The sequence below is a fragment of the Strigops habroptila genome, chromosome 15 (assembly GCF_004027225.2).
Source record: "Strigops habroptila isolate Jane chromosome 15, bStrHab1.2.pri, whole genome shotgun sequence".
Lineage (NCBI taxonomy): Eukaryota > Metazoa > Chordata > Aves > Psittaciformes > Psittacidae > Strigops > Strigops habroptila.
This window is the reverse complement of record NC_044291.2, coordinates 11,558,429-11,827,093: the sequence shown is the minus strand read 5'-3', so window position 1 is coordinate 11,827,093 and position 268,665 is coordinate 11,558,429. Positions and strand designations below refer to the sequence as shown.

Here is a 268,665-nt window from a genome sequence, read left to right as displayed (position 1 = left end):
ACACCATGGAGCACCTTGTGTAGCACACCATGGAGCATGCCATGGAGCACGCCGTGGTGGTGGCTGGCTGGATGCTGGGCACTCCCTGCTGCTGGTAGTGCCCACTACACTCAGCACTTTGTGGTGCCATGTGCCATTGCCTCAGCTGGGCCCGGGCGTGCTGTTAGGGCCAGGTTAATGGCAGTCAGGGGTCTCAAGGACCATCCCGTGCTGAGGCCTGGGGCTGCTGAGCCATATCTGGCAGCAATGGGGTCTGCCTGTGCAGAGGGTCCAAGAGCACCCCGACCCCCACCCTGACCCACAGGCACTGCTGTGAAGGGCACTGGGATGTGCCTGCATGGGGCAGCTGGTGCTGACGCCAGCCCGGCGCTGTCACTGCCACCCCAACACAACCAGGGAGGGCAGTTACAGCCCCATGTGCTCGGCTGCAGGCGCTGAGCAGGCAGCATGGCTGACCCAGGCACGCCCACCCGCATGTGTGTCTGCACAGCGCACACCACCTATGTGCATGTACACACAGGCAGAGGCGCACTCGTGCATGCAGACATGTCAGCATACCTGCATGCATGTACAGCTCACCCATGCACCCCTGCACACACACCTCCACACCGAAATTTGCACGCGTGTATATCATACAATCACAGAATCCCAGATTGTGCTGATGGGACCTTAAAGCTCACCCAGTTCCAACCCCCTGCCACGGGCAGGGACACCTTCCACTAGAGCAGGTTGCTCCAAGCCCCTGTGTCCAACCTGGCCTTGAACACTGCCAGGGATGGGGCAGCCACAGCTTCTCTGGGCACCCTGTGCCAGCGCCTAGTGCTGAGCCATGCACACACCACGAGTGCATGAGATGAGACATGCACAGGCCGTATGTCCATGCACACACACACCTCCACGCGAGCACCTACAGGCATGCAAACCCCATGCACATACACATACATAAATGCACACCCATGCACATATATGTCCCCAGTGCTGCTCCTCCTGGGCTGTGTGGCAACACATGTCCTGGGCACTGCAGGTCATCCTCACTGCCTCGTGCTCCAGCATTTCCTAACCCCTGCCACCCCATATGTATCCCTGCCTCCAGTTTTGAGTTTTGTTCCCCTCCAACTGCTGCAGCCCCTCCCCCCCCCCCATCATCTTGGGAATAGAAACTGCTCCCGGGGTCCTGGCTGTGCTCAGCCTCAGCTTTGAGGGTGACCTGTCAACGCTTTCCCTTTGGGGACAGTGTTTTTGTCCTGCTGATGCTCATGTCACTCCAGGTGATGTCTGGGGTGGTGCCGTGCCCATGAGGACACCGGAAACATCTGCATGGTGGCTGCAGGGTTTGTGGGCACATGTGCAGCAGAGGTGGACCGGGGGGGTCTGCTGGGGTTGGAGTCTTCCCGGGGATGCCAGGACCCACTTGCGAGCGCTGGGACACTGAAGGGGACATGCCAAGAGGATCATGGGGTGGGAGCTAGTGGTGACATGCCAGTGGGTGTCCCTGGGACAGGCAGCTTCACTGGAGCAGCCTCAGTGTCCTCTAGTGCTTGTGCTTGTGTCTGGTGGGTGATGCTCATCTGGGGGTGCAGGGAAGGCATGGGCTGGGTGAGGCAGAGGGTGCTGTGGTGAGGAGGGACTGGGGGCACACTCAGAGGGTGCCTGGCCCGTGTCCCATGTCCTGCTGGGCAGAGGAGGGGTCTGAGACCCCCCCAAGGCTGCTCAGAGCAACTGACCCCAGCACGTGGCCCGGAAATGGCCCAATGGCCCAATCTGGGGGTCCTGCTCCCCAGTGTTGCGCTTCAGAGGAGCAGGGGGCGGGGGGAGAGGCTGGAGAGCCCCCCTCCTCCTCTCTGCAGGGTTCAGTCACCAGGAGCTGCTCCCCCCACACACCAGTGAGTGGATTCTCTGCTGGCTAGTAGCTTTTGTCCCAGGGCATGTGGGAAGCCTCTGGTGGTTAGTAGGAGCTGGAGGAGGCTGCAGGGGTTTCACCCATTGGAAATGGTTCTCTGGGGAAGCTGGGGGTGCTGCTGGTGTGGGGCCATGGCTTCACGTGGGAATGGGGGTTACCTATAAGCAGGGACCACAGGCCTGTGCCCTGACAATTTATTTCTGCTGGCCAAAACCCAAACCTGCAGCCACCCAGGCTCTGTGGGACAGGGATGGGAACATGGATGGGGACAGGGATGGGACCAGAAGCACCCACCAGGCAGGGCCGAGGTGGATCCCAGAGTCTGGGCAGGGCAGGAAGCAGGCAAGAGCCTTTGTACAAGCCAGGTCTAAGCCTGAAGTGGTTTCACCCCAGATGTGCCCAGCTGGATCCCACCTCACCACCCCCTCCCAGTGCAGCAACCCTGAGTGCAGGGAGTGCAGGCAGCACAGGGCAGCCCCTCCCTGGGAGCGGGAACTGTGGCTTGGCAGGAGGGAGACAGTTATTTATAGCCAGAGAATGGCCGAGCCATACAAGGGCAGGAGCAATGAGGTGCTGGGCTGACCTTCTTGGGAGAGCTGCATCCTGAGGGGACACTCTCAGGTGTCCCCCCGGCCCAGGGACCTGCCCGCATGGCTCAGCGTGACTGCCCATGACTGCCTGTGGATGGCCATGGGTGCTAGTGGATGCCTGTGGATGCCCATGGATGTCCATGGATGCTCACGGATCCCTGTGGGCAGCCTGTGGATGCTCATGGATCATGTGGGCTGCCCATGGATGCCTGTGTTACCCATGGGTGTCTGTGGGTGCCCATGAATGTCCGTGGGTGCCTGTGAATGCCTGTGGCTGTCAATGGATGCCTGTAGCTGCCCGGAGCAATGGAGTGGAGTGTTGGGAGCAGGCAGCAGGTGCTCAAGAAGGCGAGAGGGTCCCCATGCCCAAAAAGTCAAAGTCCCGGTGCTGTGCCAAGCAGCATCCTGGGATGTCCAGTATCCCTGGCTGGGGAGAGCGGCCGTTCCTGGCCCCATCCTGGCAGGGCCCATGCCCAGTGAGGGCAAGGCCATGCCTGCGCTGGGCTGAGCAGTGCTCGCCTCTGCCAGACAATGCTCCTGAAGGTGCTGGGCAGGTCACAGGCCGTGGTGGGTCATTGAGCCCCGGTGCCTTCCCTCGGGATGGTCTGGAGCACCGGGGGGGTCCTGCCTCCAGGTCTGACCCACTGCCTCCCCTCTGCAGTACGGCATCGTGCTGGACGCTGGATCCTCCCACACAGCCATGTTCGTCTACAAGTGGCCTGCAGACAAGGAGAACGACACCGGGGTGGTCAGTGAACACAGCATGTGTGACGTGGAGGGTAAGGGCTGTCCCGGCCCCCAGGGCCAGTGGCTGGTGGCGGGGTCTGTCCCATCGCCTGCAGGCAGGACTCCACGATGGTGTCACTGCTCTGCCACGCCCAGCTGCCTCCACCACCACCACCAGTGCATCCACCAGCACAGGGAAGTGTCATAGGAGTCCAGCTCTGTTCCCCAAACCTCCCCCATCTACCCCAAGGCTTGCAGCAGTGCACGCCTGTGGTTTATCTTTTCCTGGCATACACTGAACTGCCGGGAAACACTTCAGCTCCCTGCCTAGCCCAGTGAGGAGTGAGGGATGGTTTTCCACTCTCCATTTAAGCAACCTTTCCCAGGCAGTCTGCCGGGGGGATGCAGCATGGGCAGGGAGATGTGGCTGGGCTCTGGATGGCTCCATACCCACAGAAACCTGCAGCTCCTGCCTCTGGAGCAGGCTGTTGCCTGGGGGGGCCTCCCAGCCTGGGAGGGGCAAAGCTGCCCACAGAGCATCTTCCCACCGCCCGCAGGGAGCAATGCTGTTTCTTCTCCACAGGTCCTGGCATTTCCAGCTACAGCTCCAACCCTCCCGCTGCCGGGACAAGCTTGGTGCACTGCCTGAACCAGGCTCTGAGAGACGTGCCCAAGGAGAAGCACGTGGGCACCCCACTCTACCTGGGTGCCACGGCCGGCATGCGCCTGCTCCAGTGAGTGCTCTGTGCACGCCAGCCTTAAACGCTGCCCAGGGGCTCTGCCATGACACCCTGCACCTTCTCACCCATGACAGGGGTGGAGATGGTGAAGAACAGCTCTGAGGGGACCCCTTCGCTAGGCAAAGCTCCTCACCCTCCCAGCTGCCCGGCTGTGTGTCCCTCACAGAGGTGCTCCTGCCTCTCAGAGCAGGAGATGCTCTGCAAGGCTCAGCCAGCACATCCTTGACTGAAAAGGGGCTGTAGTGGGGACCAGCACTGGGATAACCCATCCAGTCTTTGCAGCTAGCTGGGAGGGAAGGCCCCCTGCACCCTTTGCAGCCTGATGGGATGCAGTGAGAATAATTACCCCCAAAAAAACACAGAGAGGAGGGAGTTGTGCCCCCCTTGCCCAGCCACAGGATCTGGCTCAGGAGGAGGGAGCACACCCCATCCATGCCCCCGCCTCCTCCAGCAGATACAAAGCAAATTAGCTGGGGCTTTTGGAGACATCCCTATGGGTACCTGCGTGACGACCTACCTCCCTCCTGCCCTGGCGCCGTGGCGAGGCTGGGACCTGAGGGCTGCGTGGGCAGTGGGGGCTGTGCTCGCAGCACCCAGCCAAGCCCTCCACTCTGCCTGCTCTGCAGCATCTCGAGCCAGCAGGCCTCGGACGCCGTCCTCGGTGCTGTGGCAGCCACACTGAAGTCATACCCCTTTGATTTCCGGGGCTCGAAGATCCTGTCAGGAGAAGAGGAAGGGGTCTTCGGATGGGTCACCGCAAACTACCTCCTGGAGAACTTCATCAAGGTGGGCAGGGGATCATGGCAGCGGGGGTGGCTGCGCCAGCCAGGCGGTCCTGTAGCTCATCACATACTTATGGCCGCTCTTGTCTTTCTTGGTCAGCGTGGATGGCTTGGGGAATGGATCCAGCCCCAGACAAAGACCCTGGGGGCAATGGACTTTGGGGGCGCTTCCACACAGATCACCTTTGAAACCAGGGACACCATCGAAGACCCCAGAAACAAGGTGATGCTGAGGCTGTACGGCCAGACATACAAAGTGTACACCCACAGCTTCCTCTGCTACGGAAGGGACCAGGTCCTCAAGAGGCTGCTCTCAACGCTCCTACAGGTACCAGCATGTGCTCAATAAGGATGCCGTCTGTCATCCACATTGCCCCCTCACCCTGGTGTTTATACAGGGGTGCCCCCAGCCTTGGGTCTAGGACAGCCTCACAGGGCCGGCTGCACCTCCTTCCCGGTCAGCTCTAGGTTTTCGCCCACAACCCTCTCCCATGGTCCCAAGGCTTCCTCCCACCTTCTCCATAAGGTGTTGCAGCCCTCGGCCAGAGCCAAGACGTCCCAAGTCATCTCGAGATGCTTGTGGCAACTGCCAGTTCTGCGTCCTGCTGCCCGGTCCCCTCTACATCTCCCAGCAGGGAAGGAAGGCAGCAGTGCTCGGGCTGCCAGGGCTACAGCACATCTCACATGTCTCATGCCGCTTCTCCGGCAGGCTGAGAGATATCAAGCCACTGTCTCACATCCCTGCTGGCCCATGGGCTACCGCAAGACCCTATCGCTGAGCAGTGTCTACGACAGCCCCTGCACGGAGAAGGAGATGCCAAGCCTTGCCCTTGACACCACCGTTACCGTGGTCGGCACTGGGAACGGAAGCCTCTGTGCTCTGCATGTCAACAAGCTCTTCAACTTCACCTCCTGCTCCTTCTCCCGCTGCTCCTTTGATGGCATTTTCCAGCCAGAGGTTTCAGGAAACTTCATCGTAAGTCCTGGCATGGAATGGGATGGTGGCCCAGGTCTCCCCAGCCTCCCAGCATCATGCAGCAGCAAAGCCAGACCCCCAGCTCTGCAAGGGCAGTTGCTGGTGCCTACCACACCAGCCGGAATGGCTGTTGGTGGCAAGAAGGTTTGCTCCCAGCCTATCCCACAGTTGCATCCTTTCCTCCATCAGGCCTTCTCTGCTTTCTTCTACACGGTGGACTTCATCCAGACAGTGATGGGGAGACCTGTGCGCTTGCCCAGTGACCTGAAGGATGCTGCTGAGACGATCTGTGCCACCAACTGGAGTGAGGTGGGCTTCCTTGGCACGGTGGGGTGGAGAGGCCTGCTTCATGTGGGGCATCACGTGGGGTTCAAGAGCAGCCCTCAGAGGGAGCTGGGTGTCCTGGCACCCATGAAATAGGGGGAAGGTAGGCAATAGGACCAGGAGTGCCTCAGGTGGTTATGTGCAGTTCCTCGACCAGACAGGTGCAATCACCTAGAACTTCAGGCAACAGAAACAAAGCCTGAACCCTTCTGGCTTGACCCTTTTTCTTTCTCCCTCCACACATCCCATCCAGCTGCTCCAGAAAGCCCCTAAGCTGGAGAAGAGGCTGCCAGATTACTGTGCCGTCACCGTGTTTGTTTATTTGCTCACCACCAAAGGCTACAACTTCAACAACCATTCCTTCCCCAACATCGCCTTCCAGAAGAAGGTGGGTAATGCCAGAGCACATCCCCATCCCATGGTATCTGTTTGGAGTCAGGCCAAAAACTTCTGCAGGAGAGAGTCCCACAAGAAAGAGCTAAGCAGTGAGAGGGAAGATCTTGGAGAGCAGGGGCAGGATGGGACTCTCAGGGTCTGGGTGGATCTTTTGGGAGGTGAAAAAAAATGAGCTGAGTGGTTGTGCAGTGAGGTCCTCCAGTCCCTCCTTGGTCCTCAAGACAAAAGCCACCGCAAACAACTCTTCGCTCAGGCTTGCTGGGAAGTTACCTCAGGGCAGGATCCCACCTCTGACAAGTGCCCTCACCTGCCTGAGCCAGAGGATGCGCAGAGAGATCAGGACTGGCCTGAGCAGACAAGATCCTGCTCCCATCAGATGAGCCCAGCTCAGCACAAGATGGTCATTGCTTCAACCTTGGGCTGGCTGGACCCATAGGCAAGCAAGGGCTCAGGGTGCTGAACTCCCCCACACCCATCTCCTCCACTGGGCTGACGCTGAGGTGGTCCCTGGAAGGTGTCTTGAGGCTTGTGGAGATGGGTTGAGCGGGGTGGTGACCACGCCATGCTCTTTCCACAGGCAGGAGATACTTCCATTGGCTGGGCCCTGGGCTATATGCTGAACCTCACCAACATGATCCCAGCGGAGAAGCCCTCTTCCCACAAAAGCATGCTGTACAACTACTGGGTCATCCTCATCATGCTCTTTGTGGTCACCACCCTGACATCTCTGGTGACTGCTGTTTGCCTGCTCCGGCGCAGCAAATCTGGCACAATCTAATGGCAGGGTCAGGGTGCGCCTTGTCTGCAGGACCCAGCACCGTCCTTCCTGCTGGAGTCTCCATGGCCTGAACACTTGCGATGCAGCAAGTGCTCAGAGATGTCCTCCTCCCATGCCTGATGCTGCCTGTCCCAGAAGGAAAGCTGCCCCTTCCTGCTCTCCCCTTGCTTTCAAGCTGCAGAAAGGGAGGGACAGAAAAGGACTGCTGGCCTGGCAGAACAATGGCTTAAGGGCTTCCCAGTGCTACTAAGGGATGGACCCCAGAGCAGGCTCGGGATTTGGACGTTCAGACCTGGGGCATCTTTCTGCCACCAGACCTGGGCTGGACTGGGTCAGCAAATCAAGACAGGAGTAGGATTTATTCTCATGTGCATGGGGTGGGTGGGGAACATTACTTACACTAGTCCTCATAGCTGACCTCTCTAGCCTGTCCCTGGAGCACCAGCCCTGCCTCCTGAGAGCTCTGGGCACCACCCAGATCCCATGCTGTCTTTCTGGCCAATGCACAAACCCCACTGACCTTCCCGAGGGCCAAATCTTGGCCTAGACTTTCACTGGTCTGAGCACAGGGGCTTTGGATAGCAGCTTAAAAACAACCAGACATGGGGAGCAAGCAGCTTCCCAGGTCCCACTTCAGCAACTTCATGGTGCCTTCCCCATTCCTGTGGTTCCTAACCCAGATTTGTCTCTGGCCATAGCCAAAGCCTCCTTCATCCCCAGGCAATGGCACAAAAAGCCCCTGTGGCTCCCTGGTTATGGCCACACCAGTGCGGAGGTAATGGGCTTACTGTCGGAGCGGGGCTTCGCTCCGCTTTAGGACTTGATCCCAGCATCACCCCTCCCCAGGCAGCTGTGAGGACGCACCTTCATTTCAAACTGAGCAAGAACAGGGGCATGCAAACATCCAGGTTTGGGTTTGTTTGGTTGGGGTTTTTTATAATCAGAAATAAATCTTTGTAACCACTCCTATGGCTCTGTGGCTCATGATCAGCAACAGGCTGGTCAAGCCTGGCTGTCCCACAGGGGTACAGCCACTTATGGGGGTCTACACAGACACAGCCATAAGTCAGGCTCTGCCTGAAGGTCTCATTCCTTTGCAGCCTGCCCAGTGCTGAGACACCACCACGGCTTCATAAGCTTTACCAGCCTGAAGACAGACTGAGGCGGGCTTGAAACCTCACTCCAGACTTGGGACCAAGAGGAGGTGGAAGAGTTTCAATCAGCCTAGAAGGCCCAAAGACATAAGCAGGCAGCACTCAAGCTGACTGTCTTGTGCACTCACTGCTGTGCTCACTCCACACAAGGAGAACACATAGGGAACCTCTGCTCCCAGAGACTGGTTCTGGTACCCAGGCATAGCAGGAGAGCAGCCTGCAGCACTGGCAATCTGTTCATGCAGTTGCTGGCAGCTCAGAGCCACCAGGCATCCAGCTGCCAGCACAGGGCCAGTCCCGACTTGTCAACCCCATCTGGAGCAATCCTCCAGCCCGCTGTGTCCCTCCACACACCCCGGGAGAGGAGTGGCTTCAAGAGAGCTGCAGTTTCCTGGCACGACCTCTGCTCCACGGCTCTGCTCCACCAACACCCTTCCCTGCTCCTGCTACACCGTGCTTGGCCCAGCACACCCGTTCCCTGCAGCCACTTTGCTTTTAGCTGTTCTGCTGGCTGCTCCCCATCGCTCTGCACAGAGCAAATGGGATTCCAGTTCAGATGATGTTCTGAGCCCCCAAACCCAGTTTCCTCCTCGGGCCCCTCATATCCCCAGCACAGGGACTCCCCCTGCTGGCGAGGCTCAGGGATTGCACCCCAGCTCTTCCCGTCCCACCGCCAGCCTCCGCCCACAAGAGCTTTCAGCTCTCGACTTTTATTGAACCCCGGACAAGTGATGTTCAGAGGCCACCTGGGAGGCAGCAATCCCTGTGGTGCTTCCACCACTCTCTCATTGCAGGATCAACCCATCTGAGGTGCAGGGCAGTGCCACAGACCCACCAGTCTTGCAAGCAGCACAGGCGCAGCAGGCAGGGAGGGCAGGAAGGGCTGAAGCAGGACACAGGCGTGGTACTCTGAGCTCTACCGGCTACTCCACAATGTCCCCATACTTGTTCCTCCTCACTGGGAGTGCTGCTTTCCCTCTGTCCTCTGGACTAGGCAGATCTTCTGCAACAGAAAGAACAAGCTCACATCCTTCAGTTCCAGGGTGCCACTGTGGGACTTACATGGGGATTTTGGCAACGGCAGTCACCAGTTTAATTATGAGGCAGGAACAGCAGGGAAGAACCAGGCATGACAAGCCCAGGGAAAGCAGCAGGGAGGGATGTGAACATACCTGCAGGCTGAGACACCCCACCAGCCATGGCAAGCTCTTGTGGGGACTTGCCTGTCTCCAGGTAAATCCAGAAGTCGGAGCATTTCTGCGTCTCAGCTCTGGTTACCACATAGCTGGTGAGGGACCCTGCAGCTGGAGAGACCAAGATGTTCCCGAGAAAGCCAACAGCAAGGGCATCTGCTAAGGGCAATGGTGAGAAATGAGCTTGTTCAGCCTGGAGAAGAGAAGGCTCCTTAAGGGAGACCTTAGAGCAGCTCCCAGTGCCTAAAGGGGCTACAAGCAACCTGGAGAGGGACACTGGACAAGGGCCTGTAGGGACAGGACAAGGGAAATGGCTTTAACCTGCCAGTGGGAAGATCGAGATGAGCTCTTAGGCAGCCTGTGAGGGTGCTGAGGCACTGGCACAGGTTGCCCAGAGAAGTTGTGGCTGCCTCATCCCTGGCAGTGTTCAAGGCCAGGTTGGACACAGGGGCCTGGAGCAACCTGGTCTAGTAGCATGGGGTTGGAAACGGATGAGCTTTAAGGTCCCTTCCAACTCAACCCATTCCATGATTCTGTGAAAGCACCTACTGGCATACAAGGTGCAGCTGCCTGTGAGCCATCCCTGACCCCCCGGGGCTACATGGAGCAGGGATGTGCCAGGAGCCAGTGGCGAGAATCCCCCATGCTATGGACAAGCAGCTCGCCTGCCTGCAACACGGCGCCGTCCCCGCTGCCACCCGCCCCGGGGCAGGGGCAGGGGCAGCGCGGGGCAGGACACTCACCGCCGGCCAGCAGCAGGCTCCACTGGAGGCTGTACGGCACCTTCCGGTTCACCAGCTTCTGCACGGCGAAGGCGGCCCCACTGCCTGCCAAAACCCGAGCGTCGGGCGCTGTTACCGGCCAAAGCCCCGCCCGTGCTGCGCCCCCCCCCAGCTGCCCGCAGCTCCTGGGTGAGCCAGGCCGGGCCGTTACCTGCCAGGAAGGTGCCGATGCCCTTCAGGAAGGCGTGGGACTGGCAGGCCGCGTACTGCTGCAGCGCCTGCGGGGACACGCTCAGTGCGGGGCGCGGACACCCCGTTCCCCCCTTCCCCTGGCTCCCTTAGCCACGGAGCCCACTCCCCTTCCCCCCAGCCCCGCAGCGCACCGGGTGCTTGGCGGCCACCTCGTCCTCCACCCGCCGCAGCCCCAGCGTCACCATGGCCGGGCTGGCGGCTGCGCTGCCGGGTAGGGCCCACACGATCTCGCCCGCCTCTTCCGGCGCGGCCGCCATGGCGGAGGCGGCCGGGCCCTTCCACCGACTGCAGGCCGGGTCGTGCCGGTACTTGTGTTACTGCCGGCCCGGCGGCAGCGTCTAGTGAGTGAGGGGCCGGGAGCGGGACTGGGGCCGGGGCCGCGCGGAGGCTGAGGGGCCCCGGCGCAGCCTGAGCCGCTCTCTCTGCAGCGTGACCGATGCGCTGGAGGTGTGGACGGGGGAGCTCAGCGCCCGCCCGTCGCTGGGCTGCGTACGTACCGGGGCCGGGACCTGGGGCCGAGTACCGGGACTGGGACCGGGGCCGGGAGCCGCGACTGGGGCCGGATACCGGGGCTGGGGTCGGGGCTGGGGCCGGGGACTGGGGCCGGGTACCGGGGCTGGGGCCGAAACCTGGGGCCGGGTACCGGGGCCGGGTACCGGGGCTGGGGCTGGGACCTGGGGCCGGGTACCGGGGCTGGGATTGGGACTGGGGCCGGGTACCGGGGCCGGGTACCAGGGCTGGGGGCCGGGGCTGGGCCAGGCGGTTTCGGGACGTGCCCTCCTTCTCCCGTGCAGCGGTGCCAGCCGGAGGAGCACGGCGCGAAGCTCAGGTGTGTGCGGTAGCGCGGGGGGACCGGCCCCGGCCTCGGCCCCGGGCCCCGCTGACCCCGGCTCGCCCGCGCAGGGAGGCGTTGGGGCGCGGCGCGGCCTCGCTGAGCCCGGGGGAGAGACCGGGCACGCTGCGGCTGCGGGGGGGCGCGGCGTGCTCAGCCCTGGAGCTCTGCCCGCTGCCCGCCGCTGAGGCGAGGAGCCAGCTGCGGGCGCTGCTGTTCGGCATGGCGGGGCATATCGAGAGCCTGGAGAGACGCCTCAGCGGTACGTGGGGGCTGATTTGAATCAGGGTAAAGGCGCGAGGGGAGTGGGCAGCTCCCTGACACCTTCATGGCATCATCCCCCCACCCAGAGGTGCCCCAAGGGATCCACATCAGCGCTGGGCCTCCCTGGCCTCACCCCAGGTAGTTTCTCCTCCCTGGTCCCGCGTGGACTGACCAGGAGGGATGGGCAGTAGAGGTGATGCTGCTGCCTTCTTTCTCTTTGGCTGCCTAGTTCCCAAAGCTGGCCATGGTTTGCACTTCATCACCTCAGGTGGAATGTCTCCTGTCCGAGACCAGTGGTGTGTCCCTGAGCAGAAACACAACCTTGTCCCCGTGGCCCCATCATCTCAGGGAGGGGGGATTCACCTTACAGAGGTCTCTGTTTTAGGGTGTAGGAAGATCTTGGGGCATTGGCAGGCTGGGTGGGAGTTCTGGGAGGAGAACATGGCTCAGTTTGGCTGTAGAGGGGAGGGAACTTGCAGGGAAGGCCTGGGGTGCTGCTTGCTGCATTGGGGGTGTGCGTGATCACAAACTCTGGCTCTGGTTCTTGTCTCAGCAGTGGTGGAGACACTGGCATCTTCCTGCAGCCCTGAAAAGAGCACAACTCAGAGCCAGCAGCAGTTCCTGCCAGGTGCGCAGTTGCCAGGGGTCACCTCCCCTCGTCCCGCTGTTTGTTTGTCTTCTCTTCCCTAGGAGGCTGCTGTTCCCGTGTCCATGTGCTCTCCAGGACACTTTGAGCCCCCTTGGCTGTGGCTTGTTCTGGCACAAGAGGGGCCAGGCCTCAGCACGATGTCTTGTGGGTGTCTGGGATGTGCTGTACTCGGGTCAGGTGCCAGGCATCGCCGGGCAGGTTGCCTGGTAGCCTTCAGGAGGAGGTCAAGCTTCGCTGCTCTTCCAGGCTGGGGGCCATGGCAGGTCCATGGCTCCCTGCTCCTTCGGGAGAGGAGGCCAGACTTGGCCTTTTCTCGCCCACCGTGAATGCTGGGCCTGCCAGGCTGGGCTTGCTGGGCACTCACCTTGGGCATGGAGGGATTTGCAGGGCTGCCAGAGCAACTGGCTGACCCTTTGTAATCCCTGTCCTGCCTGTCCCTCACTGAGGCAGACCCCAAGCCTGGGAAGAACAGGGGTGCTGGCTCCACTTTGCCAGCCAGGAGGAAGATCCCAGGGGAGTCTCTCATTAATCCTGGCTTCAAAAGGTCAGTGCTGGGGCCTAGTGCTGGCGCCGGGCCGTGTAGAGGTCCTATGGACTCTGCTGTTTAGCTGCATGGGAGCAGGGTGTGTGATGTTCCATCTCCTTCTAGCAAGAAGGCACCATCTGGAGTAGACTTTGAGGACTCTTGACCTGTGCTGACCCACCAGAGCCTGGCCAACTGCGGCTCTAGCAGGTGGAGATTTCACTTGCACCTGGGGCCTGCTGAGCCCCTTGAGCCTGGGGAGGCGGATGGGACAAGCAGGACCCAGAGGGCTGGCTTTTTTCCCTGCAAGTCTTCCCTGCTGGCAGGGGCCACCTCCCCACGTCACTTGCCATGAATTGGTGGGGTTTTTAAAGAATTTTTGTATTGCCATGTAACTAAAAGGTTGCCTGTGCTTAACTTATTGCCAGTAAAGATGGGTTTAGCCAGCGAGTCTTTGGGGACCGGGACGACATGGATGGTCCATTCTGCCTTTCCTTTGCTTGGGAATCCTGTGGCAAATTTCAGCTGACCCTGGAGGGTCAGGGGCTTGGAGTTCACCTTCCTGACAGCTTTGTGCCAGTGGGCTGGTGGTTGAGTGGTTGGAGCTTCCCCAGGAGAGCTGGGAGAATGGGCCCAGCCCCCGCTATGCACTGGGAATTGGGTGTGAAGTCCTGTGAGGGATGAGAGCTGCTGAGGCTGGTCACTCCAGACACACTTGTCTCACTTGCAAAGCCTTTATTGATTTCCGGGAGCTCTGATATATGGCTTGGACTTGCCCTGCCTCACCCCCATCCCTCTCCCAAATCTGCTCCTGAGAGCTTCCTAATGAAAGGTTCTGGGGGCACGGTGCCCTCTGCTCCCCTTGCCCAGGGGATGGGGCCCTGCTGTGTCCCCCTCCCATGCCATGTCCCCCCCCATTCCCAGGGATATGCTGTGGCTGTGCTGGTTCCCCTCACCGGTGCAGCTCCTTGGGAACATCTTGCCCTGGGTCACTCACTGGCAGGTGGCATCGTGTACCTCCAGGGCAGGCTGCAGGGATGCCCACTGCCCTCTCTGCTCCACAGCCCTCTGCTCTGGGCAGCTTTTCCTCCCCAGCTCCAGCCCTTGCCCTCAGCATCGCCCAGCTTTGGTACAGATGGTAGCTGTGGCTGTGGCCCCCTTGTTCCCATTACAATGCTTGAGGAACCACAGGGCAGGTTGAGGGGGTGCTGGCTGGGCTGGGAGGGTGGCACAAGAGGTGAGAACTCATTTGCAGTGCAATGCAGATAGCTGCCAGCACCTCGGGTAGGGGTGCCAGCTGAGGGAATGTGGGTGCCGGGGCACAGCTCATGCTCACTGCCCTCCCCAGTGCGTGCAGGCAGGACTGTGATGGTCACAGCAGGACCAAGGCAGGTGCTCACTGCAGCGACCGCACCACAGAGCGATAGGCTTGTACAATCTCCTCGCTGCTGGGGCAGGTGTATCTGAACTCCTTGGTTTCCCCGGCACTGTTGAGGTACCTCCACACGCCCTGCAGGTCCTTGGGGATGCCAAAGCGGCGGTAGTGCTGGCACACGACCTGCGGGCAGGAACGGGGTGAGCCCCTGCCCAGCACTGCATGCTCAGGGTGTGCCAAGGAGGGCCCCATGGCCAAGGGCTGGTACTGACAAGCAGGAGGGTGGCAGGGGGCCAGGGGACATCCCTGGGACTACACAAGACAAGGGGTAGCACCTGGCAGGGAATGCAGAGGGGAATGAGATCTGTGGGGAAAGATTATGCTGGACAGGGGGTGCCAGGGAGTGTGGAGGTGGTACAGGGGTTGGCGAGGGAGCAGGGGATTGCTGCAGGCACCAAGGGGCAGCACTGGGGAGCCAGGGAGAGGGGCAGGGCACAGTGCTGAGGTGCCAGCACTAACCTGCACGATATTGAGCTTGGGCAGCAGGTTGCAGTCTGCCAAGGTGAGCTGGTCCCCGTCGAGGAAGCGGCGTCGAGAGGCCCGGAGGTGGGGGTCATTCACCAGTTCATGCTCCAGGGGGACACTCAGGAACTCATCCAGGCTCAGCAGGGCCCGCAGCAGGTTCCGCTGCAGCACTGCAGGGGGGCGGCAGCACCGCAGAGTCAGGGGCCCCCGCGCTGTGCTGCAGCTCCTGCCCCACACCCAGCCCCATGCCCGGGCCCAGCCACACTGAACTGCGTGTGGAGGGACAGCGCCTGGAGACCCAGCTGGGGCAGAGAAGGGCTGCAATGGCGCAGGGTGACCTGAAGGGGCTCTGGGGTGGTGGCACCCGAGAAGTTGCATGGGGTGTCTGTCCCCCACCCAGCTCCTCACCCTCGTCCTGGGCAGGCACTGGGTTCTTGATGTAGGTGGAGAACTTGTGGAAGATGTCATTCCCGGCCAAGCTGGACTCCCTGTACTGCGGGACCAGGCTGGGGAACCTGCAGGGACATGGGCACAACTGAGGGTGGCAGCAGGGGCCAGCAGGCTCATGTGCCATCTGCCACCCTCCCTCAGCCTGTCCTGCCCCTCTCTGGCCCCTGGACCCCTGTCAGGGCAGCAGCAGCCACTGACATGGGGGGGCCCAATTTGTCCTCCAGGAAGTCCTCGATGGTGACAGTGTCGGTCTTTGGCTCGCCGTTGTAGAGTAAAACAGGCAGCTGGGCCCCCGGCGCAAAGTCCTTCAGCACATCCAGTGCCCTGCGGGAGATGGGGACAGATCATAGAATCACTGAATCAACCAGGTTGGAAAAGACCAACCTGCTCATCAAGTCCAACCGATCCCAGCACTGCCAAAGCCACCACTAACCCATGGCACTGAGGGCCCCATCTATACAGTGTGTGAACACTTCCAGAGATGGCGACTCCACCACTGCCCTGGGCAGCCTGTTCCAATTTTTGGGGCAGGAACCTGAGCACCTTTTGGGAAAGGAATTGTTCCTCATCTGCATCTAAACCTCCCCTGGCGCAGCTTGAGGCCGTTTCCTTTTGTCCCATCCCTTGTTCCTTGGGAGCAGAGACCAGCCCCCTCCTGGCTCCATCCTCCTGTCAGGCAGCTGTAGGGAGTGATAAGGTTCCCCCTGAGCCTTCTCTTCTTCAGACTGACCCAGGTCCCTTAGCTGTTCCTCATCAGTTCCTAGGGCTCTGCAGGGTACCACATGTGTGTCCTGGGCAAAGGGACAAGGTGTTGCTCCCAGGCTGCTCCTCCCCAGCATGTGTCCATGGCAGCTCAGCCCTTGAAGAAGCCCACACACCTCCCTCAGACAGCGGCGTGGGGGTACAACAGTCTCCATGGGTCCCACAGTGCCCACTCTTCGCACCCTTCCCAATGTGCTGGGAACCTACCACTCCCCATCACTGTGCCAGGGCAAGCCTGTCCCACCCTGCCTGTGGCCCCAGGGCTGGCAGCCCCCTGGGAGGAGGCATCACTTACCTCTTCACATCCACGGTGGTGAGGGTGAAGGGCACCCCTTTGAGCAGCAGCACCATGAAGAGCCGCTGGCAGAAGGGGCAGTGGCCCATGCTCTCCCCATCCTCACTTGCCTGTGGGCAGAGGGAGAGCTCAGTGGCCCCTTCACCCAGCATAGCCGCAGGCTGGTGAGAAGCGCTGGCACCGGCTGTGCCAGGCAGGGCACCAGCACCTGCCAGCTCCTGGGGCCTTGCTGCCTCACCCCATCAGCTACTGTGGCCAGCAGGTGCTGGCCCTGGCCCTGCCGGGGGACATCAGGACCCCAGCCCCGTGGTGCTGAGGGAGACGGGGCTTGGGGCAGCTGTGGCAGGGGAGAGCCCAGTGCAGTGGGGACTGTGCCAGAGAAAGGTGATGGTAATGCTGGTGGCCCCGTCACTCCCAGGCAGGCCTGTCCTGCCTGGTGCAGCCGGACAAACTGCCCCGGCCGGGCAGAGGCGGGAAGGGCCAGGCAGGCGCAGGGAGATGCTGCAGTGGCTGGGCTGTGGGGGGGCTGGTTTGGGGGGGTATCCCAGGCCAGCACCCCAGGCTTAGCACCACAGCCCTCCCTGCCCGCAGGCAACATCATGCTGCATCCTGAGGAAGAGTCCTGAGCTGCCCGCTGCTGCCCATGGCCCCACATGAGCGCTGCAGTGGGCAGAGGCAGCGCAGCCAACCCAGCCCAGCAATGCCTGAGGCCCTGCCAGAGTTGCCCACTGGCCTGGGGCACCCCAGGTCCCCTTGACCCTCCTCACCTTGACGAAGAGCTGGATTTGGGGTTTCTCAGCCATGCTGGGTGGTGGCTCCCAGCTGAGTGGTGGCGGTGCCTTGAGTGCCCAGCACCCGTAGCCGGTCCCAGCCCACATTCCTCCTCAGGGTGCACCCGCTCCCACCCATGCCTGGCCCCACGGCACCCAGGGCCGCCCTGCCATGGGGCCCAGCCCCAGTCCCGCATGGGCGGCTCCTGCCTGTGCCCACAGCAAGCTCCACCACCCACCCTAGAGATGCCAAGTGCTGGGTGCAGCCCTGTGTGGGGCCCAGCTCCCTTTGCCCATTGGAGGCTCCTGCCCATGCATGGGCACTGCGACCCCCCCTCCTCAGCCCTTACCCTCTCCAGCACTCAGCCCTGGCACTCCTGTCCACCAGCACCCACACACTCTTGCTGGGTCCAGTTATTTTTTTATTTAAAACGATCATTATTTTTCACATTTAATCTCTTCTTGTTGTTTCTTTTGCTAGCAATGTACAGGCTCCTCCAAGGCGTCCCCACCCCATGCCCCACATGGCACCAACACTGTGCCTGCGGCTGGTGGCCAAGGATGCGCCAAGGGAGGCAACACGGAGGCGAGGCCAAACTCAACCAAGCAAATAGTGTTAAGGCAGCGGCTGCCCCTACCCCTGCTCCCACCCCACTGCCACCCTCAGGGTGCCCCCAGCGGGGTTTGTGCCACCATGCCTACCCAGGTTGCTTGGGCACAGCAGCATCTCCATTGACCACTGAAAGCCATGGGGACGGTGGCATGCACAGGGTGGGGGCAGCTCTGCGATGGGAGGGTTTAGGGGATGTTCCACACCCGCAGTGCCAGTGCCCACCCAGAACCTGGCAGTGGGGCAGGCACAAAGCCCTGGCCAGAGCATGGTGCTACCTCAGGGTGCCACCACTGAGGTCAGCTGGGGACCCAAAGGTGACACCATCCCCTATCTCCCTGGTGGCAAAGGGCTGACCCCAAGCTGGCTCATCCCCAGGGTGCCCCAAGGAAGGCAGCGCGTGCGCAGCCCCTCCCCAGCCAGCCCCTGTCCTGTATGCCGTAAAAAAAATATGGTCTGAAAAATCTGAAAATAGAGCTCATCTCCCCCCAGGTTCCCCTATTGAAAATACTGTATTTTGTATCACAATCTAGAGCAGGTGGCATACAGGACTAGAGTGACCAGGGGCATAGGGACAACGGAGGGGCTGCCCCCGCTCCTGTGACCGAGAGGGACCAGTGCTAGCACCAGGTGCTGCCCATGGCAGGAGCCAGCGCTGGGCCTCCTGCTGAGCCCATACCAGGGAGGCAGAAGGGGCAGCCAGGTCCGGGTGCTCCCGGGACAGAGGGGAACTGCTCACAGCCCCACCGGCTGCTGCAGAACATGGGGCACGCAGGGATGGGTGGTTGGGGTCCATGTCATGGGTCCGGCCATCAGCCCTCCTCTGGGCAGAGCTGTGGGTCGCTGCAGGCTGAGGGTGCTGCCAGGCTCGGGGGGCCGGGCATGGTCCCTGTGCGTGACAAGGCAGCAGGACCCTCTGCAGAAAGGAGGTGCACTGCTGGCCTGGGAGGGCACCGCCAGCCAACACTGCCGCAGTCCATCGTCTCCCCCCACCCCCCAGACACTGCGCCCACACCCAGCTGCACACTCTTGTTGTTCTACCCCAAGGCCACCTAACTCCCAGCTTCAAAAGCTGTCCTTGGGTGCAGCAACCCCTCTCCCAGCCCCACCAGTGCCCCAACAATAAGAAACCAATGCAGGTGGCTCCTCCATTGGGCCAGACACTAAGCTGTGAGTGGCAAAGGGGAGAAAGAGGGGAACACAATGTGCCACCACCGTAGCAGTGCCCTGTGGTGGGGTGGCAGGAGGCAGGGTGAGTGGCTCTGGGAGGAGGGACGTGGTTGGGGGCAGAGGGGGGAAACAGCTGGTGCCAGCACGTGAAATACCCTGTGAAATACCCCCCTGCCCTACCACATGCCCCCTGCCCGGCCCCGGGATGTGGGCAAGTGTCCAGTGCACACGTGGCAAGGCTGGGCAGGATGCTCCAGGGGGGAAACCCTGTCTCGGGCAGGCGGGAGGTCACTGGTGACACCCCATTGGTGACAAAAATCAACCCAGGGTGAAGCACCAGAGCCCCAGTGCTGGATCTCAAGCCACCCAAGGGCAAGTGCCAAGCCAGGAGCGATGGAAACAAGGCAAAAGCAGTATCCTTCCTCTGGCCTTGCTGGGGCTAGGCCTGGGGTGGTGACAGTGCTGTGGGTGTCCCTGCAGCCGGGGTCCCCAGGGTGGGTACAAAGACAAGGCACCGCCCACAGGCCTTGTCTTTGCCGCGCGGCACGCAGGGCTGGCAGCACGGGCACCGAGACATGTCCTTCTCTTCACAGTCTCCGTCCATGGCACATGCTGGCTGGGTGAGCCGGTGGCCCTGGCACCACGTGGTGATACTGCCCCACAGCTGAAGGGAACCATTTGGCTGCGGTGGCTCGTGGGATCCATGCACCATGTCCTCCCTGGCACATGCCTCCAGCCGTGGCAGCTCCGCTCAGCAGGGCAGAGAGAGGAAAGGCCGAAAGGGTTCAGTGGCTTCACAGCTGGGGGACGTGGCTGCGCCAGGGTCTCAGCACAGAGTGTCCGTGTTGAAGGAGAGCTGAGCCTGCAGGCATAGGGCAGGCTCAGGGGCTGGGTGGGGAGTGCCTGCTCTGCCCAGCACACTCAGTGCTGCTGGGGAGCACCCACCCCCCCGAGACCTCTCTTGGGTCCATCCCTGGCCCCACCGTGCCCCCATCCCCAGATGAGACCTGGTGCTGCAGCACCCATTCCTGGTACACAGCACCAGAGACACAGCTGGGATCAGGGACACCCAGATCTGGGGACAACCTCTCCTCACCCTCTCCTCCTCGAAGCTGATGAGGCCTTCGTCGTCGGTCTCCAGGTCCTCCTGCTCTTCCACCACGAGGGCCCGCAGCTCGGTGGGGGCAGCCCGGGGGCGCAGCAAGCTCAGCACACGCTCCAGGGGCGACTGCAAGGTGCAGCTTGGGCTCGTCTCCTGCTGCTCCAGGTTGTCACTTTGCTTCTTGGCAAAATTCACAAATACCTGGGGGCGGGGGCAGGGGCAGAGGAGTTAGGGCCACCCCTCGCCTACCATCTGTGCCCCTCGAGACAGGCCCCAGAGCATCCCACAGGCTGTGGCCACCACCATGCTCCCACCTAGCTCCACCTCCCATCCCAAAGGCAGTTTCTGCCAGGCACTTTGGCACAGGCACCCGTGGGCACGGCTGCCCGCCCTGGGGACACATCCAGCAGCCCGTGCCATCCCCGGTCTCACATTGTCCAGTGTGGTCTGGCTGACGGAATAGTCTTCAATGCCCAGCACGTCCACCACCTGCTCCATCTTGCTGAAGACCTGCGCCAGCGAGATCTGGTCCGACTTCAGCTGGTACTGGGCCTTGGTGTGGTGCCGCTCCTGAGGGACATGAGGTGACACCTGAGCCCTCACTCCCTGACCCCTCCTCCACAGGGGTCCCACAGAGGTGTCCCTTGGAGGATGACAGCTGCTTGTGCCCTGAAGCAGGGGCTGGCAGAGGACAGCACCACCACCACAGGGAGCTCACCTTGAGGACAGCCTCAGGGAAGTTGCGGTTGAAGAACCTCACCACCTCCTTGACGTTGAGGCTGGACTTGGTGCGCACGGTGATCATGTAGCCATCGCCAAACCTGCACAGGGACAAGCGACCCCATGAGGACCCCCCACCACCTGCACCTCTGTGGGAAAGGACCCCCATGGAAGAGGACAATGCTCCCTGGCAGCTGCTGCACCCACCAGGGCAGTGCCAGGATGCTCCAGTGAGCTCATCCCCTGCCCACCCTCAAAGCAGCAGTGCTCACACACAGACTGACATCTTGCCGTGGGTGCCACACCATTACCCACTGCCCACAGCTCACATGGGGTGCTGGACCCCCGCCAGACGCTTACCGGTTCTTCAGGTGCTGGATGCTGCCAAGACACTTGAGCCGCCCGTTCACCATGATGGCCAGGCGGGTGCAGAGCGCCTCGCACTCCTCCATGCTGGGAGACAGAGCAGGCTTCAGCAGGGTGACAGGGGGACACACCATGGGGGGCTCCCCCCACCTTCACCCGGGTGCTGTAGCTCCACCACCAGGGATAAGCAGAAGGCAAGAGGGTGCCCCAGGTTCCCTCTGCTGCCTGCCCCAGGCTCCAGAGACCTCCCCACCCCGCAGCACCCAGGTGCCCGGAGGCACCACAGGCCCAGTCCAAAGCCCCCTGGACCTGTGAGATGTGAGCACCACGGAGCGCCCTGTTTTGATGACATCCAGGATGAGGTTCCAGAGGAAGCGCCGTGCCTTGGGGTCCATCCCCGTGGTGGGTTCGTCCTGGGGGACAGACAGCATCCTCAAACACGCCAGCTCCCAGGACCCTGTCCTTCCCCTCCTGTCACACCATCCCACACTCCAGGACACATGTGGGGGAGCTGGGGGCAGGCAGCTCGCACCCAGGGGCATTTCTCCACCCCAGTGCAGTGCCAACCCCGGGGACAGGTGGTGGGTGGGAGGAGGATCCCACAGGCCGGGTGCTCAAGGCCAGGGCGCACCAGGAAGATGAAGGCCGGGTATCCGATCAGCGCGATAGCTGTGGATAGCTTCCTCTTGTTGCCCCCGCTGTAGGTGCTGGCAGGTTTGTCCGCGTACTTGGTCAGCTCCAGCTTCTTCAGGGCCCACTTGACCACCTGCAAGCATGGGGGGGCTGCCATCACCTTGCCAAGGCCATGGGGCTGGCAGGGCTGGCAGAGCTGGCAGCGGTTACACAGCTGAACTCGACGGCACAGGCCAGCAGCCAAGGGGACCACAAGCCATGTGCCAGCCAGGGGAGCCTCGCGGAGCCCTCGGCACAGCCATGAGTGTTGCTGGGGACCTGCAAGCGTGTGTGCCCAGCCCTGGTACCCCATGTGGGTGCACCACCAGGGCAGCTCCGCCATGAGGGCACCAGCACTGCTGGAGGCTGGTGAGATACCATCCCCATGGCACAGCACCAGCCCATGTCGCCCACCCAGGCTCCTACCCGCTCCTCATCCTTCCAGGGAATGCCACGCAGGCGGGTGTAGAGCTCGAGGTGCTCCTGGGCTGTCAGCTCATCGAAGAGTGCATCGAACTGGGGGCAGTAGCCCAAGCTCTGCTGGACCTGCAGGAGCTCCTTCAGGATGCTGCAGGAGAGGAGGAAGGGGACGTGGAGAGAAGGAATTGTTTTTCAGGAGCACCCTATTACTCACCCCCACTTTCACATGCCTTTATATTTGAGCACCTGCTACCAGGTAACTGACAAGAGGCAGCCTGGGCCGAGAGCTGGTGTCACTTGCCACCTCCCAGATGATGGTCAGCCCAGCAGGACATGGCTGCAGCGTCCCGCAGAGCCACATGGGCAGACTCACACTTCTTCATCCTGGGAGACCCTGACCCATCCCCAGGACAGCAGGCAGTGCCCACCTCCCACCCAGCTCATGCTGCCCAACCTGTGCCCATTAATGAAGGCCTCTCCACCCGTGGTGCTCTCGTCCCCTGTCAACATCTTGAAGGTGGTGGTCTTGCCCGCTCCGTTGACACCCAGCAGCCCGAAGCACTCCCCGGGCCGCACACCAACACAGAGCCGGTCCACGGCCAGGATGCGCCCGATCTTGCGGGACTTGTACACCTGTGGGGCAGGGGATGGGGACTCAGCCCACCCGGAGACACCTGGACTCCAGCCCCAACCCACGGCTCTGAGGTGTCTCCTTGCAGCCCTGGCACATCCCCCACCGCTGCTGCACCTTGGTGAGGTTCTCGATCTTCAGCATGTCGTTGTCGGCATCGCCGCGCAGGACACGGTGCCGCTCGTTGGCCACGTCTATGTCATCCTCTATTGGTTTGGTGGAGACGGGCAACCGCCTGCAGGAGGGCGTGTGTGGGGATGTGGGTATGGGAGCTGCTGGCCTACATCCCTGCTCCCAGCTTGCACCCACTGGAGGGGCAGCCTGGAGCTAAGGGGTCCTGACAGCAAAGCTCTTCCCATGGGTGTCCCCCCAGCCTGCCCCCAGTGCCCAGCCACACTCACTGGGGCTTCCGGAAGAAGTTGTACTGGCACATGATGGTGATGAAGAAGCCGACAAAGCCTTCGATTGTCATGGCAACGAGCCCCCGTGTCACGATGTCCCATTCAAAGGGCGATTTCATTTTATCGAACTGCCCTGAGTGGGAGGAAGAGGAGAGAGCGGCTGGGGACACCCTCCTGTGGGAACAACCTGGCTACACGTCTTGAGCTGGCCTGTGACAACGACACTGTCCTGCTCTGCCCCCTTCCCTGCCGCAGCTGCCTGGTCACAAGGATTTCCATTCACAGCACATGGGCTGTTGAAATTATCTTCCAACCTTTCAACCTCAGAAGGATGAATCAACCCACTGATAGTAGGTATGGGATGGACTTGTCAGATCCTACCCTAAAATTGTCTCTCGTGCTGCCAGCAACACCTGGGTTATGTATGGAAGCTGCTTGAGAAGCAGAGAGCAGCAAGAGCTTTTTGAGGCCAAGCTGAAGGTGCGAGTAGCAAAAGGCTCATTCTGGCTGGGCAGCGCAGCCCTGCAAGCAAGAGACCACACCTGGAAGGAAAGAGTGCTTGCACTCTCTATCCCTCATACTGCACAGCCCCACCATGAGGCCAAACCACAGCCCGCCCCCACCAGTGTGCAGCAGCAGCAGAAGCATACAGCTCTGCCAAGGCTCCTCTCCCCATGGGACTGTTATTCAGGGTAGCCCAAGGAACCATTTTCAGCATCTCCAGCACTAGGCCATGGCTGACCCTCAACTGTATCTCTTCCAGTCTAGTCCACATCCCCTGGATTTTGTTCCACAGTGCTCTGGGGCTTGGGACACCTCACACGGCAGGCAGAGGGGATGTGTGGGACGCCCCCAGCACCACATGCCCTGTAGCAAAGGAGGGAAAGAACAAGAGGCCCTACCAATCTTGGCATAGTATTCGTTGATGTACTCATTATAGGCCATCTCCATCAAGCCATGACCCAGGTTGTAGTTAGGGAATACAAGGAAGCAACTCTTCAGGTAGCTGTTCACCACCTTCAGATCCTGTGAGGATGGGCAGAGAGGACACCACCGTCAGAAACACCCCTGAGGGCTGTGAGAGCATGGCAGGGTCAGGATCCCCACCAAGATATGGTTCTACTTCCCTGGCAGTGTTAAGGCCAGGTTGGACGGGGCTTGGAGCAATGTGGTCTACTGGAAGTTGTCCCTGCCTGTGGCAGGGGGTTGGAATTGGGAGAGCTTTAAGGTCCCTTCCAGCCCAAACCAGTCTGGGATTCTAGGATTCTGTGACACAGCCCAGTCAGGTCCCACAGAGTACCCTGCTGGGAGCAGGAGTGTGGAGCAGAGACCTCCCGAGATGCCTCCCAGCCTGAGCTGTCCCACTACCTGATGACAGCTTCTCCCTTCCTGGTGGCCCCAGGCAGAGCTCTGAATCCCATACCTTGTCGTGCTCAAAGAGCTGCAGCAGGAACGTGGCAACAGTGGCAGTGATGCCGATGAAGAGGTTGATGACAATGAGGAAGACGTAGGCAGAGCTGGGCACCTCAAACCAGAAGGAGGCAGGGTACATGATGGGTGTGATGGACCAGCTGGGAAGGTGAGCAGCAGGAGCGCACGTCAGTGTGTCAGGAGAGGGATAGGGCAGTGCCAACCTTGGGCTCACCCATCCCCCAGCCCTGCCCTCCCTGGGCTCTCCCACCCCTTGCAGCCCACCAGCTACGGGAGCTGCAGAACATCAGCCAGATGAGCAGCTCCAAGGCCAGATCCTGCCAATGCAGCCACAGAGCAGATGGGGCACGGCTGGGACCCACCAGCGCATCCCAACCACCCCTCTAAGCAACATACCCGTAGAGCAGGAAGAGGGAGAGGACAGCAGGGAAGTTGGTAGGAGAGGTATATGCCGGGAGGTCGAACACAAACAGGATGATGATGCAGCATGTGGCCGGCACCAGGTAGTTCAGCTGGAGAACACAGGAACATCTGTGACTGCCCAGCCACCCACATGGCCCTGGGGGCTTGGCCATGGCGTGGGACCATGCACCCTGCTCACCATGTCCCACACGTAGTTGGCCAACCAGTAGATGACAGGGTCACAGCCGCTCACAAACTGCAGATGTTTGGCCTTGGTGGCCTTTTCAGCCACCAGGAACACCACAAAGCTGGCTGGAACAAAGGACATGGCCACGATGATGAAGATGGCGATCACCACATCGGTACCTTGCAGGCTGCATGGGGAGCAAGGAGGAGAGCAGAGATCCCATCACCCTCAGCTGCCCAGAGAAGGACCACCTGTCCTGGTGTGGGACAGGGCACGGCACAGGGACTGCCACGGCACAGCCACCCGGTCCTCTGCCACGCAGCTTGCAGGGCAGAAGCCTCAGCATTGCCCTGCAACCCATGGTGAGGAGCATCCTCACTCCCACGGGACAGCCACCCTCCCTCAAACCCACTCCCTGGACCTACAGGTAATCCAGGGACAGGCTGGCACTCGTCTTGTTCATGGGGTGGTTGGTGACCGTGATGCCTGCAGGATGACCCAAGAAGAAACACAGGAGTGTGAAGACTAGCTCAGCACGAAAAGTCTTGTCCCCAGCCTGTCTGGTCCTGGCTCTGAGTGGGAGCACAGGTTTCCTCCCTGCAGCTTGGCAGGAGCTGAGCTGTCTGAAGCCTCCAACCACCTTGAGGCCAAGCTCTCCCTCACCAGCTGGCAGAGGGCATTCAGAGACACACTGCAAGTCCAGGTGCCTCCAGGCAGCACTTTGGGACATTCTTTCCAGCCCAGACCTGAGAGATTTGCATAGCCCAGATATAGCCAAGGTGTGTGACCTCCCCACCCCAAGTGGGCACTAGGCTGCTTGGTCCAAGGCGGCGACATTGCACTTTAGAGTCTGGTTGGACCATGCCCTAAAGCTGTTCCCATCCTTAACTGCCTCCAGGTCCTCACCATAGGCGGCAGGGTTGCCTTTGCTCTTAGGCAAGTTGGCTCGCAGGATGGCGTTGTTGAGAGCGTTGAGGTAGGTGGGCATGCTGTGATAGCCCTTGTTGTTGTAGAAAACCTGAAGCAGAGAAGAGTGGTGGAAGATGACAAGAGAGCTGGGCCCATGGCATCTGTGCTGGAAGGGAGGGATGGGACAGCCACAGGGCAGGCTTCCTGTGCTCCTGGCTGTGGGGAGAGCAGGTCAGTGCTGACCATGCTGGGCCAGACCTGCTGGGGTGGGAGCTGCAGAGCCCCACCGGCTTCCTCAGTGAAGAGCACTGCTGTGGAGCAGGGCGAGGAGTTCCTGCTGCACCCACAGCACTGCTGCCCCCTTTTCCTCCCCATCCACCCTTGGCTGCCACTACCCTCCCATCCCCAGTCCCATGGCACAGCGTGGTCCTACCTGGGCTGTCCTCCGCACAGCAATCTTGCGCACCGTGGCAGGAGCCCTGGCCCCAAAGGAGGCTGGGATGGATTTCTGGACGTTGCCGAAGGTGAGTGCCCCGTACCTGTGGGACGAGGCACCATCGAAGAGCTGTGACCACTGTCCCCCACCTCCCAGAGCGGGGCCTGTCAGCACCCCAAGAAGGTGTTCCCAAGCCCCTCGGTCCCCTAGCCCTGCTCCATGGCTCAGGGCAGGCCCTCCCAGCCTCCCTCTTGCCTGTGCAGCCGGAAGCGGTCCGAGGTGTAGAGCAGATACTCAGAGACGTTGCGCCCTGTGATGTCTGCCAGGATGTCCCCTGTCACCACCTTCATCTGTGGCGGGTGGCCCCCCACACCACTGGGACAGGAGAAGCCAGTCCCCTGCATGGAGCACGTGCACTTGATGGGCTCGTGGACAATGTGGGGCAAGGCAGGAGCTGAGGTCACCGTCTCTGAGGAGCAGAGAGGGCAGCTCACAGCCAGGCTCCTGTCTGCCCCGCTGCCCAGGACAATGTGGGGCGAGAGGCTGAGCTGAGGGGTCCCAGCCAGGCAGGGAGGGAGGGAGTGATCTGAGCCCGCGAGAGGGCTTTTGTGTCCTGGTGAGTAAGAAGGACCGAGAGATGGACGTGGGGGAAAACTTCAGGGGGCAGAAACACTCCAGAGAGGGGGCATGAAGTGTGGCTGGAGAAGGCAATGGCCCAGCACGGGTGACACAAGGCTGGCCACAGGGTTCTCAAAGGTGTCACCATCCCACAGAGCTCTACCAGCACTGCCAGGGCTGAACAGAGAGCAGTGCTCCATGGCCAGCACCAGCCCCGAGCCAGAAGTTCAGCCCAGTGATGCGATGCTCTGCTGTGGCCAGGCCAAATTGACAAGGATCCCCAGAGCTGCTTCTGTAGGGGAGATGTATCACCTCCTTGCTGGAGATGAATCCTAGGCCTGGACACACTCGAGCACCTAGTGCAGGTGATACCTTTGACGGCGGAAGAGAAAGTCGTGGAGTTCCAGGCACGGAGCAGGTCCTCATCCACTGAGATGGGGTAGTCAGAGGGAGCCGGGGATGGAGGCGGCGGCACGAAGTTGGAGAGCGGCAGGCCCTGGGTGAAGGAGTCAATGCACATGGCATCGAAGTACTTGGCCGCCAGCATCTTGGACTCATTGCTGTTGAGGTTCTGCATGGGCTGGTCCAGCGTGTTGTTGAAGGGTGTCTTAAGCACGCAGGTGGCCCCCACACCAGAGGGCAGGTGGAAGGTGTTCACCAGCTGCTGGGGGCTGGCGTCAGGAGACAGTCTGATGCTGCGGGAGAGGAGCAGGAGACATGGGTCTCACCACCTTGGTCATCTTCTCCTGGGATCTCTAGGCCTTGGCACTTATCATGGGCTGAACAGGCATGGCTGAACATGCCCATATCCAACATGAGCCGAGCTGCTGGTCACAGCCAGCACCTCTCCCAGAGACACCCTGGGGACAATGGAGGCTGCTTTCTGCATGGGGACATGGCACACAGGCTCTGCTCCAAGCCTGAGCCAGTCCTGCTGCAGGCTGCCCTCCCTGCTGCCCCCAACTGCAGTCCCAGGGATGGAGACAGGGGCATGGGACACTGGTCACCTGCAGGCAGCAGCTCTCACCGGTACTCACGCCGCTCTTCGTTGGCATAAGGAATGAAGTTGCCCTTGGGCTGGGTGTAGTTGTGGTACTGCGATGGCGAGAGTATGAGGGGTGGCAAGTCACCTGCGGGGACAAGGACAGCAACCTGCTCACACCACTGCCCACAGACAGAGCGGCAGAGCGCAGGCAAGCCTTGTCCTGCCCCAGCTGCTGTCTCCACCAGCCACACTGGGGCAGGCAGAAAGGGCCACCAGTAGCCACCATTGTGTGGGGGGTGGCTCACACGCACCTATTTCAGGCACAGAGAGTGCCACCGTCATGGCCACGCAGACGAAGAAGGCGGGCAGGAGGATCTGCGAGAAGAGGGCCTTGGTGTTGCGCTTGGCGCAGTGGAAGCGTTTGACAATCAGCCCATGGAACTGGCGCAGCTTCAGCCAGGAGCCCTCCAGCTTGAAGCTCCCCTGCCCAGCCAGGTCATGGTCCTCCACCTCCACCTCTTGCTCTGCGAGGGGAGAAGGACATCAGCCCCCAGCACAGCCGTTCCCACACCGGCTGTGTCCTCCAGGGAGCTGAGCTGGGTGCAGCCACCTCAAGGGACAGGGCAGCACCCAACCCTGACAGCCCCTAAGCCACAGCAGCACTGGGATGTGAAGTGAGGCAGCTGGCTGGCAGGTTCCTCTTGGCCCAAAACGGGAAATTTAGACAATAGGTTTAAAAAAACCAGCCAAAATTGGTGCTTTTTCCCATTTTCCCATCAGCTCTCCCAACTAGCGAGGGGTCAGCACAGCTGGGACATGGGTGGGGGGACCCAGCGAGGCAGTGGGCAGGGGGCTGGAGCTCTGCTGTGGCACTGCCTTGGCCCTGCCTTCTGCAACCCAAGTCACGGCACTCAGAGCAGCCCTGGCCAGGGAAGCAGCACGGCATGTCCCTGAATTAACCACGACAAGACCCACCGGGATAACTCAGAGAAGGATTTGCAGACAAAACAGCAGCCTCCTGTTGCCTGCCTGCATCCTCCATCCTCCAGCAACCTCAGCATCTGGGCAGGGAGAGCCCTAAGCCTGGGTCAGGGTACAGAGAGTGAAGCCAGTGGCTAGAAGATGACTCCATGCTCAAAGGCCAAGAGGAGACAAACCACCCGGGAGCCAGTGTGAGGAGCGAGCACGTTAGTGGGGTGTGTCTGCAAGGTGGCACTCGTGGGATTGAGGGAGGTGAGGGGCAGAGCTAACACTGGCTGTGCCTGTGCCCACCAGCTCTATGTCTCAGCACAGGTCCTCCATGCACACCCCACCAGTCTGGGAGTGGGAACTGGTGGCAGGACCCATTCCCAGCCCTCCCACCCAGGCTGCAGCTCTCAGGGCGCAGTGTTGGCAGATGCACCATCAGATCCCATGCAGAGTTTCGCCACAGCCCCCCCAGACCAGGCACACCTGTGCCCCCTGCCCAGCGGCATGGACAGGTGCTGGCGCTGCCCCAGCCACCCTCCACGTCCCCGCCTCGCACCTCGCGGGCCACTGCCGCTAGCCAGGCGCCGGCGGCACCAACCTTGCAGACTGATGTTATCGGGGTCCTGCCGGTTATCGAACAGGGGTGCGTAATCCCCAAAGAACTCAGAATAAGCCCCACCTTCGTCACCCCGCACAGAGCCCACCGAGGAGGCTGAGCGCAGGGACGCCTGTGACTGCGCCAGCTTGGAGCATGTCACCAGGTTACTGAGCTCCACCTCGGGCTTCTCCAGCACAGCTGCTTCGGCCAGGACATCTCCGTTGGCCTCGGGCTTTGGGCCCAGCTCAGTGGTGGGTGGCTGCAGGGTGTCCTTCTTGGACTCCTTCATGTCTGGAAAGAGAAGGCAGGTTGCCACTGGCCATGCCACCCTTCAACTGTGGCACAGAGTGGGGATGGACCTGCTTGTAAACACAGGGAACAAAGGCTGGCTGCCCTGGGCTGGGATGGGCTCCACTGGAGACCTCTCCTCCCCTTGGGACAGGAGACTCCTAAGGCAGCTACACACAAGGGGACAGAAGCCACCAAGCCCCTGCAAAGGCTCATGGCCCCTCACCAGCCCCAGCAGCACCATGTGCATTCCCACTGCCCGCACCCGCATCACTGTTCTCCAGAGACTGGTCCTCCTCAGACACCTTCAGGAAGACCTCCTCCAGTGTGGTGTCCATCAGCCCAAAACTGGTGAGGTCCAGCTCCTCCAGGCTCTGTTCCAAGTGCTGTGGAGGCAAAGTGCTGCATGAGGAGGGCAGGAGGCGCCCACAGTACCACAGCCCCCAACAACCGCCTGTCCGCCCACCCTGCCAGCCCCAGTGGGTACCTGGAAGAGCCTCTCAAAGCACCCCTTCTTGACAGCCTCGCTGGGCAGGACATAGGAGAGCTCAGTATTGGTGTCTGAGATGAGGAGGCAGGAGGCCACATACTTCTTGATGAACTGGGAGACACGAGGCTCGGAGCAGGGGCTGACAGAGCAGTGGGCCGGTGGGCTGTGCAGCTGGGCTGGCTCTGGGGCAGAGGGGCGGCACTGGTTGGTCACTACACAACTGGCCTCCCATCAGGACCCAACACGCCCGCCCTACACCCCAGTGCTGTGGGGGCTCCTCCAGCCTTTATCATTGGGTGCTGTGGTTTCCTGGCCACCCAGCCTGCTCTGGCGATGGTGCTCTGCACTGCAGCCACATTGGACATCTCCAAGGGCAGCCCATGGGCCAGACAGAACTAGTGCCTGGAAGCAAATATCACCAAGCAAGTTCTAACATGGGACCCAGACAGAAGAAATCAAGGCAGAGCAATGCTACCTTCTACAGCCCTGCCTTATCCCCCTCCACCCTCCATCTGGCCTGAGACTCTGGGTGGAAGCACGTGGGTGTTGACCTTTCGTTCCTTTCCTGGGCTGAAGAAGGGCTGGTCCCATCTACGCTTTAAACAGAAGGTCCCACTGCCCCCAGACCTGTGCCGTTTCTGGTGTCCGACTGCTTCTTCACCACTGTCAGCTTGTAGCCATCACCATACGTGCTCTTAAGGAAGAGCGGAGAGCCACAGCACTTGAGCTTGCCATGGGAGATGATGGCGATGCGGTCACCCAGCAGGTCAGCCTCGTCCATGTGGTGTGTGGAGAGCAGGATGGTCCTCCCTGATGGTGGCACAGAGCTTCAGTGGACGGGCCAGGACCACCACAGCCAGAGGAGCAATGCTGGGCCTCTGCCACCTCCACTCACCTGGCTTGTACTTGAGGATGAGGTCCCAGATGGCCCTGCGTGCATATGGGTCCACACCAGCCGTGGGCTCGTCCAAGATCACGGCCCGTGACCCACCCACGAAGGCTATGGCCACCGAGAGCTTCCTCTTCATGCCCCCTGAGAGGGTCTGCACCAGGGAATGGCGTTTGTTGGACAGCTCCAGGTCCTCAATCATCCTGGGGACAGGGGAGAAGCACCAGGGATGCTGGGGGGCCGTACTGATGCCCAGTGCCTGCAGGGAGCAGGTGATGCCTCTTCCCTGTGTGGCACCTATGGCCCTCAGCTGCTGGGACAGCCCAGCTGCAGCCAGGCTACAGCAGCACCTTCTGCTGGCTTCCACAGCCTGGTACCCCAAGTTTTGGAAAGCACTTGGTGGAGCTGCTCCAGGGGACAGCTCTGCTACCAGATCACCCACCATGGCTTTAGGCAGCAGGAAGGGGACCCACTCATGCAAAAGGAGCTGGAGGGTGCCTACTTGTCCATTTCTTTGCGGATCTCCTCCTCTGCCATGCTCTTGAGCTGCGAGTAGAACCAGAGGTGCTCTTCCACTGTCAGCCTGTCAAACAGCACATTGTGCTGGGGACACATGCCCAGGTTCTTCCGGATCTCATCCATCTCCGTTCGGATATCATGGCCGTAGATGGTAGCGGAGCCCGAGGTCGGAGGGAACAAGCCAGTGAGGATGGACCTGGATGGATGGAAAACGGCAACAATATGAGGAACCTCAGATTCCTCTGTCTGATCTCAATCCCAGCCACCTCCAGGAGCATCTGCTGGGCTCAGGCAGAGCAAGTCAGTGCAGGGCCTGCTGCCTGTCCCCCCTCCATGCTACCCCTACATCCACACCACTGCCTGCACAATACTACCTACCCCAGGGCCCTGCCAGGACATCACACAGCACCTTCCCACCTACTGTAGCTGGCCAGAAGGACACAGCCCATGTCCGCCCTGACGGGCACTCACATGGTGGTGGTTTTCCCTGCGCCGTTGTGCCCCAGGAAGGACACCACCTGGTTCTCATAGAGGTTGAGGCTCAGCTTGTTCAGCGCCAGCTTCTTGTCTGTCTTGTAGACCTTGGTGAGCTTGTCAATGCAGACAACCAAGGGGAGGTGGGTGGGCTCCTCCTCGATGCCACGTGTCTCCTCTGCTGTGAGAGTGGGATGGTGAGGAGCTGGAGGGTGTCAGGAAGGCTGAGCTTGGAGTGGGGATCCCCAGGGGATGAACCTTCATCCCACAGTGGCTGTGCCAGCTCATGGCCCCCTCCCCTCTGCTTCTCGCCAGCTTCCCCTCATCCTACGCCACAAACAGCAGCTCCCAGACAGGCAGCAGTGCCTGGGCAAGGATCCTGCCCTGAGAAGGGCACAGGGGACACACAGGGCTCTGCAGCCACAGCAGGACCCTCTGCCACCCACCGTGGTCCCTGTCTGTCCTCACCCATCCTCCGGCTCTCCATGGCACAGGCCTGATCCTCCTCCATGATGCTGAGGCGGGTGGTGCGGGACCAGGGCCATGTCCACTCCCAGGTCTCCACTCGCCCGTTGCCCAGCCAGTAGGACTTCTGGAAGGGGAAGTACCAGGGCCGCGGCAAGCCAAACATACCTGCAATCACCCAGTGTGGTCAGGGCAGCCCTGCACCCATGTCTGAGGGCCAGGACAGAGCTTGGCACAGGTACGGGCACAGGCACGGGCCTGCAGGTTTCCCAGCTCAGGGACATCACTGTGGGGTGGAGGCTGCAAGCACCCTGGCCAGCTGGGCTCAGGGCAGTGCTGCTGGGCTGCGCAAGGAAGAAAGGTCCTTTGGGCTTTGAGGTGGGCTTGGCTCACGCTTTGGTTTCACGAGAAAGACAAGGAAGCACGTCAGATCCCTGCCCAAGTGGACAGTAAGGGAGACCTGTGCTCCAATGTGGACACCTTGCTTTGCTACAGCTGGCCAATGAACTGGGACACGTGACTGAAGATCTCCAAGGAACCTGCTGGTGTCACCAGTGGGTCAGGGCATATGGGCAGGTGTCCCCAGCAGGACACACTCAGGGGACCCTAAAGGCACATGGTGCTGAATCCCATCATGTCAGGGCTGAGAAATGCCAGCAACCAGCAGTGTCCCCAGCGAGGAGGCTCCCGTAACATCAGAGGTGCCCTCATGCCCCACTGCCCACGCCTACCTGGGTGCACAGCCTCAATGTACCATGTGAGTACGCCATACACCACAGCATCCACGATGAGCATCATCATGGACAGGAGGAGGTTGAAGTCATCTCCTTCCACAGGTGACTGGCTGAAGGTGTGCCACTGGATGCCCACACCGGCCACCTCATACAGTGCAAAGTACTTGGAGCCCAGTCCGAAGGCTGTAGTGGACATGAGGGACTGCAGAGAGGTGAAGAGAATGAAATGTCAGCAGGAACGACAGGGCACCTCCAGAGGGACAGGCTGGGGCAAATTCCTACCCAGTGTTGCCTCACCCAGCCCCGTGGAGATGTTCCCTGCCCTGGGAGGCACCAAACTTTCTGGAGATGCCTCCAATGCCCCCTGGGGAGTTGGTTTATACAGGCAGAGGTTTGTCCAGGGCTTGGTGGCCTGTGTACTGGACATGTAGTGCCCAGGGCCAAGCATCCCCCCAGCATCCGCAGCCAACTCACCGCAATGCACTTCTCAAAGGCTGTGATCTTGTCATGTGCCACCTCCTCCCGGATGGCCACATACATGTAGGGCACATAGCTGAGGAAATAGATGATGCCGCCACAGGCAGAGGCCAGCTTGGCCTTGGAGTAGAGCACGGATACCAGGAAGCTGCAGGGAGGACAGTATCACCTTGGGTCCTACCCTATCAGGGCTTTCCCCACACCGTCTGATTTTGGCAGTGTTGAGCTGATAAATCAGCCCCATGGCACAAGGACCCCAGCACTGCCCATGCCCCCTCACCCCGCAGAGCGGACCAGGCACGCACCAGAACATGATGGTGGCCACTGCATAGATGGCAAGAAAGAGCCAGATGATGAGGACATCACTGTGCATCAGGACCTTGCCATACTTCAGGATGGCCGTGAGTGCCGTGACTGAGATGGAGAGCTGGACGAAGCCGGTAATGAACCAAGCCACCCAATGCACTGCATTGTTCAAACCCATCATCTTCATCACCTGCAGGGCCAAAATTGCTCAGCGGTGCTGTCCCCTACCCTGCACGCCCCAGCTGCCTCACTCACTGGGGCTGGGAGGAACAGGCAGCACTGAGGGGTCCCTGGGGGCTGGGGAGCGGGCAGGACACAGCACCCTGTGCCAGTGGGCTCAGCTCCCTCCAGCACTGGGCAGGGCTCAGCCAGGGCTGGGAACACTTGGAAGGACCAGCTCAGCCCAGGGATGTGGGATCTGCGCCCGCCCCAGCTCACACACCCCTGAGAACGGGGAAGGTGCCCCCGGACACAGCACAGAATGTAGAGCTCAGAGATGCCAGCTCCTCCCCAGGGATCTCTCTCACCATCCCTACCTCTTTCAGGCGATGTTCCTTCTCTGTCACAATGTGCTGGATCATCATGGCCACTGAGTAGACCCAGGAGATCACCATGCACAAGGGCATCATATGCTCAATGACGAAGAGGAAGCTGGTGGGGTAGAGAGAGGAGAGCTGGATGGTGGCACCACAGAGATCTGGGGAGACCCTAGCGCACAGGGCAGAAGAGGGGCTCTCCCACCGCTTGGGAACAACCAGCCCTCCAGTCCAGCAGCTCCTCAGTAACCTGAAAGAGCTTCTCCAATCAGCCCGTAGGACAACCTAGTGTCTGGCTCTCAGGTCCTGGCAGGCAGCAGCCCAGTGCCCTGCATACCCTGGTGTAGACAAGGCACTATCCACCCTCCTGCCCTGGAAGGTTGGTGTCTCTGGGACTTCTCCAGGTGCTTTCTCCAGATCACTGTGCTCAATCACCAGCAACAGATCCATGTGCCATCCATATACCACACTCCTCTTGTTCTCCCAAGTCGTTCAGCCTCCAAGACACCCTGCAGCCATGAGTTCCTCACTTCACCCTCTAACTGGGCACAAAATCCTGTCCCTGCTTGCCTAGCCTGGTGGTCCAAGGAACAGTGTTTAACTGATTACTCATCATTCCCAATGTCACCAACCTCCCTCAGGCCCCCAGACTTGTCCCTTTCTCCCAGCTGAGGTGTCCTGGCCTGCAAATGGGAAGAGGGAAGGTCCTGCCCCTGCCCGCATGGGTGCTACTCACTCGTCCCGGGTGTAACATGGATACGGGAACATCTGCACATAGTTGCCAGGCTCCACCACATCGTGGCCAACAAACGTGTTGATGAGGGCACGCTCCATCATGTCTGGGAGGAGGAGCAGAGGTTGAGCTGAGCGGGCAGCATCGGCAGGGGCTGCAGGTAGCCGTGGCAGGGGAGCTGGCACTCACCCTGGATCCAGACGAAGCCGTAGAGGAAGTAGAAGCGGCCGCCGGTGTTGGGGCCAGGACGCCAGTATGCCCGCCGGATCTCGTTGGTCTTCTCTGTGAAGCTGGAGTTCTGCCGGATCTTGTACATGACGTGGGGAGGCAGCGACCCATCCCTGTTGGTCTGGAAGATGACACCTGTAGAGGGAGAGGCAGGGAGCCCGCTGGCATCACGGGACACAGCCACGGCAGCCACAGGCAGGGACATGCAGGGGTTCAGCATGTCCCAGGCAAAGGCACCACAAGGGCTGCCATGGGTGAGGGGTGGTGGGCATGGTCCTGGCATGGGTTACAAGGGCACGTGGGCAGCGGGCAGTGGGAGACCAAGGACAGCAGCAGGGTGCCACGCCCAGCAGGGCTCAGCCAGGGCAGAGGATGGGTACTGCGAGATGCTGGGTCAAGGGAGCATGTCCCAAAGCCAGTGGCCACAGCCCACAGCACAGCTGGAGAAGGACATAGTTTCAGGGACCCCTGTGAAGGGGCTGGCTCCTGGGGACATACTGGCAAAGACTGTGACGTTGTCCTGGTAGGCCTGGTTCAGCGTGTAGTTGACGATGCTCTCCTCATCTGGGAAGCCTTTGAAGATGTCCACGCTGACCTAGCGGAAGGAAAGGCCGGTGAGACCCCACTGCCCCGATGGGTCTAGCACATGGATCCTTGCAGACAGTGCAGCACATGCACCTGCAGCCACCCCATGAGCTCCTGAACCAAATGGCGGATGGGCACCTCCTCCACTTACATCTATCCCAAAGCACATGACACTACTGAAGCCACTGTCTCCTCCAGGGCTCCTGTCCCATGGCTTTAAGATAGTCTGAGCAGACCTAACCCCTCTTCAACCCACAGACCGTGGCTGTGGGCAGTGGGGGCTGCTCGGGCACCCATGTTCCCACAGGGCACAACCTCACCTTGGCCATGAAGTGGACCCAGCCACAGGCAGCGTTATCAATAGTGTCCAGCTGCTGGAGCAGGACACTGGCGTTGGGCAGGGAGAAGTTGCCGTTGAGGAAGTTGTGGAGAACATCACTATCAGAGACATTCAGGATCTCTGGGTGCTTGTGTAGGTCAGCAGTGAACTGAGATAGAGACATGGGAGGGAGACATTGGGACACACCCTGCCTCTCAGTGCTCTGTCCTTCCTACAGACACAGGCAGGACCCAGCACTCCTCCTGGTAGTGGGGGAATCCACCCCAGCATCCACCAGGGAATCAGCCTGGTCCTCACAAGAGCAGGGTGGCCACCCAGGACCACCCAAGAGAAGAAGCTGTGATGCCTTGGGGCAGGACACCCCATTCCCACCCACTTCCCAAGCCCTGGCTGGCTCGGTCCCCACTGCACCATCCTACCTGCTGGAGCCAGCGGATGCGCCTCTGCAGCCTGCCCTCCTCCAGGTAGGCACGGATCTCGGGGGAGATGTTCAGCCATGCTTTAGCATAGTGGGTGACGTTGCCCACAAAGGCAAAAGTCTCGTTAGCCTGGAGGGGAGAAAGGTCACACACTGGGAGCAGGCAGGAGGTCCCCTGCTCTCCGGGATGACCAGCAGCCATGGAGGTAGCTGCCCCAAGGGTCAGGGCAGCTGCCTGCTTCTGGCCACACTGAGCCTGCCTGGGCACGTGAGGGGCTGTTGGGAGAGGAAGGACAGAAGCCCTGGCCTCTGCACCCTCACCTTCAGGATGACCTTATCCACTTCAGTGCCCACAGGCGCATACAGGATTTTGGGGTTGCTGGTCATCAAGTGCACGAGGAGGCCCAAGTTCCGCTGCTCCTTGCTGGTGAAGCCCAGCGAGCTCATGTTGCCCTGCTTCAGCGCCTCAGGCTCAATCGTCCTGCAAAAGGGGCTTAGGCTGCCAACACCACTCCCCAGCACCTCTCACCGCAGGCAGCTCCCACCCCTACCCGTGAAGGGACTCCCCACTCAATCTCATGCCAGCACGTGCAGCCCAGCACAGGGAGCTTCCCCTGGGCATGGCACAAGGATACAGTGCAGCATCCATCTCCCACGTGCTCATTAAGGCGTGACTGGGGCCCTCAACCACACTCCCACACCCCTGTCCCCATTCGAGAGTGCCTGGATCCAGCTGCTCCATGCCCCAGGGTGCGTACCGGTTGTTGCCGCAGAGGATGGGCTGCAGCCCGGCCCAGAGCTGCACAAATGCTGAGAACTGCCCCTGAGGGTTGTCACCCCCAGCCGGGCTCCCCCCGGCACCCTCCTCCTCCATTGTGGTGTTGCTGGCCGTGGTGTTGGCGTTGGCCCAGCCGGTGCTGTTGGCAGTGGGTAGCGGGGCCTTGCTGGCACAGGCTCCTCTGGGCAGCAGCTTGGCCAGCGCTGAGAGGATGTTCACATCACGGAGAACCTTCTCCATCTCCACCAGGTCCTCCAGGAGGGCACGGAGGCGGTGCTGGGCGGCTGTGCTGTTCACCTCATCCAGCTTCAGCTGCAGGAAAGTGGTTACCCATGGCTGGCTGACAGCAGGAGGGGACCACGGGGAATCCCAAGCAGTGGCATGTCCCATTTCTTGATTAAAAGGTTGGAGCTGTGCCCAGCTGGGGCTCCAGACTCAGTGCCATGCATCCATGGTTATCAGGCAGCAGGAGTGCAAGCAAATGCTGGCAAGGTCTTGTTGGGGACATGAGATGTCTCTCAGGCAGGAGGGGTGGCCACAAGGGACATGTCAGACTCAGGTGAGACAAGGAGGGGGACCTCAGAGCCAGCCTTGGGGAGCTGTGCCACCAGGGACACTGCCACTCTAAAGGAGAGGACCCTGCAGGGACACGCTTGGAGGATGCTGGGGACACCCAGCCCCATCCATTAGGCAGCATATGAGTGGGCGCCAGGAGGGGAATCATCTGGGGTCCCGCTGTGGGACTAGGCAGAGGGTGCCCATGTGGAGTAAAGGGGTGATCAGGAGGGACCGAGCTATATAACAGAGCCCCCCCCCATCGCCACACATCCTGGTGAGGAGGGAAACCCGGCCCAGGACATGTCCCCGTCACAACCCACCCCGCAGCCGTTGGGAAGCTCACCCTGCTGACAATCCTGGGGGTGTCCAGCTGTTCCCGCAGCTCAGCCGCGAGCTGGGTGAAGCGGTCATGGCGGGCGGCACGGCTGCCATTGCAGGCCAGGGTGCGGTACGCCTGCAGCACTGGCTGCTGCGCCGGGCCCACACGCAGGAGGCGCCGCAGCCCCACAGGGCTCCGCTCGCACGTCAGCTGCTCCAGCATTGGCCCCGTGAAGAGGACACCCTGCGGGGCATGGAGCCGTGCGGGTGCTGCGTGGGCTGCAGGGCCCTGGCGCAGTGCCCGCCCTGTGAGCTGCTCACCTCCATCTCGGTGATGAGGGCCTGGGGACTGTCGGAGGAGGTGGGTGCTGGCGTGGCGAGGCCCAGGGCCCGGGAGAGCAGGCGCAGGAGCGCTGGGCGGCGTGGGGCTGCGGCGGGGTCCCGCAGCGCCCTGTGCACCAGCCCCTCCCGCAGGCTCCTCCAGCCACCTGGCAGGCTCTGCTGCAAGAGAAGCAGCTGGGTGGTTGGTGGTGTGGGGGGTTCCTGGGGTCCCCCTCTGTGTGTCCCCCAACAGCCACAAGGGAACAGCCCCACAACACCCATGTCCACGGTCTCCATGGGGACCAGAAGAAAGGGGGATGTGCAGATGGGAGGAGCATGGGTCCTCTGCACCCCAGCCACAGGAGGGAACAATCTCCTGCACTCCGTCCACATTCACCATCCCATTCTCACTGCAATGGGAAACTTTGGCACAGGCACTGATGTGCCTCAAAGCACTGGGAGAACCAGTGGCAGCACCAGGCCACGACCCAGCCATCCCTGCTGCTGCTCTGGCCACCTGACAGAGTCCCATCACATTCCCCTTGCTGGGATGGACACCCCCAGATTGTCCTGTGGTGGGACATGGAGAGGACATGGAGGACAAGCTCTATCCCACCACGTCTCCCATGCATGGCACTGCTCCTCACCTCTAGCCGCGTCATCTTCTCACTGGCGCCAAACCCATCCCACAGGTCTCGTTCCCAGGTGTCATCGGGTACCAAAGGAAAGGAACCAAAAAACAGGCGATAGACCTGCACCAAGGATGGGAGCAGGGCTGCCGAGCATGCGGGAGCACAGGCACCCACCTGCCTAGCCATGCCCTGGCATGGTGAGGTGGCAGTGCAGGACAAGTCCTGCTGGGTGCCCGTGGACTCCCACCCTGCAGATCTGGTGGTCAGAGCTCAGTCTGAGCCAGCACATGCCCCTTGGCTGGGGCAGTGCAGACCCCTGCTGTGCAGTCACCACCTCCCACAGGCTGTCACCCACCTCCCGCAGGTCAACGCTGGAGCCCAGGAGCAGCTCGGCTGTGCTGTTGGGCAGGGACAGGTTCTGTGTCAGGAAGCGGTGCAACTCGCCCCGGTCCTTGGCTGCCCATGCCAGCGTGAAGCCGGATCCTGTCAAGGAGCAAGGAGCAGGACAGGGAGGTCAGAGCAGCCCCCCAGCATCAGGGACATAGCACGGCCCCATGTGGGGACACATCACAGCTGGCCCTGCCCGACACAGTGATACGGGACAGGGCACTGCCCATGTGCCATCACATCACTGGTTGCCCAGTGGATGGGCATCTCCGTCCCTGCCTGCGCAGGCAGTGAGGGGCAGGCAGGACACAGCCTACCTGCTGTGTTGCTGAAGTGGGTCTCCATGGAGCTGGGCTCACTGCTGCTGAGAGCCTCCAAGTGCCTGCGCAGTGACTCCAGCTCCTCCTCCAGCCCCGGGTGCTCTGGGTCGAAGAGGCTGCTCTGCTCCACTGCTTCAGTGAGGTGCTCCAGGAGCTGCGTCACCCTGCAGGAGCCCAGCACCACTGCAGCTTCAGGGACAGGGACAGAGGGATGGGGACACCTTCCACAGAGCCCCTTGGGTGCACGGGGCAGCAGTGCTGCCTGCCATGGGCACCGCTGCCCTGAAGCTGCCCTCACCAAATCCACCATGCCAGAGGCACAAAGCAGAGCCCAGAGGTGTCCCCAGGGGCCACCATCCTCCTCCCAGCACCAGGCACCGGGGAGCCCAGGGGGGAACAGGCTGAGGTGTCCCCTGCGGTCCAGGGACAGGGTGCTCTGCACCCAAACACTGTGGGGGACACAAACTTGTGCCTCGCCTGCAGCTGGGCAGCGCCAGCATAGGAGGGGGCAGGTTGTGTGCAGGAGCATGCCAGGGGGAGGAGGAGGCACGGCGAGGGCATGACTCACGTGGAGTTGGAATACTGCAGGAAGCCAAACTCGTCGCGCTGGCCATCAGGGCACAGGGACTGCATGACGGGCAGGATCCCGGCCGAGGTGAGCGGCGCCGCCGTGTAGAAAGCTGGAGCCAGCGAGAGTACGGAAGAGGCCAGGGAAGGTGCAGCCGGGGTAGGAGGAGAGGTGGGGGAGGCAGGGGGGAGGCAGAGGGGAAGCAAGGGGCCACCGGAGAGACAGACACTCAGTTCAGAGAGGAGCTGGGCCTTGCGAGCCCCGCGGGAGGTTGACGGCCAAGGCCACAAGTCTGCAGCATTCCCACAAGGCTGGCCCTGGCTGGTGGCCCTGGGGCTGTGGGCAGCTCTTGCACCCTGGCTCCTGCCTCTGCCCACTCGCCCCTAGTGACAGGTCCCTCCCACCCCAGGACGATGCTGGTTCTGCTGCTTTCCCCACGATGGCTGCCAACCTCCCCCGGCCTCTTGGCCCCTCTTGTTAGTAACCTTCGAGGCACCAGCAGGTCTCCAGAGGAAGAGGAGGAAGAACATGACAAGGAACAGAAGAGTTGTCACCCGCAGCCCCACAAGCCCCCGGCCTCCCCCCGTCCGGCTGCTGGAAGTGTGTGGACATGGAGACACAGTGGGAGGAGATGGAAGAAATGAGGAGCAGCAAGGGGACAGCAAACCTTCCCCCCTCCACCAGTGCCAAGCCATCGTCCCTCCTAGGGTCGTTCCACGGAGGGTAAGCCCAGGAGGGCCCTGCCCAAAGGGAACCAGAGGTTGTCACTGGGCAGTATGGGGCAGGGACCCTGCTCTCACCACCCCGGCTGGTGGCCCCTTTGTTAAGAGGCAGGTCAGTGCTGTTAGCACAGCTGTGGCAGGCAGGGGCTGGTGAAGATGGACTTCTGGCAGGAACAGGGCCAGCAGCCTGCTGGGGTGGCAGGACAGACAGTTGGTGGCCATGCCACACTTTAGTGACAAAGCCAGCACATGGGTGGAATGTTGCTGGCCTCCAGGCTTCTGGTAGTGCCATGTCCCAGCTGCAAGGCACCACGACAGGGACGGTGGTGGTACAGGAGTGGAAGCCAACTCTAGCCTCCTGGGGACCAGCCTGGGCAAGATGGGGTTACCACAGGCTATGACATGGGTGTCAGCACCCAGCAGGGTCTGCCCCAGAAGGGAGGCAAGAAAACGGGGTAGGACAAGCCTCCACCTGGCCTGGAGAGCTCTCTGCAGACCAGGAGACCAGCAACATCGCCACCAGCAGCCTCAGCACTGGAGAACCTGGCACCACCAGCCTAGGGGGGACATCACCATGGGCCAGTCCTGGCTGGGCAGCCCCAATGCCCAAGCTCATCTTCACCAGCCACAGAGGAAGGCAATGAGGTTACAGAGGTGTGGATTAGGCCAGAGTGAGTTGATCCAAACTGTGCTCTTTATCCCCAGAATATGTGGCTGGCACAGGCAGGGAAGGGGGAGAGGCACCCACCCGACCCACCAACTTACAGACTGGCGCATGCAGTAGAGACATGGAGGGCAGGCAGGCAGGGGAGATGGTGGGAAAGAAAAAGAAAACATGAGCAAAAAGAAAGAAAAACCAACCCAAAACCAGCACACAACAGAGCGCACGTCAGTGCCGGACAGGAGCAGGACAGCGCCTGCCACCACCCGCAGCCAGACCCGTGCTCGGCCTGGGCTCTCCCTCGCCAGCTGCGCTGAAACACAGGCTCAGACCAGTGTTACGTTGGGTCACCACCACAGCAGCTCCCACTGGCCCCACCATGCCATTAGTGTAAGGGCACCTGCCAGGGTGGGCATCCCACAGCGCGTCTCGATGTCCCGTGGAGCCCTGGCAAGCCAACAGCCCACAGCCACCAGAACCCACAGCCCTGCCAGAGCTCCGGGTGCACACCACCAGGAGGACCCAGCTCTGGTCCCAACAATTTGTAACCTTGTGAGTGCCCCAGAGTGCCCCAGTTAGGCACAGGGTCCATGCAGTGCATTCCCTGCCCTGCACCGTGAGGAGCTGGGAACCTTTCCCAGCACTACCCCACTGCTCGTCGAGCACTTGGGGGGACTGTGGCTGTCCCAGCACCATCCAGCTCCAACTTCCCCTTGCCCCCCGAACACCCCACAGGCTGGTAGCCACAGGCTGGTTGGTGCTGGCACCCCCAGGGAAGCACCCACGGATGGGATGCTTCTGGCTCTCCAACCCCGCTGTGTCTGTCCCACCAGCCCTTGGCTGCAGCCCCTGCCCAGCGACGTGTCCTCCAGAAGACCCATCTGGGTCCTCACCAGCTGTTGCAGCCCCCCCATCCCCAGGCTGTCCCTGGGGGCTGCGGCAGCTCCCCAGAGCCTCAGGGTGGCCCCAAGTATGCATGCCCTGAGCACCACCCTGCTGGCACCCACCTTCCTTCACAGGGATGGTTGGCTTCTTCTGCCGCAGCCCCAGGAGGATGAAGAAGAGCACCAGGGGGATGAAGATCTCAAAGGTCAGCACCCACTGGGGATCACAGAATCACAGAATGGTTTGGGTTGGAAGGGACATTGAAGATCATCCAGTTCCAACCCCCCTGGATGACACAAAGCAGCAGGATCGTGATGCTTGCAGACAAGAGCCAGCTACCAAGAAGGAGCACGGGCAGGATGGGGGGCCCTGGGATGCCCACACAGGGCAGCACCATGCCCACATCCTGCAGGTGGCTGTTGTCACTGTCACAGCTCAGACAGAGGCAAAGGGGTCCCTAGGCACTCCAGGATCTCCTGCTTGGCCCCGCCTGCACCCTGCCTGTTCCATTCTGCCTAGGGGTACCTCAGGACAGGAGAGGGTATCACAGAGCGATACCTACCTTCATCAACACAAACAAGGTGCTGGGGCTCGAGCCCAGCCCCAGCAGGCCACCACAGCCAGGGCTGCCATGGGGAGATGACCCCAAGTCCTTATGGCTGGCAAAGAGCTGTAGGCCTCCATCCTGGCAGTGCCCTCACAGTCAGTACCTGCCCAGCACGATGTCCCCCTGCCACCCATGCCACCGTCGAGTCCCACCCGTGGGCCGTGCAGGGGACAGATCCCAACCGCATCATGACAAGGTTCAGTTTGGCGAGACCCTGGCACTGGCTCCAGATGCAGCAGGGGAGCAGTGCTGGGGGTCCAGGCACCCCCTCTGGGCCCTCCCAGAAAGCTACAGCTGCATGGGATTTCCTCCGGCAGCATATGGATAATCACAGCAAATCCCCAGGAATCCCTGATCCCGATCGCGCAGGCGGCCCAGGCTGGGCTCCGTGCCCAGAGGCCCTGGGGATGGGCATCAACTGCCAGATTGCACTGGGAGTGCCCAGGCCACGTCATGGCCACATCACCCTTGCTGCTGAGAAGAGAAACTGAGGCACGGGGTGAGGTGAGCCAACCTCAGCTTGCTCCAGGGCCAGATCTGAGCCCAGGCTGGTGCTGAGACCCTGCAACCTGCTGCCACCAGAGAGGCAGGACAGACCCCAGCTCCACTGGACACCAACCACCAGCTCCTGCACCAGCCCAGTCACCTGCAGTGCCCAGGTACCAGAACGATGCAGTGGGGTGGGAAGAGACAGCTTTAACCCCACAGCAGCTGCCTGGAAGGATGTAGCTAGTGGCAGGGTCAGGGCCTCCGGTCCCCAGCAGTGTCACCTCCACGCTGCCCTCACCCAGGGGCTGCAAACACTCTGGTAGAAATTCCCAGCATCCCAGAGGGACCCCCACACCCAGGCCCCCACTGGCATGTGACAGTGGCACTCCTGTGGGCACCAGCGTTGGCAGGGCTATGGGACGGACATGGCTGCACCCACGGGTGCCCCTGCTGCTGCCCTCCCCACTCCCAGAGCTGCCAAGTTTGGGGGAGGCAAAGACCAGAGGAAGAAAGGCTGGAGGGGATGGGGAGGGTAAATGCCCAAGCAGCCATGCCAGAGGATCCCCATCTTTCTGGCACCACTAGCCCAAGGCATAGTCCCCAGTGTCATTGTCCCTGCACAAGGGGCTAATAAGGGACACCCTGAGCTGCTCTGCCAGCCCCTGACCCTGCCCCTCACTGCCTGCACCCACCTCCTGACTGTTTACCAGGGACACAATCAGGCCTCTGTGCCCAGGCGCCTGTGGGACTGTCCCCACACCCCCGCTGGGCCGTACCAGGCTCCTCTGGGGACCGCTGGGTCCTTGGTGGTGACGGGAGGGACCTGCCTCTTGTTATTTATCTTTTAACGTGGGTCATTGACCTTTTGCTCCTGCATCCCCTGTCCCCGACCCCCCCTGCACCACTGAACACCCCAGAGCCAGGGCACAGTGTCCCCACCACCAGCCCGGGGTCACATGGTGTTGGGCAGACATAGGGGCAGACTGGGGCTCCCCAGCCCCTCTGGGGCTGATCCTGCCCCTTTTGGTCCCCTGCAGGGGCTTCCCAGGCATGGGCAGGCCAGGGCTGCCCCACACCCACAATGGGGCAGAGCCTCGGGCATGCAGTAGCAGGGAGGGATGCTGTCCCAAGGGAGAATCCCACACTGGCACAGCCTGGGGGTTGGGAGGGTCTCTGCCTGCAGGTGCAGGGCACTAGGGGACATTTTGGAATTGTATGAGGAAGCAAGCAGAGGGGAAAAGCCAGGATCCAGGCGGCTGGGAGAGGAAAAGGGCCAGTGCCTGCTAGGAGCTGGCCATGCCCTGCACTGACCAGAGTGCTCTGTCCTCTTCTCTCACATGTTCCCTTCCTCATTCCTGTGCCCTCGCTGGGGGCTTGTGGCAGTGGGACAGGAGGTGGATGGGCACAACTTGCACTGAGCAAAAGTGTGACCAGAGGCAGAGGTGGCTGCAGCCAGGCCTTGGCTGTCCCCATGGGTGAGGGCACAGGCAGGTGACTTTGGGGAGCCTGGGAGGTGCCCAGGCTGGTGGTGACCATCAGTGGGTGTCTGTGGTTGGGTCCCCACCTGGGGTGGGGGCTCAGCTGGGCGGTGTGGGTCTGCCCAGCCAGGTTGGACAGGGCCTGGAGCAACCTGCTCTAGTGGAAGGTGTCCCTGCCTGTGGCAGGGGGTTGGGACTGGATGAACTTTAAGATCCCTTCCAACACAAACCATTCCATGATTCTATGATTCTATGAGGCTGGAGGAGGAGTAAAATCCCACTGGGGTTTGCCAACACCTCTCCTGAGCGGGGAGCCCAGGGAGAGTGGAGCACGGTTCTCCACTGTGCCAGCCCTGTGGTGCTGTGTCACTTGGGTACCAGCATGCTGGGCCAAGGGGGACACAGCAGCACTCCGGCACAAGCACATGGCACAGGGGCACCCTCCCTGGCACAGGCCTGTCCTGAGCAGTGGCAGGATTGTGCTGGCAGTGGCAGTGTAGAGGCCGGCACCAGTCACCCCCAGCCTCTCCCTGCGGGCCAGGAGCAAGGCAGATCCCTGCAGCCCTGACAGCTCACTTCCACCCTGCTCCCGGCCACCGAGGCCCCCAACCACTCTGCAACCAGTGTCCCCACAGCTGCCTGTGAGCAGGGGGTCCTGGCGACACTACCCAGTGCTGCCAGACCAGCAGCACCGTGCCAACCCTGCGTGTCCCCCCCCTGCCAGCTGCAAACAGCGAGGGGGCAAAGAGCATCCTGAGCAGGCAGCACCGGCCCCATTGGTTCCTGCTACAGATGTGGCTCCGACCCCAGCCAACGCCGGCAGCAGGGCCTTGCCACTGGGTGAAGCCCCAGTACCCCAAAGTTCAGCCTTTCTTATTTTGGAGTTATCAAGCTCACACAGCTCCACTCCCACGTGCCAGAGAGGAAGGGACAGACCTGCCAGGACAACTCCTTTGTGTGGTGGGAGCTTTCCTGGCTCTTGGCCAAGGAGCAGAAGGCACAAACGCTGCCTGTCAGTTTTACATCCAACACGGGTTTAAACCAGCTACCAGAAGTCATCGAAGAGCCCATCCCTTAGGACAGAGGCAGCTGAGCTCAGCCCCTGTCCCAGCAGAGCCATGGCGATGCAAAGGATGGCACAGCCTGCAATAGCCAGGGCTGCCTTGGGCACTCACAGCCCTGGCTTCCCTCCACTGTGCTGCTCAAAGCCGCACCACCTCGGGGCTCCTGCCTGAAGTTCTGCCCTGGGGAGAATTATATCACTGCTAAATCCCAGAGCAGTTGCCAGAACCGCTCAGCCGCACCAGACCAAGTCCAACCATCCCTCAGGCTGGGCATGAACCCCCACCGAGGTGCCCAGCCACCACCCTCGCCAGGCTGCAGGCAAGCTTCTCTAGTGACAGGGGGTTATTGAACCGGGTGACATGGTACTGCAGGTCAGAGCACACCCCTCACACCTCTCTTGAGGGCCACCCAGTCCCTGTACCCACCACTGCTGAACATCAGCTGCACCAGCCAAACCGTCAAGTGCCTCCAGACAACACCTGACCCAAAACCACCCAAAAACCCACCACTGTGCCTTGCCGCAGTGCTGCTCCCCACAGAGCCCCTGGTGCCAGGGACAATGGGGATCCCCCCAGAGCCACCAGCACTCGGGGCAGTGCAAAGCACTGGCCCCAGATCTCCTGAGGCCTACCATCCTCAGCCAAACATGCAGTGCCTGCTCCTCATCCTATCCCACAGCACGGGGCTGTGCCAACAGGCAGCTACTGGCAGGACAAGGCACGCACCACATTCCCTCTCTCAGACTGGGAACCCAGCAACCACAGCTCTGCCCCACAGGGTGAACCCCTAGCAGAGAAGGGGGCTTGAGCTGACCCCTTCCCTGCTCCAACCCCCCAGCCTCTGTCCTCGCAGCAGGACATGGAGCTGGTTTCACTGGGTGAAACATCCAGCTCTGGATGGGGCCAGAGCAGACCTGTGCTGGGGGAGGCAGCCACGGAGAGCAGGGCACAGGCTGGGCTCTGCCCTGGCCAGCACCAGCAGCTCCGCTCTCGGGCTGCTGGGAGAGGGCAGTGCTCCCCAGGAGTGGGCAGGATGATGACAGGGAGCGCGAGGTGACGGCAAGACTTGCAGGCAGCAGGAGCACGAGGAAATAGGTGACACACAGGGCATGACTGCCCCAGGGGCTGCACCAAATCCATCCCTGAGCACTATCAGCACAGGGGCACCTCTTGCTCTGGCACACACACATCCCATCCACAGCATCACTGGGTGGGTGAGCAGGGGCTGATCCTTCCCCTGCCACCCTGCCTGCAGCAATCAGGGCACTCCAGTGATGGTCCCCACATGTGGGAGTGACAGGGCCTGGGCTCCTCATCCTACAATTGCAACCTCCTGTGCTGCTCCCCACACTGCCCATGGGGCTGGGGAGGGTCAGGGAGAAAGTGATCCCCAAAAGATGTGCCCAACCACCAGACACATCAGCCAGGCCCAGGTCAGTTGCCAAGGGCCAGTGCGTGCCAGAGCACAGTGGTGCCGCCGCACAGCCTCACAGGCAGGGTCCGTAGCACAGCAGCCCTGGGCAGCCCCTCACCATGGCCACGCAGGGTACAAAGCGCGGATGACTCAGCCAAAGTGTGACCCACCTCACCCATCTTGGGGGCACCAGGGCAGCCCATGAGCAGGCACCCACCTTAGCCCAGCCCAGCACTTGCCCTGCCTGCCCCTGGCCCAGGGTGTTCCCTGGTGCTTCAGCCACCAGGACAGAGCAGGGACTGATGCCCATGGGCTGCTGGTGAAGGAAAGCAGGATCAGGCCTGCAGGATATTTGGGAGGGGGAAGAGGAGACGTCGGAGCTCGGAGCAGCAGCTCACTACCCTCCCTCAGTGCCCAGCACCCCCATCCCTGCCCCAAGCACTCCCATCCCTGCCCAGTGCACCGCTGTCCCTGCCCCCAGCACCCTCGTCCCTGCCCCCCAGAACCCCCGTCCCTCTCCCCAGCACCCCCGTCCCTGTTCCAAGCACTCCCGTCCCTGCCCCCCAGCACCCCCATCCCTACCCCCCAGCACCCCCATCCCTGTCCCCCAAGCACCCCCATCCCTGCCCCCCAAGCACCTCCATCCCTGCCCAATGCTGCCCGGGTCCCCGGGGCCAGGGTCCCCTCTGCTCGCCCGCTGGCTCTGGCAGGGAATCCCCGCACAGGCACAGCCAGGAGAGGGTTACAGCGATTCACCTATGGAACACCCTACACCGATTCCTACGTGGAAGGTGTCATCCTGCTCCTCTGCACCCCCGGGAAGGGACCAGTCCCCGGGACCCCCGCGGTCCTCAGGAGCAGGAGCCGCTCCTGCAGCTCTGACCCACATAGGGGTGTGGATCTATTTATAGCTCGCAGAGAGCGAGGGCTCGGGGAGAGCTCCTCTCGCACCCGCAGGGACGGCCCTGGGGACAGGGAGGGCTGCGTGTTGCCGGGCTTTGTGGGACACTGGACGGCACCAGCCGCGGCCCCGGCGGGCGCGGAGGAGGGGGGCAGGAGAGGCCCAACTGTTGCTGCCCGCGGCTGGGCCCACGCGGGGCTGCAGGGCCGGGGCAGTTCCGGGGCCGCTCCCGGGGTTCCGCACAGCCAGTGCCAGGGTGCCAGAGTGGCTCCCGGCAGCCGCCGGCTAGCAGAGAGCGCTCGGCCCGCTCCGCCCGCACCCCGCCCGGCCCGTGGGGGCCGCGGGGACACCCCGCCCCAGGCCCTGCCTCCCGCCCGGCCGCAGCAGCCGCCCAGGCCCGCAGCGGAGTCCCGGGCACCCCCCCGCGCTCACCGGGCTGCGCCTCTTCAGCGTCACGTTCTTCCAGAGCAGGAGATGGAGCTGGTGCAGGAACCCCATGGCCCGGCCCGGCCCGGCCCGACCCGGCCCGGCCCCGCGGCAGGGGCGGCCCCGCTCGGCTCCGCGATCACCCGCCGCACACTGCCATCCCCCGCCGGGCCGCCGCCGCCTTTGTCCGCAGCGCGCTGGAAGGGAGGGAGGGGGACAGACCCCGGTGACGGCTCCAGCTCCAGCCCCGGCCCGGCCCGGCCCGGCCTTGCGCAGCACCGCCCCTGGCCCGGGCCGCCCGCCCGCCACCGCCCCTTAAAGGCACCGCGGGGCCGCGGCCGCTCCGCCCTGGGCAGGGTTTCGAGGAGCCGCCGGAGCGCAGCGAAGCGCAGGACACCGTGTCCCTGGAGGGCCGCGGGGACTCGCCGCTGGGCGGGCTCTTGATGGCAGCTCCTGCCCCTCCTGGGGACCGCAGCACGGAGCCCCGGGGCTGTGCCCGGTGTGGTCTGTGTCCTCCTGCCGCGGGAGGGCAAACTCTCTCCGCGCAGGAGCTGCCCGTGGAGCTGCTGCTCCGCAAACCAGGGGTGCAGAGAGCAATATCTGTGCGTCCCTGAGCCTCGGCTGTGCCCCTCCAGCACATGCTTGCTGCAGGGCGGCCCACTGCATGGAGCTTAGGTGGTGCGGCTGCCCCCACACCCTGCCTGCCCTGCTTGGCCCAGCTCCCCCAGCTCCTACTTCCTTTCATTCCAGGGGGAGGGTGTCTACATGTGTCCTTGGAGGGGACCAACCTGCCTGCAGCAAGCGTACCCCCAGGTGAACCAGGCCAGCTTTTCTTTCTGACTTCCTGCCTTCCTTCCAGCCATCTACCATTGCTCTCTTCCTTCCAGCCACCTACCCTTGCTCTCTTCCTTCCAGCCACCTACCCTTGCTCTCTTCCTTCCAGCCATCTATCCTTGCTCTCTTCCTTCCAGCCATCTACCCTTGCTCTCTTCCTTCCAGCCATCTATCCTTGCTCTCTTCCTTCCAGCCATCTACCCTTGCTCTCTTCCTTCCAGCCATCTATCCTTGCTCTCTTCCTTCCAGCCATCTACCCTTGCTCTCTTCCTTCTAGCCATCTATCCTTGCTCTCTTCCTTCCAGCCATCTACCCTTGCTCTCTTCCTTCTAGCCATCTATCCTTGCTCTCTTCCTTCTAGCCATCTATCCTTGCTTGCTTCCTTCCAGCTATCCTTGATTCCTTGCTTCCTTCCAGCAATCTATCCTTGCTTCCTTCCTTGCTTCCATCCTTTCATCATTCCATCCTTCTCTCCCTCCTTTCTCCATTCCTCTGGTTCTCTCCATTTCTCACCTCTCTCCTCCAACCCCTTTTCTCCCCCCAGCTCTCCTTACCCCTCTCCATCTCCATGCTGCTCTCGGCACCAAGAGCAGCTGGAGCTGTGGTGACTCCTTTGGCTGCCCCAGCCTGTGGTGCTGCTGGGGGTGACTGGGGGTGGGCTCAGGTGGTTTGGGGTGAGCTGAGCCCACCCCAAACTCAGCCCACCTGGTTTGGGGTGGGCTCAGCAGCAGCCGCCTGGGTGCTGACAGAAGCTCCCCTTGTCCTGCCACAAAGTGTCGTTATTCAGAGAACTTCCGGGTGAAGCTTTGCCCTGGGGTGAGGGAGGCTGAGGGGTGCCTGGGGTGAGGGTGATCCGGGGTGCGGGTGGTCAGAGGCACACCACTGCCCGGCCCCGTGCCCTGCTGTGGGAGTGCTACGGGTGTGTGGGCAGGGTGCAGGCACCAGAGCTGCCCAGTCCGAGAGGAGCTGGGCTGGGGGTGGCCAGGGCTGGCTCAGCGCATTCCCACCTGCCCTGCAACCCAGGGCTGCTGCTCTGCCATGACCCCAAGTTTTCCTGGTGTTTCTCCAGCTTTGAAATGCTGGGGAGATCCGGTGTCGAGGTGAGCTGGGCCAGGGGGGGCCAGCCAGCAGGCTGCCCAGCCATGCACCCCGCTCCAGCAGTGGCTGTTACTTGGTCCCTGGGGAAGGAGGGATGTGTCCACCCTTGGCTGCTCCCAAGGGATTGCATGTAGGTTGTCCCCAGCCCACACTAGGAACACCTCAAAAAGCCCTGACCTGCAGCAGAGTGTGTCCCCCGCTCAGAGAGGAACAGAGGAGAAGGTCATGCATGGGGCTATGGGCGATGTGGACTCAAAGCACTGACCTGGGTCTCCTGCCCAGCTCCCTCCTTCTGCCCCTGGCTGGTCTTGATGAGCTTCACAGCTCCTCTTCTGCTTGACATGACCACGAAACCCTACAAGGGGCCAGCAAGAGACAGACCCAACTGTGTGTCATGGGGCAGCACAGCCCCAAGGACCCAGTCACTCATCTCCTCTATGGACCTGGGACCATGAAGTCCTGGGGAACTGGTGGCCCATTTCCTCTACGGACCTAGGACTCTGAGCATCTCTCAGGGGACCTCCTTGCGGCCAAGCTCCTCTATCTGTGTGAGGTCATCTGCAGATGGCAGCACCTACCTGCACAATGCTCACATTACCTAATGGTCCTATGGCCTGGCCTTCAGTGCTGGGGGCTTCTGGCAGAGCTGGCCCTGGCTCCCAGCCTGGCTCAGAGCACTTGGGCAGCCCCAGCCTCTGGTACCACACTGCCACGTCCCTGTGCCGCAGGGGTCCAGGTGTCTGCACCCACTGCCTGCAAGGACCCCCCAGGACATCGTCTCTTGTGCCAAGGTGTCCTGGGGCAGCATCCAGCAGTGATGGCTACATGCGCCAGGTCAAAGCTCCCTCCTGCTCTGCCACCCATTCTGTGTCCCCCGGGGCATGTCCCCAGTGCTGTCCTCTGTGAAGGGGAATGGTCCCGTGCGACCCTGGTCCCTGGGGCTGTGCAGGGGTGGAGGGGACAGCAGCAGGGATGGTTCTGGCAGGGAATGCTGCCTGCAGCCAGTGGGGTTGGGGCAGGCCAGGCTGGGAATGGTGTCCCACAGGCTGTGCAGCACCCAGTATCTGGGCTCTCAATCACGCTGGGGAAGAAATGCAGAAAGAGGGTGAGAAAAGACAACAGGAAACAGGGGGCATGGCTGGGGAGGAAAAAACACCCAGCCTCAGAGCTGCAGTTGGCCTTTGAGGGCTCCCAGGGTGGCACTGAAACCACAGAGCCAGGCTACACCCTGGCACAGTGGCACTGCGCTGTGCCCAGCCACTGCCTGGCCCCTCGCCTGTGGCCTTCCCAGGATCTGGGACAGTGACAGGAGCAAGGGGTCAGGAGGATGCAGACCCCAGGGGTGCTCGAGCAGCTCAAGGACCCCCAGGGTGTGGTTTGGGCACCGCTGCCAGCTCTGGCTTGCCAGCTCCAGGGACAGAGTTGCATGCCAGGGCCCCCTCTCCTGCCTCAGTTTCCCCATCTCTTTTGCCCTGCCAGGGCTTTCCAGAAGATTTGGTGCCCAGACAGCAATGCCAGCACAGAAGACAACCAAGTGCATGGCCAGAGTGGGACAGGGACAGGGGCAGGGAGATAGCTGGGGCACGGGTGGCATCTTTCTGTGAGGCTCACACATGCCCACTTCCCGTTTTGGCAGCAAACACCCAGGCCGGGGCAGGTGGCCGGGGCTTGGCAGCACCGAGGAGCTGCTGTACCTGCCCGTTTCAAGATGAGTCAGTAGGAGCCAGCACCAGGCTAGTATCCTGGTTTCGATCAGGTGGCACCTTGGCGAGGCTCAGGGCAGGGTCCTGCACCCACCCCAGAACAGGCAGGGCTTCCAACCCCACACGTGCACCAGGGCATGGTGCGGGCTCCTGCCATGGCCCTGCCGTGGGCACAGGTGGTGCCAGTGGCAGTGCCAGGCTGCGGCTCCATCCCACCAGCTCTGCAACGGGTGGCAGCAAACACTGAAGAAGCGCCTGGTGCCAGTGCAAGACGAATAAGTATCTCGCTGTTCAGCTACTGCTGGCTGACTGCAGAGGGAGCTGCATGCACCAGGGGCACGCAGCCAGAGGGCACCCATCAGCTGTGGGGCACCCATCAGCTGTGGGACACCCATCAGCTGTGGGACACCCACCCAGTCACAGGGTACTCACTCAGGCATGGGGTATGCACCCGGCTATGGGGCACCCATCCACCTCTGGGGCAGCACCCAGCCATGGGTCAGCCGGTGCCCGTGCAGCGCAGGGGAAGCACAGAGAGGGGGCTGTGCCAGCTGCAGCATGTCAGGAAGGACCCACTGTGGGGCCAGGACGAGGCAAAACCACAGAAAAGAGGAAGCCCTCGAGTGCCCCAGCCCAGCAGCAGCAGTGCTGGGGCACACGCGCACAGGCACCTCGCATAGCACCGCGGCCTGGACCGGTAAGTCTGAGCTCAGCACCAATGCCCATGGAGGGAAGAGGGGCTGAGGAACAGGGCAACCCCAGCACTGCTGGGCAGGGTGTCCCCTCCGGAGCATCTGCAAATGAGGCCAGGGACTGATAGGCAGAGGGACCACTGATCGGCAGTGCAGGGAGCAGGCAAAGCTTTCTCAGCCCTCATTGCTTGGGATGCCAGGTTTTTCTGGAGCCTAAACTTAGCTTGTGTGTTTTAGCAGAGGGGGCAAAGGCAGGGAAGAGGTTTTTCACAAAGCTGCAGTAGCTGGGGTGGGAGAGCTGGGCACCGCTTCCCAGGAGGCTCCAAAATCCTGGAGGCACAGGCACAGCCCTGGCCAGCAGCAAGGCTTGGAAGCCCATGTGTTTCCAGAGGTTACCTGGGAAAGGAAACCGCCCTTGGTGCCAAACGCTGGAGACTGCATGTGTGTGCTGAGCCCCATGTGCGGGACTGGCATTCCTGGGCGCACTTGGGCCAGCGGCTGGTCCCAAGCCCAGCCAAACATCCCACTTGTTGCCCCCCCACTGCTCTCTGCTCCCACCAGCATTGCTGGTTAAAGCTCAGCAGCACCAGGCCCAAGGCAGGCAGAGGGGCACCGTGGCGGGGCAGCATCGCGTGGCCAGAGTCCCCATGTGCCTGCGGGCGGAGCCCCTGCAGTGGCAGCCCCGAATGGCTCCTGGCCCTCCCTGCCCTCCCTGTGCTGCCTGCAGGGCTGAGGCCACAAGCTCCCAGGCTGTTGGGGCTCCCTGTGCCCTTGGTGGCTCGGGAGAACATCCCAAACCTGAGGAGAGCACCCCAACCTGGGGGCAGCCCTGCCATCACTGCAGGACGGTGCTGGAGTGAGGTGGCACTTCTCAGGACACCCCAGTTGGGGGTTCAGACTTCTGAGTGATTCCAAGTAAACCCCATTCCCAGCTTGGGCCTTGCCGTGGGGTCATTCAGGCAGAATCTGGGCTGTCCCCCCCCGTTGCCCTTTGGCATGTGCAAACTCCCAGGCACTGGTAGCATTCCAGACATGACCTGGGCAAGCGGGAAGGGTGGAGTTGGGACCGTGGCTCTTTGTCAGTGGGAAAACTGGGGCACAGAGCAAGTACCAAGGGCTGAATCCATGGTGTGTGTGATGGGGAGTGGTGCCAGGTGGGGGGGACACAGCTGGCTGCTGCCCATCAGCCCTGTACCTCCCCTTCACAGAATCACAGCCTGCTTTAGGATAGAAGGGACCTTAAAGCTCCCCCAGTTCCAACCCCCTGCCACGGGCAGGGACACCTTCCGCTAGAGCAGGTTGCTCCAAGCCCCTGTGTCCAACCTGGCCTTGAACACTGCCAGGGATGGGGCAGCCACAGCTTCTCTGGGCACCCTGTGCCAGCGCCTCAGCACCCTCACAGGGAAGAACTTCTGCCTCAGAGCTCATGTCAATCTCCCCTCTGGCAGGTTAAAGCCATTCCCCTTGTCCTTGGCCCTACAGGCCCTCATCCAAAGCCCCTCTCCAGGTTTCCTGGAGCCCCTTTAGGCACTGGAGCTGCTCTAAGGTCTCCTCTTAAGGAGCCTTCTCTTCTCCAGGCTGCCCCAGCCCAGCTCTCTCAGCCTGGCTCCAGAGCAGAGCTGCTCCAGCCCTCGCAGCAGCTCCGTGGCCTCCTCTGGCCTCGCTCCAACAGCTCCACGTCCCTCTTGTGGTGTTGTCCCAAAGCTGAATGCAGAACTCCCCTTGGCAGCACATCCCTGCTTGCCCTGGAAATGGAGATACTGGGGACTGTGGGAGGGTGACATAAAAGCCACCGCGGGACGACACCAGGTGCATGGGAGGTAGCGGAAGGGTCAGGGGTGATGCTGGAGCCCAGGTTAATGGACAAGCCCTTTCTCCGGCCCCAGCACCTCCCCACCACCCCTCACAAGCCGAGCTGACAGGCCTTGGTGTCTTTTCCTCTCTCCCAGGTGTCAGCTTATCACTGGAGGTGACAGCCAGCCTGGCAGCATGCCCCGGGCATCGCTACTGCCCCAGCTGCCATGGGGCCGGCCTGGTGTGAAGGTGGTGGCCATCACCGGGGTGCTCGCAACCACCCTCTGGAACCTGAGGTGCTTCCTCAACTCTCCCCAGGTCTCCAGAGAGGCCTCTCAGCACACTGAGCCGCTGCTGGTCCTGGTTTGGGAATGGCCCTCGAAGCAGGTCCCCAATGTCAGTGGGGACATCTGCCGTGAGCTGTATGGCATTACAGGCTGCTGGGTCACCATGGAGCGCCAGCTCCTGCACCGGGCAGATGTCGTGGTATTCCCCCACACCAGGCTCCAGCCCGGCAGGGACAGCCTGCCCAAGGACAGGCCACTCTGGCAGAGCTGGGTATGGGTGTCCCTGGAGTCCCCCTCCAACACTAAATCTCTAGCGGGATGGAACCAGACCTTCAACTGGGTGATGACCTACAGACGGGACTCGGACATCTTCGTCCCCTACGGCAAACTTGTGCCCAACCAGTCGGCCACTGTGAACATCCCTGCAAAGACCAATTTGGTGTCTTGGGTTATCAGCAACTACCACAAGACTCAGAAAAGAGCTGAAGTCTACAAGAACCTCTCCAGGTACCTCCACGTGAACATATACGGCAAAGCAAACAAAAAGCCACTTTGCAAGGACTGCCTCTTGCCAACAATATCCAAGTCCAAGTTCTACCTTGCCTTTGAGAACTCCATCCACCAAGACTACATCACTGAGAAGCTCTGGAGGAACGCTCTGATGGCTGGCACCGTGCCCGTGGTGCTGGGGCCTCCCCGGGCCAACTACGAGCAGTTCATCCCTGCAGACTCCTTCATCCACGTGGATGACTTCGGCTCCCTGGCAGAGCTGGCCACCTTCCTGAAGACCATGAACTCCAGCCGCTACCGGCAGTTCTTCACCTGGCAGAGGCGGTACAGTGTGAAGCTCTACACCGACTGGAGGGAGCGGATCTGCACCATCTGCAGCACCTACCCCAGCCTGCCCCGCGGCCGCACCTATCCCAACCTCGAGAGCTGGTTCAACACCTAGAGCTGGTGTGCTGGAATCATCGGGGCAGAGGATGCAGGGGTGGGGTACACAGGATACACGGGGCACAGTCCTAGACCAGGACATGGGGCAGAGGTGGACATGGGAGTCTCCACCTCTCCTCCCAGCCCGGCTGTTGCCACACTGGGACCTTGAGCAACTACTTGTGACTTGATTTCCTGCAAAATGGAACTACCACCCCACCTGACCCGACACTGACCCACCTTGCCAGGGTGCAAGCAGGATGAAATGGTGCTTTGGAAATAAATGACAGTGCTGCAAAGGCTCTGTCTGTGCTGTGGGGCAGGGAAAGGGGCTAGGGGGGTGTGGAAATCCCCAGCCTTCCCCTGCCATTGCTCCGTGCCCTCCCCAGTGAAGCTGCAGTGGCAGAGGCCCTGTGGTGACATTCCTGGTTGGGCTGGAGGAGCTGAGTTCAGGGCAGCCAGGGGGAACCCAGCACCCTGTGGCTGAGGATAGAGAGCACAGCCTCTGCTCCCCCACTTCCTGGCCCACCCCAGCATCCATTTCCCCCCACAACCCCCGCTGCCAAGCTGTGGGTGTCACTGTGCTGGTGAGGACCAGGAGGACACCGGATGCTCTTGGGTGCAATCTCAGCCCGCTCAGTACAGTCAGAGGGATGCTGCGGTTTCTCACTCGCCCGCCCTGCTGCGACAGGAAGCCAGGGGCACGGTGGAGGCTGGAGCCTCGCAGCAAGCCCAGAGCAAAGCCAGGCCCCTGGACGCCCTGTGGCACCAGCAGCCTGATCCATGTGCCCTGGAAGGTCCTGCTCACCCTGCACTGCACACACCAGGCACCATGCTACCAGCATGGTGCATTGCTGGACCCTGTGCATACATTGTGGGCACCCTGCCCCATGCACACACCTTACACCCTGAGCACAGGCAATGCCCAGGCATCCCGAGGGGACACCTCCATCTGGGATGAGTGGCAGTGCTGGGGCTGGGCGACAGGACCAGCCAGTGGGACACGACAGCTCCATCCATACCTTGCTCTGTGCCCCTTGGCTTGGTGCCATCAACCCCCTTGATACAAACGTTTAACTCCTTTTTCACAGGTTCCCCCCCCTTTCCCTCACTGCAGCCCTATGTCACCCAACCATAGGGCTGCCACTGTCACTGCTGCCACCCCTCAAGGTGCTGGGTGCCACCAGGATCTGCTCCCCATGCCCAGGGTGCAGCAGCATCCCCTCAGCAGATGCTGTACCTGCCCATGGCTGGCACATCCCTGTGTCCCCAGCCTGGCCTCACTGGGTTGCAGTTCAGTGGCCATGCTGTGCTCTTCCAGTTTCTGTGGCTTCAAATTTCAGCTTGATTTTGTCTTCTGGGCAAGTCGAAAATGCAGCAGGAAGGGTTCAGAGTGCCCAGGGGCAGGACGCTGGGCAGTGGGATTTGGGGGTCCCATGGTGGGGAGCAGGGCTTCTGTCTGGCCAGCCTTATGCTAGAGGAGAAAATCAGATGGTGATGTGGAGAAGCAAACCTCAGGGAGGTGACATCCTTCCCAGGCATCCTGCTACTGACCCTGCTGCAGCGCCAGCCTCCAGCACCCCACAGAGCACCAGCACCAAAGGGCAGCAGTGGCCTGTGCCCCTGCCCTGTGTAACCCTGGGCACCCTGGCACTGGGGAGCCAGTGGGGACACAGGGCGAGCCAAGGGGCTCCCACCACAGGGCTGGCACACAGCCTGGTGTGTGCACCTCAGCCCTTCGCAGGGTCCCCATGGTGCTGCCTGCAGCAACCCCACTCCTGCCTGGCCCATGGCAGCGAGGTTTGGGGCAAACCCAGAGCAAATGCGCCATTTACTGGTAGCTGAACCCAGGAATGGGATTTTCAGAAGTTCCATAGAATCATAGAATCAACCAGGTTGGAAAAGACCTTTGGTACCATAAAGTCCAACTGTTCCCCAGCACTGCCAAGGCCACCACTAACCCATGACACCAAGGGCCTTGCCTACATGGTTTGTGAACACTTCCAGGGATGGAGATTCCCTGGGCAGCCTGCTCTAAAGCCAGTTTCCTTACAGGAGCACAGTCTGGTGCCAAACCAGACTGCAGAGGCCACAGCAATGCAAAGCAAGGTGTCATCTCCCAGATATTTGATTCTCCTGGCTGGTCTGATACCCCCAATCTCAAACAGCTCAGCCCCTGATGCCCACAGGGACCTGCCTGGGCTGGCACCACTTGGCACAGCCACCAGGGCCGGATCACGCACAGGAGCATCCCTTGTCCACCAGTGTCACACTGGCAGCCCCATGGCAAGGGCAGCCCAGTCTTCCTGTACCTGTCTGCCCACCCCGGGGCACGGAGTGCTGCAGCTCGCACCACATTCCTGTGGGGTCCAGTGTCTGCAGGAGGAGTCTACAATCGGGATACTGCTGCATTCCCACCCTTCCCAAAACCAGCTATGGAAAAACAGCAGCTCAAAACGGGTGGAGGGTGACTGGGGCAGGGGCACAGACCCCAACAAGCTGCCCCTGTCCTAGTAGTGGGCTGGCCTGCAGGCAGGCAAGAGCTGCGTGTTGCTGGTGTGACAGGGACTCCTCCACCTTATTTGGGTGCTCTGGTCCAGCCCCACTGTGCTACCCCAGAGCCAAACCAGGCTGGGCTGCCGGCAGTGTGCAGGAGCAGGGATAAAGTGAGGCAAGGAAACGGTTAACTTGCTCTCAGGCCACAAAGAACCAATATTTATTTCATTGTCAGAGGGAATACGATTAAGAAAAAATAAAGATCGTCATCAACTACAGCAGGCTCAAAGGCACAGGGGTGCTCGCAGCACGGACAGGACAGTGTCAGCCCCCTGGGAAAGATGATCCTTGGGGCAGCCGGGCTGGGGCAGAGGGACCACACTGGAGAGGGCACAGGGGACCCGGCGTGACGTTGGGCACCCCTAAAACAAACCCCAGGAGCCCACCCATGGATGGGTGAAGCTCTGTGGTGCCACCGGGTGAGAGTGTCAAAGCCCCTGGGCACAGCGCCCCAGCCCCACTCTATGTGACAGGGAGGAGTCAAGCTGGGAAACTAGGAATCACTACAGAGAGTTTTGCTTTTTAAGAACTACAATCGAAAAAAAAATTAAAAAAAAAAAAAAAAAAAAAACACACAACACCCTCTCCCCCCTCCCCCCCCCCAATCCCCAAAATCATCTAAATCCCACTTTTTTCTGGGTCTCACAGGAGCAGTTTGGCTGGGCTGGGCACAAATGGCTCCACTCAGCACCCCGGGCACACATGGCTTCAGTAGGGTGCAGTGGGGCAGCTGCCCTCCAGGAGAGGTCAGATGCTGCTTGAACCAGTAAACTCTCCTAACTGGGAAGGGCTGGGAGCAATCACAGGGAGCACGCAACATCCCCATGCTCCCAGCCCTTCCCCTGCCCCACACACCCCAGTGAGCACCCCGGAGCGGGAGCAGGGCCGTGCCTGAGCCTGCTTGGGGCAAAGCTGCCCCATGGAGCCTGCGCAGCCCTGGCTCAGTGGCTGCTGTTGCTCATGGAGAGCCCGGGCTGCAGCGCTGGGGGGAACATCTCGGATTTGTGGAAGGGCGGCATGTAGACAGGAGGGGAGGGCGCCAGGCTGTAGCCCTGGGACGTCACCGGGATGGGCAGGCCGGGGGGCACCAGGGGCTGGTTCATGTCATACATCACCCCCTCTGCCTCGTTGCCGAAGGGCAGCAGCAGCCGTTTGCCTTTCTGACGCCGGTTGCAGAACCAGACCCGGACCACCTGTGAGAGGGGAGATGGGGCAGAGGGAAGGGGGAGAAGGTGACAAGGACACCCTTTTGCGGGTGGCATCTCCACAGCAGAGCCCCAACCCTGCCACAGCTCCTCCTGGGGCAGGCTGAGGCTGGCCACTCTCCCACAGCTTCCAGTATTGAACCGGCTGGATGCAAGTGCTCAGGAACCATGGCCATTTGGACACCCGCACTCCAAACCCCCCCACCTACATCTTTATCCAGGTTGAGGTCCTCAGCGATCTGGGAGATCTCCTGGGGACTGGGCTTCACACACTTGCGGAAGAAGCTCTCCAGCGTTCCCTTCACGTTGGTCTCAATGCTGGTCCTGCGCTTCCTCTTCCGGGCTTGGGCCAACACTTGCTCCGCATTGCACATCTGAAAATGAGAGAGGGGCCACACACTTGGGTCACAGGGCTGGTGATGTCCCCACCAGGCTCTGGACACGTGTGGTCTGGGCAGGATGGGGACAGGCCTTGCCCCTGTAACTGTCCACTGAGAATCACCCCACTGTGACTGGGGCCATTCCCAGTGTCCCAGGCACTGCAGCTGGTGTAGAGGGGGTGCACATGGACACATCTTTCTTCATCGCCCCAGGGAGCAGCAAGCTGCGTCTGCAGCCTATATTTGATTCCAGCAGGACTTGCCTGCTCCAAGATGTGACCACAGGGCTTCTGGGGGGTGATTTGGGGTCTCCCCAGGCTGGCAGCAGTGGCGATACCCAGTGGTTCCTCCCACAGCTGAGCTGAAGCCATGGCAGTGAGATGCTGCCATGGCACAAAGTACCTGACGCTCCTTTCCTCTCCCCTCCCCAAAAGCTCATGTTAAAGAAAGGGAGAAGCTGCAGCTTGAGGGCTCATGGGTGTGCAGTGCCCCGGCTCCAGCCTGCCCCAGCCCCAAACCTCTTGCATGTTGTCCGTGTTCTCTGCCTCGTTGAGCCAACGCTGCAGGAGCGGCTTCAGCTTGCACATGTTCTTGAAGCTGAGCTGGAGCGCTTCGAAGCGGCAGATGGTGGTCTGGCTGAACATCTTCCCTACGCGGGCAGGCAGGACATCACACACTGCTCCAGCCCCCCACCAGCACCCCCCAGAGTCCCCCTCCGGCATCCCCTGTCACTCGGGATTGAGGACAAGGCAAGGCATTCTCCCTGATGCTTCAGCACAGAGTCAAACCACTGAAACACTTACAGAAGCAGCTGCAGCCATTTAAAACCAGCTCCTTGTTCTCAAACCCTTCCGGCTTAAGCAAGTACTTAACAGGAGCCTCAGGGCTGGTGCTTGCCACCTCCTTCGCAGGTTGTTAAGGTGCTCAGGTGTTTCCCCTGCTCCAAGGCCTCCCCCTTCCCCCCAGTGAGCCCTCACCGTAGAGGGTGCCCAGAGCCAGCCCCACATCAGCCTGGGTGAAGCCCAGCATGATGCGCTTGTGCTTGAGGTCCTTGGCGAACTGCTCCAGCTCCTCCGAGGTTGGCGCATCCTGGCAGGGGCAGAGAGAAGCTGAGAGAGGACAACCCGAGGGGACAACCCATACCCAGGAGCTGCCAGGAGCAGGGGCTGCCTGTGGGGGGAGGGTCAGCTTGGGACAGGAGGGCTCAGCTGATCCTCTGGCACCCACCAGCCACTGCCAGCTCTGGAATATGGGGTGCTGGGGATGATGGGGTGGGTGGCAGGAGGGTATTCCCCAACTCCTGAACAAGGGGGTCTGCTTAGGGATCCCAAAATGTCTCCCCCCTCTGCCGCACATGGGACCCCCTCCATATCTGCCAACCCCCCACAAGCCCAGGGTGGCCCAAGGACAGACAGCGGGTCCAGGAGCACCCAGAGCTCTGCCCCACCGTGCCTGGGCATGTTCCCTCCGCCCCCAGGCTCACCCCTCCCGTGGCCTGACTAGAGGCACTACCGATGGGCACATTTGCTGATCGCCCTAGCATTGCCCCACGACCCGTCCCCACGGGCTCTGCGTTGCCGGGGGCGCGCACCCACCGCCCCCCCAAAGGGGCAGCCCCGCTCCCGCCTGTGCCCAGGACAAGTGAAACGCCTCAGGTGAAGCGAGCGACGAAAGGGCCCACGACTCCAGCGGGATCCCAACACCTCCTTGCCACAACTCGGCTCTTCCCTTCGGGAAGGCTGCTTTTCCCGGTGCTTCCCTTCCTCTCTCAGCGCGTCATTCAACTGCTGCGGGTGCATGTTGGAAGCTTTTACCCGATTTCCATATTGGCAGTGCAATTTCGGATCTCCCTCCTGCCACTTAAGCCTCGGGTGTGAATTCCTGCCGTACTTCGCAGCAGGAACCCCGAAGCATCCCCGCCACGGGGCGACCCTCAGCAGGGAAAAGCCGGTCCTCGTAGCCTCCACCAAAGCGGGGGGCTGCTCTCCGGGACGCGACCCCCGCACCGGCAGAGCTCCGACTCCCCGCAGCAGCTCCGCGGCCGCCCCGAGGGGAGCCCGCCCGGGAGGACGGGCTAATATTTTGCTACGGCTTAAAAACATTAAAACCAAACCGAAACCTCAACTCTAGTTCGAGAACTACTGCTGCCCCCGACCCCAAACCCGGGCTGGCTCTGCCCGCCCCGGTGCCCGCGGAGCCGCGGGAGAAGCGGCCAGGGGACGCTGCCCTGTGCGGCACGGCGTGTAGCGGGTGGTCAGCACATGAAAAGCTGCCCCGAGTCCCCAGAACCGCCCTTCTCCGCCCAAAACAGCCTCCCCGAAGTGCTCCACCCGCGGAGGGGGGAATCGTCGGGCCGCCTTGAAGGGGGGAGCCCGCCGGAAGGGACGGACGAGCAGTACGGCACCGACGGGGTCCCCACTAACAGCGATGCCCGAAAGCGGCCAAGCGGGTCCCTGCCCCGACGGGGCGTCACGGCAGCGAGCCCGGGCTCTGTCTCTCGCCTCCGCAGCGGCATCGGGGACACGGAAAGGGGAGCGCGGTACCTGCGAGGGGTGCCGGGGTTGGCCGGGCGGAGGGCAGCCCGTGCCCGTTCCCGTCCCGTCGGGTCTCACCTCGTCGCCGCTGTCGCTGGAGTGTCCGCCCTCGCTGGCGGCACCGCTGGAGCTGCCGCTGCTGCCCAGCCCCGACAAGCCGCCGGAGCTCTGCTGCAGGGCGCCGGGGCAGAGGGGCGGACCGGGGAAGGCGGCGGGGCCGGAGAAGGGCGGACCGGGCAGGGCGGCGGCGGCCCCGGGGGGCGCGGGCCCGGCCCAGGGCGGGGCGGTCCAGGCCGGTCCGCAGCAGGCCGCGGTGCGGGGCTCGGGCGACGGCTGGCTGCAGGGCCGGGCCGGGCGCGCCTCCGCCTTGGCGGGCGGCCCCGCGGGGGGGGGCAGCCAGGCGCGGGCCGGCGGCGGATCGCGGGCGGCTTCGGGTTCGGCGGCGAAAGGGAAGAATAGCGGCTGAGCGGCCGCCCCGTCGAAGCCGCCGCGGGAGAATGGCGGGCCGGCGTCGGGCAGGAGGCCGAAGGGGGCGGCCGGCAGCCCCCCGTCCGGGCTGAACATGCTGCCCGCGGGCCTAGGGCTCCATGTGGGGGCTGCCGGCCGCTGCCTCCCTGCTGCGGCGCCACCGGGGCCTCTGAGGGCGGCGGGGCCGGGCCGGGCCGTATGGAAATGGGCCCCGGCCCCATTGGCCCCGCACCGGTGGGTCGGGCGTGAACTTGATCCCCCCGGGAGGGGTTGAGGGTGGGGGGCAGGTGCGATGGAAGGTGGGTTGGGGGCTGGGACCCGTGGGATGGGGCTGGGACCCGTCCGTCCCCTTCGCCTCTGGCCGCGGGGCGGCGAGTGCCCCGCTGCGGGGTCTCGTCCCCCTCCGGCCCAGCTCGCCCCGTGTGCGGCGAAGGGCAGAGGTCGTGTCCCCCCTCCCCAGCTCGAGGGTGCTGGGTGGGACTCACATCCCCTAGTGTTGGCGCGGCATTAGCCCCAGCGTCTCCCCACTCGGGAGCCTCCCCAGTGTCGCCGGGTCCGGGCAAGGGCAGGGAATGAGACTGCTCTGGGTAGCAGCCACGGCCGGGGATGCGGGGGACGCAGCCTTACAAGGGCCGCAGCAGCCCCTTTTCCACAGGACAAGCCCTGGGGACTCTGGTGCCGTCGTGCTGGACGAGGGCTTGGCCATCCCCTCCTGCCCCTCTGCGACACCCGGTCCCAGCCGTGGCCTCGCACACCGTCGGGTGTCCTGCAGAGTGTTTCATGGGCAAAGCGGGGGCTTCCCGGCTCCCTCGCACTCCCACTGTCGTCCTCTTTCTCATCCCACAGAGGAAGGCAGCAACTCCGAGGGACCATGTCCTTCCTGCAGACCTCTGCAGGCAGAGTCCCCGAAGCTCTGGGTGTGCCGCTGGGGAGCTAATTGCAGCCCTGGCTATCAGCCCCATCGCTCCACAATGGAGCATGCTTGATATTTTCTCTATCTTAAGGGCTTTCCTCTCACGCTGCCCTTCACAATGGCGCTATCGGGGCCAGCTCCAGCCATTTCCCCATTCCCTCCCTCCCTCCCTCCTCCAACGGCACTGGGAGCTTCCCCGATCCCGACGCTGCTGCCACATTAGCCTCTGCTGGGATCTGCCAGCCCAATCCCTGCCCGATGCTCCCACGTACAGGCACCCCTGACCCCAGCTGGAGCAGGGTGAGCGGCCACCCCGCTGCCAGCACCGCTCCCTGTTTATTAACCCGGATTACGGGCAGCCTGCTGCCGTCTGGCACTGGAGATATGCCAGAGAGATAGGCTGGAGGAGCCTCCCCTGCGGCGCTGGGATGGGACAGCTAGGGGAAGGCACTTGGTGCTGGTTATGAAGCACTTGCTTTGGCTCCTGGGAGGGCTGGGACCCACAGTGCCGGCAGCAGCCCCCGGCACTGCTGCTCGTGGTGGGAGCAGAACAGCCCCCCTGGTCATGGAATCACAGAATGGTTTGCTTTGAAGGGACCTTAAAGCTCATCCAGTTCCAACCGTCGGCCACGGGCAGGGACACCTTCCACTAGAGCAGGTTGCTCCAAGCCCCTGTGTCCAACCTGGCCTTGAACACTGCCAGGGATGGGGCAGCCACAGTTCCTCGGGGCAGGATGAACCTATAGGGGAAAAAAAGAATAAAAACCTGACCAAGTGGCTGAGCTGGAATGAATTAAAGCCCCTTCCTGAGTCCTCGCAGGGTATGTGCCAGGCTGCTCTGCAGAGGGAGGGTCATGCTGAGCAGCCCCAGGGAAAGGCAAGAGGATGTAAAAAGCCAGTCAGTGGGGATGTGGGCAGCCCTGAAACGATGTGGGCAACCATGAGGGGACATGGACAACCCTGAGAGGGCATGGGTCACCCTGAGCAAGCCCCGTGGCTGCAGGACCCACTGGGGGGCACACCCCTGCCCTGCCCCGGTGAGGCTCCGTCCGTGTGGGTGCTGGCCTCGGCCGTGCCCAGGGCAGAGCAGGGCCCTGGGCCATGCTGTATTGCGCTTCCTGGGATGCCGCGGGCAGAGGAAGTGTCTCTGCGGGGCTCCAATGGCAGCCATCAGCTCTGCTCCTCCCGGGCTCCTGCTGCGGCCCTGGGTTTCAGAAGATCCTTGGCTGGGCAGTAACTCCCCTTCCCTTTGATTTATTGTTCCCAGGCTGGACCCCCTCCTCCTGCCAACCTGCTCTTTTTCTCCATCCCCCCAGGAAGCCCCCCAGCCCTCCCAGCCTGCCAGGCCTCAAACGCATTCCTGCTCCCTTTCATATACAGGTGGAGGGGAAGGGAGACGTTGACTTTGAACCGTCCCCTTTGTAGGAGCAGGGCCCATTGTGGCAGTGATGGTTTTAGCTGGGGGATGTGGAGGGAGTCAGTGGGGGTTCTCAGTGTGTGCCCCCGCCCTACATTTCAATGGGGCAGTTTTGAGGGGGCTGTGCGAGGTGCCCCGTACTGTGCGGAGTCACTGTGCACCGATGGCTGAGTTTGGCCACACATTTGGAGCAGAGTCTCCAGCCTGCTCCAGAAGGAGGATGGATCTCAGGCCCAGCTCTGTGGTCTAATTCAGCCAGGGATGACTGACATTCTGCTAGGAAGACGGGAGGAGAAAGAAATGTGTCCGGCTTCCCCAGCTTGCTGGGGTGGCAGCAGGCTGGGGAGGACAGAGCTGCACATCTGCATGTCCTCATCCTCATGTTGCTGATTGCACTGTTTTGAAGCTGGTTTGGCTTGGAGATAAGATTTTAAGAGAGTCTATGACCACAGATGGTGCTTTATTCACTGTCAGCCCACCCTCTTTCTGTGGCAGGTGATGGAGAAACAGTTAGGGCTGTGCTGGGTATCCCTGAGCTTCATGCCTGAGGCAATCTCACCTTGGGCCTCTGGTCAGAGCCAGCCCCAGCCTTCACCCTGGGTCCGTCCGAGGTCTGGGCAGTGTGTTCAGCTTCAGAAGCCCCATCTCTTGGAGGAACCCTGAAGCTCTTCCATGGCACCACAGTTTGCTTGACTGCAACTGGTCTGGGTGGACAGGATGGAGAGCTGGTGCTTCCAAACCGACTGAGATGAAAGTCCAGGAGGATACTTTGGTCCAGTGCTGTTCCCTCATAGAATCACAGAATGGTTTTGGTTGGAAGGGACCTTAAAGCTCATCCAGTTCCAGGGGCAGGGACACCTTCCACTAGAGCAGGTCGCTCCAAGCCCGTGTCCAACCTGGCCTTGAACACTGCCAGGGATGGGGCAGCCACAGCTTCTCTGGGCACCCTGTGCCAGTGCCTCACCAGGGAAGAATTAAAAAGGCCTCTGCATTACAGAGCATCGCCTGCATCACCACAGTGCCTGAACACCCTGGCTGCTCCTCCCTGCTGATGGACAGCTGGGGAAACTGAGGCATGGACAGGCTGGGGCTGAGTACAGACGCTGCACCCAGCCATGGGCTGTCACGGGCTGTCTGCGCCACAGACCTGGTATCCCAGGTCCAATGTCTCTTCCATGCCAGGTTGTGGTGAGGACGTGACTCCCCAAGGGATAAAGGGCTCCTGCTACTGCAGTGCCCTGAGCCAGAGGGTCTTCCTGGGAGAAACCACCATGTTTGACTCAAGGCTTCCCAAAAAGCCTGGGCATGCTCTGAGAGGCTGCTGGGCCCTGAGAGCAAAGGAAGGATGAATCTGGGGACCTCAGAGAGGTGGGTGCAAGGCTGAGTCTCCCCATGGGTATAAGGTGCAAGGCTGTGTGTCCCCATGACTGAGCCTTGGGGCAGTCCCGGGTGATTTGGGTTGTGATGCTGCCGTGGCCCTGATGATGATGGTGATGATGATGGGCGGCTTTGAGCTGAGCATCCCCAAGGGTGCCCGGGTGCTTTGCCGGTGAGTCAGCACCCATCAGCCACCCTGGGGCTGCCGAAACCAGGAGGAGACGAGATTGTATCAGGCTGATGGGGGGCTGGTGTGATCAAAGGGCCAGGAGAGCACAATGCAGGGACAGGATAGTCCTTATCAGCCAGCCCCACCGAGGTGCGAAGGGCCCCGGGGGTGAGGATTGAGGGGGTGGGTGGGTGCTGGGTGCTGCAGGGCTGGATGCAGGCTGTGCAGGCACAGCTGGGGGCTGCCACCAAGCCCTTTTCTAGGGAAACCTCTCCTGGTGAACACTGGAGCAAGAAAATCAACTCTGGTTCTTGCCTGGTCTGGGAAAAATCCCTTGGGAAGGGTTTGGGGACAGAGGCAGGATGGCTGTGCTCACTATTCCCCAGGGAGGTTTTGGGATGGGGGACCCCAGCATCCTCTCTCTCTGTCTCCCCCATCCCACCCCACTCCCGAGAGGAGCACCCTGAGCAGGGAGCTGCCCCCACACCACACACTCGCATGGGTCTCAAACATGGTCGTTTAATAAAATCTCCTGTGAAAAGAACTACAGTCATACAACAACAAGGGCATGGGGAGCAGCAGCCCATGGACCAGGAGCAGCGTGCAGGGGAAGGGGCTGTGCGGTGACTGGCTCTGCTGGCAGCCTTAGTCCCGCAGCACCACTGGTCAACAGCACAGCCCAACCACCACGGCCCCCGCTACCCACGCTGCCCACGTGTGCAATGGCTCCTGAGCGTGAGAGAGGACACCCCCTGCAAGACACCACCTGCATGCAACAGGCTACCTGCGGCTGCGACAGTCCACACCAGGGGCTGGATATGAAGCCACGTCTGTGAAAAGCAACTCGAAGCCCATCCTTACGCTGGTCATGGCCAATGTACCAGCAAGGCTTTGGGCAACAGCACTGGGCTCTGAGCAAGGACTTGCCAGTGGGGGCTGGTGAGCCCAGACACACACACAGGCAGTGGAGGAGTGCAGGGGTCTCTGGAGCCTGGAAGATGCCTAGGACAGAGCAGCAGAGACTGTCCCCTGCCATGGAGGGATGCCCAGAGAGCACAGAGCCAGGCTCCGCAGGGCAGAGACCAGCACAGCAAACCCATGTGCCTCAGCTACCCCTCGCAGCTACCCGAGCCCCCGCCAACCTCGCTCCTTCCTCCCCCATGGCTACACAGGCTTAAAACCAAACCCCTCAACCCTTTCTCTGAGCTTTCGCATCACAGAGGCCCAGAGAGCCTGGCTGGCAGCCAGGGCTGCTGCGAGGGAATCCTCTGCCAGCACAGCCCGGCATTGTTCCCAGGCTACAGGCACCGGGATTGCCTGCGCCGCAGATCCCCAAGCACCAGCACCCCTGGAAGGGGATGGAGCCAGCGCAGGGGCCGGGGCAGAGCCTCTGCTCCTGGGTGAACATGGCACAGGGCAGCATCTGATGGTGCATCTTGGGGAGCAAAGCCAGCGCCTGCCCCGGCTCCTGGAGCAGGACTCTGCTGCCACGGGCTGCCCGGGCTGGGGAGTAGGGGACAGACCTGGCACAGGAACGTTTAGCGATGCCACCCACCCCACGGAAAGTCTCCATCCCTGTGAGAGGGGCTCTGGGAAGCTGGCAGCAGTGACACCTTCCCTGCAGACCTCCACTGCCCCCTCTCCCGCCCCCCGACCCTCTCTCCATCCCTTTCCCAGCTGCTCTCGCATCAGCCCAGCAGCAGCCAGGGCAGCAGCCGCAGTCTCGAAGCCAAACGCAAAGAGACAGCGCTGCAGCTCCACCCCCGCCCCCCAGTTTCTGTGCCAAGGCAGAGGCCCCCCCACCATGGGGCTGGTGCATCCCCGAGAGCAGCGAGCCAAGGACAAGGCAGGGACGCGGTCACAGCAGGGTCACAGCAGCAAAGAGGACAAGGACGCTGGAAACGGGGGCGATCCCCCCCTCCCATAGCTGTTAGTGGGTGTTTATTGGGCAGGCGTCGAACAGTCTGGCAGAGCCCCTTCACCCGGCTGCAGGTGCCCATCGGTGTGACGTCGGGCACACAGTCTGTAGTGAGCTCGGGTCAGAGGGGTGTTACTGGTGCGACTTAGGGTTGGAGGGGTGTAAGGAGGAGTCGTCAAACAGCGGGTTCCTCACTTCCATTTCTCCGGTCTGCAGCGGCGGAGGGAGCAGGGTGGGAAGGAAAAGGCAGGAGGTCAGACACCAGCCAGGGCTGAGCTGCCCCATCCCCAGGAGCTTGAGTTTGAACCCCAGCCCAGTAGGGACGATGGAGGTACCTCATCTGGGGCTGGGCTAGGCTGGGGTGACTCACACCAGGACGCCACTGTCAACCCTTGAAAGGTGCTGTCTCCCCGCCAGGAGCGGCCGGGGTTGCTGGGATGGGGTGATGGTGTGTAAAACCCATCGGGTCTGGGTGGGGCGGGACCCCACAGCCTGGCTGGGGACCCCAGGACAGGACCCCAGGAATGGGGTTCCTTGCCCAGACTGCCTGCCTGCCATCAAGTGCCCTTTAATGGGCCTGTAAAGACCTAATGATGACCCTCAATCTGGGTCCTGATGGCCGGGCTCTGCAACCATTACCATGTGAAAGGCTCCTTTCGGGTCTCTTTGTGCTCTTTGTACCCAGGGCTGTTAGGAGCTGCCCTTCCCCGGGGTCCCCTGCCAGCGTCCCCCCTCCGTATCCCCCCCCCCCGGCTTTGAGGGGTCTTAGGTCCCCGGTCCAGGTGCTGGGAAGGCACCAGGATGAGCCCCATGGTCCCAGTGCCTAGGAGTCCGAGGTGACCATGTCCCTGGTCATGGGTCTGCCAAGGGCTGTCCCAACTCCCTGCTCCTGGGACTATGCGGCAGCATTCCCCAGGGAAAAGCCCCATGCCAGGGCACTTGGAGAGCTCCAGTGGGGGTTGGAACTTGATGACCTTAAGATCCTTTCCAACCCTAACTATTCTATGATTCTATGACCTGGCCAGGGGACATGGGAGAAGCGTGGGTTGGACCATACCAGGGTTTGATGAAGGACATGTTGAAACAGTTCCTCATGAGGAACTGAACATCCCAGGCATGGATCCCAACCCATGGGTCCCCAGGTTGGATCTCACCCTGCATGCACAGGGTCCATCCCCACCACCCTGCACACACCGTACCGGGGCCAGCCCAGGGCACTCATACACAGTGAAGTCTCCATCCTCATTCTCCTCGTCGGATGATGCTGAGTCTGGCAGCTTGGGCTCCTCTTTATGCCTGGGGGGAAAGGATCAGAGAGGGGGTGAAGCCCAGGGGGATGATTATTGGCACCTCAGTTAATGGCCAGGCATGGACCAGTGGCTGCTGTCTGCTTCTGGGCTGCTTACTTCTCCATGGAGAGCATCTGCTGCTTTTGGTGCTGGTAGTGGTACATCTGGGCGCTCTGAGCCAGCGTCTTGTCCCCGGGCTGCAGAGAGAGCAAAGACAGCGCCATGGAGGCTGGGCTGCAGGAGCCCCAGCTCCCCGACATGTTGGAAGCCCCTCAAGCAGAGCACACACTTGGCCTGAGCACCAAACAGAATCAACCAGGTTGGAAAAGACCCTTGAGATCATCAAGTCCAACCATTCCCCAGCACTGCCAAGGCCACCACTAACCCATGGCACTGAGGGCCTCGGCTACACGGTGTGTGAACGCTTCCAGGGACGGTGACTCCAGCACTGCCCTGGGCAGCCTGTTCCAGTGCCTGAGCACCCTCTGGGGAAGGAATTGTTCCTCATCTCCATCCAAACCTCCCCTGGTGCAGCTTGAGGCCTTTTCCTCTTGTCCCATCCCTTGTTCCTTGGGAGCAGAGACCAGCCCCCTCCTGGCTCCATCCTCCTGTCAGGCAGTTGTAGAGAGCGATAAGGTCCCCCCTGAGCCTTCTCTTCTCCACACTAAACCCCTCTACGTTCCTCAGCTGTTCCTCATCACACTTGTGCTCCAGGCCCTGCACCAGCTCCAGTGCCCTTCTCTGGCCCCGCTGCAGCACCTCAATGTCTCTCTTGTAGTGAGAGGCCCAGAACTGAACACAGGATTCGAGGTGTGGCCTCACCAGTGCCCAGTACAGGGGGACAATCACTGCCCCAGTCTTGCTGGGCATAAGCCTTACCGAGATCTTGTCATAGGGCAGGGGGCTGGCCGCTCGCTGTGCCGAGTAGTCCACTTTCTGTGCCAGCTTGACCTCCTTCTGTAGCCTGCCAGGGCAGAGGAGAGCACTCAGGAGCTACCGCAGCCGATGACTCTATATGGGAGCCAGGGACCTCTAGGGGCTCAGTCCCCCCACCCACACCCCTGTTCCCGGCAATGGCACCCATGACTGGTGGCACCCCCAGGCATAGCCACGTCCATCCCTCTGGGCATGGACTGTCAGCACCCAGCACCACAGTGATGCCCAGTCTAGGTGCTGTCAGCTCCCAGGAGCCTGTGCCTGGCACAGGGAGGTCCCACTGGTGTCCTCCAGCCCTGACTGTACCTGCAGGGCAGCTATTGTCTCTCCTCCAGCCCACCCCCCCTGCCTGGGAAGCTCAGGAACAAGCTCCCCTGGGCACAAGGACACAGAGGGCCTGGGCAGCCCCCAGCTCACCTGCACCAGCACACCCCAGCCACAACCAGCGCCGAGAACCCGGCCAGTGTGCACACCACGATCAGCCCTGCAGGGTGGAGAGGACACAAAGGGACGGGTGAGCATGGCAGCATGGAGCCACCAACCCACCCTTCCCCATGGGGACGGGAAACCCCTTCCCATGAGCTGCATGTCCCCGAGGTCTCACCGAGTACCACGTCGTCACTGGAAGGGATGGGGGACGCCTCCACAGGGTACTTCTGGATGGTGGCGGTGGTGGAGGTGGGGAGGGTGGTGGCTGCCTCGCTGCCAGTGGGACCCCGCTGCAGCAGCCCCAGTCTCAGCCCACTGGCCACACGCTGTCTGCTGCTGGCAGGGACCGGGGTGGCTGCAGGAGAAAGCAAAGGGTTGAGCAGAGCAGCGCCCAGGCAGCTCTGGAGGGCAAAGCAGCCTGGAGTGTAGGGCCTGGCTGCCATGGGGTCCTTAGCACCACTGCAGAGAGTGGTGGGAGCAGATACTTACACCTGAGCTTGCCATCCCTCAGCAAGTGGGAGCGAGGAGCCTCCTGCCTGGCCAGCACGTCTGCCAGGAAATCGATTTCCTTCTCCAAGCTGGAAAGGGACGTCCGCCCTGCGCCGGGAGAGAGTAGCGTGAGCTGGGCACCCCGGGATGTGCTGTGCTCCCAGCCCCAGGACACCCAGCACCCTTTGGGAAGGGGTTCGCATCCAGCAAAGGCAGGTGGTTTGGAGTCCAAGCACACTTGGATGGAGCCCTCCAGCACAACCAAAGCTGAGACCTGGGATCTGCACGTGTCCTCAATGCTTTTGGGATGCTTTTCATTCCACCACTGCACAGGGCCTGCCCCGTGCCCCTGCACCTGGGGGACATACAGTGGTCCTGAGCAAGGAGGGACATGGGCTGGACCAGGGGAGACACCAGGAGAGCTGCCCCGCTCTGGCGTGAGGGGTGGGTCTGGCAGGGTGAATCGCAGCGGGGCTGTTCCAAGAGCAGGGAGGGGACTGTTTTTTCTAGAACCCCAGAATCCCAGCCTGGTTTGTGTTGAAGGGACCTTAAATCTCCTTCAGTTCCAACCCCCTGCCACGGGCAGGGACACCTTCCGCTAGAGCAGGTTGCTCCAAGCCCCTGTGTCCAACCTGGCCTTGAACACTGCCGGGGATGGGGCAGCCACAGCTTCTCTGGGCACCCTGCGCCAGCGCCTCAGCACCCTCACAGGGAAGAGCTTCTGCCTCAGAGCTCATCTCAATCTCCCCTCTGTCAGGTTAAAGCCATTCCCCCTTGCCCTGTCCCTACAGGCCCTTGTCCAAAGCCCCTCTCCAGGTTTCCTGGAGCCCCTTCAGGCACTGGAGCTGCTCTAAGGCCTCCCCTTAAGGAGCCTTCTCTTCTCCAGGCTGCCCCAGCCCAGCTCTCTCAGCCTGGCTCCAGAGCAGAGCTGCTCCAGCCCTCGCAGCAGCTCCGTGGCCTCCTCTGGACTCGCTCCAACAGCTCCATGTCCCTCTTGTGCTGTTGCCCCAGAGCTGGATCAGGAGTGCAGTGGGGGTCTCCCCAGAGCTGAGACCCCACATTCTCCTGTATGTTTGGAGGGCTGGAGCCACCCCAGCGCACAGCTCATCCAAGGTTGCCCAGGAGCTGGTGGGATCCCTCAATCCAGCTGAGGGGCTGGTTTCTGCTCAGCGCCTGGTAGGATGTGGCCCCTCTAGGGAAGGGGTCGAGGTGCCCCATGCAGTGAGGACCACCGTGGAGCTGGCTGGGCATTCCATGGCTGGCTGCCCCAGCCCATGCCCCAGCACGGTGCACACCAGAGTTCCACCAAGCTCTGTGTGCTCCTGTGGCACGGGACATGGGCGGGACCCATATCCCAGCCTGGATGGTGCCCATCCAGAGTGGGACAGTGCAGAGTAGGAGTGGAGCTGCTGTCCCCAGGGCTGCTGAGCAGAGCCAAACTCTGATCTTTCCACTCTGCTTTTAAAAGGATTAAACTCAGCTTCAAAGGCAGGAGACGTCCCTGTCCCCATACCTGCTCCCTATGCCACTGCACATTCAGGCAGTCCCCAGCGGGAAGCCCTGAGGGGAGATCAAGCCATACAAAGGCGAGGTGATACCGGCAGCTCAGTTCCAGGATGATTCAAGTTTATAACAATTACAGCTCCTCGGGAATCCCGCCTCACTCCCAATGTTTGGAAATAAACCCCACTTCCCTTGGGAGCCGGGCACAAAGGCCACTCAGCCACCTTATGACTCAGAGCCACTCAAGCCAAGAACAGTTTAGAAGGGGACACTTTGCTTTAAACAAGTGCACGAAGAGCCACTGTCCCCTGTTCCCTGAACTGCCCCCAGCCCCCACCCTTGTCAGGAGCTGAAGCACCCCCAGCTCTTTGCACCCTGTTAATTCCACCCCAAAGCAGTTTGCAAAGCAGCACCATGGGCACACAGTGCCAGGTTTGGGCTGTGCCACCAGTGCTGTGCCCAGCAGCTGAGTGTCCTGGTGCCAAGGTGCCAGCACAAGGACAGGCTCTACCGATGGGCAGGGATCTGGCATGGGATGGGGGTTATAGCCCTGTGCTCCGTGGGGACAGCCTGGCTGTAGCTCCCCACTGCGCTAAGGGAAAGGCCAGTCCCCATTCCCACAGGAGCTAGGGGACAGCCCTGCCCATGTACATATGTGTCAACATCAGGCCTGAGGACTGGGCACAAGGCTCAGCCCTGCTCCGGCACCACTTGGCCTTCAACGGCAGATCCTTCAGAAGGATGAATGTGACATGGCTGGAAAAGGAAAACTAAAGCTGGAAAACGAGCAAGAGCAGCTCCCAGGTCATTCTGAGCCTCCTGCTGTACCAAGCAGCACAAGGAAAGCCAGGGCAGCTGTGCTGTTGGCTGTTTCCAGTGTCGGCAGTGCCTGGGCCATGCTGCTCACCCACATCAACAGCTTCATCACCAAGTTCCCTCTCAAGGACTAAACCCTCACACCCTTGTTGTGGTCGGCCAAGAAGACTTCCCCTGCTGATGCCACATCTGCCACCCCCTGCATCTGTGAGGCAGAAGCTGCCCTGGCACCAACAGCCGGTTCCTGCTGGGCACCGCAGGGGTGAAACACAGTGTTGAGATGCTGGCCCAGGGCTGCTCCCCAAGGAACAGATCCCAGATTCCTCAAGAGGAGTCCCTCATCCCCACTGCAGTGCATTGGGCATGCTGGCAGGCACAGGGTGCATGCAAGGAATGCACAGGGCATGGAGGGTGCAGGCTGGAAGGAATGCACAGGGCATGGAAGGTGCAGGCTGGGCATGCACAAGGCATGCACAGGGCATGGAGGGTACAGGGGGGGCATGCAGGGTGCACACATGGCTTACACAGGGCACTGGTGCCCTCTCATGGTAGGTCTCATCGCCTGCCTGCACACAGTATCCAGCCCAGGGTCTTCCCCGGGCCTTCCCCCATACCCAGCGTCTCCAGAGCTCAAGGCTGGGACACACACGGGGGTCTGGAGAGTTACCGAGATCGGTTTGGGGACAGCAGGGTGCAAGAAGGGACATGTGTGGCTTCTGCCCTGGGCAGAGGAGACCTGATGCCGACAGTCTCCACAGGAGGGCACAAAATTCCTACAAATCCACTGATTTCTATAATCCTGCCTGAGGACAGCTTATGTCCTCCTGGCTGCTGGCAGCACAGCAGGCGGGAAGGGGGAAATCCCCAGGGCCATAAGCCAGGACCCCCTTTTCCTCCTCTTCCCAAAGCGCTTCCCACAGCCTGGAGCGCTCAGCCGTCTCCCAGTGCTGGCTGGGTCAAGCAGGAGCAGGGACGGGACCCACCACCCAAACCACACCATGCAAACCCATCACAGCACATTCAAATCTAGTCCCGTCAGGGTCTGAGGGGCTCAGACTCCTGCACAGGCAGCACCAGCGAGGTGCAGGCAACAAGATGCTCCGCACCGTGAGGTCCCGTGCATCCCATCTCACCTCTGTGCCAGTGCTGCGCTGGGTACGCCGAGACACCCATGCACGCTGTCACCAATGGCAGGAACATGCCGCTCACATGCATCGCCCTTCTGAGACCCCAAAACCGCTGCTTGTCACCCCAAAAAGCTGCTCTTGGTGCCTGTCTGTAAGGGTATGATGAGGGAGAGGAGCCCTGGCTCCTGCCCACGCTCCTGCCAGGAGCCACAACCAATCACAAGGATGACGGTGGCGGCTGCTGGGATCCCGGGATCGGCGTCACTGCCAGTTGCAAACAGCTCAAGGACGCAGAACCCTTTAAAGGGGCTGCCCACGCTGCGTGGTAGCATGGGCAGTGTAGGCAGCCCCTTTAAAGGGTTCTGCATCCTTGAGCCATGGCAGCCCCCCCGTGTTTGCATTGCACCCCCCCAAACACAGCTATTGCTGCTGCCAGACTGAGGTACCTGTAGGACGCAAAAGCACCCGTGGGATAAATTGGTGCCTCCCTGCCAAAAGGAGCTGGGCATCCCCTGCCTGCTAAAATAGAGGATTTGCGAGGGGTCCCCCTTTCTTACCCCCTGACTTTTGTTGCCAAAAGCTGGTGGAGTTGCTTGAGACAACAGGATGGGGCTGGGAGAGACCCTGGGATGGGCTCCATCCATCCTCCCAGCAGCCTCTCAGAGGATGCTACCGCACATCTCCCTGATAAAGCTGGGGGAGGACACTGCCGTGGTCCCATAGCAGATGGCAGAGGATGCCACCGTGGTCCCACATCTCTGCCAAAGCTGGGCGAGAATGCTACTGTGGCTGCATCTCCCTGCCTAAGCCAGCACAGAGCAGGGTTGCTATGGAGATGCCGGCGCATGAGCAGCTCTTCCAAGAAGAGAATTTGCTCTCAAAGACTTCACACTAAAAAACAAAGCACAAACAACTACTAAAGCCATTCGGTACCTGTTGATGTGGAGCCTGTGGCAAGGTGCATCAGCCCTGCTCGCTGCCAAATGCCAAGCCCGGACCCCATCCCTCTGCCATTCCCTCTCTCATCTTTGTGTCAACCCCTCTCACTCCCTGTGTCAACCCCTCTCTCATTCCCTGTGCTATTCCCTGCCTCATCTCTGTGCCACCCCCTCTTTCATTCCCTGTGCCATCCCCTCTCATTCCCTGGGCCACCCCTCTCTCATCCCTGTGCCAGCTGTGTGGCTGAGCCAGGTGCAGGTGCCATGGCTGCACCGGGAGCTCCTCAAGGCACGGCAGCAGCGGGTGGAAGACCCTTGTGCAGGTGCCACCGGCAACCACAGGCTGCTGCTGCCCAGGGATGCTCTGCCCATCTCTGCCCACTGCTACAGCCCCTCAGCTCCCATGGGAACAGAGCAGGGGAATCACACCCGGAGCAGCCCCCGGTGCCTCCTGCACAGTCAGGCAGGGCTCCCACCCAGTGCTGCTGGCTCCAACCCTCCCACCATGGATGCTGGGCATCATCAGAGGAGGAGATTGCATCCCTAAACCACAGCCCAACATCTCAAACCAATGGGAACCAGGAACTGAAATCCCAAACACCCGGCTCAGCCCCAGGATAGGTGAGGCCAGAGGGTGTCTGCACAAGCCACAGCTCCGTGTACTGAAGCTGGTTCCCTGCTCCTGCAGAGCAGCCAGGCAGACCCCAGAGGCCCTGGGCTCTGGGCACTCCTCAGTGCTGGCAGGGCCCAGCAGCATGTGTGGTCACTGGTGTGGATGCAGGACAGACAAGGAGCAGAGTCGGGTCCGTGTGCTCCCCAACAGCCGCAAAACCACCCACAGTTGGTGCTTGGGGTGAGAGGGAGCAGACCTGCCCTCCCCACAGGGACACGGCTGCCGTGGAGAGAAGCCAGAGGATGGGGAGTGGGACCCTGGGGCATGGGAATCTCCTGGAGCTGCACAGCTGCGGGCCAGGCGTGGGGCAGGTTTGGGGGCAGGTCTGCAGGCAGGGCAGGGGGGGTTCACCTACCACTGGTGGGGAGCTGCTTCTGGACACATCGCCCGTGCTCATCCTCCTGGAAGGAGGCCAGGCAGGGGCCACAGGCTCCCGAGCCCGGCGGGCAGAACTCCCGGCGCTGCAGAGCACAGTCCAGGCTCCGGGGACACGCTGCTGCTGTGGGAACAGGAGACAACAGGTGAGGAGGAGGGTCTGTCCATGGCCCTTTGGTGTGGGACCCAGCGCCCCAGACAGCTCCCACTGCATCACACATAGGGGGTGTGGATGTGCTTCACCAGAAGTGTCCCTCGGCTGCCTTTACCTTCACAAAGCCATAACGGAGTGAAATTAAGCACAGGCGCTAATGAGCTGGGAGCTGGACCTGGTGATCTTTATGGGCCCCTTCCAACTTGAGATATTCTATGATTTTATGACCTGTGCAAGGCAAGGACGAGCACACAGTGCCTATCCTCCCACATGGGACCCCAGGCTCCAGGGTGCCACTATTCCATGGGATGCCCCAAGCCCCAGGGTGCTGCAGGACAGCCCAAGTGTGCAGAACTGGCAGTGGCAAGTCTCCAGCCCCTGCCTGCACCACACAGAGCAGGATGGCAGCTGAAATACAGCCAACACAAACTGATGTGTGTGTGGTAGCCTTCAAACAACCCCCCCCACCCCAAAGCCTCAGCATGGCTGTGACAGGTCACCACTGGGAGCAGCAGCTTCAGTTTCCACCCCTTTAGCATCATGACAGAAGAACTAATGGGACTCAAACCTCGCCTGGTGACACACTGCAGCCCAAACCTCTCCTGAAGCATCATTAGGGATCTTCTTTCTGTGTCACACTCTGGGAATCGTCCACTACCTGGGGACAGGCAGGAACCCCCATGCTGTGACCCCATCCGGACCCAGCACATGGTGGCAGTGCTGCCATGGCCAGGAGCAGCCCTGGTTCTTTACCCCTCTTGGGGTAGGTAAAGCAGGACCTTCTGGGGGACACAAAGTCCCCAGGTCCTATGCAAAGCTGAGTCCTGAGACTGGGTGATGGTGGCAAACCCTGTGCAGAGATGGAGAGAGAAACCACAGCTGGCCAGGACAGCGATCACAGGACCAGCGCAGAGCTACCACCCGGGGCTATAGGGACATTCTGGGTCCTGGCTTTTGATGGCAGCGGGAGCTGCTGGGGACAGTCACACTGCCACGGCAAGAGTGCAGATGTCCCTCACTGCCAGGCTGGTGTCAGTGCGAGCTGGGTACCGCCCTGTGCTGAGCACGGCTCGATGGAGGCACAGCTCCCCGCCCTGCTGCTCTCCTCCAGGGGTGGCTATGCCCACAGCTTTCCCACAGGCAGGAGTGCACCAGGGCCCCCACCGGGAGCGGGGCCAGACCTGGAGATGAGTCACGGCTCCAGCCCCATCCCACGCTCCTGGCACCTGCACCGTCAGCCCTCACCTGCCCACACAGACACCGTCTGCCTGTCCCTGTGCCCAGGGGGAAGCCCCGGGGCAGCTCTGGTGCAGCACCATACCGAGCAGCTCGTGAGAAGGGGCATGTCAACACTGGGGACTCCCCAAGCAAATGTGTCCCCACAGCACACAAGCAGCACACCAGGCATGGCACGGTGGAGTGTGCCAGCATGGGATGGAGCCACCAGGACTACACATTAGGGAGAAGTTCTTCCCTGTGAGGGTGCTGAGGTGCTGGCACAGGTTGTCCAGAGAAGCTGTGGCTGCCCCATCCCTGGCAGTGTTCAAGGCCAGGTTGGACACAGGGGCTTGGAGCAACCTAGTTCTAGCAGAAGGTGTCCCTTCGTGTGACAGGGTGTTGGAACTGGATGAGCTTTAAGGCCCCTTCCAACACAAACCAGTCTGGGATTCTATGATTCTATGACCACTGAAACAGCTCTACTTCCCCAGCAAGGGTGTAGGTACCGAGCAGGATGCCACCCCAAAGCAACACATGAGATGCCACCCACAAGAAATCCTCCTTTGCACAGCGCTATTTCACCATTAAACTGCTCACTGTAGGGTGCAACCACTACCAATGACCCCAGGCTGCACCCAGACCCCTCCCCACTCCACCCCATGGGACACTTCATTCAGTGCCAGTGTGAATGGCAGTGGCAAGGAGCAGGGCTGCCTTTGCTGCAGTGGTTCTTCTGCGGGCAGGGTTTTCCCATCAGCTGCACTCGGGGCTGGCTGAGCCCACAACAGGTTCAGCAGCCTGGAGAGGATTCCCTGGGGCTGGGTTTGTCTCCCAGGGATGGAGCTGGGCTCAGCCTGGCAGCTGGGGGAGAACTAGAGCAGAATGGGAAAAGAATCAGGTGTTCAGACACAGCAATTGGACTCGACCAGAGCACCTGCCCCAGGCTTGCGCTCAAGGCCGCTTTGTTCAACCATCACAAAACACGCTCGGGGCAGGAGGAGGTTCTGCCCTGTGCAGGCCCAGTGTGGGGACATGCCACATTCCTGTGGGGCACTGGGTGGGACAGTGGAGCCCCCCTACCTGTGACATGGGCTTGTGGAAACATGTCCCCCCAAAGCAGGTGCTGCCAAAAGCTGTTCCCTGCTGTGGTGAAGCCACCCCGGTATGGGACCCCTGGCACTGGAGTACCCTGCAGGACCCAGGCAGGGCAGCCCCGACCAGAGCCCAGCAACGCTTAAATAAAGCCAGCCTGGCACACAGCAAGGTTGTTATCTCTGAGGAACGAGCTGTGCTTGCCCAGCTGTCACAGCCTGGCATTAGCAGTGAGACAGGCAGCACGGAGCTGATAGAGCTCCCCGTGTGTAATCAGCTGGTGGTTGGTGAGCAGCTACTGCAGTGTGGGCACCCTGCGGGGGGGTGGTCTCACAGTGGTTTTGCCACTCTCTGAGCCCACGCCAAAACTCTCTGGCCATGCTGTGTGCTCACGACAAGCACTGTCACAGGGGCATCGCCAACCCCAACCACTGCCACCCCCCAACTTCACTGGCCCTCCTGCCCCACACATGCCCAGGAGGCTGGTGCCACCCTGCCAGCGCTCCAGCAGGCACATGGTGGGGTCCTGCTCCTGTTCCAGCATGTACCTGACCCTCCCCGCCACCCCTTGGCTTCCCTAGCCCTGGCACAGCATCCTGGCCATGGGTCCCTGTTCGCACACACCCATCCCAAGGTGGTGGCACAGCACATGGGTCCCATTTCCACCCTGTGCCATGGCCACGCTGCCCACCTGTAGAATCATGGAATGGTTTGTGTTGGAAGGGACCTTAAAACTCATCCAGTTCCAATCCCCTGCCACAGGCAGGGACACCTTCCACTAGAGCAGGTTGCTCCAAGCCCCTGTGTCCAACCTGGCCTTGAACACTGCCAGGGACGGGGCAGCCACAGCTTCTCTGGGCACCCTGTGCCAGCGCCTCAGCACCCTCACAGGGAAGAGCTTCTGCCTCAGAGCTCATCTCAATCTCCCCTGTGGCATTCCCCATGTCCTGTCGCTACATGCCCAAACACCAGCACATACTGTGCCAGGGCCACTTTGCAGGCGGCAGCCTCCCCATCTTGCCTCTGCTCCTGTAGGGCTACTGTTGAGTCTGAGAGAATTTGGGATACCCCCATTTCCCCATGTCCCCTGCTTGGCACCAGTGCAGCCCAGCATTGCTGCTGTGGGGCAGGAGGGAGAACTTGGCCATGGGTGGACAGGGGACAGGGACACAGACACAGTAGGGCAACACAGACCCACCTGCAGGACAGTGCAACCCAGCTGTAAGGCGAAACGAGAGGAACATGCAGTAACTGGAGTCTGAAGGCAGCACTGGCCATGGCTCAGCCAGGACACTGCTGCCCAGATGTGCTGGGGGGTCTGGAGGAGGGGGATGATCCGTCCCACTGCTGTGGATGCAAACCTCCAGCAAACTAAGGCCAGCGCCACTAGAGGCGACCTATTAACCTGGGCTCTGTGCTGGGACAAGCCCCCAGCACAGCAGGCAGGGTGGGTGCCTGCAGGCAGGACGGAGGCAGGAGCTGAGCCCAAGGTCAGTGGGTGGGTGAGACACGGAACACAAACAGCAAGTGAGCAGGAGCTGGCGAGCAGGAACAGCCCTGGCACAGGAGGAAATGCGTGTGTGCGGGCTCCAACGTGGCACACACACCCCAGTCAGGTTATCGGGGGGGGGGAGCTCAGCACAACCTCCTGGCACCAAGGACCCCCTCTGGGAGAGGGGCTGGCCACGGCCAGGCAGGGCATGGAGCTGCTGTGGGCACAGCCCGGGCAAAGCAGTTCAACACCCCTGTCAGAGCTCACCAGTGAGGAGAAAAGACAAACCAGCTGGGGAATATACCCTGGAAGGCCGGGCCTGCCCCTCCTGTGTCACTGCCGCCGATGGGGAGATAAAGTTATTCATGGGTTCAAACTTAAACAGGGGAAGTTTGGGTTAGCTATAAGGAAGTTCTTTCCTGTGAGGGTGGTGAGGCACTGGAGTGGGTTGCCCAAAGAAGTTGTGAATGCTCCATCCCTGGCAGTTTTCAAGGCCAGGCTGGATGGAGTCTTGGGTGACCCGGTTTAGTGTGAGGTGTCCCTGCCCATGGCAGGGGGGTTGGAACTAGATGATCTTAAGGTCCTTTCCAACCCTAATTATTCTATGATTCTATGATTCTATCAGTGCTGCCGCTTACGCGGTGCAGCGCCAACGCCCGGAGGATGTACCCGGTGCCAGCAGCATGAGCTGGCAGAGCCCGATGGGCACCAGGACATAGCCCCTGGGGTGGTTTGGCCACTGAGCTGGGGCACGGGGCCACCACAGGCAGTGGGGGGTGTTAAGGTGCCCAGGGAGCAGGGGTGCAGGTCTCTGTTCCCATCTGAGCCTCCATGTGCTGGCACAGGGCTGCAGTCGAGGGCTGACTATGGCCGAGGGCACAGCCAGTCCCTGGCAGGGGCAGCAGCCTGGGCCCTGCAGTGGTGCAGCGAGCGCCAGCTCCACACCAAGATCATTGCTCCTCCAGCCAGGTAATGTGAAACCTGCTGTGGGACCTGCCTGCACCCTGCCAGACCCCTGCCTGCCCCCGGCCTGCCCTCCCACCGCCTCTGCTGTGAGCTGGCACTGGCTGGGGCGCTCACAGCTCTGCAAATCGCTCCTGGCTCTGAATGGCTGGAGACAGCCTCAGGCAGGGCAGGAGGGCAGGCAGGCACAGGGGCAGGCAGGGCAGGCAGGCAGAGGGGCAGTCAGAGGGGCAGGCAGGGCAGGCAGGCAGAGGGGCAGTCAGAGGGGCAGGCAGGGCAGGCAGGCAGAGGGGCAGTCAGAGGGGCAGGCAGGGCAGGCAGATGGGCAGATGGATGTGCTGCCCCACACCACACCCCAGCCCCCGAGGTCTTGCTTCCCTCTGCCCGCAGCCTCCCTGGGGCAGGGGCTCCTGCCCAGCATCAGGCAGGAACAAGGGGCAGAGACACCCACATGCCCCAGCTCCGCACATGCCCAAGGACACAGCCTGGAGGAGCCACAGCAAAAGTGGGTCTGGATGCTGCCGGTCACCCAGGGGCGCCCCAACCCTGGCACTGCTCCTGCTGCCCACATGCACCATGGGCACAGCCATGGCACTACGGTCCCAGCACGGCTCTGCCAACGCCAGCAGCCCCATGGGAGCCCCGCACTGCTGCCACCACTCACGTCACATCACTGCCGTGCTCCTGCCCCGTCAGTGCAGCAGAGGATGGAGACCCCTCCTGCACGGAGGCAGCTCCCACACACTCCAACCCCGGCACATGGGGAGCAGGGGACGCAGCCACGTCACAGCGCTCCTGGGGACAGAGGGACAAGGCATGCCCCCCCCCCGTAGCAGCGGCGCACGCCGGCCCTCAGGAGAGCATTTGGCAGTGCAAAGCACTTGTTTGCTTTGTGCTTGGGCAGGTTTGTCCAAGCAAAGGCCACGTGCCATTGCGCTTCCCGTCCCTGAGGCCACTGGGACTCACGTACCAGCTTCCAGCTTTTCCGGTTCAGCTGGGCTTTATCCAGCTGATAAAGAGCGACAGCAGAGACGTCCCCAGTGTGGCTTGTGTCACAGCCAAGGGACAGCGCCAGCAGCCCTGCACCACAGGCAGGGGTACATGGGTATCTCCACACAGACCCCACGGCAGCATCCCCCCTGTCTGGCTGTACCCTGCTCCCACCAAGGGGATGGTCCTGTCAGCAGTGTCCCTACCCAGGAGTGATAGAAGTGCCACCATGGGCAGTCACCCAGGTCAGTGCCACTGCTGCAGGCAGGGCTGCTGGCTATGGTGTGCCCCCAGTGCCGGGAGGAGATGGGGCAAGTGTAGAGTGGATGAGGTCCTGTGGGAGCATCGGGGCTGCATGGCAGAGGAGACGGGAGCCATGCCAAGGGCAGCTACTTGCTGCAGCCTGAGGCCATCGCAGTGGGCTCCCAGAGCCTGGTCCCCCTCCACGTTCAATGCCAAGGGGGAAATGGAGGGACAGGAGAGGCTGAGCCAGGCTACCCCAGAGGTGGGAGAACACCCGACCCTTGGCAACCCCAAACACTTCACCTCCCTGACCTCTGGCATTATTACAGAGCCCCTCTACAAGCAGCCCCAGAACCTCAATTTGCTGCTGCACTCCCGAGAAGCACGAGGCAGCCTCCCCCTGCCAGGCTGAGGTAGCCGTATTTTGTGTCATTGATCCTCAAACCCCTCAAACCCCTCAGCTGGTCCTGCCTGGGACCCACCTGGCACACCAGGCGAGGATGGGGGCTGCAGGATGGGGAGATGCCACCCGGATGGATGGAAACAGCTCTGGCAAACCACAGCCCCAGCCGCCATCAGGGACCAGGCAGGGCCAGGATGCAGCTCCCTTGCCTGTGGCAGGTGAGGAGGGCACCAAGCCGGTGAGACACTCTGGTCCCCATCCCAGCCATTCCCAGGCACTGCCGGCTCTGGCCCTGGCTCACTGCCCCCTTGAGCTGCTCAGGGCAGCTCCAGGCTGCCTGGGGTGACATGCTGCCTCCCCATCCTGCAGTGCCAGGGCTGCTCCAGCCACAAGTTCTTTGCTTCAGATATTCAGGAAGAGAAGAAGAAATAATAATAAAAAATAAATAAAAAGAGATTCCAGATGCTCTTTGTCATTTCCCTGGTGCTGCCCCCCAAACCTGCCACTGACTCCGCACTGCCAGCCCCAGCTCTGCTGGATGTGCATCCACCGGTACCAGGGATCCCAGACTGTCCCCAAAGCCACCCCATGCCAAAAGCACCTCACTGTTCTTTGCAGGTCAAATCACCCAGTTTTGTTACTCAGGTCTTGCTAATCAGGTTTTGCTCAAGCAAATACCAAAGGGCCGTGCCTGTGCCCAGAACTCATGGGGCAGGGGCTGGGGTTTTTAGTTCTCCTGTCACTGGCTCTGAAGTTTGGCACTGTGTGATGGGCAAAACACCGTGCTCAGGCCACGGTTCAAAGCAGCGCCGCAGGCAGGAGAGCAGCGTGCGATGCTGGGTGCACAGCACCATGGCTCCGCTGGCAATGGGGACCCCTCCAGCACCCCTGCAGTGCTCTGAGACACCGCAATGGGCAGCGCAGTGTGGTGCCAGCAGGCAGGGGATGGGCAGCGCTGGCACCACCGTCACGCCACACATGCCCTGTGGTGCAGGGAGTTTTGCAGCTCTGCTCTGAGCATGGACCCATCTGAAGCCACGAGCAGCCTCAAGGGTCCATGTCTCCCTACCAGCACTGACCAACAGGCAGGGCAGCACCCACAGAGCCCCATCTGCTGCCTGGTGAGCCACAACCACCAGCGAGCTGTCCCTGCAGACCCACAGCTGCCCACCTCCAGCCAAGCCCCCAAGGCGCTGCCAGGCCAAGGGCCAGTGCGGCTGCACTGGCACAGCTCGGCCATGGTGTCCAACCACGCTCCCACTGCCTGGCTGGAAACGCACCTCCAGAGCAGCAGCTCCCACGAGGCACCGCTGCGCCCGCGGGGCCAGATGCTCTTTGGCAAAGCCAGAGCCCTCCCACTCCTTGCTGCGTCCCACGCTGCCACAGACATTCTGCAGCCCTTGGTGAAGATGCACCGATAGGGTTTTGCTGATCGAACACTCTCAGGCAGCTCAGAGGTGGCAGCAGCGGCACAGGGAGCTCCATATGGGGTTGAGGGTCCCCATCCTGCCCCCATCATCCACCCCACAGCCTTGGTGCTCCCATCGGCCCATCAGCCTGAAATGGGGGTTTGGGGACACAGACACCATCAGGAGGTGCCAGGGGCTATACGGACTGATCTTCATGGCTTTCCAGCAGCTTGGGGACCCCCTGGCAGGCAGCCCATGTCCTGGCACATATGCAGGGCAGAGGCAGGCTGAAGAGCCGGGGCTGCATCAGTGCACCCGGGGCTGCCTGCGCTGACTCAGACACCAGCAACAGACCTGAGGGACATGGGCAGAGAGCCCAGGAAACAGAGGCCTGAGGGAGGTACAGCCGCTTCCCGGGGCGGTGGGAAAGGGCTGCAGATGGTGCCAAACAGCCAGACCCAGATTTCTGTTGGGCTTTATCCCTGCTGCAGGAGGCAGCCAGCTCAGGGAAACGCTCTCCTTACCAGCCAGGAAGCCAAGAATTATACTGCAGGATGGGTCACATCACTGTGGCTCACTGGGGCCACCCGGCTTAGTGGGTGGCTGGGAAATAATCCCCAACAGATGCGAGATGATGAGCTCCCAAAGGCAGAGCTGTTCCTCCTGCATGTGAGAGCCACAGGATCCCCAGAGTACTCCTCTGCAGACCCCAGCCAAGCCCAGCCAGCACCCATGGGCGCTCTGGGTGCACAGCAGGAGTGGCGCCGTCCCCACCTCTATCGCTGTCTCCTTTCTGTAGGAAAGGAACAGGGGCCCAGAACCCAGGGGACCCCAGTGCTGCAACGAGCAGGGTCCCTGCCAGCACACAAGCTGACATGTCACCTCTTGTCACCCACCAGAAGTGATGGGTCATAGAATCACAGAATGGTTTGTGTTGGAAGGGACCTTAAAGCTCACCCAGTTCCAACCCCCTGCCACGGGCAGGGACACCTTCCACTAGAGCAGGTTGCTCCAAGCCCCTGTGTCCAACCTGGCCTTGAACACTGCCAGGGATGGGGCAGCCACAGCTTCTCTGGGCAGCCTGTGCCAGCACCTCAGCACCCTCACATGGAAGAACTTCTGCCTAAGAGCTCATCTCAATCTCCCCTCTGGCAGGTTAAAGCCATTCCCCTTGGCCTGTCCCTACAGGCCCTTGTCCAAAGCCCCTCTCCAGGTTTCCTGTAGCCTCTTTAGGCATTGGAACTGCTCTATGGTCTCCCCTTAAGAAGCCTTCTGTTCTCCAGGCTGAACCAGCCCAGCTCTCTCAGCCTGTCTCCAGAGAAGAGCTGCTCCAACCCTCACAGCATCCTCATGGCCTCCTCTGGACACACTTGAGCAGGTCCCTCTACGAAAGAGGAAACCTCCTGCAAAGCTTTGCCACCCTCCATCCATGCAGAACAGACCCCAGCAACACCCCCTGGGTGCACTGGTTTGGGCAGGCAGCCCACGGGGCTCCAATGCTCCAGGATGGGAAGAGGCTGGGACCGGGCCCTGCCCGGGCTGCGTTTCCTTCCTCCAATTCAAAGCGCACTCCAGGCACTTCACGGCCAGTTTCTTCCCATTGCAATTCTCGTTAGCTCATGGAGCACTAATTATAGGCCTGAGGCTGCCACTTGCTGCTCTGCTCACCCACAGCAGCAGCAGTCAGCAAAGCCCAGACACAGGAGGGAGATGTGGCAGCAGCAGCACTGGGGCCGTGCCCTGAGGCTTGGGGGAGTATTGGGGGGCAGCCAGCCTGGGGGACCTGCTGCACACATTGGGAATCAGACCTGGAGCCCCCCATGGGGATGAAGCACTGGGGCGTTGTGTTTATGGGATTAACACAGGCATGGGACTGATGGCAGCTCCTGTCCCCAGTGCCTTGCGCCTGAAGAGAAGCCACCCTGTCACCGCTCCTGTCCCTGGCACCCCCATCACCCCTCTTGCCCCCAGCACCCCGCATCAAACTTCCTGTTCCCAGTGCCCCCACTATGCTATTACCCCTCCTGTCCCCAGTGTCCCCATCTCTCTCCTGTCCCAGCACACCATCCATCACACATCCCCATCACCGCTGCCGCACTGTCACCCCTCTTATCCCTAGTACCCATCACCTCTCCTATTCCCAACACTCTCATCACCCCTCTAGTCCCCAGCACTATCCACCTCCCTGTCCCCATCACGCTGTCACCCCTCCTGTCCCCAGTGTCCCCCCCGGCAAAGCTAAGCCGATTTAATCCTTAATACCCCCATGGCCCAGAAGAGCCGTTTCAGGCAAACGTCCCAGACTCATCTTCCCCTTTGCACTGCGGGAAGGACTCAGGTGCCCCTGGGAACAGAGGGGTCCCTGGGGAAAGGGGGCAGCCCCAGGGACCCCCCGCCAGGCAGTGCAGCCCAGCTGTGGGGTTAGGCAAGGATCCTGCTCCCTCGGGATCAACTGCACACCCCAAATCCACACCTGAAACTGCAAGGGAGATGGCCGATGCGAAAGGCCTGACCCTGCACCAGTAACTCCAGCACCTCCCAGGTTCTGGGACCACCGTGTCCCCACCCTGAGTTCCAGTTCTCCCCACACCAGCACCCACAGGGCACAACTGGGGTGCACACGGGTTTGTGGGTCCCCAGCAAGCTGCAGTGAAAGCAGAAGAGGAATTTTCAGTGTCTTTTCCATAGACTCTTCTTCCTTGATGCTGTCCGTATTGGGAATTGGAATCATGGAGATCGGGAGCCTCTTTCCATCCATTTCTATCTGGGCACCATCATGATGCTCCAAGAAGGGCTTGGAGCTGCCCCAGCTCCAGTGTTCACAGTGATGGTCCCTGGGGACAGCCCACTGCACCCTGACCCTGCCATAGCTCCCAGTGACTGCAAAGCACATTAGACAGCAAGAGATCGACAATCCACCACAGGCAGAGCTGTGAGGATCCCATAGTGGATGGCTCTCACCTTGCTATGCCCAGCTCTGGACCCTGCACCACCACAGGGCTGGGGCAGCCAGTATCAGCACCAGCATCTGTGCTCCCACCTGCATCCCTGAGGAGCAGCACCAGGAGGAAAGGCAGCGAGGAGCTGGAGGTTCACATGTGGCCAAATGGGTCACTTGGACTGGAAAGGACCACTCGTTTTCTGCTGAGCAGCTTCTCTGGTGTTTCTGATGTCAAGTGCTGGCTGTGGCAGCTGGGCCAAGGTTTTCAGGGCAATTAACAAAAGAGGTTCTTGCCCATCAGCCCATTTGGATTTTTTTTTTTATAATAATACTACTAGATGAGATTTGGCAATGAAATTCCTTGGGAAGGGGTGAGAACTGCCACTAATGCTCCAGGATATGCAGCCAGAAAAGGAGGCGAGGCAGTGCCCAAAGCCGGGTGTGCTGGATGGAGACACATGGGGAAAAACCACAACTAAGGAGCGCCAGCCAAAACTGCCCCATCACTGCACTGCCTCCAAAGCAGCTGCTGCCCTTCCTGCAGCTTGGACCAGGCACGACGAGGATGTCCCTGTGCCATGTGCTGCTGTGTCCCAGGAGATGGCATCTATTGCAGGGGCGTGTGGGCTGCAGAAAGTGGGGAGGAAGAGATGCCAGCCCCCGTTCGAAGAAGCTTTGCTGAAGCCACAGAGGCAGGAGGATGTGGGTATGGCGGTCCAGGACCTTCTTCCCCAGCTCTCTCCACACCAGCTCCACCAGCACACCAGTGTGGGAGCTGTCCCTCCACCCCCACCTTGCAGAGAAAGCCCAACTCTGTCCCATCCACCCAGGAAAGAGAATGATAAAATGGGAAGAAACAGCCAACATTTCCTCTGCCCTGCCATGCACAGGGGGAAGGCTGTGGGGACAGGACAGAGACTTGTTTCCCTGCCCAGCATCCCAGAGATGCTCCTCCAGGTGCACCAGCCATCCCAGGAGAAACCAGCTCAGAGCTCCCCACTGCCACATGCTGCACAATCCCAACCTCCCAGCAACGGGATGCTGCTGTCGGCATTTCCAGGCAGTACAACAATATGACTGGAAACAGCGCAAAGAAACCATCCCCACCTTCACTTGAGCTGAAAATCCCAACCCCGCTCGTGCCGACAGACCCAGCTGATGGGGTAGGAATGGTGGGGAAGGGGAAACTCTGCTCCCCCTGTGCCATGCCAGCTCTGAGCAGCCCCTCGAGGGGTCCCTCTGTGGCAGCACTCCCAAGCCGGCTTATCCCACCTCAACCCCTTAATTCAGAGGCAGCGGAGATTATGCGGCTGCATCAGAGCCACCCGGATCTCCTTCCTCCCACCGCAGCCTGCGTCACTGGTACCCCCAGCCAGGCCACCCTGGCCTGGACACATGGGAAGAGAGAGAGCGCAGGAGCATCCCCACCTCAGCTTCCAGCCCCCAGCACGGAAAGACCCGGATGATTTGAAACACTGGAAGATTTAAAACAAATATAGAATCGTATTGCACCTCCTCACCCTCCCTTGGAGCACAGTGAGATCGCAGCGTCCCCAGCTGACGGCGAGCTGGAGCAGGGAGAACAATATGGGATCCACAAACAATGCTGGGAGCGAGGAGGAGCTCCCCAGCTCTGAGGGCCAGCGAGGCGGAAAGAACCTGCCCGGAGACACAGCGTCCCGCAGGCTGGGACACAGCACCCGCTGCCAGTGCCACCGAGAGCCACACACCCCCCGGGGCTCCCCAGGGCTTGTTGGGGTTGTTGGGGGGTGTTTATGCCCATCCTGGCTCTGCACATCTCAGCAGCAGGCACAGAGCAAGGGGATGTGGCAGAGGTCAAGTGCCAGACCCAGCGAGAGGGGCAATGCTCTGACATAGACTCCAAAACTAAAAGAAAACCCCAAACCAAACCAGAACCAAACCAAAATAACCCTTAAGGAAACAGAAGGAAAAGGCGGTGCTGCTGGGGGGGAACCAAAGCCACACATGTGTTCTGCCCCAGGAGAGACAAGAAATGCTGTGGTCACCATTACAGCCCTGCAGGGTGATGCTGCTGCTGCTGCTACTGCTGCTCCCCAACCCTGGCAGGTGGGTGAACAGGGTGCCCCCGGCCCGGTGCGGTCCCCCTGAAACACCACAGCACCCACCGCAGTTTGTGTTTGTTTTCCTGGTTTTATGGTTTTTCCCCATACAGGTGCTTCACGAGGGCCGCGGTGCAGGGCCTTTCCCCCAGCCCACGCTCTCTCCCCGCTCTATGATGGGCCCCATATCTGTGGGTTCCTCCTGACACCTCAAACCGCAGCCGGGGTCACCCCTGCGCAGCTGCCCCCAGGGGGGGCCCTGCCTACAGCAGCGGGGGGATGGCGTTGGCGCTGCCCGGCCCCGGTAACGGGGGGAGCGGGGGAGGTGGGGGGGGCAGACACCGGGTGGGCAGCGCAGGGGGGACCCAAGAGCAGTTCGCACCCCGCTGCCAGCCGTGGGGATGCCGAACGGCCCCGAGCCCACGGCAGCGTCTCCCCCATGCCCGGGCGGTGCGGGGAAGGACCCGGGGGATGGAAGCCCGAGCACCCGGGCATGCGGAGCGCTCGCGGGGATGGGGATGGGGGGAATAACCGCACCGGGATGGCGGCGGGAGGGGCCACGCGGGTCCCTCGGGAAGGGGATAGGAGCACCCGCGGTCCCGCGGGGGGGGGCGGGGAAGGACACGGGGGTCACGGGGCGGCCCCGCGCACGCACTCACCGGCACGGGCGAGGCGCGGGCCGCAGGCCCCGAGCGCGGCCAGCAGCAGCAGCAGCAGCGCTCCGCGGCGGGCAGCGCCCCGGGCAGACACCATCGTGCACCGGCCGGTGCGGGCCGCGGGCGGCGGGAGCGGCGGGAGCGGCGGGGCGGGGCCGGGGCGGGGCCATCCGGCTGGTCACGCCCCCCTGGGGGGTGGAGCCGCAGCCCCGCCCCTCCTGCAGCACCGCGGGAACCTTCATCGCATCCCGCATCCCGCATCGGTCCAGCCCATCCTGCACAACCCTGCGGGCCCGAGGGGTTCGATCCCGCCGACGGGGGATGGACACGTCCGCGGTGATGGCGGGATCGCGGGGCGGGTGGTGGTGATGGAGCACTGAATCTAGCGCCACAGACGAGGCCGCAGAGATGCTGCGAGGGCTGGAGCAGCTCTGATCTGGAGCCAGGCTGAGAGAGCTGGGCTGGGGCAGCCTGGAGAAGAGAAGACTCCTGAAGGGGAGACCTTAGAGCAGCTCCAGTGCCTAAAGGGGCTCCAGGAAACCTGGAGAGGGGCTTTGGACAAGGGCCTGTAGGGACAGGACAAGGGGAATGGCTTTAACCTGCCAGAGAGGAGATTGAGATGAGCTCTTAGGCAGAAGCTCTTCCCTGTGAGGGTGCTGAGGCGCTGGCCCAGGGTGCCCAGAGAAGCTGTGGCTGCCCCATCCCTGGCAGTGTTCAAGGCCAGGTTGGACACAGGGGCTTGGAGCAACCTGCTCTAGTGGAAGGTGTCCCTGCCCATGGCAGGGGGTTGGAACTGGGTGAGCCGTAAGGTCCAACACAAACCATTTTCTTATTCTATGATCCCTTTGTTAGCATTAAGGCCATCAGTGAGGCATAAACTGAGGCTTATCCTGCCCCCAAACCACCCTCCTTTAAACATGAGTGTTTTCCAGCATGCCAGGATGGGACAGCCGCTCTGAGCGCTTGTTGGCTTGGCAGCATCACAGTGTTGTGTGGGGTTGTCTCTATGTGCCAGCTGGGACAGATGACATAAATTTTGAAACCAGCAATGCAGACTGCACGCAGAGAGGTGAGGAGCATAGGGCAGCAGCGATGCCAAGCTCCAGCAGCAGAGCTCAGGGGATGTTTGGACCCTGTTACTGCTCCAGTCCCAACAGGAATGGCACAAACTGGGGATGAAAGTTTGGGAATGAATGGCCAGGAAATTCCATGTGTGGGTCACGTTGCTGCTGAGGCCATGCCCGGGCTATGGCAGGAGTGTTATGTCCCTGTCTGCCCAGTGGCTGTGGTTCCTGGTTGTGAGTGCTGAGTTTGCCAGACCTCAGCTGCAGCCACCAGCCTTGGGCAGAGCCGTGCGCAGTCAAAACATCCCTCCCTCCTTGTCACATCCACATACCTAGGTCCCTCTGGGGTGAGCCCACTTCTGAACCCCCTCCATACCCTCATCCAGACATACCCTGGACTGGTCTCACATCTCTAGGGTTTGTTTTCTAACCCTTGGGTCCTCCTTGGAGCACAAACATCCCATCTGGCTGAAGGACAGTGGGTCTCATTGGTGTTGTGCCTCCAATGCCACCAGCTCTAGGGATGCCCCACAGACACCCTGGCGATGCTGACCACTGTGTCCAGCCAGGATCCCAAGTTGTCATCCCAGCATCACTGCAAGGGGTTCCCCGCACCCTGAGCCAAGGCAGACAGCTTTGCAAAACCCAGGCAGCTGATCTCCAGCCCCGTGCTCCGGGCACAGACCTGAGACCTTGGCACGACGCCGGATGGGACCTGCTGCCCAGGCTCCCGCTGGCCGACATGTGCTGGCTCTTCCTTGCTTATTCTTGGAGGAGGGATTCCCGTGGCCGGTGCCCTGACATGTGCCTGGGCTTGGTCCCAGCCAATGGCGTGCACAGAGGGGGCCGCGTTAGAGTGTCCTTGGGGCCCTGGCTGGCTGTCAGTGGCTCCTGGGCTTCCAAGGTTTGCTGGAGCGGTGGCTGGAGCCACAGAGTGCTGGGAGCGCTGGGCAGGGGCTGCTCCCTGCCTGCGGTGCCTGCTGCCACCACAGCTGCACAGGACAGCGCAGGCAGAGGTGGGTGACAGCATAGCCATGGGGACAGTGCTCTGCAGCCTTGTCATCTGCCTCCAGCAGAATAGACAGCTTAACATTCCCTTTTTTCCTTGATTTTCTTGGCTTCTCACTCCCACCAGCTGTCTGGAATTTTACTTCTAAAGGAAAGACCCTGCATTTTCTTTGCTCTCTGATTTGCTCCAGCTCTGTAGTCATTAATGCTTCTCAATTTTAACTCAATTTGGGACCAGCAAGTGCTGGTGCTGGGAGAACTGGGGCAAGTGTCCATGGTAGGGCCAGTAACCATATCTTTAACCTGCTGCTTTTTGACCTGCAGGAGGATGGAGGGTTGCCGGGATGAGACCACTTTAGCGCCCCACAGAAAAGGGAGCTTTCTGACCCAGGAAGCACCACCTGCAAATCCTGACTCCAGCACACTCTGCAGAGAGAGCTGGGAGGGTACGTGGGGCTGGAGCGGGCTCTGGGACAGGGCTCCCTGCGCCTGGGTGGAGGTGTTCACAGGGCAGCACCATTATCTGAAGGGCCTGATATTGGGACCCTAGGGAGTGGGGCATGGAAATCCCTAGCTCCTCCTGATACACCTTCTGGTAGTACATGAAATTGCCACCTACATGGTGGGGAATAGGTTTCACTGATGTTCATGCCATGGTTGTGGAGGTTTAATCAATGTTCATACATGGTCCTGCTGCTGGGTCAGGTCCCATCTCCTACCTTGTGCTCCCCTGGTACTTACAGGAGTTTGTATATTGACCAAGTTGATCAGGTTTCTTTTAGGACCATCACATTCTGCTCACATCCTGCAGGTCTGGAGAGCAAATAAAGACCATTGGATTCCAGTTGATGGCATGCAAAGCTCTCAGCTTTCCCAGGGGGCCTCCTCAAAAAGCAGCTCCAAAGGCCATTTGGTTGCTCCAGCCCAAACAGCTTCTGGGGAAGGTGCAAAGCTGCACATGAGACTTGAGCTCAGGCAATTCCAATTAAAGACACTGTAATTAGCAATGTTAGGGGTGTCTGGGAGGAAGCTGTCAAGGGAATGCTAAGATTTCCATCTCTCTTCATCTTCTAGCCAAGATCTTTCTAGGAGGAACAGAGTCATCACCCAATTAATTGGGCTGAATGCAGAGCTAATGGGGGGAACCTCTATCCAGTGCTAGGCAAAAGAAGAAACTTCTGCCTGGGTGCAGAGCTCTGGCACAGCAGCCCCTTTGGTCTCACCTCCTGAAGCCTCCAGGATGTGGATGCCATCCATGTGCCATGTCCACTGACGGAGCTGGCTGATCACCATTCCAGGTTGGAGGTGAGAGACCAGCTCCTGACAGCTCTGCGCTGCACTGCACACACCAGCAGCCATGTGTGTAGTTTTCTCTGTGCTCTATGAAGAACTCAAGAGCAAACCCAGGTGAAGAGCAAGAAGGAGCAGAGCCCTGAGTGAAAGCCACAGCAAATGGGAAGATTTGCATTGACACCCACCCATGAATTAAAGTTTTGATGCCTATTTCATAGTGACATATGGTACTCACAGACATCTCATTTTTCTTGAGGTCTTTAACCTAGCTAGAATGTGACACTATGGTGATGGTGCACCAGTGCCCAGCGAGCTGGAGAGCATGGTGCTGCATCCATTAATATGTAGAGCAATGAGAAATTCAGGGATAGAGCAGGAACCCTCCATTCCCTCCTCTGCCCAAGCTGCTGACTGCTCAACCAGCATATCTTCTGCCAGGCAGAGCGGTCTGCCATAAAGAGTTAACTCAATGCAAGATCTCACTACCCAGTGACTCCCCCACTAAAGTGTCCAAGCACCTAAATGTTGTGCTGCCAAAAGCCAGGGAGCCTGAGGGATCCCTGCGGATCCCAGATGCTGTAGGCGGAAAACCACACCCAGCCCAGACATGGACAGGATTGACAGATTGACTATATCACATCCCCTACCATGCACCAGCCTCTGGGAAAATCAGACAGTACAATGGGCTGTTAAAAACTACACTGAGAGCAATGGGTGGTGGGACTTTCAAACACTGGGATACACATTTACCAAAAGGTACCTGGTTGATCCTGCCAGTAGCATATGCTTGTCTCAAAGCTTAAGCCAGTGCATTTTTCCCAATCCCTTTGGCAGCAGAGTGCAGGCCACAGTTTGCTTTCACTTAGAGGGGCATCCAGTACACTTGGAACTGACTGCCCCAGGGGTGGAAACACAGCCCTACCATCTGCCATGGATTGATCCAGACTGCATGGGAACAGGGGCAAGCTCCAGAACACCTGCAATACATTGATGACACTATCGTGTGAGGGTTCAGCCTGAGGGATGAACTGGGGTCCTTGCAAAACCAGGCAGGTGGGTTTTGTCTGACCTCTGCTCCCTTGTGGAGACTGTGTCCAAGCAAAGCATCTTCCCCATCCTCCACCATGGGAAAACCCCCTCCAGCAGCGTGACCTTCTCTCCATCAAAACATTCCTTCAGAGGGATTTTTGCCCAGGCCTGAAGCACCAATGGAAGCATCAACTCCAAGAGCAAGAAAACGACCTTCATCTTCAGCACACCTCCAGAAAGATGAGCTCTGCAGGCACCTCCCAGCTCTTAACCCTGCAGACGGATCCTCAGGGCAGCAGATCAAACCCTCCCTCACCCCCGGCCGTGTGACAGCCGGTGCCAGTGCACAGGTAACATCATGAGCTGGGCTTCTCCCCACCTACAGCCTAACTGTGTGTTCCAACCGAGCAACCCCCCGCAGGGCCTTGGCAAGAGGTCACGAGAAGTGGGGTGAGAAATTCCCTGTCAGCTTCAACCCACTGAGGCTTTCTGGGGGGTCAAAACAAGAGGCTCCAGAGTGATGGAGAGCCCCAGAAGAGCTCCTTGGCACCCTGGGCTGCATCCTGCCTTGTCCCAGAGGCTGGATATGTCCCGTTTGCATAAGTGGTCCCCATTTCATCCTTAAATCTTCCTTTGCTATGGGTAAAGCTTCACTCCCACAGACTCTTTTGCTCTGCTGTGGTGGTATAGAGCAGTGTAGAGCAGTGCTCTCCAAACAGTTTTGGTTGCATGCCCTTATCAGTGAATAGCTTCTGAGCATGCACCCCAATATATATATTTATTCATAAATTCTATAAATGTACACTATAAAACATACACAGTAATAGACATTTTAAGAAGACAAGATAAAGATTAAATAAACACCAGTTCTGATATAATTTTATTTGACTCTATTTATTAATGGTACCAAAAAATACTTTTTTCCTGAACCCTAGCATTCTCTTGCTAGGGCATACGCACCCTGCTTTGGAGACCACAGCTGAAGGCTGAGCACAGAGCACATTCAGGATTCTGGTGCCTGACCCTTTCCTGCCACAGGAATTCTCCATCTTCTTCCCCTGCCTGTCACCTCCGGAGATGCATAACAGATACGAAAGTAGCTACAACTGGCAGGAGCAGTCATGAAATCAGAGGTTTCCCTGTCAGCTGAGAGAGCAGAGGAGTGGCAGACAGCCCTGCCTCACCCTGTCCTGGGGCCCTTCCCCCTGCGAAGGGATGTGAAATTCCTGTTGCATTTCCAAAGGAGCTGCTGATTTTGTAGACGTCCTAAAAACTGGGTTCCCCAACTGGCTCTGCCTTGTCCGTGTGCCCTGGGAGGACAAGATGTAGCCTCACCTGAGTGGGATAAGGCACCTTGGGTTCCTACTGGGAAATCCTTGGTTCCATCAGGGACAGGGCTATTTCCAGTCACAGAAAACCACCAGGTGAGAGTATTATGGAGTCTTACTTGTAAAGAAATCCCAACCCAGCATTTGGCCAGGTCCGTTTTGCTGTGCCTCGAGGTGTACCTTCTTGCACACACTGAGCCGTGGTCACAGCATCTTTTCACCCCCCTTTTTTTTACAGCCACGAAGTAACACCTTCCTGGCCCCATGTGCTGCTGGGAGCCCCTGAACCCTCCTGAAGGCACATCGTGAACCAGATTAATCTCCTTTTCCACTCAAGCTCCTGCCTTATCACCACCGTTTTGCACATGGAAGTAGCTCTCCGTTCCCAAACTTAACTTTGACTCCTGAAACAACAAAGATCAATCCCCTGATCGTGGTTTTCCTACTTATACATAATTTATTGCGTTAAGGGAAAGACATCCGGCTCTGCAGTGTCTGCAGGTCCAGCCCAGACAAGATTATTCACCACTTATCAGGAGATACAAGCAGCCCAGCATTACTGCTGTGCTCTGCACAGCGATCCACCTTGGAAAAGGCTCGACTGAGGCATAAAAGCTCATTACAGAAAGCCTGGCACAGCTCTGGTGTAGATATTCTATTCTATTCTATATGATTAAAAAACAAGGCTTACCAAAGGCACCATCCCATACAGGGCAGTGTATGGATAGCCAGCACAGCTCCTCTATGGGGCAATGCCTATTCCTTAGGAAACAAGTTCCCAGAATCACTTACTGGGAGAACTCAGTGTCCAAGCAATCAGTAATTTTACAATACCCCTCCTGGTCTATCCAGTTCTCCAGAGGATGTTGTGCCCCCTCCTTCTGCTACCGGCCCAAGGCGGTGAAGACTTCTGCAGTGCTCCACACTGGAAGGACAGTATCTGGGTCCTGGGATGGGGTGAGGCACAGCTCATTGCCCAGTGAGCTGGGCTTTCTGAAGCTGGCACTGCGAGCTCAACCTGGCTCTGCAGACACACACACAAGGGGAGGCAATGCTGTGAATCAGGTACCCAGCCCATGAGTCCCCATCGGGCAATAACGGCTCTGAGTACTGGATATGTTGGTGAGGGAGGGCGAGGAGCTGCCAGCTGTGCCCTCACCAGCACCACCAGACCCCTTCATGTTTGTTGGGTCACTGAGAGCCGCATCTCTGCCTCAGGGAGCGTGGAGGTCACTCAGTGGCAATGCCTGAACCCTCGGTGGACATCTGTAACCTCCCCCTGCAAAGGGCTTTTCTGATGGCGCCCTTGACCTCGCTGTTTCTCAAGCTGTAGATGATGGGGTTGAGCATGGGGGTCACAGCGGCATACAGCAGGGCGAGGACCTTGTCCATTTCCTTGGAGCCACTGGAGTGAGGCACCAGGTATGCCACGGCCCCGGCGCCGAAGAACAGGGACACCACAGTCAGGTGGGAGGTGCAGGTAGCAAAGGCCTTCTGCATCCCCACTCCCTTCTGGAGGACAGCCCCAATGATATGAACGTACGACACAAGAGTGAGGAGGAAGGAGCCCATCGCAATAGTCCCAGCCAGAGCATACAAGGCAGCCTTGTTGAGGGGGGCATTGGGGCTGCAGGACGCCTGCAGCAAGAAAGGCATCTCGCAGAACAAGTGGTCGATGATGTTGGAGCTGCAGAAGGGCAGGCGGGCTGTGAGGAAGGCCTGGATCAGAGATGAGAGGGAGCCACTCATCCACGAAATGGCCACTAAGCAGTGGCACATCCTCCTGCTCATGAGCACGGGGTAGCGGAGGGGGTGGCAGATGGACAGGTACCGATCGTAGGCCATGGCAGCCAGGAGCACACACTCAGAGCCTCCGAAGCAAAGGAAGAAGTAGATCTGTGTGATGCAGCCCACAAAGGAGATGGTCTTCTGTGGTGAGAAGGAGTCTCCAAGGATTTTAGGGAGGGTAACAGAGGAGTAGCAGATGTCCAGGAAGGAGAGGTGGCCCAGGAAGAAATACATGGGGGATTGCAAGTGGGCATCCAGCCAGACGAGGGTCACGATGAGCAGGTTCCCCAGGACTGTCACCAGGTAAATGAGCGAGAAGAACAGGCAGAGGGTCACCTGTGCTCTGTAGGCATTGGAGAATCCCAACAGAAGGAACGTGGTGGGGCTGCTGAGATTTCCCTGCTGCAGGGACTTGGGGCTCATCTACAGGGAGAGCAGGAGGTAAGGACAGGTAGAAGGATGGTGAGTGCTCTCCCCTATCATGGGGCAGCCCTGGGCTCTGCTCTGTGGTGGGCTGAAGCTGTGCCTCTGCCCCGCACTCCTCACACCTTGCCCAGAGCTCGGGGAGATACGCCGGTGGGGGCTGGTGTCAGCCCATGGGGGTTCAATCCTTGAGGCAACCCCAACCATGTGTCACCTGAAGAACACCAGAATGAGCTGTGACATCACCACTGTGCTTGAGAAGGATCCCAGGGTCTGTCAAATGAGAGCAGCTCCTCTCACCCCTCCAGATTCCCTGGGCTGCAACAGGAGACTGGTCTAAAGATCCCACAAAATGTGACAGGTTGGGCCTGCCTGAACAGTTGCTGTCCTTCATGGGAGCACACTGTGTCTACACCATTACAGAAGGTACAGCAAGATCTCCTGCTTTCCCTTATCCATGACAGGCTGTGAGAGCAGAGCTCAAAAAACAGACATCTTTAAATGTTACAGACAAAGTCTGTTTGCAAATAGTGCACTGGAGATGTGTGACCCCACTGGAACACTGGATCCAGCTCTGGGGCAGCAACACAAGAGGGATGTGGAGCTGTTAGAGCGAGCTCATAGGAGGCCACAGAGATGCTGCGAGGGCTGGAGCAGCTCTGCTCTGGAGCCAGGCTGAGAGAGCTGGGCTGGGGCAGCCTGGAGAAGAGAAGGCTCCTTAAGGGGAGACCTTAGAGCAGCTCCAGTGCCTAAAGGGGCTCCAGGAAACCTGGAGAGGGGCTTTGGACAAGGGCCTGTAGGGATGGGACAAGGGGGAATGGCTTTAAGCTGCTAGAGAGGAGATTGAGATGAGCTCTTAGGCAGAAGCTCTTCCCTGTGAGGGTGCTGAGGCGCTGGCACAGGGTGCCCAGAGAAGCTGTGGCTGCCCCATCCCTGGCAGTGTCCCCTGGCTAGGTTGGACACAGGGGCTTGGAGCAACCTGCTCTAGTGGAAGGTGTCCTTGCCCATGGCAGGGGTTGGAACTGGGTGAGCTGTAAGGTCCCTTCAACCCAAACCGTTCCACGATTAATATGATTCTAATGCTCATGTTCACACCTAAAAAACGATGCAAGGGAGGGACCTCTGAGAATCTGAGAGATCATAGGAGGACCAGAAAGGCATCTGAAGGTGACTGTGTGCTTCAAACAGACTTGAGGGCAGCAAGGAAAAGCAGAGACATTGGCCTGCAGGAAGAAGGAAAGACTCTGAATCTAATGAGAAACTGGAGCCTGGGGATAAATGAAGATGAAATACAGAATATCCTGAGTGTGAGCCTAAAGCTACTGAATCCACAGAAAGAGCACTGAGGAGATGATCAGATTTGCACAAGCTCCAAGAAGCTATTGGAGCTGTCGGCAGGTCCTTCCAGGGGGAAGTGTGGGAGCATCTTCGGTGGGAGCGAAGAGGAGGTGGGTGCCAGGCTGAGGAGACTTGAGCACCCTCAAGTGACATTGCCAGCTCCCTCCAAGAAGAACAACCCCACCGTGCTGGGGATGTGCTCCACAGTGCAGAGATGCTGGGGTGGGCTGTGGCTTTGTCCTGGTGCCCAGCAGCTGGGATGGGGTGTGAGCAGAGAGAGAGGGAGCAGCAGCCAGCCAAGGCTGGGTGCCACAGCAAGGGCTAGGGTGCTTGAGATGCTGGCAGCCTCCATGGACACTCCTCTTAATGCAAGGAGGCAGCCAGCAGGATGGCAGAAGCCTTCAGGGATCTGATGCCAGGCTTTGAACCACAAAGAGATTGAATGTCAAGGAGAGGCATGTCCTGTCCCTGCTGGTTTGGGTTGCGCTGGAAGAGCAGGAGCTGGTAAACAAGGGCATAACTACAGAGGGAAGGGAAACACTGGTAGGGATAAGAGCAGCTGGAGAGCGGGTAACAGAAGGCTGGTGTCTCCTCTGGCTCAGGAGGAGCAGTTGGTCCATAGGAAACAAACAATTATGGCGTCATGCAAAGCTATAGAGAAACTCCATAGGTACCAGAGCTACGGAGGAACCCCAGATGTACTAAAGCTATGGAGGAACTCAAATTAATATGTGGACCCCCCTACGGCAGCAGATGTTCCCAGAGGTCAGAGAAATAGCTCCGAGCAGGGTAATGGAGGGGACAGGAGGAGGGAGTAAGTGCAGGAAGTGAGGAGGAAGGGTAGGACAGCACAAGACACTGAAAGGCACCATCAAAATGTCTTCGTGGATCTAAATTGCCTTGGGAAGGAGCGAAGGGAAGGTCTGGGAGCTTGTCACACATTCCCAGCCAGACTGGAGTGAGGACAAAGCTCCAGGGGAGAAATTAATCCAGGAAAAGTAAGTCTTTGGAGGGGTGGTAAATAAATCACAGCTTCATCTATAATGGTCATTCCAGATCTCCCTGGATACGATACCTCACGTGACTCCTCACCAGGTCGCTGCAGAAAGTAATGAGGTCTTTTTGTACCTGTTCCTGAAAAAGAGGCTGTTTTTAGAAGAGCTGTCTGAGAAAATAACTTCAGCTTGAGTAGGGATGAGTCAATGCCATTCTGCAGAAATGGCAAGATCAATAGGAACAGATTGGTGGCTGTGGCTGTGAACAAGCACAAATCAGGACAAGGGAGGAGGGCTGGTTACTGCAGCTGGGCAGATTGGGGATGTTGAGCCTGCAGACGCAAGGAAGAGCTGGGACTTCATGAAAGAAAAGGTGCAAAACCCAGCTAAGAACTCCGTTTTGAGCACAAGGCAGAGAGGCTGGTGGAGAGGGGCTGCTCCCCCAGCACACGGGGAATGTAGAGACACCAAGGAGAATGTTTGGCAAGAGTGGAAAGTCTGCAAGGAAAGAAAAGAGCCTGAGAAGTGGTAAGGGAAACCTGCACTGAAGACAGAGAGGTGCAGGGGGTCTGTGGCAATCGTTTGCAGTGTTACACATACACCTTCAGCCAGGAAGCTGAAGGTCAGGCAGCCCCGCCGTGCTCAACACCCTGGGAACCAGGTGTCTCCACTCCCAGTTGTCCAGGAGGACAATGACAGTTTATGGCAAAGGGAGGGTGTCTGGTGGCAACAGGAGGGCATGGGGACAGCAGCGTTAAGGAGGGAGGAGAGTCTCCAGAGCTCTGCTGCATGTCGCCAGGGCTGCAGGAGGGGAGCGCTCCTGCACCTGAATCTATGATGGATCAACAGTGCTTCTCCTGCAGCAAGAGCGCAGAGTCTTTGTGATGGGGCTCTACTCGCTGGGAGAAGAGGGACCCAGCACCAGACATTTGCAAGGCTTTATGGGAAAGAAAGAGCAAGAAAACTGGGTGTGCGCAAGAGCTCTGGGACTATGGAGCAATCTGCCTGCCCACACGGTCCTTAGCTGGAGACCCCGAGGTCTGGTCAGCCCAGGGCGGTCCTGAGCTGTGAGTGTGGCACAGGACACCGACCCGCCCATGGGCCAGCAGGAAAGTTTCCACCCATGTGGGAAAATCCTGATGCTGTGGAGCGTTAGCGAGACCCTGCCTGGTGGTGCACAGGGAGCAGGGAGCCCACCTGAGGAGGAGGAGGCTGAGCCAGGCTGGCTGGACAAGGGAGCATCGCAGAGAACATGGTCAGCCTGGAGAAGCAAAGCCAAGCAGGGAGATGGCTGTGGCATCAAGGAGCAGAGCCCTTCACGCAAGCATGGTGCTTTGGGTAACCATGGCAGAGGTGAGCCTGCAAAAGCCAGCAGCTTAAACCCAACTCCAAACATTACTTTGACCTAGGAATCTTCTCATTAGATCTAATGCACCAGGGTTTAGACAAGGAGCTGAGGTCTCACACAGTACCTTATCAAGGAGGTTTGGGGTCCAAAGTGCTCACATCAAGGGGCAAAGGCAGGAGGGGTTTTGGTTCCTAAATCTCTTTGTCTTTTCTCTTTACCTAAAATAAACCTGTTTCAAGTATAAGTAGGTGTCCACAGAGTCTTTGCCTTGGTTTAATGGCACAGAGGTGGAAAACTACATGCCTGGTTCACCTGGAAGACGTCACAAAGTCCCCTGGGGCGAGCGCCCACTCCCAGCTCCCCCCGTGCCCCATGGGCTCCCCAGAACCCGGGGCAAAGCAAGACTCTGGTGTCCCCAGGGTGCTGTCACAGTCTGGGCTACCAGAGAACCACCTTCATTTCTGTGGCACCAGTGGCCTCACTGGGAGGTTAAGGGTGGAGGAGGGATGAGGCACAGAGACTGTGTGCCCCCCAGCAATGGCCTCTCTAGCCCCCGAGCCAGGGAAGGAGGTGTGTGACAGGGGTGGAAGTGGCTTCAATTCATTTCTGATCACTGCAGGGGTTTGCAATTCCATCTGTTGATGTGATAGTCATTAGCTGGGTGATCAGCCAGTCATTGGAAGTGTCTGTTTGCCTTTGTGCTAATTAAATTGCATTTGATTTGCAATCAAATCTAATCTGAGACAAGTGAGCTGGAGGTAGGTGGGTGCAGCTTGTGTGAAGCTCAGACCAACACCACGGTCGCTGTGTTTGTGGAGCTGCATCCTGGTGGACTGGGAGCACCAGCAGGACACCGGCTGTGGCATGGGTGGACAGGGACCTGCCTGCAGCCGGGCAGCCCCCTGCCTGCAGCAGGGGCAGGGTTCCTGCCGTGCTGCCAGGGGTGACCCGCAGCGCTGTGAGACATGAGCCGGGCACCCAGGGACTCCCCCGGCTGCTGGGCCAGGGAAGGACAATGAGGACACCCATGTCTGCGGGTGATGGGAGTGGGGCACAGAGCAGAGCAGGGCAGAGACAGCCTCGCAGGACCCTGGCATGGGGCTAGCTCCTTACCTCCTCAATCTCAGAGCTGTCCTGCCCTCAGCACTGACCCGGCACTGATGTCGGGGACACCGGTGACACAGCCTACCTTGGGCAGATGCTTCCTCTCTTCACACGAGGTGTGTCTGGCAGCACCGGTGGTCTGGGACACCAGGGTGATTTCAATGTGCTCCTCGCAGTCACTTGGGAACAGCTCCCCTGTTACAGCACAGTCTGTAATTGCGCTGCACAGCCCCTCGGGCACAGTGCTTTGGGATTCTGCGGGAGCAGGGAAGCACACTGCAAGGGAATACAGTGTGCTGGGTCCTGTGCCCAACCATGGACACTCCCCCGACGGGTGCTCCAGCAGCATCCCCGTAAAGAGGGCCCCAAACCCCAGGGGCCAGGACTGAGGGGCAGGTCTGAAGTTGACTTTGAACTTCTTATCAGCTAGAGACACCAGAGGGGTGGTGCTGTGGTGGAGCTGGAGGAGCATGGTGGGCTCTACAGCCAGAGTGGCTCAGAGACACCCTTAAGCAAGAGTCTGAATTCAGGAATATGTTAGAGTTTGGCTCTTCAGCCTCTGCCTTCCTTTTCTAGCTTGTTTTCCCCTCTGCTGTGCTCTGGGGAGACCCCCCCCTGCAGTCCTGATCCAGCTGTGGGGCAACAGCACAAGAGGGATGTGGAGCTGTTGGAGCGAGTCCAGAGGAGGCCACATCCAGAAACGTGGCTGAGAACCTCCCCATCCCTGGAGGTGTCCTTGGGCAGAGCAACCAGATCTCACTTTAAAGCTGGCCCTGCTCTGAGCAGGGCCAGGACCAGAGACCCTTGAGATGCCTTCCAGCCGAAACCCTCCCATGGCTCCCTGGGCCATGGGCTATGCAGATGGGACTGATCACAAGGAACCAGCTGAATGCGGCCAGGGCAGCACCAAACAGTCATTGAAAATATTCATTACTGACCACCTGAAACTCAGTAACTGTGGCCAGCACCTGGAAGGTGCCCAGTCCTGACGTGTGCTCTCGGTGTGCTCCCAGCCCTCCCTCCACTGCCCCTGCAGCCATTTCCTGCGGGCAGAGCAGGGGCAGGCCAGGGCTGTGATGTTGACATAGAAGGAGGGAGACTTTAGCCTCCAAATGCGCTTCTGTGCACTGAAAGTGAGAAGACGGGTTGAGCTGGAGGGGCAGGGAGAGGTGCTGCATCAGGGAGAGGTGCTGCATCAGGGAGAGGTGCTTCTGTTTCTGGCCAGCATCTCCATCACTCTCCCGTCCCCAAAGAGGTGGATGTTCCCAGGCCCCACCATCAGCTTTGCAGATTGATATATCCGGGGGGAAAATTCCCTTCCAGACTCCCAAATTTCTCAGAGGAGGAACATGTCTGAGCAGCGGCTCAGAGAAGCAACACACCTTACACTTGCTAGGGCCCCTTAAGTCACTTTTAAATCTAGATGAGGTTGTGTGGAAGAAGCCAAGGTTATCCAGCAAAGCCAGAAGGTACATTCTTGGTAGCAAAAGTAATAGAATCTCAGAATCCCAGCCTGGTTTGGGTTGAAGGGACCTTAAAGCTCACCCAGTTCCAACCCCCTGCCAGGGGCAGGGACACCTTCCACTAGAGCAGGTTGCTCCAAGCCCCTGTGTCCAACCTGGCCTTGAACACTGCCAGGGATGGGGCAGCCACAGCTTCTCTGGGCACCCTGTGCCAGCGCCTCAGCACCCTCACAGGGAAGAGCTTCTGCCTAAGAGCTCATCTCAATCTCCCCTCTGGCAGGTTAAAGCCATTCCCCCTTATCCTGTCCCTACAGGCCCTTGTCCAAAGCCCCTCTCCAGGTTTCCTATAGCCCCTTTAGGCACTGGAGCTGTTCTAAGGTCTCCCCTTAAGGAGCCTTCTCTTCTCCAGGCTGACCCAGCCCAGCTCTCTCAGCCTAGCTCCAGATCAGAGCTGCTCCAGCCCTCACGGCATCTCTGTGGCCTCCTCTGGACTCACTCCAACAGCTCCATGTCCCTTTGGTGGTGTCGTCCCAGAGCTGGATCAGGACTGCACGGGAGGTGTCTCAGAGTGCCCTCCCTCATCCTGCTGGTCACGCTCCTTTTGCTGCAGCTCAACCAGACAATCCCTGTCAGCCACTCTTGGAGCCGGGGTATAAAACCACGTCCTGAGATGATCCAAGTTGAAAATACACATTTTCAACAGGTTTCAACACCTGGAGGAAGCGGGAACACCCGAAGCCAGTTGTGTTTCAGGTGCCTCGTAACGCTGTGGCCCGAGGGGCACCTTCTGCCCCAGCAGCACTGAGGTTTTTTCCTCACTTTTAATGGGTCTCAGTTGTGTCATTAAAAGTTTCTGAACTTCTGCAGTCTTAACTCCTGAAGAGGCTCCAGGGGTTTGTTGTGCCACGCCTGGGACAGGAGCTATATTTGCCCCTTCCCAAAGCAGGGAGCAAACCCAGTGTTTATTCCTCTGTGGAGCACAGAGCAGCACAGAAGTGTCTAGGAGTTGCAATTGGCACTTGCGAGGTGACTCACTGCTGAGCCAGGGGAGTTCAGGTAGTTTATGCCTGTGCCTTCGAGAGCCGATGCTCATCACCCTGATCCCAGCGAAGGGCTGCCCTGATGTGGAGGTGAGGGAAGGCTCAGCTGGGCTGACACCCACCAGGTCCCATGGTCTCCCTCTACACCATCCAAGGCAGAAGGACAAGACCTGATGACTTGGAGTGATTCCCACTGTGGTGACAGCAGTGCTGGCACCTGTCACATGCAAAGGGACATCCGGGAGCCTCTAACATATGGTCGCTGCAGGCACGTTGGATGGGCACCAGGTTTTGGGATGGCCAAGACTCCACAGGTCAGGAGCAGCAGTGGGACCTGGCTCACGGGCTGAAATCCAAACACCATTTTCCTGACAGCCAGTGCTAGGCTAAAAACCAGAAATGACCCAATAGAGTTGCATTTAATTTTTAAAAGGGGAAAAAAAATGTAAAGTCAAGAGGATTAAGTATCACATATGGCACAGAGATTGTCTGGGAAGATCAGCTTAGCTTCGCTCTGAGCACTTAAGCTGGTATTAGCAAATACAAACCCTAAACAACATTCCAAAGGGAAAGTCTAAATGGAAGCCAGCACGATTCAATCATTTGAAAGAAGCTGATCAGAAATAAGATAAAAGTTCTAAACTTGCTGAACCTGTCTCCACATAAAATGACCTCTGGTAACTGCAAGACAAACAATGAAGACACCAGAATTTGGTCCCTTGCTCCTCTCCTTTGAGGAATATCAGCTGCACTTACATATATTCCTTTCTTCAAAGGCACTGGGAGCAGGAATTTAACAGTACAAAATGTTTGACCAGTTTCCAGTCAAATTCAGAGTGAGTCTTCAAAGGAAACAAGCTGATAAAAAAGTGAAGAAACTGCATCAACCTCGGCTGAGGAGGAGCTTTGGTGGATCCCTTTGGCCAACAGTGAAAAAGGTCCTACCAATACAGAGGGTAAGAAAGAGGAGATGACATTTCCAGTCAATGTGAATTGGGTATGAAACTCCAACTCTTCACTGCAGCAACTGCAGCATGTCACCTGCTGCTTACACTCACCTTTGCTACCCCTAGTTTCACCAAAAGACTAGAAGCAAACGTGCTGACTTTGCAAGAGGTTGTCAGAGGTAGAGAGGCTGCAGACAAGCAAATGTGCTGGGCAGTCCAGGCAGATGCTCACAAAAGCTGTAATAAAGGGCAGACCTGGTTGGTGCGTGGACAAATTACGTCACAGAGGAGACTGTATCCAACTTCTGCACAGGAACATCACACCTCAGAAATACACTTTCTGGAGGAGTCAAGATATGGGTGTTGGACATCCCCTGGTCAGCTGGGAAGGGTCTTTATCAAAGCTTGCAGGGGACAAGTTGCCATAGGCTAGAAAGGAAGATCTTCACTTGGATAAATGGGTGGCAAAGAGAGAGAAAAAGGGAGGAAGATCATGCAGGGAGCTCACTGTGATGACAAATGTCTTGTAAAACACCTCATCGACATGCAGCAAGAGCAGACGTTAGGAGAAGATGGGGGAACAGGACAAGGCACCATGTGAATCTAACCCACAGCTTCTCAGCTGGGTGGAGGTCCAGGTCTGGTCACGCAGCCCCAGCAGGGACAGGGCCTAAGCTGGGGAGGGAGAAAGAAGTCTGAGAGGTACCGCTGGGATAGCAAGGAGACTTCTTAAATATTGAAGATCTGGAACATGAGCATGGTTAGAGAAGATAGTCTGGCATCATGAATAAGCACCACAGCCATCGGCTGGGAGTCTCCAAATAGCTCCTTAAAGTCAAAGTCTTGTTCAGCACCTCCCTTGCCACAGCACTCCTCTGCTCTCTCCAGCAGCCGGTTGGGACCCAGGTGCCTGGGCTGATCTCCACTGCACCAACCCTGTCCCTGCCAGCCCATCCCACCAGTGAGCACCCACAGCGCCCGGCAGCGAAGCTCTCACTGCAGGATGCCACCAGTGCCGAGAAGGTGCCTCACCCCAGAAAGCCCTTAGAAACACTTGGAGAAGAAAAGTCCCATGTCAGTAAATACAGAGTGACGACTGGCCAGGTTCTCCGGGGGATAAAGGAGGGCAGGTCACCCTGTCACCCTCTTGTCACCTGTCCCTTTGTGCTTCTCCTTGCCTGCTGTTGAAGGCAGAGGGGCTGCATGGTCTGACGAGCATTGGATGAGCAGCAGGTACAGGGACAGGCTTGATAGGTGGGGGCTGCAGTGGGGGTCCCACCCCTGCACTTCACGGAGGGGACTCACACCCAGGGAAGGGTCCGGAATGGCAGCCTGTGCGCATCCTGCTCTGGGGCACAGGGAGAAAACAGATGGACAGAAGGAGGAGTGGAAATTGCTGGGGGCAGAGGAATGATCTCAGCACTGTCTGAGGTGATGCCTGCCCACAGCAGGGAGGAAATGTTTGGCTGGACCATGATGTGGACACTCTGCGACTCCCCGTCACACAGAGGCTCTGGCAAAGGGTGCTGATGGCAGTGGTATGTTCTCATCTGCATCAATACATGTACCAAAACCAAGGCTCCGGACAAAGCCTGGTGTGAGCTTGGTGTTCCTGGGAGGGCAGCAAACACTGAACTGTTCAGTACAAACTGCCGAGGAGAATTCTTGCTGGAAACGCTGAGCTTTTTCCAAAGAGAGTGGAGATGACACTGGGATGGGAAGTCCCAGTGAGGCCCTTGCCCTGGGATGTGTCCAGCTCTCATGATCTGCAGATCAGGAGAGGCAGTGTCCCACATGGTTTTTCCCAGTCCATGGGAGAAGGAAGGAGCACCAGAGAATGTTCTGAGGTGCTCAGCTGATGGGACAACACCTTCCAGGGGTACCTGCTACCATCACACAGCAGCAAGGCAAACCCTGGGCTGAACAGAGTGCCTGGCTGGCTGAGCAGGGACGGGCAGGGTCCCTGTGGAAATGACACCAGGAAGGAGTTTGGAGGAATTTCCTTTTCCAGGAGAGGCAGAAGCTGCTTCATACCCTGCCAGACCTCACTGCCTGTGAGCGCTGCCCAAGCCCTGGAGATGAGCATGTGTGAGTGTGCAGGGCATCGCTGGGGACATGGGTTACCTGGACGGGTTGTGGTTTCCCCTGTGTGGATTTGAGCGGCTGAACGGATCAGGAGGGGAAGGATGGAGTGGGATTTCAGAAATAGAAATTCAAAGGAAGACAGTGTCTGGAGGCAGATGTCCACCACCCTAGACAATGTGACTCCAGTGAGGCTTTCTCTGCTCAGTGTCCAGGGACAGAGACCATGTGCAGTCCCACACCAGTCTGAAGGTTTGGGTCCAGAGGACTCAGACACCCACCTTTCACCAGCCCTGCAGCACTGAGGGGCTGAGAGGTCCCTAAGCTGAGTCTTGCCCTCCAGGGAGCAGAGGCTGCCATCGCAGCAGGGTGAGCAAAGGGAAGGTCGGTTGGATGGTGGTGATGGTTGCAGCCCTTCAACTCCAACTTTAGTTATGTGGACAAGTCCCCCAGCCTTTCTCCATGCAGCCCCTCATGTCCATGGGATTTGCAGCCTCACCACATCCCATATTTGACCTCTGCCTGGCCATGGTCCTGTCCCATGGGAGGGACGCAGGAAGGAAAATCCTGGTGGGCTCTGAAACTGCTCTCACTTGGGTGAGCTCAGCCCAGGATGCTCCCTAGTGCAAATGTGGAGGACAGCAGAAGGAACGACACACCTGAGCATCCCGGGTTCTCCCCAGACAGTTACACCAAACTCTGGGGTGAGCTATTGTTTATTTGGCAAGAAGGAGAGACTGAATGCTGGAGGAGCAGGGGATGTGTCAGGGCCTTGACCACTGAGCTTGGAAGAGGGATGAGGAAGCAGCAGCCTGGAGCTTCAGGGTGTGGGTCTTGCATTACTTGGCAGGAGCAGCCACCAGCCAGCCTGCACCTCCTGGAAAACAGTGGGAAAGGTGAGATGAGCATTTCAGTGAGGAGGCCAATGGAGAAGGCCAAGCAGGGCTCCCCATCAGCATCAGTGTGTTCTACAGTAGTCATCCCCCGCTCCGTAGGGTGAGCCATCTCCAGCAATGGAGCCAGCCCTACAGCTTAGTCTGTATCAGTGCCGTGGGACACCACATGCCAGGGTGGGCCAACAACAAACCCAGCCTCTGGTCAGTTTTGCTGGTGCACAGCCCCAAGGGCCCTTTGGCCAGATGCAGTGTCCTGGCCCTGGCTGCTGCAGGAGCTCTGCAGCTCTTTCTCCACTGAACTGGTGGTTTTGGTTCAGGTGCCCTTGCTCACCACTGGGCAGCTGCACCCTGGGGGTCTCCATTGCAGAGCAGCTCCAAAGGGAACAGTCCTATCTAGGAGTCAGGTTCAAACAATGTGGCTCCCAGAGTAATTCAAAGAGTTCACGGTGGCCCTTGCTGGAGCACCAAGGGGGCAGTTTCCAGCTGAGGACATTGCAAACACCACATTGCACCACAGCAACTCACCTACACCTCATCGAGGCTGCATTCGTCTGTGAAAATAAAGAGAAAGGCTGTGTCATGCCATGACATGCCAGGCCAGCGTGCCTCTGGCTACCAGGGGCAACGCTTCCTCCTGCCAGCTCAGACTGCAGAGCAGTGACAGTGGTGTACTGAGCCAGCATGTCCTGGCTCAGCTGTGCCAGCCCGACACGTGCGGGCAGCGCTCACCCTGGGTGGGCAGCATGACGATCATGTCATTGGTGAAGCTCCTCTGCCTTGCGAGCTTCCGGAAGAGCACTGCCATCCTGGGGCTTACTTCCCGGGTCTTGCCTAAGGGTGAAGACACGAGTTAGCTCCAGGCTGTGACCTGTCCTCGCATCTCCTGGGCACCTGGCAAGTGCACCCAGTCAAGGATGGGATGGATGATGGTCCACTGGAGGCAGTGGAGAAGGTGCTGGAGGGCGGTGGTGGCCCTGCACATGAGACACCCCTCCCAGGAGACAAGAGGAAGTGGAGGTCCTGGCACCAGCACAGTGTCTCCTCTCTTGGTTTCCATCCCACCCCTTGCAGCAGGACCCCCTCTCTTTGCCCCATTTCCGCAAGTGACTGACCCGAGGCCACAGACTCCCCACAGGGTGCAGAAGCCCACCCTCCGCATCCAGCCCCAGGCCACTGCCCCTTCCCCTGCCACACCGGTCCCACTCCTGCAGCCCACCCAGTGCAGGAGGGCAGTGCTGAGGAGGGGTCCCCGCGGGCCCCCTGGCTCCTGGCCTCCTCCATGAATCTTCCCGACACTCCCAGGCTGCCCACCCTGCTCAGACCACCACTGGTTACGCACTGTAGAGCCTCAGAGCGTGTAGGGTCTTCCCGTCCTTCACTCTGGTGGCAAAGACCACTGCGTATGTCTTGCCATCCGTGTCCACCACCTGAGCTGTCTTATAGCCTCTGTCTGCAAAAGGACATGCAAGAAAGCAAACAATTTATCACCTCCCTGAATTCCCACCCTGCAAACGGGCTGTAAGTGTGAGCCGGGATGCTAGGGGCCGGGCCCACCCAGACTTCTGTGTCTCCCCCTCCTGGCTTTTCCTCTTGTGGAGGCTCCTCTGAAAGCCTGGGGGAGCCCACAGACCGCAGCAGAGCAGAGGGACTGGGAAGTGACTGGGAAGTGACAGGAGGCTTTGGGGATGGTCACTGCAGACAGCGGAGTAGCACAGACGGACTAACACTGAGAACCCACTCCCACTCCATCCCTTGGGAACAGCCACCCAAAGCCCTTTGCAGAATTAACCTGCTTCTCCCCAGGGTTTAAGCTTGGTCTGGACGTGTCTTATCCCAGAGAGAGGGAGCTGGGGGATCCACCCGCTAGTGGGACACCAGCCCTGGCACAGACCAGCCCTGGAGGGCAGCAGCTGCAGAGGGATGTCCCACCCAGGGCCTCAGGAGGGCCATGTCCCCAGGGACAACTGGCTGCTTCACATGGGGATGATGGGAAGCGCCTCTGCCCTGTCTCCACTCACCAGAGCTGTAGTATTGACCCAGGACTCCTGTTGGCTTGTAGATCGACACCAGTCTCATACATTGCCCCGGGCTGCAAAGCAGTGGAGGACGCTTCAGCTGGTGTGAAGCGACCCCCCTTCCCTCCCCTCCCCTGCAGATGCGGGCTCCGGAGTCCCCCGAGACGTGGGACTTGCTGGTGTGGCCAGGGCAGGGATGGGGACAGAGCAATGGGTGCCTGGGCTGGTCTCAGGGGTGTCCTGTGGGGTCACGCAGCCCTTCCCTTGCTCATCCTCTGAGCTTCTGGGATGAGGCTGGTGCTGCTGAAAAGCTTTAATCATGGGGTCCCCCATCACCTTACTGCATCCCTGCCAGAAGCAGCAGAGTCTCAGCCATTGTAGTGGGACCACTCCTGGCTGGTGCTGACCCCTGAAAAAGGGGTCCCCACGATGCAGCTCTGCCGAGCCCCTATTTTACACCACGGGGCTGGTGGTCCTGCCTCACTCCTGCCCAGGTCTTTAGTGGGCGTTGGGTGGAGGCACCCGGATGGAGACCCACAAGTGGAGGTCAGGGGAGATCAGAAAAGCCCATGGGGAAAGTGCTCAGCACTTACGTGGGAATGGCAAAGGAGACGTTGAGGTCACCATCCCCCAGGACCTCGATGGAGGTCATTGCCATCTTCAGCTGATCCTTCTTTTGGAGGTAGCTCTCGCTGTCCGTGGCCATAGCAGTGATGTACCATTTCCCTGCAATCTGGCAGTGGGGGCAGGCTGTGAGCCTGGAGGAGCAGGCAGGGGCTGTTCCCTCCCCGGGGACCAAGCCAGGACACCCTCAGGCCATGGGCCACCCACAACCCCTCCGTGCTCGAGGGGCTGGGTGACCCCCCTCACCTGGGTGCAACAGCAGAGGCGGGGGGGCTGTGGTGTCCCCAGCACAAAGCCACCTCTGCAGTCCCCACCCTGTGACCAGTGGACACGCTCCCACCTGCCCTTCCCGGGATGCTGCGGGTCACCTTGCTCATGTCCAGCTCCACAGCGCCGAGGTCCTCAGCCCCCGTGCACAGCAGGCAGAGCAGCACCAGCCCCAGGCTCAGCCCCATGGTCCTCATCTTGCTGCAGCCTCCTCTGGATTCACCAGCGGGATAGGGAGCGGTGCCGAGGCTGCTGCATTTATAGCGCCGGGCTCTCCTCCCCTCCCCACACCCCGGTGCTGGGGTTCACTGGGGCAAGGCGATGGTTTCCAAGGGCTGAAGTTGCTCCAGATAAACAGCCTTGCAGCAGAGGGAAGTGCCCAAAGGGCACCCAGGGGGGCTGAGGAGCGGGTTGCGGGAACTCTTGCACCACACCAGTGCTGAAATTCAGGATTTCCCCGATGTGCTTAGCTGGTTGTGAAAGAACAAAGAGAGCTTTTTTTTACCAGCAGGATAGTGGAAGGCTGCTGGGAAGAGCGGGGATGTCCTTCCTGGCATGGGCTCCACAGCAGTGTCGTCACCCAGTCACCAAGGAACTCAGTGACCCACCCCTCTAGCCAGGCTGGCATCTGCCCCAAGGCTGCTGCTGGGATCATGCCCAAGCCCAGGCGGCTGCACACCGCTGATGTCCTGACCCCACGGTGCTGCACAGCTCATCCACTTCTGTGGGTGCACCTCTGCGCACGCAGGGTCCACAAAGCAGGATGCACCTGGAGCAGGGATGGCAGAAGAAGGGGTTCATGTCACTGTGGGAGTGTGTTCCCTCCTTTGTAGGGTGTGATGTTCCCCGTGCCCTGGCTCTGGCAGCATGGTCCTACCCTGGTCAATGGGCAGATAGGGGGAGCCAGGGGGCGGGAAACAGGCATGGGAGGTCCCGGTCCTGCCATGCATATACCCTAGGCATCCGCAGGGCAGTCCCAGTCCTGCCTGGGGAGCTTCAGCTGGGGGTGAGCTGCCTGCCTGGAGCCAGAGCCCTGCAGGCAGGGATGGGCAGCCCAAGTGCTTAACACTGCCTGCCCAGACCTGCTGCGTGAACCCCTGTTCATCCCAGCTCAGTCCTCCCCTGCCCACACCCCAGCACTGCCCCTGCACCTTCCCCATCCTCTGCTCCCCCTCCTCAACACACCAGGCACAGCAAACAGCACAGCAAATGAAGCCCCCAACTCCCCTTGGGTGCTGAGAGGAAGGGTTGGACCCAGGCCCACAGGGCTCGGAGTGCGTGGCCACCCCGGCAGCACCCCTGCTCCTGTAAACAAAAGCACTGAATTCTGGGGCAGCTTCTGCACCTATTTATTTAGGAGAGTGAGGTGTGATCCTGGTGTGGGGCAGCGGAGGACAGGAAGGACAGGAAGGGGTATCATGGAGCAGGGAGCAGAGCCTGGTCTCCACCAGGTCTGGAGGACTCATGGCCCTGGCATTGGCTCCTTCAGCTGCAGGGAGGAACGATGATGGGTGAATTAGAGCAGGGAGAGGTGATGTGATGCAGAGCCCTGAGGCAGGCAGGGGGTCCCTGGGGAGGCTGTGAGTCCCCACTCAGCCCTGGCCATGCCAGGAGGGACACCCCGCGTCCCCTGGCCACGCTCACCTGGTGGCTGCGGTGCACTGATCTGTTGAAAAGCAAAGAGAAGGGTGAGCACACCATGGGCATTGCCTTGAGCATCCCCATGCAGGGGGGCTGTGAGTGCACCCCTGCCCTGCCAGCACTCACCCGACTTGGGCAGCACGGCCAGCATGGCCTTGGTCAGCCCCACAGTGGGGATGAGCTCTTCAAACTTCTGCAGGAGCTGGGGGCTCACATCCTGCTCCCTCACTGCAGCCAGACACCGACAGTGGGGGATGATGAGTGCGGGGGGACCCAGCAGTGAGCCCTGCCTGGGGGGTCCGGCTCCCATGGGGCAGCGATGGGGCCCCAGGGAAGGGGAAGGGCAAAGCCATGGAGATGCAGGGTGGACACCAGGCACCCCACCGCTGCCCAGGGCTGGCAGGAAAGAGGCACAAGCCCCTTGGGATGAGCAACCCACCCGCCAGGGGTAGTGTGGGGCAGCTGGTGGGGCTGGGAGAGCTTCAGGTCAAACCACAACCCACGGGGGGTACTTCTGGTGCAAGGTTTAATCCACCCCAAATGAAATCCCTGGGTGGCAGCACGCGGGGTGCTGAGGCAGGGGGCCCTGGAATGCAGTGGGGAGCCCAGTTCCTGCCCCCCCATGCCCATGTCCCTCCCTGAGGAGCTGTAGGTGCCTGTCCCCGCTCCCGACACCCACTGAGGAGCTGCAGCGCGGTGCTGGGCTGCCGCTCACTGTGCTGGGTCTCATGTACGATGGCATAGTGGCTGTAGTCTGTCTCCATCACACGCAGGTCTCTCTTCTCTTGTGCTGCTAAAGGACCAGAGATGGTGCCCAGTCAACGTGGCACAGCCTGAGCACCTCCCTCTCCTGGGGCTCACAGCTCAGGGCCTGAGCCCAAATGTGGCTGAGGGGGTATGAAGGGAACTAGGGGACCCGCATGTGATCCATCAGACCCAAACCCCCACCGCAGTGCAGCTCCTGGCCGAGCCATGGGGTTGAACCCTCCCTCCGTGCCAGGGTGTGGGTGGCTCCTGCCCACACGTACCCGTGTAGTGTCCTGCCTGACCGCTCTGCTGGAAGAGCAGCTCCAACCTCTGGCATCTGTCTGGCCTGGAGAGGGAAAATGGGAACGGCAAAGGGGGCTGGACGCCAGCAATGTGGGGGACTGCGGTGACCCCAGCACTGGGGGGGAGCCCAATGCTGTGGGGCAGCGGCAGGATGCTCCTCGCCCAGCTGCATCAGTGGGGACGGAGCCCACGCAGGACCCATCGAGCAGGATGGGCACTCACAGGGGCCAGGCAAGCTTCATAGCCAGGTCCCCCTCCGGCGTGAAGCTGATGGTGGCGGTGGGTGACTTCATCCCATCCTTCATCTTCAGGAACACGGAGCAGTTGGAAACAGTGGCTGCAAAATGCCACTTCCCTGCAAACTGCAGCAGGACATCACCAGCGGGGATGGGAAAGCCATGGGGACCCGCCACCGACCGGGGGAATCTGCCACCCAGTGGAGGATGTGACAGCCCAGTGCAGGAACCTGCCACCCTCTGTGGGGACCTGCCACGCGCCTGCATGCAGGACACACAGGCCTGTGCTGGCAGGGTGGGCGCAGCGCCTGGCCCATGTTCCCTGCGGAAATGCCACACGTTTGGGGGCAGCACAGCCCCGGGTGTCCCCGCAACGGGGCCACTGCTGGGTCTGGCCACAGCGGGCAGGCACCGGGCAGGGCTAACCCAGATTGCACAGACACCCCCACTCCTGGGAGCTGCCCCAGTGCAGGCTCAGGGCTGGGCACTCCCGGGGTGCCCCGCCGTGCCTGGGGACACAGCAGGGGCTGGGGGGCACCCCCTGCCCTTCGTTACCTTCTCGGCGTTGAAGCCCGGCTGCACGGGCACCTCGCCCGCGGCCTGCAGCACGCAGAGCAGGGCCAGCGCCAGACAGGGCAGTACCGCCGTCATCCTCACCGGGGGCTGGATGCAGGCAGGGGAGGCTGCTGGAACCTGCCTCCTCCTGCACCCACCTTTATACCCCCGCCGCTGGCAGCACCCCCTGCCCGCCCCCTTTATGCAACAGGTTACACAAGAGCAGGGATCACTTGTACCCGTGTTAGGTGACAGCGCTTGCCCCTTCCCCCCGTTGTCCAGTCCTGGATGAATGCAGCCTTGTGTGAGCCCAGCGCAGCAGGAGAGCGGGCGATGCCCCAGAGCTGTGTCTGGGGAGGGGGCTGTGGCTGCTGCCCTCTGGCCCGAGGGTCCGGCAGTGCCAGGACAGATCCCTCCTCAAGGAGGAGGATGGTTGACGCAGGGTCTGAGACCAGTGCCGAGCCACAGCCCAGTGCCCCCCAGAAGGGCTTGTGGCTTACCAGGCTGCCGGCAGCAAGCACAGGCCCTGCTCCTGGCGCGGGTCCAGGCTCATGGCATGGCCACCAGGCATGTGGCCGGGGCTGAGCCACATCCAGAGCTCACAGCCCACACCCCGCTGCAATCTCCCCACTGGGGCTCCCCTCACGCTGACCCAGCAAATGGGGGGGGGGGCTGGTTTTATACAGGCTTTAATGGGGGGGGTACAGGTGTGGGTGTGAAGCCAGGGTGTGAGGGCTGCTGCGGTGCTGGGGGGCCCTGGGCACGGAGGGGATGGGGCAGCCACCAGCTCGTGGCACTTTTGAGGCTCCGGCCAGCGGCAGCTCGTGGGTCTGTCTGAAAGAGATAGGGGTGAGCTGGGGGAGACAGGGACACACAGGGGGACACCGGCCCTGCCAGCCCCAGGTGAGTATATGGGCACCCACCACCCAGGGACACCAAAGAACCAGCTATGGGGACAGGGTGGGGCATAATCAGGGACTGGAGCACCTCCCACACAAAGACAGGCTGAGAACATTGGGGCAGTTCAGCCTGGAGAAGAGAAGCTGTGTGGAGACCTCAGAGCAGCTTCCAGTGTCTGAAGGGGGCTACAAGGATGCAGGAGAGGGATCTTCATCAGGGACTGTGGTGATCGGACAAGGGGTGACAGGTTCAAACTGAAACAGGAGAGATTGAGATGAGCTCTGAGGCAGAAGCTCTTCCCTGTGAGGGTGCTGAGGCGCTGGCACAGGGTGCCCAGAGAAGCTGTGGCTGCCCCATCCCTGGCAGTGTTCAAGGCCAGGTTGGACACAGGGGCTTGGAGCAACCTGCTCTAGTGGAAGGTGTCCCTGCCCGTGGCAGGGGGTTGGAACTGGATGAGCTTTAAGGTCCCTTCCAACCCAAACCACTCTGTGACTCTATGATTTTATGATCTGTGGTAGCAGCCTGGAGAGGGGAGGGTGATGGGGTGGAACGTCTCCAAGTATCCCCCTGCAGGGCTGGTCTGACTCCAGCAAAGGCAGGACTCACCTAGGCAGCATCTGCCATGCATTTGTCTGCAGGAGGGAGAAAAACTGAGATCAGCTCCTCCATGGGCTGGGGGACCCCTGAGAGACCACCGTGGAGACACCCCACGGCTGGCCCTGTGCTGGCCCCTCAGGGAGGCAGGGACAAGCCAGGAAGGTGCCCCCCCCCTCAGCCCCCCAGGGTACCTCTCCCCTGCTCCCCACCACTCCCCTGCACCCCCAGCCTTGCCCCCTGGCTGTGCTCACCTGTCCGGGGCAGGATGAGGATCTCGTCGTCTGCCAGGCCCTGCTCCCTGGAGAACTGGGTGAACCTCTCCAGGTGCTCAGGACTGAGCTCCTTCGTGCGGCCTGCAGCCAAGAGCAGGGTGAGCGGCAGCCCCCAGCACCCCAGCGTGCTGCCACGCTGCCCCAGCGCAGCCCAGCAGGGACAAGCAGGGAGGGAGTCCCGACCCAGACACCCCATGGGTCACCCCAGCTTGGGAGATGCTGCTGCCCTTCTCCCACAGGAGAAATCCCCCACTGAAGACATCCCGGGGTGCAGGGGGGCATATGGCAGGGGCGTCCTGGGGCACACGTACTGTAGAGCAGCACCATGGTGGAGGGACCGGTGCTCTTGGAGATCTGGGTGGCCACCAAGGCGTACTCCTCATAGTTGGTCTCCACCACACGGATGTCGTGCTTGCTGCCCCAGCCTGGGGGGACAGGGAGGGCCCAGTTCAGTGCTGGGGTGCTCCTGCGAGGGCAGGAGCAGGAGCAGGTCCCAGCGGTGCTGGGCTGGGCGTTGAGCACTCACGTGGGCTGGTGTAGCTGAACCGCCCTGGCTGCTCCGTCCTGGTGTAAAGGCTGTTCCTCTTCTCGCACTGGTCACCCCTGGGGAGCACAACATGAGGGGCCAGGGGGATGCTGCAGCCCACATGTAGCCCCAGGCTTGGCAGCAGTGCCCACCCCACTCCTGCCAATGCCCATACTTGGGGTAGGTGGAGGTGACTTCCAGGTTCCCATCTGCAGTCTCGGAGATGACCGTGGTGCACATCTTCATCAGGTGCTTCTTCTCCTTGAACCAGTTGGAGTTGGAGGCCAGGCCGATGCTGAACCACCTCCCCGTGAGCTGCACACAACCTCTGCTCAGTCATCAGCCAGACATAGACCCCATCTCGCCCCTCGGCCACCAGCCAGCCACAGCCCAGGCCACCTCCCCCTCCCCTGGCAGCCCCACTGCAGGACGGGGTCCCTGGGTCCTTGTCCCCACAGAGCTGCTACAGCTCCTGGTACCCACGAAACCCACCAGCCAGGAAACCCCTGGTGTAGGATGTGCCCTTCACTGCCCGGCACTTGGGGTGTTTCCTTCCTCTCTGCCCCAAGCCCAGGGAGGGGGTGACAGCATTGCCTGGCTCCCAAATGCCATTTCAATACATCCGGGAGCTCGAGGAGGGGTCAGGACCCCGGGGCCAGCACAGCTCATCCCAGCCTGGTCCCTGGAGCTACCAGCTTGGTGCACTCAGAGGGGCACTGTCAGCCTTGGAAATGGGCTGTGCTGGGACCACCCTTGCAGGACATCCCAGACCCCCATCCCTGCAGATGTGTCTCCACCTCCAGCACCTCCCTGGATGGCTCCAGGGGCTCCCTGGAGGAGGAGGCAGCATGTTCCCTGCCCCAGCTCTGTGGGACCCCAGGGCTGTGGGGCTGGGCTGCTCCAATGTGCAGCCAGTGTCCTGCTGTGGGTGCTGCCTATCTGCGGGGTTACTGCAAGCACCCTGAGCATGCCAGCAGCCAGGGGTGGGAGGGCAGAAAGGTGTGTGGGACACCCCAGCACAGCAGCTCTTGGTTTTCTGGGACCCTGGGCTGGGGAAATGGGGTCTTTGTTGGGGGGGGGGTGTCCATGGCCCATCCCCATGGGCTGCCTCAAAATGAGATTGCTTTTCTCAGCCGCCCAATAGAACCCCTGTGTACCCGCACCCACTCCACACTGCAGATGTCCCAACCCCATACATACTCAGCCGTGGCTCCTGCATCCCCTCTGGAGCCACCAAGCCCCAGCCATGGGCACTCCGCAGGGATGGGGGCTCTGCAGGAATGGGGGCTGCGTGTGCACGGGCCACCCTGCCCTTCCCAGTGCTGGGGCCAGCCTGGCCCCACATCCACCTGCAACACCCCCTGCACACGTTTCCAGGGCAGGGATCCCCCCCAAACACCCCAAACCCCCATCACTCAGGGTGATGTGGGGTCACCTTGTCCTGCTGGAAGTCAGTTTGCACAGGGATGGTGTCCTGAGCGTGCAGAGTCCCGAGCAGCGCCAGCCCCAGGAGGCTGAGCAGCGAGGTGTGCATGGCTGCTGCCGAGCCAAGCCGAGCCGTGCTGAGCTGAGCCGAGCCGAGCCGAGCCGAGCAGAGCCGAGTGAGAGGAGCGGCAGAGCTGCCCAGAGCCCGGAGAGCCCCTATTTATGGGCTGGCTGCACAGGGGCCCCAGGGGGACCAGCCCTGCCTCCCCCTGTGCGTTATGCAAGCGGGAGCAGGGCCGAGTGCTGAAGCCAAAGGGCAGGCAGGGACCCTGCGAATGTTTCTCTCCTGGAGGTATGCCGTGTTTGCCTGGGGGTGCCGAACTGCCCCGCAGCAGCACCACAGCCTGCAGCCAGCATGATGCAGAGCTGCAGCCGGTGCAGGCAGGGGCAGAGGGCCAGGGCTTGTTGGCTGCCCCCCACCCCTGCAGGATGGTTTCACTCAGAGAGGGTCCACCTCGAGCGAGGTGGTGGGAATGTCAAACGCCCAATTCCAACCATCGGAACTTGTCGACACCTCTGGGTGCTTCTCCGGGATCCCCCTGCTTGCCCTGACCCAGGTCCCTGCATCATCCATGGAAGCATCTCAGCCCTATCAGGGTTCAACCCACCAAGGTGCAGCCCCAGTGCACCCAGATGGGGAGCTGGGGGTGCTGGGGGAAGCCAGACCCAAGCCTTAGGCAGCACCGGTGCCCAGCTCCCTGAGGACCAGCACACAGCAACGGACCAGCAGCGCTTCAGGCCTGCCACGCCACCCAAGATGGGCTGGTAGATGTCCCCCCTCTTGGGTTGCGGCCACCAGCAGACACTGAACTGTTCTCCCCCTTAATTAGGGCACACCCTGAGCACCTGCAGGGTGAGGGCTGGGGATGAGCACGTGTGTCAGCAGCTGCACCCATGGCTCTGGCACAGCCTGGGCAGGGCTGGCCATGCTGGAAAGAGTATCAGCCCTTGGCTCGGCCCTGCCAAGGCAAAGTTTTACATAAGGAGCATGTTGTGTTTTCACAGCGGCTGTTCCTCTGCAGGCAGGCCCCCCTGTCCCAGCACATTCCCTTCCCCGCACCCAGCTGCGCCCAGCTCAGCCCCGGCTCCATGGATTTATTAAAACAAAACAAAAGCTGAGCCAGGCAGGACCGAGCATCACAAGAGCCTGGCTGGAGCTTCCCCACACACTGGGCTGGGGGCTCAGCCCCTGCCCGAGCTCCCCCTCAGGGTGTAGCGTGCCAGGAGGGGCTCTCTCCATTGTGTATCAGAGGCACAGAGCACCCATGGGTGCACTGTAGCCCTGTGCTGGGGCAGGGACACAAAGCCCCCCAGTGCCTGGGGGTCCCCAGCTCCCTTCCCAGGCATCTCCCAGGGCTGGTAAAGCTGGGGCTGGCCAAGGAGCTGGGTAGCAAAGCTGGGCGCAAGCTCGGGACCGTGGATACACAGGAGGGCACCGGTGTGGGGCAGGGTTGAGGCATCACTGCGGTGCCTGGACGCAGACCCTCAAGCAAAACTGGGGGGCTGGTACCCCAGAAATGGGTTCATCCAGATCAGTGCGGACTGATCAGGGCGGGGGGGAAGTCCTGGGGCCCAGGCCAGCTCCCCAGGGTGGAGGACAGCGCTCCCCCCATCTCCCATTGCCGCCGCTCGGAGACTGCAGGGCAGAGTGACCCAACCCGGCAGCTCCCGCTGGGCCGGGGGGAGGGGGGGGGAGGAGGGGGTTATGGGCACGGCCGCCCCGCACGTGGGCCGGGGGCTGGCGTGGGGCGAGTCACGTGCCGCAGCCTTACATAAACCCTTGATAAACAACATGTGTTACCGGTACCGCCGTGATTGCGAAACCCCGGCCCCGGGGCTGCGGCGTGACCGGGCACTGCCTGATCCCATCCCATCCCATCCCATCCCATCCCCTGCCAGAGCCCAGCCCGTGCGGGGGGGCTGCTGTCCATCCCCTGCCTGCACTGGGGAATTAGCACCAAAACACCCCAGCCCAAGCGTGTGGCAGGACAGCCTTGGCCGGACTCGACACGCAGGGCAGAGAGGTCCTGTAAAGGGTCCTCTGCCCTGGTTGCACGCCTGGTCCAAGCCCCCATAGCCCCTGCAGCTCTGAGCGTGCAAAGGACACCCCTGCCCGGCTCCACGATGGGGTGCGGGCTGGCGCTGGGAAGCGCTCGCAGGCAGGGTCTGGCGCCGGCAGCAGCTCCGTAGCGAACACGGTCCGCAGGGCTGGGGCAGGGAATGCAGCGTTTCACTGCTCAGAGGGCTTGGGGATGAGAGGCAGGATCACTGCGAGGCCGAGAGGCCCTCCTCTGGGGCCCCTGAGGGATCTCCTGGCCTGTCCCGGGGGAAGGCTGATTCTGACCCCCGGCCCCACGACACCAGCACGGGGCTTTCCCTCACTCCAGACATACTCAGGGTAAACCAGGAACTGCCACGATTCCTCCTCGTTGTCCCATGGTTGGGATGGGGCTGCATGGAGAGGGCTGTATGGACTCCCCCCCAGCTCGGGAGCACCGGCAGTCCCGCGATGGGGGCAGCAACGGCCTTGCTGGGGCACACCAAGGGCTGGCTTGCCTGGACACAGACTCTGAGGCATTTACTGGGGTGTCACTGGCTGCTGCAGGCACCAGGGTGCAGAGCACAGCGTGACACAAAGCTGGGGGGGGCAGGACAAGGACCCACACGGCTGCCAATGCTGCTGGAGAAGCCGAGGAGCCCCAGGGGTGGCTCCAGGGCTGTGGAGCAGCAGCAGGGTCTGACCAAGCCCCAGCTCAGTCTTGTGTGGCCATGGGCAGCTGGATGAGGTGAAGACTGAGCTCTGGGAACCTCCTGGCAACACCATCTGCACTTACAGCTTTGTCTCTGGAAGGGAAAGGGAAGTGCTCAGGGGCTGGGGAGATGTCCAAGCCCAGCACTGGGGCTGGAGACCCGCTTCTACCTCCTCAAGCACCAACGACAAGTGATGGAGCTGTCCTTGGGGACCCCAGCCCTCACCTCAGGGTGTCCCTGTCCCAGACCAGCCCTAGCCCCTGGAAACCCCACTAAAACCCCACTAAACCCAGCCTGACCCATGTGGGGGGTGAACAGGACTTTGCCAGGGTGCATCTGATGCCCATCCTGGGTGATGGTCTGCCACCTCCTTGCCCCACACAAGGTCTCAAAGGGACCCTGTCCTGGAGTCCCCGGACAGGACCACACAGCCGTGGTGCGGTGAGGGTCTGGCCCACTGTGCCCAGCTCCCAGCCAGGGCAGGAGAACCCATGTGGTGCCCAACATGGGGCCAAGCCGGGCCCATGGGGGGACCCAGCGCACCGCCTGGACCCCACAACTCACCATCGAGGATGTGAAATTCATCTGCGGTGTCACAGAACCCTGCAAGAGACACAGCCCAGGGGGTCACCTCACCCGGCCCTAGCCCTGCACCCAGAGACACTGTGGGGCACAGCCCAGTCCTTGCCTCTGCGACTGGGACAGATCCCAGTTGTGGCCCTGCTGAGGGTGACATGGGACCACAAGCTGTTCAAACCCATGTGGATGTGCCTCCCCCTCCGCACGCTGCACCGCAACCCTGGATGCTGGTCCCTGGATGTTGGTGCTCCCAGGTTCCAGGGCGCTATGTGCCACCCACCGTATGCAGGGAAGTAGTAGGTCACGTCTTCACTCAGGCCCACAGCCCTCAAATGCTGCTCAAACTTGTCTATGACAGCATCGCTGACCCGGCTGCTCCGTCCTGCGCAGGGAGGGAGATGCCATGAGTGGCCTCGAGCCCTGCCTGTCCCTGCTCCAAAGCTCACCCTGCACCTGTGGCAAGGCTGGGGACCAGAGAAGGGTTATTGGTTCCCCACTGTCTCCCCTCCAGCATTATCTGGGGACAATTCCCCATCTGGGACCAGGACCCTTGGGGACACCCCATTCCTGTGTCCAGGTGCCCCGGGGTTCCCACAGGCAGCTCCTGGTCCCAGCCCGGGTTTCCCACCCCTCTGCCAACCCTGTCCTTCATGTGTCACAAGCCCCAGAGCACCGACCCACCATAGAGTTTGACCGAGATGCTCCGGCCCTTCTGGAAATAGAGGATGGCGTAGCTGCTGTGGTCTGTCTCCCCCACCACCACATCCACTTTGCTGCCATGGCCACGGCCTGGGAAAGACAGGGAACAGCCCTGCTTAGTCCTGGTTAATCCTGGTTAGCCCCAGCACCGTCCAGGGGCCTTGTTTCACAAAGGGTGAAAACTGGAGCCAGCCCCATGGGGTGCTGTTCCCTATGAGCAGCCACAAGCCCATGGTGCTGCCTGTGATGGACCCACCACTGGCGCACTCTGAGATCCTAGAAGTGAAACACTGGGAGGAAGGACGCCGGCCCCAAATCCCTGCCGAGAGCAGGAGTGGGGGCTCCAGCTCCATGGTCCCTGCACCCCCCAGCCCGGCTTCCCTCACCCTTCAGGAGGAAGCGTCCATGCGCCTGGGCAGGAAGGTAGCGCTGCCTGATCTCCCAGCACATCCCGTCCCTGTTCGGAGAGAAGGGGAGGGTGTTGGCAGAGGCTGGGGAGGATCCAGCCTAAGCCCCTGCTCACCCTCCTTGCCCAAGCACACACGGTTCCTGGTTTCCTGGGACTTCTGTTTTCTCCTCAGGGAGATGCTGAAAAGAGATGTCCCAGAGCCTCAGTTTCCCCAGGCTGGCCAGCCCAAGCCCACCCCATGCTGGTGGCCGGGTGCCACCCCACCATGGTCACGGCTTCTAGCACAAAGAGGAGATCCCACCCACTTCGCTCTGGGGCAGCTCTCTCCTCCTTGGAGCCTGTGGCTGGGGCACTGTTCCCGCTCTGACCTGCCTGCAGTGTCCCGGTCCCATCCCCATCCTGGGGCACTCCTCCGTGCTCTGACTTGTCTGCAGTGTCCCTGTCCCATCCAGCATCCTCCATCCCTGGCCCTGCCTGCGGCCCCGGTGCCCCGTGTCACTCACAGCTTCCTGAAGGTGCTGACGTCCAGGCTCTGCCTGTCCCCGACGGTCACTGTCACTGCCGTGGCCTCCAGCCGGTGGCTGTGCTCAGCCAAGAAACCGCAGCGGGAGGCCATGCCGACCAGGAACCACCTCCCTGCGAGCTGCAGGGCACCAGGTGGCACCGAATGACACACCACTGCCCTGGGTGCCACCACCCCGCTGCCCTCAGCACCCACCACCCCAAGCAGCCTCCCTTGTGCTGTATCCCCTCACTCGGCACCCCCACCCCTTGGTGTGCCCACGGGGACAGGAGATGAAGGGCAGGACAGAGCAGGACGTGGAGCAGAGCCTGGCGTGGGGACAGGCTGGAGCGGGGGGGGTGCAGGGGCGGGGTGCTCGAGGGGCTGCCAGACCCAGCACTGACAACGGCAGCACCGGCCCCGGGGCTGAGAAGCCGGGGTCTGGCTGGGCAGCAGCTGCCGGGCCGGGGCCTGGCTCCAGGGCAGCGCTGGGGGCCGAGTTGGGCTCCAGCCCCTGCCTCGGGGCAGGGAGCGCACGGGGGGGGGGGGTCAGGCCCGGCTCAGGCTGCAAGGGCAGGTCTGGAGGGGTGAAGCTGCAGGGCTGGACCTCGAAGGGGACCCACAGGGGCACGGGCTGAGCCCCCAGCCCCAGAGCTGCCGGGCCCCGCAGAGCCGCCCGGGCCCGGCCCCTCACCTCCGGCAGCCGGAGCTCCGCCGGGGCCGCCACCTTCTCCAGCGGACTCTGGGGAGGGGGCGGCCGCCGCCGCCGCCCCGGGCCCTGCCCCAGCCCCGGCGGGGCGGCGAGGAGCAGGCCGAGGAGCAGGAGCGCGCCCCGGGACACCATGGTGCGGGGCCGGGAAGTGGCGGGGGCAGGAGGGCAGCGGGGGCAGGAGGGCACCGCGGGAAGCCGGGAGCTGGAGCCGGGCCCGGCGGGGCTGCGGGCCGGGGCCCGGCGGTGGCCGGGGCGGGGCGGGGCCGGGCCGGGCTGTGCCGCAGGGGCGCGGCGGGGCCGGGGCCCCGCTGGAGCGGGGGGTTCCCCCTTGCAGCAGGGGGTCCCCGGAGCGGTCCCGCAGACACCGGGACCCCGACCCCGCGGGAGGGGGGCGGGACCTGGACGAGGGGGGCGGAGCCTGATGCGATGGGCGGGGCCCGATGGGATGGGCGGGGTCTAGTGGGATGGGCGGAGACCGCGCAGGGGGCGGGGCCTGACCGGGAGGGCGGGGTTTGAGCGCTGTAGGGGCGGGCGATCGTGAGCGAGCGTGCCACGTTCGGCTAGCGGCGCCTAGCACGCGGTGGGGAACTCTGTGCTCGATCTCTCCGGCCTTGCGGTAGAAAGCGGCGCGGTGATTGGAGGGGCGGGGCGGAAGGGCGGGGCGGGGCGGCGGAAGCGCTGCGCGGAGTGGGCGGGGCCAGCGGAGCCGCCGGAGCCGCCGAGGTGCGGGAGGGAGCCCGGGGGGGCCGGTGCGGGGGGCTCAGTGCGGTTTGCCCGGTGCGGTGTGCCCGGTGCGGGGGGCCCGGTGCGGGGGCCCGGTGCGGGGCCCGGTGTGGGGGGGTCAGTGCGGGGGCCCGGTGTGGCGCTGCGGCCGGGCCAGGCCTTGCCTCACCCCCCTCCGTTTGCAGGCGCGGCGGCAGAATGACACGATGGACGCGAGCGGCGGCCCTCTTCTCCCCGACAGCGTCCTCTACGAGATCTTCCTCTACCTGGACCACGTAGACGTGCTCTCGGTGGGGCTCGTGTGCCAGCAGTGGCACGCCGTGGCCCGCGACGAGTTCCTGTGGAAGGAGCTTTTCTACCGCTACTACCGCATCTCCCGGGAGGTGCCCCGGCACCCAGGTGCGCGGCCGCGGCGGGACGGGGCTGGTGGGGCTGCCCTCCCGGAGCTGCGCACGGCAGCTGCTCGGTGCCAGGCCCCCCGATGGCTCTGGAAGGTACCCGGGTGACGGGAGCCAGAACTGCCGCCGTAAGCTGGGAGGGGAAAGTTCTCTCCCCCTCTGCTGCTCAACCCTCTGTCCTTTGGTGCTGGGGGTGATGAGCCCCCGAACTGTGTCACATTAGCAGTCTATAGGCTGGGGTGATGATGTGCACGTGAAGGACTCTGCAAGTGCCCGAACCCTTCAGAAAGGGGTGTCAGATGGTTGAGAATGCTTCAGCTTTCCTTTTCTTTCCCAGAAAGGTGGTTTCTGAGCGCTCTCAAGGCAGGAGCTCTGTGGTAGCTGCTGCACAGCTTGGCTGGGTGCTGCTGAGGGAGATGGCAGGAGCCGCAGTGAGTCATGGCATGCAGCTCCAGCACAGCCCAGCTGCACTTGGTGATAATCGCTGCTGGCTTTTCCTGATCAGGACCTCGCAGCAAGCCCCCGCTCCAGGCTCTGCCCCTCTCATCCCAACCAGGAAGAGCCGCAAGTGTGCATTAGCAGATCAGATTATTACCATCAGGGGCAGGCTGCAGCCTGGCTCTGGAGGCAGAACTGTGCCTGCTCCGTGAGGAGGGAGCTGGGTGCGCGGCCCTTTAATTGTACAGCAAGTGGTAAGGCAGCAGCTGACCCACTTTGCGAGGGCAGGTTGGACTTGATCTTGATCTTAGCCTCAGCTCCCAGTAGGAAAATGACCCATTAACAGTCTGCATCATCTGAGCCTGGCAGGGCCTTCCCTGGATAGAGCTGTTGGCGGTCGGTGGTGACCACAGTCATGGGTCTGTTCCCAGCCGAGTGTCAGGAGCTGGGAGCAGTTTGTGCAGTCTGGAAGGGTAGCCCAGCACTGTCACACCAGCAGGGACAGGCCCTGGGGACCTGCTGACAGGAGCTCGTGCTGCCACAACGAGTCTCTCCTGGAGTCCAGAAAGCACATTCCCAGCGTGCTGCAGAGGTCCAGGAGGGATGTGTTTCATCCTCAGCCCCAGGGATGCTCTTGGGGCCCACAGTGGTGGCCAAGGCAGAGGGAGTCGGATTCTTGATCTTGAGTTGCAGTTGCTAGAGGAGGATGGGAAGAAACACCAAGGATCAAGCAGCCTGAGCCAGTCTCCCTGCGGCAGGGAACACCAGGACAGAAGGGCTCTGAGAAGGGATGAGATGTGGCTGTGTGACTTCACTTGTGCAGACCCTGGGAGCTCTGCGGAGTTGAGGACATTCCTTTAGGTTTTATCTGAGGCTCTTTGGCCAGGCTCATTCACTTCCAGTCTCCTGGAGTGAGTAAGCTGCCAGCATTGTTCTTCAGCACTCATTGGGATTGAGCAGCTGGTGGATCTCAGCAACGTATTCAGGCACATCCCAGGCTGCGCTTCTGGAGCTGTGAGAGCCCCCCATGGGGCAGGGGGTGGCTGGCAGGCCCAGCAATGGGCTGAAGCAGGAGCCTGGGGAAAAGCCCTGCCAGTCTGCCCGCCCTGGGCAGCTCTGTGGTAATGATATCCAGTGGGTCTTCGTAAGAGCAAATGTTGGGGTTGCTTGGCCAGATGGGATCTGTCCAGGCTGCTTCCCAGCCGGACGGGCTGGGACCAGGAGCTTCAGAGGTTGGTGAGCAGTGGTGGGTGTCCTGGCAGCGAGCAGCTCCATTCCTGCAGCAGCAGGTGCCTCCTGGGCTGCAGTGAGCTCCAAAAACCCTCAGTCCTGTTCAGTGTAACCAGGAAAGTTGGCCCTTATCCATGTACATAAATAATCCTCTTTGCTTCCTTGGGATTTGCTGCTGCAAGAAGTCTCTAGGCTGCCTTATGGGGCACTTGGTTAAAAGTCCTCTTTATTTGTCTCTTTATTGGCTGCCAGTGTGACTTCTGTGAGCATGCTCCAGGCTTTGCTGCAGGGCTCCTGCTCTGCCCTGGCAGCCTGTGTCCAGATCCTGCGCTTCTCTCTTGCTTTCTCTAGTCTCTTATCTCATGGAGATGTTTTTTTCCTGGTCCCATACCCTTTCTGGAACCTTCTCAATGCTGTGTTAGACAAGATAAAGATAAGCAGAGCAGAGCCCAGTACCCTGAGGGGCAGCTTCCCTCTCATCACATGATAGATTTGTTTGCATTGTGCTGGAGCACGTCTGCACTTCTGATGCTGTTGTGTCTGAGCAAGGATTTTGTTCCATAGCTCTGCCCTGGCTGTTTCTTGCCCTGGCTGTAGGGGTTTAGAGAGCAGTGATAGGGTGCAGGGATGTGTGTTCACTGCAAGAAACTGGGGGGTTTTTTGTGTGAGAGTGGGGGAGCTACAGAGAAAGCTGTTGAGCCCTTTGTGAACTCGGCTGGAGCTATGGGGATGATGGCTGCAGCAGAGCAGGCAGGGACACCTTCCACTAGAGCAGGTTGCTCCAAGCCCCTGTGTCCAACCTGGCCTTGAACACTGCCAGGGATGGGGCAGCCACAGCTTCTCTGGGCACCCTGTGCCAGCGCCTCAGCACCCTCACAGGGAAGAGCTTCTGCCTAAGAGCTGATCTCAATCTCCCTTCTGGCAGGTTAAAGCCATTCCCATTCTCCTGGAAGGGTTGGAAGGTCTCCCCTTCAGGAGCCTTCTCTTCTCCAGGCTGCCCCAGCCCAGCTCTCTCAGCCTGGCTCCAGAGCAGAGCTGCTCCAGCCCTCGCAGCAGCTCCGGGGCCTCCTCTGGCCTCGCTCCAGCAGCTCCACGTCCCTCTTGTGCTGTTGCCCCAGAGCTGGGTCAGGACTGCAGGGGGGGTCTCCCCCAGAGCGCAGCAGAGGGGGAGAATCCCCTCCCTCGACCTGCTGCTCACACTCTCGGGGTGCAGCCCAGCACATGGGGGGGGTTCTGGGCTGCAAGTCTCAGAGTCTGGACTGTGAGTGCTGTGTTGCTTCCCTCCACTTTCATTCCTGTCCCATGTTCCTGCTCATGTGTTACAGCTGCTGTCTCCTGGTATGATGAGTTCCAGAGGCTCTACGATACCATCCCTTGTGTGGAAGTGCAGGCCCTGAAGGAGCACAATGACCAGGTTTTGCACCTCAGCTTTTCCCACTCTGGCTGTTTGTTTGCATCGTGCTCCAAAGACTGTACTGTCAAGGTAAAGTGTCAGCCTCCCCTGCACAACCCTTCCAGCTTTGATTTAGTGGGGCTCAGCCACAAGAGCAGCTTCTAGGAAGTCTGTGGAGAGGAGAGGTTTGACTGGGTGTCCCTGGACTTAGGCCAGTTCCTGCAATGCTGAGTTGTTCTCCAAACCACAGAACTAATGGCTCTTGCAAATGTAGCCTTGAGGGCTGTGGATTCCAGCTCTGGCCCATGTGAAGGTGGCCGAGGTGCCTGCCTGCTCTAGCTGCTTCCTAGGTGAAAAGCAGTCCCCTGTTGTGTCGTGGGTCTAACAAAGAGTGAGGAGATAATGATCCACTCCAGAAGATGTCTTGCTTGAGGGGTTGTCTTGGGAGAAATCTCTCTGAACATGCTGAAAAATCCAGCTGTGACAGTACCATTCACTGCACTGGCTGGGGAGCAGTCCTGTGTTGAGCTGCTCTCCAGAGCTGCTGGCCATTTTCTGTCGGGGGAATTGACAGGGATGTTGGGACCAGGAGGCAGTTAAATGGGGTCTTTGATATTGGTTTTTTCCCTTGGCCTGGTGAGTGCTGGCAGAACAGATAAAGTGGAACCACATTCGGGCTTCTCAGCAGCTTCCCGACTGTTTGTCCATCTGCCTATAGATCTGGAGCAATGAGCTGGACATCTCCCTGCAGCACAGCTCCAACATGAGGCCGTACAACTGGAGCTACACACAGTTCTCCCAGTTCAACTCCGATGACTCGCTCCTCCTGGTGTCCGGTGTCTTTGTGGGGCCCCACAACTCCTCCTCAGGAGAGATTGCTGTAATCAGCATGGGTAAATGTGACCCTCTCCTTCACTGGGGTTCCTGGGAGGGGTGAAGTGGTGGGTGCTGGGGTTCCCTTCCTCTTGGGGTGTGCGGTGGCCTTGACCTCTGCTTGTCCTGCCTTCTACCATCTGTGCAAAGGGTTCCCAATCACAGTTTCTTAGGGTAAACCTTCTGGATGGCCGCAGCTCTGCTCAGGTGACCGTGCCATCAGCTAGGAGCAGTGTGGCATATGTGTATTCTCACTTCAGTTCTAAGTGACAGTCTGGGCAAGGCAAGAGTTACCCACGTTACCTGTTGTCTTTGAACCGCCATTTCTGACTCACGTGGTGCTAGTCCCAGCCTGGGCTCTCGGGACCTTTCTGAGGCACATTCATCTGGGTCTGCTTCACCTCTTTTGCTGCAGTTCTGTGAAGCTCCCAAATCCCAGCTGTGTTGTCTCTCACCATCTCAGTGCTGCAGCCTCACTGTGCCAGAAATCGAGGGGTGCTCCTAAATGCATATATGTCCTGCTTAGAAAGGCCCTGAGCGCCGGGGGTGGGAGTGAAGATACCCTGTACATGTTTGACTTGTTCTTATCCTTGGGGTGTCTGCTTTGAGCCGTGCTTGGAGAGGGCTCTGAGATTAGATTGCTCTTTGCTCTGGCTGCCCTTTTATTTTGGTTTCCCTTGTGCTTGCTGTCCCCACACATCGCTGTGGGAGAGAGAAATGTCTATCTTCATAGGAGTGACTGGAAGCTGGATGGTGGTTGCTGCTCAGCTGGCAGTGGAGGTGCTGCATCAGAGCCTCTCCTGTGGAGACTTGAATCCATCTTCCGTGCCTTCTGCCGCGGTCTCTCTAGGGCCAGGAGCCATTGCCTCACGGTCATGTTTCCCCTCCCTTCCAGAGAACTTCACGCTGCTTTCCAGGGTGAGGAATAAACCCTACGATGTGTTTGGCTGCTGGTTGAATGAAACCAACTTGATATCTGGCAATCTGCATCGGATTGGGCGTATAACCTCCTGCTCTGTGCTGTGGCTGAACAATGCTTTCCAGGTGAGGTGCCTTTGTTCCAGCTCCACAGGCAGCACAGCTTCCTGCTGGCTCCTGGGGGAGGCAAAGCTGCAGAGGAGGTGTGAGTGGGGAGGAATGGCCCAATCCTCCTGTCCTCCCTGTTTGTCTTCTCTGAGTTGCCCTCAGGATCCCGAGCTTGAGGCAACCCTTGTGTGAGGCTTCTCCACACTTGGTGTTGTGGTACCTATTACAATATTCTGACTCTACTTTCACATTCCATTAACTCTTGCCCCATTAATTGGGATGAGGACTTGACTGCAGTGCCCTAGAGCATGTGTTGCTCAACAGGAGAGTGGCTGGATGGCAGCAGGGTTGCTGAGGTCCTTGCTAATATGAAGCTGGGCCTGGGACAGCTGGAGCCTGGCACGTACCCCAGCAGTGGCCGCTCTCCTGCTTGGCAGCTCAGTGTGTTGTTCCTGGGAGCCGGAGGCAGCCACGAGGCTGAGCTCAGCCCTGCCTGTCCTTGCTGGTGGTTCTGTGGGCCAGGTGCTGGCTCTGGTGCTGTGATGAGACCTGGAGATCAGTGTGAGCTGCCTTTATGCTACTTGTTTGCTGCTTGTCCATTCTCTGGGATTTTTCCTGCTCAGACGTGTTCTTCTTTCATGTTTTGCCCTTGTCTCAGTGTCACAGCTGCATATCCCACTGTTTGTGGTTTTTAACATGAACAGTTGATGCTGGCCCCAGGTGAAATCCTCTGGTAGCAGAGATCCTTCCCATAACCACATCTCTGCTTTGCTCTGACGCTACAGCACTGACTCTTCCATCCCCATGAGGTGAGGAAGCACCTTGCCCACGTTGTCCAGGGGTGTTGAAGCACGGCTGCAGGCTGCCAGGGCAGTTGGGCAGGAAGAGACCTGCTGCTTGTATCTGGGAGCAGATAACCGGGGTGGTTTGGCACAGGTGAACTGCAGAGCATGGAGGTCCCCTGCCTCTGCTGCTTATAGGCCAGAGGATGGGCCTTTGTGCTGCATTTGTGTGTATCTTAGAGGCCTGTCCTGGAATTCTAACACCCCAAGCAGCACCCGCTGGTGGCCTCAGGCTGTGGGTGGCAGCGGGGCTGCTCAGCCTCTGTGTTTCCCAGCTCCAGCCTGCAGGAGTTTTGTGTCTCAGTGTGCCCACCTCCAGGATAGGAAGAAGTGCCACAGAGCTGGCCATCCTTGGGGGCCAGTTCTCATGGTCCCTGCTCCACGTAGCAGCACAAAGAGAGGTCGGTGTGTGGCTGGTGTCGCTGTGCCAACTCAAGGGCTCAGCAGGCAGCTCTTAGTTTGAACTGTAGGAGGGACCTGAGATGGTTCCTGCTTACTTCTCCCTTCTGCTTGCAGGGCATAGAGTCCGAGAATGTGAATGTAGTGAAGAGACTGTTCAAAATCCAGAACCTGAACGCCAGCACTATCCGGACGGTGATGGTGGCCGACTGCAGCCGCTACGATTCGCCGGACCTGCTCCTGGACTACGAGGAGCAGCTCGCTGCCTCCTCCACCTCCACCTGCCGCGTCTTTGATCTTGGCAGTGACAGCGAGGAAGAGGAGGCCAAGCCCAAGCAGCCTCCGGAGCCAGCAGTACAGGAATTGCTGGATGACGGGGGTGTGCCAGCAGAGGATGGGCTGCAGCAGCTCTTTGATGATATCATGGAGGGCCGGGTGAGGCCTGCCATGACCGACACGGAGCTCGAGACAAAGGTGGCTGAGCTGTTTGTACGCAACAGAACTAAACCCCCTGAGCTGAACCTGCTCTCCACGGACAGCAACAGCAAGACAAAGTACTTAATCTTCACCACAGGATGCCTCACCTACTCCCCACACCAGATAGGTAAGGCTGAGGTCTAAGCCCAGGGCACACCAGCTGCCCTGCGGGCATGGGCTGAATTTGAATCTGGAAAAGACCTGGTTTATTTGCTGCCTGTTTGTGGCAAGTGAGTTGCAGCTTTGTTGAGGCCATTTGGCTCTCGATACAGGAGGCTTTTGAGGTGCCCCCAGTCACTGAAGGGGGTTCCACCTTGCAAGTGCTTGCCTGAGGGTTTTGCTGCTACCAGGCTTGACATGTGGCCAAACAACAAAGTCATGGTGAGGGCTGAGTAGAAGATCAAGAAGGAACTTCTGACTTCAGGACATCAGCCATGAGTTATGCACCGTGGGTGGATGAAGGGGGGTGATTGCTCTGATGGGGGTGTGTGGAAGAGCCTCAGTCCTCTTCTCCTGTGGGGGGTGGAGAGAGCATCAGGGTAGCACTGGCTCGAGCAGCTTGGAGCTCACGTGTTGCTTGCATGGTGCCCCCTCAGCCCTGGGAGATGGTGCCCTGCCTGCCCCTGAGCCTGGCCTGCCTCACCCCCTGCCCGCTGTATGGTCACCCACCATCATTTGGCCTTTTGGCCTCACTGAGACCCTTGGGCAGCCCTGCTTTGTACTGTAGGTCTCAGGGTAGGTTCTTAGCTGCCCCAGCGGGTGTTTCCATGGGAAGCTGGTGCCAGGCACTTTATGGCACTTGGCCTCCCTGCTCTGTAGGGTACAAGGAGCTGTAGTTGCAGCATATGCAGGGCAATGGCACTGCCGGTGACCTTTTTGTGGGTTAGGACTTCTCTTGCTCATCCAGGGCTCTCTTGTTGAGGCACAGGACTAGCAGAGCCTGGATTTATAGGAAGTAGGTACAGCAATGGACAGAAGCAGGTAGTCCGGCTGCTTCTCCAAAAGCCCCTAAAGCTAGCAGAGAGGTTCAGTGGAAAGGACCAGGCAGATCAGTAGAAGTGTGGGGAGGCAGGGAGAGCTGCTTCCAGGCAAGAAGACTCTTCTATAAAGCCAGACAGTTTCAGGTCCTTTTGCTGCTTGCACAATTACAGCCTCGCTGCTGCAGGCTCTTCTAACCTTCCTGTTACTTGGTCCTGCACCAGCACAGCCTAGGCAAAGGCAGTTTGCAAAGCTGAGGCCAACTTGGAGAAGAGTCACTTGGTCTTTGTGCACCTAAGTTGGGAATGTGACCGGGACTAAGTGTGGCTCTGCCCCGTGCTCTTGTCCACAGCCGGGTCTGCAGCTGGACGTGGTGGACCTTGCCCTGCGTGGTGGGTGACAGCTCAGCCCTGCACCCAGCACTGCATCTGCATCCACTGACCTCCGGCACAGCCCCCGGGCCTGTGGGCTTTGATGCCTTTGAACTACCTCCAGCAGCTCCCTGGCTGGTGGCCAGCGCTGGCAGCACCGACCGGCTCTTTGGGGGGACGAGCCCTGGCTCGGCTGCTCTCCCAGCCATGAGTCACTGCAAGATGTTACGTTCACCCATCAGCCTGTGTGTGGAACCAGCCCTTGTGCATCTGGTGTCTGCCCATGAGGAACTGGTGCTTGAAAGAGCTCCGTGTTGTGCCTGTCTCTCGCCCCGCTGCTGCTGGAGCTGCTGGGCAGTCGCGCCCTGGCCTGATCTGTGGCACACAAGCACTTCTGCGGGAGTTGCCTTGGAACTCCTGTCTCCCTTGTGCTCGTGGCAGGTCTGAGTCACGGGCACAGCCGCCTCTTCTGTTGACCTGTGCAGAGAGGACACGTAGCCGAGTTTGGAACTGGGAGTGTAGTGCTGTGGAAATGAAATGCTGGTGAGCAGTGCCAGGTGGGTGGGAGAATGAGCATCCTGAACTGCCCAGATTCAGATGCAGTGATGTTGTGAAGGGCCTTGGACTTCAGGTGCACTGTGGTGTCACCCCAGTCTTGTTGATCCGTGGGAGAGGGCTGAAATTAAGGATGTTTGGCAATGATTCCTTTAGAAGGGCAATGGGATGGGCCGGGCCATCTTCCAGCTCCACTTGGACCTGCTGATGGTTAAGCCCATGTGTGCCCAAGAACAGCTGAGGCTTATAGGATTCCTTCAGGAAGCTGTTGTGGATTGTTTGTGTTGGGACCTCTAGAGCTGGAAGGTGAAAGGGCTTGACCCATAACATGTGTCTCCTTTAGTCAGGAAGTCCTGCTTCAGAGTGTGCTGTGGGATGTGCTTGGAGCGATGAGTGGCTGTGCCAGCCAGGCACTGGGCATCTCCCTGCCTGGGGTGGAATCATAGAATCCCAGACTGGTTTGGGTTGGAAGGGACCTTAAAGCTCATCCAGTTCCAACCCTCTGCCACAGGCAGGGACACCTTCCACTAGAGCAGGTTGCTCCAAGCCCCTGTGTCCAACCTGGCCTTGAACACTGCCAGGGATGGGGCAGCCACAGCTTCTCTGGGCGCCCTGTGCCAGCGCCTCAGCACCCTCACAGGGAAGAGCTTCTGCCTCAGAGCTCATCTCAGTCTCCCCTCTGGCAGGTTAAAGCCATTCCCCTTGTCCTGGAAGGGGTGGAAAGTCTCCCTGGAGTCTTCTCTTCTCCAGGCTGCCCCAGCCCAGCTCTCTCAGCCTGGCTTCAGAGCAGAGCTGCTCCAGCCCTCGCAGCATCTCTGTGGCCTCCTCTGGATTTGCTCCAACAGCTCCACGTCCCTCTTGGTGAATGTGCCAGTGTGTCACGGGCAGTGTCCTGGCCAAAAGTGGGAGAGCACTTGGAGAGCTCGAAGAAGCCGGGCAGGGACAGCAGCCCCGGTCTGGCTCTCCACCAGTGAGCCAGTTCTCCTCTCTTAGCAGCAGTAAGGGAAGCCCCTTCTTGAAGCCTTGGGACCTCCACCACCCCTGCTGTCTGCTGGCAGCAGCCTGCAGAACGGCCTGATTCTGCTTTCTGTCCCCAAGGGATTAAAAGGATCCTGCCCCACCAGATGACGACTGCTGGCCCAGTGCTCGGGGAGGAGAGGCGCTCGGATGAGTTCTTTGACTCACTGGATCACGTCATCGACATCCATGGGCACATCATTGGCATGGGCCTCTCCCCTGACCACAGGTGAGTGTGGCAGTGCTGGCTTCGCAGGCACTGCAGGGGTGGGCAGCAGCTGCTCAGGGGCTTTGTGGAGTGACCAGGAGAAGACATGACTTAGTGGATACAGGGGGTGCCTGCATAGGCCGCTCTGCTTGTTCAGATCTCATTTTTGTCTTGGTGCAGATGCCTGTGTTCCCCTCATCAGGATTGCTTTCCTCCTCTGCACTGCTGAGCCCAGGTCAGGATAGGGTCAGGCAGGGAGCTTATAAGAGTGAAGAAACTGCTCACACAATGTGTCTTGTTCCCAAGGCAGATCAACCTCAGGCTGGTTTGGGTTGAAGGGACCTTAAAGCTCACCCAGTTCCAAACCCCTGCCATGGGCAGGGACACCTTCCACTAGAGCAGGTTGCTCCAAGCCCCTGTGTCCAACCTGGCCTTGAACACTGCCAGGGATGGGGCAGCCACAGCTTCTCTGGGCACCCTGTGCCAGCGCCTCAGCACCCTCACAGGGAAGAGCTTCTGCCTAAGAGCTCATCTCAATCTCCCCTCTGTCAGGTTAAAGCCATTCCCCTTGTCCTGTCCCTACAGGCCCTTGTCCAAAGCCCCTCTCCAGGTTTCCTGGAGCCCCTTTAGGCACTGGAGCTGCTCTAAGGTCTCCCCTTCAGGAGCCTTCTCTTCTCCAGGCTGCCCCAGCCCAGCTCTCTCAGCCTGGCTCCAGAGCAGAGCTGCTCCAGCCCTCGCAGCAGCTCCGTGGCCTCCTCTGGACTCGCTCCAGCAGCTCCACGTCCCTCTTGTGCTGTTGCCCAGAGCTGGATCAGGACTGCAGGGGGGGGTCTCCCCAGAGCACAGCAGAGAGGGGAGAATCTCCTCCCTCGACCTGCTGCTCACAATACACCACCGTCCTTACAGTGGGTTATAATGGGATTAAAGAGGCTTGGCCTAGCCCCCAGGGCTCACTTTTTTTGTTCCAAACATGGCAAGAAGTGTTTCCAGCAGCCTGTTCCCATGTTTCAGCCCGGATTTTGGTGAGCTGAGCCTCGGGCTTACCAAGGGCCAGAGCAGCCGCTGGGTCCCTGTGCCACCGACGTGCACATTTCCAGCTGGGGCTCCATGAGTGCTGTCGCATGCAGCAAGGTGCAGGGTCACCCCTCTGCTCCCCCCCAGGTACCTGTATGTGAACAGCCGGGCCTGGCCCCGCGACTGCGTCATCTCTGACCCCATGCAGCCGCCCCCCATCGCCGAGGAGATCGACCTGCACGTGTTCGACCTGAAGACCATGAAGGAGGTGAAGAGAGCCCTGCGGGCACACCGGGCCTACACACCCAACGAGGAGTGCTTCTTCATTTTCCTGGATGTCAGCAGGGACTTCGTAGCGAGGTGTGTGGCGATGGAGGGGGCAGGGTCCTGACCTTTGGGAGGGCCTTGGAGCTGTCACTGTGGGTTGGCTTGTGCAAGCAGGGCTGGTCTGTGTGTGTGCTGAGCAGAGCAGGGAGCGGGAGGGTTGTGAGGAGCACAGGGACTGAATCGGGGTGCTGGCAAGGGCTGTCTGCCCCAGTCCTGTGGGAAGTCTGTAAGGAAAGGGCAAATCCTGGGCTGTGCCACATTTGGCAGCAGGTGGCAAATGCCCTTCCTGAGGGCTGTGGGCAGCGGGTGCTGTGGGGTGAGTTCAAGGGGCTCTTCAAACAGGCTCTGGATCCCAGAGGGAGCTGGCCTGAAGGTGGTGAGTCCTCAGGACAGGAAAGACATGGACCTGCTGGAGAGAGTCCAGAGGAGGGTCACAGAAATGATCAGAGGGATGGAGCACCTCTGCTGTGAGGAAAGGCTGAGAGAGTTGGGGCTGTTCAGCCTGGAGAAGACTCTGGAGAACCTTATTGTGGCCTTTCAGTACTTAAAAGGGGCCTATAAGAAAGATGGGGAGAGACCTTTTAGCAGGGCCTGTTGTGACAGGGCGAGGGGTGATGGTTTTAAACTGAAAGAGGGAGATTCAGGCTGGATGTGAAGAAACTCTTTACAATGAGGGTGGTGAAACACTGGCACATGTTGCCTAGAGGGGTGGTGGATGCACCATCCCTGGAGACATCCCAGACCAGGCTGGATGTGGTTCTGAGCAACCTGATCTGGTTGAAGGTGTCCCTGCTCATTGCAGGGGGTTGGACTAGAGGAGCTTTGAAGGTCCCTTCCAACCCAAACTGTTCTGAGATTCTGTGGGTGACAGGGCTGCAGATGGAGGCCGGGGGTTGGGAGCAGCAGGCTCACAGTGATGTCCTTACCTTGTCCTGTCCACTGCAGCGGGGCAGAGGATCGCCACGGCTACATCTGGGACCGGCACTACAACATCTGCCTGGCCAAGCTGCAGCACGACAATGTGGTCAACTCGGTGGCGTTCAGCCCGGTGGAGCAGGAGCTGCTCCTCACCGCCAGCGACGACACCACCATCAAGGTGTGGCGCTCCCCTCGCGCCGTGCGCAGCCGGCAGGCCCGGAGGCCCCGGCCCAGGAAACTGCTCTTCTCCTGGCTCTTGAACCAGAAAAGCTGAACTTGGCTCCACCTGCAGCTTCTCACTGCAGCCACCTCTGGAGCCTGCAGAGCCTCGAGCCCTGCGCAAGAGACAAGCTCTGGGCACTGAATCCCATCCACTGAGTCAGGAGGGGCCCTGGTAGCGGGAATTGCTTCCTCCTTGGAGCGTCTGCTTCAGAGACAGAACGTAAGAGCCAAGGGCCCGCTCCTGGGCCCCGCAGACGCAGCCTGAGCTGGTCACTGCAGGGTGGGCTCCCCACAGCTTCTCACAAACGCTGCTACTTGGTCACAGCTCGCTCAGGGTGAGCTCTGGTCTCCAAGAACACACTGAGGCGCGTCCCCAGTGCTGGTACTGGTGAGCCTGGGACGTGGCTGACCTCGCCGAGAGCTGCCACTGCAGAGCACTTGGCAGAGCCCGGCGCAGCGCTGCTCCACTGCAGGACTCTTTTAACATAGTTTTATTCATGGTTTTGTCCCAAACCTCCCCAGGCAGTTGGGCTGGCTGCTGGGCAAGGCCAGTGCCTCCTCCCTGAGGGCATCTTTGCCCTGGAGGGCAGCAGGGCTGGGGGGGCAGCCACTGCCCAGCCCATGCCTTCTGTTGGCAACATGTTGATCTTGCCAGTTGCAAAACTTGAGCGTGGGGAGGCTGGTGGTGACGTGGTGTTGGCTTTGCCTCTCCCTTCCTCTGCTCAGTAGCACTTCACTAAGCTGTGGCACTGGTAACACACTTACTGCAGGGGCTCTGCTGTCCCCTCTGGGGGGCAGCTGTGTCCATGGCTGGTGGCTCTCGTGGCCACCTCCCTCCCACACTACTCAAGTCGTGGCACTTTAGGTTCTCTTGGTATGTTCTCCGTGAATGGGTGTAGGTGCCCATGGGTGGCTGCAGCTCCCCACGGGTGCCCGGGGACTGCAGCCCTCCTCTGCCTGACATGACAGTTGAATAAGCTTCCCCCTGGGTTTGGAGATGAGGCCCCCACAGCTGGTGGAGCTGGAGCACTTGGACCTGTGTTCACTGTATCTGGCCCTGAGGCTTTTCTCCCTGCAGCAGGTACCCGAATCTAAGGGTCTAAAATTAAACTCTTGCTCTTGTCCTGGCCGGGATGGGGCTGCAGGAACTGCTCCCGGGCTCTGGGCTGTGCCTGGGAAGGAGCCATGTCCCAGGCAACGGCGGGGGAGGCGTCTGGGGCCTCCCCTGGGAGCAGGGAGCAGTTGTCTGTGCCACTCAGCCGGGGGCTGCAAATAGGCTTCCTGGAGGCTGTGAACACTGTGCTGCTGCACATCGATGGCTTTAACAGCTCCTGTGCCCTTCAGCAGGAGGGTTTGTGCCCCAGCAGGTGCCCGAGGCTTTAACCACAGCCCCTGTACTCAGGTTTTCTGTCATCGTAGGACTTCCAGAAATAGGGAAGTCCTTTGTGTGTGCGCACAGGCTCCACACCCAGCACTCGGTCGTCACACAGCAAAGGAACAGCCTCGACCTTCCTCCTCACCCAGGATTGTGCAATCTGCTCCCTTGGCTCAGTGTAACAGTGAGCAGGGCATGGAGGGGTTATGTTTGTGCTGAGTTTTGCTCTTCACTATGGCATTGAATAAATATTCTGCTAAAGCATCTCTGCAATGTGAGTCTGTTTTCCTGCTGAAGCAGAACTGAGGCCAGAAGCATCATCCTGCTGTGCCTGTGGTTGCTGCGGCGCCCAGACCGAGCTGAGCAGCTTGTACCCGCCTGCCCTGGGCTGTGGAGGGCAGGCAGGAAGCTCTGAAATGACAGGAAGAGAGGAGGAGAACCACAGAATCCAGGGATGGGGCAGCCACAGCTTCTCTGGGCACCCTGGGCCAGCGCCTCAGCACCCTCACAGGGAAGAGCTTCTGCCTAAGAGCTCATCTCAATCTCCCCTCTGGCAGGTTAAAGCCATTCCCCTTGTCCTGTCCCTACAGGCCCTTGTCCAAAGCCCCCTCCAGATTTCTTGTAACCCCTTTAGGCTGTGGAAGACTGTTACTTAAAAGGGGCCTATAAGAAAGCTGGAGAGGGAGCTGCACAACTGGGAAGGCAAATCTGACGTTACACTCATGTCCTGGGGGTGCTGAGCTCCCTGGCTGCTTCCACCATCCCTGCAGGGCTAAACCCACACTGGGGAAGGACGCCCCCCGCCAAGGTGCTCCTGCCCCTGCACTGCTGAAGCCCCGGTGGCCCGTGAACCAGCCAACAACGATGCTCTTCAAACAGCTTTTATTGGTGGTTCTGACCAGTCTCCATCCTCAAGGTACAAAACCTTGTTCCCGCCGCCCAGCTGCACTGGGGCTTCCCTGGCCCCTGCGCACAGCTCAGGACACGCTGCAGCCACAGCACCGCGAGTAACAGCTCCAGGGGCAGGGCCCCAGCGCCCCCGGGGCTGGGAGGGACCAGCCTGAGCTTCACTTGCAGCTTCCACCCATTTTCCAGGCACCTGCTGGGACGCGCCTGCTCCCCCACTCCCCCGAGCCGGTGTCTCCACAAGCACCCCCAGTGCTTCTTTGCCAGAGGCCCCCGGTCCTGCTGCGGGCAGCAGGTGTCCAGCACCCCAAGAGCAAAGATGCATCAATTCACACCAAGCCTCCTTCCCCCCATAAAATACACTCAATTCTCAACAGCTGAATGCCCAGAAATGGTTTTCCTCCCCATTTCCAGGCTGGCAGCCTCCCTTGGGACCAGCCTGTGGGAGCATGGGTGAGAGCTCTGGGGTTTGGTTGGCTTTTGTTTCCTCCTAAGGCAACAGGGTGAAAGCAGCAACACGGGGCTGGATCTGCCCCTCGGGAGAGGCTGAGGGGGGTGCACAAAGGCTGGATCCTGCCTCCTCTCCTCCACCTCTGAGCAGGCAGCAGGCAGGGTGCAGGCAGCTGCCAGCCCCACTCTGCTCTGTGAGGTGGACACAGTCATCGACCATTGGCCCCTGGGAAGAAGCAGGCAGGGCCCTGCCCGTACCACAGCAGGGTTGCAGCAGCTGCGCCGGGGGGGCACAGCGCCGGGGGGGTTCCCAGCCCCTGGCTCAGCCCCTGCTCCAGTGTGGACCCTCCTCGCTGGCTCCTGTCCCCCTCCTCCCACTGGAGCAGCAGAGCCTGCCCCGGCCCTGCACACGCAGGTTAAGATCCATGTGGAGACTTCAAAGAGGGGCTCAAAGGTTGATCCATGGGAGCTGTGAAGAAGAGGAGCGTGACCACCCTCCACCTGCTGCGCACTCTCCTGCCCAGAGGAGCAGCACTGGCGCTGGGCAGGCTCCTGCACTATCACTGTGAGCAGCCACCTCCTGTGACCAACAAACCATTCCCGGGGGCACGTTCAGACACTGCCCCCGGTGTGGGAAGTGCAGGCAGAGAAGGCAGCAAAGCCTGGAGTGCAGCCTGGACAGCTGCCCCTCCAGAGCCACTCATGGCCACAGCAAAACAACTGGAGGAGCTTTAAGGTCCCTCTAACCCAAACCAGTCTGATTCTATGATTCTAAACACACAGCGAGGGCCACACTCGGGGCTGTGCTCCCACACAGCGCGGAGCAGCACCGCTCTCTGCAGACACCAGCGGTACCACAAGAGCGGTGGAAGAGCGCACATCTCCCGTCCCCGCGGCGCGGAGCGGCGGCGCCCTGCAGCGCACGAAGCTTCCAGGAACACAGAGATCGCTGTGGGCTGCTGCGCCAAACCTCCACACAAGGTGGAGCTCGGGCAAACCCTTGTTTTACTACAGAGCACTGCAGATGTGCACTAAGCTGGCAGAGTAAGAGCTGCGCTGGTTTCCACTGGGAGCCGAGGCGGCAGCAGCAGTTCAGACACCCAAGTCCCTGCAGATCTTCTTGTACCCCACCAACCGTGAACGTCCACCCAAACCTCTTCTCAGGAAGGTCTTGCCGACACCAGGGAAGAGGGTTCCCATCAGACACCTCATTCCCGCCCAAAGTGAAGGTCCCTTGCTGGGAAGGGCTTTGCCCCTTCCACGTGTTGCCCCCTCCTTGCTCTGAGACCTGCCTGAAGTGCAGCACAAGAGGGGGATGCCCCACACGGGGCTGGCTCTGTGGTCACTGCTCCTGGAGGTGAGGGTTAGAGGCCCGTGAGATCAACGATGGCTTTAATAAAGATGGCATCATCCCGCACGTAGGAGTTCTTGGCTTCCATCACGGAGACGGGGCAGAAGAGGGGGCAGCCACTGGCAATGTTCATTTCTGTGACAGGTCGCTGGAAGGACGAGGAGGTCACGTCAGGTCGGAAGGCGTCGATGATGTGCTCCCGGTTGTTCTGGTCCAGGAGCATCAGCGTTACCTGTGGGGAAAGGTGGAAACACGCAAGAGCAGATGAACAAGCAGCACATGGAAACTCAGCGACCGGTCACTGGAAGCCTGTGAGACGCACAAGCACCACCACAGCCACAGCCCAGCACACACACACAACCCTGAGAAATGCCTGACAGCAGGGCCACGGAGAGCGTCACCTCAGTACATTCTGCAGAACCTTTCCCACATCCTGCCCCATCACTGGAAACTTCTGGTGGCAGCACAGGGCTGTCACCCCGACGTGAGAACATGCGGCTGGTCAGCATGGCGTTAACTCCCAGCACCAACACCCCACATGGGTGTTCTGTCAAGTCACAGTGTTGATGTCCCCCAGTGACAGGAGGCATCTCCCCTCCCTGCGTCAGAACCTCACCTGCTCAGCCCCGAAGAGTGCCACAAACCTGCAACTCCCAGAACTACAATGTGAGCTTCTGACACGGGGTGAGCATCAGCTGCACCCTGAGCACGGGGCACTTCACCCTTCCCTCACCCTCAACTGCTGCAGAGGCTCCACTTGCCTCCAGCCACGCTGCTGCTCCCCTGCCGCAGCCTCTGCCCTCTTGTGCCTCTGCCCTGTGGCAACCTCGGTGCCTTCAGCACGATGGGGGCATCCCCTGGGCAGCCAAACCATCAAAGTCCTTCCTCCTTCTGCTCGCCAAGCAGGCCAGAGCAGCGGCATCTAGAAGCTTGAGTGGGTGCAAACCTAGAGAGACACATTGCTGGGCATGGTGGGCTCTGCCCCAGACCTACCTTCTGGTTGAAGGGCCACCGGAGCAGCGCATCGTTCGGACCCTTCATCACCACAAAGAACAGGGACAAGTGGGTCCCGCGCCCGGTGCCGTCCCCGTTCAGGTAAACACGCAGACACATCTTGTAGCCGTACTTGCTCGTGTAGAAAGCTGTCAGAGAGGCAAAACAGACACAGGGAGGGTCAAAGGCAGCAGGGCCTGGCACCACCAGGTTCCTTTGGACTCTGAGACATTTGGATCCTGGAGGAAGCCAGGTCCACGTCTTAAAGCACCTGCAGCACGGAGGTGGTCTGGAAAGCCACCAGGTACAAACAACAAATTAGATGCCATCTTAGACTGGCCTGGGTACAGCCCAGGGTCAGGTAGTGCCAAGGCCCTGGTCTAGCTGAGACACTGCAGCAACGGGGCAGGGCCCCCACACCCCTGGGGCTCTCTCCTCCTGCCCCTGCAGGCACAAGCACCCTGGGCAGAGCTGGAGCTGGAGCAGTGAGCACCCAGGAGCTGGGTGATTCCCAATGCACCCTCCCAGACCCACCTTGTGCTGCTCCTGACTGCGGAAGGAGCTGCAGCTCATGGCGATAATGCTGATGAGCAGGAACAAAACCCCCTGACTGGGTGTAGAGCATCCTCAGTGCTCACTGCACCCTCTTTGTAACCTGTGGCTGTCCCATCCCTGGCAGTGTTCAAGGCCAGGTTGGACACAGGGGCTTGGAGCAACCTGCTCTAGTGAAAGGTGTCCCGGCCCGTGGCAGGGGGTTGGAACTGGATGAGCTTTAAGCTTCCTTCAACCCAAACCAGTCTGGGATTGTCTAAGCTGGCTGCCTCTGGTGGGGGCAGGGGCTCAGACACATGAGCTTTGGTCTCCTGTTGGATCCCGGCCGCTCTGCACGGCACGGGCACAGCCAGGCATGGGCTCTGGGATCTCATCTGGGAATGCCCATGTTTGACACCAGCCCTGCGCAGGGCCACAGAAACATGCCTTGCGAGGGGACCTGCCCCTGGCTGCCCTCACACAGTGCCGTGCCTCAGCCTGGGTGCTCAGCACGCTGCGGGCACGGGGCAGAGCTGAGCTTGTTCACTGAGGGGCTCAGTGCACAGCCATGAACAGGCAGACGAGCAGCAGCAGGTCCTGTGCTCTTCCACTGGGCAAGGAGCCAGAGACTGGGCTTTGCCACCACTTCCCTCCTGCACTCCCCAGCTAGTCCTTCCTCTCCACCCATGGGCGCTCAGGGCAAAGCCACCCGCTGCTAGTCCAAGCAGAGCATTCCCACTGCCCCCCTGGGGCTCCTCAGCACTCCTGCAACCCTGTGAGCATAAAGCCAGGTAGGGAACTGGAGGGGGGATGGCCCTGGAGTGGTGGGAACACCCAGACACGGAACCAGGCAGCCAGAGCACTGAGCACCCTGAGCACCCTGTGCACCCAGCTCCGAGCAGTGAGCTGGGCATCATGCTTCCCACCAGCCCCAGCAAGGGTAAAGAGCATCAGAAGCAAAGCAAGAGCCCAGCAAGCTGCCAGTGGCACCAGACAGCCTGCAGCGGGCGGCTTTCCAGCAGGAGCTTCCCTTTGGACTGTCCCTGTTCAGGCTCCAACAAGCCTTTCTCGTGTGCATTTGCCTTTCTGAACTCATGATTCTGCCCTTTGCAAAATCCTGTGGTAATCATCATGTCCTCACAGTGTGAGTGAGTAGTAACTGCTTCCTTCTCTTCATTGTGACACTGATTTCATTTGCTATTTCCTCACCTGGACGTTTAAATGCAAACCAAACACACTCATTTCCCCTTTTCATCCCATTCACAGCCTCGGCCTCTCTCCTCTCAGCTGGCTTCCTCCCACACTGAACAGCACAAGTCCACTGACGTCCCTAAGACAAAAAGCCCACCTCCACAAGAAGCGTTTGTTTCTCAGCCCCATCTCCCCAGCTAAAGCAGTAGCAGCAGTGAGGATCTCTGCTCTGAACACCACAATTGGCTGCTGCACGAAACAGCGCCCTTGTACTTTGCACTTGCAAGGTAAAGAAGTGCTGATCTTCCAGAGCCAGCCCTGGCATTAGGGAGAGGCACCTTCACCTCCCAACCCCCACCACCACACACGAGATGTTCATCAGGAGATTACAGAGACCAACCTGCACCACGAAACGCTTCTGGTGGCTCACGAAGGAGCTTTCCCTTTGATGGAACAGCTTATAAAAGCCCTGAGCCCTGCTCCTGCCGCCAGAGAGTGTCTGTCCCAGTTCTGGGAGGAAGTGGGCGCTTGGAGCATGTGTCTGGGCAGACGAAGCCTCCTGCAGTCAGAGGCTTCAGCCCTTTCCCTCCCGTGGGCTCTGACATATCCCTCCTCCAGCTGACTTGATTCTCCAACCTAGAAAACCAGATCCCTCCCAGCCGCAGGGATACAGATGGCATCAGCTCGTGTGGAGCCTGGAGCCGGGGCATAGTGTAGGATGCCCGTGGCCAGAGGAGCAGAGTCAGCTCCATCCAGCACCTCCCTCCAACCCGCAGCCCCTACAGACATTCAGGCCACGCAGCAATGGAGCACGGCGTGGGACATGGGCAGGATGCAAGAATCAAAGTCCTTTCTCTCAGTCACACAAACCAGATTTGAAGCAGATTTGGGGAAAGGAACCAGTGCCCTTCCTGCGGGGGTTTCCAGGCTGCTGCTGACTAAAGGAAATGCCTCCATACGCAGTGTCAGCAGCAATGCAGTTCCCCTCGAGAGGGGGAATCCTTTCTTCTTTCAGTTTTTCAAGAGGAAAAGGGCTCTGAGCAGCCTCCATCCAGAACACAGACTTTAGAGTAGTTCTAAACCAATTCAGCTGCTTTTATCCTGTGGCCCAGCCACAACCTGCTCTTTCACAGCACCAGGAGCAAGGTACCTGCTCCAGGTCTGCACACAGCTCTGGCTGGTTGGAAAAGCTCTCCAGCACGCTTCAATCCCAGTGACTCCTGCTCAGGCAAACATGCTCAGGCAAACACCAACTCCCCTCCTCAACCATTCTGCTGCGAGATGAGCTTCCCACCGAGCAACAACGTAAAGAGATGGTTTCATCTCACAGCCACAAGCCAGGGAAGTTCTTTCCTCAGCAAAGAGGCCAGATCACAACCCACTGCTCACTGTCCATCAGGTCCTTCCTTAGAAACAGGAGGAACAGTGGTGGGAGTTCTGTGGAGCTGGGGCAGTTCTGTGAGGAGAGCCCCTTCCCTCAACAGGTATTTAAGCACTTCCTAAGTATGGATGGGCTGTATTTAGACATTGTCTCTTGCACCACCATGTTTTAGGCACTAAAATGTATTTTGGGGGCTCTAATATATATTTCCTCCCTTCCTTAACCATTTTATTGCTGGTTTTATGGTCTCTGAATATTACTGAAGGGTTATGCTGGGCTGTTCCAGGTTGCATTCTGCATTACTAGATATTAAAAGGGTTTTCTGCAATCAAAAAAGCACCATTTCAGCACCAGTTTCACTTAGCCCACTGCTAAAAAAGAGCTGCTCAGGGTCCATGGGGAAAAGGCGAGAGAACAGAAGAACATCTGAAGGAGCAGCACCTCCCTTTTGAAGGACATCACCACACATCCCACACCCAGCTGAGACACAAAAGGCAATAACCTGGAGAGAAGATGGCAGGAGAGCGGCCTGTGATGGCCTCCTGGCGCTTCCGGGCAAACTCTGTTATCTTCCAGATGAAAACACCATCGTAGGTGGAAGCTTCCATGTTGCGGATCTTCTCCTCCATCTCGGCCATGGCCAGATCTTTGAGCCCAATGCTCCTTTCCAGCTGCCGGACCTGCTCAGTGCGATACACGGTGCAGCCTGGTTAGAAACATGTACTGCTGTGAGACCCAAGAAATCCAGTAGCCACCAGCATCCCATCACTGGAGAGGGGCTTTGGACAAGGGCCTGTAGGGACGGGACAGGACAAGGGGAATGGCTTTAACCTGCCAGAGGGGAGATTGAGATGAGCTCTGAGGCAGAAGCTCTTCCCTGTGAGGGTGCTGAGGCGCTGGCACAGGCTGCCCAGAGAAGCTGTGGCTGCCCCATCCCTGGCAGTGTTCAAGGCCAGGTTGGACACAGGGGCTTGGAGCAACCTGCTCTAGTGGAAGGTGTCCCTGCCCGTGGCAGGGGGTTGGAGCTGGATGAGCTTTAAGGTCCCTTCCAACACAAACCAGTCTGGGGTTCTATGATCCCTTTCAGGGCGACTCTTCAGTGCGAGCTGTTCCTCAGAACTGACAGTGATCACAGGAGGGAGAAACCTGGCATCAGAAGCTGATTCACTGAAGCTCCCTCTTGAACCCTCTCACTCTGGAGAAGATCCATTGATACAACTCGGTGCTTGGACCTGAAACTTTCCCACAGTGAGTGGAGTGAGCAGCTCTGCTACCTGAGCAGCACAAGAAGTGCTGGGGGGGAACCAACAACTGAGCATTGCGGCAAAGCTGGACTGAGAAGAACCTACACCCAGCCCACAAGGTGTCCAAAGGGTCAATCACTCCTGGCTAAGAGGATCGCACCAGTTCTGGCAGCTCCCTTGCTGAGAGAGCACAGGTACGCTGCAAAGAGCACAACTCCCTGCTGGCAGTGCTCAGCAGGGACTGTGCTGGAGCATGCTGGTGGGGACAACTTCCTCACACCTCCAGACCGTGCCTGCCACAACGCTGCAGTGCAGCACTAATGACTACGCTCCTTTTGCAAGGTCTAGAAGCAGCCTCATAGATCCAGAGAGATCCAGTGCACCCGTCTCTCATTGGAAAACCTCACCAGGGAACAACATCTCGGCATCTGCACAACTCAGATCACTAGCAGAGATCTGAATGCTTTATACATGTCAGTTCAATCCCTGTCTTTTCCAGGAGCCTTTTGAGGGTTGGGCACTGGCACAGATGACATTTTAGTCCTGCCCTTTGGATCTGTGGAGTTTCAGGGCTGCGTGATGAAGCTTTGCTAATAAAATGGAAAGGAAACAGAAAAAGCCTCTGCTCACGGCGCTGGGAAGCCCCAGCCAGTGCTTACACACCTTGTTACTCAGTGCTTCGATCTTCTTCTGGTCCAGCTGATGCTGCCGGTTGTAGGCTTCAGCTGTCAGAGACACTCTTTCCACCTCCCGATTGAGCACACAGACAATGTTCTCAAAGGTCACAGTTTTCCTCTCAAGGGCCTCACATCTTCCCAGGAGCTCCAGGGACCTGGAAACCTCTGACTCTGAGTTTTCTGCCAGTAGCGGGGCGCTTTGCGATGAGGAAAGGGCAGGAAGGGGCTTCAGGTCTCCAGCCCCGGCCTTGAGGCTGAGCACAAAACTCAGCAGCATGTAAAGATGCTCTGCCAAGCACTTCCTTTCATGTTCTAGCAGCTCTTCTTTTTCCACCTACATGAAGAGAAATACATCCCCCATTCAGCAAGCTCACTCTACGCTGTTGCCATCCACACAACAAATTCCTCCTCTCAAGGGCACAACCTAAGATTTAAATTATAAAGGGTAAAGCCCAAAGAAAGATAGTTAAGAAAACTGGTTTGGGGATGGGGTTTTTGTTTAGTTTTACAGGTGCTGCAGATCACATACAATGGGGATGTTTAACGTTTCCCCACTGCTCTGCTCTGCCTTCCTCTGGTACTCCCCAGAAGGGCTCTGTCAGATGTACTTAACAGCAACAAAGGACAAAGCCTCATATAATCCCCCCAAGAAGGGATTCGTATGAACATCACCAGTAGGAGCTGGAGAAATAATGGCCTGGCCCCAGTCCTGTGCTTAGAACTGAAAGCAGCACAACCCCCAGAGCAGCAAAGCACTTGGGGTGTTCCTCACAAAAGAAGTTTCCTTCCACAGTGAGCTCATTCTCTGGATACCTCAACTCTTGGACAGCAGATAATGTTAAGCTCCATTTGAAAGGGTTTGAAACACCACTTTGTTCCAATATCTGAATGCAAGCATCTGTAACAGTTTGGCCAACAGCAGTTTGCAGGTTATTAACACTGGAACTGAAAACACGCCCCAAGATGAACATCAACACACGAGCTCTTACCACCTCAGCACATCCAACAACCTCAAATCTGCACGGCACTTTAGATCTGCCACAACTCTTCACATGGTCCCGAAACTAGAAACGAAGGAAGGCAATGTTAGATCTTCTGTGTCCCCAGTACCTCCCTCTCCATCTTGCTGGTGTTTAGGAAACTGAAGGTGATCTCAAGAACACCCAAGCCATTGCTAATTACTCGCTGCGTGGTTACACATGGACACTGTCTACCATCAGGTATGACTTTCACTGTAATATAAATCTAGTACTGGCACCGAGAAGGAAATTTTCTTTCTCTTGATGGCTCACTTCTCACGTCCATATGCAAGAAAGAAAAAGCAACCAGCACAGGTACATGTTAGGGATGCTGAACAACCTTCACTGAGGACAGAGGAAGGGGAGGATTAAGAATGACCCTGTGAAGCAGATAGCCATTAGATTTGTAGACTTCATGTAACCTTTGCTGTGACATGCCACAGCTTCCAGCTGAGCATTATAAATCTGAGAACAAAAAACTTCCCACTGGTCCTGCCTGAGCACCTATAGCACTTACTGCAGGTGCAGCTGTGCAAGGGAAGAGGCTGTGCTGGGTCCAGTATTCCCTCGCCAGGGTGCCAAGGACACCACACCTCACCTACCTCTTGTCTGACCACTGATGTGAAGAATCACAGAATCCTGGAATGTTGGGTTGAAGGGACTTTAAAGCTCATCCAGTTCCAACCCCCTGCCACGGGCAGGGACACCTTCCACTAGAGCAGGTTGCTCCAAGCCCCTGTGTCCAACCTGGCCTTGAACACTGCCAGGGATGGGGCAGCCACAGCTTCTCTGGGCACCCTGTGCCAGCGCCTCAGCACCCTCACAGGGAAGAGCTTCTGCCTAAGAGCTCATCTCAATCTCCCCTCTGGCAGGTTAAAGCCATTCCTCTTGTCCTGTCCCTACAGGCCCCTGCCTCCAGAAGAGCTGAGGCCAACAGCGGGTATTGCTACAGAGAAGTGCCAGAGAACCCCCCAGCTGCCAAGATGACTCGTTTGGGTTCCCACACAGAGCATGATTAATGTTAACAAGCACTGGCACATCTTGGGTTTGATACACCTCTCATCATCCTATAGGTGGTCTGTTCTGAACAACCACCATATTCCACATTTAACACCTACATCTGCTACAACAGATGTCGATTAAAACTGTTTTTAAACCACTTTCTTAAAAGCTTCTAGATCCATCTGGCTTGTTTAATGAGTCAGGTTACCCAGAACTACAACACTGCAGCTAATCAACTGAAGTTTGGAGAGAGATAGAAGAGGGAGTTAATATTTAAACACAGGATAGATCACCCATTGGAGTACTACAGGAATCCTACAAGCCCAGTTAGTCTCTGCTGGGCTCCAGCTCCAGCCTGCAGAGCAGCAGATCTGTATCCCAAGACCCCAACACAAAGCCCTTCATTACCTCCCCATTTAGAACTCTTTGACATCTTTCTGATGCTTCTGTCCCCCCTGCCCTGCTACAAGGGCCTTTTACAACAGTGCTACTCAAAACCTTTGCCCGTGGCAGGCAGGAGAGTTTCACATGAATGTGCTTTTTCAAGGTGTTTCCCAAACCCTTGATTTCTGGGTTTTGAGCCTTGCCCAGGAGCCAGCAGCACAGATCCCATGACACCATTCATTAGAAATTAATTCATTTGGCTGGAGATGGGCTCCCTTTGCATAACTGCAGCTGGGGGTGATATAGTTGCTTTACACGGGACATAAGTACCCCTTAAGCCCAGGAGCATGCTTTTCCCATGGAGGCTCTGCACCCAGACGTGGCAAACACACTGCTCCAAGGGAAGTGGTGTTGGCAGCACTAACATACAACTACATGGGCCATGAGTCACGTTCTCACACCCAATCAGCATTCTGAGCCTTGTACAAGGTCACATCTGTACCAACAGCCACGACTTGTTCTACACACTCCACTTCCTAGTCAACGGTCCCAATTTCCCTCCCTGCCCTGAGAACACCACTGGCAGCCTGTCAGGGCTCCAAACTCCACCACAGCACACAGGTCACCAGCAGGCAGGGGGGTACCTTCTCCCTTGGGATCTTCTTCCCACAGCCTTCGCAAGTCAGCGGGAATTCAGGGCAGACTTCATCGTGAGCCTGTAGGAGAATCAACAGGAGATTTGTCCTCTAAAGAAAAGCTCCAGTGAGGTTATGTGATGAACCCAACAATTCAACAGCAGTAGTTTTGTATTTATTACAGAGGAGCACTGTGCTCCACCAGCCTCCACTCCAGCCTTGGCCATGCTGGTGACGCTGATGCTGACTCATCTGTGTGACCTCCAGGCCACCAGATTTCAGGTGCCTCTGTAACCTCAGCCCCAGTTTAAAGCTGCTCTAATAATTTTTTTTTACATCAAATTACTGCTTTGATGGACAAGATAATCAACAGGAAGCTCCATTTATGGCTCTCACAGGAACATCCATGTTTGGGCAGGTTGAATGAAGTAAACCTCTATCTCAGCAAGATCATTTGTGCAACTGATCCCCTGTGATGGTTATGTCAGCTGAGGCATGACCCGGAGCCTGGTCATCACTCGCTGGGCTGAGCTCTCTGGTGGCATCTTCACTTTTGAATCAGAAAACCATTTTTTACCAGAAAGAACAAACCTGTTTCATTTACTAGTCCATGCACACAGGCAAGAGCACACACAGTGTGCTTGGCAGCCAGAGGAGCTGAACAACTGATCAGGGCAATATGATAGTCTGTCCTCAGCAGACACCAGGGCCAGTGATAGCAGCTATATTGGGAATGCCAGAACGTGCCTCTGCTGTGTCATTCCCACACTGCCCAAACCTCTTCACACACCACCCAGTTGAGACAAGGCATTGTAAATGCCATGAACATGCAGTTCAAAATGCAGATTAAAAGATAAGTGCAATGAAGTATCCTGCCATGGTAGTAACAGGGTGGGAGGAACAAACACAACCCCCAAAAACCCATCCACAAACCCCCAGAAGCATTCATACAGCAGTCATCTGAAGCCAGATGCTTTGAAAACATGGTCACATTTATTCTTCATTAAAACAAGTTACTGTCTTGAAGGCGTGGGGGAAACATGCACAGACTTAAATAGTTACCACATCAGAAACTGGAAAGTGAAATCCATCAGTGGCTCAGCTTTGGCTTCTCAGTTACTCTCTCCTTTTTATACTTCATATGAGTGGCCAGACTAACAACCGCGCTGCCCTGTCCCTGCAGAAGTGACCTGTGTGGTTTGGTTTGGGTGGGCAGCGCTACCTGTATGGACTCTGCCTTTGGAGGAGGAAGAGGAGGAGGAGGAGGCAGAGCACCTTCCTTCCTCCCACTCGCTCAAAGGGGCTGAGCCCTTTCTTCTCCCCACCCACTGCTCTCATGTTCTAGAAACACCAGATAGCATCTTCCCCATGACCCACAAACACTGGCATGAGAACAGACGCTGTGGCTGAAGGAGGAAACTTCACTGCAGAGACACCTATTTAAAAAGGGAGTATTTAAAACTCAGCTTCGCCCGTGCCAAGGTGCCAGGCGTGAAACTACCACCCCCCTGCACTCCCCACCTCCAGCAGTTGTCTGCATCCCAGCGCCACTGCGATGTAACACCCAAGATGCAGGCAGGGCTGTGAAACTTGCCCAGCTTGCAGCAGCAGGGAACCAGCCCCACACAGCTAAGCTGAAAGTGCAACTGGTCTATATGGGAAGTGTTTAAGGCACTCAGAAGAACTGGATTGAGCCAGCACAGAGCCAAAGCTCTCGACAAACATTCCTGTGTAAACAATTTCAGGCTCTTCTGGAATCCTCTGTTCCTTCCCCCTCGACATTGGTGTCTGAACAGAGGTGGATGGTATCACTGCAGGAAGAAATCCGCCGCACCCAGGAGCCAGAGCACGGGCTGGCATTCAAGCCTTATCTGCTGCACTCCCACTCCCCCAGGAGTGGGGCAATCCTCATGTTTACACCTTTCCCAAGCACACATCTGTGAGCTCCTGCAGCAGGGATGAGCCTCTGACATTCAGACAGTTGCTGTAGTTCTATGAAGTCTGTCTTGCAAGGCTGCAGATGTGTGTGATGCTCCAGGATCTTACATCAAATTGCTCAAGTGCCATCACTGCCATGCACAGAACCACAGATTGGTTTGTGTTGGAATGGACCTTAGAGATCATCCAGTTCCAACCCCTGCCACGGGCAGGGACACCTTCCGCTAGAGCAGGTTGCTCCAAGCCCCTGTGTCCAACCTGGCCTTGAACACGGCCAGGGATGGGGCAGCCACAGCTTCTCTGGGCACCCTGTGCCAGGGCCTCAGCACCCTCACAGGGAAGAACTTCTGCCTCAGAGCTCATCTCAGTCTCCCCTCTGGCAGGTTAAAGCCATTCCCCCTTGGCCTGTCCCTACAGGCCCTTGTCCAAAGCCCCTCTCCAGGTTTCCTGGAGCCCCTTTAGGCACTGGAGCTGCTCTAAGGTCTCCCCTTCAGGAGCCTTCTCTTCTCCAGGCTGACCCAGCCCAGCTGTCTCAGCCTGGCTCCAGAGCAGAGCTGCTCCAGCCCTCGCAGCATCTCCGTGGCCTCCTCTGGACTCACTCAAGCAGGTTGATCTTTGAAACATAGCCCACTAGTCCCCTCCGAGCATGGCAACAGTGACCACAAGCACAGACAAAGCTGAGGCAGCAGGAAGGGAGCAATGAAGAGGAATGAAAACTAACAGGAGAGCAGAGGAAAGGCAGTTGAAGTGGCACCAGGCGCCTGGAACGCTGCCAGGGCTTTGGCACTCTCCAGCCTCAGCACTGCCATGTCCAGCACGCGGCTCCTTTGGCATCGTACCCGGGCTACAAGATAAAAGGTGGGTTCACAGAACTGGGGAGAGGCCCTGAGAATGGGTCTCCAGCACCTCAGTTTTGAGGGGACATGAATCCCCTGTGACAAGAAGCATGAGTTGCTTCATGCACCTCTGCCAGGTCCCTAGGGGCTCCGGAGCCTCCGAGACACGAACACGCCACACAGTGCAGGTACTTTGGGATGTCCTGCTCCTCTCAAGTCAACATGCCCATCCGTGCTGTGACTCCTCCTCTTCAGGGGTGTCCTAAGGCTGGTTAAGGCCTTTCCCCACACAGATGGGCTTGGCTTCCACAGACATGGTTCTTACACATGGCGACCACGCACATGGTCCTTGTGCTGCTGCATGGAGCCCTGCAACACAAGGCTGGGAAGCAGGAACCCAGTCTATAATTCACAGTGCCAACCGGGAACAGGAGCTTTCAGAGACTGTCACATCAGCTGGTACCCGACACAAACTACTCCCTTTGCTGGGACATGCTGGTGGCAGGGGTCCAAGCAAGTTCACTTGGCATCACAAATAACTAAACCTCAAAGGAAGTGACAAAAACAAAGATGAAGCTCCCATCAGTAACTGCTTGTGGCTTCAGCCCATGGCAGGGGGCTGGAACTGGATAAGCTTTAAAGTCCCTTCAACCCAACGCAGTCTGTGGCTCTGTGCATGGCAGTGATGGCACAGGAAACCAGCATCACCTCTCCTCTGCTGCCCAACGCCACAGCATCACAGCTGAGGACAAAAGCTGGCAGCAGGGATGTTGCGGTTCCCAGCAGCCTCCCTCATGCCTCTCTCCAGAATCAGTACAGGAACTTTTGCTTTCAGCATCAAGGGTTTTGTTCACCAGCTTTTAGAGCTGATTAGGCAGACATTTGACTTGGGATTTCTTGGCAGAGGGGCACAAAGGCAGCACTTCATGCATTGAAAACGTCTGAAAGCAAGAGCAGGTTTTGAGGAAGGCTGAAGGTACAAGAAGCATCTGAGAGCAGCAGCAGGTTTCCTACCATTTCCTAAAACAGGCTCTGCTCTTCCCTGCTTGCAGGGCAAGACTCCAGAGCATTTAGATAAGCCTGAGTCTGACTCTGACCTGACCCCAGGGTCAGCAGGAGCCTGCACACTGCTGTGCTCCCACCTCCATGTGGCGACTGTGCTGCAAACCTAAAACACCGAATCCACTTGCCAAGGAAATTAAACATTACAGCGTTGGGACTACCCCAAGTCTCCATTGGCTGACACCTAAGGGAGGTTCACAGCAATTGGGAACATCCAATAAGAGATAACGCTGCAGGTCTTCTAGGCTACAGGTAACAGTTGCAGTCATGGTCACCTGGGCATGAAAAGTGTCCAAGACGTGATGTTCACATCTAATGAGGCCACTGCTCAAGAACAACCTGCCACCAGGGAGGGGACCCCAGCCCTCCCCTCACACTGACGGTGCCAGGCACCAGCATGTTCACAGCAATGAATTCACCTCTGACAGCTATTTGACAGCAGACCGCTGCCTGCTGACACCTACTGCTGCAGGAGGTGCTCCAAGGACACTGAGAGCATGGCCTGTGCCAACCAGGTCCCAGGACAACACCCCTGGAGGGGTCTCCCTCTCTTCTAGAAGCACACAAAGCTTCACCTTCATGGCTCAGATCAAAAGGGACAGTCTTGGGATGGAGCCTCTCGGTGGCCTGCCTGACCTTCATGCTGGACAGGGTGGTGGAGACTGGCCGAGCTCCAGGAGCTGCACACAGTGAGCAGAGGCACCAAAGGTGGACCCCTTTGCCTTGCAGGCAGCATGTGGGGCGGGCTGTGAACAAAAGGGCTGTCACAGCATGAGGCTGAGAACACCACTGGCACCCTGAGAAGGGGAGCTGAGACAAATACTACAACTGGGACAGGTGCCCTCCACGTGCTGGAGAAGTCGAACCTGTGGTTTCAAACCCATTTCTCCAGGCTGTCCAAGTCCCAGGGAAGGTGTGTGTGATCACAGCTTTGGCTCCTGCCAGACACGTGGAGCCCAAGGAACATCCCCTGGGGTGAAGCGCTGTCCCACACCCCCCCAAGCTGTGCTCGGACTGAGGGGTTTCATCACAGCCCACAAGGGACACACAGCGCCCACCTCAGCTTCAGAGCTCCTGACAGCCTTTCGCTTTCCAAGAGGCAGATGCCCAAACTGCTCACTTGCTGGGCTACCACAAGACTGAGCTGTTTTTAGAAGCCAAGGGCAGACCCTTTCCAGCCGGAGCTTTCCAGCTCCCCACACACACTGGCACTCCCCATGGCTCAGCTCCCATCGCGGGCTTGGATGGGAAACTGCCTCGTGTCTGGGCAGCCAGCTACAGAAATCCTGCTCTGGGGGCTGTGAGGGAGGCTGGGGTCTGTCTGTAGACCCCAGTTCCAGCTTTGGAAAGGAAAGGAAAGGTGTGTCAGATCCTTTCTGCCAAAGCAGGAGGTGCTTCTGGTCACCTGTATGTGCAAGTCAGGGATTCCCCCACAAGGAAGTGATCTGGTCTTGGGGCAAACTGCTGGTGAGGCTGGAGGTGACTGCAAACTACCCCCCAACACATGCCATCACCTGGAGCCAAAACTTTCAGAAATAAACAGTAAATGCTATACTGGATTTTAAAAGGAAGGCTGGTCACCCTGCACCAGCATCAGCACGTGTGCTGGCCACAGTGCTTAAAATGCCATCTCCCATGCACGCAACAGTGCTATAAACCACTCAGCAATACACCTTGGAGACAACAGGCGCCCGGTGAAGTAGCTTCAAAGACCAGCAGCTCTGTTCTAAGCAATGTGCAGAAGTCTGAAGATGAAGCTTTCAGCCTAAGCTGAAAATCACCACCAAAATCTGCTGGGATGCAGCACGAAACAGTGAGCACCCCAAAGCAGGAGGATCCCCTGGCTTGGGAGCCCCAGCAGCACTTTTGAACAGGAACAGTTTTCTCCACTGTGTAGCACAGCTTCTCCAGCATCTCCCAGTAGGAACACTGGGTAGGAAGGCACTGCCCAGTTACCCTGTCCTCCTGGTCTCAGGAAGCCATATAGCCCAGGAAGGGCTGCAGACATCCTCTCTGACACCACAGGCTTTGGAGTAACATCTGACGTTTTGCACCTTCCACAGCCTTTAACTGAAGTGGGCTCTTCAAAATCAAGGTGACAACAGACTTCAAGGAAAACATATCCCTTCCGGCTGCACCAGGACAGGTGACAGTCCCTGTCCTCATTTGCTGAGCAAATCTGTTTTCCAAAAACCCCCACACCCCAAACCTTCATTTAAATACTGCTGTCAGGATTAATCTTAAAACTTAGTTCTCCTTCCAAAACTTAGACAATTCCATCTCCTTCTGTCTCAAATAATTCTGTATCTCCCGAGATGAACAAGGCATAGTTAAAACCTCTGTCTTGGGTAACAAATGGAACTGCCAAGGCTGAACACCCCCTGCAGCCCCCTCCTCCCATCCCAGTCCTGGGGGAGGGGGATGAGATAAAGAAAGGGAGCCGGTGGTAGGAGAAGCTTGAATAAAAGGTACATGAGAACTGAAGATATGTTGATAAACCAGAGAGAGGTTGATAAACCACAGAGATGTGGGCAACTGGAGTTACTGCAAGGCAAGAAAAGAAACATGCCAGAGCTGGGCAGCCTCAAACTCCCTCTCCCTGGACACCACAGGGCAGGTTCTCTTGGACTTTCCTCCTGCTCTAAGGGGCCAGTTTTAGTTTGTACAACCCTCCTCAGACTTTCCACCCGAATCGAAAGCCTCCTGCCCACAGCCTGCTTTGCTGTCTGTACATTCAGGCAGACTCATTGGGAAACCCACACATAAAGAGAGGTTACTGGTTAGAAGGAAACCCCCCCCAGCTGCGTTATCCAAATGCCACAAAATAGTTACGAAATGTGAAAAAATGCATTTATAACCCCAGACGTGCTCAGCATTGAAATATTTCCTATGCTCCACACAGCTTCAAGCAGAAATGCAAGTCATGCCCAAGCAGATTGTGCTCTCTGTTCTGGATGCCCCTTTGAGACCTGAACTTTGGCCTGTCTGAACAGAAAGCAAAACTGAAACCAGCTTTATTAAGTTTTGAAGCTGAGGAGCCAGAGCTTTTCAGCTGCAGAACATTTTCTTTCTTGTTCATACCCTGGTGGGATCAGCAAACCAGAAGTGACAGACTGCTGCTGTGTAAGGGGAGAGCAGCTGAGCCAACCTTCCTCGCTATGAACACAGGGGTTTAAATTAGCAAACAATGAATCTGCTCTCAGGGACTTTCCATGTCCTGTCGGAAATAGCACAGCAGCGAGGGACTTTCCACAGCAGAGCTGCGGCAGGACGTTACATACGCTGCTGGCTCCGGGTGCTCCTGTCCCGCCGGAGCCAAACTCAGCACTAACCCAAGAAGCCTGCCCACAAGGCTGGGTTTGACACCGGCCCACAGCACCCAGAGACACTCTGGCCTAACACAGATGTTTTGACATCTCCTTTCAGCAGCCCTCCTCAGGCACACACACCAGCGCTGCCCGGCCTGATTAGATGCCACAGCTCCTTGGCAGGCAGCTGGCTGGGAGGAGAGAGGACACAAGCCAGCGGGTGCCTCCTCCCACCACTTCCCAGGAAAGAACCAGCTTTTCCCGAGAGGGCACGAAATAACCTTCCCCTGTCAGAGTGAATGCAGAGGTGTGAGTGCGTGAGAGGCTCAGCCCTAGAGGAACCAGCCAGTGCTGCTCCAAGTCCCCACCCCCTGTTCCTCACACAGAACTGCCCCGAATCTAACAAAAACGGACAGTTGAGATCCGTGCTGCAGACCCGCAGCGCAAGCACTCCGGAGCCCACCTCTGCTCTGTTTTAGCAAAGCACCTAACAGGACCTTTCAAAAATCAGGTGGAGAGTTAAAAAAGGGGCACTTTATCCATTCAGATGCTCTTGAGCATTTGGACCCAAGGTCCTGGAGCATCACACACACCTGCAGCCTTGCAAGACAGGCTTCATAGAATCTCAGGCTGGTTTGGGTTGAAGGGACCTTAAAGCTCATCCAGTTCCAACCCCCTGCCACAGGCAGGGACACCTTCCACTAGAGCAGGTTGCTCCAAGCCCCTGTGTCCAACCTGGCCTTGAACACTGCCAGGGATGGGGCAGCCACAGCTTCTCTGGGCACCCTGTGCCAGCGCCTCAGCACCCTCACAGGGAAGAGCTTCTGCCTAAGAGCTCATCTCCATCTCCCCTCTGGCAGGTTAAAGCCATTCCCCTTGGCCTGTCCCTACAGGCCTTTGTCCAAAGCCCCTCTCCAGGTTTCTTGGAGCCCCTTTAGGCACTGGAGCTGCTCTAAGGTCTCCCCTTAAGGAGCCTTCTCTTCTCCAGGCTGCCCCAGCCCAGCTCTCCCAGCGTGGCTCCAGAGCAGAGCTGCTCCAGCCCCTGCAGCATCTCCGTGGCCTCCTCTGGACTCATCAATCAGGACTTATCCCAGGACAGCTCATTGCCCTTTTGAACTTCTAGTGAAGTTCTGGCTGTTCAAACACTTGTAGGACTACACAGGAGCACCTTTGACAGCTGATGGTTTCTGCCGAGCTCTGCAGGAACTCTTTAAGACTTTTCCTAAACCTAGGAGAAGCAGCTCAGAACTGCTCACCAGTCACAGCACAATCACCAGCATTGGAAGCTGCTGACAAACAGGATTTGGTTTAGTTAATGGATATGAGCTTTCTTACTACAATCACCATTTTGAACCCCATAGTGAGCATCAGACTTCTAATCACTGCTCCAGAAAGAAAGCCTGGGTCAGTCTGCAGGCACCAACAGCACAGCTTCAACCTGGAACCTCACTAAAACTCAGTGTACCCTGAAATGCAACTCCCAAACTCTCAGTGCTGCGTGGGAGCGAAGCTTTCAACTTGACATTTATTCAGTCGTACATCCCCACCATGAACCACTTCCAGGTCTGTCAATGAGGGCTTCACAGCAGGACAACCATTTAGGACCTGACATCCCCTCATCTTTTGGAATTAACTTTCAGCACACAGAAACAGAAGATTCTAGAGAGCAGGACAGGGAAGCAGAGGTGCAAAAGCATCTCTGTTAACAGGCTCAGCAAGCCAGGCAGAAAACTCAGGCAAGATCTACAGCTTCCTGCCACCCTGCAGTGGCATTGCAAAGAGAATCCAAATGTTAACCTAGACCAAGGTTCTAGACACACATCTCAAAGCTCCATGAACCACAGGGCTACAATCTTTACCTAGGGCAAGTGTTAGAGGGAAATAAAATTTATTCCTCTCATCTCAGGCCCCACACATGGTGGTTCTTCCACTCCAAGAGGGATGACAAAACTGTCCCTTCAGGAGCACCAAAGTATATATACATTCACTACTAACTGCCAATGCATTTTAACAACACAAATTGCCATAGCAGAGGTGAACTGCTGGAAAGCACAGGGAAGCAGGGGGTCCACTGCCATCCTCAGCACAAAGACACTTCTCACAAGGCACCTTTCAGCTGTATACATGCTAAGGACCAAACACCCACAGCCACAATTAAGGCCTGGATTAAAAAGCTGGAGAGCTCCTTGAGAAGAGCAGGGGTGGTAAAAGCACCCTGTCCAGCAGGATCGTGGCCCAGAGCAGCTCAGAGCGATGGGTGCCCAGCCAGTGACCAACAGCCAGTCCCACTGCCCTGGCAGCTGTGGGGCAGCTGGCTGGAAGCAAGATCACGGCCAGGCTGCTTTCCTCAAGCTCATGGGTTTGAAGTAGGTCTTAGGTTCACATAACACAGAGAACTTCACAACCATCTCATGGTACAACACAGCTGCTTGACAGTTTGCTTGCCTTTTATAGCAGAAAGGAGTTGGAGATAGTGAGTGGATCCCATCACGGAAGGGACGTGCTTGGTGCCAAGCAAATCTGACACTGTTTCAGTTCAGCCTGTGTGCTCAGCAGGGCACGCACACCCCCAGCGCAGCCAAGAATCTCACCAGCTCATTGTTGAGTTCGGGTTGTTGACAGCTCCCACCACCACCGTCAATGTCAAGGAAAACCACCTGAGCCTTCCCCAGACACAGAGGACAGAAGAAGGACACAGACATCATAGGCCTTGCTCTGGTCTTTACCTCGTATTCTTTAATAGTGCCCTTCCAAGTGCAGCCACTGTTAATACAGACAGCAGGCAGACTTTCCACCTCCCGACGAGCTGCGTTGTCTGGGAAAGCCTAAAATGGAAAAAACCAAACAAACCACAAGCATTACCAGGGGTTGCAGTTTTGGTTGGGTCTCAATTCTTTCCCAAGACCAGTTGCCCATCCAGTTGCCACATGACATCCTCAGAGGTGTGCTAATGGCAAACACATCGTTATTACAGCACTTAAGTGGGCCACCACCACAGCAACATGACCTGGATTTCAGAAGCTGGGGAGTGCACCACATTAACCAGAACTCTCACTATTGAAAGAAACGTTTCCTAGGAAGAAGGGGTTCTATGAGCTTGTGTTTAAACACAAACTGCACGTGGTATTAGCGACATCAATGAGCTGCTTGGGTTTTCAAAATGCGTTTTTACTTACTGAGCTTGTTTCCAAAATAGAAATTCCCTCTTCGTAGATCCCTTCCTGAATACAGCTGGCACACTTCTGAGGCCCAGTGCTACCAGACAGAAAAATAACCATCAAACACAACAAGAAAAGACCAATTTATGATTTAACAATAAAGTGATTTTTGGTAACTTTAGAAAACAAAAATGTTTTCCTATTCTGAAAACACCACATTGAGCCTTTGCTCATGGATATTTCTGATGCCCATTTCTGACTCTGGGGTTTTTTCTTCTCTTGATTAGCCATCGACTCAACTTCCCTCACTCAAAGGCAGGAGTGAAGCAGAGCCCCAGGAAACTTTTCTGGAAGCCAGTTTGTGTTTTGTCATGTTTTGGCACAACCACCACATGATAGTTCCTTCAGTGGCTGTGATGGAGACTGAAGGAGATGGGGGATCCACCTGGACTGGCACCTGAGTGGCAAAACCAACCCAGGAGATTCTGGAAAAGGGAACTCTGAAGCACCTCCCAGAATAGAACAAGTCAGAGATTACACATTCCCTTAAAGACGACCTGATGCTGCACCTCAACGCAGCTCCCTCACTGAAAGGCCCTGACAATAAGAGTTTTCTCTCCTTTTTTGCTTGAAAACACCTTTTCAAGCATTTTGCCATCAGACCGAAGGCACAGTTACCTTATAATTTTCTTCAGGCAGTAGGAGCAGTAGCGATGCCCACACTGCGCTTGGAACGGCCGCCTCAATATGTTCTTGCAATCGGAGCAGAGGTATTTGACCTCCAGTTTAGTTCCCAGGATCTCCTTTGCAAATCCCGGCTGGTTGAGGTCCAGGGAGCCAGGTGGGGTGGAGTTCGCTGCTGCCATGTGAACAAAAAGTTCTGGCTGGATCTCCAGAGCCTGGAAATAAACACATTTTCCCTGTTGGGTTACAAGTGGCTGGTGGCAACCTTTCACATCGACAGTGTGCTACACCGGCAGCCAAACCCCATCCGCACAGCAGTGTAAGCCAGGAGCCTGCCTCCACCTGGTGAAGAACATGGCAAGAAACTCTACAGTTAACTTTAGAACGAAACCCAGGACAAAGGTGGACAGACCTCACTAAAACCTCTCCACGTTTATTGAGATGCAGCTTATTCAGAGACATCACGGTTTCTGGCCGAAAACACTGTGAAAACCCGCCTTAAAGCTGATCAGGAGGGTAAATAAATCGCGTCAGTGCAGCAACCCCTGCGGGCACCCGGCGCGGTGACCCCCCGGTGCAGTGACCCCGGCCTCCCGCAGCACCCGCCGGTGTCAGCCCGGGTCTCCTGGCAGCGCCCGGGCGCAGAGGGGCCGGAAAGCTTGGATGTGAGCGCAGGAGCGGAGCGGGAAGGACAAGAAGCGCAACCCGCCTTTGCTGTGATGGTCCAAAGCCGCCCCCGAGCCCCTGCGCTACATCCCACCGCCGGCCCGAGGGGGCCCTCGGAACCTCCCCGCGGCGGGGCGGGGGTCGCTGGAGCCGGTAGCGCGGTCCCAGCGCTCCGGGAGCCCCGCCAAGGCCCCGCCGCTGCCCGCCCCGGCAGCGGGAGGGGCCGGGCCCGAGGCGGAGCGAGGCGCAGGGCACGGGCAGGCCCCGCCTCCTCCAGCGGCCCGGCCCGGCCCCGCCGTCCGGTACCGGCTGGGGTTGGGGGGGGGGGCAGCGCCGCACTCACCGGCCGCCTCCGTCTGCGCCCCGCACCGGAAGCGCCCCCCACGCCCCGCCCACCGGACGCGTGTGGCACTCCCCGCCCCGCCCGCGCCGGGACACGCCCCCTCTGCCCGTCCCCCCCCGGCACCGGCACCTACCCCATAGCCCCCACACCGCAACCCCCCCCCACCCTCTGACACCTCCACCCCAACACCCCGCTGCTGTCACCCCTGCCCCAAACACCACCCAGACAGCCCCAGACCATCAACCCCCACAGGCACCCGCCCTGTCACCCCCAGACACCCCCATACCATAACTCCGCACTGTCACCTACCCCGTCATCCCTTTACATCCCCACACCATCACCCACTCCGTCATCCCTCCACTGTCACCCCTGCCCCAAACACCCGCCAGACACCCCCCCCCAATCACCTACCCCATAGCCCCCACGCTGTCACCCACCCTGTCACCCCCAGACATCCCCACCCGATCACCCACTCCCATCACCCCTCCATCACCCCGCCGCTGTCACCCCTGCCCCAAATACCCCTCAGGCTCCCTCCCACTGTCCCCTCCCCTCAGCAGCCCCAGTCACCCCAGACGCACCGTCACCTCCTCCGTGTCACCCCCTCACACAGTCACCCCCAACCCCATCCTCCCGGGACCGGGCCCAGCCCCACCCTGCCCCCTGCCCTGCTCTGCCGCCCTCCCGCCGCCAGCGGGCTCCCGGGAACAGCCCCGGGTGACCCCCATCACCCTCCTCGGCTCATTCGGTCGTTCGGGGGTGTCGGGCGCCTCCTCACCTGGGCACAGAGCGCCATGGCCACCGTGTCCCGGCACGGCGCGGCCGGGGAGAGGACACTGGCGGCAGGGGAAGGACGGGCGGGGACGAGCGGGTTCCGGTTTGATAGCAATAGAAAATAACCAAATGACGCGGGGGAAAGGCGGTGAGGTCACGCGAGGTGACTTCACAGCGGAACTCGCCCGGCGAAATGCCACAACCGCCGGGTTTACGGTCACCGGGTTTTCCACCCGCGGTGCCCAGCGCGGCCTGTGCACCGGGGGCTGCCGGAGCCTTCCCCGTGTGCGGTGCGGGGACTTCGGGGCTTCACCTCTTCCCGCACCGCGGGGCTGCGGCCGGCTCGTCCTCACCGACCGGGGATTCACCCGGCGGCCCCGGAAAAATCCTCCCCGGTCAGAGCTGGGCACAACCGGGTGGTGATAGCGGCCGGGGCGGCAGTGCCGGAGCGGAGCGGGCCGAGTTGGCGGCTGGAACCGCGGGGCCATGGAGGCGCTCGTCGAGGCGAGGCTCCCCAGGGCGAGCAGTTCCAGCGGGGATGAGGCACATCCCGGCGCACGAGTCAGCACCGGGAATGGCACCCGGCAGCTCCCCGGGGACGTGCCGCGCTGCCCTTCCCTGCGGGGGCCGTGACACAACGTCCCTGTTCCCGGCACAGATGCGCTCCCCCGGGAAAGCGACCACGCTGCTGAAGCTCTCGGTTGGTTGATGTAACTCAGTGGGGGGAAAACCCCTTCTCCGCCTGCCGCACCACCCGCGCCCCAGGTCAGGACGTGCCGTTCCCACCGTGCAGGAAACCCTCAGCCACATCCCCGTGCAGCACCAGCCGCGGGGCGGAACCACTAGGGGCCGCTCCGAGTACACCCGCGTGCGGCCGCAGCATCACGGAGTAACGCCCTCGGTTAACGGCGCATGCCGGGTCCCCAGACCGCCCCCCCCGTGTCCGCGCAGCGGAGAACAGCGCCTCGGGGCGGCGGGAGCCCGGGATCGGCGGCGGGAGAGGGCGAACTCGCCCGAGCGGGACCTGCAGGCGGCCGCGAGTGGGGAGCGGCAGAAGCAGCCGCAGAGCCGCTCGGCGACCGAGGGCACAGTTATTGGTCAGCTACGCTGACAGCGCCGCGCACTGAGCCAATCCCCTCTGGGCACGGGGTGATCGGCAGCCGGAGCAGCCTATCAGAGTGCACAGCGCGAGCCCGCCCGCCTCCAGCCTGGCGTGTATGCCAGCCAATAGGAGAGGGAGGAGGTTGATTGCTATGTTCCTGAGCCTATTGCGTACAACTGCGTCACACCCGGATCGCCATTATACCGCTGAGTCCGCTGAGGCCCCGAAGCTCCGCCCACTGCGAGCGCCCCTCTCTCCTCCAATGAGAGGCCGTCGCTCCTTGAAGGACGGGCTCGCCTCCCTATCGGCGTGCGCAGCGTCAGACCCCGCCTCCCGGGGGCGGGCGTTGGGCTGCGCCGCTGAGCGGCGGGCGCGGCCGCGGGCGGGGTCGTGCCGGTGCCATGGCGGAGAGCGACTGGGACACGGTCACGGTGCTGCGCAAGAAGGGGCCCAGCGCGGCCCAGGCCAAGTCCAAGCAGGTCAGCGGGCGGGGCGGGGCGGCGCGGGGCGAGCCTGGAGCCGGGGCCCGCGCACAGCGGCGGCCAGGCCGGGGCGAGCCGGCGGCCGGGGCCCGGCGGCCGCGCAGGGGATGGCTCCGGCGGCGGGGCGCTCACCCGGCACCTCTCCTCTCCCCAGGCGATCCTGGCGGCCCAGCGGCGCGGGGAGGACGTGGAGACCTCCAAGAAGTGTGGGTATCGCGCGGGTGGCTCCGCGGAGCGGCGGAGGCAGCCCGGGGAGCCCGGCCCGGGGGGGGCCGTCTCCGCGGCGGGAGCTGAGGCGGTGCTGGAGGCTCCCGCAGCGGCGGACGGAAGCAGCACCCCCCAGCTGAGCCAGGGCTCGTCCCAGCCGGCGCCGCGTAGCCCCGAGCCCTGCCCGGCGCCGCGGGGAGCGCTCGCTGTAGCCGGGGCCGGGGTTCTCGTTGCCCAGAGATGAGCACAGATCCTGGGGAATCTTTCACGGTCACAGAACTCCCCATTTCTGCAGCTTATTTCTCGTGTTAATGGTGTTTGCCCGAGGGTTTAACCGCTGCCTCTTCTGTGGCATTGGTCTTTAAAAATACCCCGATTCCTGTGCTGTAAGTTCTCAGGATCTCTCACCGTAGGGATGAGATCAGGATGGTGGGAAATAAATAAACAGATGATCCTCAAAGGAGGTTTAGTCAATTTTATCAAGAGACTGAACGTCAGAGAGTAATGTGGGAGAAAAGATTCAAACTGTGACGAGGGAAACCAAAGAGCATGTTGTGAACCTCAGGCCTCCAATGGAGCTGGGTAGTTAGAGTTTACTTATAGAAGACATCAGAAAATTATTAAAAGCTAACTCTTGGTGCTGCCTTATACCTGAGCAAACCCTGTTTGAGTTCAGATATTACCCCCCACACGCTGTAGCACAAACATGTGTCTGGACCGAAGTTGAATGATAAATCTCCAAGCCAAAGCGAGATCTTGGCTGTCTGCAGTGACGCTCAGATGGGAAATGGAGAAGGGGGAGGGCTCTGCGGGGCTGTGTTTAGACACCAGCATTAAATGGATTAAGATAAGGGGTTCTTTGATGGGCAGGATCTGGCTGGGATCCGTGCTGATGTTGGCACATTGAAATCTTGAAAGCTCCCTGGGATGTTGAGCAGCTGAGCACTTAGAAGTACCTTGATACTGTTTGACACAGCCTGAGCCTTGTTTTGTTTGTCCTTGGTTTGTTTTGGTTTGGTTTGTTCTTGCTTTGGGTGATAGGGGCAGCAGGCCAGAACAAACAACACTTCATTACAAAGAACACAGCCAAGCTCGACCGGGAGACAGAAGAGCTGCACCATGACAGAGTTCCCCTGGAGGTGGGCAAAGTGATCCAGCAAGGCCGGCAGAGCAAGGGCATGACCCAGAAGGATTTGGCCACCGTGAGTACAGTCCCTGCTCCCGCTCTCCCTACGCAGCTTTAGGTGAAGGTAGACGCTCTTCCTGTCTCCTCATGGGAGCTGCAGGGGGGTGGTATCCTGAGCAGGAAGTTTGGTGAATGTGGCATCTCTGGTGTCTGCTCTCCAGGCAGAGTTAGTTACAATGGGAATGGTTCAGGGGTTGTGCAGCCCTTGAGCAGTGCTTGGAGATGGAGCATTGCTGCGGCTGGTGAGCTGGTGAGAGGCTTTGTTTTGCCCGTCTACCATCATCTCAGCAGTGACATGTGGGTTTGTTGGTACCATCTGGGCCTGACACAGCATTCAGAAGCCCACTGCTGCCTTAAGGAACAGCAGTGTGGAGTGTTCCTACTCCTCCCGGGAGGCTGAGGGAAGTAGCAGCCTGTCCAGGATGGGTGTCACCACTGCTGTGACACCCAAATAGGGGAGGGAGGCAGTAATGGTGGTGGAGTGAGCCTGGAAGTAGGGCTTTGTCTTCTGATCCTGGCATAATTTGAGGCTGTTGTTATGTGTGTGAGCAGCGCGGGGCTGTGCTGAGGGGTTCAGTGTGTGGAGCCACTGTTTGAGACTCAGCCTCTTGTTGTAGAAAATCAATGAAAAGCCGCAAGTTATCGCTGACTACGAGTCGGGACGAGCCATCCCCAACAACCAGGTCATGGGCAAGATTGAGAGAGCCATTCGTAAGTGGAGAAAGGAAACAAAATACATGGCACAGGTTCAGTGCCTAAGAGCGGTGTTCTGGTTTAAGTTATTTCCATGTCAGGAACAGTCGCTGGCTGCTGGTTACTGTGGGTGCAGCTTTGTTCTGGTAAAACCTGGGTCTGCTGCCTGAAACTAGAACTTGGAGCTCTTGTTCTTCATCAATCTTCATGTGTGGGACCGTGCCCTGGGGACCACCCCTGTTTGCTTTGCACCCAAAATCAGAGAGATGCTGAGACCCTTCAAGGCCTGACGATGATACTTGGGGAAGTATCTTGCAGGCACTAGTGTTGACGTCACTCTCCTAGGCTGATTCAGATACCATATTCTAGGAAGATAATGCACAAACAAGAGTTGGAGCTTTGAGCTCCTGGTGCTCCTAGAATCTAAAGTAGGATTCTCCCTCCCTCTGGGTCCCCTGCACTCATTCTTGGATGTTCTCTTCTGTATAGCAAACATGTGAGGACATAAAGTTATTAGGTGAATGATGGAGTGCTGATGGCAGCTGATGGTGGTCATCTCCTTTGTCTTGTTCCAGGCCTTAAACTGCGTGGGAAGGATATTGGAAAACCACTGGAAACCGGCCCCAAAGGGAAATGACAACAAAGCCTCGAAATCAGTTCGTTCAGACTGATCTCGTCTGGCTGGTTCTCCTTGACCACCAGGAGCTCTCTTCATATTGCCAAGCTGAACAAGAGGGTTTCAGACTTGCTTCTGGGGGGAAATCTGCCGAATCTGTACCTGCTGTAAAAAAGCAACCTTAAAGAAGCGATTCTCCTGATTGTGTTTTTCCTTCCTCCTTTCCAGAGATTGAGGAACTAAACCCCCCAAAATACAGCATCTGATTTGCCAGAACCCATGTGCGTCTTGGTGTTTAGTGCTAATGTTAAGGCACTTGGGCTGGTATGAAATGCAATCATTTAATTGGAACAATTTGGGGGCGGGTGGGGTATCTTATATATAAATAATGTGGGAGAGTTGGGGCTTGCCCAGTGTCTGCATCTGAAGTGACGCCTCAGTCACTGCATCGCAATGACATTTCTGTTTGTTCCTTCCAGCCTGTTTTAAAGAGATCTATAATAAAGTTTGATACCCTTCAGTTGCACAGGGCAGTTGCTGCGTGTTTACCAGCTCGTAGTGAATTTGGGTTGGGTGTGACTGGAGCCGCAGCACCCTCTTCCTTCTGGAAGTGTAATTAATGGGAACACCTGGAGTGTCTGGGGGAACAGGCGGTGCTGTCACAGCCTTCCCCGTGCTGCTCCCCTCCCTGCCGGGGAGGACTGCAGCTCTGGCTCGCAGCCCAGAGATGAAATCAATCCTGTGGTTTGATCTGGTGCAGAGGTGAGTCTGGAGCTCTGCAGAGTGAGGCGGATGTGGAGCTGCTCAGTTGGGCACTAGGAGGTCTGAACCCTCCCTACCTGTCGCCTCAGTTCCCCAGCTCCTAGCAGCCCAGCTTGCTGGGAGCTCCTTCCTGCATGTCACTGCTGGGACAGGGCAGTAATGGAACTGTAGGGATGCTGCTTGATGTGGCTATGGCACAACCTAAGTGGGACAGAGCTGAAGGGTGAGAGGAAGAACAGGCTTTGGTCGCAGAGTGGGGAAGCAGGATGCCCCAATCCTCTCTGGACAAGCTCTGGGGCTGAAGAGAGCAGGATCCCCAGTGGGCTGAACTGGTCTGGGAGCTGCCGTATGTGAGTGGCAGGTCTGGCTGGGAGCTGCTCAGGGCTTGCACAGGATTAAATACAGTTCTGAAAGCTGGGGCAGGAAGAAAGGGGTCCTGGGTGCAGGGGCCTGGTGAGAGGTGGGCACCCATACAGCAGGGTTAGGGCTGCCCTCAGGTATGGTGTGTGGTGCCCCAGTGCTGCTCTCTGCCCCCTGGCCACCTCTCCACCCTCCCTAAACCTCCACCTCCAACACCAGCAGAAGCAGCTCACTGCCCTGGGAGCTCTTGAGTGTGGGAAGGGGCTTGTGCCCCAGGCAGCCTCCCTGATCTGTACTGCCCTGGCCTGGCAGGGACTGTGTGCTTCGAACCTTTCCACTGCTCAGATGAGGGCGGCCCCTGCGAGGAGCTCCTGGTGAGGGCACCCACCAAAGCACGGGCACATCACCATGTGTTGGCACAGAATGTTCATGTTAGAAAAGACAAAGAATGCTTTGGAGGTGGGGAGGCAGCGGCAGGTCCCTGCACGGGGCTGGCACCCTGGCGTGGGCACCTGCAGCCGGCCCCTGCTGTGGGATGCTGAGCGCTGGAGGCAGCTGCTGGAGTGTGAGGTGCTGCTGGAGGGATGCTCTGCTCAGCTTGTGCCTTGCAGCGTGAGTAGGCAACTACTGCTGCTGGCTCCTGATTTCAATTGTCATCCCCCTCTTTCGGCATGGGAGATATAATGACCTTGTCCTGTCGAGAAAGGAGAAGGGAGTCAGTTATAACCAGCTCATTAGGAATACAAGGACTTCTTCCAGGCTGCAGAGAAGAGAACCTGCCTCCCAGCCACCCGTGACCCCAGCAGAGGACCCCCCCTCCCCCCCGGGGGGCTCCAAGCCTCTTTAGAGGTCCGTCTTGGGGCTGGTGGCTCTGCTGTGGACTCCATGGCACCGAATCAAACTGCAGCTCAAGCTGCCTCTCAGGGCTCTGAGCTGCTGGTTTAAGAGGATGAGCCGCGTCTGCAGGATCTGCTCCCTGCAGGGCCTGGGCACGAAGAGCAGCCTCAGCTCTTTCCGCAGCAGCTGCCTGGCGGCGGCAGCACCACTTCTGGGTCAATCCCAGAGCTCAGGTCACTCCTGTGCAGCGAGCAGATAAGGGGCAGAGTCCCTTGCACTTCCCGCTGTGCTGGCGGAGCGCAGGCGCGCGGGGCTCGCGGCACCAGCGGAGCTTTTGGCGAGGTTGGGACAAGCGGGAAAACCCTCCCCTGCCCTTACGTCTCGGAAGGTGATGTTGTCGAAGCCCTGCGGGGAGCTGCCCTCCGCCGGCGGCGCGCCCGGCGGCCCGCGCCGCTTCACCCAGCACCAGCCGCCGGCAGCCGCCACCGCCAAGATGATGATGGCCAAGAGGACACCGACCACCGCCTCCGCCACAAAGCTGCCGGGGGAGCGATCTGCAAGGGGAGGAGATGCTGCCGGGGGAGCTGGCTCCAGCGAGCCCGAGCGCAGCGCCCCGAGCACAGCGCCCCGAGCACAGCGCCCTCAGCAGCGCTGAATGCACCTTCACAGACACAGTCATTCCCACACCTTGCTCTGGCATCTCCGGGCTGGAATGGCAGCTCGCCCCGGCGCTGTAAACGATGTCATCCAGTGCCACCGTCCCTTCCATCGGCCACCTCCGTGTGGTCACCTCAAAGATGATCTGCGGGGAAGACGGGGTCTGGGGGGGCTGCTGCATGGGGAGGGCACCCTGCACCCCCAACAGCACGCTGCACCCACACAGCACCTTGCACGTCATATGGCACCCTGCACCCTTCACAGCACCCTGCACCCCATACAGCACCTTGCACCCCATATGGCACTCTGCACCCTCCACAGCACCCTGCGCCCACACAGCACCCTGCACCCCGGGCAGCCCCGCTCACCTGGAAGGCACTGGGGCTCTGCACAGACACCGCTCCGCTCTGCCAGCTCCAGCCCTGGTGCCCTACCGCGCTCCACAGCGTGCGCTGCCCCGCCGTGCTCTGCAGCACCACCCGCAGCTCCCCGCTGGCTGCAGTGCAGGGAACAGGGGGCCTGGCATCAACCCAGAGCCCCAGAGAGCCACTGGGCTTCCCGGGCTGTGATGTTCTCCACTGGGATGGCAGCACCCTGTGGGAATGGGCATCCCCACTTCTCTGCTAGGGCTGAACCAGAGTGTCCATGGTCATTGAATCATGGAATGGTTTGTGTTGGAAGGAATATTAAAGCTCCTCCAGTTCCAACCCCCTGCCATGGGCAGGGACACCTTCCACTAGAGCAGGTTGCTCCAAGCCCCTGTGTCCAACCTGGCCTTGAACACTGCCAGGGATGGGGCAGCCACAGCTTCTCTGGGCACCCTGTGCCAGCACCTCAGCACCCTCACAGGGAAGAGCTTCTGCCTAAGAGCTCATCTCAATCTCCCCTGTTTCAGTTTGAACCCATCACCCCTTGTCCTATCACTACAGTCCCTGATGAAGAGTCCCTCTCCAGCATCCTTGTAGCCCCCTTCAGACTCTGAAAGGTCTCTGAGGTCTCCACACAGCTTCTCCTCTCCAGGCTGGAAAGCCCCAATGTTCTCAGCCTGGTCCTATGGGTGGAACAGGGTTTGCACGCCCTGACCAAGCCCCCTGCTCCCATCTGGGCTCAGGACACCCTGCGCAGGGGCAGCACCTCCTCCCTGTGCTTACAGAGGTGCTCTGGGATGTCCATGTAGTACCAGAACTGCAGGCAGGAGTCGGCAGCAGCAGGCAGAGGCTGGCTCTCCAGCAGGGCAGTGGTGCCTCCTGGGCCCAGCACACTGGTGTCGAAGTGCACGTAGTGACCTGAATGGGCAGAGACAGCACAGGGCGTCCTCCAGTGCTGCAGCCCCCGCCACACGTCCCCCCCTGAGTGCCCAGGGCAATGCCCAGAGGATTGCACCCCCCAGCTCTGCTCCTCACTGTGTGTGGGACAGAAGAGGGCGAAGAGGGGACCTGGATGCTGTGGAACCAGACCCTCTTGACATAGTGGGGGGACATTTGGGGTGACCCTATCCATCCCCAGCTCCTCTTCCTCATTCCAGCCATGCCAGGGTGCCCCAGGAGGACGCATGTCTCCTACCATTCCTTGTGCCCAGGGTGTGATCCTGCTCAGGGCCAGGGTACTTGGTAAGGGGGACCCCACTCTTCCAGCCCCAGGCAAAGCTGTGCAGGCGGGGGTCTGCGGGGCTGCTCCAGCCACACATGTCCCACTCGAAGTCACAGGATGCTGGGAGAGAAGGGGGGGGGCTGTGATGCATCCACTGCATGGAGGGAGACAGCAGCCGGGGGGGACAACACCCCAAGACCCCTCCCCACCACTCTGGCTTCGGGCCAGGCCAAGCTGAGGGCAGGAGCTGGGTGTCCCCATCCCCATGGCTGCATGCCCCCATGGGTGCCCCACACCCCTCTCACCTGGCTCAGGGCAGGCTCCATCCGACACGTGCAGATCATCCAGCGCGATGTACCCGTGGTCACCCCCAGGTCCCACTGCCTCGAACATCACCTGTGGGTGGGCAGGGGTACAGGGGGCAGGGGCTGCCATGTGCCCCCCGTCCCCCTCCCCGCCACGAAGTGCCCAGCACCCTGCCCCATCTCACCTGCCAGTCCTCATCTGCTTCCACAGTGGCATGGCCACGGTGCCAGGTGTCCCCCTCCGCGCTGCTCACTGCCAGCACCCTCCTCCACACCCCGCTCTGCTCCACAAAGACCCTGAGGGAGCCTGCCCAGGGTACCTACCATGAGGCAGGGTCTGTGCGGGATCCCCCCATCCCGAGGTGTCCCCAGGGTCCCAGTGCTCACCTGGGGCGCTGGCACTCAGCTGGTACCAGAAGGCCAGGCACTGGGCAGGCGCCAAGGGCTGGTAGGGCTGGGAGGTGAGGGCAGCCACATGCCCTGCGGGCAGGGAGCCTGTGCTCACCACCAGGTAATGGCCTGTAGGAGAGAAGCCCCATGTTGTGACTCTTCAACTGGCACCAGGGTACCACTGGGGCTGGGGATCTCCCCTGGCTTGGGGAGCCCCATACAGGATCACAGCATCATTAGGGTCTCTCTCTGTACATCATTCAGTGCAACCCCCTGCCAGGGCAGGTCATACAGGAATGTGCCCAGGAGGGTTTTGGATGTCTCCAGAGAGAGAGACTCCACAACCCCCCTGGGCAGCCTGTGCCAGTGCTCTGACAACCTTAATGGAAAGAACTTCTTCCTCATGTTGAGGTGAAACTTGTTGTGTGTTAGTTTATGGCTGTTGCTCCTTGTCCTGTCACTGGGCACCATTGAAAAGAGTCTGACACCATCCTGCTGGCACCCATTTTTGAGATACTGAGCTACATTGATGAGATCCCCTCTCAGGCTGCTCTTCTCCAGACTAACCATGCCCAGCTCCCGCAGTCTTTCCTCACAAGAGAGATGCCCCAAACCCCTGAGCATTCTGGTTAGTCTCTGCTGGACCCACTCCAGCAGCTCCTTGTCTGTCTTGTACTGAGGAGCCCAGTAATTCCCTCTGCACATCCTGGGCAGGCAGGACACAAGGCAGATGATAGGCAGGAGAGAAAGGGCAGGCAGGGCACAGGGCAGGCAGGGCACTTCGAGCAGGCAAGGCACTCAGGACAGGCAGGGCAGTCGGGGCAGGCAGGGTGCTCAGGACAGGCAGGGAGGGCAGGCAGGGCACTCGGGACAGGCAGGGCACAGGACAGGCAGGGCGCTCAGGGCAGGCAGGGCGCTCAGGATGGGCAGGGTGCTCAGGGCAGGCAGGGCACAGGACAGGCAGGGCGCTCAGGACAGGCAGGGTGCTCAGGGCAGACAGAGTGCTCTGGACAGGCAGGGTGCTCAGGACAGGCAGGGCGTTCTGGACAGGCAGGGCGCTCAGGGCAGGCAGGGCTCTCTGGACAGGCAGGGTGCTCAGGGCAGGCAGGGCGCTCAGGACAGGCAGCAGGGCTCCCCAGGAAGCCGTGGTGCCGGTACCTGCTGCAGTGCCGGTGGTGTGGTCAGCCGGGGGCCCGGCAGTGGTGCCCGTGCCATTGCTCTGCCGCAGCCACTCCTGCTGCCCGCTGCTCACCAGCCCGCAGGTGTCTGCCTCGAAGGAGCAGGAGAGCTCAGCCCCACAGGGTCCCACTGTCAGGGCCAGGTCGTCCAGTGCCACGTCCCCCAGGAACCCATCCCGCAGGGCCTCAAAAGCCACCTGTGCCAAGACAACCCTGTCAGATGGACCGAACCCCAACACAGCCCCGTCAGATGGACTGAGCCCAACACAGCCCCGTCAGATGGACCGAACCCCAACACAGCCTCATCAGATGGACTGAACCCCAACACAGCCTCATCAGATGGACTGACCCCAACACAGCCCCATCAGATGGACTGAACCCCAGCACAGCCTCATCAGATGGACTGACTCCAACACAGCCCCATCAGATGGACTGACTCCAACACAGGCCCGTCAGATGGACCAAACCCCAACACAGCCCCGTCAGATGGACTGAGCCCCACCAGTACCCGGGGGCATGGGGGTGCCCAGTCCTCACCCGGTACTGATGCTGGCCTGTAGCAGGCAGGGTGGCCCGTCCTCGGTGCCAGACACTGCCCTGGGTGCCCCGCTGGGTCCAGAGCACTGTCTCCTCTGCTCCCTCCAGCCACAGCTTGAGGTTCAGGGTGCCTGTAATGAGGGGAGCATAGAGCAGCCATCCTGCGCCCGCAGGACCCGGCTGTAGCAGGGGAGGAGGCTGCGTACCAATCTGCGGGCCAGCCAGGCGGTACCAGAAGGACAGGCAGTGCGCGGTGGCAGCGGGCTCCTGTGGGTATGTGACGAGCTGCGCCCGCTCCCCACGGCTCCATGGCGCAGAGGGGTCCGCAGCCAGGAAGTAGCCTGAGTGTCCGGGACAGCCAGGGTGGAGTGGACACAGACACAGACATGGACACGGGTGCTCGGAGCTGCACCCGCATCACTCACACCCTGGTGTCCAGGTGTCCCCAGGCTGCCCCTGGTTGGTCTCACCCCACAGGCATGTGGCTGCTTGGAGCACACAGGGCACATCCAAGTGCTGGGGACAGGAGGCTGTGGGTGTCCTGGGCTTCCCAGGGTCCCTGGGAGAGGAGCCAGCCCCTTACCTGAGCCTGTGGTGTGGTCGGAGCCCTGTCCTTGCCCTGTGCCACGGACCCATTTGAAGTCACTGGACTGATCCTGGTACCAGCCACACATGCCCCTCTCAAAGTTGCAGGACAGCTCTGGACAAAGCGAGATGATAATGATGAGGGAGCAGGGACAGGGCACCCCAAAAGCAAACAGGTCGTCCCAATGTCCCTTTCCCTCTACCTGCCTTCCCCCTCCCCAGATTCAACCCTTGCAGGTGTCCGGGGGCAGGATGTATGCTCAGTCCTACCCCAGAGCTTTTGCACCGTGGTCCTGTCCCTGGGCTGAGGACAGGGTGACAGTCACCAGGCAGCCCCCATGGGAACATCCTCCATCTCTGTGGGTGGGGGTCCCCTCCTGCCCTCAGCTGCTCCCTGCCAACGTGCCCGTGGCCGTACCCGTGGCTGCTGGTGGCACCATGTCAGGGTGGCACTGCACAAATGTCACGTTATCCACGGCAGCGCTTGCTGAGTCCTGCAGATCCACCAGTGCCAGCAGCTCAACCTGGGGAGAATGTGACAGTGGCAGTGAGCCTGGGGTGCCTGGCACTGCCCTGTGCAGCCGACCAGGCTGGTCCCTGTGCTCCAAGAACACCTGGAAGGGTCGGCTCCTCTCTCCCAGCAGGATGTGGATGTGTCCCTCAGCTGTGCTGCCCTGTCCCTGCGTGTGCCAGGCCACATGGGAGGTGCCAGCGGTGTGATCCGCGATGCTGACAGCGATGAAGCCTGGCATGAGAGGTGGTGCTGAGCCTGCGGGCACCAGCAGCGTCCCCACCAGAGCCCTACATAGCCCCAGCACCCCCAGCCCGCAGACACAGGGGACAGGGACACCGCGGCGCCAGGGCAGTGTGATGGGGCAGAGCAGGGCTGAGAGGCAGCAAAGTCAGGAAGGGGCAGGGCGATCTGCCCTGTGCTGGGGGGGGCAGGGAGCAGGCAGAGGCAGGCAGGGGCAGGCAGGGTGCAGGCAGGGATCAGGCAGAGGCAGGCAGGGGCAGGCAGGGAGCAGGCAGAGGCAGGCAGGTGCAGGCAGGGTGCAGGCAGGGAGCAGGCAGAGGCAGGCAGGGGCAGGCAGGGAGCAGGCAGAGGCAGGCAGGTGCAGGCAGGGTGCAGGCAGGGAGCAGGCAGGGTGCAGGCAGGGAGCAGGCAGGGAGCAGGCAGGGTGCAGGCAGGGAGCAGGCAGAGGCAGGCAGGGGCAGGCAGGGTGCAGGCAGAGGGGCAGGCAGGGGACAGGCAGAGGGGCAGACAGGAGGCAGGGTGCAAGCAGGATGCAGGTAGGGTGCAGGCAAGATGCAGGCAGGGTGCAGGCCAGGCACACCGGGGCAGGCAGGAGGTTACCTTGGGTGCTGCTGTTGATGTGGTAGCTCATCTCCATGGCACAGGCAGGGCCGGAAGGGCCCAGCAGAGGCGTGCGGGCCTTGGCAGCAGCCACCATTTGTCCTTCTCCTGCCTGGACAGTCAGGAAAGCCCCTGGGGATGGAAACACCCTGAGAGGTTGCACCTACCCTGGCAGCACCCACCAAGCACCCTGTCCACTATCACCTCCACCCGTCCCGTGGTGGCTGGTGGGAGCGGGAGGTCCCTGCACCCTGGGGACCAGAGAGCTCCATCTCAGCGGAGGAGCAGCCTCACCTGTGAGGATGGTGCCGGCGGGCTGGGGCTCGGTGGTTCTCTGCAGCTCCCAGCGCAGCCGCCCCACACTGACGTCGTGCCAGCCCCCGGGCCCCTCCTCGAACGTGGTTGCTCCTGCAACAGCCCAGGCTCAGCCCCGCGCAGCACCCGTGTCCCGGCCGTGCCTCCCGGGCTGCCGCTCACCGCAGCGCGTCTCGTCCGAGCCGTCGGCGCAGGTCGCGGCGAAGTCGCAGCCCAGCTCCGCCGCGATGCACTCGCCGCTGTCACACGCCACCTCCGCGGCCGCGCAGGGATCGGCTCCCCCCAGGCTCGGCAGCGCGGTCGAGGGCTGCTCTGATGGAGAAATCCCCCGGGATGGGAGCAGCGGTGAGAGCAGCGGCAGCGCCGCCCCGCCAGCCGCGGGTCCCCGTTCCCCACCCCTGCCCTGCTGCTGCCAGGGCTCGTGACAGCTGCCCTGTGCGGCACGGCTCGGGCAGGAGATTTTGGCACAGGAGATGGGGTGTCACAGCCGCAGGACAGGGACACCAGGCTGTGGGACCTGTGACAAGTGACTGCCACAGCAGACCCCGTGGTGTGTCCCTTGGGGATGGTGCCGTGGGCACAAGGCACCCGGGGATACTGCCTTGCCAGAGCGGGGCCGGGGACCCTCAGGCTCACCCAGCTCCTGCACGCAGCCCGGGGACAGGATCAGGTCATCGATAGCTACGGTCCCTGCGCTGCCAGCCACCCCCTCGATCAGCACCTGTGGAGGAGTACCACGCCACCACCATGACCATGGGGTCTGGCACTGCATGGAGGGGCCCAGAGATGGCACTGGTACAGGGTGACACGGGGGAGCTGTGGACAGGGGAACCCCACTTGTGTGACCGGCTGACCGTGCTTTCTCTGAGGATGGGCTCAGCATGGTGATGCTGAAGGCTGGAAGGGGAGCTGGCAGGGCTATGGTGGGCCTGGGGTGATGATGCTGCCCATGCACACCACCATGGCCTGTGGCTGCCCAGAGGTGCTGCTGGGGTGCATTGGGGTGCCCTCTAGGGCTGTCTGGGAGAGGGATGGGTTGTGTGTTTGGCCACAGGGGACAGCAGACAGGAAGCATTGAAGGCATGGGGTGACATGGGAGGGATGCAGACATCCCCTCCAGTAGGGTGGTCCCTGGGCTGGAGGGGCTGGTAGGGGGTTTGAAGGTATGGGCACAAGGACATAAGGGTGACACATACTGGCACCAGAGGCTCAGTTCTGGTGCCCGGTTCCCAGTTCAACCCTGGTCCCATGGGTGCTTACTGAGGGTGTCTCCGTGCCCCCTATCCCACAGGTGCCTGCCCACCTTAAAGCTGTCCGTCACATTGAAGTCCACTCTCTCCCGGACCCAGAGGCTGCCCAAGTCCCCTCTCCTCTCCCTCACCAAGTACTTGGTGAAGTTGGTCATGTAGGAGATGCTGAGGCTGCTGGTGGCCGAGCCATGGAGGTGACAGTATAGCACGAGCTGGGGATAGGGAGGGGATGAGCAAACCCCAATACCCCAGGGCAGAGGCAGCTTCTTGCACCCCTGGCATAGCCAGGGGACGCTCCCAAAGGTGGGGCTGGAGGAGCTCATAGCTGGCAACAGGCACCAGAGATGCCACCAAACCACCCCCAAGATCCTGCTGCCCATCCAAACTACCCCAAAATCCTGCTGCCCATCCAAACCACCCCCAAAATCCTGCTGCCCATTGCCAGCAATGGGTCAGCTGCAGCCCAGCCCCATGTGCCCACACAGGCCGTGGTGTGGGGCCCCAGAGGTGACTCACAGAGCAGGAGTTGGTGGCCTGGAGAGTGGCACTGCTGAGCCGTGCCGTGCTGCCAGCGCTGCCCACGTGGAGGAAAAACCCTGTGGGAGATGCCAGGAAGGGACTGGTGGCACCATGGGGGTACAAGATGCTCTTTTCCTGGCACAGCCTGAAGCCGAGCCCAGGGAATGTGCCAGCGATGCCCCATGGACCTGTGGTGGGGCTCCCCTGGGGTGCTGGTGCCCAGGTACCTGCCCTGCTGCTACTGCTGTGGTCCCGGGTGGGGAAGCCGTACTCAGTGCCCAGGTTCAGGCTCGTGTTCCTCTCCCACGCCGGCTGCCCGGCCTCTGCCTCCCAGCTGCAGAGGTTCTGCTCGAAGGAGCAGAGCTCGAAGGATGCTGCGGGCAGGGAGGGAGGGCAGAGTGACCCAGGGGTGGGGTCCCAGCCTTCCCCACAGCAGGGGGGTCACTGCAATGGGCTGGGCTGATGCCACCCCTCCAGAAAGCCCTTGGGAGAATTTTGCCCCTCTGGCTGCACTGCCATAGGGCAGATCTGGGGTGACCCCTGCCAGCCCCATGACCCAGCTTTGCCCCATCAGTGCAGACCCTCAGCCCATCTGTGTGGTTGGTGGGGGCAGTGGGCAGGAACCCTCCTGGGGCCAGGCATGCTCACTGCATTGCGTTGGATCCTCATCCGAGCCGTCCCCACAGTCATCAGTGCCGTCACAGAAGCGGTGCTGTGCCAGGCAGGAGCCGTGGCTGCAGCGGCTCTCCTCCGCCCCACAGACCTGCTGCCCCAGCTCTGGGGCGGTGGGACACTGTCAGCAGATGGCTTGGCCTACAGGGACCCCTGCACATCTGGGCTCCCCCATGTCCTCCCTGGGTTACTTGAGGGACAGACTTTGCTGCCCAGCCCATGTCCTGGCCAGGACAAGGTACCTCCAAGACACAGCAGGAGAGCTCCCAAACCAAAGCCCAAACCAGTTCCCAGCTCATGTCTCATCCCAGAGGATGTGGGACTCACCCTGCAAGGCGCAGTTCCTGAAGACAATGTCATCGAGTGCCAGCTCTGCCCCACTCATGGGTGGTTGTGTCAGGGAAAAGATGAGCTGCCAGTGAGAGGATGGGGATGGCACAAGCTGAGAATCAGCCTGAACTGCCCGAGGGGCCTCGGCTGCCCGGGCATCACGTGGTTCCGCCGGCCCAGCTCGCAGGGCTGGACACTGCCCTGCCTCACCTGGAACTCCCCTGTCACCTGGCCTGGGTACGCAACCAGCTGGTGCCAGCCCTCGCCTCCGTGCCCAGGGCTCTGCCACAGCTCCACCACCTCGTCTGTGTGTGCCATGGCCAGGCGCAGCACTGGCCACTCTGTCTGGTTGAGCACTGTGGGGACACCCAGGATGTGGTCATGGGCATCCTGGGGTACCCCTGGGAACCAGAACTGGGATGCCTGCGTCCTGTCAGCTCTGCTTGTGGAGCATAGAGATGAGCGGGATGGCAAGGACCCATCTTGAGGTGCCGGTGGCTCTGTCCCTGCCATGGGGACAGATGGCCCCATCCCTCCCCACTGCCCCCATCATAGCTTCCCTGTGCCTGGTGCCCCAAGACCTGCCTGTGCCCACCATGGGGCCCTCACCGCTGCCCGAGAGGTGGTACCAGGCCCTGATCTCGCATGTGGCGGCTGCTTCCTGCATCATGGGTGACCTGAGCCAGGCCGTGGCTGTGGTCTTTGCCGGAGGGGACACAGTCACCATGAACCACCCTGGGGACAGCAGAGAGCAAAGCAGGGGCTGCAGCCCCATGGGATGGCACTGGAGCTGAGGCTGGTGCTGCTCCTGCCCACCATGGGTCTGCTGCATCCCCTGCACCCTACAAGGATGGGTGTCCTGCCACCCTGGCTTCAGGACACCCATGGCCCCGTGGTGCGGTGCTGGAGCCTGCTCAGCACCCGAGCAGCTCCTGCTTACCCAGGTCGGTGCCCAGGGTGTGATCCGAGTGGGGCCCCGTGCCCCATGTGGCCAGGTTGGCATGGCCCCGCACCCATCTGTACACTGAGGTGCTCACGTCCTGCCAGCCACAGGCATCGTCCTCGAAGTCACAGGTAAAGGAGGTGCCCAGCGCTGCTGAGCCCTGCAGGTACCCTGGGGCAGGTGGATGGGGCATCAGGGCAAGGCTGGGGCCACCCCATGGACCTGCACCCACCCCGGGGTCCTGCACCCGCCCCATGGACCTGCACCCGCCCCATAAGCCTGCACCCACCCCAGGGTCCTGCACCCACAGCGCCCCCACTCCATTAGTCGGAGCGGGACAGGGGCTGGGGGGGCACCCACCGCACTGGTCCTCGTCGGAGCAGTTGCCACAGTTGCAGATGAAGTTGCAGCGCTCCTTGGCCACGCTGCTGCAGCTGCGGGCACCGCTGGAGCCGCCGGGGGGGACGGAACCGGCTGTGGGAGAGACAACGGGACTACAGAGGGCAGGGGCAGCAGCGGTGCCAGCACACGGGCCCTGCAGGGGACCATGGTCTGGGCTCCCAGCCTGGGACCGTGCTGTGGAGCGCTGAGCTCTCAGTGGCACCATTCCTTGGGCAGGAACCCACCAGCGCCCCACAGCTCCACATCTGCTCTGCCATGTCCCACTGTCAGCCCTGCTCCCACACATCCCTGGGTCCCGCTGACCCTCCAGCCGAGCATATCCCACCCCTCAGCCCCTGTTTTGGGAAGAACAGGAAATCTGGGCATTTCCCTTCCCACGCTGCCCAAAGCCAGTGATCTCCAGCTCAGCCATCGCCCTGGAGAATCCTGGGCTGTCAGTGGAGCCCAGAGGAGGGTTTTGCTGGGCTGCATCTGCCCCGGCCTCCCCCCAAGCAGCGCAGCCCCCTAAAGCTGGGGCAGCAGAGATCCCCATGGGAGCACACACTGGGGGCCCCTTCCCTCCCCACAGCAGCACCCCCGCGGCAGCAGAGCTCACCCAGCAGCAGCAGGAGGGTGAGCACCTTCTGCCCCGACATCTCCAGGACACGGCGACGGTGAAACGGAGCTGGGAGAGGCACGGGGCTGGTGGGGGAGGCCATGCTGTGAGCCCAGGGCTGGAATCTGCTCCCCTGGACTTCAGCCCCGCTGTTATCTGCTTTCCAGCCCCGCAGCAGGGTTTATGGCCGGGCTGGGACAGGTCACCTGTGGTCCTGCTGCCCGGCACCACCACAGCATCGCAGATGGTGAACGGGCAGCTCTTCATCCAGCCCCAAGAGACCTTTGGCTGCTTCTCCCCATTGAACCACTCTTCTTCAGCCCCCCTTTTCCAACCAGGACAAGATGCTGGGTGCTGCTCTGACCAGGATGGGGTTGGCTGGCACACACCAGCTCAGAGAGGGAAAAGGCCACTTCTTCCCACCAAGCCAGTGATGCTGCCAGCCCTGAGGGAGAAGCTGGCACCTCTGCCAGGGGCCTGGGGGCCATAATGTGCCAGCTGCTGGGCTGTGTCATGTTTATCCACAGGGAATTAAAACATGATAGCATAAGGAGCAGAGGGAGAACCTCTGGGTGAAAGACAGGGAGTGGCCGGAGATGACAGTTGTGCTGAAGGATGGTGGGAATGGGGTGCAAGGAGCAACCCCAAGGCAGGAAAGATATGAATGGGGCATGATGCAGCCAGGCAGTGGTGAGCCACAGCAGGCAGGGATGCACAGGACTGGAGGGAGTTAGCCTTAAAAATGTTGGAGCTTGGAATTCAGAACAAAACTCGAAGTGTCGAGAAGTTTGGGGCAGGCTGGGAGGGGAGGCAGGGACAGGCAGGACACATCCCATGGTGTCCTGCAGCCTGTCCCAGCACTCAGCTGAGCTGCCTTAGCGCACCCCAGCCCTGCCGATGGCAGGCAGGAGCGGGGGACTCAGCCTGCCCGCTCCAGGCAGAGCAGCCTGGCAGAGCCAGCCTCCCACTGCCACACGTTTGGGCAGAAGCTGTTTTGGGAGGGTGCCCTGGCCAGCAGAGCCTGGCAACAGCCTGCAATGCCCCTTCCCCGGGCTCTCAGCAGCATCTCTCCAGCCATTGCCCTCTTCTTCAGCCCCAGCAGAGCCTCCTGCTGCCGCCGCTGCAGCCCCCGTGCCCAGAGCTGGGCCCCCGTTGCTGAAGGCTGAGTGCGGAGGTTTCTCCCCTCCTGTCTACGGCCTTGGACAGCAGATTGCAGGTGATTGCATCAGGTGCAGTAAAGCACAGGGTTCACTCCTTCCCCCAGCACGAGCGGGGTCGGTACCTGCACCCTCCTAGCCCTGTGCCCCGGCACTGGCAGCGCCTGCAGGCGGGAACCCTGCCCTTCCCCGGCTGTCCAGAGCCCTGACGGGCACCAAGCTGAGCTCAAGCAGAGCAGCCACGGGCCTCCTGGAGCATCTCCAGCAGGTCTGATCCCTCCCTTCTGCACTGAGGAGGCACAAGCGGATGTTGAGGACCCCCACTACAGAGATGTGAGCATACTGGAGCAGACCGTGATGATGATAAAGGGACTGAGCTTCCCATGAGGACAGAGCTGGAGCTGCCCAAACTTGAGAAGGCACAGGGGGATGTCACCCATGTGTATAAAGACCTAACAGGAGGGAGCAGAGAGGAGCAGCCTCTTCTAAGCAGTGAGTGCCCTGTGAAAGGACAAGAGACAGTGAGAACATGAAATACCATGTAAGAAAAACCTCTGCTGTGAGGGCCATCAAAACCACAGCAGGCTGTAGGGTCTGGAGCTGTGGAGATGCCCAAAACCCACAGCCCCAGGCAACCGGCTGGAGCTGGCTCTGCTGGGGCAAGGGATGGACTGGACATCTCCAGAGGTGCTTCCAAGCTGCGCTCCTCCATGTGACCAGTGCAGGGCACTCAGCCCCCACCTAACAGCCACCAGTGTTCAGGGCACTCCTGACTGTTGTGTAACATTCACCCCAGCATGGAGAAGATGGTCAGCACTTTGCAGGAGGTCAAGTGTAGGCACAGCAGAGCTGTTTGTCTAGAGCAGGCCCAGTGCAACCTCATGCATGTTGCACTTTCAAACTGAAACACGGGAGATTGAGGTGAGCTCTTAGGTAGAAGCTCTTCCCTGTGAGGGTGCTGAGGCGCTGGCACAGGGTGCCCAGAGAAGCTGTGGCTGCCCCATCCCTGGCAGTGTTCAAGGCCAGGTTGGACACAGGGGCTTGGAGCAACCTGCTCTAGTGGAAGGTGTCCCTGCCCGTGGCAGGGGGTTGGAACTGGATGAGCTTTAAGGTCCCCTCAACCCAAACCATTCTATGATTTTGCGATATTATATCCTGGGCACCTGAGCTGAGCTGCCAGCTTGCTTCCCCTTCCACCAGCTTGCTTCCCCTTCCCCCTCCTGTGGAGGCTGGTGGGCACCATCCTCCACAGGAGACTGAGCTACAGCCCTGAGCTACCACCCAGGCAGTGGTCCCACACCCCGAGCCTGGCCCATGAAGCTCATCCCTATCCCTCATGATCTATCTTTTGAGTTTGAGGCAGGACACTGGGCCCGGGGGCTGAGCCTCAGCAGGTTGTGCTGACCCTGCATGGCTCCAGGCACGGAGGAACCGCTTCCTCTCTAGGTAGCCCACATCCCTGATGGCAAGGGGGGAAGGCAGGGAGGCAGCAGCAGGCAGAGTGGCCAGGCAGGAGCCAGGAGCACACAGGATCGTAGTCTGACAGGTGAAATGGGGCTGGGACCTGGGGGTTAAGGCTCCTCCAGTCCCAACCTTGTATGGGACAGCGACCAAGCGATCTACCTGGCAGCCTGACCTCTACCTGAGCCTTGAGCTCTACCTCAAGGTGTGACCACCCAGTGGGGTGGGAACAGGCATGGTCTCCCAACCATGCCCCGGGGCAGCTCAGCTCCCTCCCCACCAGGCATGGGGACCGATTGCTCCCTCCACCCTTGCCCCAACCCTTCCCAAGGCTGATCCTGACAGCCCCTCCGATGTCCCCACCCCAGACCCTGACAGCTCCAGGGTCAGGCCCCCACGAGGGGCTGGAAACCTGGGGGGTCACTCCTGTTGTGGGGGGTACATCCCAGACCAGGGGAAGGAGCAGACCGAGCCATGAACACTGCGCTGCCCAGGGTGTTTAATTCTCACACACGCATGTGGGACAAACCCCGTCGCTACTGGGGAGGTCAGGGCACGGCACCCACCGGCTTCACCAAGGCTTTGCCGCGCTGGGGACGTGGGAGCACCCACCAGCACGTGGGAAGTCCGGTGACAGTGGAGAACAGGCGAGTTCAACACAAAGGAAAACCAGAAGAGCCCAGAGTACCGGGAGCCCACTGCCACCACCCCGACACCGGGTCTGGCCACACCAGCTCCAGGCTGGTGCCGCTTCTGCAGCCTGGGCAGACGAGTCAGTAGCCTTCATCCGCCCAGGTGATCTCGTAGTCCGGATACTTGGCCTTCAGCTTCTCCGTAGTCACGGAGTGGTCGGCTCGCCCAAAGCCCTAGCAGAGGAGAGAGGGGCCCCAAGTAGTGCCAGTGTGGTATCACCCACGGGGGAGCTCACGGCAATCAGAGGCTCGGGCAGCAGCCCCGGCAGCAGCAGATGCCACTGAGCCCATGAACCACCGATGGGCTCCGATCCCTCTGCGGCAGCGGCTCAGGCCACGGGCAGCTCAGCCCGGCCCCGGCTGCCGGAGAGCGGGATGGCGCCACCCTGGCGCTGGGAAAACCGGCACCGGCAACACCGACATCCGTCCCGGGGCTGCCATGGGGATGCGATGCGCGCATCCCACGAGCAGCGTGCCCGGCGCGGGAACCCGCGCGGCATCGGGAGGAAGCGGCCGCGCCCACGGGGGTGTGTGTCATGTCCCCCCCCCGCCGCCGCACCCCCGGGCCCCGCTTACCACCGAGTATCCGTAAACGTGGATCTTCCTCTCCTGGGGGCGGTGGGCGAGCCGGCCGCCCCCCAGGCACTCGCAGTCCAGGCCCTGCCGCGCCAGCTCCGCCGCCGTCCGCTCGTAGATGTCGGCTGCGGGGAGAGGGACCCGTGGGGCCGGTCACGCCCGGGGTGGGGGCAGACACCGCCCGAGCCCCGAGGAGGAGCCGCGGGGCAGCCCCGGTACCGCGGGTGCGGGGATGGAGCCCGCGGTGCGCGCGCCCCTCACCGTGGTACTCGGCCCAGCCGTGCCCGCGCACGACGTCCTTCCCGGGCGCGCCGGCCGCGCGCACACGCACCAGCACGTACTTGAACACGCCGTCACCGTCGATCTCCACGTCCGGGACCCCCGAGAGCGCCGCCGCCATCGCGCCCGCCCCGCGCCGCGACACGCGCCTTCCGCCGCCGCCGCCGCCGCCAACCAGCGCCCGGCACCGCCCACGGGTGCCCGCCCACCGGCGGGGCGGGGCCCCGGCTGCGGGGACCGGCGGAGGGGGAGCTCGGGGCGGGTTCTCCTCAGGCCTCGCCCCGCGGCGCCGCGGCCCGGCCGGAGCTGGAGGCGGCACCCGCACGGCCCAGCGGCAGCGCGCCCGGGGCTGGGCAGCACCGTGGGGCAGCCCCGGGCGAGCTGCGGAGAACTGAGCAGTGCCTTCGGCCGGCTCTGCCCTCCGCCGGTGCCCCGGCCCCTCCCTGGGGCAGCCCCACTGCCCTCGGCCGCGGTCAGACGCCCCCCCCCCCGCCGCGGGAGCCTTCATCCCGCCTGGCTCCACACCCAGCCATGGGTACAGCCGGGACCTACCGCAGCCCCTGCCCCGCCTTACGGGGTCCCGGGGGCACCCGTGGGTGCGTTACAGCTCCCCCAGGGGGTCCCTGCTGCACCCGACGATCACACAGTGACATGCTCAGGACACAGACATGAAGGAGCGGGGACCCTGTGGCACTCGCTCCCACCGCAGACCGCACCGGTGCATCCCTGCAGGGCTGCCAGCAGCACCCCAGGTTCTGCACGGCCCCAGCAGCGCTGCGGTGGGCCACGGGGCACTGGGCAGTGTGCTGGATGCAAGCAGGCACAGGGGGCTCTGTGTGTGCAGGCAGCCAGGCTGGCCAGCGGGCAGAGGCTGGGGGTCCTTGGGGTGCCCTCTCTCTGAGCAAGCATCGCTCACCCGGAGAGGGCTCTGTGGGGTCATGCCAGGGGGCTGGCTGGGACCTGTGCCCCGTGGCCAACCTTGGCCAATACTCCTGTGCCCTACAGCCCCCGCGAGCCCAGCACCCCCACCTGCAGCTCCCCCCCACACCAATGCTGGCTGCCCACAGCCTGCCGCAGCCTTGTCCTCCCCTCTGTGCCACATCCGAGAGGGCATCCCTGTCCCACCGTGCTGACAGGGCAACACCTATCTACAAAGTGGGGTGAGCCGGGGGGTGCAGGAGGGGTCCCCACCCCACGTTCACATGATGTCATCCAGGAGGTTGGGGCTGGCCACCCAGTCGAGCGTGCGGGGCTCGGAGGCTGCCATGATCATGCACATGAACTGTTTGCCTGTCCTCTTGTCGATGGGGTAGATGGTGGTGGGGGTGAAGCGCTTGTTGCTCTCCACGAAGTCGCAGAGCTGCTCATAGACGGCGGGGAACTCGTGGCGCAGGAAGACGCCGCGGATGCGCAGCTCCCGCTGGATGTTGATGAAGCAGACCTCCCGCGCCTTGCGGCCCTCTTCGCCCTCCTTGTCGATGTCCGCCGTGCCGGGGGGCGGCGTCAGGATCAATGTCTCCATGTCCCGCTCTTTCTTCAGGATCTTCTTCTCGGGGCTGGAGGAGGCTAAGGCCACCTTGGCATATTTCCTGACCGTCGGCACCTGCATCTTTGGTGATGGCTTGTCCGGCACTTTTTGGGTGACAGCCACAGTTACATTCAGGAGGAAACATTCGTCAGGGTCATACTGGTTGCCCGTCTCCCGCAGCTCCCGGGCGTACTCCCCCAGGTTGTCCGAGTAGCTGTCCAGCTCCCGCAGGGACAGGTAGGTGGGGGACATCAGCAGACTCTCCAGCCCGAACTGGAGGAAGTTCTCGGCCGAGCCAGCATTGGGGAAGCCCAGGAAGAGGACACCGCGGCCACGGGAGAGGTAGCCCACCTTGGCAATGCGCGAGAAGGCCTTGTGCACCTCGGTGTTCTCGCGGCAGAACTGCAGGACGTGGCGGCAGACGCTGCCCACCCGCCCATAGACACAGCTCTCCTTGTGCGTGTCCCAGTCTTCACGGCGGCAGTGCCGGGAGCAGTAGTAGGTGTAGCAGCTGTGGCACGACTTGAAGTAGAGGCAGGCGTTGAACATGGTTTCTGTCCGCCGGCACTTGGCGTTAGAGCACATCATCATGTCGTCCTCCTCTGCGCTCAGGTCGGGCGAGCAGTTCTCCGGGGACTTCTCGAAGGTGCCGACAGGCACTGGGGCAGGCGGGGGGCGCGGGGCGCTGGTGCGGGAGCTGGGGCCCGGCTGCTCCTTTGTGGGCCGGGGTCCCTCAGATGTGCCATGGGGACCCCTCCTGCCCTCGCCCCGCCGGGGAGGCGCGGTGGCGCTGGTGCCCAGGAGCTGCTTGAGCTGCTCGGCGAGGCTGTCCCTGTCCCCGGCGCGGTGGCCTGGTGTTGGCTTGTAGTCGATGACGAGGTCGGTGATGAGCTCGTCCAGCTGCTCCAGGCTCCGCTGGCGCCCAGAGCCGCTCTCCCTGGGGACGGGCTGCGGGGCACTGGGCATAGCATAGGGGTGCTCCCGCCCCCCATCCAGCATGTCCCAGCTAGCTGAGCGCCTCTCGCTCCTGCCCACCCCGTCGGCGCGGATGTCGTTGTCGGTGATGGTGATCTCCGGCGTGACGTACCAGGAGCGGCCCGGGGGGCCGCGGCCACCATCGGCATGTACCCTCTCAAGAATGGAGCTCTCCGAGAGGGACAGGGCGGCATAGCGCTTGGGCGAGCTCGACAGGTTGATCACCACCGGCTGGCGGCGCTCCTCGGGGGATAAGGCACGGTGCTGCTCCCGGGCGAGCAGGTTCTCGTAGCTGCGCCCACGCTGCAGGACCTCCTCCCTGTGCACCGCTGGCGCCAGGATGTTATCCCAGGACTTGGAGTAGTGCTGGGTCTCCCGGCCCAGCCGTGGGGGGGTTACTCCGTAGCTGGCGTGCCAGGAGGAGACCATGGCCTCATGCCCGGCTGGCTGCGGGGTGAAACGCGACACTTGCAGGGTCTGGTAGGGCAGCGAGCCCCGCTTGGGGCCGTACCAGTCGCCGAAGTGCAAGGGCTGGGCGCTGCGGGGCGGGGGGCACGTCCGCGACATCACCTCCCGCTCCCGGTACTTCCCGTAGTCCTCGGCATAGAAGACCCGAGCCGAGGAGCCGAGTGCTGGGTACGTCCTGGCGTCCTCGGCATAGAGGGTTTTGATTGGGGTGCCACGGGGGGGGGTAAAAGCGGGGCTCATCCCCATAGAAGGCGCGGGCGGGCGCCTCCTGCACCGGGTAGCCCCGCGGCTCCTCCACGTACAACGTCCGGGGTGGCACCGTGTGGACGGCGGCTTTGGCCGGGTCCTCGGCGTAGAAGTGTTGGGGGACAGCGTGGCGGCCGGGGTAGGGGTAGCTGGCGTAGCCCGAGCTGCGCAGGGGCATGGCGGGGCTGGGGCATCGCGCCGGCTCCTCCGCATAGAAGAACTTGGCGGGGACGCCGGGAGCCGAGAAGGTCATGCAGCCCCTGTCGGGGTATTCCCTGAACTCCCGCGAGGCGGGCACCGGCACCGTCTGGTACGCCAGCGCCCGGGGGTCTGCCTCGTAGTACTCTCCGGGATAGGGCAGGAACGGGGGGTCCCCGCTGTAGGAGTCGCTGGGGGTGGGAGTGCGGGACGCGGATGCCTGCCGGCTGCCCGGCACCGCCAGGCTGCGGGCGGGAGCGCGGGGCCAGCGCGGCGGCTCCTGCCGGCCCTGCGCTGCCCGCAGGCTGCGCGCTGCGTGCACCAGCACCGCCTCGTCTGGCTTGATGTCCACCCTGCACTTGACGTGGGGGCTGGCGCCCGCCTTGCCGCCCGGCCCCTCCTCGAAGCAGTTGCTGCCCAGGCAGAGCGGGGAGATGCGGCTGACGCTGCTGCGCTGCGGCTGCAGCTTGATGGGGTGCACCTCGTTGGCCATGGCCCGCAGCGGAGCTTGGCTCTCGCGGCGCGGCGAGGGCTCGGGCCGGGAGGGCTCCCGCGCCACCCGCAGCACCTCGCGCCCGCGCCGGGCCGGCGGCGGCGATGCCGAGACCGCGATGGGCACCGGGGTGAAGGTGGTCTTGACCCGCGGCGCGCTCTTGGAGCGGGCGCGGCGCTTCGGCTCGCTTCTCGGCGCCGGGGCTCTGCAGGCATAAGGGTCCGGCTTCGGGGGCACCCGCCTGCCCGGCGGCCCTGGTGTGGGCTCGGGGGTGCCGGGGCGCGGGCAGGGGTGCTCCATGGCCGCGGGGGTGCCCAGCTGCTCCTCCAGCGACTCGTCGAAGTCGAAGCTCCTGCAGTGGCGCTTGTTGAAGGGCTGCGGCTCGCGGGGCAGGGACGAGGACATGGAGGCATCACATCGTGCCAGGGGCTGGCAGACAATGGAATCCCTGGAGGCTGCAGTGGCCACCTTTATGTCTTGGTACACTGTAGACACGAGGATGTCAGGTGGGTCTGTTCGTGTCATCTTAAAAGCGACTATTCTCCTGCCAGCTCCTCTTCAGATGGCCTCAGAGGAAGGAAGCCGGCCCTGCAAGAGAACAGACGAGGTGCCTGAATCCCAGCAGGGACCTCGGGGAGCTGTGACGGCACTGGATAAATCCCCACAGCTGCTGGCTTGAGGGGGGGGTTTGGCCACATCCTCAGAAATGAGGGCTCGGGGACATCGCGCCCTCCGCTGCTGCTGTCAATAGTTGGATCCCAACTGGGGGAAAAAGCTGGAAAAAGGCTTCAATCCAATTTGCACCTCCAATTGGGGTGCAAATAACAGAGGCGATGGCAGGGCACCCATGGGTGTTCCAGGCACTGCAGGCAGTGGGGCAGTGTGCCAGCTCACTGCAGGAGAAGAGGCCACCAACCGCTCTGCCCTGTTACTGGGGTGCAGGACATTGGGACCCTTGTGCAGCATGACAGGAGATGGCAGCACCAGGGTTTTCCACAGCGGATGGGAAGCATGTGCCTGACTCTCCACTCTGTGACCATGTGTCCCCACGTCCTAGCACACGCTGTACCAAGCAACGCAGGCAGGAGCATCACCCCGGGATGGGTGCCATGAGCACCCACTGTGGTGGTTGTGAAGCCCACACAGCTCTGAGGCTCCAGAGGTACAAGAGGCTGTGCCCACCATGGCCGATGAACACTCCTGTGGGGTGCCAACAGTCACAGAATCCCAGACTGGTTTGGGTTGGAAGGACCTTAAAGCTCAGCTAGTTCCAGCACCTTCCACTAGAGCAGGTTGCTCCAAGCTCCTGTGTCCAACCTGGCCTTGAACACTGCCAGGGATGAGGCAGCCACAGCTTCTCTGGGCATCCTGTGCCAGCGCCTCAGCACCCTCACAGGGAAGAACTTCTGCCTAAGAGCTCATCTCAATCTCCCCTCTGGCAGGTTAAAGCCATTCCCCTTGCCCTGTCCCTACAGGCCCTTGTCCAAAGCCCCTCTCCAGATTTCCTGTAGCCCCTTTAGGCACTGGAGCTGCTCTAAGGTCTCTCCTTAAGGATCTTTCTCTTTTCCAGGCTGAACCAGCCCAGCTCTCAGCCTGTCTCTCTGCTCTCTCATAGCAGAGGTCTTCAGTCCCACTGCTTGCAGCCACATCACTCCCTGGGCCTCATCCATTCCGGCACGGGTGGCACCAGGGCCTGGTAGAGGGGTGCTGTGTTGGCTGCCCCAACCCCACGTGCCACCAGCGACTCCTCCATTGCTCCCCACAGCTCTGAGCAGCACAGACCAGGGTTCCTCTGCAATAACCCCGCTCTGAGGGGCTGTGCTGGATCAGCGCCCACCAGCTTTGTCTTCTTTTGTATCCTGTGGCCATGACATGTCTCCAGGGCTGGAGAGGTGGGATGGCAGCTGCACCTCCTGTGAGATGTGGGGTCTAACACTCACCGTGCACCAGCACCACGCACCCACCTGCTCCCGGACAATGCTGCTGGGGTGAGCAGAGCCCCGCCACATGTGACCCCGCTGTGTGACCAAGGGGAACATGAGCACAAGCCCCCCCGAGTGACTGGCACCAAATGGATGTGCCATCAGCTTTGCCCATGGCAGAGACATCCGGCTGGCTTTAATGCTTATTACATTCTATGAGGGTTTGGCGAAGGCGGGCACCAGCCGCTCCACAAGGCTCTAAAGGTGCACAGTAAAGGCCAGCAAAAGGCATTTGTCTTTGAACAGCAGCAGAGGACCACAGGACTGTGTTTCTGGGAGAAAAGGAAGAGACTTTATTCGGTGAGCAGCAGTATGGACTATGCAGAGATGGGGAGGGGGGGCTTGGGTCCCCCCTCACCACCCAGATAAAGCCCTGTCTCAGTCCACAGCAGGGGGGCAGATGCTGGAGCTGAGGTGAAGCCAGTGGGGCTGGCGTGTCTGTCCATAGGGTAGGCTGGGGAGATCTTGATGCCAGGAGGAGATGGGGATCCCAGTGCCTCTGAGACTGGGAGAAAAAGTTTGTCGCCATAGTGGTGGTTCAGCATCAGCCTGTCTGCATTACAGTGCTTGGGAGCTGGGCTGGATGCAGGCAGGCAGCACCCCACGCTGCAGCCATGCTGATAGTGGCACTGGGAAGCCCATCCCCGTGGTGTCAGGGTGGCTGGTGGCAGGGAACCACAGCCCAGGGTCCTACCTGGTCTGGCGGCAGCAGGGAGGGGGCGTGTGGGGTGACCTGGCCGAGGGCTCTGCAGCAGCTCCATCCCAGCTCTGCAAAATCAAAGAGGCATGTGAGGGTCCTAGGGCAGCCCTGGCATTGGAGGGGGGGAACATGGGGGAGCCATGGAGCACCCTGAGAGACCCCTGCAGCTGCAGCACTGCTGAGCCACACTGAGCTGCAGCCCCGTGAGGCCACTGTGCGCATCCCTGGGGATGTGGGCACCGCATCCCATGGGCAGTGGCATGTCCCCATCCCCCCCGGCGCACCCTGTGCCCACAGAGCCCGTGGGTTGCCATGGTTTCTCCCAATCATTCCTGCTCTGCGTGGGGAGTGTGGGTGTGTGGGGAGTGTGGGTATGAAGGGAGTGTGGGTGCGAGGGGAGTGTGGGTACAAAGGGAGTGTGGGTGTGTGGGGAGTGTGGGTACAAAGGGAGTGTGGGTGCGAGGGGAGTGTGGGTGCGTGGAGAGTGTGGGTACAAAGGGAGTGTGGGTGCGAGGGGAGTGTGGGTGCGTGGAGAGTGTGGGTACAAAGGGGGTGCGGGTGTGAGGGGAGTGTGGGTGTGAGGGGAGCTGCAGAGGACAGAGGGTATCCAAGGGGGACTCAGGGCTTTGTGGCACTGCAGCGGTAGAAAAGCACCCACAAAAGCACCGTCTGCCCATTGTGGTGGCCGTTCCACCACACCCCGGGTGCCACCTCTGCAGGGAAAGGGTTTCAGATCCCTCCCTGCTCTCCTGCCCCCCAGCTGGTGGGCACTGGGGGCCCTGCTCCCCCCCAGCCCTGCTGCTGTCACAGGCTGCAGCCCCCCTGTCCAGGGTCTCCGTGCTGGGTCACCTCAGGGATGCTGACATGGGCTGGCAGCACTTTCTGAGCTGCTGATGCCCTCAGGACGCCCCTGGGGACATGGCTCCCTGCCCATGACCCCACCCCAGGCTGCTTCTCACAGAGCCCCCCGTGCCCCACTGCTGGGCAGGACACATGGACACCTCTGCCCAGCAGGACACCCCTTGTGCCAGCCCACAGGGACCAACCCACAGCTCGACCTGGCACCAGTGTAGAGCCCGGTGACTGCAGAGCCCGGTGCCACCCACAACCCCCCCTCTCCGTCCCCTGCTGCCTGTGGAGCCCTGCCAGCAGCGGGGACTGCCCTTGCTCCCTGCCCAGCTCCTCACACTGCTGCAGGCCAGGAGCGACCCGGGATGCCGGAGGGGCCTGCGCAAGGCTGCCAGGAACTGGGTCACTGCCGGCACGTGGCACATGCACTCTGTGCAGTGCCCTGCCAGTGCTCTCACCACTGCCAGGCACTGCAGCACCAACCTCCTGCTGCCTGCCCGTGCCCATGGCGAGCGCACTGCCTGCTGCCTGCCCCTCACTGCCTGCACACACTGTGCCAAGCACACTGCCAGGGCACTGCCTGCACTGTACTGAGCACTGCCAGGGCACTGCCAGCTTCCTGCCCTGCCCCATGCGCACAGCCTGCACACACTGCCCTCATGCTGCCAGTGCACTGCTCGGCAACCCATGCGCATCCCACTGAGCAGACAGCAGAGCCCTGCCTGCACTGCCTGGGCGCACTGCAGCGGCCGCACTGCCAGCACACTGCCTACACATGCAATGCACTGAGCACGCTGCCACTGCACCAGCCCGCAGGCAGCCCCAGCATGCTGCCAGCACACGCTGCACTGCACCGAGCTCCTGGCCTGCCTGTGACAGCAGCGTGCCCTCAGCACACAGGTCCAAAACACGGCCAGGGCAGCACCTTGTGTGCGCTGTGAGCAGTGTGCTCCTGCAGGCGATGCTGGGGATATGGCCAGCACACTGCCATGGGTACACTGCTACGAGTGCACTGCCATGGGCACTGCCAGCCCTGACGCTGCTGCGCACAGCCACCACTGCCCGGGCCCTGCCCGCAGCCTGCGCCGGCCACAGCTAGGGAACACCCGGCCCCTGGCCCCTGCCCTGTGCATTGGCAAATAGACACTTCCCCCTCTGCACCCCCCCAGGGCACCCCCCAACACACACAGTGCTCTGTACCCCTGCAGCATTGCCCCGGCTGTGTATCTCACGGCCGCTTCACACCTCCCTGTGCCCCCCATCTGTGAGCCCCCCGGCCTCCTGTATACACATGGCACAGCCCCAGCACCCCCAGCCCGGGCCACCCCCCGGAGGAGCTCATCCTGCCTCGGGAAGCGGCACCCGCAGCCCAGGAGGGTGCCGCCGGTACTGGCACCAGGCAAGGGGGTGCAGGACCCCCGGGGCACAAGTGATGCCCCGATCCCAGACAGCCCCGGCTCCCCCCGGAGAAGCTTGGCAACGGGCGCGGCCGGAGAGGGGGGAATGGGGGACCCCGGGGGGGGGTCGCAGTGCCCAGGATGGGAGGGGGTCGAGGGGAGCGGGGCTGTCCCGGGCGCTGCCGCGAACCGCGGACCCCTGGGCGGTGGCCGCGGGATTCCCTTCTTCCCCCCCCCCGCTGCGCACCGGCACCGGGAGGCACCGGGCCCGCTGGGCCGCGCCGTGCGCTGCAGAGGGAGATAGCCTGGCCCGGGCACTGCGGCGGGATGGAGAAGAGGATGAGGATGGGGATGGGGAAGAGGATGAGGGACACGGGGGGTGGGATGCGATGTGTTGGGTGACTCGGCCCGGGGGCGAGGGAGGGGGATGGCCCTGGGGGGCCCGAGAGACGGGGAGGGCACAGCGGGATGGGATGGGGACAGGGATGTGAGGCATGAACTGGGGGGATGGGGAGGATGGGGAGCATGGGCGGATGGGGGGGGATGGCCCCGGGGGGTCTCAGGAGGATGGGACGGGGATGTGGAACAGGGAGGGTCGAGGTGGGGGCTCGAGGCGAGGGCATAGGGGGGTAGGACGCCATGCGATGGTCCGGAGGGGTCGGGGAGGGGGCCTGGTCAGGGTCCCCCGGGAGTATGACAGGCCCCAGCCCCCTGCCCGGGCCTCCCCTTACCTGCTCCGCGTCCGCCGCCCCGGCGGCCCCCCCGCCGCATCCCCGCCACCGCCGGCGCACTAGGCTCGGGCTGCCGCCTCCGCGGTGGCCATGGCCCGGCCCGGCTCCGCCCGATCCAGCACGGCCCGGTCCGGTAGGGCACGGCACGGAACGGAACGGAACGGCACGGCACGACGCTCCGCCGCGGCCGCCCGGCTCCGCCGCCGCTTGTTTTCCCATAAATACGGCAGGCGGAGTTACCGGCCGGGACCGGGACCGGAGCCACCCACCGGCACCGCCCCCGGCCCCGGCCCCCGTCATCGGGCCCTGCTCCGGCTCCGCTCGGCCCCGGCCCCCATCCTCATCCCCATCCCCATCCCCATCCTCATCCTCATCCACATCCCCGCCCCCGGCAGCATCCACCGCCCACTCCGGGCGCCCCTAGCCCCTCTCCAGGTGTCATCCCTCGGGTGGGTCCCCCCGCACCCCCGGTATGGCCACCCGCCGGACCCCCGGGCGAGGCACCGGCATCTCCCGGAACGGTGCTGGGGGCTCAGCTCGGCTGTGCCCTCGCAGGCTCCTGCCCTCACGCCGGCAGATCCCTGGCGCCGGCAGCCCCCGGGCCCGTCCCCGCCTGACCTTGGCCCATCGTGGCCAGTGAAATCCCCGGTAAGCTTCTCTGTGGCGCGGCCTCGTTTCCCGGAGGAGCCGGGGCTGCCGCTGCCCGCGGCCGGGAGATGCTCAGCGATGAACAGGCAACGCGCCGAGGTGGGCGAAGGCGGCGTCCGGCAGCTCTCGGCACACGGTGCCTGAGCTCTGCCTCAGTTTCCCCACCTCCCACCTCCCCGAGCCCCCAAGGCACCGCTGGTGCAGCCGAGAGTCCCGACACCGGGAAGGAGGCTCGGTGCTGGGGACTTGACGGGGCTCTGAGCCCAGTGCTGAGCTCTGTCTTCCCCGCGTGTCCCTGCGTGGCTGGTGCCTACCGGGATTTGCTTGAGTTCAAAATCCTCCACAGCCAAGACCCTGGCCCACCCCCCCCCCCCCCCCCCGCGCTGTGGCAGCGGGAGCATCCTCCTGTGGTCTGCACCCGGCTGAGCCGGGGGCTGCAGCACACTGGTGTTGCCATGACTCCTGCAGGAATGCAGCCTGGGATAGGGCATTTTGCCCCCCACATGTCCTGTGATCCACAGCAGGGCACCGGCTGAGCTCACTGCATAGATGAGGGGACACAGCTACTGCTGGGGGGAGCAGGGTCAGGGGTGCTGTGGCCACGCTCAGCCAGGCCTGGCCCCCCTCATTCCCATTTTCCTCCCTGCAGGATGCAAGGCTCCGGCTCCCTGCCCGGTGGCCCCCGCGGCCCCCACCCGCGGCTCCATCTGCTCCCGCCGGCTGCCGGCCCCGCGCCGGAGCAGAGCGCAGGCGAGCTCCTGACGCGGTCACTGATGCCAGGCCGGGGCCCTGCCCAAGGTGCCGGGGCTCAGCACCCCTCGTGGTGCCACCACACACACGATGCAGGAGTCCAAATCCTATGGGCATGCAATGGAGTCCCGGCATGGAGGATGCTGCTGCCAGGTGCCTTCCCTGAGGACATCCCCTTTGGTGCCACCCTCTGACCTTGCAGATGTGGCCCCGGGTGGCACCTGCATGGATTGAGGTCATGCATCTGGAGCTCCATGCTTTGGAGTGGCCACAGGGCCTCGGACAAGGGGCTGGACCATGTACGCTGAGCCCTGTGGCAAGGGGTGGTGGAACCATCTGCTGCCCCCACTGGGCGGCTGCTATTTTAGGCTGGGAAGTGCCGAGGGATCCAACTGGACCATGGGCATGCCTTCTCGCCACTGGAGATGCCAGAACCATGGCATGTGCTGCGGTCACTGGGGCTGTGGGTGCCTCCTCCTCGAGCCAGGGGCAGATGGAGGTTGTGTGGGGCTCACTGGGAGTGGGCGGACGGGCACTGGGGCATGCGGCTACTGTGGGCTGTGGCACCCCCGGGCACCCAGACTGGGGCACTCAGGAGGGACAGCCCCAGGGTGACTCTTGGGCAGCAGTGGGGACTGTCCCCAGCCTTGTGCCCGCTGATGCAGCCCCTCAGCTGGAGGGATCCCCCTCACAGCCCCATGCGGGCAGCAGCACACTGCAGGAGGGACAGGACTGTCCCTACCCCGGTGCTGGGCCCCCGCCATGGCTGTGCAGGTCCTGGCTTGTCCTTGGCCGAGCTGCCGGGGCCCTGTCCTGCAGGGGGGTACATGGGCAGCCAGAGGGATGACACGAGCTGGGCTCGTTCCCACAATCCTGCAAGTGAAAGGCCAGCCCTGTGCCAGCTTCTGCCCCGTGCTGGGTGCACGGCCTCGCGTCCCCCCATAGCTCATCAGGGCCAAGAGCTGGGGCAGGGCTGGAGCAGGGGCAAACCCCCTCTTGTGTGGGGTGCCTGCTCAGTGCTGGGTGCCCCCAAGCCCAGCGGGGAGCAGAGCTGAGGCATGCTCTGTGCTGCCATGACTCAGTTTCCCCACCAGCACCGTGCTCCTGGTCTCTGCTGACAGTGGCGGGGAAGAGGCCCCCCTTGTGCTGCACAGGCATTGGGAGCTGAAGCTGTTCATGCAGAGCATCCACCGGCTGCCGGCAGGCGCGGGGCTGTGGCTCTGCCAGGTGGGCAGCGCTGGCTTGGTCCATGCCTCTGATGCCAACAGTGTCCCCGTGCCTGTGGCTGCGGGTCACAGACTCAGCTCTGCCGTGCCCTGCCCAAGGGCAAACTGAGGCACAGAGGAACAACGTGCCCTGGGGTCACAGTGGGGATCACTGGGGATCGGTGGTGATGCTGAGCACTTGTGCAGCCCCAGAACAAGACAGACCTCAGCTTGGGGGGGATGGGGAGGCTCACATCTTCAGACACTGAGAGGCCTGGGGGAGAGCCCATCCAGGGACCTGCGTGTGCCCTGGACAGCAGCAGGAATGTGCTGGGGATGCTGCATGTTGCCCCACGCCCTCCCACGCTGCTGAATTTACAGCAGAGATTAATGTTTGATCCCTTCGCCCCGGACTCATCATTTCCCGGGTGCTGCTGTCCCAGGGTGGGCAGCTCCTGGCTGGGGCGATACTGCCGTTGCCCTGAGCTGGCTGGTTCCAGGGGTTCTCCCCTCCTCCTAGCTTCTCCCACCATTCCCTGGCATCATCTCCCTTCCCCCACCGCTGAAACGGGGAAGAACCAGGCCCTGCTGCCAGCCTCAGGGCTCAGGAGGGAGCTGGAGCCTGCCTGTGGCTCCTGATGCCTGTGGTGGCAGAGCAGGGTGAGTGTGAAATGTGTAAAGCAGCTGCTGGCTTTAGAGTCCCTGCCTGTAAAGAGCTGTACTCCCACATCCCTGTCTGCCTTCTTGGGAATGATGGGTCAGTCCCCAAAGGCAACGAGTCTTGAGCTTTAGTACAGAGCATCCATCTCCTGACCCACAGCAGTGCCAGAGGCGGATGCCCAGTTTGGGGTGCCCTCACCCCCCATGGTAGCGCTGGGAGGGACCTGGTGCTGCCTGGCCAGCGGGATGCAGCTCTGGTGTGTGATGGGAGCTGTGCCGGGGCAGCAACAGCACTGGACAGCCTCCCAAGCGATGCCACTCGCCAGCATCATCGTATCCTGGAGCCACCAGCACCCGCAGTGATGCACGAACCGACCTCCTCATGCTGGGCCGTGAGTGCAGCACGAGCAGTGCCCGAGGCCACCACCGCACACCCTTGCACGGAGCCACTGCCTGCCAATGGCACGAGAAGGGTGTTTCTCCTCCCAGCCCCAGGGAAAAGCCTCTTCCCAGCCTGCTGGCTCCCACCAGGCTGCAGATGCTGGTCTATGGCTGCAGCTGCCACCCAGGCGAAACCTCAGGACAGGCAGAGCTGTCCCAGGCCAACACTCGCAGTCCCAGAGCAGGGAGGGTAGGCTTCCACTGGGGGACACAGCTTCCTTCTCCCCTCATCTCACCTGTGCAGTGACAGCCACACCACTGCTTCCCCTCCTTGCTGCCACCTATTTGGAGATCACTGGTTTTAGTGGGCTCAGGGGCTGACTTGCTACCCCATAGGCAGTATCTCACACACAGCCCGAGCAGAGCCCAAGTACACACAGCAAACCTTGGGCTCTAACCCATCATCGTGCTCTGGGCTTCCACAGGCTGCTCCATGCCTGAAGCTGCAGTTTGAGCCAATGATACCACATCTCACTCGACCAAGGTCTGCCCAAGCCTGCGGGACCCACCAGGTCCGGCCACTCTCTGATGGTGCCAGGGGATCATTTCCCTCTGCTCAGCAGCTTCCCTGTGGAGTGGCTGAAAGATGAAGGCTGGATGCTCTCCGTGAGCTGTCCTAGGGTCAGAGACATGTGTGACATCCCTGAGGTGCTGAAGGCTTGTTTTGGAGGCAAACCCACAAGTCAAGGAAGCTCAAGCACTTGCCCTGGTATCATTAAGCAGCAGACTGAGCCATTACCAGATTAATTATATTATGCCATGACTGAGGCTGTTGCTTGGTTACAGCAGCCAGTCCCTGAGCCCATCCTACTGCGGGAATTCCTCAGCATCACTTGTTTGCAGTCTCGGGGGCATCCCAGAAGGACAGGACGTGCTACGGCCTCTCCATGCAGCAGGAAGGGGAAGCTGCAGGCAGCCGCAGGCAGAGCCATCAGCCCCCCTGCCCCAGCCACCCCCTGCCTGCTCACTGCCCTCCCCTCGGCTCTGCCTGCCCCGTCCTGCGCCAGGGTTTGCCTCTGCCGGGTGTTTGTCCAAGAGCTCCCGAGGTTCCAAGTCCCCACAGTCATTCTGTGTCCTGCCAAATGCTGGGCTGCATCCCCAGCACAGATCGGAGCATCCCTCTGCTCCGGAGGGCACCTTCACCCACGTCTTGTTGCAGCAGCTGCAGCAAGTCACACACTGAGTTGCCAAGAGACAGGAACTGCTCAGTGTGACGCTGGATCCCAGTGCAGGGAACCCTCCCTGAACAAACACTGGGTGCACAGCTCCAGTCATGTCTCCAGTTAGCAGCATAGCTTCTGCTTTTCCCACTGGGATGCTACACATGATGTCCCCAAAGCAGACAGTCCTGCAGATGGGTCCCCTCTCCTGATGGCTGCCAGCCCAGCCTGATGCCTGAGTGCATGGAGGCTGCTCCCCAAGCAGCAATTCCCAAGCAATCCCAGATGGGAGGACACAGGGGACCTCGGGGGTACCTCAATGGCTGATCACAAATGCTCCACCTTCAGGCTGGCTCAGTGGAAGCCAAGATGCAACTGCATCGTGGCTGAGGGCCCAGTGGATCTGGTGTGGAGGCAGAGGAGCAGCAGCCCCAAGAATGGGGCTCTCCACACTGCAAATGCAGATAAACCTGTACTTCTCCCTCCTGCTGCTCTAAACCAACCTGGTACAACATCAGCTCTGGGTTCACCACAAGAACCCAGGGCAGCTCCTCAGCCCTCGAGCCCTTAAATTTGGTTTTTTTGGATGACTGATAAACCCAGAAGCAACCACACTGGTACCTCTAGAGATGCTCACAGGAACTATTTATATCCATGTGATCCTGCAGAAGCTTCCCCATAACAACAGGCACGCACATGCTTTTTATATTTAGCTTATTCAAAGACTGGGCATGGGAGAGCCGAGCTCAGTCTGTTTCTTTCCCCCCTCACTCCTGCTCGCTGGCATGGGATTACAGCTCATGCTGCAGCCCTGAGTTCAGCATTCCTGAAAAAGGGAGGAATCTAAGTCTAAAAAGTACCTTTCTGCTGCTATTCCCTCCATGCTCCTGCTTCACCCCCAGGGTGGGATTTCTCTGGCCTTGCTGCCGGAGCCAAAACATGCCATGCACCCTCCCGGGGCTCCAGCGCAAGTGAAGAGAGCTCCTGCATCTGCTTTTCTCTTTCAAAGGAGTATTTTGAACACAATGACTCATCTCTTGTTTTTCTCTCAGCTCCTTGTGCTGACAAGGAACAGGAGCCACGGGGAGTGTAAAGCCTCCCGTGGTGCTCAAATCTGGCCCAGGTGAAAGACAAACCAATACCCACGTCGGCGCTTCCAGGGGGCTCAGCGCCTTCTGCTCGCCCAGAGCTGCGTTCACAGGGAAGCTGCGCTGAGCTGTCTCCCTTCCACCGTGTGAGACAACAGCTCTCTGGACAGTTTGGGGAAAGAACTCATGGGTTTTATGTTCAACTTCTGGTTTGTTTTAACCATTTTTAATTGAGTGCCCCATTCCATGAAGTGCAAGAACGTGAGAGCAGGAGGGCAGTGGGATGCCCTTGTGTGGAGCAGTCCTGGAGACCCGGAGCTCCTGTGCCTGGGCAGTCAGGCTTGTGGAGGAGAAGAAGATGTCAGAGGCAGTTGTACAACAGAGCTTTATAGTCAGGATGGACTGTACCAGGCTTTTTCGATGCAAAATGGAACATGACCCAAAACCTTCACAGAACAGAAGCGCTTTCAGGAATGCAGCCAGCTGAGGCTCCAGCTCCTGCCTGACCTTTTGCAATCCAGCCACATCCCAATCCCCTTTTATCTCCCCAGACGTGCAAAATTTGAACTGTCCCATGCAATTTCCCTACAGTGTCATGTGAAATGTAGTGCTCAGAGAAGTAGGCAAATGCTGATGGCAAACAGACCTGAATGATACACTGCTCATGCAGCAAAAAAACCAGTTTGTTTTATAGAGAAACAGTTACAAGTGCATTTTGGAGGCTGGGGGAAGGAAAAAGAATAATGGAACAGGGAACTGCCTGCTGGTCAAGACAACTCTGGAATGGATCATGGGTCTAAAGAACACCTTGCTTTACAGGGATGTAGAAAGAAAACCCAGTTTGAATTTCATGGTTGACACTTTACAACAAAAAGGTGGTGGTGGGGAGAACAAAACCAAACCTCAAATCAACCTGCAAGCAACAGGGTCATGGAATGCACAGAACCTGGACGGAGCTTCACCGCCTGAGCTGTGAAAGGGACACCGGAACCAGAGCAGAAGGGGTGCAGAGAAATCACAAGCTCCATCAAGACAGGGGCAGCTCACTGGGACACAGGCGAGTGCGAAGGGCTGGCCTGCAGAGCCCATCCAACGGCAACCGCGGCTGCTGAGCAAGTACCAGTCCACGGGTTTGGGTTCAAAGCAGAAACTACGGCTTCCCACAGGCAGGGGCTCGGAGGAGGCTCTCCACTTGCAGGGGAAGGCAGCACGTTGGTGGCTGGAGGCTGGGCCCAGGGCACGTGGCTGTGGGATGGACAGGCGCTGGCCCAGGACGGACACTGGCTGAGCTGCAGTGCTTGTCCTGCAGCATAGAGGCAGCCAGTGTTTTACAGCGACACTGTAAAATGCCTGAGAAGCAAATGCCTTGCCATGCTAATACTTCCCTGGAGACAGTTCTGAAGCTCTGGATATCTTCATTTCCACATGAGAGTCATGTCCCTGAGAGGTACTGAAGGGAGGGGATTCTATTGTATGCAAATCCAAGGGTGGGAAATGCAGAAAAGCACTGATTCTTCTCTCTCTTTTTCAGGTTAGCTTTGCACTTTGCATTGTTTTCCCAAACTGCATAGCAGCTTACGTGTAGTGTCTGAGACACTGGGGCCACGGAAATCAAAGGGCTTCATGAATCCCAACAGCAGCACCAGTGAGTGCTGATTAAGCTGCTGTGCAGAAAGGTCCCGTTCAAAGGACTCCAAAAATCACATGCACTCTTTCTCGCTCTGGCCCTGTGGCTGCTGTGTTAAGAGCTCTACCATAGCATGATCTGCTTCATTTAAAGCTCAGCAACTGCTGGGTGGAGCAATGGCCAACACCATCTTTCTCATTAAAAAAATAGGAAGGATAGAAAGTCAAAGACTTGAGACAGGCGAGCGCGATGCATTCATGCGGCATGTTTTGTTGCACTCCTCTTAACAAGACAGGAATTTCAGGTGTGCAGGAGTGCAATATAGCTGGGGCAGAGCAGGCAGCAGGTCCCCTTCTCCTCCCACACCCTGCCAGCTTCCCACAGGGCATCTCTGGAAGGAGAAAAACAGCAGCCTGGAAGCGGGCCTGGGAGCTGTGCCCTGAACCATCCCCTTACTCAAGTACATCTCAGCTGGATTTTCTTTGTATAAGGAACACACCAGAACAGCACCCGCAGATGTGAAGCTTTTGTTTTGCCAACTCTGGTTTCAGAGAATATTGGGCAAACAGCCAAAGCTTCACAGATCTGCACCCGTCCTGGTGTGACTCCTATGGAAAGATGGAGACAGCATGACTGGGAGTCTGCCGCACAGCAGCCACCTACAGCTCCTCATAGTCCCCACCTCCTCCGGGCTTGCTCATGCTGGCTCCTCCTCCTCCCAGGAAAGCCTCAAGTTCATCTATCTCGCTGCTTTTCTCCTTGCTCTTCTTTTTCTTTTTCTTCTTCTCCTCTTTGCTCTCCTCCTTCTCTTTGCTTTTCTTGTGTTTGCTCTTCTTTTTTGCAGATTTCTCTTCCTCCTGCAAAATGAGAACATTTTCATTAGCAAATCCTCTGAGCATGCCAGTAATCAGCATATATCACCCTGGAACTTGGCTCTGATGGGAACCTGACTTAGGGCGAAGCATCTACTACCAGGGCTAGCTTGGAGTTTATTCCAGAAGACCCTTCTGCGAGCTTGGACAGAAGAGAGCAAAGACCATCTGGTTTATACATAGCAGTGGTCTGTCAGGCTGTTTGTGCCCGATGATACCACAGTATTGGACAGGCAGAAATGTCAAAGACAAAGCCTCCTGCAGACTTCCCTCGCTGCCTCTGAGATTAGGTCTGTCAGGGACACCCCTCTGCTTGGAGAAAGTCATGGTGCTCTCAGTGGTCTCAGCCCGGCAGAGACGCATGGCTCTGTTAACCCTGTATTTTACAAAGTCACACACTGCCTGCTCGAAATGCAGCTGTTTAGAACAGGTTGCTTTTAAGCTTAATGCTCTGCAGAGCCTGGGAGGCACAGGTCTGGCTGTAGGATGTGAGAATGGAAGGAAATCCACCAGGCGCAGAGTGCACTGTGGAAGGCCACCCCCTTCCTTGAGCAGTAGACAATATGGCAGATCAGCTCTGAGGAATTTAACAGTACCTCTTTGCTTTTCTTTTTCTTCTTCTTTTTCTCCTTTTGTTTATCTGTTCAAACAAGAAAAAAACCAATATTGTTTTTAATTAACTGAACCAGAAGAGATGCAATTCTGCCCTGTCCTGATTCCTGAGACTCACAGAATCCTGGGATGATTTGGGTTGAAGGGAGCTTAAAGCTCATCCAGTCCCAACCCCTGCCACAGGCAGAGACACCTTCGACTGGACCAGGTTGCTCCGAGCCCCTGTGTCCAACCTGGTTGGATGCTCTGACAAAATGCTCCACCCTGGAGCCATATGCAAAGGCAATCCCAACACCTCAACAAACTGCACCCCTTTGGAAACTACCCCAGGCCTCAGCAGTCACACCTGAACCTAACCAGATACATCGTTTCATTATGAACATTATCTATATTATTGTGAGTTATGAATACTGACCTGGGAGTTCACTGTATTACAGCTACTAAGACACAAATACAGAGAGCAGCTCTACAAACTGGTCCAAAGGCCAAATTTGGGACCAGATTATTATTTCCAGAACTGAAGAACAGCTCCTGGAAACAATTTCTCTCTGACCACTAAATAGTCAAAGGTAGATGGAAACCCTGCCATGGTTTCCAGCCACCCACAGGGAGCTTGACACGCTGTAGACATGAGCCCATGTGAACCTCATGAGGTTCAACACAGCCAAGTGCAAGGACCTACATCTGGAGTGGGGTAACCCATAGTATCAATACAGAAGGGGGGAAACTGGATGGAGCAGCCCTGAGGAGAAGGACGTGGGGGTGTTGGGTGAGAAGCTCCCCAGAACCCGGCTTGTGTGCGCTTGAGCCCAGAACCCCCCCGTGTGCTGGGCTGCACACCCAGAGCGTGAGCAGCAGGTCAGGGAGGGGATTCTCCCCCTCTGCTGCGCTCTGGGGAGACCCCCCCTGCAGTCCTGATCCAGCTCTGGGGCAACAGCACAAGAGGGATGTGGAGCTGCTGGAGCGAAGCCAGAGGAGGCCACGGAGCTGCTGCGAGGGCTGGAGCAGCTCTGCTCTGGAGCCAGGCTGAGAGAGCTGGGCTGGGGCAGCCTGGAGAAGAGAAGGCTCCTGAAGGGGAGACCTTAGAGCAGCTCCAGTGCCTAAAGGGGCTCCAGGAAACCTGGAGAGGGGCTTTGGACAAGGGCCTGTAGGGACAGGACAAGGGGAATGGCTTTAACCTGACAGAGGGGAGATTGAGATGAGCTCTTAGGCAGAAGCTCTTCCCTGTGAGAGTGCTGAGGCGCTGGCACAGGGTGCCCAGAGAAGCTGTGGCTGCCCCATCCCTGGCAGTGTTCAAGGCCAGGTTGGACACAGGGGCTTGGAGCAACCTGCTCTAGTGGAAGGTGTCCCTGCCCGTGGCAGGGGGTTGGAACTGGATGATCATTAAGGTCCCTTCCAACCCAAACCAGTCTGTGATGCTGTGATGGTTTGTGGTTCTGGGAGTTGAGCTAGTGGTGGAAGAAACATTCAGGCCACAGCAGCAGCAGTGGGAGGATCCTGACAGGCCAGCACTCACTGTGTATGGAAATTTTTTCACCACAAGGCCAAAGTGACAATGCTGCAGCCCTCCTCTACACGGTGGCTACTTTCACAATATTAAATGAGTTGCAGTGTTCATCACTGTCAAAACATTTGTCCCGGGTTACTGTGAGTGATGACTTGGCTGCTATTGGACTGCTGACTGCCCACTGCCTTTGCACAAACCCCCCTTGACCAGAAGAGTATTTACTTGGCTGATTCTCAGGAGGCTTTATAACTGCACCACATTTCACATGTGGTATTAGCCTGCCAATCTGTCAATCTTACCTACACACTCTTTTTTACTCAGTTGATCTGTAAATACAAGTCAGCCAGGAGAAGTCTAATTGCTGGTCAAGCTCCAACTCACTGATGCAAAGATAGGCTTTTTTATTTATCTGAGAAAGAGGAGATAGAAGGAACCCACATTGAATTATTAAAGATGCTAAACTGAAGTTCAGTTGTTGATCTGGGCCTCTGCAGATGCACTTCCAGCTATTTCAAGCTGCACTGTTCAGTAAGTCAAAGCTCCAAGCTGATAAAGCCATCGCGGCCTGTGGCACCTTGCTTACACTTTTGGAATGGTTACTCAAAACGATCTCTCTGGTGCTGCTTACGGCTTTGTTCCCCCACTTAAGGCTTTAACTTCCCATCTTCTGCGGTGACATCAGGGGCAGATCTATAGGAAGTTGCTTTGCAGTAATGCCAGGACAGCAGAAAGTATTTGTGCAGGTAAGAGTTGCACCCCTAGGGGATGTCGAGGGCAGGAAGGTCTGAGCAATGCTTACGGTGTGATCAACCCTTCCCAAAAATAGAAGAGCAAATTGGCAAGGTATGTCAGAGCATCTTGCTCAAGTTGATCCAGATCTCTGAGGGGGTGGACACGGCAGTGCCGAACACCACTTCCCAGGCAGGCAGTGCAAAGCAGGAAGCCTTATTCAGAAACAGCTTGTGAAGGATGTGCTCCTGCTTCCAGCTGGGACCAAAATAATCCATGGTGGTTGCTATGGGTGAGCCAAGTTCCCCTCCTCCCCATGTGCAAAAACTTAACTAGAGGTATTTATACTGTGTTAAACCCCACTAGAGACTCACATGGGGCACTGCACGACCTTACAGGCTATTTTATTTAGCGCAAATTGGTTTCCTTACACCCTGGAACCATTTTGGGTATAACAGATGCCTGACAAACAAAACCAGCAAGAATGGAAATAAGGTGCAACCTTTACCTTCCTCACTGCTCTCCTTGGGACCAGCTTCTTCCAAACCCAAACCAAAGAGATCCGAGTCATTTTTCAGTTTAAAGGAGTGGACTGTTGCTTTCACAGCCTGCTGGGCTTTCACAGCCTGGGCTGGCTTTGCCAAGGAGGTATCGTCATCCGATAGTTCAGAGAGATCTTCCCGGACTGGGAATTCATCCTGGAGACAAGAAGAGGCAGACAACACCCACAAGCTTTCAACCCAAATCTCTCAGCATCTTGCACACAAAGACATTAGATGTCAGCAGGTGGGGAGGAGGGAAGGAAATGGCAGCTGAACCGAGCTGTTATTGCCTGGAAATCAATGCTCCTGATCTCATAAGCTCTATCTATTTCTTGCCTCGGTAAAATGCCTCAGTAGCACTGCTACTGGGAAGTGTGCTCTGGTAACGTAACATTCCTGCTACCAAAAATAAAATTCCTGATGTAAAGGCATTAAATGAGACCTTCAACTGTGTTAGCTCGACAGCAGCAGCCTCTAACTGCCCCAGAGAGGCACATCAAACCAAATCTAATGGGCTGAGAACTCGCCTGCAGACCTGACAGACAAAACCTAGGCGCTGTGTAGCTCTGTAGGGTCTCCTGAACCAGAGGCAACCTGCAGCAGGGTCAAGAAAGTGGTGTGTTTGCAGAGTATCTCCCTTCATCGAGTCGAAAGGGAATGTGCTTCCAGGGCACATTTGCCTCTTCGATGTGGGCTAAATAAACAGGATGCTGCAGAGACTGGATATCACCCAAAAATCCTCTGTCCCGGCATGATGGGGATGGAAATGGAGTTTAATGATCTTGTGATTCCTGCCAACTGATCCTCTTCAGAATTCATTAACCACCCTCTCTTTCTATCCTCCATACTGCCCAAACACAGCCTTGCTCTGCTGCTGGTCCAGGCAATGCTCCTTCCTCCCTGCTGATGGTGGTGTTTTACCGCTCTGCCTGACCGGTAACCCTTGTAGGTGTCAAGCATTCACACGCTGTGGGGCATCTCCCTGACACTGCTGCAATGGCAAAGCTTCCTCACAGATCCTGTTTTTGCCATCACATGCAAAGAGAAGTAAACTTGCTCCAAATGCTTTTGCTTTCACATTAAACTGTCGAGAAAAGCAGGTACTGGAAATGCAAAACAAATGGAAAACTACTTAATAAACAGCACGACACACAGGCAAGGGTGAAGAAACTGGGACAATCACCCTTTCTGCAGGACTCTGGAATGATGCAAACACATCCAACACTCCTGAACACCAGTGACCCCAGACACCAGGAGTCCCCCTGCACAGCAAGTCCCATCCCAAATCACGGTTAGCAGTTTCTAGGGATTGCTCTGCTGTCTGTGAGCACAGATCACTGAAACCAGGGATATCTCCAGCCACAGCAGCAAATTCCTACCAGCCCAGAGAAGATACCTGTGTTTTCTCCATCTTTAATACCCGATGGGTGCAGAGGGTTCTCCTGCTGCACCATGTCTTTGAGCAGCTGCCCACATGCTGAACGTCACTGAGGCATTACAGCCACCCTGGCTACACTGGAAACTCCCTCCCAGATTTTCCTACTTCAGTAAGAAGCTTTGCCAAACAAATCTTGTTACAGCCTATTGATTGCTGTAGGGAGCTCACTCTCTGTCACTCACACACTTCTACATGTTAAACCTTGGGTGAAAACCCATTAGCTTTGTATTTTATACCTTGCACACTGCTGGACTGACTGCACTTTGGCACTACTCAGAACAAACAGCACATTAAAACCTGTAAGCACAAACCTTGTTGCTGTGTGGCTTCAACAGTCACAGCATTAGTGGGTTTGTGCTTACATCAATCTCTACAGGTTGCTTAGCACCTGACATGCTGTGAGCGCCGCTGAGACATGGGGGAGCAATGAAAGCTCTGCTCATGAGATGCCTCAACATTTCAAGCTCAGTTTGGCATCAACACACAGCAACTCATGCATGTCATTTACCATTTTCTTCTTCTGGCTGTCAGAATCCTCACTTTCGAAGTCCGGGTCATCCATAACAAACGAGAGCATCTGAGTAGCTATTGGTCCCTCTTGATCACTGTCAGACTCCTCAGGCTTTTCCTCTTTGACCACTTTCTGCTTGAGAGCATGTCCTTTGCTGTGGGAAGTGGTCTTTGGGGCCTGGACTGCTGCTGGGGTTGCAGCAGCAGCAGCTGACAAGCTGGTGTTGACTTTGCTGCTGCTGTTTTTTTCGGACCCAGAACGTGGAGGTAAAGCGTCAGGTGGCTTCGGGTCCATTGCTTTGGTCAAAACGGCTTCACTCTGTGGTTTCAGAGAATTTCTGGAAGACCTGAGAAAAAAGAAGTTGTCAGAGCCCGTCCACCCCCATTCTGTGGAGCAAAGCACAGTGACTAATTAGTAGCTGAGCCTGCTTCAGGGGCTGCATCTCCACAGCAGAGGTAGTTCATCCTAGGGGGGTGGCTGGTCAAACACATACCACTCAGGCTGAAAATAGCCCTCGAGTCCCTGTGGATGCTGCTGCAGAGGTGCCTGCACCAGCTGGCTATCACCCACAGGATGTGGTATGTGGAGAACATGATCCAGTTCATCGTTCTCCCGCACAGGGTGTGGTGAATGACTTCCACTCCCTTCACAAGGCTTGACTCCTCTGTCCTCCTCCTACAGCTATGAACAGATGTTGAGGTGCTCAGTTCCAGTCTCTGTTCAAACTGGAGGAAAAGGCTGGGCCATTCCCAAGCAGAAACACTGCAGCGACCAGGAGCACAGTGCTCAAGGGCATGCTGCCTAGGTGTGGTGCAGAAAACACTGCACAGAGCAGTCCCAGCTAAAGAAAACACAGCCCCAGCTTACAGCTGAAGGAACAGACACCAAGATTCCCCAGAGGACACCCAGAAGTCAGTGGCAGGACCGAGGAGAGGCCCCTTTGCCAGCACAACCCCACACTTCAGCCTGTGCTTTGTACCTTTTTTTTCCCTGCTCCATGTCGATGTCTTCATTAGGTGTGGGTATGACCTTAGAGTCCTTCACCTCTTCTTCCTCTTCCTCACTGGAGAGGGTGACGTTCTTGCTGGGCACCCGTTCTGCTGCCAGCATGGGTCTGCTGGGGATTTTGTCATCCAGATCCAGGTCATCTTGGAAACGTGCCACCATGGGGTTCCCCCCGGGTGCCTCTCCATCGCTGCAGAATAGGCAAGGATCAGACACAGCACCCTGGGATGTGCTGGGACAGACGGGCCTCCCCTTGAAAGCAGACTGTCACTTGCCTAGCTTTTCCAGCCAACTGCAGCGCCCATATCCCTCAGCCCAGGGCAGTGACACTGCACCAGCCATCCACTGATCCCTTCAGACCTGCTCCCCGTGGGCTGCAGCCATGGCACAAACCCTCTACAGAATGGGCCACAACTGGATGTGTCACTGAGTGGCTGGAAAAGCTGAGCCTCAGTGCTACAGAGCTGCCCGCTGTTCCAGCTCTACTGGAACATCCCCGGTCCAACATCAAGGATCAGTCAATCAAACCATGGGAACTGCCTGCCATAACCCCACAGCCTGTAATTAAACCTGATCAGACACTGCCACTTCTGGGGAATTCACTTGCAGCTATTAGATTGCTGGGTTTATTTCTGTGTCTCCCGTGCTCCCTGAAGCAAGCAGGTATCCAGCCACCACAACCAGGATTTGACATTCCCCAAATTAAATTCACCTAAGGACACACTTTCAGAGCTGGGAGTCTGTCAGCCTCCCTGGATGTAACACAGTTATGTGCTCAGAGGCAGACTGATAAAGAGCTTCACAGCTGAAATTACCAGCTGAGGATTCTTGTCTCAATGTCCCCAGGACTCAGCAACTTTAATACTTTCAGAAGGATTTGCTCATGTCAGGAATACAGATGTCTTCCCCAGCCTCAGCTGATGAGTCTTTGCTTCACCTTTCCTCATTCTATTTGCTTTATGTGCAGCAGATACCCAGCTCCTTTTGACAACCCACACAAGAGCCACTCTCCTTTTAATTACTTGATTTGGATTGTACAAACACAACTTCATTTGTGCGCAGAGACCAAAACCCGAGATTATAGCTTGGAGCACATCACATTTTAGAGGCATAAAAGGAGTCATCAAAACCTAAAATCCTTAATCTGGACAAAGGTGCTGCTCCCAGTCACTAGCACGTAGCCAGCACTGGCAGAGGCAGTGGAGGATGGTGTGCTGATGGGATAGAAATGCTGAGGCCTGAACACAGTCCAGATGATTGTTATTACTCAGCCTGGCTCTTCTTATGGCCAGTTACTGGTTTACAGGCTAGTTTTAAAGAATTAATACATCTGTCAACAGACAGTGTTATTTGTGACATCTGGGACACCACCCTTATGAGAACCAGTGCAGCACATTGACATGATTACAACCAATGCTTGTTCGGGTTAGTGCTCAGATCCCCCTCCCTCCTCCTGCTTTTGGTGCAGCTCCCCCTGCTCTCAGCACAGCTCCCAGCTAAGCAGAGACAGGCTGCTGAAGAGCCCCTTCATAAAACACTGCTGCTCTCATTCTGAGCCAGAGAGGAGGCACACAGCCCGACCCACACAAAGGAGGAAAGAAACTGGTGCCCAAAGCAGCAGCCAAGGCTGGAGGAATGACAAGTGAGTGATTTCTGCGGTCTGCAAAGCACTTGTAGGGTTCCTCTGGAAATGTGCTGGAAAGCAAATGGATTGTGTCCTAAAAATGGCAGGAGTTATTCTGGACTGGTGACACTGCATTTCTCTAACACTGCATTGCTCCATTAAGCACTGGGACTCTCCAGAGATTGCTGCCACTGTCCTTCTACTGCACACCATGCAAGATCTGCAGCCTGTAAAGCACTCCCAGTCTGAACAGGATGTCCATGTGTGTCCACACACCCGCACAAAGTGGGTCACCTCCCCTTGCAGGGAATGCACTGCCTCCATCTCTAACTCACACACAAAGCATGGAGTGACAGCTTCTGAGCAAAGCCACGGAGTGAGCACCCGTCAGAAAAACCACTGCTGCGCTATGAACAATGCAGAGTTAGTATCAGGTTGTGGTCCTGAGGCTCCAGCTGGAAGGAATCCAGAGCATGCAAACCCAAGCACATTGCACCACTCTCTCCAATGCCTTTCATGGTGCCAAGCCTGCGCTAGTGTTGAGCCAACGTGTTTGCAGGTGCAGGTACCCACCAAAAATGACTGAGCTTGCCAAGGCCTGTGGCTGAGCTACTGATCAAGAGCACGCCGGGGTCTTCTCTGTGCTGGTGATGGAACGAATGCTGCTGCAACATGAGTGCATGGTTCCAAACCTGCGTGGACTGTGTTGCACCAGCCCTGCTGTGTGGCCACAGAGCCAGCAGGATCCTCTTGCCACATCAGGTTTTGGGCTAGAGAATGAGGAAAAACCCAAACTCTAAAGCAGCAGATAAAGTGAGGGAATCACACACTGCAGAATGAGCTGCCTGGCTGTATTCTAGGAGATGGAGGTCTCCTGCTATGAACTGGTGTCTTCAGCTTCTCTCACTTGGTCTAGTGCAGTGGGTACCACTAGAGAAATACCAGATGCCATAAAAGCAAAGAACCAGCTCAAAGCCCTTCAGACGTAAGAAGGACTTACCCATGGCTAAGATAAACACCTAGTGATGCTGAGACAGACGAGGAATCCAGCACAACCTTGCTTGCAGACATCTACAGCCCCCCCATGGACCTGGGCCAGCCTGACCCAGCAGCGGGGAAGGGGGGAGCCCCTGGAGCCAGATTAGCTCCTCCAGTGCAGTCACACACCCATTGGCTCAGGGCATCAAGCTGAAGAGTAGCAAACTAGGTTCCTAAACAGCAATCTGGCAGCTGGAACTGCCTTCCTAATGAACTCGTGAAGGAACTGATATTGGGAGTTCTCTTTACTGCAAGCTAGAGAACCATAACACACCGTTAAACAAAACCCAGGACTCCATTCATTTCTGTAGATCTGTGCTGGGATTTACTTATAGCAACTCCAAGAGATGTCAGTAAACGTTGAAAGTCGCAGCAGGTGCCTGATCTTTGGGCAAGAGTAGACTTGTTCCAGAGGCAGGAGCACATCCCTCACTGACAGCACGCCTGAGAAACAAAGAAGTGCTTTTTTGGTAACATTACTGCTCCATGTCAACTCCTGCTCCATTGTTTAGAGATGTTATGGAGCAGGTTATGGGAGAAGTTCACAGGGCATCACTGCAAACAAGCCTCCAATGTCAACAAGATGGATGAGAAATCCCAGACTTTCAAACCTTCTTCCGAAGCTCAGAAAGCAAACAAGTTCTTATATATGGAAGTAAGCCCAGCCCTGAGATCAGGCAGCAGTTCAGTCACAAAGCAGAACACCCTGCTTCCAAAAAGAGAACAAGACCTTCCCCTCTTCCCTGAGGAGTCACCCTCTATGTCAATGACCAGCTGCAATGCATGGAGCTTTGCCTGGGGATGGCTGAGGGAACCGAGAGCTTATGGGTCAGGATTCAAGAGAGGACAGGTAAAGGTGACACCAGTGTCTGGAACTGGTTGAATAACAGAGCCCAGAGGACAGTGATCAGTGACACAAAGTCTAGTTGGAGGCCAGTAACTTATGGCGTGCACCAGGGATGAATACGGGGCCCAGTCCTGTTTATCATCTTCATTGATGATCGGGATGATGGGGCAGGGTGTACCCTCAGCAGGTCTGCAGATGACTCCAAACTAGGAGGAGTGACTGCTACACCAGAGGGACCGCGCCAGGGTGGAGAGGATGGGTGCACCAGGGGAAGTGCAAAGTCCTGCTCCTGGGGAGGAACAGCCCCGTGCAGCAAGACATGCTGAGGGGCACTCTGCTGGAAAGCAGCTTGGCAGAGAGGGCCTGGGGTTGAACATAAGTCAGGAAGGGGCCCCTTCTGCAGTGAAGGCCAAGAGTATCCTGGGCTGCATTAGGCACAGTATCGCCCCATGTCGAGGGAGGTGACCCTTCCCCTCTGCCCAGCAGTGGGGAGGCCACACCTGGAGTGCTGTGTCCAGTGCTGGGTGCTCCTCAGTACAAGAGAGACATGGGCAAACTGGAGAGAGTCCAATAGAGGGTCATGAAGATTACGAAGTGACTGGAACAGCTCTCACATGAGGAAAGGTTCTCCCACATGAGAGCTGGGACTGCTTAGCCCAGAGAAGAGAAGGCTTGAGGAGGACCTTATAAACGTATTTCAATACCTGAAGGAGGGTGCACCTTTCGGTGCTGCCCAATGACAGGACAAGAGTCAAGGGGCACAAACTGAAACACAGGAGGTTCCCTATGAAAACCAGGAAACCCTTTTTCCACTGTGAGGGTGACTGAGCACTGGCACAGGTTGAGCACAGGCCCTGGCTGAGGAGGATGATCTCCAGAGGAGCTTTCCAACCTCAGCCTGGCTGTGATTCTGTGACTGTAACTGTCTCTGCTGCACATGTGAAATGCACAGAGCACTAAGGCGCTCGCAATGAGCTAACTGCAAGGCTCTTGCTAACAGACAGCAAGGCAGTTCCTCTTACTTGGGTAAGAGAAGAAACCTCACAGCTTCTCCAAACACAGCCCATTCTTCTGCCACATCTTCAATGGCTCTTCAGTTTTGGAGCGTACATGTGGTTACGGCACACCCAGAAGAACTGCTGGCAAGCTGAGTGAGCTGAACACTCAGATACCTGCTTAAAAGCAATCAGGAGACATGAAACACATCTCTCTAGTATGTTCTCAGGCTTCCAGTGTTTCATCTTTAAACCCAGTAAAGCCTCCATTAGGTTTGGGTGGCTTCGCAGCCACTTTTGTGTTCTTTAGATCAAAGATAAATGTCTGCAGCAGCAGATTTTCTTGCAACTACAACAACCTATTCCCTGCAGTAGAAGCTGACTTGGAGGTGTTGCTCACAGAACTCTTATGTTGCTCCTGGGCATCACGGGGTTGCAACTGGCATCCTGAAAGAAACCAGTTATTACAGGTGATGGTCAGAACCATATCTACAGCTCTGAATTTCAGCACATCTGGCTGATTCTTGTAGGCCCCTTTTGGCAAGAAACAGAAGGTAAAAATGCCAGACCACTATGAAAACCGTGTGAGCTACACAAGAAACCAGAGGCAGACATGGGTGCCAAGCTGCAGAGAAACAGCAAGCCTTTGAATTCGCAGGGATGTGCTGCAAGGACTTCTAGGGAAATAGAGCTGTTCTAACTGCAGATGGTTACCTCTGCCATCAAAGGATGAAGCTGTGAATAAGCATCCTCTCTGTGCTCTGTGAAAGCCCAAAGGTGTTTCATTTTCTGCCTCCACCGGCTCATAGGCATTGGAGGGTTCCCAGACTGGAGACAAAAGGCACAAGGGCACCACAGCAGCCAAGAACGTGACTCCTCTCCAACCAAGGAGCAGGGCTCTTGCACAACTGTTTGAGATGTTCGGCTTTAACACCTCTTTGCTTCCAGCGACTGATGTTCTGGAGAAGCGAAGCCTTTGTTAAAGATTCAGCCTCCCACCCCCAGCAAGAGCTGCAGCTGCAGAGCTCCAAGGACCAGTCCTTCAGCAAAGCCCAGGCAGGTCAGGCTTGGCTCGCTGAGATGTCCTTGTTAATCACAGCACAGCATCCGCGCTCAGCCGCAGCCGGAGCAGCCCAGCAGCTCCCAGCAACTCCCAGCAGCCACCACTGAGGGTTTTCTTGCTTTCTTTTATTTTCCTTTTATTTCCTAATACAGCACCCATGTGTTCCACCAGCACCAGGGATGCTGATTCAGGCTGACTTGCAGGAGACAGGCACTGAGCCTCACACACAGCACTGATTTAAGTCATTCTGGTTGAAATAGAGAACCATGAATCATGTCAAAAGCACCAAAAGATGCAGAACCCTCCAGGTTCACAGATGAGCTGTACCAGCGTTTAATGACTCTCCTGGTTAAGCCACTGTGATGACAAGAGGCAGAAGGCAAGCACCATTCTGAGCCAAGGAATGCACATCTTGTGGGGACACTTAAGTCACCCCTTAAGTGCCAGTGTGCTTTCAGACAGCTCACTGCACATCCTCCTGTCAGGGCAGCTCAGAAACAATCCCTTTTCCCTCTTTTTTGTGTTTAAAAAACATCAAAGCCAGAAAAAGGAGGGGGGTGGGGGGTGGAATCCAGCTTAGAGCAGAGCTCTGCCATGTGGAGGATGGAATCACACACTGGATTGGGCTGCAGGGACCTTAAAGCACATCCAGTTCCAACCCCTGCCACGGGCCCGGACACCTTCCACTAGAGCAGGTTGCTCCAAGCCCCTGTGTCCAACCTGGCCTTGAACACTGTCAGGGATGGGGCAGCCACAGCTTCTCTGGGCACCCTGTGCCAGCGCCTCAGCACCCTCACAGGGAAGAGCTTCTGCCTAAGAGCTCATCTCAATCTCCCCTCTGGCAGGTTAAAGCCATTCCCCTTGTCCTGTCCCTACAGGCCCTTGTCCAAAGCCCCTCTCCAGGTTTCCTGGAGCCCCTTTAGGCACTGGAGCTGCTCTGAGGTCTCCCCTTCAGGAGCCTTCTCTTCTCCAGGCTGCCCCAGCCCAGCTCTCTCAGCCTGGCTCCAGAGCAGAGCTGCTCCAGCCCTCGCAGCAGCTCCGTGGCCTCCTCTGGCCTCGCTCCAGCAGCTCCACGTCCCTCTTGTGCTGCTGCCCCAGAGCTGGATCAGGACTGCAGGGGGGGGCTCCCCAGAGCGCAGCAGAGGGGAAGAATCCCCTCCCTTGACCTGCTGCTCACGCTCTGGGGGTGCAGCCCAGCACATGGTGGGGTTCTGGGCTCAAGCGCACTCTGAAGCCGGGTCATGGGGAGCTTCTTCTCACCCAACACCCCCAAGTCTTTTTCCTCAGGAGCACTCCCAATCTCTCCACCCCCAACCTGTTCTGATACTGGGGGCTGCCCTGACCTGTGTGCAGGACCTTGCTTGTGGCCTTGTTGAACCTCATGACATTCACATGGGTCCACTACCCAGCTTGTCCAAGTCCCTCTGGATGGCATCCTGTCCCTCGGCCATGTCAACGGCACCACTCAGCTTCGTGTCATCTGCAAACTTACTGAGGGTGCTGCATCCCACTGTCCATGTCCTGGATGGATATTGAACAGTACTGGTCCAAGCACAGACCCCTGAGAGACACCAGTCAGCACTCATCTCCTCTGGATATTGAGCCACTGACCACTACTCTCTGGATGCAACCATCCAACCAATTCCTCATCCACTGAACAGTCCATCCATCAAATCCATCTCTCTCCAGTTTAGAGAGAAAATGCTGGGAAGGAACATTAGAAATGGACATAAAAAAAAAGGAAGTTCCTCCCTAGGACTTTTCTGGAACCTGTGGGAGAGCAGCGAGTGACACTCCCAAAGGAGCACGACCCTCTCCATCCTTCCTTCCAGAATCCCATTGTGTGCCCCCAAGTGTCCTCCAACAAACACAAAGCCCTTTATAATGCCTCAGAAATGGCAGTACCAGGCCATGAAGGAGCCTGGCCATGCACTGGGCCTCTGCAGTGGGGAAGTATTCATTAGGCAAAACATAATATCCTTGTACTGTGTGCCAGAAGGAAAATCCCTTCCTGACCCAGAGCAACCCAGTGGTTTAACACTGAGCATGAAAGCAAGACAGCAAACTCAGGAAGGTGATAACTAGCTCTTACTGCTGTTACTCATTCCCAAAGAGCAGCGTGTATCACGAAATGGGAGACAGGGAATGCTATGACTGACTACACCACAGCCAGAATGGCTTTAGGGGCAGTTATTTGCTCCGCAATCCTTTTCTGAACAGTTACAACAGGTTACCCAGGCCTGACTCCTCATTCAGTGTGCCCATCCAGGTATGTCTCTGTCCCACCCTTCCTCCATCCCCCTTTCCTTACCTTTCACTATCCACACGGTGTTTAGCCTGTGGTTTCCCTCTGTCCTTCTGTGGGGCTGGATCTTCTAGAAAGCTGTGGTCCAGGCTGTCATCAGGTACAAAGTCCTCCACGCTCTGTACCTTTGCAGGGGCTTCAGGGTGGGGAGGAGGAGCGGCAGCAGCAGGGTCTGCATTGGCAACAGCAGTTGTAAACCACAGGGTTCACCATAAGCAAGACAAATTTGCTTTTTACAGATCTATCCTGCCCAGGGTGGCAGCAGCCACAGAGCAGGACTTCGGCTACAAAGCAACAGAAGAGGAAGGATGTGAACAGGATACTCGAACCAGTCCAATCTTGCAGGAAAGCACTCAGAGACCACACACGGCTGCTGTGGTTTCAAATGCACCCTGCTGAGACAGGGTCCTCAGGAAACTCTCCAGTAGTGCAGCTGACTGCTCTGCAGGGACTGCTGCGGCTGCCTATGCCACCAACAGGCTTGCATGGAACCCCAGCCTGGCTGGGTTGGAAGGGACCTTAAAGCTCCTCCAGTCCCAACCCCCTGCAATGGGCAGGGACACCTTCCACTAGAGCAGGTTGCTCCAAGCCCCGTCCAGTGCGGCTTCTCAGACCAATGCTGCGTGCACTGCTCCTGTGTGACACCCCTTCATGATTTGGTTTCCTTTCCCAGACTGTTCAGTTCACCCACTCATCTCCTCCTGCTTTTTCAACTGGAACTGTCACAGACAGAATCGTCCACATGGTGTTTTTAAATGTAAACCAAAAACTGTGTAACCAAAAGCTCAAGAACTCCTGCAAACAGACGTGCTTTAATATAGCTCATTTGCAGACACCTTTACCCATCTTCAAGGTATCAGGATGAAAACTCACAAAATGAGCAGAACCAGGAAGCCTGAAGCCATGAACCTTTTCAGAGTTTGCAGTATTTAACCTGTTTCCTCTGCCCAGGCTGCACTTCACACCCAGGTCTGTTCCTTTGGGTGAAGCTTTGTGTATTTCTTTCTAGAGTTTGCTCTAGTGGCAACAGCTTTCAGATCACTTTTGCATATCAATAACGCTATTACTAACACCACTAATGCATATCAATAATGCTATTACTAATGCTGTTGGTGTGAGCTAAAAACAGCCAAAAGAATTATTACTGCAAGACTTCAGGGGAAAGCTTAAACAGCAGCTGCCATAAAAACCAAGTAGTACTTTGTGACAGTGATTGTTCAAGCGATTTCCAATTAGCTACTCCCTAGGTATGTTCTGTGGAGGTGCAGACCCTTGGCAAGCTGCGTAAACCTAATACCACTGACAGATCAGCTTTTCCTGCCTTTTGCATCCCTGCTAAAAAGCACCCTTGAAATACCAGGGCTGCAACAGAACCAATTGAACTAATTGCTAAAGCAATTCTCCAGCTAAGTGATAGATTTTAAAAGGAAAAGAAAAAGCAGCAAATCCCAAAGACTGCAATACTGGCAGGACACACTTTTCTGTTTTCTACATACCAATATGAAAGGGGTTTTTATTGACAAGGGATCTGCTCCTGTTTATTTCTGGGTAGGAAGAGCCATAAACTCCTGGTGCACTGTGTCATACCTGGTAACGGATTCAGGCTGCAGACTGTTGTGTGCAGAGCTAAACCTGAAAGATTTCAACATGTGAAGCTGCAAACCGTGTTCCAGCACCTCCTCCTTTCTTTCTGTGGGTGTCTCGAGAATGCTGTGAGCTCTAGGAATTGACAGTTTGAGAGGGAAGGTATTTCCAAAGGGGAATTCAAACCATGTCATGCTACTGATCTTTAGGCAGTACCAGCTCTGCAGCTCCAGTTAGCTTTGCCAACAAAATCAACGTGACAGGCAAATTGAGGTCTGGATCAGTAAAATTACATGCAACAAACCTCCTCAATGCTTCTGCCCTGCAACTTCATCCAGCAGGGCCCAGGCTGAATACTCTGCTCCTCTGCTCCATTGTGTGCTGGTGCTAAGGGAGAAGCCGAGGCGGGTGCCCTCCTCCTCAGACCATCTCCAAAGGAGCAGATTTCCCTGGAGGAGAACTGCTGCAGAGACTGCACTGACACGATCACTTCTGGCTGAATAACCTTTAAAACCAGCTCTCAGTTGCTCTCCGTTAACATACAGGAGCCCCTTTGGGCTGCCACACTTTTGTGAAGACTGAGCTGCAAATAGCTTCTCTAATGCTATTCAAGAGAGGGACTTTTAACAAGGGCCTGTAGGGACAGGGCAGGGGGAATGGCTTTAACCTGCCAGAGGGGAGATTGAGATGAGCTCTGAGGCAGAATTTCTTCCCTGTGAGGGTGCTGAGGCGCTGGCACAGGGTGCTCAGAGAAGCTGTGGCTGCCCCATCCCTGGCAGTGTTCAAGGCCAGGTTGGACACAGGGGCTTGGAGCAACCTGCTCTAGTGGAAGGTGTCCCTGCCCATGGCAGGGGGTTGGAACTGGAGGAGCTTTAAGGTCCCTTCAGCACAAACCAGTGTGGGATTCTATGCTATGATTCTATGATTCAAGAGGCATTTGTGCTCCTGGTAAGAAGCTGACGGTTATTTTATTAGTGTCTTCTGCATGTTCAGTGCCTTCATCCTGAAGCCACCCAACTGGCTGGACACAGTCCCCATCCAAGCCCAGAAATGCCCAGGGGTGACATCCAGCAACCTACCTGGCTGGGGAGGAGAGGGGTCTGGTGCAGGAGACGTCCCAAACAGACGGGAAATGATGCTGCGCTTGGGTGGCGGGGCTGCAGCCGGAGGTGCTGGGGGGGCTGCGGGAGGCGCGTGTGGCTGCAGGGCCTCAGGTGCAGGCACTGGTGAAAAGGATGGGGGGGGCTCAGGAGAGATGGTGGAGCTTGCGGGAAGTGGCTGCGGCGGCTGCGGGGTGCCCGGGCTGGAGCTGCCTGTCGATGTGGAGCTCGGAGGTACGATGGGTGACTGGGAGCCAGAGGAAGGGCTTTGCCCGTTGGTTGTTAGTGGTGACGTGTGTCCTTGACTTCGGGCTTCCATCATTTCAAGGAAGCTGCAGAGAAGATAAATTGCAAATATAAGGAATGGAGAAAACATGCTCAACAGAGCACTCAGCATGATGCTGGGCTGCTTGAGCCATGTGCTGAGCTGGGAGGGTGTGGGTCTGCTTCCAGTGATGCTGCGACTCCCTGGGCCACAATAAACCTGGTTCACCCACATGAGCTAAAGTCACTCCATCTGCATCGAGGTGTGGAGAATCCCAACCTGCTTTGTACTACAGGATGAAACCTGTATTTGCAACGCTGCTGGGAACTCCCTGGATATACAGACTATAACAATGTGCCAGGGCTTGAAACGACAACCTTAAGCCAGTTCTTGGACATATGTCTCTGAGGGAGTAAGTGCTACAGTAACGGCACATTTTTAGATTGTGCAGAAGAGATAAGAGTGTTAAAGAAAACTCAAATGCTATAAAACCCTCTTCTTTCAGCCAAGAACGGGTTCGAGAGGAGAATCCTTGAACGCCAAAAGAAAAGAGCTATGCAGAGGGCTCACGGAGGACTGACTGCAATGATCCTTCTCGCATGTGCGGACACACAGGCAGTCCCCCCCCGCACGCACTCCTCCTCTATGTGGGAGGCAGCGGAGCCAAGCAGCAGAAGCTCTGAAGCAAGTTGTGGTCGTGGCTGGACTGTTGCCTAGAAGAGCATTAAAGCCTACACCAGCAGACAGGGTGAAATGCTCTATCCCTTTTGCAGCTTCCTCCTGCAGCCCACTCGGAGAGCAGCCTTTCCACAAGCTGTATGCAAAGAAACACCAACAGAAAGACAGGCTCCTACCGTGAAGTGGTCTCAAAATGAGATCTGCCACAGGTGTAAAGAAGACACCCAAAGTGAAGTACCATGTATAAAAGGGGTCATGGTCTCGCCCCTTATCTCATTAAGCCCAATGAACTAGTGCACAGAGGCTCTGGGTTCAACTGCTTCTGCAACACAGACTCGGTTGTGCTTCAGGCAAGGAGGATGTTAAAATAAAGACTCCTCTCCCATACAGAGCACGGCCTCGTCCTTGAGCTAGACATCTTCACTGGAATGACTGCAGAGCAGAAGCAAAGAGCAGTGGCTAAAAGACTCTAACCCCCCCCCCCGAGATATCATTTCCTATTTTAAGGAGCAACCTGATACACTTCTAAAGAAGAAACTAATATACTTTGTGACCAACAGTGTTTGCAGCACTGGAGAACAACATCCCCAGGAAGCTGCTACTCGAGTTGCAAAACCAGCAGTCCTCGACTAAGGAACTGGCTGAAGCAGAGATAAAGGACAGAACTGAAAAGCACTATTAGCCAGGAGAGAAATCCTTGGTAGAGTTCCTCAAGGACTGGCCTTGAGATATATTCCAGTGAAGCAGCAGGGACCAGGGAAATGCTCACGAGGTTGCAAGATGGGAGGCAGCATTAGCAGAGAGGAGAACATGGACAAGATACAGGAAGAACTGGATGATCCTGAATAACAGAAATGGGAAGAAATTCAACAGTACAAAGGAAATAGTCATCTGCTTAAGGGCGAGGAAACAAGGGCTCCTGCTCCAGGTTCACCACATGAGAACGGCCAGGACTCTCCCTGCACACCGGACCAAAGGCTGCAATGCAGCGATGCCTGGGAGGAGCAGCAAAGGGGCCTGGCTGCCACACCACTGTCGAGGCACCTACACCAGTGCCATGCTATGGTAGCTTCACTGATGCTTCCACCAGGATTGGGGCAAGGCTTATGTGCTTATTCCACCCAGCAGACTGGCTCCAAGATAACAAGCTCTTGGCAGAGCTGAGATTAGAGCATCCATTCCAGCATCCTCCCTCCCAGGGAACGGGTAGCTGGGGTGAGCTGTGCAACAACACGTTCCACTGAAAACGATGCATGGATTTGTCATGCACCAAAGAGAAAACAGAAAGGAGCTTAACTCTGGCACTGAGTTCTGTGGAGACTGCAATAGGTTTGTTTGGGAGGTGCACAACACATCATCCACACCACAAGAATATAACAGTGTATTTTCAATACATCTCTGCAATGGCGCTGCACGGCTGAGCAGTCGCACATTGCTCCTCTCCTGAGGAAGGGTCACCACAGGCCTGAGGAAGGGTCACCACAGGCATCCCTCCAGGCAGAGCACACAAGGTGTCTGGGATGAGGGAAGGATAAGCCAAGTGTACCTGCCGTCCAGCCTTTGTCCAACAACGGGAATGCTCTTTGCCCACGGAACGGCTGTGGCCTGAAAAGCCATTCTCCAGACTCACCTGCACAGGGCATGCGGCTCTGCAGATCCACGCCAGAAGCATCGAGTGCTCAGTCCTGCCACCCCTCCCCTCTGGGCTCTGATCCTGGCGAGCCCAAGGCAGAAGGGCTGGATAGCTCTGCTTTGTGGTACTCGTTCCTCCTCCTCCCAAGCCCCACTCAGGGTTAAAGGCTCCTGCCTCCCACCTCTGAAGACATGGGATTCCCTGCCACTGGATCTACACTCACCCCTGTTCCTGTTCACAGCAACAACAATCCCGGCTGGAAGACCGGAAAGCTTGGTCACTGCTGCATCCAGCATCCAAGATGCTGATGCCAGCGCTGCTCACTCTCCTGGCTGAGCTGAGCTCCACAACGGTCTGTGTGAGCACCTAAGTCACCAGTGCTCCACGAAAACAGAACCAAACAACCTCTGAGTCTGAGCAGGACACTGGGTCCCACCATCAAGGCAAGTGGGTGACTCAGGCAGAGGAAGACAATTGTCCACTGAAGACTAAGGATCCTGTATGGAGTACACATGAAGCATGTATATAGTCATTTTAGGATACAGAATATGAAGCTCACAGAGTACTTAAAGCTGGACCTAACAAAACACAGGACGTTCTTTACAATATCAGGGTATTTGAAGATTTACTGTACTTTGCATTACCAAAGCTGTCCATTTTGGAAACAACCTGCTTTGTTCTAGGCAAGTAGCCAGCTCCAGAGGGAGGGAAGCTGTGACTACCACCTGTTTCTCCTGCAGAAACACAGGAATTTTAAGAGCTGGAGGGAGAAAAACGCTCCATAACTGCAGTATAAAGAGGTCAGCTAGTCTGGAGGTAACACACAGGCAGGCTGCTTCTGCACCTGTGCTTCTGCCCGAGCCTTGCTCACCTACTTTATGTGAAGGGCACAAGAACAAGAGACGGCAAGTTATTTTTAGTAGGAAGACACAATGGTTATTTGGGACAGCACAAGACAGGCTCCTACCCCAGCACAGCACCACAGCGAGCTGTGGCACGTGTGCTTTGTGTCACCTTCCCCATCTCCAGCCAGACATGTGGGCCAAGCTCTGTGCTGTGTGCCATGGCACCGGGGAACTCAGGATGGTGTGATCCGGGTTGTACATGGGCTGCACCATCCAGCTCTGCTGAGCTCTCATATTCAGATCTTCTGCCGTGAAGGAGGTGGGTGGAAAAACAGCATCCATGAGAGCGCTGCCAGCAGCTCTCAGTAATTTCCAGGGTGGAGGTGTCTGAGCATCCTCCACACTCTGACAATACTACATAATGCATGAAAGCTTTCTCTGGCTTTACACACGCTCTTCAGAGGCACACGCGTGGCTGTTTTGGGAACACACCAACCCGAACCCGCCACGTGACTGCTTTATCTCATATTCTGTACAATCTGGCTACTGCGTTCCTTGTTCCAGCATTTTTGTCATCCTTCACAAAAGGACTCACTCAACCTTACTGTGAAACAAGCAGCTACATGTCCACACTTGGGGCAGTAGACTGGGTCCTATTAAAAGCACAACATGGGTGTCACATGCTGTGACCTGAGCACACTTGTTCCATTGGGATATAGACAGCAGATGTGCCACCCAAGTGCACATGGGTTGTCTGTGTTTACCTACGTGGCCCCTTGTTACCTTACAGTCCTTCCATTTCAGACGGAGTAACAAGCCCACGTCCTCAGGATCCCTGGCTCACACTGCCAGTTGGAGCTCTCACAAGAGGAGACTTTATGCAATTTTAAAGATGAACATGCTCTGCGGGAACAAAACCTCATCAGGGCCTGAGGTTAGTGCTGCTCTGCTCCCAGAGCAAACACAGCAACCACACAAGGATTTGTCGGCCTCACAGTTCCTAAAGCTTCCAGTGCTCATGTTCATTTACCACTGAAGACGGGAGCAGCCTGAAGCGTTTTGGCTCCTAGTTCTAACGTGCTGTGATCAATTTTTCCAGTGTATTTCATGTGACAAGGAGGGCTTTGGGTTATTGCATTAATTGGGAAAATGAAGATTAATAGGCTGTGTGGCATCACTTTAACTGGGGTTATTGAGGGTTATAGATTGCCACATGTTTGGTTGGGGCTCATTAAAGCTACCGAACCTCATTCTCCCTAAGGCCAGGTCCCTGAATGTGAAATCGGTTGTCAAGCGGGTTGAATCCTGGTGCCCAGGCCCTGCACAGCACAGTCCCTCCCCAAGAGCTCCTCACGTTTTCCACTTGACCCAAAATGGATGCAGCAGGATTATCCCCCCTGCACAACACATTGGACACACTCCATGTTCTCCCACTCTCTAGCAAGAGCAATGATGATAGGCTTAGTTGCAATTAATTCTCAACGCTGCCACACACAAAAACATGACCTGGAGTGCCATCGAGTACACACTGGCTCCTGATCTGTCTGACGGCAACAGTGATTCACAGCAAGAAGAAATGATAGAGGTGGGGCAAGGGGAAGCGAAACCAAAGTGGCTTTGCTTTCCTAACTGGTCATTCAGCCTTTAGCTGGTGTGATTCCACGTGTACCTCCACAGAGCTAAAGATACAAGAGAACAGCTCTAGCAGCAGGTCCTCCTGCCAGACAGTGCTGGGGTTACTCAGCACCATGGTCTTAGAATCCCAGACTGGTTTGAGCTGGAAGGGACCTTAAAGCTCATCCAGTTCCAACCCCCTGCCACGGACAGGGACACCTTCCACTAGAGCAGGTTGCTCCAAGCCCCTGTGTCCAACCTGGCCTTGAACACTGCCAGGGATGGGGCAGCCACAGCTTCTCTGGGCACCCTGTGCCAGCGCCTCAGCACCCTCACAGGGGAGAATTTTCTCCTTCTGTCTTCCCAAAATTACAATCTGTGCTCAATGCAGAAAACCCAAACAACAAACCAACCCCCAAGACCACTCAACGGCTGTGCAGTGAACAGAGCTGCCTAATGCAGGGAGCATGGCTCCCAGAAGAAGACTCCTCATCAGGAGAGCACAAATGCCCTTTTGCAGTCACTGGTCCATCATCCATAGGACGAGAGGAAATGGCCTCCAGTTATACCAGGGGAGGTTCAGATTGGGTATTAGGAGAAATGTCTTAACCAAAAGGGTTGTCAAGCAGTCGAACAGGCTGCCCAGGGAAGTGGTGGAGTCATCATCCCTGGAAGAATTTAAGAGACGTGTAGGTGTGATACTCAGGGACATGGTTTAGAGGTGGCCTTGGCTGGGTTAACATTTGGACTTGATGTTAAAGGTCTTTTCCATCTAAATGATTCTATGATTCTGTTATCTTTCCTACCTGGACAGTAGCACCTGCCCATCCAGGGTGAGCTGACGGTGCAGGTGACAGCCGTATGGAACGTAGGCAGAAGGATTTCCATCATGTGGCAAACCTGGGACAGGTCCTGCCACTGCAGACGTTGTAGCCTGGATCAAACAACAGCTCAGATAATCTGAAGTTCAACTGCTTTGGATGTATTTTTACAAAGACTGACTAACAGTTTGCTTAAGAGCTCTTAAACACAGGGAATAAACAATCTGAAAACTCCTTTCTTACGAACAGCTCTTGAGAAGAAGTTGGACCTCACATTTTACAAATCAAAGAGTCACAGAGGTTGACAGGTGACAACTTCCTGAAGCTTCTTAACACTAAGTGTCAAAGAAGATGGGATTTCTCACAAGGAATTAACTTCAGTATTCCTTTTGACTACCTTATAGTAATTCCAGGGGGTGCGAGTTAATCCAAAGAGAGTTGATTACTTCACCCTTGAAATGAAAGGATTTTTGATATTAAAAGAAGAATAATACTAGAGAAAAATGCAGCCAAACATAAAAGCTCATGAAAACCATACATGAAACCTGCTTCTATTGCCCTTTGCAAATGTTTCCACCAGTAGCTTATTCCTGAAAACACGAATATGCAGGAAGAGCTTCCACAGTTTCCCCAAAGCTGTTTCTCCACATGCACCATCCAGTGAGGGAACAGGCATGCCGGATATAAAGAAGTCTTCCTTGTGCCAGAAGATAAGCTGGGGAGAACTAAAGATGGAAAAATTGAGCACATGAAGTATAAATTTAGAAGAGTGAAAAAACAGTCACTGCTGTTTGGTCAATAAGAATTCAGGAACTCAGAAAGGGCTGAAATGAGGTTTTGCATTGAAAATGTAAAATCTGAGACACCACAGGGCAAGTACCAGAGCCAGAGGGGTGGTAGGAGGAGAGGAAACCATACATGGAAAGAGCTGGAAAGAGCTGGAAGCATCTAAACGTGTCTTAGAGAGGCAAAGCCCAGCCAGGGGCTGGCTTACATCAGCGATGAGGCAGCGTTGTGTGCCACCTCGTGTCTTCTCTGGGATCCACATTTGGGAGCACTGCTGTTTGTCCTCGGTACAGCCGCAGCAGGATGAGCGCTTGTTCTCTCTGTTCCCACTGATCCTAATTTAACATCAGTGTGACAGAGCAGCGACCAGACGCACACAGGAGTGAATGAAGTAATAGAGATGTCCTGGCACTGTCACCTTGCCCTGCTCCACGGCCTGATTTTATGGCAGGAGAGCAGGAATTGCCTTGGAGGAGGTGCTGCAGCAGCCGCCCTGCCTGCAGCCCTCAGTGCCTGCAGAAGACAGTTTTCTGCTGGATTCATGAGCTGAAGTGGCACATGTGAGGGTCCAGCAAATGCTAAAGCTGGTCAAGCATGAGAGGTGAGTAAGTAGCAAGATCTTGTGGCTCTCTGCCAACTCTTGATTCTTTTAAGTATCTTCCCATTACTGTTGCAGTATAAACTAGAAAACAATCTGACAGCACAGCCCACACAGCCCAGTCCTTTGAGTAGGGACATCAAGAGAACTGCTGGAGGCAGGAGGAGACTAACTGGTCCCTAAGGAAAGGAATGAGGTGAACCCTCTGGAAATAGTACTGCTCTGTGGGAATATGGTGTATTTCAGTGCTCCCAAAGGAAAACAACTGACGACAGTTATAGAACCTGAAACCTGGTCTGAAAAACGCTTGTGAAAATGGCTGTGCATGAATATTTCATAACCATCGACTCGAACTTCCAAATAAAGCTGCCTGTAAAGGAGCTTTTTGCAATTCATTCTGGGGTTGACTTCTCTGGCTTGCACCTCACTGCAATACAGACCTTGCAATGGGAATTCACGGAACACATTTGTCAACACCACACAAATCTGAAGAGATTCCTGCTCATTGTGCTACAGATGTACTGGCTTTGCAGGGCTCAAAACAGCAAATGTTCACCTCCAGCAGCAGGCAAACAGACAGGGTTTGAACAAACACAAGGCAGCAGGAACTGGCCACTGTTTCAAACCAGAAATGCACAGAGGAGTCCAGAAGTATTCAAAGGGAACTAAAGACAATGATGTTGTTGCTGCTACTTTCTGCCTATCCCAAGACACACAACACACTGCAATGCAATAGCCAGAAGAGGAGGAACCAACTTGTGTGCTGAGCAACAGAGAGATGGAAAATATCTCCTTTCAGCCCCAGAGGCTGTAACACACATATCTACAATCCCTTCAGCATGTGCTGCCTCTGGGTGTGCTCAGCTCCACCTCCACTGCCCTCCCTAGATCATGTGCCTGTAGGAACCAGACCCTTCCACAGGGATCCCCATGTGCATGCTTGATTTCAGGGATGCCCTTTCAAAGTGACATTTTACAAGACCCCCACCCAAAAAAACCCCTAAATGTCACCCACTGGACCCTTCAGCCTGGCCACATGCCGGAGCTGGCGCTGCCCAACATTCAGGGGACACCTAGACCCCAACAAACCAGAGAAGATGGCTCAATGACATACAGTTCGTAGTTCTGATCTTCTGTCTCTTGCTGCACCGACAGCTCCTCCAGCGTCGCATCGATATCCAGCTGATTGGTCTCCAGCTGTCGCAGCAACGTCTCCCTCTGAAGAAAGGAAAACAAGCTGGGGCTGAGCAGGACAGGCCACTGTAACAGATCCCTGTGCCCTCAGAGGGCACGGCAAGATCTCGTGTCACCACCCTACCCACAGCGATGCATTAAACAGGAGCTTTGGTCCCTCTCACGGTGCTCAACTTAAACACAGAAGTACAAAGGGAAGCAGAAGCAGCAGGAAAAGTATCTGTGTGCAAGAAAGTACCTTGTTCTGTGAGCTGTAGCCAGCCATAAGGTAATCATGTGTCATGTTCAGACACAGCATTGCCAGTTGCATTTGGGGAACAGATTCAACTCCTGTGGAGAAGAGTTGTGCAACCCATTCATTCTGATCTTTCATTTTTCCCTGTGCTAAAGAGCGAGCAGGACCCAGCTGATGAAAACCTCACAGTCATTTTCAGCGTCAGGGCAGATGAGTGAGCACAACCTGTCAGCTCAGTGACATTTCAGAAGCCACTGCCCCTCTGCCCTCAGTTGCTGCCCCACAGATGGGGACATTCACTCCAGTCCATTTCAGATGTGCAGCCACGTGAGCAGCTTCACTAATGGAAGCCAGGCTGGCTTCATTCAGTCCTTACCTTCCCACATTTCCAACTGAACCCAAGCAAAAACCTCAGCTGAGAGGAAGTGCTGGCTCGAAAGGCTCAAAATCAATCGCAAATGGTCATGGGACACTGATCGCCTGGATGGCGACAGGAAGAGATCAATAACCACTTGCATCCTGCTGAGTGTGCAGGGGCATGGCCAGCCCCAGGGGCTCCCTGCAGCGCATCCAGCAGCCCATGGCCCCGAGCTGCAGGGCTGGTGCAGCCTCCCTTCCTGCAGGAACAAGCCACGGCCCCGTACCACAGTACAAATCCTGCCCCTTTCCCACAGCTGCCCCACGCTGGGCACTGCTGGCTCCCCCGCAGGCTCTGGCACCCACTTGGCTCGTGGGCAGGCTCCAAGCAGGGCAGCTCACACACTGAATTCTGGAGTCAGAAGTCCCCATGTTCAGTGCCTGGAAGCACCAATCCTCCCTCTCCCACAGCCCACATGCTTGATGGCACGGGAAGCAGGGACAGCTTGTGCTGTCATGAGTCACAGCATTGCACAGCTACAGCAGGGGCTGCACCACGGCCCAGATGGGAGCAGACAGAAGAGAACCCGCAGGTTTCCTCCAAACTACCAAGATTTTGGCTTTTATAACTACATCATCCTCAAGATACATTTAAGCTATGACAAATCCTTTTGAAGATTAGCGTCAATAACCATGCTGAATCTTTAATTCCATGTTTGACAACACAAATGCTCACTGCAGAATGATCCTGTAGGGAGTAAAAAGCACATAGGAGATCTACTACACAACTTACAGAATAACCTCCCTGTGGGAATACAACTATTTGTATGAAGCAGCGGTGTTCAGACTCTATGTACATATACTATTGGCAATGTAGAATCCCAGACTGGTTTGGGTTGAAGGGACCTTAAAGCTCACCCAGTTCCAACTCCCTGCCACGGGCAGGGACACCTTCCACTAGAGCAGGTTGCTCCAAGCCCCTGTGTCCAACCTGGCCTTGAACACTGCCACGGATGGGGCAGCCACAGCTTCTCTGGGCACCCTGTGCCAGCGCCTCAGCACCCTCACAGGGAAGAGCTTCTGCCTCAGAGCTCATCTCAATCTCCCCTCTGGCAGGTTAAAGCCATTCCCCTTGTCCTGTCACTACAGCCCCTGTTGAAGAGTCCCTCTCTGGCATCCTTCAGATACTGGAAGCTGCTCTGAGGTCTCCACAGAGCTTCTCTTACCGAGGTTGAACAGAGCCCCAGTTTTCTCAGCCTGGCTTAGCCTGTGCTTTCATAGACACGACAACTTTGAAGCTATCAAGAAAGTGCACAAATTTAACGAGCAAGTCACTCGTCTGCCTTCTCTAAAGCACAGCACAGCAGTGTCTGAGGGAGCAGCCAAGGCACAGCCTGAGCCCTGCATGGAGCAGGCTGATTCATAGCAAATTCTCCCATGGCTGAAACCAACAAGCAAGGCATAAGTAATTTCTGTTTTGTACTGTAAGACCAGGTAATTCATAGCAGTTGATAATCTCTAAACATGCTCATTTACTGGAAGATGCAATCTTGAAGTGTAAGAGCTTCTATCATCACTTAAGCTAATTTACTGCTTCCAAGGCATTTAGATTCTTCATTTTTACCTTTGCCATTGCATTAACAGCTTGGAGTGATCCGTATTTCCTTTGCTGGGTCATTTTTATTCACCATATTCATAAGCTCTATGCAGATGGAAACTCGATTATCATGTATACAAAGAATTACGAAGTCATCCGTTAACTCAAGTTCCCTTTATTGTGGTAGACAGACAAGAAAGCTTCAGCAAGACATGCTGTATGTATTTAAACTTCCTCCACTAAACAAAGTGCTAATAAGGATCTTAGAATCCAAATTCTAGACTTTGGAATTTAAATTCTAGATGTTAGAATTCAAGATTGGAGAAATTCAAGATTCTTGAAGTAACAGATTTCATCCTTTCATGTATTCATACATTGTAAGCAAAAATGAGACAAAAAAAGAGCAAGTTTTCTGCTTCTTTGTCCTCAGTTTCCTAAGAAGAGTGAGATAAATGTGAGCAAATCAGCTGAATAAACAGAGACAGAAGGAACACTGCTCTCCAGTGCTGACCCTGGCACTTAGATAATGGCTATTATTAAACAAGTGGTTTCCTTTCCTCATACTTTGCCATTAAGACATATCCCAGAGTTGTATTTATGTCAGTTTTCACAGATGACAGTAAATTAAGAACTCGGATTGACTCAGGAGAGGCTTGCATTGCATGTCACTTGTAAACATTCATCACTAGGGATGGATATTCAAGTCCACTTTAGTCCATTTAAAAAAAGAAATTCTATTTTACCAGGCTGGTATTAAAATATTAAAGAAACAGCTTATTTTTAGCAATGACCCAAAAGAAGGGAATAGATCATGTACCACAGCCCCGTGCTTCGGCTGGATGCCACTTCCGAGTGCTTCCTGGGACAAGGCAGTTCCAGCTGTGCACAGGACTTCTCCTTCCAGCACAGCAGCCCAAGGCCAGGCTGACCTGATCCTGTTTGCACATGATGTGGGCCACCAGCAATACCTACAGCTGAACCGTGTGCTCAGGTGTGACAACTTCCCCTGGCGAGGAACTGACAACTGACTGTGGGAGGGGACGTGCTCTGTGCTGGGGTATGAATTTCAGCCACTGCTTTCTGCATGAAAGATGCATGAATGTAAGATGAACACTGAAATGTGCAACTTCAAACCAACACACTGAGCACCACCCCTGTGAAAGGCTAGCCTGGAGTCTCGCACACAGTGGAATCTTCCCCTTGGGAGCTGTGAGAGGGCAGGCCAAGGAACACGGAGAAACCTCGGCACTTGACTGAGACTGATTAAATCCTATGAGAGAGCTGGGCTGGGGCAGCCTGGAGAAGAGAAGGCTACTTAAGGGGAGACCTTAGAGCAGCTCCAGTGCCTAAAGGGGCTACAGGAAAGCTGGAGAGGGGCTTTGGACAAGGGCCTGGAAGGATAGGACAAGGGGGAATGGCTTTAACCTGCCAGAGGGGAGATTGAGATGAGCTCTTAGGCAGAAGCTCTTCCCTGTGAGGGTGCTGAGGCGCTGGCACAGGGTGCCCAGAGAAGCTGTGGCTGCCCCACCCCTGGCAGTGTTCAAGGCCAGGTTGGATGGGGCTTGGAGCTGGATGAACTTTAAGGTCCCTGCAACCCAAACCATTCCAGGATTCTATGTGTGTTTAATACCCAATAGCATTCCTTTCCTTCAACCCTCTTTGCTCCAAAGTACCAGGGAGGTGACTCCTTTCTGGAGCCTGGTACTGGCTCTCTGAAGGAATAAGCAGAACCTTTAGGAATGAAGTCTGGCTGCAATTTCCCTACAGATTTGAACATGCTGCTGCACTGGTGGTTACTAAGGCCAGCAGCACTCCAAGGCAGGGCTCCCCGAGCAGCAAAACGCCCTGAGCCACCCAGCAGCAGCACAAAGCCCTTCAAGCACAAGGCAAGTGGCTCTGGACAAGAATAGTGCACCACATCCCAGCTGAGGTCTGACACCAAGCAAAGCCCCAAAACCAAGGTGGAAGCAACCCAAAGCCTCCCAGTTTGCTGTGTCACCTGCCCCAGCACACAATGGCAAGGCCAGGGATCTCCCGCACACCAGAGGGAAGGGGAACAAGCCATCTCTGTGCTGAATCCTATGCTGTGATTTTATCAGTCTGCACATAAAGCACCTGCCTGCAATCCCTGCATGGGCACAGAACTGCAGGAATTAGCTTTGGCACTGCTGCTTTAAAGGAAAAGCCAGGCAGCCATGGTCTGATCACTCTCCCCTGGAGTGACAGGCACAGGACAACTCAACTGCCACCTTCTGTGTCGAGGTACAAAGAACGGAGCACACATTTACAAGCATTGTTTGCATGTGCCCATCCAAATCTCCCCTTGCACATTTTGGGAACTAAACTGTAATGAGAAGTCTTTTGGGGTTTGTTTCTGCTGTGTTGAATGATTTAATCACATGAAGGACACAGCATGTGTGAGTCTACGTGGCACTTGCACCTTTTGGACTATGCCCAGTGGCACCCGAGTCCATTGAGCTGAAGAACCGGTCACCTCATTCCCCTCCCCTCTCCCAAGCAACCATCACTGGAATCTCCAAACAACTAAAGGTTATATCAGATTTAGTTTTCCTATTTCCCTAAAGACCAAGATTTGTCCAAGAAGTTCTGTGGCTTTGGGACAACTCCCTTATCTCAGTGTCCTAATTGCTTTCAGTCTCAGATCAATAGATCATGTTTACTTCTACACAGCACATTGAAATGAAAGGTCCCTTAACACTCACATCCTAAAGCTGCTTCCAAGCAAACCTGATACTACAAATGCTTTGGTATTTCCTGCTTATTACTATGGCTACGGAAATCACTGCATATACTATTAACAGTATCATCATGAGCAGCTTTCAGAAACAACTCTGGCAGGAAGGCTGTGCTCATGTCTCGGTCACTTACCAGCATCTATCTGAGAAAAACAGGAGATCTATAAAACTGACAAAAGTAACCTGGGAACTAATTATTCTGCATGATTTCCACAAGACATCCCTTTACCATAGGAGCCAAGGTTATAAAACCAAACATGTAGCCAACACCACGCTGGTAGACTTCAATCTACTCCACTGAGCAGCAAGTTGGGTCTGAATCTCAGATTTCTACAACATTCTCCTCTAACATTTATTGTTGAACTTCTTCTACTGGGTTTTTACACATTCAGTTTTCTTATTCTGGTTCTTTCTGCCCTGCAGCCTGAGGACGTGGTGACATTCACTAATAGATGCCACCTTTCCCTAACCCAGCATTCCATGGGGATTACTTGTATAAAAATACACAGAGATTTCACTTTCTGGTGAAAGATAATCAAGATCAACTGCCTGCTGTTTGCATCCAAGAGAAAACAATGATACATCATCATATGTACCCCCAAAAGCATATTCTGTTGATTCCAAAGGACCCCTCTATGGTCACCCCGAAGGTCCTCTTCTAAAGGACCACAGCTGAGAATTCCACCCTTCCGTGCCCTCTCAGCTTTTGTCTTTCCACTCAGCCCAGCCAAGCAGCCTCAGTTATGAAGGGAATGTGAGAGTTGGATCTGTGCACAGGCAGACAGCAGATCAGTCAATGGCAGGGCAAAGATCTTCAGCAGTTGTCCCTGAACTGTTCAGTTCATGACCAAATCTCATCCGAGTTTTAACTGAGCAGAACTTAAATACTAAATTTAACAAACTTGGCAGCTACACCACTGGATGCAATTCCCTTGCCAGTGTTATTCATCACCTTGGAGCCTTTCTCCAGAGGTGAGCATTTGTGAACCCAGGAGAGTCCTCTGGCAAGCTGGGGCATGTTTAAGTCACAGGCACCAACGTACTGACATAATTTTGTTGTAACAATGCTTACAAAACCAAAAATCAACTCAGGATCCTTTAACAGCAAAGGAAACCCCAAACCTCAAATTCCCGCCTTAGAGACAGAGCGAATGAAATCCATTCCTCTCACCCAGCACATCACGTATACCCTCAGTCTTACCTGCAGTTGCAAGAAGGGGATGTTGAAGAACTTGTGCAGGTACTTGAGGCCAAAGCTGTTCTTCATGGAAGACTCAGCATAGCGAAAATATGAGGAGCCAGGAGGCCTGTCTCAACCAGAGAGGTAGAGAGAAGAAAACTGAAGCGGACAGGGACTGCAGACACAGAAGAGGCTCTTGCTGAATGACACAGAATCCCAGACTGGTTTGGGTTGAGGGGACCTTAAAGCTCACCCAGTTCCAACCCCCTGCCACAGGCAGGGACACCTCCACTAGAGCAGGTTGCTCCAAGCCCCTGTGTCCAACCTGGCCTTGAACACTGCCAGGGATGGGGCAGCCACAGCTTCTCTGGGCACCCTGTGCCAGCGCCTCAGCACCCTCACAGGGAAGAACTTTTGCCTAAGAGCTCATCTCAATCTCCCCTCTGGCAGGTTAAAGCCATTCCCTTTGTCATGTCCCTACAGGCCCTTGTCTAAATCCCCTCTCCAGCTTTCTTGTAGCCCCTTTAGGCACTGGAGCTGCTCTAAGGTCTCCCTGGAGCCTTCTGTTCTCCAGGCTGAACCAGCCCAGCTCTCTCAGCCTGGCTCCAGAGCAGAGCTGCTCCAGCCTGTATCATGAGCAATCCTCATTTACAAGCTGAGCTCTCAACCCCCAAATGTAGGCTAGGAGGCCATTCTGACAAAATTCACACTTTGTTCCTCCTGAAGGGTGTTGCTGTGCCGCAGCGTCATGCGGCAGCAGATAAAGAAATACCATGTCAGGACACTGAGCCACTGGTTTACTAGACTGGGGGTTTCCCACTGTACAAGCAGTTCATTTCCCAGTGAAGGTTTTGCAAACAGATCTATGTAAGTCACATACAGAGATGAACTTGTAAAGAAATGACTGCACTATGGATCAAACCATGTCTGTGTGCCTGACATAGGGATAAACAAGAGACAAGGATTGAAAAAAAAGCCTTAAAAACATGAATCCACAGAAAAAAAGTACAATCTATTGGCTCCTGACCAACACATAATATTTTACACTAAATAGCAGAGCACCTCACATCTCTGCCTGGCTGGCCAAGCAGGTGTAGGACTTGGCTGTGCCCAGTAATGCTCTGTGGGGATGCTCACAGAGGAGGCACAAGGAAGACGGTTGCACTAGCTGGCTCTCTTATAGCAGGATTATTTGGAGTAGAGCACAGTTGTGCTACAGGGAAAGGATCTTTTCACAAGAGAAGGATTATCCAGAAAAAAGATGAGTCCTTGGGAAAAGCACCTCTGAAAGGCACACGCTGTTTCCAAGGAATATGAGATCAAAGAGCCCATCATGTAAACTGAAGCTGCTGCATGAGACACTCGGAGCTATGACAGCCCAAAAACTCGGCACAGGTCAGAGGATGCAGGTGATGTGCCTCTGTCAGCAACCCGGTCATCGATGGTGCTGGTGCCTGGTGGCCATGGAGCCTCTCACCTGTGCAGGTTGTCGATGAGGTCCCGCACGTCGCCGGGCAGGATGACCCGGTGCTCCCCCATGTCTCGGTAATTCCCAAGCACACACACTGGAACGTGGGTCGGCACTTTAGGAAGCTCCCTCAGAATATAGTTGAATGTCCTTCACCATAGGAGAGAGAGATAAAGGCAGTTGAGTGGGAAGCATCATTCTGTGAGCAGTTTCATGCATAAATCACAGGGGAAATACCCAAAGAAAGAATTCTTTTCAAAGGTCCTCCCAAGCCTGTGGCTCCTTTGCCCCCCTCAGAGACACACATGAACTGTAAATATGTTTGTATCATTCTTTATCTGTTTATCTGGTTTATCATTCTTTCTATCTCCAGCAACAACGTGACAAGTTCAATAATCCACTTCCACCAGCAACCTCCCATCTCCTACAGCAGCATTGCCCTCAGACCTACGAACCGGTGTGGGTCAGCAGAAGCAAAGGACACCTTCCCTCCAGCTGCCAGGAGGCTCACTGACCCACACCACACCTGGGAACCACAGGCTTCAATATACAGCAGGAACTCTTTCCACTTCTTTCCACTCCAGCTTCCATATGTCTCTCCCCCTCCTCAGCAGATGTGCAATGTGCATAGTTCATTATTCCTGTGTATTAATGCAGCCCAGGGCCTCTGAACCATCCTCACTGATACCAGGCTTCCAAGGGATTTCTCACAAGCATTCCCCTTCCCATTGTGCTCTGCAGAGCAGGGGTGTGACGTGCCCAGTGCACTCTGAGCCTGCCTTAACACTGATTGACCAGCCTCAGAGAGCAGCACACTACAAACTGCAGTACTGGAGCCCGCCAGAGACCACTTGTATGAAACAAGCCCAGAAGAAGAGTAAATTAAAAGACATGCCAGAAGATAAAGCTATTTTTTTAAGGGATACAAGCTAGTTTCAACTCATTACGTTGGTTATCAGCTCCAGAGTCCATATGGGAATCACGAAGTCTGGAAGTCATTTGTTTTCACTAAACAAGTGGGAGTCCCATGGCACATGCCACTGAATGTGTCTTACCACTGCTTGGTGATGTCAAACATCATCACTACACCATTGCAGTTTTTATAGACATCCAGGAACTCTGCATCCAGAGCCATTTCGGACTCTGCCTGAAGGAAAAAGACAAAGAAGCAGTAAATAACTCTGTTCAGGCTTGCAGAGAGCACAGCTACAGTACTCAACAGGCAAACAGTCACTATATCCATGCTATCACATTGTCGTCACTTAAGCAAGATACTGAGTGCTTCAGAGCTTCCACTGCCCACAGGAGCAGGATGTGAAGCACCTCACAGTCACTGAAAACAAACATGTCTGACAGCAACTGCTACTGCACTGGTAAGATCATGGAATCCCAGCCTGGTTTGTGTTGGAAGGGAGCTTAAAGCTCCTCCACTTCCAACCCCTGCCACGGGCAGGAACACCTTCCACTAGAGCAGGTTGCTCCAAGCCCCTGTGTCCAACCTGGCCTTGAACACTGCCACGGATGGGGCAGCCACAGCTTCTCTGGGCACCCTGTGCCAGCGCCTCAGCACCCTCACAGGGAAGAGCTTCTGCCCAAGAGCTCATCTCAATCTCCCCTCTGGCAGGTTAAAGCCATTCCCCTTGGCCTGTCCCTACAGGCCCTTGTCCAAAGCCCCTCTCCAGGTTTCCTGGAGCCCCTTTAGGCACTGGAGCTGCTCTAAGGTCTCCCCTTCAGGAGCCTTCTCTTCTCCAGGCTGCCCCAGCCCAGCTCTCTCAGCCTGGCTCCAGAGCAGAGCTGCTCCAGCCCTTGCAGCGTCTTCGTGGCCCTTTTCTGGACTTGCTCGAGCAGGTAGGAAGCTGCTGTTACAACAGAGTGCAACACTTGTATTGCCCCTTCCTCCTCTTTATTTCAAAGGGTGTTAAAAGGTAACTGTGAGCCCAGTTATACAGAGCTGCTATAGAAGAGGGCATCTTCAGGTCTCACAAGAAGTTCACTACAAAAGGACTTCCTGCCACTGACCATGTGCAGACAGGTACAAAGCTACTGACTAAACCTCTGGGGCGCAGCCATTCCTATAGGACAGAATGGCAAGCAGCAGGAATGTTGTGGTGAGGGCAGGAACAGGGATAAAATGCACAGACAAAGGCATGACAAGCACCAGGGAACACAGTGCTCCTCATCCACCTGCCCGGCCGGCCTTACAGCAGAAACAAATATAGAACTTACTCTCCATGGACCAAAGAGGCGTCCTGCCAAGCGGCAGACACCGCGTTCAGGGTCACTCACCTCCTGAGGGTCATTCTCCAGTTTCAAACCATCACCTCGCTTTTTGCACTTTCCTTAAAAAGAATTGTAGGGAAAAAAAGAGAAAGAAGCAGCATTACATTGGGCACAGACCTCCGGGAGGGGTCCAGGCACGACGGCGGCACTTGCAACACAGCCTTAAAGCAGATCCAGCTTCTACTACAAGCATGGGGAACGGGCAGGCTGGGACAGGCATGCATTGCTGAAGAATCCCAGCTGCCCCACTCAAGAATCCCAGCTAGTCTAATTCAATGATGAATAGGAGGAAAGCCTGGGGTAGCTTAAACCACGCTCTTTGCAGCATGGAGTCTCAAGGACTGAACACAGGGTTTGGGGTACTCCGTGGCCACAAAGGAAGCTGCTTTGTTGCACTTTTTGTTGCATTAGTGTGAAAGCAGCAAAAGGTCGTGGGCTGTTCTGACTGAACTGCACAACAACATCAGAGCCTTCCCCAGAGATGCAAGGATGCTGCTGTGCCATGTCACTGGCCTGAAGCACGCTGGCTTGTAGGTGAAGGCGATCTCAGAGCCCATCACGTGCTTTGGGCTGACTTGTGACCAAACAGAACAAAGGGGTGGCAGGAGACAACGAGAATTTTAACAAAAGTCAGAAGACAGACAGAGCTTATATAGGGGAAATCCAGCAAAATCAACTGTGGCAAGGGGGCTGTGGAGAAGTAGAGGAGAGACAGGCTGCATGTGCATGAAAGCCCAGAGGGTCAGGGCTGGTCATCACCTCTGGCAGGTTAAAGCCATTCCCCTTGTCCAGTCCCTACAGGCCCTTGTCCAAAGCCCCTCTCCAGGTTTCCTGGAGCCCCTTTAGGCACTGGAGCTGCTCTAAGGTCTCCCTTTCAGGAGCCTTCTCTTCTCCAGGCTGCCCCAGCCCAGCTCTCTCAGCCTGGCTCCAGAGCAGAGCTGCTCCAGCCCTCACAGCATCTTCACCTGGAGACCAGATCTGGAGTTGTGTTTTGCAGGTACCAAACATCTTCCAGATGTTACTGACAGCAATTAAAAACTGCAGCTCTGAATTAACTTCATTCCATATTTTCCTGGTCTGTAACGACGAGTGAACTGAATTATAATGGCAGACACTTGGAATTCCTTCTCATAACTTCCAGAAATACCCTGTATCACTGACAACAGGACGTGTTGCAGCTTGGATGCTCCTGCAAAAAGCCCTCCCACTGACTCTTTAGAAGACTGCAACACTGGGGACCAAAATACCTCAGGCCAGCTACCCAACCTGCTGATTGCCATGGGGTGGCTGCTGTAAACCTCCTGGTTCTGCCAGACCCTGCAAGTGAAATAAAGTGCTTCATTCTCTTTGCACAGAGGTCAAGGATAAACAGTTCTGAAATCGAGTTATTCATGGCAGTTTTAATGCTGCAGGGTACAGCAGGATATTCCAGGCCCCTCCCCTGACAGTATGTCTGGTGGGTGCTCCTGCGCACCCATGCTAAATGTTTGCCCCCCCATGCCACCTTACTGTTGGCATCTGAAAACAGCAGAAATGTTAATCCTGATCCTTCCCCACTCATGCAGTGTGTTTCCGTGGAGGATCCAAGTATGGGCTCTGACTTCTCCCAGCGCAACTGAAGGTGTGGGATGTCGAGGATGCCTTTTCCCACTTCAAATAAATTCATTTCAAGTCTGTGGCATTCATGTGGCTTCTCTGAATACCAAGACATTATCACAGTGGCCACTACATGACACTTGGCATGACCTGAATTTCTAGGTATGTAAACAGGAGCCCAAGCAACCACAGATACTTCTCACTGTCTTCCCGTCCTGAGCACTAAGGTGTCTTTCTAACCTGGACACGGTGACAACCAGAGCTTAGAGACTGAACACTGAGCCATAAGCCTCTCCCTGCTTATGGCTTTATGTGTGTATCAACAGGAATGAGTAATATTCTTACATGATGCTCAGCACTGCTGTAAAGGGGGTCATCTGGAAAGCAGTATCAGAGCTGAAAAGCGCATGTGTGTACATATTCATGCTCTGTGTCTATTTTTGGAACCAAAACTGCAGAATGAACTAGATAAAGTCAAGATGTATGTAGTGAAAAGATGTAATTCAGCCTGTGCAAATGCACAATGAAGATTGTGATGTTATATAAACACGGTCTCCTCTTTAAGGTCACACTGATGTGTGATCCGAGAGCCTCAGAAAGCAAGGGGCTTCATGTTGCCATTGCTCAGCTTCTCTACCTAGAACAATGACTGCAACTTATTCACAGGCATGACAGCAACACTGAAACCAAATAACCTCACGGCAGTGCCCCACAGTCTACAGACCAGTTCTTACTGAACACCAGAAGACTGGGTTTGTGGCCAGCCCCTGAGAGCCTCTGCACCTCTGTGTCCCATCGGCTCTGTTGCAGGATAGAAGCCAACAAATGGTGCCCACAGCATGAGGGAGATGCTTCTGCTCACCATTCAACAAACCAGGTCTCGAATATTTGCATCCCAGAGTTAGCTAACTTAGGATATCTGAACAGAAGTATTAATTCTGATCTTTCCTCCTTCTTGCATCTCCCCTCTGGGAGGGAAAGGGGGCAGGGGCAGGGAGAGGAAAGGAACCTCCAAGGAGGGAAACAGTTAATGCTATTTTGGGAGCAATAGAAAAAAAATAATTATTTGATCTCTTTAGTAGGTGTATGGGAAAAGATGCAGGAACCAAACTAGCACAAGTTACAAGATGGGATCAGAACTGGTCTTGAATCACCTGCGTTCAAGCACCTTCTCTGCATTCAGGATCAGTTACAGCTTTAGGACCTGCAGCAGTTACACAACGTGCTGCAAAGCCAGAGAGATGAGTCAGGCTGTGACTTTTGCTGAGATCTCTTTCCTGTGTTCTGTTAGTTCCAAGGGCAGCCAAGGAGATGGTATTTACTACACACTGCACAAAACTCAATACAATCCATAGCTGGGGGCAAGTTCAACTTCTTAAGATTTTAACAAATGGCATCATTACCCAAATGAGCCCAGCTCTGTGAGCAGGCCCGAGGAGGATGCTGCAGGAGGCAGGGGAGTCTGCAGGGAAGCCTGTGCTCCAGTGAGTGTGAACATCAAACCAGCAGAAATCCCACAGAGCCAAGCCAAAGGCAGGAGGAGCAGTAAAGCACAGCAGCTGCCATCCCCCTGCTCCAGGACACCGACCAACCTCACAGCTTCTAAGCTTTAACAGAGCTCCCCACACTTCCAAAGGAACACCTATGCCCCAAACATCACCGAGTGAGCCACCAGCCAGGCAGCGCCACCGGAGCCGCCTCCTGCCTTCCTAAGGCAGCCTGGAGGGAAACCCCAGCACGCTGCAGAGCTGGCAGGGACAGGGGGCATGTGCTGCACATCCACATCCAACCGCAGCCCAAACACGTACAGCAAGTTTTTCAGGATGCAACTTCTTGTTTCCCAAATCTCCCGTGCAGGTTCACACGCTCAGGAATGGCAGCACGGCAGAGGAAAGGCCAAAGCTGCTTTACAAGACTGAAGTTGAGAATTGCAGTTTATGGGTATATCTTTTAGACAGTCTGGCTGTATCCCCACATCAGCCTTTCAATACCTTTTCAATATTAATCCAAATAGAGATCTCCCATTTTTCTCTAACAAAGAACAATTCTTCCCAAATGGAGAAACACTGGCAACAAAAACGCAGCCTGGCAAACAGCACACGTTGAAATGCGTGTTCAGAGCGTGCAGTTACAAATCCAGCCTGATAAATGCAGCATTCTGCCTAACTCTAACTATGCACATTAGCCAGGATCTGGTAGGCAAGGAAGAAAAGGATCAGGTCTTGTCAGCACTATACTGCAGCAACACTGGGTACTTCAACACTAAGAGTCTACGGTTTAATTAGCGTTGCTCTCACCAAAAGCATCACGCAGGAGGAATTTCTGTCCTAAGCATACAGAAAGAAGAACAAAGATGTCAAGAGATAACATTCAGATGCAGGTTAGATGTGAGCAAGCTCTTAGTGATTAATTGGCATCTTTTCCTAAAGTTGTACTTACCAAGGATCCACAGTGCTATGGCAACAGGGAAGGATTTGATTTTGTTACATCATGATGAGCTGAGTTTTTACACTGCACTGATTGAGTACATTTGATTACATAAAAAAATCCATATCTGTGGGTCCCTGAGAGGGATCTTAACAGAATGAGGTTTATTTCAAAAGAATATGAAGTGGTAAGATGAGAGTCTCTTGAGGTTTCTCACACATGCTCCACTATCAGCAATGAAAGCAGCACCAGAAGAGCCGTTGTCAACATCTGCACGTATCAAATCCAATCACTTTGCCAAAAAAAAGCCAAGTCTCTAGTTGAGAAGATGAGTGCTCAGAGAAGCCATTCACAGGAATCAGTGCTGGAACACATGGTTCCCAAATTAACTGGCTGTCTATTCATCCCAAAGTTGCAAGGCAGCGAGAAAACAGATGTTTTGCTCGGATCTGGAAGTGCTACCAGCCAGGCTGCAGCAGTAACTCTAATCTGGGGAAGGGTTTGTCTACACTGTGAAAACGGGGAATTATTAACAGAAATCAAAAGATTTCCGTAAAAATTAATGGAATCAAAAGATAAAGCACACGGAAGTCCCACGGGTGGGACCAGCGGTGGTGCCCTCAGGGGCAGTTCTGCTGAGCAGTGTGCAGCAGATCCCAGCTCAGGCTGCAGGGAACGCAGCAGCAGCCAAACCAGGTTAAGTTTCTATGACTGTGGTCAACAGGTTTGACTGGCAGAAACACACGAACGAGGAGCACAACCTGCACAGCAAGAGATGCTCCCTCACAAAGCTGCCTTCCTGACCGTACGCTTAAACCAGAAACCTGGCTGGGATAACAGCCACAAATCTGCATTTGGGGCCACAGAACGAGCTGGTAATATCTACATCTGCAGCCCAACCTCTTCTAGGCACAGATGCCACTGCATCCAGGCTTGCACTGCATCCACATGCTGTCTTCACATGTGGTTTTCTGGGGTTTTAGTTTTATAAACCAGAACTTTATACTCTGACAAAAACCGAAAACTAATGAAAAATGTGTTTCTACATCATAATGCTCTCCTTGGCTGAGCATTTAGAAAAGGGTTTGGATTACATCTATTGCATTTTCAGTCCTAAGTGAATGTAAGTAACTGGCTTCTCTCTTATCCTTCCCTCCTGCATACATTATTCACTGCAGATAACATTTTACCAACTTAACAAGAGCATTCCTATACAAGAACAGCTTGACAGCACTTTTATAAACAGAACCAGGAACTCAGGAGCTGTCTAAATATATATGAAACTATAAAGGAGAGAAGATGAAGTTTCTAATAAAGCCCAGTGAACACACTATGCAGCAGGCTATTTCATGGAGCACATGAACCAACTGCTTCTGAACACTGGGTGTAATCTGAAGTTCAAATCCCAAATAACAGGCTCTAGCACAGGAGACTCCTCACTCCTTTCCATATATTTTCAGGAAGTAACATCCATGCACTTGGAAAACACCAGTACAGACATTTTTCTCCAGTGAAGCAGCTATGCCTGAATGCCATGTGAGGTTTCAATTAAAACTGGGAAAGAGCAATGAATCCCCATGAGAAAGGAAGTGAGAATCTTACCTTTGTCGACGACATCCCAGACTTCAACTTTAACAATATCGTCGGTGGCTGAAAGCACAAGAACACAAATGTCAGGAGGCGTTTCAGTTAACAACCAATGCTCAGCGCTCACCAGAGCCTCCCCCAGAGCCAGCACCACCAAAGCAGCAGATGAATGGAAACCAAAAGGCTTTCTAGAGCTAGAAGCAAATCCAAACACAACATGGCTGAAGGTCCATCCTCTACACCAAACTGTGCTAGCCAAAGAACCTAAGGACTTAGTCACACAAGTGCCAGCTACATTTCCTCTATGGTTTATGTCAGATTTGAAGCATGTTATAAATATTTTGCATAGATTCTCTGCATAAACAGAGGTTTCCATATTCTTTCGAAACTGACACAAATGTAAGCACAAAGCCTGGTCTGTAAGTGAGCTGTACAACTGGAAAAAAAGGAATACACACATTTAAGGAAGATCGGTTACTAACAGCATCTTCCTGCAGACATGACAAACAGTGCAGTCTTGCAGCTACAGAAAGCCATTTCCCTGCTCATTTCACGTTGTGTCTTATGAAAAAGAAGATATTAGCGGCAATTTTGCCTCTTCACAAGCTGCAGCATCAGTAAATTACAAGCAGCGACATATAATTGAGTTGCTAAAATCTGGAGCAAGACAATCAAAATTCTACCTGCAGAGCCAGTGCTGTGGTACTGATCCCCTGACTCTGCTGGCACGAGGGGTGGGCAGCCTTGGTCAGATGTTTCTGCTGAATCCACACAAGCAGCCCCAAACTCCATGGAGCTGTTCCAAGGAACAGCTGCTGTTTGGAAATGCTATGGGCTACAGAACAGAAGCTTGTACCTGGAGTAGCTCTGCACATAAAGCAATGGAATAGGAGGATAATGTCTCAAGAGTAGAAAATAATCTCCTAGAGGATGGCATAAGACTTTAGCTAAGTGTCATTGGCAAGCCAGGAAACATTCCCTCTGCAGAATTCCCTGTTGGCTTAACTGAAATGTTTCAAAACATTGTAAAAACAGATTATGAATAAAGGAAAACTTTGATCCTCTGCTTCTGGAGAAAGATCCTTTTTACATTTATGCATGAAGCCAAATCAGCCAAATCATAGCAACTGCCGCTCCCCTTCCCCTTTGCCAGCAGGGCAGTGGGCATGGCATGAACAGGAGACTTGCCCAGGCTCAGCCCAGCCAGCGCATCACAGGCTCAGGTGGGACTGGAAACCCAACAGCAGCCTGCAGCCCTGCACCTTCACAGAATTACTGAATCAACTGGGTTGGAAAAGACCTTTAAGCTCATCAAGTCCAACCGTTCCCAGCACTGCCAAGGCCACCACTAACCCATGGCACTGAGGGCCTCGGCTACACGGTGTGTGAACACTTCCAGGGACGGTGACTCCAGCACTGCCCTGAGCAGCCTGTTCCAATGCCTGAGCACCCTTTGGGGAAGGAATTGTTCCTCATCTCCATCTAAACCTGCCCTGGTGCAGCTTGAGGCCTTTTCCTCTTGTCCCATCCCTTGTTCCTTGGGAGCAGAGACCAGCCCCCTCCTGGCTCCATCCTCCTGTCAGTCAGCTGCAGAGAGCGATAAGGTCCCCCCTGAGCCTTCTCTTCTCCAGACTAAACCCCCCCAGGTCCCTCAGCCGTTCCTCATCACACTTGTGCTCCAGGCCCTGCACCAGCTCTGTTGCCCTTCTCTGCCCCGCTCCAGCACCTCAGTGTCTCTCTTGTAGTGAGGGGCCCAGAACTGAACACAGGATTCAAGGTGCAGCCTTGCCAGTGCCCAGCACAGGGGGACAATCACTGCCCTGGCCCTGCTGCCGCACTATTGCTGATACAGGCCAGGATGCTGGTGGCTTCTCGGCTGCCTGGGCACAACCTGCTCATGTTCAGCTCCATCAATGAGCACCTCCAGGTCCTTTTCCATGAGCAGCTTTCCAGCCACTCTTCCCCAAGCCTGTGTTGGATGGGGCTGTTGTGAAACAAGGGCAGGAGCTGGCACTTTGCCTTGTGGAACTTCATAAACTTGGCCACAGCCCATGGATCCAGCCTGTCCAGATCCCTTTGTAGAGCCTTCCTATCCTCCAGCAGATCAACACTCCCACCTGCTGCTGCTGCTTCTCAACTTCTGCTCAAACCATTACGCTCCAAGTTAGTTCTGTCCCTGACTATTTCTACAGACCTCAAGCCAGGTAGGGCTAAAGTCCAACCGTTTCCCGTTATCACCCACCTGACACTCAACACCTCCTCACCCACTGGTGCTGCACCGCTGGGTGCTCTCCCTGTGACGTGGCTGCTCGAGTCCATGGTCCGTTCATGGTCCACAGTGACACTGATGAGCAAGGGGAGGTCTGCCCCGAACTGAGACCCTGCGGCTGGGACCAGCAGTGCTGCTGCTGCCCCTGAAGGCCAAGGGGATGGACAGACCAGTCAAGTGATCCTGGTGCCCTTCAACAGGCAGGACTTTCTGCAAATGGGAAGGAGATGTCTTCCTTTCTCAGGTGACAAACTCCAAACTCTACAGGGGCACGGGAGGAGCCCAGAGGCTGCTTGCTCTTTCCAGCAGCGCCACGTGAAGCAGCACACAAGCATCAACAAGGGGCCTCCGCAGAGAAGCTGGAACCCCATTCCAGAAGCCCTCATGTGACGTCCAGTGCTCTCCTAGGAGGTGACCCAGTACCTTGCACTGGGACTTTGCTCCCAAGCTCTCCACCTCCTCACCCTAACACCAAGTGCACCCTCAGTTAAGATTGGTTCTTCTGCTGGGTAATGTGAGCAGTACTGACACCCTGCGGCGCAGCAGCGCTCCCCGGCAGCTGAGGAGTTGAAGTGTTTGACCCTCAAAGACCTGCTCTGCACCCTCTATCTGAGGGGAAGCACAGAATTTCACAAAGAAACCGACTGCATGAGGGCCAGGAAAACCATTTCTCCACGTGTGTTTTTTCTCCTCTTAGCACCAGCGCTCCTGCTGGCTTGTAGCCAGTTCATCACCAGCTTCATTCCCGATTATCCTGAACACCCAAGAGGATAATTACTTCAGTGCTGCTGTGTTGGCTTTGGTGTGACTCATACACAGCAGCAGCAGTTCACCTGAACAGCTTTGGTGCAGCAGAGAGAGTGCCAATCCAGCCTTTTTACTTTGTAACTTGGATGAGCATAAACCATGGATTAAACCACTCCAAAGATGTGTCCTCAGTTGCTATTTGGCCAAGTACTCCGCAGCCACTGGCACACTAAGGCATTGCCAACGGTGGAGAGGAGTGAGAACACTCCAACTGCAGGAAAGCTCATTTAAAAATAAGAATCCTTGCTTTATGGGGGGTTCACCACTGGCATCCCAGGCCCCCAGACTGTTACCCTCATGCAACTGCCCGATTCGCTTCATCAGCTTCAGTTCACACACCCCCAGGGCAGGGCAGAGCAGAGCAGCTCTGCCATTCCCCACGCCCATCCCAAAAGCATTCCATGTATTTGAACAGAGTAGTTGCCAACTTTTATTTCAGGCCCGTTTTGAGACTGCCAAACAGAGACTAAAACTAGTGACTGGCGTAGGCCGACAAAGCATTCCTTAGGTGAGGAATGGCACCTCCTCACCTGGACACACAAATTACACATCTTCGTCACAGAGACAATTGGCACAGAAAAGTAATTTTGTTCATTCTGAGTAGGAAGAAATAACTCAAACTCCTCTGCCTGTATTAATCCCTTCAGTATAAAATTTCTGAAGCTATGACAAGATACCTTCCATGTATAAAACGTAAATCTTCTAAATCCAGGTAATGGAAGAATCCCTCAATATTTGATGGGGATTTAATTAACATCTGTAAATATGTGCTGCCCACCAGGTTTACTCAAGGCAGCTCGAGAGCATGATCACAGGAAAAACAAACTTCATTTCTCCTCTCCAGATTAACTCAACCAACAGAGCAGTGATTGCAGCTGAGCCACCTTCCCCGAGTGTCCATCACCCAGCTTGGATGGGAGGTTTGCACAGCAGGAAGCACCTTACGATGGTTTTTAAACAGGGGGTGTTTTTTAAAGCAAGTTTTAAGGTCAACAGAGAATCTCCTACGCTGCTGGAAATTACTCCTATGAAAATAATAGTGTTTTACAATGAAAAAGAAGCACAAAGGAAAGGCACAATTTCATATAGAGCACTCTGGATATTTAAACCAGCTCGGCAACATGTCACCTGGAGAAAAGTCCATCCCCACATGTACACATTGCTTCAACTCTAACCAGCAAGCTCTGCAGAAACATGTCAAGAGAGAGCTGACTCATGTGCAAGCCTGTCTTCAGAAGGGCGTGAGAGTCTCCAGGACTCTGGCTCCCATCTCCCTGTGAGCAGACACCGGCAGCGCTCGGCCCCTTGCGCTGAAGCCTATGAGGCCAACAGAGGCTGAGAGAGCACGAGCCCAAGGCAGGCTGCTGGTGACCACCTGCGGCTCTGTGACCCTTATCACAAGACTTGGGCATCATGGTATCATCCAGCAACACAAATGTGATTGGTGAACTAGATGAAGCACCCAATTTGGTGCTGACCCCAACTGCACATTGGCTTTTTCCCAGCTGTGAGAAGACAGAGAGTATCCGATTCAACAAAAGGTCAGAGTGGTGCACATGGGAAACATCTGATAATGACAAACTAACTGCTGACCTTTTCCTTAAAGCAAAATCAGTCTCACAGATCAGTTCCTACTGACTCAGTGGTGCACCCCAAAAGGCTGTGGCATTTCTGATCAGAAACCTGAAAACTGGACTCAATGCACTGTTGAACTGCAGCCTTGTGCTATTTCAGTGCCTGCAGGGTTTTCTCCAGGAGAGATCCAGGGCTTCCAGAGCAATGGGGAAAGGAAAACAAATTCACACCTCAACTCTCAGATTCAAACGAGCACTTCAAAAAGCTCAGAAGATACTTCCGTGCTTCAGGAAGTGAGCCTAGAGTTATTAGTGCTACATCAATTTTTATAACATCACCTTCACCAGTTACAGGATGTTCTTTACATTTTAATCAGTAAAAAACTAGTTAGCAGGATTCGACTCCTACACAACACAGTACGAGCAAAAGCAGGGCTTAGCCTCAGAGCCAGATTTCCATAATAAACCTGGTTTCATTAACAAGCCAAGCACATCACAAATGTTTCCCATCTTTGGGATCACCTGCTAAACACTTCCCTTGAACTGCGGCTTCCAAAGACCGATCCTTTAGCACTTCCACGGTTTGTGAGTAAAGTTATTAAAAACATGACTGAGAAACTGTGAATAATCCATTAAAATAACAACAGTGATGAGAAACCATTTTATCTCCCAAGCAGACACAGAAGAAAGAAGAAAAGGAGGCGGCACTGGAATTTCTATCCCATGCACTGTCCCATGACTGTAACTCCCTCCACCCTCTTCCCTCTTACTTTTGTAATTCCAGTGGATGCTGGTGACTTGGATCTCCTGAGTTGGAATATATTCCTCAATAAATTTCTTTCCCTGCAGTCGGTGCCAGAGCGTGGTTTTCCCAGTGTTCCTGTCCCCTCGGATGACAATTTTCACTGGGAATAGAGCAAGCAGACAAACACAGTTGATTAAACACAAAAAGAACGCTGTGCAAAGCACGCTAACTTCATGCAAGCATTATTCAGCTGCAATTAGTCCTCCCATATTACACAGGGTTTGTTAAAAACCATGAGCCTCAGCCATTAAAATTAGTGTTTATTCAGCTACTCAGAGCAGCTCAGCGGAAACAGCCACCACTGACTCTTGAGGAGCTGCACGAGTTCAGGCAGCTGAGGCTCTGCTCCTCCAGGAGCCGCACACCAAACCAGCAGTAGTTTGGAACAGGCTGCAAAGGAGGGGGAGGCCTGAGCCACAGCCAGGCCAAGAGCTCCTCTGGGAGAGCCACAAAGGAGCAGGGACACGGTGAGCACTGACCATGCGATTAATGAAGGAATAGCTTTTCCAACACTCATTTACCAAGGAACAAAGGAAGTGGTGGGCACAAGGAGTCTCCTGGACACCTTTCCCATCATGTGCAATTTGACCACAAGCCAAACACTTCATCCCACTTCATCCCATAAATACAGCAGGCTAAGTGAGCAGCGTGGCTGTGTGGTGGCCATCTCCCCTGGAGTTGGGATGTCTCTCAAGGTTGCTCCTCGAGGCACAGAGATCTTTTACCAACAACAGATCTTTGGATGAGTCCATTCTGAGCTCTCCCTGGATTCCACACACATGACAACCCCCTTGAGCAGGGAACCTCTCAAGGTTTCAGATTCCTTACCTGAGACTAAGAGATCCTTCGTTGCCCAAAGCAGAGAGACCCCTTACCCGCACAGACCCTGGGTGAGTAACTCACAACATGCTGAATTAATACTAACTAAATCCATACTCATATAAACTTTGCATAGATAATTCCATTAGACATAAACCATTGTCCAAGTCTGAGACTAAGACTGGACCTACCCGCACTACGCTCCATGAGGAGTGTAGAAAGCAAAGGGGTCCACTCTGACCCCACTGACTCAGTGCAGGGTCGCTCTCACCATTCTCTCACCGAGTCTCCAGTCTCTGTGCAGATCATTTTAGCTGGATTCTGACTCCATCTGCCTTTGTACGTGTCATCCATGTAGTAAGTCACAGAGTGAACCTTGCCATGAACTGTGAAGTGACACTTTGACATCAGATTAAAACTACTGTTGCCAATACCACAGACAGTGATGCTTTAAGTGATCTAAATCACTCATTCATTACATCCTTCCATCCTCCTGCCTTTTCTACCTCTACCCAGCCCTCACTCCCACTCTGCTGTATCAACCCCGTCCCGTCCAACCTGGCCTTGAACACTGCCAGGGATGGGGCAGCCACAGCTTCTCTGGGCACCCTGTGCCGGTGCCTCAGCACCCTCACAGGGAAGAGCGTCTGCCTAAGAGCTCATCTCAATCTCCCCTCCGGCAGGTTAAAGCCATTCCCCTTGGCCTGTCCCTACAGGCCCTTGTCCAAAGCCCCTCTCCAGGTTTTTGTGGGCCCCTTTAGGTACTGGAATACTGGACCTCTGTGGGTCATCCATGTGCCAGAGGGACAGTCCCAGCACAGGAGCCAGCCCTTAGCTGGTTGTAGGTGCGGGTGTACTGATGGCACTCTCACCAAGTGCAGCCTCGGTTAAAGGCACACCAGCTCCACTTCCACCCACCGGGCTCACACTGCCTGCTGCGTGAGGCCACTCAGCTGATGGAGCACCTCGTGCCTGGGCCTGTGCCTGCAGCAGGGGAGGTCAGTCAGTGAGAAAGTCATTCAAACCCTCCCAAGGAACGGGAGAGTCCAAAATATCATGAACTGTACATAGCCAGCAAAGCAACTTCTGCAGCAACTAACACCATGAACTTCCCAGAGCCAGGCCCAACGTCTCCTTGTTCTTCCTGATAACAGGATTTTTTCAGTTACATTATGTGATTATTTTTGGTTTTTAAATACTATCCTTGTTTCAAGTGGCATCCACAAGGCTATGGGGAACGTAGGCTGACTTAACAGAATTCTTCTGTTACCTTTTGAACAGGAGCCGTTATCCTCTAGAAAATGAGCCACTCAGAGACCTCTAATGGCAGATTCAGGAGATCAGCGTTCGGTTGTGCAGCAGCGCTTGGGCAAGGAGATGAGAGACTGAAGGCTGCCTCCTGTTGGAACTCGGGGGTTATTGCAACATTCCAGAGAAAACGTGAAGAAGGAAACTAAGGTCAAACATCTACAAGGTCTGTGGAGGACTTTTGTCTGGTGAAGTTTTGTGCTGCAGTTCCCCCGGGCTCGTGCTGTTGTACAATGAGAGGTGCTGCTGCCTATTCTCTTACAGAGTTGCTTATTAATATAGCAAAAGGATAAGAAAGGCAAAAATGAGCACAGTATTTATAGTCTGTCTTCACTCGCAGGTGCCAGAGCATCTCTGCAGACACAACATCTCCTGCAGTTCCTGCCACCCGGTGTATGATTCTGGTTCCTGCTTACAGATGGTGAAACAATCAGAGGAGGATTCCTTTGATTTTTCTGAATGAATGCAGTGAGTCCATGGCACAGGCAAAAGGAGGTTCCATGCATCCCCTCTGAAACCCAAGCAGCATTAAGAATAAAGCCCAGAGCAGAAAGTATATGGATGGATCTCAACCTTCAGCACTTGTGTGTCTTCTGCTCCTGTCACTGACCATCAGTGGGTGACTCCCAGGGAATCCTTTCGCCAGTGTAACCCAGCCAGAACTGCTCATCTCACCCTTGCTTGCCTTACATGAACTTCATGTTTGAGTAGTGGGTGCTGGTACTTCCTTCTGTAATTTACCTTGTAATTTGTTCAAACAAAGGAACAAGATCCACCTCACTCCCTTCACCGAGCCCAATCGCTCCGGCCTGTGCTACCTCCCTGGGCCAGCACAGCGATCAGAACGGCGATGCAGCAGGCCTGATCCAAGACCAAGCTTTCCCAAGCACTAAAACTGAGCAAGATGGTTCCCCGTGCTTGGAACCAGGATCTCCCATAAACATCCAAGCCATTGGATACATACAACATACGATACAGACCCACATCATTTTCCTCTCCTTTTCCTTTCCTTTCTCTACCTTCCATAGTGCCCAGGGACCTCTGGTGTTATTTGGGCCATGGTGTGTAAAACACAGGAGCTTGGTGTGGGTGCTAAGGAGAACAACTAAGGAGTGTGTGTGGGGGATGCAGTATGGAAATGCTCTTGTTCTGAAACATGGTGTCCCATGCACAGGAAGCAGCAGCTGCTGAGAGCTAATACTGTCCTTTGCTCTCATCATTCCTTTAGAAACCCAAACCTACCCGCTCTGCAACACTCTTCCTCTTGAATACTTAACAGAGTGGGAGAGAGACTGTCAAAACACATCACTGTGCTTCAGCTTAGAGGTGCACACTACCCAGTGCCACTGAACACCACAACCTTCAGAATCACCCCAACCAGGGCTGTCTGGTTACAAAGCACACCTCACAGCCTGTTCTGAGCCCTGCAGCAAGGCACCAAGACCCAGGTGACACGGCCCATCTCCTGGCTCTTTGCTCCCATTTATCAGCAGGCAACCCACAGCATTCCAGCACACTGCCTCTATTCCTGGGAAGGAAGCAGCTTCAGTTCATGACCAGTAACGGTCTGTGAAAGCAAGGAATGTTTCTGCAGAACCAGTCCTCACTGCACCTTTTGCTTTAGGTTTAGGCAGTGTCAGGGGAACTGAGGAGTTGTACAGACCCATGTGAGTTAAGAGAGGCCACCAAACACATGCTGCACTTGCCCCTGCTGAACGTCATGTCTTTGCTAAGAAAGGAGCGTTGGCAATGCACAGGATTTGCAGCTCTGCCCTTCCTGAGCAACAGCCCTTGTAATGACATTCCTTCACCTGAGACCACCTCACCGTGCTGCAGCCCACCCCACCTGCCCAGGGCATGGCTACAGTGTGTGCTTTGAAGCCCTTTCATAAGCCTGCCTGTACTTCCTATAAATATCCTATAACTGGGAGGAGTTACTATGGAGACTGGAAAGCTTCCCCTCAGGCAGCAACAGTGGGCTGCAGTTTTATTCCAGACGGGAAAGCCGCAGCTAGAGCACAAATCTTGAGAGCACAGAGCACAACTCCTGGTCACACAGAGCACAAACCATACAGCTTTCCTGAGGCTTTTGGTGACAAGCCCAAAAGCAGCAGAGCCAGAGCTGGCAGCTCGGCTGGGGCAATTCTGGCCTTGCAGGGCCACGTCCATGCAGGGCTGTCACTGCGGTTGGTCCATACGGAGCCGAGTGCTGTGCCAGCAGGATGCAGCTGATCCGAGTGCTCGCTCCACCTCAAGAGTCAACTCCTTCCTCCTGCATAATTCATAGCCTGGTGTCAGGTACCTGACCCCAACAGGCACCAGTGGAAGTGTCCTGGCTGCACAGAGCCTCTGCACAGGTCGAGTCTCTGCTGAGCAGCTGGGCAGGTTCCTGTGTGACGATGCAGTGCTGTGTTCCACAGAACAACTGTTCCACCCTCACCCCTGCTTCTCACCAGGAACCAAATCTCCTACAGCACCACTGTGCTTCTGCTCACGTCCCTGACTGCTTGCTGAGACACTCATGTTTTAATTTGAGCACTGCTGGCATATCTAACAGATGTGCTATGGACAAAGGCACCAAACACTCTCCCTAGTAAAGCAGAGCTTCAAAACAGCAGCTCAAAAGCACAGTCGACAGTGGCAATACTAAACAAAGCAGGAAAAGCCCCAGGCCCCCAAGTGTTAATGTCCCCCTTCATGTTCTGTTTCAGACTAAGACCCAAGACCAGCTCTATGCCTCCACACGCGTGCCTTTACAGGAGTTATTCAGTGCCACGTTTACACATCGGTCTCTTTCCCGGCTGCCAATCTCCCAGCCTTTTGCAGCCTGACTCCACTGCCTGCCTGGATCCAGGGAGCTTCCAACGCTCCTGCTCCCACCTCTGATTCCAGCAAGGATGACATTAACTACCTCACAGTTGTTACTTTGGGATGTATCTCATACACTTGCAGCGCCCTCCTGAAACACTGTATTGGAAATAACCTTTACTGAGCTCCAAGAGAAAAACACAACCCTCGGCCTCAACACTGAAGGGAAAACAATTTTCCTGAGAAAAGAGCAACTGTATCAGTTGCAGCAAAGACAGACTGAAATGATGTACCAAGGGCACAGAGACAGACACCACTCACCTCTCGCTAAGGCCTGGCGGGGCAGAGCTTTCCAACAGACCCTTATCACATCACCACTACAGCTCAGTCACAAACACCCTTCTCCGCGGGCAGGCCGGTCACCCCCTGCCGCGGGCACGGACTCTCTTGATGCTCATCGGCCAAAACTCGCTGCACGAGGTGCTCACTCTGTGCCGCCGGCAGCGCCCCGGCCCCTCCTCACCCCGCGGCCCCGCAGCGTCGAACCGTCAATGACAACCGTGGTTTCGGGCGGAAGCCCCGCGGCGGCTCAGCCCCGCGCACCCCGCGGCGCGGCCCACACTCACTGTTGTACTGGACGCCCTTGGCGAAGCGCCGCTGCAACGCCTGGTTCATGGACTGCAGCCCCGCGGGGATGTTCTTGTCCCGGACCGGAGCCTGCTCCGACCCCACCAGCTTCTTCAGGGCCGAGAACATCTTTGCGGTCCCGCTCCCGCAGCGCCGCCGGGGAAAGGGCTGCTCCGGGCTCCGGGCAGGGCACGGCTCGGGGCACTCAGGGCAGGGGCACGGCTGCGCCGACCATGAGGGGCCTCCCGGGCCCGGCCCGGCCCTCAGCGAGGGGAGGGTGCGCTCAGCCGGGGCCCCGCCGTGTGCCGGGAGCGGGCGCTACCCGGGCATGGCCCGGCGCGGGGCGGGGGGGCCGGAGGGGCCGGGGCTCGGCTCAGCCCCGCCGGGCGCCGCGGCTCGGGGCCGGCCGCGGGTCTCCTGCCGCCATCTTGCCTCTTCCGCCTCGCCGCCGGGGGACGGGGCGCGCGCGGCGCTGTCTACGGCGGCCGGCGGGGGCCAGCAGGGGTCAGCAGAGCGCGGAGCGCGTGTCCCGGGCACGGACCCCCCCGAGGCCAGCCCGGACCTTCCGGGATCCCCGCGGAACCCGCTGTGCCCCCCAGCCCCTCACCCCTCTTGGGAACCCTCCGGTATATCTGGGGCACACCCCCAAACACTTCTAACCCCCTTCTGGGACCCCTATAGCCCCTTGAGACCCTCATAACCCCTGTAACCCCGTCCTGGGACACCCCCATTTCCCCCTCATGACCTCATAACCCCATAACTTCCCCCTGTGACCCCTCAGGGTCCCCTCGGACGCCCTGTAATCCTTTGCTGAGAACCCCATGTAACCCCCTCATGATCATCACCCCTCCCCATGAACCCCAGCCCGTGTCTTGGTCCCCAGTCCCACAGTGACCCTGCAGCAGTTATTCCCTTCAGGGAGGAGCAGGCACCCTTCCCTCCTTGCTGGGCCCTTCCCGGCTGCCCATCACCATCTCCCGGGATATGGGGGGCTGAACCCCTCAGGGAGATGCTCTGAGCCCCTCGGTGGACCCATTGCACACACCCCCCCAGCACCTCAGCGGCCTGAGGAAGGGGCAGAGACTCAGTAGGGAGCACCCAGGAGCCCCACAGAGCAGGGGACACGCCACGAGGGAGGCCGGAGAGGACCCCACAGCATCCCCTGTCCCTCCTGGACCCTCCTCCTCGCCAGCTTGAGGGCAGACACTGGGCTCGTTGGTCACATTACAGACATTTACTGTTGCAGGCGTCTCCTGTGGGGCCCTGGTGCTGGGTGCCAGGAGCTTGTTTTCCACCCGCGTCAGTTTGACAGATGCAGAAACTCCTCATCCTCTGCAAGTGGAGAGACGTGAAGGGTGATGGACAGACCCACAGACCCCTCCTTGCCCCATGGACAGACAGTGATGGAGGCTGCTGCCCACTTGGCAAAGACCCTCTGTGCACCCCTGTACTGTCCTGGGATGTCGCTTTGTGTCCCATCACCTGCCATGGCGGCATTAACACACTTTGTACTGGTGACAGAGGTAATGAAAGATGGGTCTGCCCTAAGACATGTCCCTGTGCTCCTGTCTCCCATCTGTGGGGTCACTGTAAGCCCCCAGCTCCAGCCACGCTGGGAGCAGGCTGTGGTTATAGAACCATGGAATGGTTAGGGTTGGAAGGCACCTTGGGATCATCCAGTTTATGATGATCCCAGTATCACACCACATGATACTGTCTGTAGATTCATTAAAGTGCTCAAGGCCAGGTTGGACAAGGCTTGGAGCAACCTGCTCTAGTGGAACATGTCCCTGCCCATGGCAGGGGGTTGGAACTGGATAAGCTTTAAGGTCGCTTCAACCCAAACCTGTCTGGGATTCTATAAGGACCATATTCCTCAGTCCTTCAGAGCCCCTGATCCAGGACAGACCCATCCCAGGCACAGCACGAAACTGCCACAGACCCATCACAGACAGACTCATCTAGACCCAGGACAGATCCATTCCAAGACCCAGCCCAGATCCAGGACAGCCCTGTCCCCACCTCAGGCAGACCCAGCCCACCCAGGGCAGGACAGGAGCTGGTGCGGGCCGCTGGCCCGGCACAGCACAGCGCGGTGCAGGGCCGGCAGGGTGCTGGGGGCGGGCAGGGGGCGGTACCTGCCAGCGGCGGAGCCCCGCAGTACTCCTTGCACTCCTTCTCCGAGTAGAACTGGTTGCCGTTGCCTTTGCAGCCGCCGTAGCTGAACGTGATGCACTTGCCCTGGGCCGCGTCAAATGCCCAGCGAGTCACCGGGTTCTGGCAGGGCCCGCGGGCGATGGGCAGCCGGCAGGCAGCTGCGGGACAGGGGCGTCAGGGGCTCAGGGCCCGCACCTCAGCACTCGGCTCCCTCCCGTGCCCTGCCCGCAGCGGGACGGGCGCTGGCCCCTCACCCTCGCTCCGGCACGCCTGCAGACACTCCTTCTCCGAGTAGAAGTTGTTGCCGTTGCCCAGGCAGCCGCCGTAGAGGAAGGTCTCGCAGGCCATGGAGGAGGAGTTGTAGAAGAAGCGGGAGAGCATCCCGCTGCAGGGCCCCGGGTCCCGGCTCAGCCTGCACGAGTCTGCGGGAGGCACAGCACGGGCTGGCACTGGAAAACCGGGACGTGGGGCGCGGGAATGCCCGAGAGGGCCGCCTCCCCCAGCACGTACCTTCCTTGTTGCCGATGTAAAGGGGCAGGGGGCCCGCGGCCGAGCCCTCCTCAGGGGGCAGGACTGCTCTCCGTGCCCGCTGCATGGGGAGGAAGCACAGAGCTGCTGTCAGCCCCTGCCCGTGGGACCTGCTGCCCACCCCACTGCCCCGGCACCCCCGGGATGGGCCGTGCGAGGGCAGACCTGCGGGGTGCTGCTGGCTCCCAGCACGGCTCCAGCCATTGAGCCTGGGTCAACAGGCTCTGATTGCCCTGCACCTCATGGCTTTTCCAGCCCTGTGCTCATCCTGAGTAGTGGCCAGGGTCATGTGTTGTGGATAGACACCCAAAGTGCCCAAGTAATTCCCTTGTGCTGGGGACATGTCTCTGCTCTTGCTGATGCAAGATGGTGTGTTACCTGCTCTCCAGTCAACTGGGTTGCTTCTCCTATGGAAGACCCACCTATGATCCCCTGCAACCTTGGAATGGTTTGTGTTTGAAGGGACCTTAAAGCTCCTCCAGTTCCAAGCCCCTGCCATGGGCAGGGACACCTTCCACTAGAGCAGGTTGCTCCAAGCCCCTGTGTCCAACCTGGCCTTGAACACTGCCAGGGATGGGGCAGCCACAGCTTCTCTGGGCACCCTGTGCCAGTGCCTCAGCACCATCACAGGGAAGAGCTTCTACCTAAGAGCTCATCTCAGCCTCCCCTAATCTTTCTAAACTCAGCCCTGTGATACTGGAGGATGCTGAGTGATGGCAGCTGAAGGACCAGTGAAGTGCTGAGCTGCCTCCCCACCCCTGCAGAGGGGATCTACAGCCTGGCTGGGACCCCCACAGGCAGGCAAGGAACAGGGAGACACCAGGCTCTGCATGCAGCATCTTTCACCCTGTGAGAAATATCAGAGTAGGAAAGAGCTGTTATCTTCTGCTTGGGAATAAGCCCTGGTGCCCTCCTGGCCCCCAGGACTCCAGCCTGCAGCCTGCACCTGCCCGTGCCCCATCCTCACAGGGAAAGCCCGTCAGTGGGGGTGAAAGAGCATGTCCTGGGTGGGCAGTGGAGCAACTGCCCCCATAATGTGTCCTGCCCCCAGGACCTGGTCCCCAGGCACCGGCTCTCCAGGGGGCTGGCCTGGAGGGGATGTCCCAGCTGTGATCCACGTCAGGGGGTCCCGCTGCACCACTCACCTGCGGGGTGTTCGTGGTCTCCTCGGGAACGCATTCGCCTGGTCCAGGTGACAGAGAGAAATGAGCAGAATGAAAGGGGGGGTCCTGGCAATCTCATCTCACCATGGGCCTGCACCATGCACGCACAGGGGCCCTCCCAGTTCCACCCCAGTGTTCTCACCTCTTGCTGCTCCCATCTCCCACCGACAGGAGCATCACCCTGAAGTCCCCACACCTGCCTGCATCACACTGACACCTTCCGATAACCAGGCTGAGCATGGGGGTCCTGGGGTCCTGGGAGCACCCAGCCATGGGCAGCAGTGCTGAGTGTCTCTGGGTGTCCTGTGCCCTCGTCCCAGCACAGCCTTGGGGGTGCATTGACCTGACAGCCCAGCAAGGATCCCACTGCCTGGAAAGCCTGACTGATATGTGGCCTTGTCTACTTCCCACCCTGCCCTACGAAAGCTCTCATCTCTCCTCCCTCCACCCTGACCATCCTCCCATCTCCCCAGCCTTGCACACCAAGAAGGAGCAGCCCCAATGCACCAGCACCCTGGGGTGACAGGCAGCAGGAGCATGTGCCTTACGGTGGGTTACCTCTGTTGGCCAGGACGAAGATGGAATCTGCAGGGATGCCCATCTCCAGAGCCAGCTGCTGGAAAGCCTCAATGAGGTCCTCTCGCAGCTCTGGACTCCTCCCTGGGCAAGGGAACAGGCTGTGAGTGGGGTTGGCATGGGAGGGGTGCTGCATGCAGCCCGCAGCCCCCCACCGACCTGCACACCAGCCTCCTGGTCCTTCCCAGCCTTTCTGTTATTATAACCAAGGGCTTGGACAAAGTGATTTTAACGTTTCTCAACCATGAAAGGCAGCATCTCTTGCCACTTCATGGTCTGGGTTTCTTCCAAGCAGCTATCGCCACCTTCACCCCAAACAGCAGGCTGGTTTGCACGTTCATTCTGTTATGTGGCTCTAAGCTGAGCCATAAGACTCCACCTCTGCAGTGCCAAAGATGATCTGGCCCAAGGCACCACTTCCAAAGCCATGGTCAGGTCCCCCAAGGTCAAGGGACCTGAGGAGCCCTTGGGGGTGGTTTCTGAGCTGCACTGGTGCACCTCAAAGCCTGCTTGCCCGCGAGTGCCATAGCCAGACGTACCGTACAGCTTCAGGGTTGTGCTTGGGCCAAAACTGCTTTCCTTCTTCATCAGAATGACAGCGTACTCTTCGTAGTTGGTGCGGAGCACATAGGACTGGATAGACACGTCCCATTCTGCGGGAGACAGACGTAGAGGGGACATCATTCCTGCCCCTTAGGGAGAAATGGGGCACTGTAAGACAGCCCCAGAGCTGGGGGCTGAAACCAGGCAGCTAATTCGAGAAAACAGCTGATTGTGGGGAGGCCACTTCTGATACACCCTGACTCCATCCAGGCTCACCAGCCTCTTAGTCGAGGAATTGGAAACCAAGGGTTGAGGACAACTGAGACATCATCAGTACTCCCGAAATGTGGCTGGTGGGAGCCTGGACTGGCCTGGGGTTTGGGGCCAGGAGGGATCTGCTGGAACATCTCATAGTCCTGGACGTATACAAGGACAGTGCTGGAAAAGCCTCTTTCCCTCAGCTGCACTCCGTAATTTGGCTGGAAATGGCCCAAACTGTGGGGTGGCTCCTGAGCCCTGTCCTGCACCCCCTCCCCTGCTGTGCCTGGCGCTGGCTCCCAGCAGCAGCCCCACCGCGGGGTGGCAGCGAGTTACCCCAGTTACTTACTGGGGTTGTAGTAGGTGTATTTGCCAGGGGTGCTGGTTTTCTGGTACTCTCCCGAGACGTGCGTGCAGTCACCCTGCCTGCAGCGAGCAGGAACACAATCATCTACTCAGAGTGATCATCTCTGCTGGTTATTGCATGAAAATCATGTCTGGGACGCTGAGGCCATGGCACAGAATCATAGAATCAGCCAGGTTGGAAAAGACCTTTAAGATCAAGTCCAACCATTACCCCAGCAGTGCCAAGTCCAGCGCTAGACCCCTGAAATCCCCCTGCCCAAGGCATTGGGTATTTGAGCCCAATCCAACCCCTCCAAGGGCTCTGGTGCCAGCCAGGGCAAGAAAACCCTGTGTCTGGTCCCAGTCCCTGGGAGATGCAGCACCTCTGGGAGGGGAGGCTCGAGCACTGCCCCTACCGCATCCTGGTGCTGGCAGTGCTGATCCGGTCAGTGCTGGAGCCAGGGCCCAGCACCAGTGTGCCCATGCTGAACTTCTCCTTGTAGTTCTTCATCCACTTGCAGGTTGTGCCGACAGCGACATCGTACCACTTCCCGTACATCTGCAGGGACAAGAAAGGGACATCTCCACCACGAGCCCTCTCCTCCAAGGTGGAACATTTCTGCAGAGCAGAAATATCCGTGGCCCAGAGAATAACTGGGCATGATGGTACAGTGTGCCGAAGCCAGAGCTGCCACAGGAGCTGGGAAGTGGATCAGCACGAGCCCCTCAGGCTGGGCAGATCACAGACATCCCATGGGATTCGCCTGCTCTGGCTGCTCAGGCTCCAGCCGCCCTGCCTGGGTGTCTGCTTGGCTGAGCACATCCCGAAGGACACCCCCTGCCCAGCCACGCTGCCAATGCTTGTCCCATACAGCCTAACGTGGGCATAGGGAATGTTGCTCTTCTTTCTGGAGGAAACCAAAATAGAGCTTTACCCCATCCCTTCTGCCCCCAGAATAAAGGCACCATAAGCTGCCGTTACCCGCTCAGCCTCAAAATTCTCCTGCACTTGAATATCCTCATCCTGGTCTCCGATGGGGGTCCCGCTGGCCACAGCGATGAGGAAGAGGGTAAGGAGACCCCAAAGCATTGTGTCCCGTGGCTTCAGAGTGCCGCTGAGCCTCGGTGTGCCGGTGGGGTCCCGGACTCTGTGCTCTGCGCAGCAGTGTGACCTTCAGACTGTGGGCACTGGGGCCGGCCAGGCTGGCCGGGGGGGGGGGCAGGGGAGCGAGAGGCAGCTTCGCAGGGCCCGGCCATATGTCCCTGGGGCTTGCCACTGCCCTTGGTGGCAGCGGGGATGTGCAGAGAGCTGATGTTGGGGCACAGGAACGACGGTGACATCCTCCCACCGCACCAGGCTGAGCTCCTCACTCTCACTTGCTCCTACATCACGGCATGGCCCAGACATGGGGCCAGGACCTGCCTGTCTCCTCTATTCTACCTTGGGATTCATATTCCTGCCCCGGTGTCCTGCAAAGGGCCCAGATGGTGGCTCCAGCCCCAGCAAACCAGCCTGACCCTGCAGAGAGGAGAGGACCAAGGGGTCCCCAGCACTCCCTCCAGGCTGCCTAATCCTGACCAGTGTTCACAGGGAGCGGAGCTTGAGCTGCTGCTCCTCTCCTGCACCCCCTGCCCCGGGGGTCCATAGCTGGTGGCCAATGCCCATGAGCTGGGTGGGTGTCACCCACTCCAGAGCCGAATGTCCTGGGCCTGGCCAGCGCAGGAGGTGTGGGGCATACTGCCCCTTCCCGTCACTGTTTGCCTTCACTGGATGATTAACTGAAACCAAACAGCCCGAAGGAGATGGCAAACAGAGCAAATGGCAGGAACCTCGCTCTGGGTCAGCCCGCGGCCCAATATTGACAGAGAAGGGCCAGAGCCCGCGGCATGCCTGGGGGAAAGAGCCAGGTCTTCACCTCCTCTCCTTTGCTGGCCACCACGGGCCCCTTGGACCGATGGCTGCGGTGCTGGGGCAGTGGTCCTGGCTGGAGCAGCCTGAGAATCTTCTCATGCATGTCTTCGTGCCACATCTGGGGTGTCCTCGGGAGCATAGAGGAAGTCTGGACGTGAAGTAGAGACCCATGGAACCACAGACTGGTTTGGGCTGGGAGGGAACTTAAAGGAACCCACCTCATTAACCCGCCCCGCGCTCCTCGCTCCCTGCGGGAACCACCTCGGTCGGGAAGCCGGGCCGGGGCCCCTCCAGTGCAGGGTCGCGCTGCCCCCTCCCCGCCAGCGCTAGGGGGCAGCCGGCGGTAAGGAATGACCGCGCGGGCCGGGCTCTCTGCGGGCGGGCAGCGGGACCCTGCGGTGCCCCGGGGGGACATTCCTCCAGCGGCGGGGCCGGGGCAGTGATGGGCAGCGATGGGCAGCGATGGGCAGCGGGAACGGGCAGCGATGGGCAGCGATGGGTAGCAATGGGCAGCGGCAGGCAGTGATGGGCAGCAAGTGCTGGCAGCGGTGGGTAGCGGTGGGCAGCGATGGGCAGTGATGGGCAGTGATGGGCAGCGAGTACTGGCAGCGATGGGTAGCAATGGGCAGCGGCGGGCAGCAATGGGCAGCGAGTGCTGGCAGCGATGGGCAGTGAGTGCTGGCAGCGATGGGCAGTGATGGGTAGCGATGGGTAGCGATGGGTAGCGGTGGGCAGTGGTGGGCAGTGATGAGTAGCGATGGGCAGCAAGTGCTGGCAGCGATGGGCAGGTGTGAACAGAACAGGATGTTCTACTAAACATCCTCTTTATGGCTCTGCTTTACTGGGAGCACGTGTGTGCCACTCTGGGACCTGGCAGGGGCGGGAGGAGGATCGTGACCCGGACATCGGTGTTCTTCCACGGGTGCTGCTTGGCTCTTCTCCCACTGCTGGTGCTAAGAGAGATCAGAGGGAGCTGCTCCCTTCCAAAGGACAACAGCTGGGAAAGCTGCAGGCCTGGAGCACATTCAGCCCAGTGCTGTGCTCTTCTGAACACATGTGGCTGTGCCCGTGGGCACCATCACAGTCTGGTTTGTGTTGGAAGGGCCTTTAGAGGTCATTCAGTTCCAACCCCCTGCCATGGGCAGGGACACCTTCCTCTAGAGCTTGCTCCAAGCCCCTGTGTCCAACCTGGCCTTGAACACTGCCAGGGATGGGGCAGCCACAGCTTCTCTGGGAAAAGTCTGTGCCAGCGCCTCAGCACCCTCACAGGGAAGAGCTTCTGCCTAAGAGCTCAATCTCCCCTCTGGCAGGTTAAAGCCATTCTCCTTGTCCTGTCCCTACAGGCCCTTGTCCAAAGCCCCTCTACAGGTTTCTTATAGCCTGTGGAAGGTTGCTATAAGGTCTCTGCAGAGGCTTCTCTTCTCCATCCTCACTGGGAAAGCTGGGGAGCAGCTGTACTGGCTCCAAAGCTCAGCCTGAGCACATTGCCTGTGCTAAGAAAGGCCAGGGCAGTGGTTCATCCTCCTGTCTCCTTGTTCTCGTCCAAAAACACACCCACCATTCCCATCCCCAAGGCTGTGCCTGTGCTCCTGCAAGGATCACTGAACGGCTGCTTTCACAGGGACAGGGATGGAGGAACCCCCCACGCTGGCATAGCACAAGGCTGTGACGGAGCCTCTGCAGGGCTCCCCAGGGAGGGAGGCTGCTGGGACCCCGGGGTCCATGCCCTGGGCTCTGGGATGCCATATGTGGGGAGCAGCAGCTGGGACAGATGGCTCCGGGTGCTCCAGGAGGGACATTCCTGTGGATGGCTCTGGCAGGAGGCAGGCAGCAGAGATCCTGTGGGAGTCAGTGTCCAGCAGTGGGAAAAGGAGATGCTCTTTATCTTCATGGGCCTGACTCCCCTCCTGTCCCACTCCTCACCAGCTGTACTGTGGGTTAGAGGAGACATTCCTGACTTGTCCTTTCAGTGTCCCTTCATGAATCTGTTGTCCGCAAGCTCGTCCAGTCCCTTTCTGAACCTGCCACTGTCACCAAACTCCTTTTGCCCCATGGCAGCAAGGTCCAGATGTTCCAACCCTGTCGTGGAAAGAAGTTTTATCTTTTCTCTGTTTTAAACATGCTCCTTACTCCCAGATTGCTGGGGTACCACAGCTTTGTGGTCATCTCGTCCACCTCCTTCTTGAGTTTGCAAGACTCAGTCATATCATATCTCAGTCTTCCCTGTCACAAATGGAAGTTTCAGCCTTCCCAGTCCCTCTCATACAACAGGAGCTTCACCTCCTGGGTTATTACAGAACAGCTCCAGAGAAAGCCAACTCCATCTCCGTCTTGAGCCGTGAATGAAGGAGCTCAAGCACACAGCACTCAAGATGAGGACACACCAAAGGTTGCTGGTTCCTACAGGACACTTTTCATCTTGTTCCCAACACCCTTCCTGGTCACACAACATTTTGATACCTCTTTTGGCTGCTGCTGCCCATGATCAGTTCTCTGCCATCACCAGGTCAGGGATGACTCCAGCTCTCCTGAGTTCAACCACTCATCCCAAGCTCCAGCTGATGCCCTGCACTGTTCGCTGCTCCCTGGAAGCATCACCTTCTTTTTTCTACACCAAAGCTCACTCTCTACCTTTTTCTCCTTGGTTTCGTGAGGTCCTTCTGAAACTCCTCACCATCAACATGCCTTTGGCCATCTAGAAGAGCTCAGTGTTACCCGTTCACTCCTGGATGAAGATGTCAAATGGAAAACTGGCCCCAGCGCTGGTCCCTGGGGGACCCCACTGACAGACTGCGATCCCGAAGAGCCCTACATGCTGCTTCCGATCCTTCAACCACCTTCCAGTTCACAGAAAAGCCTTTCTTCTGCTGCCACAGCAAGTCTTTTCTTTAATACTCCTTGGCAC

At 58.2% G+C, this 268,665-nt stretch overlaps 21 protein-coding genes and 2 long non-coding RNA genes across 42 annotated transcripts in view; 7 read left to right on the top strand and 16 right to left on the bottom strand.

The window, feature by feature from the left end:
- Nucleotides 1-8,178, top strand: part of ENTPD2 (ectonucleoside triphosphate diphosphohydrolase 2) — an 11,458-nt gene extending 3,280 nt beyond the window's left edge. Inside the window, exons 2-9 of the mRNA XM_030506912.1 lie at nt 3,152-3,269; nt 3,800-3,950; nt 4,583-4,742; nt 4,839-5,066; nt 5,448-5,714; nt 5,904-6,023; nt 6,292-6,426; nt 7,012-8,178. Coding sequence (XP_030362772.1) covers nt 3,152-3,269; nt 3,800-3,950; nt 4,583-4,742; nt 4,839-5,066; nt 5,448-5,714; nt 5,904-6,023; nt 6,292-6,426; nt 7,012-7,212 — 1,380 coding nt within the window. The 3' untranslated portion in view covers nt 7,213-8,178. The remainder of the gene's footprint in view (nt 1-3,151; nt 3,270-3,799; nt 3,951-4,582; nt 4,743-4,838; nt 5,067-5,447; nt 5,715-5,903; nt 6,024-6,291; nt 6,427-7,011) is intronic.
- An 880-nt stretch (nt 8,179-9,058) lies between these two features.
- Nucleotides 9,059-11,471, bottom strand: TMEM141 (transmembrane protein 141). Of its 4 annotated transcripts, none has more exons than XM_030506915.1 (5): nt 10,665-11,471; nt 10,493-10,559; nt 10,303-10,386; nt 9,539-9,670; nt 9,059-9,369 (listed from the first exon to the last, which is right to left on the bottom strand). In XM_030506915.1, the coding sequence occupies exons 1-5, from the start codon at nt 10,788-10,790 to the stop codon at nt 9,290-9,292; spliced, it is 489 nt and encodes a 162-aa protein (XP_030362775.1). In that variant the 5' UTR covers nt 10,791-11,471; the 3' UTR covers nt 9,059-9,289. The 4 variants fall into 4 exon arrangements, with proteins under 4 accessions (XP_030362775.1, XP_030362773.1, XP_030362774.1 ...); XM_030506913.1 differs by having other exon boundaries at nt 9,061-9,369; nt 9,539-9,715; nt 10,665-11,083; XM_030506914.2 differs by having other exon boundaries at nt 9,061-9,366; nt 9,539-9,715; nt 10,665-10,881.
- On the top strand, nt 10,789-13,273 carry PAXX (PAXX non-homologous end joining factor). Its single transcript, XM_030507413.1, has 7 exons — nt 10,789-10,834; nt 10,880-11,022; nt 11,328-11,362; nt 11,437-11,627; nt 12,183-12,257; nt 12,729-12,822; nt 12,928-13,273. The coding sequence occupies exons 1-7, from the start codon at nt 10,789-10,791 to the stop codon at nt 12,965-12,967; spliced, it is 624 nt and encodes a 207-aa protein (XP_030363273.1). The 3' UTR covers nt 12,968-13,273.
- LOC115616979 lies at nt 11,634-12,006 on the top strand. The gene is made up of 2 exons (XR_003994459.1): nt 11,634-11,767; nt 11,859-12,006. It is a non-coding gene; the product is annotated as an uncharacterized LOC115616979 (long non-coding RNA).
- Nucleotides 13,274-14,149: 876 nt separating the features above from the next.
- CLIC3 (chloride intracellular channel 3) lies at nt 14,150-17,088 on the bottom strand. Its single transcript, XM_030506917.1, has 6 exons — nt 16,976-17,088; nt 16,209-16,318; nt 15,350-15,475; nt 15,110-15,216; nt 14,696-14,871; nt 14,150-14,359 (listed from the first exon to the last, which is right to left on the bottom strand). The coding sequence occupies exons 1-6, from the start codon at nt 17,084-17,086 to the stop codon at nt 14,198-14,200; spliced, it is 792 nt and encodes a 263-aa protein (XP_030362777.1). The 5' UTR covers nt 17,087-17,088; the 3' UTR covers nt 14,150-14,197.
- A 294-nt stretch (nt 17,089-17,382) lies between these two features.
- Nucleotides 17,383-49,857, bottom strand: ABCA2 (ATP binding cassette subfamily A member 2). Of its 5 annotated transcripts, none has more exons than XM_030506907.1 (50): nt 49,623-49,841; nt 43,360-43,453; nt 42,457-42,459; nt 40,970-41,081; nt 40,399-40,565; nt 40,050-40,177; nt 39,710-39,814; nt 39,063-39,242; nt 38,767-38,985; nt 37,846-38,177; nt 37,409-37,568; nt 37,089-37,217; nt 36,650-36,817; nt 36,243-36,339; nt 35,706-35,879; nt 35,520-35,622; nt 34,784-34,898; nt 34,247-34,437; nt 33,939-34,089; nt 33,462-33,666; nt 32,734-32,898; nt 32,263-32,446; nt 31,775-31,987; nt 31,279-31,475; nt 31,011-31,193; nt 30,381-30,565; nt 30,159-30,279; nt 29,606-29,896; nt 28,350-28,562; nt 28,081-28,183; nt 27,426-27,748; nt 26,691-26,904; nt 26,433-26,538; nt 25,997-26,108; nt 25,516-25,576; nt 25,103-25,277; nt 24,898-25,013; nt 24,494-24,641; nt 23,973-24,096; nt 23,071-23,203; nt 22,787-22,904; nt 22,493-22,671; nt 22,045-22,186; nt 21,578-21,712; nt 21,256-21,359; nt 20,941-21,033; nt 20,579-20,681; nt 20,293-20,430; nt 19,855-20,061; nt 17,383-19,620 (listed from the first exon to the last, which is right to left on the bottom strand). In XM_030506907.1, exons 1-50 carry the CDS (start codon nt 49,686-49,688, stop codon nt 19,585-19,587), a joined length of 7,521 nt encoding a protein of 2,506 aa, XP_030362767.1. In that variant the 5' UTR covers nt 49,689-49,841; the 3' UTR covers nt 17,383-19,584. The 5 variants fall into 5 exon arrangements, with proteins under 5 accessions (XP_030362767.1, XP_030362771.1, XP_030362768.1 ...); XM_030506908.2 differs by having other exon boundaries at nt 17,416-19,620; nt 32,263-32,443; XM_030506910.2 differs by having other exon boundaries at nt 17,416-19,620; nt 39,063-39,239.
- LOC115616980 lies at nt 36,853-38,285 on the top strand. Its single transcript, XR_003994460.1, has 2 exons — nt 36,853-37,133; nt 38,115-38,285. It is a non-coding gene; the product is annotated as an uncharacterized LOC115616980 (long non-coding RNA).
- Nucleotides 49,858-53,924: 4,067 nt separating the features above from the next.
- On the top strand, nt 53,925-57,256 carry FUT7 (fucosyltransferase 7). The gene is made up of 2 exons (XM_030507008.1): nt 53,925-53,948; nt 55,893-57,256. Exon 2 carries the CDS (start codon nt 55,933-55,935, stop codon nt 56,974-56,976), a length of 1,044 nt encoding a protein of 347 aa, XP_030362868.1. The 5' UTR covers nt 53,925-53,948; nt 55,893-55,932; the 3' UTR covers nt 56,977-57,256.
- Nucleotides 57,257-59,645: 2,389 nt separating this feature from the next.
- On the bottom strand, nt 59,646-64,196 carry LOC115616901 (POU domain, class 5, transcription factor 3). Of its 2 annotated transcripts, none has more exons than XM_030506685.1 (5): nt 63,642-63,806; nt 62,076-62,187; nt 61,617-61,747; nt 60,928-61,092; nt 59,646-60,706 (listed from the first exon to the last, which is right to left on the bottom strand). In XM_030506685.1, exons 2-5 carry the CDS (start codon nt 62,125-62,127, stop codon nt 60,455-60,457), a joined length of 600 nt encoding a protein of 199 aa, XP_030362545.1. In that variant the 5' UTR covers nt 62,128-62,187; nt 63,642-63,806; the 3' UTR covers nt 59,646-60,454. The 2 variants fall into 2 exon arrangements, with proteins under 2 accessions (XP_030362545.1, XP_030362544.1); XM_030506684.1 differs by having other exon boundaries at nt 59,693-60,706; nt 63,711-64,196.
- Nucleotides 64,197-69,871: 5,675 nt separating this feature from the next.
- NPDC1 (neural proliferation, differentiation and control 1) lies at nt 69,872-92,316 on the bottom strand. 2 transcript variants are annotated; one of them, XM_030506688.1, is made up of 9 exons: nt 92,115-92,316; nt 78,450-78,593; nt 73,038-73,145; nt 72,724-72,903; nt 72,537-72,603; nt 72,063-72,147; nt 71,301-71,380; nt 71,094-71,190; nt 69,872-70,104 (listed from the first exon to the last, which is right to left on the bottom strand). In XM_030506688.1, the coding sequence occupies exons 1-9, from the start codon at nt 92,206-92,208 to the stop codon at nt 70,027-70,029; spliced, it is 933 nt and encodes a 310-aa protein (XP_030362548.1). In that variant the 5' UTR covers nt 92,209-92,316; the 3' UTR covers nt 69,872-70,026. The 2 variants fall into 2 exon arrangements, with proteins under 2 accessions (XP_030362548.1, XP_030362549.1); XM_030506689.2 differs by having other exon boundaries at nt 78,450-78,590; nt 92,115-92,273.
- Nucleotides 92,317-99,063: 6,747 nt separating this feature from the next.
- Nucleotides 99,064-100,044, bottom strand: LOC115616902 (olfactory receptor 10A7). The gene has a single exon (XM_030506686.1). It carries the CDS (start codon nt 100,042-100,044, stop codon nt 99,064-99,066), a length of 981 nt encoding a protein of 326 aa, XP_030362546.1.
- A 10,985-nt stretch (nt 100,045-111,029) lies between these two features.
- LCNL1 (lipocalin like 1) lies at nt 111,030-114,552 on the bottom strand. Its single transcript, XM_030506698.1, has 7 exons — nt 114,265-114,552; nt 113,866-114,005; nt 113,276-113,346; nt 112,597-112,707; nt 111,987-112,088; nt 111,783-111,808; nt 111,030-111,238 (listed from the first exon to the last, which is right to left on the bottom strand). Exons 1-6 carry the CDS (start codon nt 114,358-114,360, stop codon nt 111,783-111,785), a joined length of 546 nt encoding a protein of 181 aa, XP_030362558.1. The 5' UTR covers nt 114,361-114,552; the 3' UTR covers nt 111,030-111,238.
- A 943-nt stretch (nt 114,553-115,495) lies between these two features.
- On the bottom strand, nt 115,496-117,795 carry LOC115616906 (lipocalin-15-like). 2 transcript variants are annotated; one of them, XM_030506696.1, is made up of 7 exons: nt 117,646-117,795; nt 117,077-117,216; nt 116,833-116,897; nt 116,484-116,594; nt 115,931-116,032; nt 115,808-115,829; nt 115,496-115,652 (listed from the first exon to the last, which is right to left on the bottom strand). In XM_030506696.1, exons 1-7 carry the CDS (start codon nt 117,739-117,741, stop codon nt 115,649-115,651), a joined length of 540 nt encoding a protein of 179 aa, XP_030362556.1. In that variant the 5' UTR covers nt 117,742-117,795; the 3' UTR covers nt 115,496-115,648. The 2 variants fall into 2 exon arrangements, with proteins under 2 accessions (XP_030362556.1, XP_030362555.1); XM_030506695.1 differs by having other exon boundaries at nt 116,484-116,597; nt 117,646-117,784.
- A 522-nt stretch (nt 117,796-118,317) lies between these two features.
- Nucleotides 118,318-121,584, bottom strand: LOC115616905 (lipocalin-like). Of its 2 annotated transcripts, none has more exons than XM_030506693.1 (7): nt 121,376-121,584; nt 120,116-120,255; nt 119,941-120,017; nt 119,726-119,839; nt 119,394-119,495; nt 119,152-119,177; nt 118,318-118,479 (listed from the first exon to the last, which is right to left on the bottom strand). In XM_030506693.1, exons 1-6 carry the CDS (start codon nt 121,472-121,474, stop codon nt 119,152-119,154), a joined length of 558 nt encoding a protein of 185 aa, XP_030362553.1. In that variant the 5' UTR covers nt 121,475-121,584; the 3' UTR covers nt 118,318-118,479. The 2 variants fall into 2 exon arrangements, with proteins under 2 accessions (XP_030362553.1, XP_030362554.1); XM_030506694.1 differs by having other exon boundaries at nt 118,318-118,475.
- Nucleotides 121,585-123,984: 2,400 nt separating this feature from the next.
- On the bottom strand, nt 123,985-127,319 carry C8G (complement C8 gamma chain). The gene is made up of 7 exons (XM_030506690.1): nt 127,060-127,319; nt 126,367-126,506; nt 125,841-125,911; nt 125,437-125,544; nt 125,036-125,137; nt 124,741-124,779; nt 123,985-124,269 (listed from the first exon to the last, which is right to left on the bottom strand). Exons 1-7 carry the CDS (start codon nt 127,207-127,209, stop codon nt 124,256-124,258), a joined length of 624 nt encoding a protein of 207 aa, XP_030362550.1. The 5' UTR covers nt 127,210-127,319; the 3' UTR covers nt 123,985-124,255.
- Nucleotides 127,320-127,746: 427 nt separating this feature from the next.
- On the top strand, nt 127,747-142,125 carry FBXW5 (F-box and WD repeat domain containing 5). Its single transcript, XM_030506679.1, has 9 exons — nt 127,747-127,800; nt 127,986-128,199; nt 131,192-131,349; nt 131,978-132,152; nt 133,028-133,176; nt 134,517-135,003; nt 137,879-138,026; nt 139,167-139,379; nt 140,292-142,125. Exons 2-9 carry the CDS (start codon nt 128,007-128,009, stop codon nt 140,536-140,538), a joined length of 1,770 nt encoding a protein of 589 aa, XP_030362539.1. The 5' UTR covers nt 127,747-127,800; nt 127,986-128,006; the 3' UTR covers nt 140,539-142,125.
- Nucleotides 142,126-142,726: 601 nt separating this feature from the next.
- TRAF2 (TNF receptor associated factor 2) lies at nt 142,727-167,282 on the bottom strand. Of its 4 annotated transcripts, none has more exons than XM_030506680.1 (10): nt 166,399-167,280; nt 164,606-164,826; nt 163,946-164,024; nt 163,496-163,594; nt 153,635-153,706; nt 151,575-151,649; nt 150,572-150,919; nt 149,167-149,344; nt 145,562-145,710; nt 142,727-144,800 (listed from the first exon to the last, which is right to left on the bottom strand). In XM_030506680.1, exons 1-10 carry the CDS (start codon nt 166,414-166,416, stop codon nt 144,582-144,584), a joined length of 1,458 nt encoding a protein of 485 aa, XP_030362540.1. In that variant the 5' UTR covers nt 166,417-167,280; the 3' UTR covers nt 142,727-144,581. The 4 variants fall into 4 exon arrangements, with proteins under 4 accessions (XP_030362540.1, XP_030362541.1, XP_030362542.1 ...); XM_030506681.1 differs by lacking the exon at nt 166,399-167,280 and adding an exon at nt 165,621-165,656; XM_030506682.1 differs by lacking the exon at nt 166,399-167,280 and adding an exon at nt 165,064-165,466.
- Nucleotides 167,283-167,812: 530 nt separating this feature from the next.
- EDF1 (endothelial differentiation related factor 1) lies at nt 167,813-171,206 on the top strand. Its single transcript, XM_030506699.1, has 5 exons — nt 167,813-167,975; nt 168,133-168,184; nt 169,227-169,387; nt 169,989-170,082; nt 170,640-171,206. Exons 1-5 carry the CDS (start codon nt 167,898-167,900, stop codon nt 170,699-170,701), a joined length of 447 nt encoding a protein of 148 aa, XP_030362559.1. The 5' UTR covers nt 167,813-167,897; the 3' UTR covers nt 170,702-171,206.
- Nucleotides 171,207-172,217: 1,011 nt separating this feature from the next.
- On the bottom strand, nt 172,218-184,432 carry MAMDC4 (MAM domain containing 4). Its single transcript, XM_030506677.1, has 29 exons — nt 184,262-184,432; nt 183,625-183,738; nt 183,262-183,435; nt 182,931-183,056; nt 182,532-182,677; nt 182,319-182,403; nt 181,968-182,096; nt 181,547-181,693; nt 181,317-181,396; nt 180,854-181,012; nt 180,187-180,271; nt 179,713-179,862; nt 179,530-179,643; nt 179,236-179,367; nt 178,496-178,626; nt 178,300-178,405; nt 177,880-177,996; nt 177,503-177,637; nt 177,297-177,427; nt 176,740-176,956; nt 175,579-175,710; nt 175,377-175,498; nt 175,192-175,282; nt 174,860-175,006; nt 174,448-174,582; nt 173,665-173,792; nt 173,327-173,441; nt 173,018-173,193; nt 172,218-172,496 (listed from the first exon to the last, which is right to left on the bottom strand). The coding sequence occupies exons 1-29, from the start codon at nt 184,362-184,364 to the stop codon at nt 172,449-172,451; spliced, it is 3,675 nt and encodes a 1,224-aa protein (XP_030362537.1). The 5' UTR covers nt 184,365-184,432; the 3' UTR covers nt 172,218-172,448.
- Nucleotides 184,433-187,358: 2,926 nt separating this feature from the next.
- PHPT1 (phosphohistidine phosphatase 1) lies at nt 187,359-189,780 on the bottom strand. Of its 2 annotated transcripts, none has more exons than XM_032920302.1 (3): nt 188,409-189,780; nt 188,148-188,272; nt 187,359-187,745 (listed from the first exon to the last, which is right to left on the bottom strand). In XM_032920302.1, exons 1-3 carry the CDS (start codon nt 188,932-188,934, stop codon nt 187,653-187,655), a joined length of 744 nt encoding a protein of 247 aa, XP_032776193.1. In that variant the 5' UTR covers nt 188,935-189,780; the 3' UTR covers nt 187,359-187,652. The 2 variants fall into 2 exon arrangements, with proteins under 2 accessions (XP_032776193.1, XP_032776194.1); XM_032920303.1 differs by having other exon boundaries at nt 188,489-188,647.
- A 1,480-nt stretch (nt 189,781-191,260) lies between these two features.
- Nucleotides 191,261-198,371, bottom strand: AJM1 (apical junction component 1 homolog). Its single transcript, XM_032920301.1, has 3 exons — nt 197,994-198,371; nt 195,011-195,084; nt 191,261-192,922 (listed from the first exon to the last, which is right to left on the bottom strand). Exon 3 carries the CDS (start codon nt 192,857-192,859, stop codon nt 191,363-191,365), a length of 1,497 nt encoding a protein of 498 aa, XP_032776192.1. The 5' UTR covers nt 192,860-192,922; nt 195,011-195,084; nt 197,994-198,371; the 3' UTR covers nt 191,261-191,362.
- A 5,945-nt stretch (nt 198,372-204,316) lies between these two features.
- RABL6 (RAB, member RAS oncogene family like 6) lies at nt 204,317-258,728 on the bottom strand. 5 transcript variants are annotated; one of them, XM_030506674.1, is made up of 15 exons: nt 258,278-258,728; nt 252,682-252,816; nt 247,277-247,324; nt 241,658-241,710; nt 240,427-240,518; nt 239,381-239,521; nt 237,925-238,030; nt 231,699-231,802; nt 223,324-223,676; nt 220,667-220,832; nt 212,763-212,978; nt 211,781-212,129; nt 209,801-209,990; nt 207,041-207,084; nt 204,317-206,429 (listed from the first exon to the last, which is right to left on the bottom strand). In XM_030506674.1, the coding sequence occupies exons 1-15, from the start codon at nt 258,405-258,407 to the stop codon at nt 206,232-206,234; spliced, it is 2,325 nt and encodes a 774-aa protein (XP_030362534.1). In that variant the 5' UTR covers nt 258,408-258,728; the 3' UTR covers nt 204,317-206,231. The 5 variants fall into 5 exon arrangements, with proteins under 5 accessions (XP_030362534.1, XP_030362530.1, XP_030362533.1 ...); XM_030506670.1 differs by lacking the exon at nt 258,278-258,728 and adding an exon at nt 253,727-254,085 and having other exon boundaries at nt 204,317-207,084; XM_030506673.1 differs by lacking the exon at nt 258,278-258,728 and adding an exon at nt 252,434-252,529 and having other exon boundaries at nt 204,317-207,084; nt 252,682-252,771.
- A 764-nt stretch (nt 258,729-259,492) lies between these two features.
- On the bottom strand, nt 259,493-265,022 carry AMBP (alpha-1-microglobulin/bikunin precursor). The gene is made up of 10 exons (XM_030506675.1): nt 264,831-265,022; nt 264,265-264,407; nt 263,853-263,929; nt 263,242-263,355; nt 262,685-262,786; nt 262,109-262,146; nt 260,946-261,024; nt 260,690-260,857; nt 260,417-260,593; nt 259,493-259,610 (listed from the first exon to the last, which is right to left on the bottom strand). Exons 1-10 carry the CDS (start codon nt 264,936-264,938, stop codon nt 259,579-259,581), a joined length of 1,038 nt encoding a protein of 345 aa, XP_030362535.1. The 5' UTR covers nt 264,939-265,022; the 3' UTR covers nt 259,493-259,578.
- Nucleotides 265,023-268,665: the final 3,643 nt, after the last annotated feature.

Excerpts from the sequence above, each read along its gene's own strand:
- LCNL1 (XM_030506698.1), bottom strand. The coding sequence starts at position 114,360 with ATGAGGACCATGGGGCTGAGCCTGGGGCTGGTGCTGCTCTGCCTGCTG. Across the intron at positions 113,347-113,865 it reads GTCTCCTTTGCCATTCCCAC|CCCGGGGCAATGTATGAGAC; the intron begins GTAAGTGCTGAG and ends ACTGCTTTGCAG. Across the intron at positions 112,708-113,275 it reads GGGTCAATACTACAGCTCTG|ACAGAGGCTATAAGACAGCT; the intron begins GTGAGTGGAGAC and ends GTCCTTTTGCAG.
- CLIC3 (XM_030506917.1), bottom strand. The coding sequence starts at position 17,086 with ATGTGGGCTGGGACCGGCTACGGGTGCTGGGCACTCAAGGCACCGCCA. Across the intron at positions 15,476-16,208 it reads ACCACCGTGGATGTGAAGAG|GGCACTGGATGTGCTGAAGG; the intron begins GTAAGTGATGCC and ends CATCTCCCGCAG. Across the intron at positions 14,872-15,109 it reads AGTGCCTGCCCAGGACGAGG|TGCTGCAGCGGAACCTGCTG; the intron begins GTGAGGAGCTGG and ends GCCCCCCTGCAG.
- MAMDC4 (XM_030506677.1), bottom strand. The coding sequence starts at position 184,364 with ATGGCCTCCCCCACCAGCCCCGTGCCTCTCCCAGCTCCGTTTCACCGT. Across the intron at positions 173,442-173,664 it reads AGAGCCCCAGTGCCTTCCAG|ATCATCTTTGAGGTGACCAC; the intron begins GTGAGCGGGGCT and ends TCTTCCCCGCAG. Across the intron at positions 172,497-173,017 it reads ACAACATCACCTTCCGAGAC|GACAAGGTCATTATATCTCC; the intron begins GTAAGGGCAGGG and ends CTTTCTCGACAG.
- TRAF2 (XM_030506680.1), bottom strand. Across the intron at positions 153,707-163,495 it reads GCACTATTAAAGAATACGAG|GCTCACGATGAAGTCTGCCC; the intron begins GTAAAGACCAGA and ends ATTCTCCTACAG. Across the intron at positions 149,345-150,571 it reads TCGAAGCACTGAGTAACAAG|GTCCGGCAGCTGGAAAGGAG; the intron begins GTGTGTAAGCAC and ends CGCACTGAGCAG.
- TMEM141 (XM_030506913.1), bottom strand. The coding sequence starts at position 10,790 with ATGGCGGCCGCGCCGGAAGAGGCGGGCGAGATCGTGTGGGCCCTACCC. Across the intron at positions 10,560-10,664 it reads AGGTGGCCGCCAAGCACCCG|GCGCTGCAGCAGTACGCGGC; the intron begins GTGCGCTGCGGG and ends GTGTCCCCGCAG. Across the intron at positions 9,370-9,538 it reads TGGGGTGTCTCAGCCTGCAG|AAGATCTGCCTAGTCCAGAG; the intron begins GTATGTTCACAT and ends TTTCTGTTGCAG.
- C8G (XM_030506690.1), bottom strand. The coding sequence starts at position 127,209 with ATGGTGTCCCGGGGCGCGCTCCTGCTCCTCGGCCTGCTCCTCGCCGCC. Across the intron at positions 126,507-127,059 it reads CGGAGCTCCGGCTGCCGGAG|CTCGCAGGGAGGTGGTTCCT; the intron begins GTGAGGGGCCGG and ends GGTGCCCTGCAG. Across the intron at positions 125,138-125,436 it reads CATCTCGGTCAAACTCTATG|GACGGAGCAGCCGGGTCAGC; the intron begins GTGGGTCGGTGC and ends CTCCCTGCGCAG.
- AJM1 (XM_032920301.1), bottom strand. The coding sequence starts at position 192,859 with ATGACACGAACAGACCCACCTGACATCCTCGTGTCTACAGTGTACCAA.
- NPDC1 (XM_030506688.1), bottom strand. The coding sequence starts at position 92,208 with ATGGTGTCTGCCCGGGGCGCTGCCCGCCGCGGAGCGCTGCTGCTGCTG. Across the intron at positions 78,594-92,114 it reads CCCGCGCCTCGCCCGTGCCG|CAGCAGCGTGTCCCCGGAGC; the intron begins GTGAGTGCGTGC and ends CTGTTCCCACAG. Across the intron at positions 70,105-71,093 it reads AGTGCCCTGGGCTGGCCCCG|ACCGGAGAAATGGAAGTGAG; the intron begins GTACGGTGTGTG and ends CCGCCGCTGCAG.
- PHPT1 (XM_032920302.1), bottom strand. The coding sequence starts at position 188,934 with ATGAAGGCTCCCGCGGCGGGGGGGGGGGCGTCTGACCGCGGCCGAGGG. Across the intron at positions 188,273-188,408 it reads CGGCTGGGCCGAGTACCACG|CCGACATCTACGAGCGGACG; the intron begins GTGAGGGGCGCG and ends CTCTCCCCGCAG. Across the intron at positions 187,746-188,147 it reads ACGTTTACGGATACTCGGTG|GGCTTTGGGCGAGCCGACCA; the intron begins GTAAGCGGGGCC and ends CTCCTCTGCTAG.
- RABL6 (XM_030506674.1), bottom strand. The coding sequence starts at position 258,407 with ATGTTCTCGGCCCTGAAGAAGCTGGTGGGGTCGGAGCAGGCTCCGGTC. Across the intron at positions 252,817-258,277 it reads CAAGGGCGTCCAGTACAACA|TGAAAATTGTCATCCGAGGG; the intron begins GTGAGTGTGGGC and ends CTCTATTCCCAG. Across the intron at positions 247,325-252,681 it reads CATCCACTGGAATTACAAAA|CCACCGACGATATTGTTAAA; the intron begins GTAAGAGGGAAG and ends TTGTGCTTTCAG.
- FBXW5 (XM_030506679.1), top strand. The coding sequence starts at position 128,007 with ATGGACGCGAGCGGCGGCCCTCTTCTCCCCGACAGCGTCCTCTACGAG. Across the intron at positions 128,200-131,191 it reads GGAGGTGCCCCGGCACCCAG|CTGCTGTCTCCTGGTATGAT; the intron begins GTGCGCGGCCGC and ends CATGTGTTACAG. Across the intron at positions 135,004-137,878 it reads CTACTCCCCACACCAGATAG|GGATTAAAAGGATCCTGCCC; the intron begins GTAAGGCTGAGG and ends TCTGTCCCCAAG.
- ABCA2 (XM_030506907.1), bottom strand. The coding sequence starts at position 49,688 with ATGGGGTTCCTGCACCAGCTCCATCTCCTGCTCTGGAAGAACGTGACG. Across the intron at positions 23,204-23,972 it reads CGAATACTATGCCAAGATTG|GGCAGTTCGATAAAATGAAA; the intron begins GTAGGGCCTCTT and ends CCTCCCACTCAG. Across the intron at positions 21,360-21,577 it reads ACCCGGCCTTCATCTTCCTG|GACGAACCCACCACGGGGAT; the intron begins GTGCGCCCTGGC and ends TCTGTCCCCCAG.
- LOC115616906 (XM_030506695.1), bottom strand. The coding sequence starts at position 117,741 with ATGACGGCGGTACTGCCCTGTCTGGCGCTGGCCCTGCTCTGCGTGCTG. Across the intron at positions 116,898-117,076 it reads ATGAAGCTTGCCTGGCCCCT|GCCAGACAGATGCCAGAGGT; the intron begins GTGAGTGCCCAT and ends TTCCCTCTCCAG. Across the intron at positions 116,598-116,832 it reads TCAGGCAGGACACTACACGG|CAGCACAAGAGAAGAGAGAC; the intron begins GTACGTGTGGGC and ends CTGGTCCTTTAG.
- LOC115616905 (XM_030506693.1), bottom strand. The coding sequence starts at position 121,474 with ATGCACACCTCGCTGCTCAGCCTCCTGGGGCTGGCGCTGCTCGGGACT. Across the intron at positions 120,018-120,115 it reads GTCACCTCCACCTACCCCAA|GGGTGACCAGTGCGAGAAGA; the intron begins GTATGGGCATTG and ends TGTGCTCCCCAG. Across the intron at positions 119,178-119,393 it reads CCTCATCCTGCCCCGGACAG|ACAAATGCATGGCAGATGCT; the intron begins GTGAGCACAGCC and ends TCCCTCCTGCAG.
- PAXX (XM_030507413.1), top strand. The coding sequence starts at position 10,789 with ATGGCGGAGGCGGCCGGGCCCTTCCACCGACTGCAGGCCGGGTCGT. Across the intron at positions 11,023-11,327 it reads CCCGCCCGTCGCTGGGCTGC|CGGTGCCAGCCGGAGGAGCA; the intron begins GTACGTACCGGG and ends TCTCCCGTGCAG. Across the intron at positions 12,823-12,927 it reads ATTAATCCTGGCTTCAAAAG|CAAGAAGGCACCATCTGGAG; the intron begins GTCAGTGCTGGG and ends ATCTCCTTCTAG.
- AMBP (XM_030506675.1), bottom strand. The coding sequence starts at position 264,938 with ATGCTTTGGGGTCTCCTTACCCTCTTCCTCATCGCTGTGGCCAGCGGG. Across the intron at positions 262,147-262,684 it reads CTTCGTCCTGGCCAACAGAG|GCGAATGCGTTCCCGAGGAG; the intron begins GTAACCCACCGT and ends CACCTGGACCAG. Across the intron at positions 261,025-262,108 it reads AGACCACGAACACCCCGCAG|CGGGCACGGAGAGCAGTCCT; the intron begins GTGAGTGGTGCA and ends CTCCCCATGCAG.
- LOC115616901 (XM_030506684.1), bottom strand. The coding sequence starts at position 64,196 with ATGTTCAGCCCGGACGGGGGGCTGCCGGCCGCCCCCTTCGGCCTCCTG. Across the intron at positions 61,748-62,075 it reads GGCTCTGGGCACCCTCTACG|GGAAGATGTTCAGCCAGACC; the intron begins GTGAGGGCTCAC and ends CTGCCCGCGTAG. Across the intron at positions 60,707-60,927 it reads ACCTCAACCTGGATAAAGAT|GTGGTCCGGGTCTGGTTCTG; the intron begins GTAGGTGGGGGG and ends CCCCTCTCACAG.
- FUT7 (XM_030507008.1), top strand. The coding sequence starts at position 55,933 with ATGCCCCGGGCATCGCTACTGCCCCAGCTGCCATGGGGCCGGCCTGGT.
- LOC115616902 (XM_030506686.1), bottom strand. The coding sequence starts at position 100,044 with ATGAGCCCCAAGTCCCTGCAGCAGGGAAATCTCAGCAGCCCCACCACG.
- EDF1 (XM_030506699.1), top strand. The coding sequence starts at position 167,898 with ATGGCGGAGAGCGACTGGGACACGGTCACGGTGCTGCGCAAGAAGGGG. Across the intron at positions 169,388-169,988 it reads CCCAGAAGGATTTGGCCACC|AAAATCAATGAAAAGCCGCA; the intron begins GTGAGTACAGTC and ends CTCTTGTTGTAG. Across the intron at positions 170,083-170,639 it reads CAAGATTGAGAGAGCCATTC|GCCTTAAACTGCGTGGGAAG; the intron begins GTAAGTGGAGAA and ends GTCTTGTTCCAG.